This window comes from Homo sapiens, chromosome 14 (assembly GCF_000001405.40).
Source record: "Homo sapiens chromosome 14, GRCh38.p14 Primary Assembly".
Lineage (NCBI taxonomy): Eukaryota > Metazoa > Chordata > Mammalia > Primates > Hominidae > Homo > Homo sapiens.
The window spans coordinates 56,772,470-57,060,827 of record NC_000014.9 but is presented as its reverse complement, the minus strand read 5'-3'; the positions used below and the strand labels follow the sequence as shown (position 1 = coordinate 57,060,827).

Here is a 288,358-nt window from a genome sequence, read left to right as displayed (position 1 = left end):
CGTCTTCCAAGAGAAACACCCGCCAACTCAATCATTGTCTGACTAAGAGAACCTGGAGTCCTCAGATAGGGAAAAACGAAAAGTTAAATCAAGCAGTTTCATACATACCTGTGACTCATTGTGAAACCCAAGCTGCAGAAAACTGACAGCAGGAACAGAGAATGCTGACCTAGTTTGCCAGAACAAAGGTAGGATTTACTTTTTTGGTTGTGAATTTTTGTTTCTTTATCAAAACAGAGGAGTTTAATGAACATTAGTTCTTAAGGAAACAGGAGGCAGATAACTGAGGGTGGAGCCGGGTCTCCTTTATCCTCCCTCTTCCCTGCCTGGCCCAGTCACTAGGCCTCAGCTGAAACCTTCAAAACCCTTATCTGCCCACTGAAGTGGCAGACTTCTTTAACCTTTGACCTAAATTGTGTTTGAACTTTCATCTTGAGGAAGCAAAGTTTTAACATTAAGCCACTAAAGACTTCAAAAGCCCTGGATTTATGTCCTGTTCTTTAGCAAGAATCCCAATACCCTTGTCTTTGACCAACAAATAAAGTGGGGCTTGTTTGTCCCAATTCTAGTAGTGATATGCTAGGTGAAGAATAATAATCAAGAGGAGGGTATTTATAGCGCTTGATGCATTTTAATAGATAAGCTTCCCAAGAAACAAATCAAAGGAAATATTTCCCTACAGTTTTCAAGACTTTTTATTTGGAGTTCTTATTTTTATTCACAGAATAAATGTGAACATTACTTAAGAAAGACTTTCATTTCTGCCTCTCTGAGAGTATCTAAGGAATTTTAAAGTAAGTCATGTTAATATTTTGGGGTCCAAATTGAGAAAGTCCAAAAGTCACAATACAATATCTCACAATCTCTTTAGAGCCAGTTGCATTTGAAAAAACAATGACTATTTTAATGGATCGTCCTTTATATTCTCGCCTAAATTCACAGAGGATTTGCATTTAGCCATAAACATGCTCAGATGAGGACATGCCTTAAAGAGAGTATCTGAAGGGCAAAGTAAGTCTGAGAGGATTAACAGCAGAATAAAATCCAGATTAAATCAGATAACCAAGGAAAAATTAGTAGAAGAACTAGAAACATTTTAATGTCTGTAACAGGGAAACACCACCCTCAGTGCCCTGAAAAAAGAGGGATGCCCAACAGATTTAAATCAAAGGCCAAAACTTACTTTGATTTATATCTGTAACTCTTATGACTTGCTCTTTTATAAAAAAAAATTTTTACATTAATTTTATTTGTCCTGTCAATTAAAGTAACTGAGGCTGCCAAAACACTGTCATTTCTTATAACTGATTACTCTCCCCTTCCCATGGCTGTCATATGTGTCTCAAGTGTATTTGTCTTTGGAATGTTGTTCCTTTATTGCCTTTTGTGGGACCTGTCTTGCTCTGGCATTTTTACTGTGGTAGACACATTGCTATATTACAGTAAGCCAAAGGTCATCTACACAGCCATCAATTCTAAGAATAATTTTTTGGTTAATAAAAGTAATTTTCTTAGCTGAGGGCTACTTGCTGTGAGGAGGATTTATATTTGCCAAATCACATTTTCTAGAAAGTGATAGAATGTCAACCATCGAACTATAATTTTTGATGCTATAATAGTTTGTTAAAAACCAAATTTTCTTTCTTTAATGTGGCTTTTGAATACAGTAAGAAAGTTGAGTGAGGGTAAGTGACATGATGAAGCAAAAACATGTTTTGGGAAAATGTGTAACAAATGTTATTTGCTTCCTGGCTTAGAAAGCACCTAGGCAGAGAGAACAGAGGGAGTGTGTTGATTAAGAGCAGGAGTTGGAGCTACAGAGATATGGAATGGAAAACTGTCTCAGCCATCTGCAGTGATCCTAGACAACTTAATTAACTTCTCTCAGCTGGGGCTTTTTCATCTGTAAAATGGGCATGGCAATAGTACCTACCTCCTAGGTTTATTTGGAGAAAGAAATGGGATTTGCACAAAAAGCGTTTGGGTCTGTAAATGTGTATCTGCCAGGCAAGGCTGCTTATACAGCATTGACACACAGCCCCACATTCTCAAGGGCTTAAAACAACTGAGAAGCTCTTGTTGATGCTGATGTCCACTGCAGATTTGTGGGGTGCCAGTGGTTGTCTGCCCATCGAAGTCATTCCGGGATCCAGGCGATGGAGCAGCCACCCCTCAGATTTTGTTGTTTACATGCAGAGGAGAAGTGCAGTCTGCAGTTTTTCTTCCAGCAATTATGAAAAGCTCAGCCTACAAGTGACACATATCACCTATCATCAAACTTCATTGGCCAGAACCAGTCTTATGACCCCACCTACTCACACGGGGCAAGAAGGCGGATGTACCGGAGGCAGAGAGCTGGAAATAGTTGAACAGCACTAATGGAGACCACAAATATATTTTATACATACAAAGGTGGGAGGAGAGAGAGAACCCAATTCACTCTCTTTCTATAGGTGAAGCAGAGAGAGTTACTCCAGATCAGTGTCCAAGTACCATGATCGCAGTCAGGCAACCAGACAGCTGCAGGAGCAGGCGCCACCCCACTGAATACCCCAGGCAATTTAAGGAAAAATGTGGATCAAAAGGGAGGAGTTTCCCCAACAACAGGGAAGAAGCCCTTCCACCATTCCTACTAGATATTTAGTGGAACAGTATTATTGGAAACTTTTTTTTTCAGTAAGTCATTGCAGTGCACATACAATATTTGGCAAGAAAGAGTCTGTATGAGTGACCTTATCCATCAGCCAAAACGCCACCTGGGGTGGCAGCTGTTGGGTAACAGGGCACTCAGATGCAGTTGGGGGTTGGGCAAAATAAACATCTGATGTAATACTGGGCGAGTCACTTTAACCCTCTGATCCCCAGTGTCCTCACGTGTTAAATGGGAATAAGATTAGACTTGGCAGGAGGTTTGGGTCACAGGGAACAGATGAGATTATACTCAGAACTCCGGAAGCATGTTGGAGAGCCACTGGCACAAACAGCCACTCAACAATGTTCATTCATTCATTCACTCCATCAGAGTCACAGATCCTTCCTGTCTGCCCTCTTTAGAAAATGCAACATTCCTTTCAATTCTATTAATGCAGTCATTTTCAGAAATGGAGTTTCCCAAATGAACTCTGCCCTGGTTATGTGGCGATGTGCACAGTATGGCAAAAATGCCAAGGGCCTCAGTAGCAGGCACAGCAGGTCTGAGCTTTCAAGGTATCCCTGGGCCCTTGGACACAGGTCAAAGTTGCAGTCCTAACCCAGCTCGTGGGTTGGAACTGGTCAGGGGAGGCCCTAGCTAATTGGCAATGTTGTCAACTAACCAGGGGCTTTGCAGCCCTGCCACAGTCTGAGCCATGGGCACAGCCATTTCCTTGAAGAGGTGTTCGGCTCAGAGAGCCTTGGGCTGAGTGTCAGCTGGACCTGGGTTCTGGTCCTCATTCTGCTGCTGAGTTGCCTTGTTCAAGCCATGTAACCTCCCTGGTCTTCAGTTTCCTTTGGTGTAAAATGTCTGAATCGGGTTGCTGGTTTTTGACGTTCTTTTTCCCATCTTCAGAACTAAAGGAAATCTTGCAGTTCCCAAGTTAAAACAAATACAGGCAGAGCTGCTCTGAGCTCCAAGGTCTCTCCTGGAAAACTTCAGCTCCCTGTGTTTCTGAGAGGTGACAGCATGCTGGCAGTCCTCAGAGCCCTCGCTTGCTCTCGGCACCTCCCCTGCCTGGGCTCCCACTTTGGTGGCATTTGAGGAGCCCTTCAGCCCCCCACTGCACTGTGGGAGCCCCTTTCTGGGCTGGCCAAGGCTGGAGCCCACTCCCTCAGCTTGCAGGGAGGTGTGGAGGGAGAGGCACGAGCGGGAACCGGGGCTGCGTGCGGCGCTTGCGGGCCAGCTGGAGTTCCCGGTGGGCGTGGGCTTGGTGGGCCCCGCACTCGGAGCAGCCAGCCAGCCCTGCTGGCCCCGGGCAATGGGGGACTTAGCACCCGGGCCAGTGGCTGCAGAGGGTGTACTGATTCCCCCAGCAGTGCTGACCCACCGGCGCTGCGCTCGATTTCTCGCCGGGCCTTAGCTGCCTTACCACGGGGCAGGGCTCGGGACCTGCAGCCCGCCATGCCTGAGCCTCCCACCCACTCCATGGGCTCCTGTGCGCCCGAGCCTCCCCGACGAGCACCACCCCCTGCTCCACGGCACCCAGTCCCATCAACCACCCAAGGGCTGAGGAATGCGAGCGCACGGCGCAGGACTGGCAGGCAGCTCCACCTGCAGCCCCGGTGCGGGATCCACTAGGTGAAGCCAGCTGGGCTCCTGAGTCTGGTGGGGACGTGGAGAGTCTTTATATCTAGCTCAGGGATTGTAAATACACCAATCAGCACCCTGTGTTTAGCTCAAGGTTTGTGAGTGCACCAATCGACACTCTATCTAGCTGCTCTGGTGAGGACGTGGAGAACCTTTATGTCTAGCTCAAGGATTGTAAATACACCAATCGGCACTCTGTATCTAGCTCAAGGTTTGTAAACACACCAATCAGCACCCTGTGTTTAGCTCAAGGTTTGTGAATGCACCAATCAACACTCTGTATCTGGCTGCTCTGGTGGGGCCTTGGAGAATCTGTGTGTGGAAACTCTGTATCTAACTAATCTGATGGGGTCGTGGAGAACCTTTGTATCTAGCTCAGGGTTGTAAACGCACCAATCAGCGCCCTGTTAAAACAGGCCACTCAGCTCTACCAATCAGCAGGATGTGGGTGGGGCCAGATAAGAGAATAAAAGCAGGCTGCCCAAGCCAGCATTGGCAACCCGCTGGGGTCCCCTTCACCACTGTGGAAGCTTTGTTCTTTTGCTCTTTGCAATAAATCTTGCTACTGCTCACTCTTTGGGTCCACGCTGCTTTTATGAACTGTAACACTCACCGCGAAGATCTGCAGCTTCACTCCTGAGCCCAGTGAGACCACGAGCCCACCAGGAGGAACGAACGACTCCAGACGCGCCACCTTAAGAGCTGTAACACTCACCGCGAAGGTCTGCAGCTTCACTCCTGAGCCAGCGAGACCACGAACCCACCAGAAGGAAGAAACTCCGAACACATCTGAACATCAGAAGGGACAGACTCCAGGCGCGCCACCTTAAGAGCTGTTAACACTCACCGCGAGGGTCCGCGGCTTCATTCCTGAAATCAGTGAGACCAAGAACCCACCAATTCCGGACACATTCCCTTCACACCTCCCTCTGGTGTCTGAAAACCCAAGAACATTCATTTCCTTACGGAGAGACTCAACAATCCTTCATTGGGATGGGAGAGGGGGCTCGCATCCATCCACTGTCCCCTTCACTGTGAATGAATTGGTTGGTTTGCATTCGCTCACATCTGTAGAACTGGAGGGAACAGGACACAGAAAAGAGTAGGCCAGAGGAACAACTGCCCAGGAGTCAGGGGCAAGAGGAGAACTGTTTCCCCCCAGGGGTGTCTCACCTGGGTCAGAATCACTCATGATGGCCTCAGGGACCAGGAAGTTATGAGCAGAGATCCTTGGTGAGGTCTACACACCACAGTTTTGCCTGAAGACGATCCTTATTTTAGAGAGCCAATTTAAAGTAGGAGGAAAGCAAAAGTAATGTTACTGAATTGGTGGCAGAGAGGAGGAGGCATCAGTAAGTATCAATTTGTTCTCTTCTGAGCAGGAGCAGTTCCCTCCATTTTCAACTGCAACTTTCTCTCTTCTTTGCTTTCCTCCCAGAAGTAGCCCATGGAGGCGACCTGCACATGGACTACACGAGGCAACTAACATTTTTTGTACACTTATTTTATATAAACTCTGTGCTTGGCAATCTGCACACATTGTTTAAGTTAGCCATTTGCAACCCCCTGAAGAAGGTTAGAGGGTGTTACTCTATCTTCATCCTAACATCTCTAGCTGGGGAAACAGTGTTGGAAATTGAGTTAAGAAAATTCACACAAAGCCAAAAATTTAAACCTCACATATGTCTGACTCTAACTCCTGTGTTTTTAAATATTTGTACACTGTCTTCTCTCCCAGATTCCCTCTCTCCATCTTCTCAATTTCATCAGTGCTAGAGAGAAAAATTAAGGAAAAGAAGAAAGAGAAAATGTGGAATTTCTGTTTTATCATCAATTTTGCCACATGTTAATACATCTGCTCATGTGTTTTTCCTACTTAAACCCACCTTTGGCTTTGTATTGCCTACAAAGGAAAGTTCATCCTCCTTAGTCTCTGTTTTCCAAAACACGTACAGTCTGATACCACATCCTTTCCAGATTTATGCCATGTCACCATGTACAACACCAGCCACCTAACTTCTTGCTATCTCCCAAACACACACATGCACCATCATACTTCTGTGCCTTCGCTCATGCTGTTCCTTTTGCCTGAAATTCCCTTTCTTTGTTAATTTGTTTGTCAATTCCACATATATTAAGCTCCTACTTATGTACCAGGCCCTGGAGCTAGAAAGGTGAATACATCCAGGTCTCTAACATTCAGCTTACAGTCTGGTGGGGCACACAAAGAGGTAAAAGGGCAATTATAATACAGTGGGAGTGTGTAAGTTATGACAGCTCACAGGGGAGACCTACCCCAGATTTGGAGGTAGGGAAGCGAGGTTCAGGGAATGATGACTTCTCATAGGAGGTAATTCCTTAGCTGGGACTTGAAAGATGGGAAGGAGGAAGAGGTTTTCCTAGACGTGCATGAAGGAAGGAGGGAACTGGTGAATATTTGAAACTAATTTAAAACTTTCGAAAGTGGATTAATTGACAGCAAGTGAGAGGAGGAACAAATGAAGCTGGGAGGGGCTTTTGGGTCATGTTAAAAATTTTTGGATGTTTAAGTTGAGAAAATGGAAAGCTACTGAAGGGTTTTTCTACTTAAGCGGGAAAGTGACATAATCATATTTGCAGCTTTGGGTATACCAGTCTGAAAATAGCTTAGGGAAGACATCACAGACTTAAATGTTTCCCAGCTTATGAGTGAAGCTGGTCCAGGGTAAGAAAATACATAGGAAAATTCTTCATTTCTTCAAAGAAAAATGTATTCCTCCCATTTTTTAAGAAACGTGGGCCTATTGGTTTGTCTTTTACTTTTTCATTTTTAAGAGATTCAATGAATGATTAAAAGAAATATTTCACTTTCCTCTTAGCTGTAAGAGTATAACAGAAATTACTTAGATTAGTGGCAGTGCTTTACTTGTCACAGTGTTGGGTGGAATACAGTGTAGGGGACTGTGGTGAACTGTGGTGAGCAGGCCCCGTCTAAGAGGAGCAGCCCCCACTTCACTCCAGCTGTCTGTTTTCGTGCAAGAATGTAGGTCAAATCTAGACCTTCTGCTCTTTCAAAGAAATCCAGAGATCAAATCTTAATGTAAAAATCTACTGATTTTAAAAATTGACTGAAAACCAAAAACAAAAACAAGAAGCTTAGAATTGCCAGATTTAGCAAATAAAAGAACAGGATGCCATGTGAAATTCGAATATCAGATAAACAATGAATGCTTCTTGGTGTTAAGTATATTCCAACTATTGCATGAGATATATTAAAGTATGATTTGCCATTGATCTGAAATTGGAATTTAACAGGGTGTAATGTATCTTGGCTGGCAACCCTAGATCAAACAAAATATGCACATGAATCACATTAGGTATGTCAGCCACCAGTTGGCAACTTGTGGTATTGATTGGTGATTCTAGACTTTATCTGCGGAGTGTTGTCTTTTATAGCAAATAAGTCATGTCATCATTTTCATTATGCTAAAATAAAACGTATAGATAGTACAACCTATTTAATCATAATATTTTAAAAGTCAACCTAAGGCCTAATTATAAAGAAGAAATGAAAAGAAAATTATTTCAATATGTGATTGCTTGGTAGCACTACACTAGTAACTGGCAAGACATCTGAGAGTTGTGAAAGACATGTGGGTGCCCCAGGTACTACAGGGCATCTAGCTCCCTGGAACCTGGCTATCAAACACTCACACTGCTTCACAATCTTTGTGATAACAAAAATACTGCCCCCCATTTTCAAAATCTCCCTTAGGTGTGGTACCGTCTTCAGTGATAAGGAGCAGTTAGTGAAAGGATTCACAGGAAAAAGGCAGAGACTGGTACTTGAAGTTGGGAGATCAATTTTAAATAGAAATGGAGCTGGGCGTGGTGGCTCACAACTGTAATCCCAGCCCTTTGGGAGGCTGAGGAAGGAAGATTGCTTGAGGCCAGAAGTAGCTATGATTGTGCCACTGCACTCCAGCCTGGACGACATACAAAGACCCTGTCTCCTGTAGTCCTAGCTACTCAGGAAGCTGAGACAGGAAGATCCCTTGAGCCACGGGTAGCTATGATTGCACCACTGCACTCTAGCCTGGATGGCAGAGCCAGACCCTGTCTGTAAATAAGTAAGTAGCCAGGCACAGTGGCTCATACCTGTAATCCCAGCACTTTGGGAGGTGAAGGTGGGCAGATCACTTGAGGTCAGGAGTTTGAGACCAGCCTGGCCAACACGGTGAAACCCCGTCTCTACTAGAAATACAAAAATTAGCCGGACCTGGTGGTGTGTGTCTGTAATCCCAGCTACTCAGGAGGCTGAGACTGGAGAATGGCTTGAACCCGGGAAGCGGAGGTTGCAGTGAGCCAAGATCACCTCAGTGCACTCCAGCCTGGGCAACAGAGTAAGACCCTGTCTCAAAATAAATAAATAAAGTAGAAATGGCTGGAGAACCAACCAGAAGTAGGAAAAGAAAGGATGAAGGGTCAAGTGGGATCATTCAAATAGGCAAGATGGGAACAGAATTTGTTTTAGAATAAATAAATCCTATTTCTTGAGTTTTAGATTTAGATTTCTGTGTGATACCTAAGAGGAGAGGTCTGTTAGTCTGTGAAATCCGTGAGTGCTGTGGTCTGAGATCGCCATAGAACATTGGGAATTTGCAGCGCATTGTCTGTATGTGATGAAGTTATGGGAATGGATGAGCTTGCTCTCGGAAAGGCTACAGGTAGGAGGCGACGTAGTCCATGAACATAGCCCTGGGAACACCAACTTTCATGAGATGTCCAGCCTTTTTCATGGAGGAATGAAGGAATTCCCAGAATGAAAATGGCAAATCCAGGAAAAAGTGAAGTAACAGAAAGCATGGGAGGAGAAATGGGTGGGACCAACCCTGCAGAGAAGACAGATTCTACGGGGAAGATAAACAAGAGAAGAGTTGAACAATGTGCAGTCAGGAGGTCCCTGATGAGCTGAGTGACTGCAGTTTCAGTGCAGGGGTAGGTGTGGAATTCTTTTTAGAGTTGATGAGAAAATGCAGACAGGGAGCACAGGCCACTTAAAAAGCGGCATGGCTGTGAAGGAGTATGAACTCCTTTCTGCCTTTTAGGGTCCTCCTTATATGAGATCTCTGAAATTTCCTTTACCTTAAGTATCTTTTAGGATGCCTTTGCTAGTAATTAACAGAAAAAAGAACCCAGACTGGCTTAAAAAGTAAAATTCAATAGTGGATTTAGGCTACTGAAAAAGTCCAGCAATAATGTCTGCTTCAGGCATGATTTGATCAAGGCTTTAGATCCAGTTCTCATAATTTTTTCCTATGTGTCTTAGATTTGCCCTCAGATTGACTTCCAAGTTTTTTAAGTTTATTCCACAAATATTTATTGAGCACCTACTACATGCCAAGAACTTTTCTAGGCCCTTGAGATATAGCAGTAAAATAAAACAGACAAAGATTCTTGTCCTTGATGCTGGGTGTGGTGGCATGCACCTGTAGTCCCAGCTTCTTGGGAGGCTAAGGCAAGAAGATTGCTTGAGCCCAGGAATTTAAGGCCAACCTGGGCAACTTGGCAAGACCCCATGTCTAAAAATAAAGATTCATGTCCTTGTGGAGCATATGTTCAAATGGGGAAAGATATCCTGTAAAAATGTATATACATATATATATAGACACATACATAAAATCATAGTATGTGACATGGTTTGGCTGTGTCCCCACCCAAATCTCTCCCATAATTCCCACATGTTGTGAGAGAGACCTGGTGGGAGGTAACTGAATCATGGGGACAGGTCTTTCCCATGCTGTTCTCATGACAGCGAATAAGTCTCACGAGATCTGATGGTTTTATAAAGGGAGTACCCCTACACAGGCACTCTCTTGCCTGCCGCCATGCAAGATGTGACTTTGCTCCTCCTTTGCCTTCTACCGTGATGGTGAGGCATCCCCAGCCATGTGGAACTGTAAGTCCATTAAACCTCTTTTCTTTATAAATTACCCAGTCTCAGGTATGTCTTTATTAGCAGCATGAGAACAGACTAATACAGTATGTTTAATGATGATAAAGTCAATGAAAAAAGAAAAACAGTTCAGAGTACAGAAGATTGATAACATAAGAAGGGGTCAGTTGCAATTTATAGACGGTGGTCAAGAAAGGCTTCACCAAGAAAGTGGCATTTGAGCAGACATGAGGATATGACAGAGTGAGATGCATGAATAGCTGTGGGAAGGGTATTGCAGCCAGAGGAAACAACCAGCACAAAGGTCCCAGACAGGAGCATCCAGCACGTCTGAACAGCCAGGGAGGCCAGTGTAGCTGGGGTGGAATGAGTGAAGGAGTAGTAGTGGGAGATTAGATCAGGGAAGCAATAGAGGCCCAAATTTATGAGCCCAGGGCAAGGGCTTTTCATCAGCAGGGCATTGAGCCCAAGAGTAAATGATACAACTCCAAGTGTAAGAGGATCTCTCTGGCTGCTGTGTTGAAAAGGGACTGTAGGGGAGTGAGAGTGGTATCTGAGAAACCACTCAGGAGGCTCTTTCAATAATCCAGGGAAGAGGTGATAGTGGCTGGGCTGGGGTGGTTGCTGTGGAGGTGATAGACATGGTAGGATTTTGGAAAAGTTTGAACGTAGTGCTAACAGGATTTGTTGACAGACTGGATGAAAGAGAGGACAGAAGAGTCAAGAATCACTCCAAGCATTTCTGCCTAAGCCACTATCTGAGATGGGGAAGGCTGTGGGTAGGAACAGGTTTGGGAGGAAGATCCAGACTTGAGTTTTGGACACGTTAAATTTTAGAAGCCTGTTAGACATCCTGGGGTAGCTGTTAAGTGAGTAGAGGGCTCTAGGAGTCTGCATTTGGAAAAGAAATCTAGACGGGCAATATCTATTTCAGATTTGAAAGCAGACACATAATATTAAAGTCGCAAGACTGAAGGAATCACCAAGGAGCAGAAAAGAAGACCAAAGACTGAGCCATGGATCCCTCAGACACTGAAAGGTCTGGGAGAAGGGTGGACTGGAAAAAGAGACTAAGAAGTCTCATAATAGAAAGAAATTGGAGTGGGAGAGATAGGGCATCTTTCAAACATAAGTCCCAGATTTCCCTCTGGCTGGACCAAATTAGGTTCCTTGAATCAGTCCCTAGTAGACAAAGTCCATTTTTTAACTAATCATTTGAAAAGGTCTTGGTTTGTGCAGAAGGGCTTATACTTATGGGGACTTACCTGTGGAACCTACCCTGGAACTTACCCCCTCCCCGCGGGGGTGGTCAGTTCCTCACAATCCCACCCAGCGGTAAAGCTGAATATTGGGAAGCAATGGATAAAGCAAACCCACCATCTTGCCACACATTTTCCGGGGATCAATTTTTCTCGTGTACCCACAGATCCTTTCTTTCATATTGATAGCTGTATACTTATTACATTAAAAAACAGTTGGCTATCTGTTTACTGATTTCTGCCCAGATTATGAGCTTTTTGAAGAAGAACTGTGTCCTACTCATCTTTGAACCCCAGGACCTAGCCTCAGTGAATATTTGTTGAAGTGAGTTAAATATGAACATGTGAGAGTGTGTAGACATCTGGTTTCTGTGGGTCCTCCTGGGTTACGTCAGGCCTCAAAGTTAAAAGAAAAAATTTTAAACCCTTAGAATAGTTTATGATCCACCTGTAATATGTAATATAACCACATAGACCATCACCTTGTTAAATTGGATGTATGAAGCTATTTCTTAATAGTTGTGGCTGCAAGAACAGTCAGTTCTTAAATAGTTTTGAGACAGAGAAATTTAAAAGAACCCTTTGGTAATTTGGATACACACACACATACACACACAGAGAACTTATAGTTGAGAGTTCATAAAATAGCCTAACGAATCTATACTGTAAGGACCTATAAACTGATTGTATATGCTATGGGCTGGATGTTTATGTCCAGCCCCCTCCAATTCATATGTTGAAACCCTAGCCTCCAATGTGATGGTATTTGGAAGTCAGGCCTTTGGGAGGTAATCAGGGTAAGATGAGTTCCTGAGGGTAAAGTCCTCATGATGGGTTAATGTAGTTATAAAAAGAGGAAAAGAGTACAAAGTTTCAGTTAGATAGGAGGACTAAATTCTTGTGTTCTATTGAGCAGCATAAAGAGTATAGTTAATAATAATGTATTGTATATTTCAAAATAGCTAAAAGAGAAAATGTTAAATGTTCTTACCACAAAGGAATGATAAATATTTGAGGTGATAGATGTGTTAATTAGCCTGATTTGAATATACATCCTGCCACAATGTATTCATGTATCAAAACATCACATTTACTCCATAAATAGATGCAATCATTATTTGTCAATTAAAAAGATGATACTCTTTCATGTTTATTTTTTGAGATGGAGTCTTGCTCTGTTGCCCAGGCTAGAGTGTAGTGGCTCAATCGTGGCTTATTGAAGCTTCAGCCTCCCAGGCTCAAGAGATCCTTCTGCTTCAGTCTCTCTAGTAGCTGGGACCACAGGCACATGTCACCACGCCCAGCTAATTTTTAAAAATATTTTGTAAAGATGGGTCTCACTGTGTTGCCCAGGCTAGTCTTGAACTCCTGAGCTCAAGTGATCCTCCCACCTCAGACTCCCAAAGTGCTGGCATTATAAGACATGAGCCACTATACCCAGCCACAATAAAAATTTTTTAAAAAGAGAAGAAAAGCTATGACTTCCCCTATATGCATGCACCAAGGAAGGCCGTGTAGGGGCATAGGCTGGCAGTCTGATGTTGGACTTGGACTTCCAGCTTCAGAACTGTGAGAAATAAATGTTTGCTAAGCCAACTAGTCTATGGCATTACACTGACTGAACTGACTGAGACAGTATATATAGTTTGTGAGTGCTGATTAAAACTCAAGGAATAATGTCGTCGGTCAAACAAAGGATAGGAAGAAAAGCTTTAAGAGGGAAAAGGAAAAGAAAGGAAAGGAAGGAAAGGAAAATCTTTAAGAGGGAACATAATGCACTTCCTTCTAAACATTGGTTTGGATAGAAAAAGAAAAACAGGAATATGCTCTGCTACAGGTATTTTCTCTATGTCGTTATGATCTTTTGTTGGACATGATTTTTCCCATAGCTTATCTGAATCTATACAGTGAGCTATATTATTAAAGGATTCTAGTTAACTTTGTGCTTGGCCGCAAGTAAAGCAGCCTAGACTTTCTTAGAAGAGAATAGAAATACCAAAATATTTTTTCTGTCTAGTATTTGAGTGAAAAAAAAAGAATGGCAAGACATAAAATAGAACATCCAAAACACTATCAAGTATATTATATTCATTCAGTCTGTCACTGACTTTGTATTTTTTGGAAATATGTTTCCCTTGTTAACTTTTCCCATGGACACACTAGACTATATTTATCCATATGGGTATTTTTGGAAATGTAAGCACTAATGTAACTTCTTTAAATTACAAAAGATCCTGAAGGTTTGTGTGTTTGCTTGTTTGTTTTTAGAAAATGATGGGGATACCTTAGAAACAATCTTTTTGAACATTTGAAGGCATTTGCTACACAAAAATTGTCAGTATTTAAACTTTCCCTTTGAAGCCAAGCTATTTAGTTCTTATAAAAAGCATTGCTTTTTATAAGATAAAAAGAAACATCAGTCACAGCTATGAAATCTCTGAGCTCAACCTGGACAGGGTGCTTGACAGTTCTTGGGTTACTAAGCGAGTCGCCAGTTGTGCTAGGCCAGGCTCTCTTTACAGTGAAATAAAAAAGGGGACACATCTGAAAAACCAGATAATATAATGAATAAGACATTTGGTAAATAAGAGCAATTAAAAATCAAAAACAGCACACATCTGAAAAAACAGATAATAGAGCAGGTAAGACATTAGGTAAATATGACCAAATAATTATGTTGTAAACCTCTACCTGAATCAGGCATCCAGGAGGCAATTCTACATCAAGTACTTTTTTCCCCCTCCCTTTACTAGATCTAGTTAGACTTTTGAAAAATTAAGGTAAACTCCAGAGGTCACAAAGAAGTTGCCTTGTTGTGTTCTCTGGCCTAGAATGAGGCTGGAAATTGGGTGTGCACTTTCAGCTGGACTTTCCTTAGCACAGCCCCCTTCTCTATTTCTGAGGTGACCCAACGAAGAAGAAATGGGACAGAAGAGGGTTTACAGTGTACAAGGCAGATGCCGTGGGAGATCACGTGTTCTCCCTGCTGGACAGACAGGAGACATGAGCTGGCTGTTTGGTTGGTGGGGGAGCGCTGCTTGGTGGTGAGGAGGATGGGTCTGTTTTATGCTGTTATTATTTTCTATTCACTTGCAGGGCTTTTGGATCTCTCTCTCTCTCTCTCTCTTTTTTTTTTTTGTCCTTGAAAATGGCATTAAGTGATTCTGTGTGTGTGCATTTGAGAAAGCCAGTGCAATATCCTATTAATCCGCTGAGCAACTTCAACAACTTGAAAATGATCAGAGCATGGTTGGTGACCGCGTTGGTCGGTTTGTGAGAGCTTTCCTGAGGGGCCACGCAAGTCATTCCATTTAAGGGATCTTCCCTTCTATGGTCACCCATGCCTCCTTTGACCAACAGCTTGGCGGCCTCCCTGGGGTCCATTGTAGCCATCCTTCCAGGACACTGGGTCGGTTCAGGGGGCAATTGTTGCCTTCTTCTCCCTCCAGGGAGCAACTTCTCTTCATAAGGATTCTTTTTCCCAGCAAGCAAAGATGACCTGGAAATTTGATAGTGCCAGAGTTACAAACTATGCTTTCTCAAGAGAGAAATATTACCTTTTAGAAACTAGTTTTTATCCTGCTGGGAAACTGTACTGTGTTGCGGGGATTGTCTCTTATTAGAGCCGTGTGAGCTGGGGGAAGCATGTAGGGCTATCTTCCACTCACCAAAAAGGCTGCTGGAATCGTGTATGACCCTGAAAAGAAACTGCCGTGGTACTTAGTGGGGAGGTAGGGAAAGACAAAAATGTCAACGTAAGCCAGTACATTTCTTGCGCAGAATGAGCCTGCATACTCTTAAACACACCGGGAGAAAAGTTCTCAAGGTTTTGAAACTCCTAGTGATGGTGGAGTTCTTGGCTCACTTCCTAGAGCATTATGAGGCATTATAAACGTCCTTCGAATTCATGCAGTCCCATAAGAACACCACCAAAAAAATTGTTATGGGGATTTTAGTATTTAATCTTCAGGGGGTCCAAAGCCTTTATTTGCCATTTCTCAGTAAAAAAACACAAATCTTTATATTAAGAATAGGGTAGAGGGGATTGGGAAATCATTTTGTAACAAAAAGGTACTACATCAATTAGTCAAATAGTATTCATTGAGCACTTACTATGTGCCAGGCATTGTAGCAGGGGGTGGGGTCATGAGGGTGACTCTGACAAGCCTGGGCCCTATCCTCATGACACTTTTATTCTAGTGGGCAGCAAAGGTGCAGAGCAAGTGTGCTGAGCTAGTTGTGTAACAGAAAATGCGAGGTTAGCTTACAGCCTCCCAATTCAGAGATCTCAAAGAACATCTTGTTGGATTTAGACATGCAGTATCCTGGAAGAGGAATGCAGCCTTACAAATGCTCCTGATTCAACCGGGCGCAGGCTCACGCCTGTAATCCCAGCAAAATAAAGAAAACACAAAAAGAAATGAAGAACAAGAATAGAAAACTGGGAGAAGCACAGGAAGGCTGACAGACATCGTGAAGTGGATGAGGATTTTCCCTGGGGCCCCAAAACCTACTCTTCTCCTGGCAGTTTTAAAACCCAGAAGCCTTCCAAGCCCTTTCATCATTCATCGCATTACCATATATCAAGAGAAGACAAGTCTCCCAAGGAGGGTAAGAAGGGCAAGAGAAGAAAAAGGAGAGATGCTTGGAAGATGATGACAATGATAACTTATTTCTTATTAAGGAGAGGAAAAAAAAGTCTTAAACTGTCAGGCAGCCTCTAATGTGGCTTTCCGTTGTTCATTTGGCCTTTGCGTCCATAACCTTCTGGCAATGTGTTTATTATTTATGATTAAATAAAGTCAGTTTGGGTTTTGCATTTTTAATTTCAGCCATTCCTAGAGTTGCTGGACATCCATTTAGGTTCCCCCTTCCTTCCTTCCTTCCTTCCTTCCTTCCTTCCTTCCTTCCTTCCTTCCTTCCTTCCTTTCTTCCTTCCTTCCTTTCCTTCCTTTCCTTCCTTCCCTCTTTCCTTCCTTCCCTCCTTCCTTCCTTCCTTCCTGTCTTTCTTTCTTCAAGAATATTCATTGGTAGTGCCAGGTACATCCTATTGTATCACAGTGCAAGACACATAATGTCTTAATGTCTGATTGTTCTACTTTTAGTGGTGCTAAAACTAATCCAGGGGCCCAGGTGTTGCCAAACTGATATATCAATTACAACATTCCCCATCAATTTTTCACCTCATGGCTTCCATATTCTTTGATGATCTTTTCATAGATCCATTTTTTTATCATGAATGAATTTCAATTATAATATTACATTTCATCAACCATTATTTTGAATCTCAAACTATCTTAGTAAACTTTTCTAATAGAAATATCCTACATAGTACTATATTGAATTTATAACTGAAATGTTTTATAATTAGGAAATGTGTCCACTACAGAAAATTTGGCATATGTAAAGTATAAATTTGAAATAAAATCACCCCCAATTTTTCCACCAAAAGATAATCATTTCTATGGTTTCAATGTATTCATTTTGATCTTTCTTTCAGACAGCATATTGGAACAAAACAGGAACCACAGTATACTCTGTTTTGAACCCTTTTTGCTCTTAGTAATCTATTTTGGACATCTTTTCATATTAAAAAATACCAGATTGACATCATTACTTTTAATGGCATATTTTAATTTTCCTAAAAATGAAACCTTGGAATGAAAGATGCTAAAAAAATTTAAGCTTTTGATATTTATTTTCAAGACTCCTACTGGAGAGTTTTCCCATCTAAAATGTGTTGTGAGTACTAATTTCTCTACATCTTTGGTAACACTGAATATTATAATTTTTATAGTTTTTGCTAATTTGATACAAAAAATTTTTCTGCCCAGTTATATGTTTTTGATTAATTGCTAGAGACTAAAGTTATTCGTATGTTTGTTATTTATTTGTATTTTTCTTCTATGAATTTTCCATTTATTTATTCTGTCAATTCTTTTATCAGTGTGCTAATACTTTTTTTTCCTATTTGATATTTTATTTTTCTTATTCTGACATTAGGGTATGAGAAGTACAAAAGATCCACAAGTACCAAAAATTCTATATAGCTTTGTGGTAGTTAAAAACATACAAGAGAACAAAACAATTTTTTGAGTAATAGTCATCTCTACAGATCTGAGTGACAGTCCACTTCAAACATCACTGTAAAAGTGGTAAAAAATGATTTCATTGTGATTATGTTAAAATTTTTGATGTCTCTTTCACTTGTTTTAGGAAATCTGTCTTCTGATATTTATACCGGATGGATTCTTTACCTGTATTTTGCTGAAGCCCAATTCCCTGCCTCTTCAGGGCTTCAATGATGGCGCTTTTGTTTTTACAGTCAGCTTGTGATGTTTTGTCCAAAGGAAGATTCTGATAACAACTTCAGCAGCGAGAAAAGCTGGATGTAAATTTATAGTTATTGTCCTTTTCAATGTAAAAAAAAAAGTTGAAAAATACTGAAGACTTTTTCTTAGTGTTAATTTCTCTTCCTACAAGGATTTAATTTCATACTCATGCTGAGGATGAATTACCTTTGATGCGGTTTTTTTTCCAAAGGATTTTTAAAAAGCTTTCTTGAAAAGATGAGTTCTTCTTCCTAGCCCTAGGATTCTGAGTAAAGATGACATATTGGAACAGGAGAAGTCCAGGTTTATCTTTCTACTTTCTTACCTAATAACCTGTTGGACATAGATAATTGAGATCTCCATGGATGTCCAGCAACTCTAGGAATGGCTGAAATTAAAAATGCAAAACCCAAACTGACTTTATTTAATCACAGATAATAAACACATTGCCAGAAGGTTATGGACACAAAGGCCAAATGAACAACGGAAAGCCACATTAGAGGCTGCCTGACAGTTTAAGACTTTTTTTTCCTCTCCTTAATAAGAAATAAGTTATCATTGTCATCATCTTCCAAGCATCTCTCCTTTTTCTTCTCTTGCCCTTCTTACCCTCCTTGGGAGACTTGTCTTCTCTCGATATATGGCAATGCGATGAATGATGAAAGGGCTTGGAGCTTGGAAGGCTTCTGGGTTTTAAAACTGCCAGGAGAAGAGTAGGTTTTGGGGCCCCAGGGAAAATCCTCATCCACTTCACGATGTCTGTCAGCCTTCCTGTGCTTCTCCCAGTTTTCTATTCTTATTCTTCATTTCTTTTTGTGTTTCTTTATTTTCTTGAGGCCACCTGTTGCTTTTTAATGAGGCACAGCCCTTCTTTATATCATGATGGGGGTTCTCATTTGCTGCTTTTATGTAAGGTAGCTTGGATGGCTCTGGGATATCCCCACTCTTCTTGAGTACTTTTATTTTTTATTTTACTCTCTTTTTTCTCTCCTTAACTTCATATTTGTCATCATAGTAGCAGATGAATGGAGATACTGGAGACAGGTCATACACTTCTCTTTCTGGACACTTGTGTCCATAATGGCCTTTTGCATGCAGTGACAGCAATATGCTAAGGCTGATGGTTTTGAAGGGTCTTTGGCTTTTTGGGTGGTCTGGGTTTGGTCGTGAGGTGATATTGCCTCCAGATTTCTGTGCAAGCATCTGTATAGTGGCCTAGCATATGACATTGGTCACACTGTTTATCCCAAGAATGTCTGAAAAGACATGAGTGGTCCAACATCTTAGGCACAGGACAGTATTTGCAAAGGGGGGCTGGACAGGAATACAGGAGGTGTCCTCTCCAGGAGCACAGGAAGCAGCAACGAACTTTTCATGGTAAGGGACAGTTTTTTGATAAATGGCCGTGTTTGTCACAATTTCTACAGATAATGTTTTCATTGGCTGAATAATATCGCTGGGTCCATCTTCCAGGTTATTGGTTATTAGCTATCTGGGCCTCAATGTCTTTGTCACTGATGAACCAGTTTATACCATCTTCTCCTTCAGTAACAGAGTTTTCACATCCCAGAAGGTTGAGAAGGATATCATTATCTTTATCATCTATTTCACATCCCAGTAGCATCCAGCTTTCCACATTATTGCCTTCTGAAATGGTGCTCTCTTCCTCTGCACTTGAACTGACCTCTATAATCATGGCCTCTTGGATTACACCTGATCTCTCTTCAATATCACTCTTGCATTTCTTATCAAACAGCTCATTAGATTGAAGAAAAGCAGAAGGACCATGGGTATTTTCTTGTGCTTGAGCTCTAACATTCTTTCCTTTACATCTATAAATACTATCTTCATCAGACAGTGATGACCTCTGACCCATCTGACAGCTGGATGACCTCACTATCTGAAAGGACAATTAGCTTCTTCTGATTTGGTTTACTACTCGAAGATTCCAAATTCCCAGAGTTCTTTTTTTCATGTTCTTCCTCCCTGATGACATCATCAAGATCTTGGGCATAATAAATTCGGCTATAGAGTTGAAATTCCACCTCACTATCAACACTCAGTTCACTAGATAACTCGTCCCTATAAAGATCATCTTCATATGCTTCTATAGTCTCATAGCCACCAAACATCATAAAAAATCGGTAACTTTGATGTGCTGCAGCTGCAAACCTACTTTTCTTAATAAATTATAATGATGTAATATTCATCATTTATCCATTATATTTCAAATATATTTTGCCAGTTTGTCATTTTAAAAATTTTATTTATGACTTTTTAATGTTCTGAAGTTTTAAATGTTTATGTCATCTATTAAAAATAGTATCTATTATTCTTCTTTGTGATTTGTTCCATGGCGTTAACATTTAATAAGTCCTTCCCCATCTCAAGATCAGTGTAAATATTTGCCCATAATTCCTTCAACAATTTTGGGGTTTTGTTTTCATATTTTACTTTCAATTCCTTCGCCTATGTTGAATTTTTTGTCCATCATTTAACATAAAGATCTGATTGGATTCCACCACCACTGTCCATCCCCCGCATATTCTCATTTTCCCAACCTCCATTGTTTGTTTGAATAATCTACTCCAACTGATATGCTCTTTCTTTCTTTCTTTTTTTTTTTTTTTTTTTTTGGAATTTCGCTCTGTCGCCCAGGCTGGAGTGCAGTGGTGCGATCTCTGCTCACCGCAACCTCGGCCTCCTGGGCTCAAGCGATTCTCCTGCCTCAGCCTCCTGAGTAGCTGGGATGACAGGTGCCCATCATCACGCCTGGCTAATTTTTGTATTTTTAGTAGAGACTGGGTTTCACCATGTTGGCCAGGCTGGTTTCAAACTCCTGACCTCAAATGACCCACCCACTTTGGCCTCCCAAAGTGCTGGGATTACAGGTGTAAGCCACCGTGCCAGCCTGATACGCTTTTATTGCATTAGTTTCTTTACTATCTTTTCTGTAACAATGATCTTTCAGACAGTACCTATACTAGTAATACACATAAATGTTGCAGCTGTGTAAGTTTTAAGATCTGAAGAACTTTCCTTATATTATAACTTCTTTCTTAACTTAAATATCTATTTACTGATGACTCCCAACTTATGTCTGGCTCTAATTTCCAGAGTTGTATGTCTATATATCTATCTATTCAACCTCTCCTCTCAAATGTGTAATAGACATCCATTCATTCATTCAGCAGTATTTATTAAGCACCCACTCTCTTCCAGGCACTGTTCTAGGAGCTTGGAATAAATCAGTGAATCACACAATGATCCCTACCAATTAATTAACAGTTTGATTCTTACAACAGCTTTACGAAGCAGACAAATTATTATTTCTATTGTATTTCACAGAATAGGAAAATGACACACAGAGAGGTTAAATGACTTACTCAGGGTCACACAGCTAGTAGGCAGTGAATCTGGGATTCAAACTCAAGCCATTTCATCCAGAGTCCTTGCCTTTAATCACTTTCTCAAACTCAACATGTCCAAAACAGAAGTATGGATTCCTCTGTCACATTTAGTTCTTAGACTTTCTCCATTTTAATAAATGACTCTACCATTCATAACTACCTGCTTGAGTGAGAAACCTAGGAATCGTTCACGGCTCCCTTTTCCCTCACTCTCCATATTCAGTAGATTAGCAAGTTCTATCAACTTTATTATCAACAAATATATCTCTAATTCCACCACTTCTTACCATCTCTGGTGCTCCAACCTAGACCAAGCATTGTCATCTTCTTCCTGTCCTATTATACCTTCTAAAGATTCTCCCTATTTCTGTTCTTTCCCTTTTCACAGAACTGGCAGTGAAGACTTCAAAAAATATCAGTAACATCCTGTCACTCTCATGATCAAAATACAGTCAAATTATACTATAAACACTTACAGAGAAAAATAGAAATTGCCCCACCCTTCCCTATTCATGGGACCTGTTCCCCAGCAGCAACTGCTCTATATTTTTTTGGCTCTTTCTTCTGTCATTTACATCCATATCTCTAAAGTACATACTAATACAACTAGTTTTAAAATTTCAATTGTGGACACCATCAGTCAATTTCAATGACGTCCTAGTAGTTCAGAGGAATATTTAGCTCTTCTACAGCTACCCACACCCCAAACACACACTTCCTCTTTCTTCCACCAATGTAGGTATATCTCAACTTTTATTATTTTGGTTACATTATTTTGACTATGCAAATATTATTCATACTTCCTTAGTGTACTAGGACTTTACTTCCTATTTTTGTAAAACTTTTTGTCTTACTTCCTTATTATAAAACTTCCTAGGCTTAATAATTGCTTCATTTTTTCTTTGCTTGTTTTTCTTCCCCAGGTACTTAATACTAATTCTTATTCAAACTCTCTGGCAGAACTGTAAATCGCTTCTCAATGTAACCAGGTGTATAGAATAATCTATGAATTCATTTTTTTCCCCTGGAAAGCATCCTCCTAGATCCCTTCTTTCTCCATGATCTGCCATACTACTGTTGTTTTGTGAGTCTGCTTCATGATCTTCCTGGGAATTCTGTTGCTTTTTAACCTGTTTTTAGCTCCTCTTACCTGGATCTCATGTCTTACTCTCATTTGGCTTAAACTCATTTCGAAGGAGTACATTTTCCAGTAGCTTTCTGAGGAAGTAGGCATGAATGATGAAATAAAAATATGCTTCTTGGCCAGGTTCAGTGGCTCATGCCTGAAATCCCAGCACGTTGGGAGGGCAAAAATTAGCTGGGTGTGGTGGCGGGTGCCTGTAATTCCAGCTACTTGGAGGCTGAAGCATGAGAATCTCTTGAACTCGGGAGGCAGAGGTTACAGTGACCTGAGATCGCACACTGCACTCCAGCCTGGGCTACAGAGTGAGACTTTGCCTCAAAAAACAAACAAACAAAAACCAAAAACCGCTTCTTGTAACTCCTCATAATTGATAATTAAGGTAATTTGTTATAACATTCTAGGTTTGACATCATTTTGATTTGAGTCATTATGATTGAGTGTTCTGATGTTCTCCCAATTCTTGATCCTTTATAGCCCTTCTGCTTTTTTTCTATGAGTTTTTAGAAGCTTCTCTTTATTCCTGAAATTCTCGTATTTCACAACATTTTAATCACCCTCAAAGGTTTCTTCATGTCACTGGGTAATTCATTATTTTCTTCTCCCCCAAACCCTGTCCCTGTAGATTTGGGACAAATTTGCTCTCTGTCCCTATAAATTATTTGGCATTTTCTATAATTTTATAAAAATGGAATAATATGTAAAATCACTTCTGTGCCTGGCTTTTTTAGCATAATTATTTTGAGATTTATCAGGTTTTTTTAAATGTTTCAATAGTTTATTTTCATTGATGAGTAGAAGTCAATTACATGGATTTACCACATTTTGCTTATCTCTTCACCTAGTTATGGACACTTGGGCTGTTTCCAGTTTTTGCTATTCATAATAAAGCTGTCATAAGCATTAGTGTACAATTCTTTCATTAGACATATATTTCTTTTTTCATCAGTTAATATTTAGGATTAGAATTGTTTAGTCATATAGTAGGGGCTTCTTTAAATTTTTAAAAAACTGTCAAAAGTTTTCCAAAGTTGTTGTGCTATTTTACATTTTCACTGTCACCGTACAAGATTTCCAATTATTGTATATCCTTGGCATTCTCAGTATTTTCAATTTTAGTGAATTCTAGTGGATATATAGTTCCATCTCACTGTGATTTTAAATTACATTTCTTAGGTAGCTAATTACTTTGGGCATTTATTTGTGTATCTTTTTTTTTTTTTTTTTTTTTTGAGACCGAGTCTCACTCTGTCGCCCAGGCTGGAGTGCAGTGGTGCGATCTTGGCTCACTGCAAGCTCCGCCTCCCGGGTTCACACCATTCTCCTGCCTCAGCCTCCTGAGTAGGTGGGATTACAGGTGTGCACCATCACATCCAGCTAATTTTTGTGTTTTTAGTAGAGGCTGGGTTTCACCATGTTGCCCAGGCTGGTCTTGAACACCTGAACAACAATGGGGAGCACAAGTTCTAATTCCAGAACAATTATATAGCCCTCAAAGTCAACATATGATGCATGAAATGGGGTATGTCCCTGGTATGGGACTGGAAAAAAATTTGCAAGGTTTAAAAAGTTCCCGCCAAAGATTAGGATATCATTTTTGATGGTGGCCATTGTTAAGCCTCCAGAACCTATACCTTTAAAATGGTTAACAGATAAGCCAATTTGGATAGAACAATGGCCACTAAATAAAGAGAAACTGGAGGCTTTAGAGAAATTAGTTAGTGAACAGTTAGAAAACGGGCACATAGCTCCAACATTTTCCCTTTGGAATTCTCCAGTTTTCGTAATTAAGAAAAAATCAGGTAAATGGAGAATGTTAACTGGCTCAAGAGCCATCAATTCAGTTATACAACCTATGGGAGCATTACAGCCAGGATTGTCTTCTCCTGCTATAATTCCAAAAAATTGGACTTTAATAGTCATAGATTTAAAAGACTGTTTCTTTACTATCCCCTTAGCTGAGCAAGACTGAACAGTTTGCATTTACAATTCCTGTGGTAAACAATCTGCAGCCTGCTAAGCGTTTTCATTGTTTTACAGAAGGGTCTAGTAATGGTAAAGCTCCTTATTCTGGCTCAAAAAGTAAAGTTTTCCAGACACCCTATGCTTCAGGGACTACAGATGCCCACCACTATGGCCAGCTAATTTTATTTATTTATTTATTTATTTTATTTTTAGTAGAGACGAGATTTCACCATGTTGGCCAGGCTGGTCTCAAACTCCTGACCTCAAGTGATCCACCTGCCTCGGCCTCCCAAAGTGCTGGTATTACAGGCATGAGCCACTGTGACTGCCCTCTTTTACTAATTCTTAAGATGGGCATATTCATTTGCTAGAGCTGCGATGAGAGAAGGCTTAAACAACAGAAATTTATTTTCTCAGAGTTACGGATGCTAGAGTCCAAGATCAAAGGGTCAGCATGTTTGGTTTCTTCTGAGGATTCTCCTTGGCTTCCAGATGGTTGCCTCTGTGCTGTGTCCTCACATGGTGTCATCCCTTGGTCTGTGTGTTGTGTGCATCCTAATCTCCTCTTCTTATAAGAACACTAGTCATATTGGATTAGGCCCACCATGGGAGCTCATTTTACCTTAATTACCTCTTTAAAGGCCCTATTTCCAAACGCAGTTACTTTCTGAGATTCTGAGGGTTAGGATTTCAACATGTGAATTTTGGGGAAGATGTAATTCAGCCCATAACAATGGGTCTAAATTATTTTATTTTTTATTTTCTTTAAACATGAAGGAATTTGAGGCTATACATTTTTCTCTGACTATAAATTAAACTGTTTTAATATAAAATATTCAATGTGAATCTTTCCCCTTTCCATGCTTTCTAGATAGCATATAATTTCAATTTTAAATTTCTCTTTGATGCTGGGGTTAAGAGAGTGTTTCTTAGCTTCCAAAATGTTTTTTGTCAACATTTTATTACTTACTTCTAATTTTGTTTGTGGCCTGTGAGTGTTCTATGTTTTAATGTTTTTTAAGGGTTTTCTTTGTAGTCAAATGTATATATCATCAATATTTGTACTATTTATAGTCCTACAAAAATTCACACTCTATATCAGTAGGATTGAAATTACATTTGATTTTATTAATCTACTTTATTGTTATATTATTCCATTCCTCTATGTCCTTGCTTATCTTTCTGTGTAGTGAATCTTTCTACTTCTGGAAGAGATGTTTTAAAAATTACAACTATAATTTTATTAGGTTTTTGCATTTCTACAAGCTCTTTTTACATATTCGGTTGCAAAGTTATTTGCTGTGTATGTTTGTGACTATCACATCTCCTCTATAAACTGTCTTTTTAATTGTCTCTATTCGTGTCCTTCTTAAAATGCTACCTGGTACCAGCCTGTATGACGCCACAGTCTCCTAGTTTCTCTCCATGTCTTTGCCCACTCCTTAAATGTACGTGTTCCTCTGTATTCTGATTTCCTCTCCTCCTCCTGTAAGCACAAATAAATATACATCTCTCACCCAAATCTCTCTTCGGAGCTCAAGACTCATACAACTCATTTCTGCCTAGATTGTCGTCTTACATGCAGCACACACAGCTCAAAAGCAAAATTCCCCTCCTTCACCCTGAACCTGCCTTTTCTCTCATTAAAACGTTACTTTTAGATTTTTTTCTTATAAACAAAACATTGCTCAGTTTTCTTTTTCCACTAATCTGATATTACATAATCCAAGCAAACTGCCTAATGCTGTGCCTGACAGGTTGTGAGTTCTCCGAAAAGTTAGCTACTATTATCAATAGAATCCAAGTTTATATCCACTGTCAATTGCCATTTCATGCTTTAGGAGGTACTTTTTTGCCACATTACCACAGTAGGATTGGTTCTTTGGTCTTTTATGAACACAAGAAAGAAACAATTAAATCCCAACTCGCATACTGTGGGATAAAGCATGTCTTGCACTGTGCTACAGTGGGAATCAAGGAATGGGCATGGTTTAGTGCTTCTTTCCAATGGTCCAATAATTTACTTGACTCCATTAGTTGCATTCTTGGGTTCCAGTGACACGACCAATTTAAAATAGTTTTTGAATGAATCAAACAAAACTATAATGAATAGCCTAGTTTTTTTGTTTCTTCTTTGAATCCTAGTTGATGGCAGAGAGCATGTTTACTCGCCGATTGGGTGGTAGATTTGACCACTGTTTAAGAATCAGCTCCAGGAATTTGATCTTGCAGAAAACTTCTGGATATATTAAGACAAATTCTTCTGTTCACTGGTTTTTCATGTCCTTTAGGAGAAACCTCCACCTGGAAACCACTTGAACACCCACCAAGGCACTTGATGAAAACATTAGCATATAGTACATGGCCCAATTAAAATAGAGACTAATAGAAACTGGGAACATGAAGACGTATGCCTCTCATTATGTAAATCCCCACCTCTCACCCTTACCACCAATCACACACATAGCTACTACCACTGAAAACACAGCCTTTCCAACATGGAACAAACCTTGTATCTGAACAGAAACTGCTTTTTAAAATCAGCTAACGATCAACAAATCTGGTCATTGATTATCCTAGGAGAATTTTTCTCCCTTTCTCATATTTTCTGCCTTCTGTCTCATAACGGTTTTCTGTTTTGTCAACCTCACAGCCCCACGGAACTTGAATGCCAACAGCTCTTCATCGATTCACATTAAAGAAAATTAGAAGGAGGAGGAGGAGAAAAGAAAGCCCTGTCACCAAGTTTATTATTCCCAGGGTGGTCAGCTTTCTATTTAAGGGAATATGCCCAAATTTCAGAACTGGTTTAGTTTATGATCTGAAAAACATAGGCAATTATTCACTTGCCTCTTACATATTTGTGTGTCTGGCTGTGACTTTCAATGGAGGGCAATAAAAAGGAATCATTAAGAAGCCTAGTCTAGATGATGTGTTTTCTCTCTCTGAAGAAGAAGAGAGATGGCTTTTGCCTAAGTACCCCAAATTAAATACATAAGCTTTCTACATGGAAGCCTAAATAGCTTATTGAATTAAAAAAGAAATCTTAGAGCTTTACAGTAAAAACACTCTTTTTCCCATTTCTGGAAAAATTATGTTAGTAAAAATTATTTGGCCATAATCTCTCAGACTGTGCAATTTTAATGTAGTGAATAGAAAATTAAATACAATTTTCCACTGCAACTGGCTTTGACACTGAATAAGACATGTCACCATATGTACTGAAGACTCCTCCATATATGTATTAAAGTTTTTATTTATCTGTTTCTTGTGCTGTTTTGACTAGTTCTTCTATTTTGAGGGAATTTAACATTTAAAGGAATATGTGAATATACTCTAGTTTTACATTTATATTTAAAAATAGTTAAAATAGAATTTCTGAATTCAGAAGAGAGAATATCAGTAACCAGGCTGTTTTAAATTTATTTGCTTGATGATGTTATGTAGGTCTTAACATTTTAGGACAGCTTGGCCGGGCACAGTGGCTCACGCCTGTAATCCCAGCACAGTGGCTCATGCCTGTAATCCCAGTGGGAGGCCAAGGCGGGTGGATCACCTGAGGTCAGGAGTTCAAGACCAGCCTGACCAACATGGTGAAACTCCGTCTCTACTAAAAATGCATAAATTAGCCGAGCATGGTGGCAGACGCCACCTTCAAATTATTACCATTGTAAGGCTGAGTTGGGAGGATCACTTGAGCCCAGGAACTTGATGTTACAGTGAGCTTTGATCACTCCACTGCACTCCAGCATGGGTGACAGACTGGAACCCTGTCTCTAAAAACACAAAAAGTAAAAGAAAAAAAAAAAAGAAATCACTTGTTGCAACTGACTGAAGGCCAGCTCAAATGAGCTTTAGAAGAAAAGGAGGTGACTGGCATATGGAACTGGAAGAACACCAGCACAGCTGGATTTAGTAGTCCAGGTGAAGCGCCAAGCACCAAGACCTTCACTCACACTCTCTCCAACTCTCTCTTCTGCTAGTTTCTCCTCTTTTCTGTCAATCTCATGTACTTCTGCTGAAAAAAACAAAACGGACTTACTGGAAATGGCTAGAAAGATGGCTCTGGCTAACCTAAACTGATATCCTTATAGTTTATGAAAATAAGAGAAGAAAAACCTCTTTGTTAACATCCATATAGGCAATTTCATGCAAGGTTGGCACAGCTAGTTTGTTAGCCCCATGAACAATCACTGTGGCTGAAGAATTGGACATAATGAGAATCATTATGATTGACAGCTCTATTAGGACCATATGGTGTGGCCAAAGAGTGCCCTAAAACAGTGGGACTGAATCCTGAGAGCCAATGGTACTCTTTTAAACAATAAACATTTTGTAACGCTCCCTTTTCTATACTGTGTCTGTAAGAATTTTATCAGAAGGAAAGCAGAACCACTGGGATACATATATTCTCTCTTCCTCTCACTGTCTCTCAGTCTCTTTCTCTCTCTCACACACACACACACACACAAACACACACAGCACATGTGGAAAATTGGGGATTTATTGACCTTATGAACTGTGGTATCTGGTGAGAGTCTATATGAGGCTGTTGTGTCTTTAGTGCTAAAACCTCAAGTCCACAGGGCAAGTAGTTGGGAAGCAAAGATGGATATGAAATAAGGAAAGTAGTGATAAACTAGAATCTATGAGGCTGAGCTGGAAACATGAGGATGGACTAGACTCCATATTTGACTTTCACAACCTCCAGGCTTCCAGTTCAACCCTGCAGGCATCCTGCTGAAACTGGTGCTCTTTACCATGAAGCTAAACATGCACCTGGCCCAGGTATCAGGGAAGCTGAAAGAGGAAGTTGCAGGAGCTGGAGTTGCTGTGGGCTCACCAACCTGGCAAGTCAGCAGGTAAGGACCACATATGTGAGATGTGAAAGCACTCCTTTCCCTGTTTCAATCTTCAGAGGATGAGAAAAATAAAGCCGGTTTTTTTTTTCACTTCCATCCTTCAAATTGCTCACAAAAGTCTTTTTTTGTTTTTTTGTTTTGTTTTGTTTTTTGTTTGTTTGTTTGTTTGTTTTTTTAGCTGATACTAATCTGGAACATTGCAGAGAAGAGAATTTGGGGAAATTAGTTCTAGCTTAGCTAAATAGACACAGTTCAAATCTGCCACATACACGGTGCCAGTTACAACTTTTTTCTCAACTCCAAATCCACCTTTCTGTACTTTGCTTTGTGGTACTGGATCTGGGACTCTGAAAACCACATTTGTGCCTTATTTGCTGGCTTCATGTTAGAGTCTGCCAATAAAGGGCACTAAAGAGAAATAATGGGGTTAGGACAGGAAGAAGGATGTTTTCCTTCCTATTTCCTGTGGACTTCCTGTCTGCTTGTGCACATCACCCAGGCTTGCTTCTTCACCTTGGGAATGATAATTCCTTCCCAAATCAGTGGTTGGATCCTACTTGCTGTTTTTCCCAACCCTTCATCCCACTCCTGCTCAAAGATGCATGCACCAGCCAACCAGCATCATTCTTCAGAAGTTCAGGCCTCAACCCCACAAGGCTCCTCCTCCCAATGCTAACACAGCACTAGACAGGTAGTGCTTCTTTCTCAGAGGCTGAGTTTCATCTCCATAGGGCCCCACCTCTATGTTCCTAAGTTTTATTAATTCCAAACTCTTCTCTTTGTTTTCCCAGCCCTAGTAGTGGTAGCTGCTGCCTACAGTTGCTGTGTCTGTGAGAGGGTATATGTCTCCCTTTTTAGCTGTTTAGTTACTGAGTTGATAATTTTGTATAGCTTACCATTCTTTGTATCAAATTCTTTCTGTTCAAATAACTGGTATGGTTTTGTCTCCTGAGTGGACCCTGACTGATACATATCCTGAAATAAAACTCATAGATAATAAAATGTACTTATAAATATAATTTTAAAAGTAGAAGATCAATATAATCCCTAATAGAAAAAATGCAATACAGTCATATGTATTTTAAGACTTTCACATGTGACCAAGATGGAATAATAGGGATAGGACTTAATCTTCCACATGAAATAACTAAAAACAAAAGAAAACAGAAAAACCACCCAGACAAAGTATATAAACTAATTGGATATAAAAACACTGGTCCCTTTCTCCAGATAAGGGATGATAATAGAAAGGAAAACAAAACAATATATCAGGCAGCAGGTAACAAAAGACAGTGACCTCTGAGAGACAGGAAACAAAATAAATAATCTGGGCCAGGTGCAGTGGCCACACCTGTAATCCCAAGACTTTAGGAGGCCAAAGTGAGAGGATCACTGGAGCCCAGGAATTCAAGACCAGCCTGAGCAACATGGCAAGATCCCATCCTTACAAAAAATAATTAAAAATTAGCCAGGTGTGCATCTATGGTCCCTGCTACTTGAGAGGCTGAAGTGGGAAGACTGCCTGAGCCTAGAAGGTTGAGGATGCAATGAGCCATGATTGCATCACTGAACTCCAGTGTGGGCAACAGAGTGATACCCTGTCTCACACATACACACACACACAAAGTGATCCACATGATGATGTCAGCTTACTGTTTGGAGAGATATTTGGACTGTAGTTTTGGATGAGGGACCCAAGCAGAGCCCCAGTTTCCCTAAGTTGGGGAGAAGGAACTAAAAGTCTGGAAAGCCTAACGTGGCTAGAGTTCACAGGGCTGAGCAATGGAGAGGAGAAAGCTTCACAGAGAAGGAGCTCAGAAAATCTGCAGATGGTCTCCCTTAAGGCTCCAGCTGAGAAAGGATCAGCACATGAATGTGAGGAAACTGCTTGAGGCTGAGGGAAGAACCACTTAAAGGAATTATAGGGAACAATCCTCCGAGCTCACACAGGGCCTGGAATATATCCTATTCCCACCAGCCAGAGTGAAAAAAACCTCATAATTCATGGAACATTGGTAGGGTATTCTGAAAGGTAGTAGGGAAAAATTAGCCCTACACTAAATACTGCTCTGGTCCCACCTAACAAAGCTTAAAAGCAAGGCCTAAAAGGATCGAACTATTTCCAAATAACTTCATTCCATCCCAGATCAAAGCTCAAAAACATTTATAAAAGTCAAAGATATCCAGCATCCAACAGATTAAAATTCAGAATGTCAGGCATCTGATAAAAAATTACCAGTCATGTAAAGAAGCAGGAAAATATATTAATAACTTATGGATGAGAAGAAAAATTAATTAATAGAAACTGACCCAGAAAATAATACTCATGATGGAATTAACAGACAAGGACATTAAAACAGTTATAACTCTATTCCATGTGTTCATCAGACTACAACAAAGATTGACATGTTAAGGAATGACACAGAGGATATTAAAAAGATTCAAATCAAACTTCTGGAGATGAAAACTGCAATGTCTGAGGTGAAAAATACATTGGAGGTAGGGAGATTAACAAAAGATTGGACATTGCAGAAGGAAAGATTACTGAATGTGAAGTCATAGCAATATAAACAATCCAAAATGAAACAGAGGGAAAAAGACTGGTTAGAAAAAGAAAAAAAAGATAGGATTGGCATATCAATGAGCTATGGGGCAACTTGAATACATTTGAAAGGAGGGGCTGAGTGCAGTGGCTCATGCCTATAATCCCAACACTTTGGGAGGCCAAGGTGGGAGGATCCTTTGAGCCCAGGAGTTCGAGACCATCCTGGACTACATAGTCCAAAGAACTTGGAAGAAAAATAAAGTTAGAGGACTTACAAAAAAAACCATAATAAATTAGCCCAGCATGGTGGCACATGCCTGTGGTCCCAGCTCCTGGGGAGGCTGAGGTAAAAGGATCACTGAGCTCAAGAGGTTTAAATATGTTCTCTGATTATGATCTAATTAAACTAGATATCAATAGCAGAAAGATAACTGGAAACTTGGTGAATGTTGAAAAATAATATAACATATATCTAAATTAACCATGGGTCTGGAAATCAAATGAAGAGCCGAGTACATTGGCACGTGCCTATGGTCCCAGCTCCTTGGGAGGCTGTTGCAGGGGGGATCCCTCGAGCCCAGGAGTTTGAGGCTGGAGCATACTGTGTTCTACTCTCCACTGCACTCCAGCCTGAGCAACATAGCAAGACTCTGTCTCTAAATTAAAAAAAAAAAAATCAGATGTGAATTTACAAAATGTTTTGAAGTGAATGCAAATGAGAATATTGTATATCAACTTTGGTAATATGCAGCTGAGAGAGTACTTAGAAATTTATAGCACTGAAAGTATCAACTCAGTGACTTTTCTTCCACTTTTAGAAGTTTTAAAAAAAAGGAAAGTTAAACCCAATGTAAACATAAAAGAGGGAATCATAAAGATGAGAAGGGAAATCAGTGAAATAGAAAACAGAAAAACAATAGAGAAAATCAATGAAAGTAAAAGTTAGTTATCTGAGAAAATCGATAAAATCAATAAGCCCCTAGCCAAACTGATTTTGGGGAGGTGAGGGGAGAAGACACAAATTACTGATATCAGGAATGAGAAAAGTGACATCTCTAGAGATCTTGCTGGTATTAGAAAGACAGTAGAGGATTACTATAAAGACTTTATGTCAAAAAATTCTAAAATGAACAAATCCCTTGAAAGATACAAACTACTCTATTTCTATGAAAAAAATTGAATTTACAGTTAAATTTTTTTTCACAAAAAAACCTCCAGGCCCAGATGGTTTCACTGATGAATTTGATCAACAATTAAGAGAGAGAGAAAAAAAAAAGACTGACTCTATATAAACTCTTTCTGAAAAATTGAAGGAAAGTATTTCCCAATTCATTTTATGAGGCCAGCGTTACCCTGATACCAAAACCAAAGATATTATAAGAAAAGAAACTGCAGATCAGTATTCTTATGAACACAGATGCAAAAAATTTCACAAAAGTCTAGCAAATCAAACAGTATATGAAAAGGGCAACATATCATGACCAAATGGAGTTCATTCTACAAAGGCAAGGTTGCTTTCATATTCAAAGATCAATCAATATTTTATCACACTAACAAGCTAAAAAAGAAAAACCATATGATCATCTCAGATGATACAGAAAAAGCATTTGACCAAAAGCTAACATCCATTGCTGATTTCAAAAAAAAAAAAACAAAAAGCACACATACAACACAAAACTCTTAGCAAACTAGAAATAGAAAGAAGCTTCCTCAATCTAATAAAAAGCGTCTATGAAAAATCTATAGCTAACATCACATTTAGTGAAAGGGTGAATGCTTTTCACATAAGATCAGGAGTTAACAGAGATGCCTGCTCTTACCACCTGTATTCAATATTGTATTAGAGGTTCTAACCAGTGCAATAGAGCAAGAGAAAAAAAAGGAAAAGGCAGCAAGATTAGAAAGGAAACTGTAAACCTCTGTTTATTCGTAAATCATCTATGTTGAGCATGTGATGAAATCCACAAAAAGTTACTGAATTAATAAGTGAGTTTAGCAAGTTTGGAAGATATAAGAATAGAATATTTTAAAACACCAAAAAGTAAATACTTAATGATAAACCTGAGAAAAGACAGACAAGACCCACACACTGAAATCTTTAAAATACTACAGAGAGATATTAAAGAAGACCTAAATAAATAGAGACACCATGTTCACAGCTCAGAGACACAAAATTGTTAAGATGTACATTTCTCTCAAGCTGATCTGTAGACTCAACTCACTTTCAATCAAAATCCCCCACGTATTTTTTGTTTCAGAAATTCATATGCTAATTCTAAAATTCCTAGGACCTAAAATAGTCCAAAGAACTTTGAAAAGGAACAAAGTTGGAAGATTTACATTATTTCAAGACTTTAATTTTAAGGCTATGGTAATCAAGATAGTGTAATATCAACATAAAAATGAAACAGAATAGAGTTTAGAAATGGAACCAATTGATTTGAAAGGTGCAAACCCAATTGTGAAGAAAGGATAGTCTTTCAAACATGGTGTAACAATTGGATATCCACATACACAAAAAAGATCCATACCTTGCACCATGTATTATATAAAACATAACTCAAGATGGATCATAGATCTAAATGTAAAACTACAAAACCTTTAGAAGGAAACAAAGGAGAAAATTTTTGTGACTTTAGCTAGGCAAAGATTTCTTAGATGTGACATCGAAAGCACAATCCAGAAAAGAATACTACGATAAATTTGACTTCAAACTTGAAAACGTCTGCTCTTTGAAAGATATTCTTAAAAGAATATCTTAAGTACTGGGCCAGGTGCAGTAGCTCACACCTGTAATCCCAACACTTTGGGAAGCCGAGGTGGGCAGATCACTTGAGGTCAGGAGTTCGAGACCGGCCTGGCCAACATGGTGAAACCCCGTCTCTACTAAAAATACAAAAATTAGCCAGGCGTGGTGGCACAACCCTGTAATCCCAGCTACTGGGGAGGCTGAGGCAGGAGAATAGCTTGAACCCGGGTGGTGTAGGTTGCAGTGAGCAAAGATCGCACCACTGCACTCCAGCCTGGGCGACAGAGGAAGACTTCACTTCAAAAAAAAAAAAAGAAAAAGAAAAAAAGAAAGAAAGAAGAAAGAAAGGAGAAGAAAGAGAGAAAGAAAGAAGAAAGAAAGAGAGAGAGGAAGAAAGAAAGAGAGAGAGAAAGAAAAAAAAAAGAGAGAAAGAAAAATAAGCTGAGGACTTTGAGAAAGCATTTGCAAATTATACATTTGATAAAGGACTTACAGCTGGAATATAAGAATTCTCCAGATTGAATCATAGGAAAACAAACAGTGTTTAAATATGGGCAAAGGAGTTTAATAGACACTTCACTAAAAAAGACATACAGATAGTGAATTATCACATGGAAAAGGAAATGAAAATTAAAACCATAATGAGATACCACCACACACCTATTAAAATGTGGTCAGAGGGAGATATGACAATGGAAGTCTGGTCAGAGAGATGCAGTACTGGTGGTCAAGAAGATAGGGGACAGGGGCCATGATCCAAGTGATGTAGGCAGCCTCTAAAAAAAGGAAATGAATTCTCTTCCAGAACCTCCAGAAGGAACACAGCCCTGCCAACCCTTGATTTTAGCCCAATGAGACCTGTATCAGACTTTTGACCTCCAGAATTGCAAAATAATAAATCTGTGCAGTTTTAAGCTATGAAGGTTGTGGTAATTTATTGCAGCAGCAATAGAAAACTAATACAGCAAGAATCCTTAAACATATAAATAAATTGTTCATGTGTGGTTCATTTAAAGTTGGAATAATTTTTCAAAATCCCATTAGAAAGTGAAGTGACTCTAGTTTTTTGCTATTCAATATGGTAGCCACTAGACACATGTGGTACCCAAATGTGGCTATCGTGACTGAGGAACTGAATTTTTAAGTGTTTTGTTGTTGTTGTTGTTTTGTTTTGTTTTTTAAAACAGGGTCTCCCTCTGTCGACCAGAGTGCAGTGGCATAATCATGGCTCTCTGCAGGCTTGTCCTCCTGGTCTCAAGTGATCCTCCCATCTCAGCCTCCCCAGTAGCTGGGACCACAGGCACATACCACCATCCCCAGCTAGGTTTTCTTTTTATTTCTTTTTTATTTTGTAGATACGGAGTCTCCCTTGTTGCCCAAGCTGGTCTCAAACACCTAGGCTCAAGTGATCCTCCTGCCTTGGCCTCCCAAAGTGCTGGGATTACAGATGTGAGTTTCTGCGCCTGGCCTGGGTTTTTAGTTTCATTTAATTTTAATTTACATTTAAAATTTAAAACTAATACTCAATTCAGTTCCTGGAAAATTATAAAACAGTTTTAGAGCAACTTGGGTTTGTGAATCTAGTTTTTCCCCCTGTAAATTTTATGAAATCTAAATGTAGATTAACTATTTCCAGTCAAGGGTGAGTGTTCAAATTGAGATGTGTCATAAGTATAAAAAATGTAAAATATTAAAAATTTTTATATTGATTACATGTTAAAATAAAAATGTTTTGGATATGTTAGGTTAAATAAAAGGTACTGTTAAAATTGCTATCACCTGTTTCTTTTCTTTTTCTTTTCTTTTCTTTCTTTTTTGTTTTTTTTTTCCTCTGTCATCCATCCAGGCGCAATCACAGCTCATTGTGACCTCAACCTTCTGGGCTCAAGCGATCCTCCCATCTCAACTTCCCAAGTTGATATGGTTTTGCTCTGTGTCCCCACCCAAATCTCATCTTGAATCGTAATCCCCATAATTCCCATGTATTGAGGGAGGGACCTGGTGGGAGGTGATTGGATCATGGGGGTGGTTTCCCCCATGCTGTTCTCATGACAGTGAGTTCTCACGAGATCTGGAGGTTTTATAAGGGGCACCTCCCCTTTCACTCATCACTCTGTCCCGCCTGCCACCTTGTGAAGGAGGTGGCTTTGCTTCTCTCTTGCCTTCCACCATGATTGTAAGTTTCCTGAGGCCTCCACAACCATGTGGAACTGTGAGTCAATTAAACCTCTTTCCTTTATACATTGCCCAGTCTCAGGTATGTCTTTATAGCAATGTAAGAATGAACTAATTCATGAGTAGATGGGATCACAGGTGCTCGCCACCATGCCTGGTTAATTTCTGTGTTTTTTGTAGAGACGGGATTTCACCATTTTGTCCAGGCTGGTCTCAAACTCCTGGGCTCAAGTGATCTGCCTGCCTTGGCCTCCCAAACTGTTGGGATTACAGGCATGAGCCACTGTGACTGGCCTTGTTTCTTTTTACTTTTTAAAATGTGGCTATTATAAAATTTAAATTATGTATTTGGCTTACATTATATTTCTATTGGACTGTGCAGTTCTAGATTTTTTTCTACATTTTTATCATGCTTTACATGAGGATGAGAATTCAAGGGAGGGCAGAACAACCGCCAGAAGACAGAGAGGAAGAAAAGGACATTTTTTATCTTCGTTTTTAAATATACCTAAAAGTCACAGTACTTGAGCCTGATTTTCAAGAATAAATTACATTTCAACATGTTTCAGAGGACCATCCAAGTTTTTCTTTTGCGCAATAATTTAAGTCTTATCCCATATTGTTTGCAATATCTGAGCCATTGGCTAAAGTTCCCTTAAATATTTTTTAATTAAATAGATTAATTTCTGCAATAGGATTTGACAGTATGGGCCTTTGGCAAAATAAATTTTTTTTGCCTCGACATTTTTAAAAGTATATCCTGGTTTGTTAACAAAGAAAAGAAAATGACAACAAATCTTTTAGTTCTATTTAAAAACAAAATGTTACAGTGAACTTTAAACATCATAAATACCAAGGCATTAATGGCATAAGCACTGTCATCTGGTAGGATTCATTAACACTCATTTGATTACAAAAAATGAATTTAAAGTTTTAAGTTGAATTTCAGCAGCTTTTGGACGTAGAAATCAGTGATGGCAAAAATCATCCACTTAGAGCATCAAATGGTAATGCTGTGCATAAGGGGATCATTTGACCCTGAAAAGGGGGTTATAGCTAGAACTTAGCCAGAAAGGACTGCATTTTGCCCTGGAATCTGGAACGAAGATCAAGCCTTTTGGGCCCGAATAAGAAACCAATAGGACCAAGCTGTATTCCCTCTTTCGGAAATATTGTTTCTGTTACTCCACAACTTCTTGTTCTATCAGCAACTGCTCTGCCTCCGTCTCATGTGATAAAATACAGAACGCCCGGCTAAATTTGAATTTCAGATAAACAACGAAATACTGTAGAAATAACTAAAGCAACTGTATCTGCTGGCCTTGTCAATCAAAGTGTCCTACCTACTTCTTGCTTCATAGGTGATAGGTGTGCATGTGACCCAGGCTTGGCACGTGACCCTAGTCCCTTGTTCACATTGATTGGCCTAACACATAAATACTTGTCTCAGTTAAAGCCAACTCAAGCCTTTCCATATAATTTGATCTAGGAGAGAGATGGTTACTTTTTCAAGTGGATTACAAGCAACAAGGATGCAAGCCTTCGGTAGGCTGCAGCCATCTTCCTGCCATTGGTAGAGAGCCTTCCTGTGGCAGGAGAGAAGAAGGCTAAGTGCAAAGAACCAGGAGATGAAGGCAAGTGAAAATGCTCTGACAATGTCTTCTATTTGGAGGTGTTCTTGGTGTCTCGTACCAAAGTTTGATAGTGATTAAATGCTCTATTTCTACTAGTATTAAATGAACCAGACACCAAGTTCTTACTCTATAATACACATTAAGCCAGCATCTTAGCCATAGTGCCACTATAAATCTTGATTTTCTTATCTGTTTGGCATTTTTTCTCCAGGTTCTACTGGCCAGAATGGTAGTGTGCAGGTGGGCATTTATTCTTTGATAGTATAATTTATGTTAGTGATGCCATTAACATTTAAAAGAGAGAGAAAGTTTCCTATCCTGTAGAGAGTACTTACAAGAATGCAGTATAAAAGCATGTTTTTTATTTCCTGCTCTAACTCTATTACCATTCCATTCATTTTCTAAGACTGTCCTGTCATTAGACAGTAATTGCAAACTTTAATTTGTGAGCTTCTGTTTCTAGGATCCCAAAGAGATATGATGCTATTAATGCTGCCCTCAGAGAATGGAGTGGCCCCCTTGCTCCAGGTTAAATTCCAGAATCTTTGGGAGTACAGTGCAGAAGGAAAAGATTTGAGGGCAGGACTGGATGCTTAACCTGCAGAGCCCCGTGCAAACATTAAAACAATTTATATATATATGTCCCCTTCTCCAAAGATGCTTGAGAATTTCAAGATGGCAATAGCAGAGCGTTAAATGAGCATTAGGCCCTTCAAAGCACAAGGTCCATGAGGCCAGCCCTGCTTGAGGGTCATATTTGATCTCTTAATGCCTTAATTTCCTCATCTGCAGAATGGGAAGTGAAATTGAATATTTAATGTAAGTATTAAATGAATTACTTGTGAAATTTGCAAAGCTCCAGCCACATTGTGAGTTTTCCATAAATAAAGTAACCACCATCTTACTCTATTGCATTAATATATGGGAGCCAGGAGTGAGTTCTCTGTGGTGAGCTGAATGTGGACTCAAAGCATTTTCTTAGGCCAATTACCCAATGTCTCTAATCCTCAGATTCCTCGCCTATAAATAAGAGATAATCAATGCATCTACTCCTGAAAGATTATCTTGAGGATTAAGTGAAATAATTCATTTAAAGCATTTAGCACAATTCTGGGAACACAGTGCTCATTAAATGTTCACTATTATGGCTATGTACCTGGCCCAGTCCTAAACATTCCGCATATACTATCTAATTTCATCCTTATAACGACCTAGAAACTTAGATATCATGACCTTCAGTAAACCGAAGCTGGAGAGGTATCTGTCCAGGTTGTTACTATGTAGTGGGACCAAAATTGAGATTCCAGGTATTTCTGATTCTAAAATCCATACTCTCCTGGAAACCACCATTCTCAGCAAACTAACACAAGAACAGAAAACCAAACAACGCATGTTCTCACTCATAGGTGGGAGTTGAACAATGAGAACACATGGACACAGGGAGGGGAACATCACACACTGGGAGGTTGGGGGGCTAGGGGAGGGATAGCCTTAGGACAAATACTTAATGTAGATGATAGGTTGATGGGTGCAGCAAACCACTATGGCACATGTATACCTATGTAACAAACCTGCACGTTCTGCACATGTATCCCAGAACTTAAAGTAGAAAAATAAAATAAATAAATAAATAAATAAAATAACATGACTATGAATTATGTAGACACCAAAAAAAAAAGAAAAAGAAAAGAAAAGAAAAAAAAACAAAGAAAGAAGAAAATCTCTATCAACAGATATGGAGTGATTTCCAGAGATATTATTAAGTAAAAAAGGTGAAGTACAAAGAGCATGTAATATGCTACCTTTGTGCAAGAAAAAGGAAAAAATAAAAAATTATATATTTGAAGTAAAAAATAAATAAATAAATAAAATCCATGCTCTCCACTCCAATGCATACTGTCTTTAACTGTTTAGTCTTCCTTCTTCCCATGCATTCTCAAGCCCTTAGTGTGTATTCGCTTTCCTGTACCTGCCCATGATGAGAGATGTAACACACATAAGGGGCTTTTGAAGAGTTAATATATTTGAATGGCCATCGTAAATTTCCTCTGTATGCATCATTGTGTCTGAGAGTCTGCCTGTCTATCTCACGAAAAGCAAAGGAGAGGTGCTGGCCACAAAAGCAATGACACATTTAATGAGAAGTGAACACTTGCAGACTGGTTTGAGAGTTGGAGATATTTATCAAACTTCAGCCAGAGCTGGGTTTCTCTACCCTTAATTATATGTTCTTCATTTGGGTGTATCTGAAACAATACAATGAAAGGCCTTTTACATTTTTTCCCCACCGAGTTATTATCATTTTTCTTTTGAAAAGGTGCTGCTAATTTGTTATATAAGACTGAGGTAACACTAGTTACACCCCTGTGTATAGCCTCAACACAAAAGCAGTTAAAACTGCAGCAAAGCTAGGATCAGTCTAGTCTCTACTTGTTTACCCTTTGTTTTCTAACTAGCAGGGCTGCTGCTGTTTTACTTTGCTTTAGTGCTGGTGCTGGAGTTTGGCCTTATGTTCAGAGCCTGAAGAAAGTAAGAAATGGTGAGGAAGATGCTTTTACCTTCACTTTGCCATCTCTGGAGCACTGAAAGTATTTCTGTGGCTCTGGACTAACTCTAAGGCCACTTTATAACGTCTGGATTGCCAGTACTTTCTAGGATTTTTTCTAGATCAGGAAGTTTTTCTTGCTCTGAAGAAGGAAGATAACAGCACACAGCAGAGTTAAAATAAATCTGCCTTTATTTTATTTTTATTTTATTTTACTTTATTTTTGCAACAGAGTCCCGCTCTGTTGCCCAGGCTGGAGTGCAGTGGCACAATCTTGGCTCACTGCAAACTCCGCCTCCTGGGTTCAAGCCATTCTCCTGCCTCAGCCTCCCGAGTAGCTGGGATTACAGACGCCCACGACCACGCCTGGCTAATTTTTTTATTTTCGTAGAGATTGGATTTTGCCAAGTTGGCCAGGCTAGTCTTGAACTCCTGACCTCAGGTGGTCTTCCTGCCTTGGCCTGCCAAAGTGGTGGGATTACAGGTGTGAGCCACCATGCCCAGCCCTGCTTTTATATTTTAACTTAATTAAATGGCAGATCTTTTTATTAAATGCCTGCTGTAAGCCTAGCACTGTACTAGGATTAGAAAGAAGGCTATATCTAAATTTACAATTGCTAAATTAAACAGAATTATAAATTAGCAAAGTCACCTTTGTTCATTTCACTCCCTTCCATTTCAGTGGTTCTTGGTCCCTTTCTTTCTTAAATAGCTTTTCTTCCTCCTAATATCCCCCAAAGAATGCAGTCTGAGAGGTGTCAATAGGTGATTTGCGTTTAACAGGCACAGTCTAAGTTTAGAAAATGCGACATTAATAATAAAAACAGCTAACTTTTTTTTTTTTTTTTTGAGACGGAGTCTCGCTCTGTCACCCGGGCTGGAGTGCAGTGGCGCAATCTCGGCTCACTAAAAACAGCTAACATTTTAAGTACTTCTTTGAGCTGGTCAGGGGCTAAGTGTTTTATACTCATCACCTTATTGAATTGTCCCAATACCCCCTGTGAGGGAGGGGCTACTATAATCTTCACTTTGTCTAAGTCACACAACTGTTGGGTGGCAGAGTCACAGTTCTAAGCCAGACAGTGTCCTTAATGACTGTGCCATATTCACCTGCCCCGAAACTAGCAGAAGTACCATTTTTTTACCGTGAGACTTCTCAGAGCCTTTAGTATGCTACAGGGCCTTGGGACTCTCAAGATAAGAATATAGAATACTGTGGCTCCCTACTCATTTGTCTCTGTCCCTTATTTTTCCATGGAAGATCTTGAGAGATTGGAATTCTGCAGAACACATTTTGGGAAATACTGGCCTAGATATTTGTATTTCAGTAAGAGACTTGGAAGATCGAAGTGACTTCAGGAATAATTCTAATCATATTTCAGAAACGACAAGATAAGGAAGAGAGAAGTGTGGCTATGAGGCCTTCCTGTTGCCCCCAAATGACTCTATGCATAATCCTTCTTCTTACTTATAAAACTGGTGGGTTTTTGGAACTTTATTTTTCTGTTGTTAAAGAAAATAAACATAACAGGGTTACTCTAAGGGTGAGTGAAATTGTATGGTAGAAAACACTTAGAAAGATTGAAAATAAAAAAAATAGTCACAGTCATGAATTTCAACCCATTTGCCAAGTCCTCACTGTGTATCTGTCACTGTGCTCTTCTGGTCGGTCTGTGGAGCTGAATAAGACACCAAGCCTGCTCTCAAGCACTGAAAGCTATGCTGTTTTCAAAGCTCTATTGTTTGCAGGTAACATAAACCCACTCAAGCTGGTACAAATAAAAGGCAGTTTATTACAGATCTAGTTCTTACAGACTCTGAGGATAGAAAATCAAGCTGAATGTGGTATTGTAGTGACTGGAAAGCCTCAGAAATGAAGTCTGTTCTGTCTTAGGCTGCAGATCTCTTGTCTTTACTTTTCTCCAGCATCTTCTCTGTTTGCCTGCTTCTCTATATTGACTGACTCGCAGTGTATTAGTCTGTTCTCATGCTGCTAATAAAGATATATCTGAGACTGGGTAATTTATAAAGGAAAGAGGTTCAATGGACTCACAGTTCCACATGGCTAGGGAAGCCTCACAATCATGGTGGAAGACGAAGGAAGAGCAAAGAGATGTCTTACATGGTGGTAGGCAAGAGAGCTTGTGCAGGGGAATTCCCCTTTATAAAACCGTCAGATCTCGGGAGACTTATTTAGTGTCATGAGAACAGCATGGGAAAGACCCACCACAAGATTCAATTACCTCCCACTGGGTCCTTCCCATGACGTGTGGGAATTATGGGAGCTACAATTCAAGATGAGATTTGGGTGGGGACACAGCCCAACCATATCACGCAGTGTCTACTCATCTCACATGTGGCAAAACATGGCACCACTCCTGTGTCCAATGGCCTTCCAGTTCTAGCAATTGCTCTGTTTGTCTCTTAGTTCAAATTCACAAGATAAAGAAATGGGTGGGTCCCATTGGTCAGATGTCTGACTCTGATCATCAGCTGTGCCCGTGGGATGGGTTAATATAACTTATGGCCTCTGAGCAGGGACCATGCCAGGAAAGGCAATGATAGATATGCCTAGTATAAGTATTTACAGAAACAAGGCAATAAGACTGAAGATTATTGGACAATAAGTCTAATCTTTTTTCTTATTTGATTACATTTTTGTGGATCTTTATAGAAAATAGCATTTCAGTGCATCTAGCAGTATATTAGGAATAAGGTTTTTCTTCAATGAAAGATAAGACTTCATAGAATTAGCAATAACTTATCATTCTGGGACCTTAAGGCCCATCCCACACCTTAGATTCAGAGCTTATGTAGGGTTTTCTGGTTTTGTTTTTAAATATCTACACCGTGGAGTTGAGGCCAATCCCTAGCTAGACCATGGATCAGTCTCTTTGGATTCTTCCACTACAGGCTTAGAAATCTAAAGATTATTGGAAGAGGCCAGGTGCGGTGGCTCACGCTTGTAATTTCAGCACTTTGGGAGGCCAAGGTGGGTAGATAACCTGAGGTCAGGAGTTTCAGACCAGCCTGGCCAACATGGCAATATCCTGTCTCTACTAAAAATATAAACGTTAGCCAGACATGGTGGTGGGTGTCTGTAATCCCAGCTACTCAGGAGACTGAGGCAGGAGAATCACTTGAACCCAGGAGGCAGAGGTTGCAGTGAGCCAAGATGCACCTGGATGACAGAATGAGACTTGGTCTCTGGGAGAAAAAAAAGATTATTGAAATTATTATTATTAAGAAATTTAAGATGGACTAAACTTAAAAGAGTTGATCTTCTAAGAACCATGTCCTTAAGGATGAGTTTAGTACAGGGACGACCTAAGATGTCCAGAATGGAAGGAAGCAACATTTTAATCCTACTTGCAACTAACTAGTCTGCCCCATAGATATGATGGAAATAAAAGCTGAGTTACTTAATTTTTCATAAATTCTGGCTAGACTTTTTTAAACAAATGTAACACATATCATCATTAACAAAAAGTTAATAGAGAAGTAGGTGGTATTTTATTGCTGAATAGCATCTTTTCTCCTAGTTCTTTTCTTTCATCCAAGAGGATACTCTGAAGTGGAAAACGGAAAAACTACAGTAAGGTTTGTTTTCACTTTCTGGAGGAGGGAGTATCCTTCATATTAGCTCGATTTTAAATGGACTTAGTAAATAGTTTCCTCCACTGAGAAAGATTTGCCTCTTGCTCAGCAGCCATGAAGTTGATAAGCTAAGAGAGAGAAGCCTAGCATTGTATGGAATGTGTATGGCAAATAAATGGTGGAAGTATTGACAAAGCAGAAGCAACAGAGGGCATTTCTTGCTGTTAGGGCAGCAACCTTTTGTACTATAAAAGTACACGGAGCAATTCTCAGAGGGACCCAGTAAAACCTCTAGACAACTACAGGCAGTACCCTGGCAGAAGATGTCCACCATCAACTCTCTAGGGAAGGAGAGTTCATATTGACATGAGACCATGGTACATCTAAGTTAATTGTCAGTCATTCTATATATAAATTCCCTCATGGTGTTATTCAGATATTTTCCAATAGTTTATTCATAAAAGAACCTCATTTAGATTTCATTGCTGTGGACTATCTAAACTGGGATACACCTTAATTGTACCCATTCAGGTACAGCTTAAATGGATAGCACACACTTGGGCCTTTTGGAGGGTGAAAGGGTGGGAGGAGGAAGAGGATCAGGAAAAATAATTAATGGGTACTAGGCTTAATACCTGGGTGATGAAAGGATCTGTACAACAAACCCCCATGACACAGGTTTACCTATGTAACAAACCTGCACTTGCACCCCTGAGCTTAACATAAAAGTTAAAAAAAGAAAAGATATTTTTTAAAAATATAAATTACACCTTTATAAAATAAAAAATCTTAGAAAGAAGGAACATCCTATCAGACATGAAATGATAATGCAAACTTTGATCTTCATTAGAGGAAGGACTGCAACTCTAGAGCTGAGGCATGGATCGGGAGACGCATCAAGCAGCTAAGATTGGCAGTGCATGCACCAGAAGAATACGTGATGTGAAGGCAGCCCAACTTCTGATTCCAAGGGTCCAGGAGAGATGCATGGCCACCTGAAAGGTATGCATATCACTTACTTTGTAAACATTTAGAGACCATTTATTATGATCTCTAACGGAGATGTCAGGCTCTTAATGTTTCACATGTATCAATTTACTTAATTCTCATAACAACCTTTTGAGGTGGGTGCTATAGCCTATTTTACAGATTGAAAAACTGAAGCAAAAACTAATTTAGTAATTTGCCTAAGGTCATGTAGTTAGTACATGGTGCAGCCAGGATTCAAATCTAGGCAGTCTGGCTCCAGAGCACACAGTCTTTTGGCATCTCATTTCAATTGGAAGGTCAGTTCTTTATTTTTCTTGCAGTCTTTCTCAACATCCTAGATATTTGAGGAAATCCACCAGAATCCATCCTAGACAATAGCCAAGAGTTGAGATAAGTAAAAAAAAAAAAAAAGTGGGGGGTTGGGGGGGTGCAGGCAGGATGTTTTTCTCATGGAGTTTACATGTTAATGGGGAAGACAGACCATAGCAAATAAACAAGTGAATATATAGCACATTGGGTCATGATGAGGGTTATGAAGAAAAATAAAATATGGCAAGAAACTAAGATTGATGAACAGATAGTATTATATTAGATAGGGTGGTCAGGAAGGCCTCTGCATTAACATTTCAGCAGAGGCCTTAATAACACATCCTCTTCACAGTTTATTCCTAATAAACAGTTCCTTTAAAAGACTGTACCTTTTATATTTCAGACTTGAGCCTTTGTGGGTTTTATTATAAATATATAGAGCTAATAAATAAGCACACTGCTATACAGCTATCATGTCCCTACTGACATGGACAAGGACATTGTAAAAAATAAAACAACAGGAAAATACAACATCAATATCCCTTCTAAACTCGCAGCAAAAATTCTTACAAAAATATTAATAAATCATATTCAACAATGTATTTTTAAAATGAACACATTATGACCAAGGAAGGTTTATCCCAGGAATACAAGGGATGTATTTAATCACAATTAAAGGAGAAAAGACATATAATAATTTCCATAGTCATAAAAAGCTTTTGACAGAATTCAACATCAATTTATGATTTTAAATAACTGTCAGCAAATTAGGAAAAGGGAAATTCTTTAATTCAACAAAGGGCATTCATAGGAAACCTACAGCTAATATGCTTAATGATAAGAAATTGAATGCTTTCCCTCTGGGATTGGGAACATTGTACAGATGTTTGTTCTCACTACTTCTACTTAACATTTTACTGGGGGCTCTCGCCATTGCAATAAGACAAGATAAATAAATAAAAGTCATAAATATTAGATAGGAAAGAATTAAAATTCCTTATTTGCTAAAGACATGATTATTTATATAGAAAATTCTAAGGAATCTAGAACACAACAATTAGAATTAATAAGTAAATTTAGTAAGATCATAAGATGCAACGTTAATATAACAAAATCAATTATATATTTATATACTAGTCTCAAGCAACTGGAAATTAAAGGAGATCAGTATATTGAAGAGATATCTGCACTCCATGTTTGTTGCAGCACTGTTCAGAATAGCTAAGAGTTGGAAGCAAACTAAGTGCTCATCAACAGATGAATGGATAAAGAAAATGTGGTACATATACATAATGGAATACTATTCAGCCATAAAAAAGAATGAGATGTAGTCATTTGCAACAACATGGATGGAACTGGAGATCATTATGTTAAGTGAAATAAGCCAGGCACAGAAAGGCAAACATCACATGTTCTCACTTATCTGCAGGATCTAAAAATCAAAACAATTGAACTCATGGACACAGAGAGTAGAAGGATGGTTACCAGAGGTCAGGAAGGGTAGTTGGGGGCTAGTATGGGGGTGGCGGGTGATGGTTAATGGTACACAAAAAGTTGGAAAGAATGAATAAGTTAGAAAGAATAAATAAGACCTACTATTTGATAGCACAACAAGGTGACTATAGTCAATAATAACTTAATTGTACATTTAAAAATAACTAAAAGAGTAGAATTGAATTGTTGGTAACACAAAGGATAAATGCTTGAGAGGTTGAATACCCCATTATCCCTGATGTGATTATTTTGCATTGTATGCCTGTATCAAAACATACCCCATAAATATATACACCTACTATGTACTCACAAAAACTGAAAATAAAAAAAATTAAAAATAGGAAAATAACATTACTTGATTTCCACTTACTATAAAATCACAAAATTTAATTGATGAGAGGATAAATATATAGATCAATAAAACAGAATAGGGAGTCAGAAATAGACCCATATATATGATTAATTGATGTTTCAATAAAGGTGCCAGGAAATCCAATAGGGAATGGAAAAATCTCTTCAACAAATGGTGCTGGAATAATTGATTATCTGAATGGGAAAAAAATTAAACACAGACTTTTATCTTACCTCATACACTAAAGTTAACCTAAAATAGATCACCTACCTAAATGTAAAAGGTGAAATTATAAAATTTTTTAAACAAAATGTAGAGGAAAAAAATCTTTGCAAACTTGGGATAGGCAAATATTTCTTACATAAGCTATAAAAAGGCACACGGTATAAAACATAGAATTGATAAATTGGACTTTATCAAAATTTAAAATGTTTGTTCTTCAAAATACACCATTAAATAAACAAAAAGTGAATCACAGAATGGAAGAAAATGTTCTTTCTCCCATTTTATATATGCAAAAATAACTCTTGCAAATCAATAAAACAAAAAAATTTTAAGTGGGAAAGAGATTTGAACAAACAGTTCACAAAATAAGATATGGATGGTGAATAAACATATCATTCATCATAGAGAAATGCAAATTAAAACTATAATGAGATTCTATAACACACTTATTAGAATGGCTAAAATTAAGACTGACAACATCAAGTGTTGAAGAGGACATGGGGCAACTGGAACTCTCATACACTACTAGTAAGAATGTAAAACAGTACAATCACCTTGGAAAACATTTTGGCAATTTTTCAAAAGTTAAGCATATACCTACTGTAAGACCCAGCCATTCTACTACTAGGTGTTTACCCAAGAGTAATGAAAACGTATGTTCATACAAAGACTTTTACAAGGATGTTCTTTACACTTTTATTTATAATAGGCAAAAACTGGAAACAACTCAAACATCCACTAATTGGGCAATGGATAAACAAAACATGGTATATCCAAATAATGGAATATTACTTAGTAACAAAAAGGAATGAACTACTGATATACACAACAAAATGAGTGAAACTCAAAAATCAATATGCTGAGTCAAAGACACCAGATCCAAAGATGTACAAATTGTATGATTCCATTTATATAATATTCTAGAAAATGCAAGGTGTGTTATAGTGACATAAGCCAAATCAGGGGTTGCCTGGGACCAGGAGTGGAGGGAGGAATCACTGCAAAGAAGCATGAGTTACCATTTTCAGTTGATGGGGATAGTCTGCATTCTGCTGGTGGTGATGGTTTCACAGATATATACATTTGTCAAAACTCTTTGAACTGTACCCTTAAAATGGGTGCACTGTATTGTATTAAATTATTTCTCAATCAGTTTGAAAAAATAAAAGTACTATTTGGTTCATTTTCAAACCTACTGTCATTTTGATAGTTTCTTATTGTTAATGCATTTTAGTGATTCCTATTTTAATTTTTAAAAACATTTTATACCTGTTTATTTTGCATTCTGTATCTGACAAATTCTGATAATTTCATCCTAGAAGATCCAAGTCTGTTATTTATTGTTTTTTGCTGACTCTCGCTTACAGAGGATTATTTTCCTGTGGGATTGGTGATCTTTGGTTGTAAGATTAGATTTCATTAATCTTAATCCCCTGAAAACCTGGGAGTCTAACCTGATGATGGTTTACTTCTGACAGAATTTGGATTTGCTTTGAAAGAGATCCAGGAGAACTACTGAGCTGAGGGCACACCATTTCCTACCAGGTTTTCTGGTTTAATGGCAGGACCCAGCCCAAAGTTGAGTCCACCTCGGTCCTGCCCTCAGAGAAACCCGGCATGCTCTTTCTACTCACAAGTTCCAGTTCCAACTCATGAACTTCCCCTTTACCCCAACATCCAAAAGTTTCCCTCCATCTTGCAAGCTCAACTACATGGTATAAAATATAGTACATGCAGAATCAATTTTTACAGCAAGAGCCTCAATGAGTCTGTCATACTGCATGTTTACACTTACCTTTTTTAGTCTCAGAGAAAAGAAAAATAAGCCCTAAAAGGTAAAATGATGGCCCTGCCTTTAAAGGGTTTTGAACTGAAAATAGATATGGTAATATGCATCATATTCCTAACCCAGGCTCTTTCTCCAAATCTGATAATGGGCAGCAAAGCTAAGTGCTACTTATATATAGCTATCCGTTTTGTACCAACATTGAGGAGAGAAATGTTATAGGCCAGGGATAATGTAACAAAACAACTCCACAGAGAACAAGGGAGTCATATGAAAATTTAGAGCATAATATTTATCCCAACTAAAATAACTTACAAAGAGGGTGGCTATGGCTTTTCACAATTGTCAATATTTTTCCCTTTGAATTTTTACCCAACCTATATTTTATTTATCCTTAGGAAATAATTTATAGTGATTTTAATTATTTGGATATTGAATATTTGCTCTATTTCAAATGTAATAGGCTACTTAGAATGACTAGCTTACCCACAGGATTTTTGAGGTTGACAGTGGTGGAGAGCTGTGTCTAATTCCAGATTTCAGTTCCTGTCTCTCTTTACATAAAAAAAAAAATGGTGTAAAAAGTTCATTGAATGTTTTAATTAGCATGCAAGCTGAGTCTCAAATCCAAAGGAAAATCTAACACTATTTTTAGTTGCATCTAATGCAAGGTGAAAAGAGAGTAACACGTTGGAATAGTACAGGGTAAAGGATTATTCATATTTACAATAATAATATAATCATTTAATAAGTACCCACCATGTACTAAGAGCTGAAGGAACATTTTGTTTTTTTTCTGATTAATACATGACCATAGTGGGGAATTACAGTGGTTTATTGTTCTGGTTTATGATCTTGGTCTGAATTCAGGATAAAGTAGCAATGTGCCAGCTTCAGAGCCTCATATACTTTCCTTATTACCTGGCTGAGTGACAGGGATGTGGGTTCCTATTTTTTTCTTAGTCTCAAGTGCGTAACCAACCTGCTGAAAAACATTGCTTTGGTTAGCCAATCAGGAAACAGAAATTAAGGGACTGCCTCGTCCTGCTCTATTTTACTGAATGAACTTGCCTGAATCACTTGGAGACCAAATTCTTCCTGGTTACAGTCTGCATCACATTCAACTATTATCTGTGGGTTTCCTTGGCTGGGCAGCTAGGGGTGGCTAATGATGAGAGGCATATCCAAATCCCAGGAAGCCTCCTCAGGCTTTGAACTAAACTTTGGGACGTGACAGGACCTGGCAAAAATGGAAATACCTTCCCTGACATTTTCGCTCATGTTTTTCTAAATTCACTTTCAGATAAGGGCAGTGAGTTTGCTAGAGTGGGAAGTGCTGACAGACAAAGTGTAGTCTACTACAAAATTCTTCCTGGCACTCTAATTATCCTTTCCTTCTCTACTTCAGTATCACATGTAGCCATGTGTAGAATCATAAAATAATTATGCAGTGTACAAGCTTTCTGGGAGCATGTACCACTGTTTTCCTAATTCTTTATCTCTCCCATTGATCGTGGTGTGTGTGCATTGATCCAAGTCGGCCATCTGGTTAGGCAAGATAAGCATGCTAGTGTCTTTGCATTGCACTGTCACGCGGGGAGGGGGCACATTTTGGCTGTAGGGAATTACGGGGGCAGGATTAGCCCTCTTCCTATGAGGAAACTGAATTTTAAATGCAATGTTGCAGCTGCATGGACCATGTTGCTAACTTCTGTTTTTGCCATGAACTGGGTAGAATTTTCTTCTTGTTCATATTGTCTCCAAAGGTATAGAGATGCCTTGTATTAAATAGAGGGGGTTGGAATGGAGAGAAGATTCATTTTTAACACATGTTAGACTTGCGAGTGACTGATACATTAGAGGATTTCTATATGGTAAAATTGCTTTCAAATGACTACAAAAGGTTGCTGAATAAAAAGCATTTTAAACTGAGACTTGTTGGGCACCCCCCCAAACAAAATTATTTTCGAGAGGAAAGATATTTGTATTAGTCTATGAAAAAAGAAAAGGAAAGAAAATAGAAAAAATATATACGCATGTATCACAGCAGAAGGAATTACTGCATGAAGCTCAGAATGGGACCGTTGGATATACTCTTCATTTGTTTATCTCTTTCTTTCACGTATTGAAATGAATGTTTGCCCCAAGTTTATGACCACTGGGACTGACTGAATGTGCTATTTAATTCAAAGAGACTTTTTTCCAGCCCTGTTGGCCACTGTTGTTTTTAAAATTTGATTGCAGCCATTGTTGTCTCATATTCTGCAAATGTGTGGAAGACTCAAAAGCTTTTCCTCTAAAATTGAACAATTCTGTCAAAAAAGATTAGTTCTATTTTGTCTGCTGGGTGCTGACTATTCATGAATGTAAAGAGAGAGGGCTTGGGTGTCATACTAAGTTGCTAAGGTGGCTGGATTTCGGCTATTGACTTGAGGATACCAAACTGGAGGCTACAAAAGAGCAGCCAGAAGGAGAGGGAGAGACGGCCTGCCATGTGTTTAGCTATACCTTCTTTAGCTGCCCATTTATTTCTTTTGTTGCCAGAACTTTTATTGTCATACAGTTGAAAAAAATGTTAGACACAAGCTTCAGGCAGCACCAAGCAGAAAAAGGGATTAGCATATCACTAGGATCATCTTACACTGAACCAAATTCTTTTCAGGATGTATAATTAGCGAATACAGTCCTTTTTTTTTTTTTTTTTTTTTGAGCCTATGGACAGGAAAAAATGAGCTCAGATCTCTGGCTAGAATATTAGAGGAAATAAAAGACATTTGCCAATTTCAGAGAGATATATACATATTAACTGTTTCTTCGCAGAGCTTTTGCAATTCCCTCAAGAAATGTCTGGTTGAATGGGAAAACTTGCTATGAATTCTGGTTATTGTCTCAGGTTTTCTAAAAGGAAAACACTCTGTAGTTGAACACACTCAAAATTTTAGACCGATGAAATCAGATTCAGGATTAAATGAATGTAGAACTTTTCTGAGCAGGGGGAACTAAAAGGAAATGTGTGGTTTTCACACGATGATATTGTAGTCTGCAGAAGGTACTTTGACAGTAATTAAAAATATAATCGGGAAGTTAAAGGCAGTAAAATGTACATTTTGGGTCTGTTAGTAAATAATTCTGTGGGGCTCACTTAAAGCTGTCTGAAACTTCCTGTATAATTTGTGGGTGTTAAATATGTTTATCTGAAGTAAGAAAATGGAAGTCTTGGATTGCTTCCCTTTTAAATCCTCTTTTCTTCTTCACTTCTGTTCTCTTCTCTTCTCTTCGTTGTACGTTTAAGCTGTTTTACACACAGCATGTAGGTAAAAGCAGATTTGTCTAATTAATTCATATTTAACTGGATGGATATCTATTTACATTTCCAGATATGCAGGCTTTTGGAGAAGCACATTGAGAGTGAAGGGAGAAAAAGAACCTTTTATGCAAAAGTGTATTTTTAAGAATTAACAGAATATTCACTAAAAGTAAAAGTGCTTATCTGCATACATCTCAGTTTAAATTTCTCAAGGTAGATGATGTTTTTGTTTAACAGAGGAGGCATTGCTATGTTGGTTTGTGTGCTTAGAGATTCTTTATTACAGTAGTTATTACTTATCTTCATTTTTTTTTCACTCTTCTGTGGATGGCATCACCCTGTGCCACTGTCCCCCCAGCCCCCAAATAAATCACAGAATCCTAGCCTTAATTCTGGTTCAGTTTCATATCATATTTCTTAAGGACACTCTTAGCTTGTCTTTGAGACACTAATTTTTTTAAAAAAACATGTTTTAACTATTAACAAGAGTAATGCAAACTCGGTTCCATAGGAAGCAGCTATTTCAAGTTTTACAAGCCTTAAGATACTAGGGAAAAGATTCATTGAGCTTTTCCTTGGAATTAGAGAACCCAATCCTGGCTCTTTATTTACTTATTGATTCTCTTTTGGAATTTTTGGTCAAATGTCTTTCTGTTGGCTAGAAATAGACTGTGAACCTAGGTAGCACAGAAGACTCAATTGTGTTGTCTTCATTTAGAGAAAATCACTTTAGTTTGCAATGGTTATGTCTCCACGGGAGTTGATGTGCAGAATTAGAAACATGACAAAAAAGAAAGAATAAAAATAAAATTACTGTAAAAATGTGAATTTGGATATCATTCTTTAATTACTTTAATTATCATAGCAGATAAAAGAGTCACTCTTTGTTATTTTAATATTTATAGTTTGTAACATCTATATTTTTCCTCTGACATTTACTTGTGGACAGAAATATCGGTGGCTACAAGGAGCTAGCTACATACATAGTTGCTCATGATATAACATGGTCTTCAGTCGCTAACACTTTTGCTAATTTTCTAAGGACACACTTTAATCAAACTTGCGATTTGCTGTTCCCAAATCATTGGCTCTTTATTATTCACATAAGTTTTTTGGTTTTGCACCTGCTCAGTTCACACTACTTAGATTCTTCTCATGCATAAGCACACTTACACCCTCACAGATCAGAGATGTGGGCTTCCTTTCAGGGGGACCGGCCCTCAGAAACATGGCTCTTAATAGTCTAGAAAATAAGAGAATGATTCTTAAGTCTAGAGTCCAAATTGTTGAATTCAGAGAAATGTAATGTCAGCCAGACATAGAATATCCTCTGTTGGGTAAACTAAAAGTGAGGTCTGAAGAGTTTTTTTTTTTTTTCCAGGACTTGAAAGCAATGGCATTGCAGAATAGAGGGCTTCCTAAAAAGCAATTTTTACGTTATTCTGGACCTGGAATAGCACAATGTCAGGAGTAGACAGGGAAAAAAGGAGTGTGGCCAGGAATAAGAACTCAGCATGGGACAGAGAATTCAGAAAGGTAATGAAGTGGAGGGAAAGGCTCAGAGAAGAGGTGATGACAAACTTCCTATTTTAGAGTTTTATGAAGACCAAAAACAGAGAGACAGTCAAAATATCTTTCTGAATATCAGGTTTGAGCTTTAAAATAAAAGTCATTTGTGATTAACCAAAATATAGTTTGCTAATCAACAGAATCCATGTTTTTTTAGCTCATCAATGTATCACTAGCAGTGCGATTTTTTATACAGAATATTGCATATACACACTTTTTACATTGCATACATAGTATTATGCTATTCAGATTAACCTACTTGACCTTTCTTTGATATATTCATAATGTCCCTTGTAAAGTTAAACCTCCATGATGGCAGTAGCTATTTAATATAATGCGTCAGGCTAGGTGCGGTGGCTCATGCCAGTAATCCCAGCACTTTGAGAGGCCAAGATGGACAGATCACCTGAGGTCAGGAGATCGAGACCAGCCGACCAACATGGTAAAACCCCATTTCTACTAAAAATACAAAATTACCCGGGTGTGGTGGCACATGTCTGTAATCCCAGCTACTGGGGAGGCTGAGACAGGAGAATCGCTTGAACCTGGGAGGTGGAGGTTGCAGTGAGCTGAGATCACACCATTGCACTCCAACCTGGGCAACAAGAGCGAAACTCAGTCTCAAAAAAATAATAATAATAAAAAATAAAAAATATAACTTGTCATCAAGTTCAGTGCCACACAGTCGTTAACACCCTTAGCTAAATTATTTTGAATTCTATGATTAGATATGCTTTGAAGATACAAATAAGATTCTCCGAAAACATGGGCATGGTAAATATGACTCTAGCCTAGTAAACCTCATGACTCCTGTTAGGGATGAACAAAGACACTTGCCTTTTTAAACATATAATAATGCCATAGTTCACATTTTAAAGATATTAGCTTCTTTTAATGTATACAAGTAGGATTTTAAAACCGTTTTTTGCAGATAGGCGCTGTATAAATTATTATTTATTTTTCCAAATGTCATTTGCTCTATATTACAAAATCCACTGGCTTTTTTGACTCTGACTATGTACACAGCTATTAAGAAAGAGGAGACGTTCCAGTCTTAGGAGTAAAAATTGTCATGATGACAATAAGAATGTGTCCATTTTTAACAATGTGATAAAAGCATGGGTCCCTCTCAGACATAACTACAAAGACAGATGTTACAAATAATGTTTAGAAGAGAATAACATTATGAGTCGTGTGTGACATATTCTGATTAATCTATTTTACTGATTAATCTATAATGTGAAAACAAGAGGCTATTTTATTTTAGTGGCTAGTTTTGATTGAGCTCTAACCAAGGTTGGGGTTCCACTCTAAGGGTTTTACAATGATCATCTCATTTGGTCCTAGTAACCCTATGAAATATGGATTGTTATTATTGTTATACCCTTCCTATTGAGGAGGAAACTGAGATTCATGGAGGTTAAGTAACTGGCCCAAGGTCATGCATCTGGTGGGTGGTGAAGCTGGGTTCAAAACCAGGTAATCTGACTTGAGTTTGTTTTAACCACAACACTACACTAGCCTTTTACATGTGCAATAGAATTGAGAATACAAAGTTACATCTAGGCTTGCAGGATTATTATAGTGGGACGTATACCTCTAGGCAGGCAGAGAGGATATATGTAGAGTCAATAGGACTAGCCAGATAGCAATTGTCATAAGATCCTGCACTCCCGGTTTGGAGATTTAATCCAGGCCTCTAGATGCATAGGATGTGAGAGGTGGAAAGGAGTTAATAATTCATAACTTTAACCCTGTTATTTTACAAATGAAGGAACTGAGATGCAGAGAGGTAAAATGACTTACACTGTCAATGGCACACTGAGACTAGAACTCCCAGTTCTCTTAAACACACACAGACGCACACACACAACTTCACCTTTTTTTCTTTTGTACTTCTTGCTGCCAAGACATCTTTTAGACATAGGAAAATAGCACTTTTGTTCTAAGTTAGGCTCACACTCACACTCATAGAAATGAATTTGCTCTGGAAAAACCTGTATTGCCTTTTGACTTGAATAGATGAGGAAATGGTCTACAATGTGACAAAGCAGAGAGCAGAGCTTTGAAGAGGAGTGATACGTTTTCTTTTTCCATTTTATAAATTCTCATCACCATTTTTCAAAGCCATATTTTTTTGGTTAATAAGTGTTGTAAGATATTTATTTAAGCAATGTTTTGGACTTGAATTCACAAAACTTTGAACTCTTAACCTGCTGCCACTAACTTAAATCTTGTTCAAATATAGAAGGTTAATTCAATATACATTTTTTCCTCATGTTGTCTATTTCAATTATTACAAGACCTGTCAAGGTAAACAATGATATGGCATTTTTGGCAAAAGATATACCTGAATTATAAAATGGTCGGCTCAGGCCTGTATCTGTGGCTTCATATCCCAACCACTCCCATGTTAGTTTAGTGTCAAAAGTTAGCATTTACCAAGGAGGAAAGTGAGTTGGTCCCCAAAGAAAAGGAGTTTTGTTTTTACTACTGGGAGAATGTAGTCTTCATTAGGTAAACAAAGAGGGTTTTCATTACATTGTAAACACATTTCACAAAAAAAAAGACCCCATTTAAGTTTCTTTTTAAAGAAACTGGAAAATATTAAGAGAGTTAATTGGAGGTCACTCAAATGACAATTAATGAGCAGGCCCAATTATCTTCTGACTACTGTGGGGCTTAGAGATGTTTTTATCTTTTATTTATGGCACGAGTTTAAAATGTGGGCATGCCAACCCAAGGAGAGGCAGGCACAATATTAAATGACAGATTTCTCTATTTATATTTAAATAACCATCTGCATGAAATTATGCACAAATCATGGAATAATTCCTAGCAGAAATTACTGTTTAGAAAATAAAAAAAAATCTGAGACATGGTGTGCTTTTCATATTAAATTGCCCATTTCCAGAACATCACATACATTTGCACAATGTAAAGATGCTGCATTGCAGGACCAATACAAATTGCTTACAATGTTAATGAAGATGGATGGGGAAGGCTGAAAAACATTCATTTATGAGCACAAGAGAAAACGAGAGCAGCGATGTTCACAATCTCTAATTTTTTTGCCTTCATAATATCCAACTGAATGATGGTAACTTGAATAATACAGCTCTTGGGGAGGTTTTGTGATACATTTTTATTGTCGGTTGTGAATATGGTCTACTTTTTCCCATTTGGGGTGAAAATTGTGCATGCGCAGTTTGGAGGCTTGCAGCTAAGCTAGGAAAAAGACTCTTACTCTGAAGAACCATGAACAGGGTAGACTGACTACAAAATTTAAATAACCTTTAAAATCAAAAAGAAAAAATAATACTTCCTCATACTAAAAAGACTCCCCTTCCAACTAAAGATATGTTACTTTTCTCCCTCCGTTCTACCCCAGGCAAACCATCCACCCTTCCCAAAGCTCCTCAGCCAAGGGGCAGCTGTGGTTGAATCTATGGAGAGTAGGACATGCTCTGAGGACAGGGAGATCTATGCCAGGACGACAGCATCAGAGCCTCCCTCGGCCCATTGCAGCACACCACCCTTTGCCTAAATTGTAAGAGGTTGAGGAATGAGCATATGTATCGGGAAAGGAGGGGTCACCCTTTACCAATCAGTGAAGGGACCTGATGCTGCCCCACCAAGGCTTCATCTCCACTGTTCCCACCAACTCCTTCCAAAACCTTACATCCAGCTTCATCTCTCAGTTAGCCAGGACTCCTTGATATCCCCGGACAATTACTGGACTTTCCTTTGCTTTGAAGGTAGTATCTCCATTTTCCAACGTCCCTCAGAAGAGTGAAATCAAGGCACAGAGTCACTCAATCAGATATTTCAAAAAGCTGCTGCTCTGCGGGCCCCATGATAATTGAGTTCTACTCATTCAATCATCCCTGTTCGCTAATTTGTTTACTCGTTTGTTCAACAAGTATTTGTTGAGGTCAGTTCTATGTGAGATACTGGGAATACCACTGTGGACAAGAAAGATACAATCCCTGTCACCACAAAGCTGACAGACCCATGAGCAATACAAGATACTAAAGGTAAACAAAGGATACATAACCCAGACTAAGGAAGTCAAGGAAGACTTCCCAGAAGTAAGAATCTAAGCTAAGACCTGAATTGATTGAGCATCTATTTTGTGCAAGATGCTGCACTGGATTCTGAGGTCTAAAAATAACTATGAGTTAGTTTGACCAGCTGGTAGGAAGGGCACAAATAACAACAAGCAGATATAATTAGTGCCATTAAGTAGGAACAACAAATGTTTAGGAAGAGGGACCCATTCCAATTTGGAGGGCAGAGAAAACTTCATGAACAAAATGATTTAAAATTAGTCTTGAAGAATGACTGGACATGAGTTCAGAAGTAGAGTCAAAAGCCAGGCAGTCCCGGTGAAGAGCTATGAGCAAGGCTGCAGAGATGAGAAATTCTGAGAGACAAGAGTGGTCGTGTTTCCCTAGAGAGTAGGAAGAGCAGGAGGACATATGCTAAAGAACTCTGGAGAAATGGACCATGTCTTTTGGAAGACTGACTGCCCCAGGGAGGACTCAATGGCAGGCACTGCCCTCTGGGTGGTGCTCTACTAGCCCACCCTCGTTGATGTCCTTGGAAGGGGCATGAGGTATGTGTGCCCAGGGACCCCATGGGGCTTAGGACCCACTATTCCTACAAATAAAGAACAGCCAGGGGGCTGGATCACTTGGACCGTTCACAAGTCCTAGGAACCAAGGTGCCTTCTTCAGCCCTGAGGCACACAATAGGATCTTATTGCAGAAGAGCTTGAACAATGCATTGGGCAGCCACTCTGGTCCAGTCTCTGTACAGAGACGAAGAGACCCACATGGATATGGTGCTAACATTCAGCGAGGGAATAGCCGTGACCTGTAAGAAATCATTTACAACATAATATAGAAATTGTTCAAAGGAGGTTTTTCACAAGGTGTAAAAGGATCTTGGAAGAAGGTGCCTGTGGGTAGGGTCCGGGGATTGTGGGGGTGGAGGGCAGTAAAGAACAGAGGGTAACATAAATGCTAAGACTTGAAGGTGGGAGAAAAGTTTTCTGAGTCTACTAGGATGTTCCTGACATAGGCAATAACATACCATGGAGGTATACCAGAACATAATATGCTCACTAAATATGCACATATATACATACATACACACATACATACATGCATGCACACATACGTAGCACTCCTTCCAGAATGGCTATGGTATAGAGGGTGTGGAGAGATGATATTGAACAGAAAGTCAGAAGCCAACCTTCAAGTTGCTTCTATGTTATGACATCTAGATCTTAGACAACGACAGCCATTGAAACTTTTTGGGAAGCAGCGATGTGATAAAAAGGGGACAAGATGGAGGCAAGGAGTTGAGTGATGATGGTAATTCATCACCTAGCCTGGTTCCTCAATGGGCCATGTCTTAGCTACTTAATAAACAGCAAATTGGAACCCTTCAGTAAATAGTTGAACTGAATGTCTTTAGCGGTTTGGCAAATAAAGATGGAGAGGAAGAAAGAAAGATAAAAGAGCTATTCAGACACAGAATTGACAGGACTTTGGATTTAAATGTATAAGTCAGGGAAAGGGGAGTACAAAGTCTAGGATTAGCCCAGGTGTCTCCAGCTTTAGAGGAGCAGTGGAGTCACCACATGACAGGGACTAGAGGAAGAGAAGCAGATATGCACAGGGAAGAGTCCAGTCTTGAACATGTTGTATTTTAGGTGGACAAGTGGAAATAATGACTGGAAACTCTGAAGAAGATCTAGACTAGAAGTATCATTTGGAAGTCACTGGTTTACAGTGTTTGTTGAAGCCACAGATGTGGTTAAAGTTGCCCAGAGAGAACAGACAAAGTAAGAACACTTGAGACAAAACCCTAGACAGCACCAGTGTTTTAGGGGTGGCTTCTGTGAAGAAGCAGCCTAATCTTAGAGTTGAACGCTGCAGGGAATAAAAAGAACTCTATGAAGATAACTTGTGACTACTGCCATAAGGCTCATGTTGACATCCACAAGATTTTCAGATACTGCAATAGTGTTATCTGGGTAAAACTACAAATCTTAGAATGCTACATCTTTTCCAGAATTTGAAATGGATGAAATATGAAAATAAGTTATAGTCACAGTTCATTTATAGGCTCCGGTAAGTTGAGAGCTTGGACTCTGTTTACTCTTGCCTCCCCTTAACCACTAGCTATTCCAAGATGCTTTCAGTTTCCACATATGCCATACCTCTGGGCTTTTGCAGCTGTTTTTTGTTGTTGTTGTTGTTACCCTGGGATGCCCCTCTTCTCATTACACCCTGGCATCCCTGCAACTCCCTACCCCCATTTGCTTAGTGGTGGCCATTTGTTCTCAACACCCATCTAAAGCACTCCCTCCTTTGGGCATCCTTTATCCCTAAGCCCCAGCACTCCCCGCCCCCAGAAGACTTAGTTGCCTCTCCTCTGGTTTCCTCCTCTGGGCTCCCAAAGCCCCTTGACACACTGGATAGTAATGATCAATTTTCTGGTCTGTTTCCCCCCCCACATTATAGATAGGTAAATGCTTCTTGCCATGCCCATACTCCCAGCACACAGTATGCACAATATACAATATCTGACATACAGCAAGCATCTGTTAAACATTGTTGAAAGGTTACAGAAATATGGAACTTTGGCCGGGCTTGGTGGCTCACATCTGTAATCCCAGAACTTTAAGAGGCTGAGGCAGGTGGATCACCTGAGGTTGGGAGTTCAAGACCATTAGGGGAATCTCCCTGGTCTTGGAATCCTATGAAGATCCTGAGGCAAATATTCTCTTTTGTTGTTGTTTGTAGGTCATGAGTAGGCAGTGGGGTGATGGAAGACAGCAAGGGGCTGGGGAGTAGTAAAAAGACATAGAAGCAGCAGCAAAGTTGTTGGCTAGCTCTTGTAGCATAAGTGATAAATATGGTAATACTGGCTGGAGAGATCACAGGAGAGGACACGTGTTGATTAAAACATCCTGGAGAGTCTCCAAAATGAAGTTAGATATTTAAAAAGAATTGTCCTCTTCTCAATATTATGCTTTGGCACCCCTTGTGGGTCCTTTTCTGTTGGTGGGGAGATCCACGCCCACACATTTTATTGTGTTTTCTGCTCTCCAGGCACAACAGACTATAATAGAGGTCAGGAAATCCCTGCTTTTGCCCAAAGGAGCCTGTCCCAGGGCAGGCTGAGAGATGTTATCCCAAGAGAAATCCAGCATGTGCAAACTTACCTATTTTCCAGTTTTTGCCAAAGCTTGTTCTAGAAAATAATAATGAGTGGCTTATCTTAACAGCCATGTGGGTCCTCAGTGGCCAATCAGAGGAGAGTGATTTTAGCAAGACAAATCTAATCAGCTAATATCAAGACAGCGGGAGGGAGGTGCATTCTAAGTAGAAGTAGGACTGTAGAAAGGAGGCAACTCTTCCTACAGCCATGGACAAGTTTCAGGGCATCTGAAGACAAAATGGCTTGAGGCTTAGTCATTGTTTAAAAGCCATTCCTCAAATTCCTTGTTTACTGTCAGCACCTTGAGTTGTGGGCTCTGTCACTTTAGCTGTTAATGGGACTAAACACTTATGCCAACAGATTAAGCCTTGCTGAAACATTAAGAAAATTGGCCCAAACAGAGTTTAGATGGATTGTTGTTTAGTGGCTGTTTCTTTTGGGTGGGGAGGGGGGTATGATTGTCCCAAGACAATGGCTTTTTGATACCAGTGAAATAGTGACAATTGTGTAAGAGTTACTGGTAGATTTTCTGCTAAAGGAAAGAGATTGTTAAAAAAGCAAACATTTAATTTCAGTCATTTGGACTGACTACACAGAATACAGATGAGACTTTCTGAAATTAAAACTGACAAATGCATTGATGTCCATCACAAGTCTTGGGAAGGTTTTTTTTTTTTTATAAAAAAGTTACAATAAATTTCCAGAAGAAATGAAAAATCACTATGCCTGTCATTGCAAAAGGATCCTCCAGGCATGTAGGTGATATTGAAGGTGGAAAACTTTTCTTTGTTACACTGGTACCTTTTAAGATTTGTCAAACCTATTTCTTGTCATTGAGAAGAGGAGCAGTGCCTGCACAGTAGATGTATTTAACTTCAAAAACAGTTTTTCAAGTCTTTCAGACGCCGTAACCCTCTTCATGTAAATTCATATATCTTTACTTGTCATGTCTTCTTAAGCAAGGATTTTTTAAAGTGGCTTTTAAAAATCTTTTTCCAAGAAAGAATCAAGAACAACTAAATGCTTCATTTTGATTCCAAGTCTTAAACTTAGTTTGGAAGGGGCTTTACATTAAAAGAATTAGAACACTGTTTGATTATTTTTATAATCAGAAAAAATATTAAAATCTTTCAGATTAAGACCTCTTTGTTGGGTCAAAATGGAATGGAAAGTTGAGTTTGAATTTGGAAATAAAAAGTTTGTACTCTGTGATGGTCTTTGGTATATGTGTCATGAAAAACACACGATTTGCATTTGTTTGCTAGGAAGAAGTAGATGGAATGATGAATGGCTGTGTTATCTATCTCACTAGCTCTCCTTACATTTGCATCCATGGCCAAGTTGCTTGTTCCATATTTATTATCATGAATCACACATTTCCTTTTGCTGGATACTTATTGGTAATTTTTACAACAGTTCTTATAAAAGATGGAAGAAAGGAAGGGAGGAAAAAAAGGAAGGAAGCAAAGAGGAAAGGAAGGAAGGAAAAGGAAAGGAAAGGAAAGAAAAGGGAAAAGAAGAGAAGAAAAATAGAAATCTGCAGTGCTTTCTCTAAATGCTAATATTCAGAGAGGTGCTGAAATTTCTGTGATTCTAATGTCTTTGGAAACTTCAAACTTGACTTTGATTAACCATGCTAATAACCAGCGTGCTTCTTTTTAGCTCTACTCCTAATGTCACTTCACCAGAACTGTAAAGACATGCTCATAATATTTGCTTTTCATCTAAATGAAGAAGGCAATGCTAAGCAAAAAAAGTATTTAGCAGTGCATATAGGATTGAAGCGATGATAATCAGGGACCCTGGTAATTGAAGCTTTTGGGGAGGGGGAGAGAACCTTTCTTCTGGATCCTTCAGTCTGTTTAATAGGATAAAATTAGCTTGAGTGGTTTGGTGTTTGAAGAGGATGTGATGTAATTGGAAGTGCCTCCTGGGTTTGCTGCTGGACAAAGCAATCAGGTGGAGACACGGGAGGGCATGAGAAGCTCTGAAGTACGCATCTCGGCTTCTGCCATCCTAATTAGCCTAAATTAGCTATGCCAGTTTTCTGCTTGCTTTTGAATTTCCCTGCTAATGCTACTTTCGGGGCTGAAAGGAAAGAAATATGAAATGCCCACCAAGCTCCTATCTAATAGACGATGACGGAGTCTAAAACTGGACAGTCAGGTTTTATTGTTAAGCCCTTAAAAAGGGAGTGACTCACAGGGAACACAAACGGGTATGCGGGGCACAAACCATAGGGATCTATGGACGTGGCCACTGGTCCTGTGTGATGAGGAAGTTTACAAAGCATCTGTCTGAAATGGATAATTTTGAGAATTTTCCACACATCACTCCAAGGCCTCACCTGAGTATTATAATATTGACTATTTAACTGGAAGTGAACTAGGTAGAACTTCTCACAGCAAACATGTTTCTTCTTAGATCAAATTTCAAAGTCTGGGAGGGCCAAAGGAGGCATTTGTGGGTGGGGGAGGTGCTGCCATTTTTAAATGTTTCAGTTCTGACCCCAGTTAACTGTAACTGTGCAACGAGATTTGCAGTACATTCAGAATAGTTTGCACAAAGCTATTTTAATTGGAGGAGTATTTGGGTAGAAATAAATAATATCTCAACCTAAAAGTCACAGATTCTTTTTTTTTTTTTTGATTGCCAATGAGTAAAACAAAATTCAATGGTGTATATACCAAATAATAAAAGCAAATAGGGGCTGAGTATGGTGGCTCATGCCTGTAATTCCAGCACTTCGGGAGGCCGAAGTGGGCAGATCACTTGAGGCCAGGAGTTCGAGACCAGCCTGGGCAACATGGCAAAACATCGTCTCTACTAAAAATGCAAAATTTTTCCAAGTGTGGTGGTGCACACCTGTAGTCCCAGCTACTCAGGAGGCTGAGGCACGAGAATCACTTGAACCCAGAAGGTGGCGGTTGCAGTGAGCTGAGATCCCACCACTGTACTCCAGCCTGGGTGACAGAGACTCTGTCTCAAAAAAAAAAAAAAAAAAAAAAGCAAATGGGAAATTACTTAGTCATTTTCTATAGTCATCCAACAAAAGCACAATTTTCTCCAAGTCTCTTGTCATTGGTCCTCAGAGATAAACTTTCAGTTACTCCTAGACAGGTGTTCTGAGTACAAATGTCATTGGGTTTTTCATTTAAAATAAGTAAACCCTGAACATCTAAAGGCAAATGTTCAAGATGAGTATCAAAAACACACACACACACACGCGCACACACACACACTACAAGGAACTGTGTACTTTATTTTATGCATTTAATGTTATGTATCAAATGGTTATTGAGCCCTACCATGTGGATGGCTCTGTGCTAGGCCCTGTAGGGGATGCCAGAAATCTCACCGGTATTTGTCAATGTTTCCCTGTAGAAAATGGCCAATAAACGCATTTTCAAAATTTTCTGAGAATGGCTAGAGAAAGAAGAGGTGGGTGGATCCAGGTTTTAGTGGATGTGAAAAAATTTGAGAGCCTCTTTAGGAAAAATTGCTGTCCCCACCAACCTTGGAAGGCACCTGTGTAAGTTACAGGCCCCAAAGCTTCACCTTTATTAGCTTCAGGGCGAATCTGCTTCTGGCCAGGACAGCTGTCCTCAGGGGCATCTGCTGTCCTCCTTACATGCTCAGGAGCCCTGGTTCCTTGCTCTTCAGAGACACAAACTTCATGATTTCAAAATATTATCATTTTGCAACTTGGCTTGGTAACTCAGAGAGTGGCCAGGGGCAATTGCAGACTACACAATAGGCATGGTTTGATTTGTGTCTGAAACATTAGCAAACGGATCATGTGAGACTGGGTGGTGCTCAGGTGGACATGTATGATACCCTGTAGTGTACTTTGCAATATATTGTGGTGCAACACTGCACATAGGCCCTGTTTGTTTGCTACAGCTCCTTAGGCCATTTCCAGGATCCCTTCACCCAGTGACTCTGGCTCTTGGCAATCGGGAATGGCATTGTTGAAAACTTTCCATTGTGAAATTCTGTGTTTGTAAAGTGCACAGAAGCCATGTGTTAAAATTACATACTGTTGTGAATGACTCACTAATTTTCAGACTTCAGTTTGTTTAGGAGTTAGGTTTCTGTGACACAGCTCCTTCCAGACCCCAATGCAATATTTTTCTTTTCTTTTTGAGACAGTATTTTGCTTTGTCACCCAGGCTGGAGTGCACTGGCACAATTATAGCTCACTGCAGCCTTGATCTCCTGGGCTTAAGTGATCATCCTGTCTCTGCCTCCTGAGTAGGTGGGACTACAGGCATGCACCACAATTTCCGGCTAATTTTTAAATTTTTTGTGGAGGACGGGATCTTTCTATGTTGCCCACGCTGGTCTCAAACTCCCGATCTCAGGTGATCCTCCCACCTCTGCCTCCCGAAGTGCTGGGACTACAGGCGTGAGACATCACACCCAGCTCCCCCAGTGCAATATTTTCATTCCTATTTACACATAGTACAATGCAACCTTAGTACTGGGCATCTAGAAAGGGGTGTACAATTCTCCATGCAAGCTTTATGAAAATTTTTAATTCACTTTGAATTCCAATTCTAATACCTAAATTTAATCTGCGGTTTATGCATAACTTTTATGACATCATTTCATTTAAATTGTGTTTAGTCTTCACTTTCAGAAGTCCTAAGATAATGGTGTTTATTGGTTCAAGGCTACACACAAATGCACATTGTGAATTATTTAATGTCACCAAATTCTACCCCCATGAATGGTTAAAATGATCAATATTATGTCATGTCTATTTTACTGCAACTTTTTTTAAAAAGTTAAGGACCTTGGTGGAGAATGACTGGGAGTGGGAGGGGCACAGCTCTGATGCCTAAGACAAACTGTGGACTTGTTATCTAATTGATGTGCTGTTGTTTAAGCACTGATTTTTGGACAAATAAATTAGCAATGATAGTCATATAGTTCTGCAAGAAGAACATCCATGCATTCATTTATTTAACATAATTCCTAGGTGTGACAGGAACAGTTCTGAATGCTGGAAATGTAGAAACGAACGTAAAAGAAATGGTTCTGCCTTCATGAACTTCCAGACTAATAAACCCAGTAAAGGAAAATAACAAGACCATTTCATATAATGTTAAAGACTATGAAAAAATAGGTAAAACCACAAAGAGATACTGCTTCCAATCTATTGGGATGGCTACAATTTTTTTAAACAGGAAAACAACAAGTGTTGGCAAGGATTCGGAGAAATTAGAACCCATAGGCATTGCTGGTGGGAATGCAAAACCATGCAGTTGAGGTTCCTCATAAAGTTAAACATAAACCTAGCATATTACCTAGCAATTCAACACCTAGATACATACCCAAGAGAATGGAAAGTAGAAACTTGAAGAGATACTCGTATAACCATGTTCACAGCAGTCTTAACAATATCCAAAAAGTGGAAACAGCCCAAGTATTCATCAACAGATAAATGGGTAAACAAAATGTTGCAAACATAAACAATGGAATATTATTTAGCCATCAAGAAAAATAGAATTCTTACACGGTGCTGCACCACAATGAGCCTTGAAAACATTATATTTAGTACAGAAACAGAAGGACAAATATTGTATGGTTCCACTATATGAGGTATATGTAATAGTCAAACTCATAGAAGCAAAAATACAATAATGGTTGCCACGGTTTGTGGGGAAGAGAGAAAAAAGGGCAGTTTTTGTTTAATGGGTAGAGAGTTTAAACTGGAAATGATTTTTTAAATGGGGGGTATTGATATTAATAGCAGTGATGGTTACACAACATTGTGAATTAGTTAATGCCACCAAAATCTACACTCATGGATGGTTAAAATGATCAATATTATGTTATGCATATTTTAACCACAATTTTTAAAAAAAGTCAAGGATCTTGGTAGAGAAAGACTAGGAGGGGGAGGAGCACTTGCTAAGACCCTAAGGTAGGAGCAAGCTTTTGAGGAAGCAAGAAGGCAGGTGTCCCTGGAGCGGAGTGTAGAAGGGCCCTGCTGGCCGAGCTGACTGTGAAGCCAAAAGCACAGACTTCGGTGCCCCTCACTCGCACAGACCCCTGCAAAGGAGCTGTACTGAATTTTCCATTTGCAATCTTTAATCCTCCTTAAAGAAGGGCCCTTATATTCTATAAACTTTAGTCTCCACAGAAACCTGGATCTGCTGCTGGGAATAAATGATAGAAAATGAGACCTGAACTTTAGCATTAGAGGAAGGGACGGTCATGGTAGATAAGAGTGACAGCTCACTTTTGTATATATTGTTGCTTTGGGAAATTAAATTTATGTGTTTATTCATATACTCACTCATTATGTTACTTATTCATTTGTTCAACAAACATTTATAAGGCCCCTAATGTTGTAGGAATTTTCCTTAGTTCAGCTAAAAACAGTGTCCTTGTCACATGACGATGAGAGATTAGGTTCGCACACTTTGAAGGGTGAGAAAAATGGAACTTATTGGGCAAAAAGGAAAAAAAAGGAAACGGGAACTCTCCGCAGACCGACAGTCCTGCTAGTACACGTTTCCCGCCTCGCAAATCGAATCTCAAATACCACGCAGGAAGAGGAGGGACCAAGCTCCTCCGCCCTGCAAACAGCGCGAGCTTCCGGAGGCTCCACCCAATTGCAGACTCCTCCCAGTGCGCAGGCTGGTCAGAGGTTTTCCCGGGACGCGTTTTTACTTGGCTGTCTCACAAACATGCCTACCGTACACTGAGCCTTGGAGGAGATAAAGAAGACACCCACAGCCCTAAGAAAAAAGAAACACCAAAGCAATTCTAATATAAAGTTTAGAAACATTTCTGAATATTGAAATATTGAACTTCTCATCACCCCACTGGATTGTACATTCTTGGAAGACAGTGTGTCCAGAATTAGTGGGTTCTTGGTCTCACTGACTTCAAGAATGAAGCCGCGGACCCTCACGGTGAGTGTTACAGCTCTTAAGGTGGCGCATCTGGAGTTTGTTCCTTCTGATGTTCGGATGTGTTCGGAGTTTTTTCCTTCTGGTGGGTTCGTGGTCTCGCTGGCTCAGGAGTGAAGCTGCAGACCTTTGCGGTGAGTGTTACAGCTCTTAAGGCGGGGCGTCTGGAGTTGTTCATTTTTCCCGGTGGGGTCGTGGTCTTGCTGGTTTCAGGAGTGAAGCTGCAAGACCTTTGCGGTGAGTGTTATGGCTCATAAAAGCAGTGTCGACCCAAAAAGTGAGCAGAGCAAGATTTATTGCAAAGAGCAAAAGAACAAAGCTACCACAGTGTGGAAGGGGACCCGAGCAGGTTGCCGCTGCTGGCGCCGGCAGCCTGCTTTTATTCTCTTATCTGGCCCCACCCACATCCTGCTGATTGGTAGAGCCGAGTTGTCTGTTTTGACAGGGCGCTGATTGGTGTGTTTACAATCCCTGAGCTAGACACAAAGGTTCTCCAGGTCCCCACCAGATTAGCTAGATACAGAGTGTCCACACAAAGGTTCTCCAAGGCCCCACCAGAGTAGCTAGATACAGAGTGTCGATTGGTGCATTCACAAACCCTGAGCTAGACACAGGGTGCTGATTGGTGTGTTTACAAACCTTGAGCTAGATACAGAGTGCCGATTGGTGTATTTACAATCCCTGAGCTAGACATAAAGGTTCTCCACGTCCCCACCAGACTCAGGAGCCCAGCTGGCTTCACTTAGTGGATCCTGCACCAGGGCTGCGGGTGGAGCTGCGTGCCAGTCCCGCGTCGTGCGCCTACACTCCCCAGCCCTTGGGTGGTCGATAGGACTGGGCGCCGTGGAGCAGGGGGCAGCGCTCATCAGGGAGGCTCGGGCGGCACAGGAGCCCACGGTGGGGGGAGGCTCAGGCATGGCGCGCTGCAGGTCCCGAGCCCTGCCCCGCGGGGAGGCAGCTAAGGCCTGGCGAGAAATCGAGCGCAGCGCCCGTGGGCCGGCACTGCTGGGGGACCCAGCACACCCTCTGCAGCCGCTGGCCCGGGTGCTAAGCCCCTCATTGCTCCGAGTGCCGGGCCCGCCAAGCCCACACCCACCCGGAACTCGTGCTGGCCCCGGTTCCCGCCCGCGCCTCTCCCTCCACACCTCCCCGCAAGCTGAGGGAGCCGGCTCCGGCCTTGGCCAGCCCAGAAAGGGGTTCCCACAGTGCAGCGGTGGGCTGAAGGGCTCCTCAAGCGTCGCCAAAGTGGGAGCCCAGGCAGAGGAGGCGCTGAGGGCGAACGAGGGCCGTGAGGACTGCCAGCATGCTGTCACCTCTCAACAGGACCTCTGGAATCATCACATTTTATAGCTACAAGGGACTTAAAATGTTGTTAAGTTGAACCTCTCATTTTACATCTAATAAACCCAGGCTCAGGGAAACTAGGTAACTTGTCTAGGACTAAGGAAATAATTTCTAAGACTCCAAAGTAGAAGGCAGTCCTGCCGGGCACCCAGGACTGATCTTGTTCCGCTATTCCATGCAGCCATATTGCCTTGGGCTCCTTCCAGGTCTCCTGCTTCCCTTTTATCCCGTACATTGTCTAATCTAGTGTTCCAGACATCATGAGCATTCTGTAAATAGGAATTTGGCAGTGACGGTCATGTGTAGATAGAGTGACAGCTCTGGAATTTCTACCTGGGATGGTCTTCTGGATTGCCATATGTATTTACTTAGCAACTGTCCTCACTTGGATAAAACGTCTATTTGGGTGGCTTGGAGGAGGCAGTTCTGATAGAGGTCATGGTAAATTCAAGTCTTCCAAGCCGCCCACCTCATTGCCACCATTGGGCAGATGACAGGGAGTTGCTGGCTCATGCTTTTGCTGCCTGCTGTACTTCTGTAACCCTTAATTTCCTCGTTACTAACATGGAGGTTGTTATGAGAATTATGCGAGATAATATATGCCAAGATCTTAGCACAGCACTAGGCACATAGTAAGTACACAATCAATATTAGCTTGTGTTATTAGTGTTACTGTTATTCATGCTGAAAACTATCCCTATGGATTTCAGTGAAGGAGACTTGTATTATGCTTCTTTTTTTCTTTTTTAACTGGGTCTCACTTTGTCACCAAGGCTGGAGTGCAGTGGCGCCATCACAGATCACTGCAGGCTCAACCTCCCAGGTTCAAGTGATCCTCCCACCTCAGCCCCCTGAGCAGCTGGGACTACAGGTGTAAACCACCATACCTGGCTAATTTTTATATTTTGTTTTTTGCGGAGGTGGCGGCTTCGCCATGTTACTCGAGCTGGTCTCAAGCTCCTGTGCTCAGGCACTCATCCCAAGGCCTCGGCCTCCCAAAGTGCCAGGATTACAGGTGTGAGCCACGGCACCCAGTTCATTGTGGTCAATATTCTAAACCTAAGATATTGAGTTTGGGAATTTATTTCTCCAAAATCTAAGGGATATATACAAATGAAATATGATAACTGATTAAGAAACCTTACAAATAAATATTGGCCATGATTCTGTCACCATTACCATTTAAAATCCACTCAAATTCGCATCACCCCAGCTCAAGAGTTACCCAAATAGTAGAGTAATTGAAAACCACATTCTGTGCCTGTCCTTATATAAATTGCGGTTTGCCCCAGGCTATTTCCAAGGCTGTAAATAGTTCTTAAAGATGAAACACTGACAGAAGTGCGCATTCAAGAGGCAGGATAATCAAGAAGGCTTGAAAATGCGTCTATTTGATTCCTCTCTCTTTTTTTCTTTATTACTCTTGTTAGCGGTCTATCAATTTTGTTGATCCTTTCAAAAAACCAGCTCCTGGATTCATTAATTTTTTGAAGGGTTTTTTGTGTCTCTATTTCCTTCAGTTCTGCTCTGATTTTAGTTATTTCTTGCCTTCTGCTAGCTTTTGAATGTGTTTGCTCTTGCTTTTCTAGTTCTTTTAATTGTGATGTTAGGGTGTCAATTTTGGATCTTTCCTGCTTTCTCTTGTGGGCATTTAGTGCTATAAATTTCCCTCTACACACTGCTTTGAATGCGTCCCAGAGATTCTGGTATGTTGTGTCTTTGTTCTCGTTGGTTTCAAAGAACATCTTTATTTCTGCCTTCATTTCGTTATGTACCCAGTAGTCATTCAGGAGCAGGTTGTTCAGTTTCCATGTAGTTGAGCGGTTTTGAGTGAGATTCTTAATCCTGAGTTCTAGTTTGATTGCCCTGTGGTCTGAGAGATAGTTTGTTATAATTTCTGTTCTTTTACATTTGCTGAGGAGAGCTTTACTTCCAAGTATGTCAAAACCACAATGAGATACCATCTCACACCAGTTAGAATGGCAATCATTAAAAAGTCAGGAAACAACAGGTGCTGGAGAGGATGTGGAGAAATAGGAACATTTTTACACTGTTGGTGGGACTGTAAACTAGTTCAGCCATTGTGGAAGTCAGTGTGGCGATTCCTCAGGGATCTAGAACTGGAAATACCATTTGACCCAGCCATCCCATTATTGGGTATGTACCCAAAGGACTATAAATCATGCTGCTATAAAGACACATGCACACGTATGTTTATTGCGGCATTATTCACAATAGCAAGGACTTGGAACCAACCCAAATGTCCAACAATGATAGACTGGATTAAGAAAATGTGGCACATATACACCATGGAATACTATGCAGCCATAAAAAATGGTGAGTTCATGTCCTTTGTAGGGACATGGATGAAATTGGAAATCATCATTCTCAGTAAACTATCGCAAGGACAAAAAACCAAACACCGCATATTCTCACTCATAGGTGGGAATTGAACAATGAGATCACATGAACACAGGAAGGGGAATATCACACTCTGGGGACTGTTGTGGGGTGGGGGGAGGGGAGAGGGATAGCATTGGGAGATATACCTAATGCTAGATGACGAGTTAGTGGGTGCAGCGCACCAGCATGGCACATGTATACATATGTAACTAACCTGCACAATGTGCACATGTACCCTAAAACTTAAAGTATAATAATAAAAAAATAAAAAAATAAAAATATATTAAAAAAAAAAAGAAAATGATTAAGGTGTTACCGTCAAAACAAGACCTGAAGCAAAGTTTGCACTTCTCTCTTGAACACTGACCAACTTGTTTATTTCCCATTATGTGGACAATTATATCATTGCTTGCTCTACTAATTTCAACTTTTACCCAATAAAAACTAAATACTCTTGTCATGCATTTATTTTCTCCTGAACTGAAACAGACTTAGGTATATAGAATGCGTAAGATAGTAAACTCCATGGGAATATGGGAAATGCTTTGCGTATTTCTTGAGAGGAGGAAAGTTGTGCTGACTCATATTACCTTCTTCCTAGGTTCACACAGCTCCTCACTCTGCAAGTGTTTGTCCCTAGAATAGAGGTGAAACTTGAGAAGCACCCACTGTCTGTTTGCAGTGGAGAAAATGTCTATGGAAATATTAGCCTGCATTGCTTCAAATCTTGACGGGGCTTGAGGAGACAATTACAGACATTATGCAAAAACTGTCTGACATATCTGTGGCTTTTCTTTCCTATTTCCAGACTTTTTCCTTTATACATTTAAAACCTGGGGTTCAATTTGCAACACAGCACCAATCAGGATAAATTTCTTTTGCAAAAGCTACAGGTGGCTTCTCTTAAACATCAAGATAAGGTGTGAGTTACTTGAACACTTACCAAATTTGTAGGACGCAAGCTTATTGAGTAAGTAATTCAGTAGAACCAGTTAGTAAGTCACAGCCAGGAGGCAGGAATATCAAAAGGTAGTGGCAAGTTTCGTTTTTTATTGTTTTTAGGTGATTTACAACTAATTTAGAACTTGCTTCTGAAGATGGCTTACAACTTAGAAGCAGCGAAAGTTTCTAATACATTAAGATATAAATTCAGCCGGGTGTGGTGGCTCACACCTGTAATCCCAGCATTCTGGGAGGCCAAGGTGGGCGGATCATCTGAGGTCAGGAGTTTGAGACCAGCCTGGCCAACATGGTGAAACCCTGTCTCTACTAAAAATACAAAACCGGGTGTGGTGGTGTGCGCCTGTAATCCCAGCTACTTGGGAGGCTGAGGCAGGAGAATTGCTTGAATCCGGGAGGTGGAGTTGTCAGTGAGCCGAGATCGCGCCACTGCACTCCAGCCTGGGCTACAGAATGAGACTCCGTCTAAATAAATAAATAAATACATGTATATAAATTCATGGTGATCTCTATTATATCACCTCATCTTACATTCTTTGCAGCATTTATCGCCATTGTCCATAAACCTTTTGGTTTACTTGTGAGTGGGTTGGTTTATTGTCTGTCTCCCCAAGCTAGAAAGGAAGCTCCATAAAAATAGGAGTCTTGCCTGTCTTGTTCACCATTATGGTCCCACCACAGACACAGCACCTGTGGGCCCTCCACGAATGTTTGCTGACTCAATCAGCCTGTACTTCAGTAGAGACGTTTAACTCAAATTATGTTCAAGAGCCTTGGGGGTCCACAAGTGCAATGAGGTTAATTTCATTGCTGCAGTTCAAGAATGGAGTTCCTCCCGCTTCCCCATTGCCAGGAAAAAAAAATAGTTAATTTATAAAGCTTCACAATTTATAATTTTTCTCCTTTACATTTCCCATGCCTTGGTTTTCTGTGACTTCCTAATCAGTTTGCAATCAACATAATGACAAGCAAGTAGTAACCTGATACTGTTAGGAAATTTGGAAACAGACAACGGCACTAAATTTAGCAGGTTCTAAATATGCTTGTAATCTATTTACCGCAATTAAAAAATAGTTAAAATTAGAATATGGATTAAAAGTTTATATTTAAAATAGTTTATGGAATATATATATATATTTATAGTTCTGGAGCTGGATGGTGGTGATGGTTGTACAACAATGTGAACATATTTAATGCCACTAAGCTGTACACTTAAAAATTGTTAAAATGATGAATTTTATGTTACACATAGTTTACCACAATTTTTTTAAGTCATTAAAAAATATATATAGCCAGTAACTACTGAGTAATTGAAATGTGGCTCATGCAACTGAGGGACTGAGTTTTTAATTTTATTTAATTTTGATTCATTTTTATTTAAATCTAAATAGCCACATGTGCCTAGCAGCTACTGTATTGAATAGTACAGGGCTAAATGCCTGAAGAATTTCATTGAAATAATGCATTTTAGCATGCTAATTTTAAAAGTTATCATTTGAATGGATTTTCCCTTGCTTTTTGTTTTCTAACTTTTTGTTATGAAATTGTCAATCTTACATAAAAGTAGGGAGAATACTATAATGAATATCCACTTGCTCGTCATCGAGATTTAGCAATTGTTAATATTTTGTTATATTTCCCATAGTAATTTTTGAGATCCAACTACTCTAATGAGTTGAGGCCAAAGCTCTGAAACTGAAAAGGGCTTAGTCTGACATCCATCTCTGGACTCAAAACCAATTCCATCAGCACTGCCCTTCCCTATTGTTAACTAGTTACATTTTCATTTTCATATTTTCTAGGTAATGGTGCCAGAAATGCTAATAATATAATCACAGTTATTTGTGAACACATTCATAACTTCTAAATTCATTTCAGATTTGAGCTGGGATTGTTTTGCTATTAGATTGTGACTTCTTTGGGTGGGTGGGTGCTAACAGTAAAATGTCACCAGTCACTGAGTGTGTGACACCTCAAATGACACACAGGTGTGACCCAGCAAGTATGGCCCAGAGGCCAGATTAACTGGTTCTTTAAAATTTATATTCACATTTAATTTGGCCTGGAGGTATGGCTATAAAATAGTGATAGCTATAAGACACTGTGACAAGATGCTTTAATATAACGATGTAGTTGTGGTTCTCAGCGTTACTGTGATTATTGAGAACAGCTGAATTCTAGCTTCACTCTCTTCCTTTGGGGTTGTCCATTGGCATGGTTAGAAAGCTGGTTAATAGCGAGTCAAACTTGTGCAACTAAAATGGGGCAGGAGAAAAAGCACCATGTCCCAACAAAGCATCTAAAAAATGCGATTCCAGAACCACAGGGAAACAGGCAACTCTACCCAGATTTCTATAATGAGTCTTCATATTTTTATATAGTAACTATGGTCTCATGGAAAGAAGGTAGAAATAGTACTGTGGACAAACATGCGGCCCTGGCAAGAGACTTCTTAGTTTCAAATCCTGGCTTTGCCACTCATTGATTGTGGGCTTTAGCCAAGATACTTAAACTTCCTATAACTCAGTTTTCTCATCCATAAAATGGAATTAATAATCACATTAAATGAGATACTTAGCAAGGTATGTTGCACATAATGTGTGTTCAATAATAAATTATGCCACATAACATAAGAGTATTCACATTTTAAAATATAATAATAGCTCTTTGAGGAAAATACCAAATAGGAATAGTTTTATATTGTCTTTATAAATACAGTCCTCATGATCTGAGGAAAATCACATTCCAGGAGACTGGATATAGGAAGCAACATGGAAGGGGCAAAAGATATTTGTCAGTGGTCTCTATAGTTTTCTAGAAGCAGCCAAATGATAGATAATTCTAAAATCCAAAAAAAACTCTGAAAACAAAAATTTTCACAAGTTTTCAACAAAAATTCATTTGAAGGCAAAACCTAATCTGAATTAATATGACACTATGTAACACTATGTATGTCTTCTTTTTTTGTTTGTTTGTTTTAGAGATAGGATCTTGCTCTGTCTCCTAGGCTGGAGTGGAGTGGCACACTCATAGCTCACTGTAACTTCGAATTCCTGGGCTCAAATGATCCTCCTTCTTCAGCCTCTTGAGCAGCTAGGACTACAGACACATACACCATATCTGGTTAATTATAAATTTTTTTTGTAGAGATGGAATCTCGCTATGTTGCTGAGGCTGGTCTTGTTGCCTGGTCTCAAGTGATTCTTCAGCCTCAGCCTCCCAAAGCACTGGGATTACATGTGTGAGCCACTACAAGTGGCCTTATGGTCTTCATTTATCCCACTTAGGGTGAATACTGTTATAATTTGTTGCAGTTAATTATGAGGTGCTGCTCCAGACTTCAATGGAGTTATTCCATAAGAAGCCGTATATGCATCATATCACCTTCAAAATCAAAAGAAACCTGAATTCCAAACCATATCTGGCCCCAAGAATTTGGGGTATGGAATTCTGGACCTCTGCTCTGCTTAAATTCCATTGGCCAAAAGTTAGTCATGGGTCCACTGTTAGCTACAGGGCACCTGGGAAATGAGGCCTTTATTCTGAGCAGCCAAGTGCACAGCAAAAATCTATCGCAATGGGATGAGGAAGACTGGACATTGAGGCCCAACCAGTAGTCTCTGACACAATCTCACTTGTTTTCTCCAAAGCTTTATCCTAAAACATCCTCAGAACCTCCTGAATGGGACCAGAATAAATAGGAATTGTCCATTTGGTCTTCTGTAAGCAGCCTAGACTGACTTCAAACGACCCAGTTCTAGTTTCAAAAGACCCAACATGGTTGGTTACCTTTACTCCTATGGAATGCTATCTTGGCTTCTCAGGTGAATCTATAGCAGTTCACAATTCTTCCCCCTGCAGAACCACTTCAATCTCACAGATATTTCCTAGTCTTCCAGTAAATTCAGGACTAGACCTTTGGTTCCAACTGGCCAGGGTACTTACTAGTTGGGACCCTTCAAATGGACTAATTGTGAATGTCCCTTCAACTTTTCATGGTAGAAGAGTCAGGACATCCCATGAGCATGTCGAAGAAACTCCTGAAAAGGAATATTCAGATTCAAACGTTGTCTGTTTGAATTCATCAAACTCCATCAAATGCAAATTTTACTTCTCTCAAAAAAAAATAATTCAAATTCAACAAATTCAGCTCTGGCATAGAGATATGTTCTAGGAATATGGCATAAAGATGTGTTCTAGGAACCATGGAGAATAAAAGATGAGTGTTTTTTTCTGCTTATTGCAATTGGACACAAAAGGAGGAATTTTCGGTGAATGCTGAAAGAAGAAAAACAACTTAAAATTGGATTTTATTTTCAACTTGGAGGCTACAGAACTTCAGTCTATGGTACATATTTTTAATAAATGGGTGAGGTTGATATTATGAGAACCCAAAACCTGCCAGTTCTGAAGCCTAATTCCTAGTCATTGGCAAAATCTAATTTTTCCTCAAATAAAGATGAAATGCAAGATGAGCAAAAAAGAGGTAGTCACAGACAATAACAAAACAAGATTCAGCCTCTGGCTTGGGTGCAGTAAACTGTAAATAGATCAGTGTTTTATAGTTGTATGAGAGTTGCTTAGTTGGCCTCTGGAATCTTGCTTCATTTTATGCATTCCTTGTTGATTCTATAAGAGTGTGCTTTTTGAATGTCCTGTAGTTAATTTATCAAACAAGGATGCCAAACTTTAAGTATTCCATGGGTTCTTTTTAACTTTAAATGGAGTTTGTGCAACTGTTCCAAGTAGGTTTAAATAGATAAGTATTCTGGGGAGTGTCAATTTTATTCAGCCTAAAAGCTAAGTTAACATAAATGGAAAAATAGATGGTACCTTCTGCATTTTCATACATTTTAATGGCTAGTTCCTATTGATTGCTGTGCCTCTTTTTGCAGGTAAAGGAAAAATCAGACATCACAATGTATATTTCCTTGCAATGGAAAGTTATTCTGATCATACCTTACAAATGATCCATACTGATATAAAGTTTACAGTGTTGGGAGGAGGAGGAAAGAATGAACTTAATTTGAATTTAGAAAGTCTCTAAATGATAATTGAATCACAAGTCTGGATTATAATTCTAGGAGCAACACTTGACTTGGTCAAAATCACTGTTTTGAAGAGATGCAATTTTTACACAGTACTTCACATTGATTAAGTAATGTGTGAAAATGAAAAAAAAGTATTTGAATCTTAATCACAGTCATTTGCATGAAATAAAAGTCTGTGTCAAGGGAATGCACATTATAATAACTCCTGGGTGTTTTGGTTGCATCAGTGAGCAAAGAAGTTGTATGCATTTTTTTCACGCTGATATACAAGAATTCCTTTTATATTTATTGTATCTTTGATTGTACAGAAATTTAGCAATATAGGATTTTGGTTGGCAAGAGACGACAACTGATTAACTACCTTAACAATAGCTGTAATTAAAACAGATGTTTGATAATGCATACACTCGAATTAAACTGGGAACGTTCACAGACAGAAAAGAGAAATAGGAATTTGATATGAACCTCATTCTCAGTAAGGCTGTCCATTAGATGGAAAGGTAATAAATGAGAGAATGAACTTCAGAAAAATTCTGCCCATCTCTTTACTACATATTTTTCTCCCTATGGCTGTATGCTTGGAATACTTGAAATATAGACAGACACCTAAGCTTCTTGCCCATGTGCACCACCCCCAAATCATATCTGAGACTGGTCTTCAAATCTACAGATCCTATTTTTCTGCACCGGCACCTGTTAATACCTCCAACTTAGCCTCTCTGTTGAGAATCATTGGAGTCCAAAGTGCCTTCCAACTCTGGAGCTAGACTCCCTTCTGCCTTCTTCAGACCCCCCAATAATTGAAATCATCTGGTAATAACCTGAAATCTCCTATTTGGGTTGATGTGCATTTCCTATGATGTTGAGTTAATTTTTTTTCTTATTTTGACAATCCCCCTCTAGTTTTAGGCTGACATTATCTGGGAATAAAGGAGATTTTGGTCTCTGAAGCTTTTCATCTTCCCTGTTTTGTGGAAGAGAAAAAGAGACTAAGTAAGAGTTTTGATTCCTGAAGAGGCTGAAAATGCCAAAATACAATAATAGCTATTTTCAAAATATATAAGTCTAATTGTTCAACCTAAGTCAGAAGAAGAAAGTTGCTGGAAAGATCTCTGCCAGATATTGGCCATATTAAGGGATAAATGTGAAGCAGAGATAGGATGGTAATGGATGCAATAATGCATTTATTTAGAATTGAATAACAGTAAAAATAATAATTATAATAACAAATGTTTCACTAAATAAAACGGAGTAAAACAATACAAAAAAAAAGACTACCAATTCAGTAACAGCAGAAAACAATTTTGTGCTCAATCTCACCTTTAAGGAAGAAACAGACACTGAGAAAATGAAGGCATCAATAAAGTTTCAAAATAAATGTACTGACAGTAATGTACCGAAGTTGTTACACACTCAAAAATTAGAAACACTCCAAAATACAAGCTTGCTTTCTTGACAGTGGCATTCATTCAACTTCATAATCTAGGAGTTTGCCTTGATTCTTTACCCTTTGTCTTCTGGTGAATAGCAGAAACTTCACAATACCTATTGAAAGAAACAGTCCCTCTTTCCAATCTTGCAAAATCCACTTCCTTTTTTCAGAAAACATGCCATGTGGCTGCACACCTTCGTACGTATGCCTCTTCCACCAGCCTTGTCAGGCCCTTGCACTTCCAAAGATAGTATCCGTCCTCCTCTTCACCTCTCCAGAATCCCCCACTTCTCCAACCCTAATTCAGGTTCTATCCCTTGCAAGGTTTCTATGACCACTCCAGGCAGCGGTAGTTTCTTCCTTCTTCGAGCTCCTGTTGCATCAACAGAGAATACTCCCTAGTTCAGCACATACTTACCTTTGTAATAGTTTGTAGTTTTTCTCCCTCCCCAGTTATAAGCTCCTTGAAGATGAGAAAGATATCCCAACTTCCTTCCTTCTTTCCTTCAACAAATTTGTATCTAGTACCTACTTGGTACCAATGAGAGCCTTCCTAGATTTCTCCTACAGCACTTAGCAGCATTGCAGCCTGGAGTAGGCATGAAGTACATGCGTGTATTGTTTGAAGACATTTATTAAGCAGCTTTCTATCAGCCTGGATGATTCAACTTAACTCATCTGCTCTTTCCTCCCAACATATATTTAACCCATTCTTTTTAACCGAAGATCAAATCTTCAGTACCATCACCAAGCCTACTGCGTTCTTTCTGATAGAGGGAAGCAGATAGATTTATGCCAGGCCAGCAAAAGCCTGTTTGTGAAACTTGTTTCTGTTCTTAGTTCCACTTGACTTCCTTTGTACTATTGCTCAAGACACTTAACTTCTTATGCCATCATAATGTCCCCTTCTGTAAAATAGAGACAATAATATATGCTGTGCCACCCCCAACACTCCCCACGGTGAGGGTTAATGAGATAATGGCTGTAAAACACCTTAAGCTCTTCCAAGGAAGGTGCCATAGTGTGGAAAAAAGTAAAGGGTTATTATGTAACTAATCACATTCAAAATACAGGTTGCAAATGGACCTGTGGAGTTTTGAAACAAAGCTTCAGAGAGACAGGCTAATGCTTCACTTGCCCTGCAGGACCAGGCAGCATTTCTGGAACTTTCTCTTACATAAGTTAACTTTAGAAAATACATTTTAATTTGTTTTTTAAAGGGGTTGGTGATTTATGCCTGCAAAACAAAGATGAACTCACACAGCAACAATGCAGGTCCCTGCTGTTTGAGGAGATACTGCCTTTTTTTGTTGTTTTTGTTTTTATTTTTGTTTTCCAGTGGATAATAACTTTTATTGAGACCCTACCAGCTGCAAAATCTGTTCCTGGCATTAAGCTCTTTCTTCCTTTGCAATTTGGTCTTTCTTGAGTCGTCCCATGGATGCTTTCTTCTCCTCCATGGTCTGCAAGCGGCCATGGCCAAACTTGGAGGTGGTGTCAGTGAACTTAAGGTCAGTCTTCTGCAGAGCCCGCTGTTTGGTCTGCACCAGCAAGGACTTGCGGGGAGGGTGAGCACTCGCTTCTTGGTTCCTACCACACAGCCCTTCAGCATGACAAAGTCATTGGTCACTTCACCATAGTGGCCAAAGACACCCAGAGGGTTGATGCTCTTGTCAGACAGGTCATAGTCAGTGGAGGCATTGTTCTTGATCAGTTTGTCATCCTTGATAAGGTAGCCCTGGCCAATCTTATGGATCTTCTTATTGATCTCAGTGTGGTGACAGTAGCCTTTCTGCCAAGTGCGTGCCACAGAGAAGGCCACATGGACAAGATGCCATGCCCCAATACAGGACACCTTGCGTGGGCCTTGGTGGGTCTTGCGGGGCAGCTTCTTGGCGTGCCAATGACTGGTGACCCCTTTGTAGCCTTTGCCCTTTGTCATTCTGATGATGTCAATCATCTCATCCTGCCCAAACACATGGTTCACAGGTAACTGCTGCTCAAACCTCTCGCGGGCCCAGTCCAGCTTCTTGGCCATGGTGTCTCCATTCACCTGGATCTCCATCAGGTGGGCCTTCTTCTGGTGCAGAGGAAGCGGTGCATCTGAGTGTGGGCAATGACATGGATGACTTGGCAGTACTTCTTCATGCTGCTGAAGTCCTTCTCCAGCTGCTTCTTGCCATTCTCATCCTGCCATTTCTTGCGGTACTTGGTAAAGGCCTTCTTCTTAGATTTATGCCAGTTCTTATAGAAGCGCCTCTTGCACTCATCACTGATGTGCTCAGCGAAGACAGTCTTGAAGGTCCGGAGGCCTTGAGGGGTTTCCACATAGCCCACAATGCCCACAACCATCATGGGCAGTGTCTCTACAATGGTCACAGCCTCTACCACCTCCTTCTTATTCACCTTGGATCCTGGCCTGTCAACTTCCTGCACGATGTGAGTCATGCCAGCCTTGTATCCCAGGAAGCCTGTGAGGCAGACTGGCTTGGAAGGGTCATCCTTAGGGAGGCTCTTCACCTTCCCACAATGCCCACTGCTGCACTTCTGGGGCAGGAAGCTGAGGGACCCGTGTCTGGGAGCGAAGAACTTTCTGTGAGACATCATGCAGTCAAATTCCACTGGTAGAGCGAGATACTGCCTTTGAATTTACATACAAGCCAAAAGAAAGTAAAGTCTAGCTTGGCAGAGCCCATCTCTCCAGCTGAGAATACCTTCTGACCTGGAAGCTCTGTGAGGGCAGGAACTGATTTCTTGTTCACAATTATATTGCCATCACTGCAAATAATGCCTGGAATGTAGTAGAGTAGAGCTCAACAAATATTTTATGTTCTCTGTATTACATGAATGAGTCTGGCTTTATTGCATGAATGAACCCATGGAAGGAGAGAAGGAGGTAAAATGTGGGCACTGGTAGGTCCAACACTCTCTTATTTGAAGAAGGTGCTCAGGGGTTATATCACTCACTGGGCTGGCTGTGTAACAGTCACATTTTGTGGGCACTACCACTGGCTGCTCAAGCCCACAGGGCTAGGAGGGTACAGGACCAAAGGTCATTTTAATCCCACATTCTAATGGAATGTGCAACTTCGGATGTGCCAGGTATAAGTAGGAAACATGCAAGGAACTTGAGCATAGAGGATATTACTCATCCTCCAATATTTTTGTACACATTTTGGTCCTGGATGCTACCAAAGAAATCTGATTACTCTAAATACATGTGGAGTTAGAGTAGCCCATGGGAGGAAAAGAATAGGATTCGGTCTTACCTTTTTCTCCCCATCAGAGGTTCAAAGGTAGTATGATAGATCTGATAAACCAAGTGGCTACGACTGAGGCCACGTTGCAAGAACAGAGGTGCACCTGAGGAAGCTCACCAGGTGAGAGGAGTTAGCGGGGGCCGAGGACCACTCTCAACCCCAGGGCTTGGGTCATGAGAGTCAAGCTGATTCCAGACACAGTGCACAGTGGGTACTAGTGTGCCCAAATCACACTACAGTAGCACTGGTCATACAGTTTTAAAAATAAAGCTGGATGCTTATAATGCGAAACAACAAACGTGCTAAACGGTGATTTGCCATCTAAGAAGTCTTAATGCAGAGAAATGTTCTAGTCCTTTCAGGCTGCTCTAACAAAATACCAGAAACTGGATGCCTTATAAACAACAGAAATGTATTTCTCACAGTTCTGGAGGTGGGAAGTCCAAGATCCAGGAGCCTGCTGATTTGATGTCTGATGAGGGTCTGCTGTTTGGTTCACAGACAGCTGTCTTTTTGCTGTGTCCCCACTTGGCCAAAGGCACAGGGAGCTCTCTGTGTCTCTTTCATAAGGGCATTAATCCCATTCATGAGTGCTCCCCCCTCATGACCTAATCACTTCCTTAAGGCTCCGTCTCCAAATGCCGTCACCCTGGAGATTAGGTTTCAACATATGAATTTGGGGAGGGCACAAACATTCAGTCTACAGTAGGAAACAAGGAGAAAAGGAACATCTTCCCCTTCAAGGGATGAAACTGCTTGGCCTCAATGATTCAGTGGAGGCCTCTGTGGGAGCCAGCAGGTGTGGAGAGAGTGAGACTGGAGGCCACCAGGCCAGGCACAGTGGCTCATGTCTGTAATCCCAGCACTTTGGGAGGCCAAGGTGGGTGGATCACCTGAGGTTGGGAGTTGGAGACCAGCCTGACCAACATGGAGAAACCCCGTCTCTACTAAAAATACAAACTTAGCTGGGCATGGTGGTGAGCAGCTATAATCCCAGCTACTCGGGAGGCTGAGGCAGGAGAATCGCTTGAACCCAGCAGGCAGAGGTTGCGGTGGGCCAAGATCACGCCATTGTACTCCAGCCTGGGCAACAAGAGCAAAGCTCTGTCTCAAAAAAAAAAAAAAAGAAAAAAAAAAAAAAGAGTGGAGGCCACGAAGGATCTGCAGGATAATGTCACCATAATTATATATGTGGCAAGAAAACCCAAAGGAAGGGACGGAGGGAAGGAGGAAGGAAAGAAGAGAGGAAGGAAAGAAGAAAGGAAGGAAGATAGATAGATCTGGCTTCAAAAAACTATAAAAATGCCAAAGACAAGGCTTTCATTCAAAAGTGACAGCCTGGTTCACCCTGTAGTGGGGAGCAAAGTGCAAGTGCAGATTAAAAGCAGAAATGGATGTTCCCCTAATGTGGCAAAAAGGCCTTGACCTGTAATACCAGATTGTCAACAAAAATCCTCAGAATGTATGTGTGTAAGAGAGGGTGAGAGAGAAGGTTTTCCCACTTCAGCTATTTAGGTCCTGTGCCTTCTCATCACTCCCTAGAGGCAGTTGGAAAAGAAGGAACAAAAAGCACCAAAGTACATACATCCCAATGCCCAAGTTAATTTCACAAGAGAAAAGCCTAATAAAGCCCAAGTAAATAAGAAAAATGAAAAGAATCTACCCAGGAAATTTAGGGGAAGATCACAGGCCAGAATATAAAACATTCCTGGGTTAAAAAGAGAAAAAAGTTATGTGACCTATGCAATGATTATTATTTAGGAAGGAAGGAAGGAAGGAAGGAAGGCTAAATACATGTAAAGAAGAGGCACATTCAAAAGAGAATGAGAATCAGTAGAAAATTTGATAAAACAAATGGCTGACACTTTAATATAATTAAAGAGAACACAGGCTCTATGAAAGATGATATCAAACATAAAAAGACAAGAAAATAATGAAATCTAAAGGAAGCGGGCAGAGGTAAAGGAGAAAATAATTTCATTGCAGAAATAATAAATGATTTAGGCTGGGCATGATGACTCACACCTGTAATCCAACACTTCAGGAGACCTAAGTGGGGGAGGATTGCTTGAGCCCAGGAGTTTGAGGCCAGCCTGGGCAAATAGTGGGACCTGGTCTCTACGAAAAATCTTAAAACAAAAATTAACCTGGTGTGGTGGTGGATGCCTGTAGTCCCAGCTACGCGGGAGGCTTAGGTGGGAGGATCACTTGAGCCCAGGAGGTTGAGGCTGCAGTGAGCCATAATCCTGTCGCTGCACCCCAACCTAGGTGACACAGTGAGACCCTGTCTCAAAAAATATATAATAATAATAATAAATGATTTAGAAACATCAAGTAAAATTGCAGAAAACTGAGTTTGTGATTTTGTTGATAGATGAGAAAATCACACAGAATGAAGAGGAAAGGGGAAAAATTGAAAAGAAGTTACAAAGAAGTTAGTAGATATGGAAGGTAGCCAACCTAGTTACAAAATACAGATAATTGCTCTTCCTAAAGTCAAGGAAAAAAATATTCAGATGTAGCAGAGAGAAAGTTTCTGATATCACAGAAGAGTGGAATTTTCAGATTAAATTAATTAATATATCATAATTAGTCCAAGGCATATTTCCTGCTGAAATTACTAAACTTCAAGGATAGAAAAAGAATTCTCCTAACACCTAGACAGATGAAACAAATCAAAGAAGGGAAATACCAGGCTGGCTTCAGACCACTCCATAGCAACATTTGAGGCCACAGGACTGGGGAGCAATAACTGACGAATTTTAAGTGGAAAATCATGGGGCCCAGAGAAGTTGTTGTCCAACATGTAAAGATAACAACAAAATTCTCAAATACGTAAAGATTCAAGAGACATACTACCTATAACTTCTTCCTTAAAAAAATTATTTGATGATATAATCTACCCAATTAAAAAATAATTCAAAATTAACTTGGAGATGGAAAAGCTTTGTCCTAAGGACTCCTTATGTGTCCTAAATAAATGTGAACACACTGAATGAAGTCTAAATAGTGATGCTTATTACACCTAGGTAATTATCAAATATAAAGTCAATCTTTAAAACCTTCAAATCAAAGCTAAATAATATTTTAGAAATAATAATAGATTCAGTGTCCTATAGCTATTAACAAAAACAGAAGGCTAAAGAGAAAGAAAATCTAAAAATATATAAAGCGGCTGGGCGCAATGGCTCACACCTGTAATCCAAGCACTTTGGGAAGCCAAAGCAGGAGGATCGCCAGGAGTTCGAGACCAGTGTGGGGAACAAAGCAAGGCCCTGTCTTAACAAAAAATTTAAAAATTAGCTGGGCATGGTGGCGTCTGCCTGTAGTCCCAGCTACTCCGGAGTCTGAGGTGAGAGGATCGCCTGAGCTCAGGAGTTCCAGGCTGCAGTGAGCTGTGAATGCACCACTGCACCCCTGCCTAGGAGACAGAGTGAGACCCTGCCTCTAAAAAGAAAAAGAAAAAAAAAAAAGATGTAAACTGAGCAAATTTCCTCATCTTCAACAAAGGACTAATAGAAATTTTAATTTTTTAAATTGATAATTGAGAAATATAGGCATACGTACATTATTACAAGTTGTAAAATTCACTGCTAATAGAATAAAAAACAGTGTCTGCATTCAATAATATAATGCTGGTAGGGCTGGTTGGAGGAGGGCTAAAGGGGTGGAAACACTGATTACTTACAGTAGGAGATCTTTTATCCGGAATTCCAAGGACTTAACCTGTTCAGATTAATGACAGTATACATATGTACCTTCCAAAAGAGCTGGGTAATCAAAGAACAAATTTGAGTATATAAATGTAGTATATAATAAAGGAAATAAGTCAAGTTAAGAAATAAATAGTCTTTAAAAATGTATATACTTTGAATATCTTTTTATTATAAATAATATATCATGCCAAAGAATTGAATATTAAATCGCTTGTCATAATTTTGCATCAGTTTAAAACATCGGGCTTACCTATAAAAGCTAGCATTGTGCACTATAAACATAATAAATGTGTTTTACTTAATTCCTTTGTGAAATGCACTCACATTTCCTTAAAAATGTAGGGAAGGAGATAGGAATATAATGCAAGCATATAAATATATAAAAGTTACATTCACCAAGAAATTCTCGTTGATCTTCATATAGTGGCAAAAATCACTCATTATCAGGATATGTTGTAACAACTTTTGCAAACCAGAAGAGAACAGATGAAGTAACAAGCTATTTTGGAAAGAGGTATCTGCTTGTCCTTGCTAGTCATTTTTTTTTCTCAAATTTCTTTCTCAGAATGTACCTACAGAGCATTTTCTGCTTAGTAACAAATCACCATTTTTAAATAAAATGTATGAAATGTTTTACAACATGGAACAACTAGAAACTATTTCTCATTCATCATAACCTTTCCATCTTGCCTACATTGTTTGAGTTGCACCACCATAAGAGTTGGACTGGTAGAAAAGTTTTGATTTTTAAATGTTTAGACTTCTAAATAAACAATCTCTACTCTTACAAAGACAGTAGTAACAAAGAAGGTGGAAAGAAAGTATTAAACTCATAAAATATGTAATACAAAGACTGACATAAGGTCAAACATATGCTATAACAATAAATGTAAATGATATGAACATCCAAATAAACTTAAAAGAAAGCAAACCCCAACTTTATGTAAAATATTAAATATTTCTTATCATCTATGCTAATATCAAAATCTGAGTAAAATGGACCATTTCCTAAGACAATATAAGTCTACAAAACTAGATTTCTTTTTTCATTTTGAAATGGAGTCTTGCACTGCTACCCAGTCTGGAGTGCAATGGCGTGATCTTGGCTCACTGCAACCTCTGTCTCCTGGTTCAAGCGATTCTCCTTGCCTCAGCCTCCCATGTAGCTGGGATTACAGGTGTCCACCACCACACCTGGGTAATTTTGTTGTATTTTTAGTAAAGACGGGGTTTCACCATGTTGGCCAGGCTGGTCTCGAACTCCTGACCTTGTGATCCACCCACCTCGGCCCCCAAAGTGCTGGGATTACAGGCATGAGCCACTGCGCCCGGCCCTCTTTTTTTTTTTAACTGATAGAAAACCTATCTAGCCACCACAAACTGGTCAAGGAAGTACAACTCAAAGGCCAGGACCAGGCTTTCCATGGACTGAAATAATTAAATCATTTAATTATATCAGAGTTAAAGGAAATAATTCTTCTTACAAAGGCAGTAAAACAGTGATGCTAGAGGTTTGCCACAATGGCACAGAAACAAACAAAAACTACAGGCTAATCTGACTAATGAATAAGATTTCAAAATACCAAATGGGGGTAATTCCAGACTTCTGAGGAGTTTCACAATATAAATAATAATATAAAATTTGTTAAGAGATTTTACTATATAAATAGATCAGAGAATTTGAACCACAGGATGATTTCAATATTTGCAAACAAAAATAAAAAATCTTAACTTTTTAAAAGATATAACTATAGTGGTAATAGAATAAAACTTAAAAAAAAAACTTTTTAAGCCATATTTTAAAAACATATATTTATCTGTGTATCACAAACTAACAGCCAGTACAGCACTTAATGGTGAAAAACTAGAAGTAGTCTCATTAAAGTCAGGAACAAGACGAGAGTACTTGTTATCACCACAGTTATTTAATGATTGTTCTGGAAGTGCTCACCAATGTAATTAGATGAGAGAATGAGATAAGAAGCATAAATATTGGGTAGGAAGAGGCAGAAGTGTCATTATTTGCAGATTATAAAGATTATAGTTTTTAAAAACCCAAGTGAATCAACTGAAAAACTACTAGAAATTTAAGAGAATTTAGTAGATTATCTGGTTAAAATATGAACACAAGTAATAACTTTCTCATTTGCCTATAAAAACTAGTTAAAAAATTTAAACTTATGAAGTAGTTTCCTATTCACACACACAAAAATAAAAACCAGAAATGTGTCTGCTTTATATTAAGGAAGTTATAAAACCCTACAGCGAGCACATCAACCCCTTTAGAGGACATGGTGGTTCATACCTGTAATCCCAGCTACTTGAGAGGCTGCGGTAGGAGGACCACTTGAGCCCAGCCCAGGAGTTTGAGACCAGCCTGGGCAACATAGAAAGGTCCTATCCCAAAAACAAACAAACAAATAAAACATACAGAGGACACTGATAAGTGTGAAAAGAAAAACTTAAAATGTCATTACAGACTAAATTATAGGCCAGGCACACTGGCTCATGCCTATAACCCTAGCACTTTGGGAGGCTGAGGCAGGCAGATCACTTGAGGTCAGGAGTTCAAGATCAGCCTGGCCAACATGGCAAAACACCGTCTTTACTAAAAATACAAAAATTAGCCAGGCATGGTGATAGGCACCTGTAATCCCAGCTACTTGGAAGGCTGAGGTGGGACAATTGCTTGAATCTGGGAGGCAGAGGTTGCACTGAGCAGAGATCATGCCACTGCACTCCAGCCTGGGCTACAAGAGAACCTGTCTCAAAAAAAAAAAAAAAAAAAAAAAAAAAAAAGAAAAGAAAGAAAAACAGCAAAACTCACTAAACGATAAATATAATACAAAAATAAATTCCTGGCTGGGCACGGTGGCTCACACTTGTAATCCCAGCACTTTGGGAGGCGCAAGGCAGGCCCAGGAGTTCAAGACCAGCTTGGGTAACATAGTGAGGCCCCTGTCTTGAAAAATAAATAAATAAATAAAACAAAAACAAATTCCTAATAGGCCTTTTTTGAGAAACGTGACAAAAATGATTCTAAAGTTTATCTGTAGAATTAGCATGTGAGAATAACCAAAGCAGAGTTGTGAAATAAGAATATTAGAAAATTAATTTTATTAAAATATGTATCTATATTATAAATTTATAATATATAAATTGAATCTAAATTGGTAATTTTAATGAATTTTTAATTAGGAATTAAAAGTGTGATCATGGTCCAGCAATAGATCAAAGTAACAGAGCCCAAAATCCAGAAATAAATCCAAATTTACAAGGAAACTCACTATATGAGAAGGATAGATCATCCTTCTCCCTGAATGGCAAAAAGATGAATCATTTTATAATTATATTGAGGCATTTGGCTCAGGCTAAATACATAGGGGTCATTGTGATAGTTCCCTTTTCCTCCCTAAAAGCCCCTCCATCTATCTGCAAATCCTACTGACTGCCTTCAAAACACACTCTGAATCTGATCGCTTCTTGCCACCTGTGCAGCAATCAGCTTCTTCACCACCTGCCCGGATTTCTGCAGCTTCCTAATCAATGTCCTGGTTTTTCTCTTCCAGTGATCTTCTCCACACTGCAGTCAGGCTGGTCTTTCAAAAATGTAAATCAACTCATGCCATTCCCCTTCTCAAGGCCTCCCAATAGCATCCCATCTCACTAAAGAAAAACATCCCACCTCCTTACACGTGCATAGACCCTCCCAGAATTCATGGCCCCTGCCTAGCTCTCTGACCTCATCACTTCCCTCTCTCTCCGCTCTAGACACACCAGCCTTCTAGAAGCTCTTTCTTGCCTCAGATCCTTGGAATTTCTTTTCTCTCTGCCAGAGTGCTTCTCCTAGATCTTCAGATGGCTCACCCTTCACATACTTCATGTTTTCCTGTGAAAATGTCCACTCTGCAGAGGCCACGCCTTGCCATCCTATCTAACGTACTACCTTCCTGTCACCCTCTGCTTCATCTTCATTGCTCTATCACTCCCTAGATTGTTCCTTCAGATAGCCTTGTTTATCATCTCTCTCTCCCACTAGATTGTAAGCTCTATGAGGACAGGGACTCCATCTGTTTTGTTCACCAGTATAACCCAACCCCAGTGCATAGCACAGTGCTTTAGGACATGGTAGGTGCTTAATTAATATTTGTTGAACAATGAATTGCAGTGGGTATAGAGAAAAATGTAGTTATTTAGGAAGTAGAATTAATAGGACTTTGTGACTTATTCAATGGAGGAGTGAAGGTAGCCTGAGGGAAGGACCTAAGGATAATTCTAAGTTTCTGGACCAGGTAACTAAAGAAATATTGCATCATTCTTATGTTGGGAAATTCAGAGCGAGGTTATTCAGACTATTTTGCCCATTTATTAATTAGAGAAATGGCTAATTTTTACCAGTTTGAGGAAGAATATGATGGGCAAAGCATAGTTTCAGAAAAACTTTTGGCCGGGTGCGGTGGCTCACACCTGTAATCCCAGTACTTTGGGAGGCCAAGGTGGGAGGATCACGAGGTCAGGAGCTCGAGACTAGCCTGGCCAATATGGTGAAACCCCATCTCTACTAAATATACAAAAATTAGGCCAGGCGTGGTGGCTCACACCAGTAATCCCAACATTTTGGGAGGCAGAGGTGGGTGGTTCACGAGGTCAGGAGTTCAAGACCATCCTGGCCAACATGGTGAAACCCCATCTCTACTAAAAATAAAAAAATTAGCCGGGCATGGTGGCGTTTGCCTGTAATCCCAGCTACTTGGGAGGCTGAGGCAGGAGAATCACTTGAACCCAGGAGGCAGAGGTTGCAGTGAGCTAAGACCGCACCACTGCACTCCAGCCTGGCAACAGAGTGAGACTCCATCTCAAAAAAAAAAAAAAAAAATTAGCCAGGCATGGTGACATGCACCTGTAGTCCCAGATACTTGGGAGGCTGAGACAGGAGAATTGCTTGAACCCAGGAGGCGGGGGTTGCAGTGAGCTAAGATCAAGCCATTGCACTCCAGCCTGGGCGACAGAGTGAAACTCCATTTCACAAAAAAAAAAAAAGAAAAACTTTTTATACTTTCTGTGCGATTTTTCTGTAAACCTAAAACTCCTGTAAAAGACAAAGTGTAATAAAATTTTTAAGAATGGGGCTGTAACATTTACCTCCCAGTGTTGCTAAGGAAATTAAATAAAATGACACTCAAGAACATGCCTGGAACCTAGGCACTGTTCTCTAGTTTTCCATCAGTCAAATGCCAGTGGCTTAGGCCGTCACTTCCTTTTCCTCCCAAATCTCTTAATGGGGTTCATTTTCCCACTAGTGCTCACACCTAAAACTGTTCACATTCAATATCTGATCATCGTGATCAGTTTCCCAATAAATCCAACTGGTTTTCAAATGCACATGTCTTAGTTGTTGTTTCTTCCCATTACATCACTCTTTTTTAAATTTTAATTTTAATTTTTTTAGAGACAAGGTCTCTTTCTGTCACCAAGTGCAGTGGCACAATCATAGCTCACTTACCCTTGAATTCTGGGGCTCAGGCAATCCTCCTACTTCAGCCTCCCAAGTAGTTAGGACTACAAGTATGCACCATCATGCCTGCCTAATTTTAAAAAAATTTTAGAAGAGATGGGGGTCTTGCTATGTTGCCCAGGCTGGTCTTGAACTTCTGGCCTCAGTTGATCCTCGTGCCTTAGCCTCCCAAAGTGCTGGGATGACACACGTGAGCCACCATGCTGGGCCTCCTTTTCTTTTTCTAACCATGATCATCTCAAGTTATGTGTCCTTGAGGCAGTTGGGGTGCGGGGGGTAGGAAGTGTGGGTCAGATTGTCTGCATTGATATCCCAGTGCTGCCGTCTTGCACGGTGAGACTGTGAACCAAGTGATAAATCTTTCTCTGCCTCAGTTTCTTTATCCGTTCATTGGGAGTGATAAAAAATAATGTCTCCACGTGTTTTTTGACAATTAAATGAGGTGACACATGTAAAGCACTTAGAACGGGAGCAAGCACATAGTTAATTTTAAAAATTAACATTATTTTCCTAAATAAGTATTTAAATGTTGAAGCTTTCTTCTTTATTTCTGCAGTTTCCTAATTGATGTCCTGGTTTTTCTCTTCCACCAGTCTTCATACTTCTCCAGGTTGGTCTTTCAAAAACGTAAATCAACCAATGCCATTTCCCTTCTCAAGGCCTCTCGATAGCATCCCATCACACTGAAGAAGAACGTCACACCTCCTTATAAGTGCATAGACCCTCCTCACATGCCTGGCCCTTGCCTGGCTTTGCCCACAGCTACATCTATGCTGTTGGGAAAGAGATGTGTTCTTCCATCCACATCCTGGGTAAACACTGTAATTTTTTCAAGCAGACAGCAAAGATGTTGAGTGTGAGTTTTTCTGCTGGCATCAGTCAGGTGTATGTTAGATTTGCCCAATGACTAGATCCGCTCTTCGGATAAGATCATTGCCATCACTTAACCAGGTCTGCATTTTTGGCGTTTTATTAAGTAATGCAACAGCCTTCTACATATTGAAAATGTCTTCTATCTGTTGTCTCTTTTTCGGGAAAGAAATAAGGATCTTTCTGATGGAGAGTGGGATTGCTTTTCTCTGTTCCTCTCTCACCTCCATACCTTGTCCACAGCCCCCTGAGCTCCCTGGAGTCCAATAGAACTGCCATCCTCAAAAAGTGAGCTACATGAGAAAATGCGTGCTCATTATATTTACATTCAGCACGTCTAGATCAGCAGCTTCATCTGGGACTTAGACCTACAACGTTGGTGATGCAGACAGCCAGATATTTAGTCACATCAAAGCAATTTGCTAATTGCAGATGCCTCCTCTCTGTTTAATGTTTCATGTGTAAGATTAGGTGGTTGATTTAACTGGTTCATAGTGCCTGTTTTATCTCATTAGCTATCTCTAAAGGAAATCACATCATATTAAATATAGACAGAGGACATTAATTATCTGGAAAACATAATAGTATAACCTGTATATGAGTATGACAGGAAGGATTCAAGTCACTGTTAATTTCCTAGCATTTTAAGTATATGAGAAGTTGTATATACATACATGTTAATCTGCAAGAGTATTCCATATATGAGTTATGCATCTGTGCATGTTAATTACAATATTTACACTCAACATATAATTATCAATTAAACTATATACATATATTATTTTAGCATAGATGAATAGATAATCATTTATAAGTTAAACTAGGAGTTCCGAAGCTCCAGGTTATTCTCATGATGTTTTCCATCTCTTTTATCTTTTGTACGTTTTCAACCATAATTCTAGCAAAACATGCAGATAGCTTTAGCACTGCTCCAACTATCTTTTGCTCTATATTCCTGGCTCAAGCTTTATTTCCATGGACTCTATCTGACCTTTTATTAATACCTGGCATAGGTATGCAATTGAAACATTTTTACCTGAGATCAAAGCAGCGTGATCATATTTAAGAGAAAAAATAGTCATAAAATTTCCAGAGAAAAAAGAATGCAACGAAATATGTAATATAAAAATCCCCTGTGATATTAGTATACCCCCCAAAAGTGTTCAGCATAGTGAACCAGGTTCTTGCCTAGGTTTAGCCTCTAATAAGACCTAGTGCTTGTATTATTTATACTGCCACCCCACCAGCGTATAGATACCACGATAGCCAATAAGGACTCCTTAGGGGACGTTTATCATGTCACTGAGCTCTGAATTCACAGAGCTTTACCAAGCACATCAGCCACTGAGGATTATCAAGGAAGGAATTCTTCGTTTAAATGCTCCCCACTATTTTACATGATAGATTATAGCAATCTTTATATCATATTAATTTTGGAGTTTTTAAATCTCTGAAAATACATGAAGACAAATACAAACAAGAGCGCTATGAGACACTGTTCTCCCTCTATCTGTGTCTCCACTCCTACTACTAAAGCAGTGAGTTATTTCTACAAACTCTCAGAATCTTATATTCTAGCCCGAGGGCTTGCATGCAGATTCAAGAGAGTCACTTGTGTTTCTCAGTCTTTATCTTAGCAATGGGCTCAGAACTACATGAGCATTAGCAATGCCCTGGTCCAGTTGGACAGATCTTTTCTACTCTGATTCATGTTTTTGCCACAAGGATTAAGAAGCATTGCACAGATATTGATATTTTAAATCATTTTCTTAATAAGAGAAACTAGTATAAGAGAAATGAGTATAAGTATGTTCTCAGTGCTTATATCTTACAATACATTTTTGTCATGCAACTAACATAGTTCACTTGTAGAGATCAACGTACCTCAGAAGACACTCTTTGATGAGGCCAGGTGCAGATCCCTCCGAATATAAAGCAGTATAATGTAATGATGCTCCAATCCACTTAATTACAGAACTTATCAAAGTATAAAATTATAATAGCCACTGAACACTTCTTTCAATCAGAAAAGATCTACTCCCCAGAGTACAAAGGTAATGGCTATACTATAAAGTTGTCATTTCAATGGAGTTTTACTTTCCACCCAAGGGACAGGGCATTCATCATGAACATCCTCCATGCCAAGCAATCACAGCATCACTGATCACCTTTTGCTCGGGCCCCATATATTGCAACTATTCCAGTTGTGCCATACCTGGCAGAGCAGATTCTGCAGATCCTAACCTCTTGTTGAGACTAAAATAATTTCTTAAACGCACGATAGCTACATAACTCTCCCAGCCATTTTCTGAACCACGATTTTTCTCATTTTGCTTCCTTTGTGTTCCATTCAAGGTTTTCCTGCGCTGAGACAATCTTTTACATTTTTTTCTTCTTCTGCCTGCATCAAAGTTAAGACTTTGTTAGGGATGCTTTGCTATCGGCATCTGTTACCTCTTTTTCTTAGGGGCTAAGGAGAAGGCTGCTGTGTGGCTGAAAAAGACTCTCATTCAGTTTGGAATTGCCTCCCTTTGCTTTCCTGTCACACTGTCAAGCTCAATCAGAACGCAATGAAAGTGATACAGAGGCGAGGCTTTGCTGGCGAGACTTAGAACAAAGACAGCTCCATAGCCTAGTACAGATTTCACATCCAATTTAACTCTTTGGAAAAGGATTTCAGGAAATACATAGTCAAGAGTTGAAAAAATGGAGTTGGGTCTACTATAAAGGCTAAAAGTATTATCCTGGCTTAGATAAGCTACAAAGATAGGTTGATACTATTTTCTAGCATAAACCACATTAGCCGGCATTACACATTGAGCTTTCTTTACTCGTTAAGTTGCAAGGAGATTTGAGAGGAATTTAGCAGCTACATAAAATGACTCTTTCATGATTCTAGCTTTACCAGTCATTTTAGTTGTACAAGGTGCATGAATAGCAAGGACCTAAATCATGTTGTTTAACAAATCTGGTATTAGAGGGTTAGTCTCAGTTTACTTATTAAGAATTTAGTTGAGTAAAGGATTTTAGGACTCAGTTCTTTGTGTAGATGACAATGAACGGCCCAATACTTGTATTTTTGGGGGAAAACATACATCAGCTACACATGTTTTGAACTGTGCTGTTGGACCCATAACTAATATATTGCACTGAATATATTTTTCTGCAGGAACTAACTGTAAAGAAGAAACTTCATTGAGAGGGACATAGGTCAATGGTGACTTACTTCAGTGGCCTCTACTATTACTTCCTTTCTGAAGCCTAGTTTCTACTTGTTCTCTGTCTCACAAGAGACTCAGTTTAATTCTCTGAATTTTTCAAACTGAGGTCATGACAAACTTGGTTTAATTCTCTGAGCTTTCAAACTTAGTTAATGATTCCATTTGGAAGAATCATGGCCCTCATTTTCCCTTGATGGATTTGAAGCATACTGAAAACTGATTCACAAAGCACGTAGAATCTTGAACATTCTATACAGCAGCAGTAATGTTAATGAAATAGTGAGGAGAACTCATGCAGTTTAAAATAACTATTTTTATAATAAATTCTTTAAAATTGGTATGGTCATAGATATTGTCAAATATTTTAATGTTTGGTATGTAGGCCAGAGGAGGTATTTTTTCATGTTTGTGTACTTTATCTTATTGAAAATAGAACACATTTAAGTAACTTTATATACACTTACATATGTAATTTTATATATACTCAGTGAGAGAAAGAAAGAGATTGAGAGAGTCTGAAGTTAGTTTACATACACAATTGCATTTAAGGGAAGTGCATTTCAAATGACTAGTACCATATCATCATATTAAAGAAGATATCTCTTTGGAAAATTTGTCATGAACAAGAGATGATTAGAAGCAGCATATGATAGACAACAACATTTCATCTCTGCATGCAATTATGGTACAAATTAGAAATGCTATTATGTTGGTGCTCCATAATTAAGTAAGCAATTAAAAACAAAAACAGTTCATTAACAAATGTCATAGCTATGCCGACAAATGCCCAGTGAGGTCACGGTCACAGCAATTGCACGAGATGATGACTAAGTCTTCCCAAGAGCAAGAGTCTCCACCAACAGCGTTGGTTCTATTTCTAGTGCGTGTGTTATATAAATAGCAATTTGGGCTGGAAAAACTGAAATAAACATTGCAAGCAAATATAGAGAGGAGGCGAGCTGTTTGTGGTAAGTTGCTTATGCCATTTGTTGAGTATGACTGGAAACCAAAATGAAATTTTAGTTTTATTCAAAAAATAAAAATAAAATCTCTGTTGATACTTAATATAGCTGTGGTAATTTCCTTGCAAGTCTTCAGCCTGTTGGCTCACAGTCTCTTTGCCATTGAGAAACTTATGCTCTATCTTAATGAAGACAGCAACTAGAAATTAGCAGTTACTGGTGGTGGCTGTTAGATCTACCTATTTGCATGGATTTTTTTTAATGACCATCGGTTCATAAGTATTTTCATTTTTTGAAAATGTTTTCCATTATTTCAGGAGAAACCATACAGTGTCACATGAAAAAGTTATATCAACAATGAACAGGTTTGATAAATAAAATGCAGGGGGAAAAAAGTGAAATGGTTAATCCCTGTACTAATTATTTGTCCCATTTTTGTTAATACAAATTAAATGTTTCACTTGGTTAATGACAAGTTTGATCAAACAGTTCATAAACTGATGGATTGACTTTGAAATGAATTCAGGGAAAAAAAATGACATGATGTGGAGCTGGCAAGGGGCCGCCTCTAGTGGGAACAGATGCCCAACAAATTTGGCGAGTAGTTTTGTTCTCTTCTATCTGTTGCAGTTCACAATCCTAATGAATGTTATGTTTAAATAACATGAATAAAGATAAAGTGAAAATGAATTCAACTCCAGTTTGAGCAGCAGAATAAAAATGAGCAAACTGTATTATCTTCTGCCACCTAATCTGGGTTGAATTTCCTCTGTATCTTTTTTGTTTGTTGAAGAATCCTTTTCTTGAGTCTCCTTGGCCATTGACAAGGTCTTTTGAGATGAATATGAAAAGATAGATTTAAAGGTTAAGGCCAGGGTCAGATGGTTGCAGATGTTTTGTGAGAGATTGTTCGGTTCAGTTTGTGGTACTTCTCCTGACTAAGGTATTTCAAACAGGCAGACTCATGGCCAGCAACTGTCGATGAATGTTGTTTGTCTCACAATTGATCCATGCAAACACAAACACAGAGTAGAAAGAGTGTTTGTTTTTTCTTAGGCAGATAATTTTCCCCCAGCCCAAAGACTTTGTCTGAAACCAGAGAAGACACTATTTTTATTTCTAGAAAGTAGGACTTTTTAGGTTTGGCTCTTCAGATGATCAGCTGAGACCATTTTTCAGGGGATAAATAATGGCACCATGTAACAGAAGTTGATTAGACTGTAAAAGGTTGCAACGTTTTTGGAGAGGAAGTGAAAGGAAGTAGAGCTTGGACATTGAAAGAAAAAAGATAAATGAACTAGTCTCTTATCTCCTGACTTCAAATTCTAATTAACAAAAAATGTGGAAATAAAGGGACAGAGTTCATGAAAGTCACGCTGATTGCCATTGGGATATTTCATTATTTGATAGATTTAGATTGAATCATCTCTCTCCATAAGGGAGGTTAGAATACATAGATGTGTATATATGTATAAAATGTGTATGTGTATACACACAATATATGTATGTGTGTGTGAATCTGTTAAATTATGTGTATATATATTATATATACACACATATATTTGTGTATGCAGTATACACACATATATACACATATACATATGTGTGTATGTATATAATATGTGTGTATATGCACACACACACACTCACACACACAGATCCTCTTAACAGTCAGATGGCATTAGATGTAAAGTATTTCCTCCAGGAATGTCTTAAGGGTTTTCACTTTAAGAATTTTTATTTACTATCTCCATAGGTTTATAAACATGATTAAAACATTTCCATGGGCCATTTCCCATTCCCTTCCCTTGAGTGTTTTAACATTTAAGTTATGAGCATTGAGAGCCTATAGTTAATTGACTAAGGCCAATGGGATGGTTCCTTTCCACAATATACAATTCAGAACAATTTAGATAGGGATGTTTTCTTTCTTAGATCTTGTAAAGATGGCTTTTAATTAACATATATTTTGGAACATTCTATGTAAAAATATCTAGGATGTTGAAAAATACAAAGGACTATGAATTTTTTAGTCAACACGCTGAGAGAAAGCTTTTATAGCTTTTACTTTCCTAGCATCTATTCACTATCAGTCCTTCACATTTACATTCTTCTGAATTTTATGCTGCATAATGCTACCGGGAAGACTGTGTTTATTATTCTGACATGATTCTTTGTGAAATAGGTGCTTGATAAGGATTATTTTTAAAAGACCAAAAGCCCCTCAAGTGATTACTCTCTCAAACTTCTTGTAAAGGAGGACAGATAGTGATCCTCACCACCACCGGAGGCAAGTCTAGAATTTTCCAATGTTTTAAATGTTTGCATGCCACACAATATCATCAAAAATTTTTTTTTTGCTAAGGTGAAAAATTAGATTTTTTTTTGTACCTGAGGCCTGTTGCCTGTTGTTCTTTAGAACATTTAGTTACATTTCAAATAACACAGTAAATTTCCTGATCATTCCTATACATTTGGATCACTGAAGAATGTGGAAGCTTACAAGAATTACAAATAAAATAATTTTTTATGCTTCTTCTTATTAAAACTGAAGGTGTTTGAAAATACAAATGGAAATTTAATTTGCAAACCGTCTTAATGCTATGGATACACACATAAAATATATGAAACGTTTCCTATTAAAGGGATTCAAGGATGTGTATTTCACTATTTCAGATGATACGATGAAATTATTATCTTTTTACACAATAGTCTTCATTTCACTACCTTATTGAACTAAATTGTTTCACTATAGGACACCAAGTTTTAAAGATTGGGATTTTAGTAGAGAGCGTGTTAGCTCTACAACTTTTGCACACAAGTCAAATGTTATTTGAAATACATATTTCACTTTTTTTGGCTATTCTGAAACCAAAAGAAAAAATTTACAGAATCCAAAAGAAAATCTCACAATAAAAACAAAGAAAACCATATAAGTTATAGTTCCTGCAAATGTTGTTTTAAAAAGCTTTATTTAAAGCTGCTTCAGGATAGTTTTGTGATAAATAGGAATCAATATAATTTATTAATATCATAGTTTTCTAAAGCATGTTTACTAGTTCTTTTCTAATTCACACCCTGCCATCACTCTGTTTTTATATATGTTCCTTTCAAAAGATTTGTCAAACATAAATAAGAACAATTACAGAATAACAGAGCAGGATTATTTCTGAAGAAAAAAAATTATCATCAGCTGTATTTTCATCAGCTATCCTATTAGACTCCATCATTAAGAAAAGTATTCAGGATGTCTAGTGGGTGAAGAGAGCAGAAGTGTGTTTTCATTTTGATATGATAGCTGCATTCAAGTTATTCTCCTCTTTACAATAGATTTTACCTAGCTTTATCTTCATAGGAAGCTGCTTTCAGTTGAAAAGCAGAAGTGAATAGAAGTGTCATGACATGGGATTAACAGTACAACCAGCAACCAGTTAGTAAATCAAATGTTTGAGGTGAAGAAAGTGGAATGTGACATGCATCAGCAGGATGGACTAGCAGGATTTTATGGAGACAAGTGAAAAGAAAAATTTTAATCATTGGTCAATGCTCCTGATATCTGTACCATTTTGAAAACAAGTGGTCCATTTAACCAGTCACTGTAATGAATCTGAGTGCATTAAGATGTTCCCAGCAATGTTAGTTCATATAGAAGTAATAATTATAGAAAAAACTAGTCTGAGTGCTGTGTCTGTGTCTAGCTAATAAAAAAAAAAAAAAAGAAAAAGAAAATTACATCCTAAGACTGAGAAACTGGCCAGTATGGTTCACTTTTGAGATGGCAATATGACTGCAAGAAACCTCATGAGGGGTTTACCCCATGACACCCTCATTATAGTCACTGATGAACTATTAAAAATAACCTTCTCAAATACTTCCCATTACATAGATTTGATATAGTCCTCATAATTAAGATTTTAGAGTTTCAAGAGTGTTTGCCAGCAAGTTATTTGGAGCACTTAAAAATGCATGTTTCAGCACAACCATGGATTTCTTCTCTCCTGGTAAGTATCCACACAAATATGTAAAAACTTAAAATTGGTAATGCTTAAAGATTTATCTGGGTAGCTTGGGTGAGTAGCTAAAAGGTTAATTTAAAGGCTTAGTAAAGGATATTTCCCATCACCATCTGTGTCTTCACATGAAAATATGTTTAAATTCCACACAGTCTGGCATTCACTTCATAACTCCATATTTTTTGGTCTCCATTTTTTCACAGCACAAGTTTCTCTAAGAATAGAGTTAAAATTCTAATGTGCCTAATATTTACTCAAAACTTTGTCTAAAAAAAAAAGAATTCACACAAAAAAGCCCATTAAATATTCACACTTTAATATATGTTCCTTAGAAACAAATGTACAGTTAGATAACACATAAAGAATTATGAATGACTAATTATATTTTGCATATTTACAGCAAAGACAATTAGCAAATCGCTTTTATATGCAAAATAAATGAAAAAGTAATTAAGATGCACTAACCAGAGCAGCAATATCAAGTCTGTTGTGATTCATTCCTAACAAACATAATAATTATGCATTCATTGTCATATAATTAAAACAGCTCTGTCCTTTAGAAAAATGGTTATTTACTGTATAATAACCTGAAGAGTGGCAGAAGTTCCTCATAATGGTGAGCAGGATAATTAAATATTTCTTCTCGGGAAATGCTCACCCAGTTTAGTTTATTATCATAAACTTCTACCAGCAAGCAGCTGTTCCTCAGGAATGCCAAGTGTTTTCTCTCTTGTCTGGGAAAGTTATTTTCCATTTTATTCATCAGCTCTCATTTTTTTTCTTGTTGTTGAATTGGGCAGGGGTGCTCCTGAGGCACCCTTCACCTTCCTAAGGCTGGTCCTCCTGGAGGCCATCCCTAGCTGCAGAGGGCTGTGGGAAGCAGCTTCAAGACCCAGTTCTGTGGCTAGATCTGCTTTTGGTGATTAAAAATGTGTAATGTTTGCCTCTCTGCTGAAATATATTGTCTTTTTGAAGATCTTCTAGGACTTTTTCATCACTAAGATAGACATAAATATGCAAATAAACAAACAAATACAGTAACATCCAGTGTTTATCATGTTAGGTAAGCCACCTGCATTTTAGAAATATAGCAACAAATTTCAAAATGATCAATACATTTGATATTTCAGCTAATTAAAGTGATATAAACTGTCCTCTGCATTCCACATAAATAGATCACGGGAGCCATTTTGTTTCCCCAAAGCTGAGAACACGTTGATATCTGTGCCCAGCAGTTACACCATCGCCTATTGTTCACTCCTGATATAAGCACAGTGCCTACACAAGTACATGCTGTAATGCAATCAGAAATTACTCAAGCAGGAGATATACATTATTTTGTGTGTATTTGGTGTGTTATCTTAATATTGATACTATTATGTCATCATGTATATACACTCAACGAAATTAACTTATTTTTATAATAAAATCTTGTGTCCAGTGGAATGAAGAGAACAAGAGTAAATGGGAAGAGAAGTATTTGTTTATGAGTTACTGCTTGATTTAAAAATATAATAGGAACTTTAAAAATTATTATATATAATACCTTAGATATTAGGAAAGGATAAATCTTAAGTAGAAAAAAGTAATTATTAATTAAAATTTTTCTTATTAAACATACGTTGTATGAAATGATGTAACATTTAAGTTTTAAGACATTTTATTTTACATATTACATAATTTTTAGTAACATTAAATGTAATACTCAACCTCAGAGAATAAGAAAATAAATGATTTGTGTTAGGTTTTATCATAAATGATTTGTGTTAGGTTTTATCATTTGACTTTATTATATATTGACAACTAATTATTTTAGCAATTACTGAGCTACCATTCCTTTCTTTATTAAGTTCAATAAACAAGTAGTAGACACTAAGCCCAACATCGTCTTTTGTATATTTTTTTTTCAAGAAGAATCTTTATTTTTCTTTTCTTTTTTTTTTTTTTTTTTTTTTAGTGTGTAACTTAAAGAGCCATGGCCTTACTTGAAACAGTTTACTCAGAATCATTTAGATATTTTCTAAGTATTCTTCACTATAAGCTCCTTTTGGCATGCGATAAAATGAAAATGGGCCAAGGAGAACCTAGAGAGAAAATACTTATTCCTTATCCCTGTGTTACATTTGGGAGAACTTAAACAGACCTCAGAATACTGAAAAGAAATAATTGCCCTGAAGTAAAACTGGTTAGTATGTTATTAGAGATCCTCTATGCTAGCAACAGAATTTGGGAAAATAGAAAGAAAATAGAACTGGAATTCATAGCACGACATTCAGATAGTTAATTTATTAGTAAAAGGTAGAAGAGACAAACAGCCCCATCTTATATTCTGATGCAAAAATGGTGTAGGATTACCCATTATTAGCACACCGGACACACCAGGAAACGTAAGAGAAAATATTCTAGATTCTATCATTAATATTTTGAGAAATCCTAGTAATCCCAAATTAATTCTAAGTAGTCATGACAGAAAAAAATTATATCTTTACTCCTCCTTACATATCCGTAGTTTAGTACTGTTTTCATTTTTTTGTTACTTGGGCAGCGGAGGAGACAAGGAACACCACAGCTTTTTTCAGCTCTTAGTTCGTATTAAAGGTTTTCATGTAACCCTATATACATATGTATTTCATCTAATTTAAATTCCTACTAAGTATGTCAGTAATCTTCCATCTTGCAACTTTAAAGAATAGGGTTATTCACCATTATAGCAGGAATATCAGTTTATGTATCTGCTATGACAGATAGTAAAGATGATCAAACATTACACTAACTCTTAATAATGAGCTTGTTTCTCCCTTCAAGGAACAAAGTTCATAAGGGTGGGAGATGAGAAGGGCCAAAAGGTGAATGTATGCACCTGTTTGTGTGCCTCTTGTCATCCTTCCTTCCCAGAGTACATACTTCTCAGCAAAATGGGAGGTAAGAAGACTAAGCCTCAACTTTCAGACGATCCTCTTTAACCACATCAAGAAACCCATAATTATTCAAAATTTACAATTCATTTTGTAGTTGCTATCTATACCCTTCAATCTGGAGCCTAGTCATCCACCTTGCATTAATTATTTTGTGTATGCATATCATGTGCACCCAGCCAGACTGTTGAATGGAAGATCCAGAGAGGCAGAGACAGCACTCTTTTTTGGTATAAGTATTCCACACAGTACATGAGATGTGGCAGTTGCTTGATAGATGCTGTTGAATAAATACTTCCATCACACATTCAACAGACACACACCAAACGGTCTTTGCCCCTTATTAAAATAGTGTCAAAGAAGAAATATGCCCCCGTCTTTATGTTATTTATCTCCTACCCTGCTCTGTTTCCTATCCTACATACATTTGCAGTTTCCATGTATCTTACTGAAATACATATAACCCCAGCTATATATTTTGTTATGTTATGATGCATATGGAATAGAGCCTCAATCGTCACGAAGTGACTAATGGACAGCTGATTGAATGAATGAATGAATGACATAAATATGAGTGGAATGTGCATATGGAGAGTGGAAATACATCTGTCAGCAGATGTAAATGTCTGTTACTCTGTCTCAGCTCTGGCTTATGTGAAACCTAGTTCGGTCATCAATGTCATGGCAGTTTGAATGCTTACATACCAAGCCCATGAACCCTTCCTATGTGTGTATTTTTTAAAATAAATGCTCTGTATTTAGGGATGGAAGATAAGGGGAAGGTTGAAAAAATAACTGTTTCTGCTGCTTCAGGTGCATACTTGCCATTTCAAACTCCCTTTGGCTCTTAGGCCAGGCAGTGCTATGATTGTCGATTTAGAGGGTTCTCTGTTCTCCTGAAGGGCTCAGGTAAAGCTGTATGTACTAAATACTTTGAATCACCATCACTCCCCTGTATGCACTGCAAACAATTATACTGCAGAAAACTTTACTACAAAGAGGCCAAGCTAAATGGAAGCTTTTCAAAATGTTAGTCTTATTACAAAAAATTATTTATAAAGACTCTCTTCCCTCTTTCCCAGGAACTTGACTAAAATGTAATATAAACATACTCATAACTCCAGTATTTACCCGTAAGTCTAATAAGCTAGGGCAAAAAAAAAGACTTTTATAAGACTGGTATTCAAAAGCAGACCAGAAAGAAAGATCCTAGGTAAAGGTAATGAAAATCAACTCAAAGTACATTCTCCATTTCACAGTAAGGCTTAATAAGATAGGTGATGTTCTAGAACTCAGAAACATGAGCATTTTTCTTGCTTACAGCCTTCATTTCTGACTACTAGTTTTCATTGGATTAATGAATCTCCTAAGGAATGAATATGAGCACATGCACACTAAAAGTCCATTTATAAACTCCAGATGATGCCATGTGATAGAAAATTGGCCCTAGAGTCAAGCTGGCCTAGAATGCTTGAAGTGTATAAGACATATGAGTCCTAGAGATTACATATAAAATCTTCACTCCCTTCTTTGCCCAGTAAATCAACAAGCATCTTCCGAATCCCCCCACCTCAGTGTCTTAAGACTCTCCTGAAAGTTTGGTTAATTTGGAAAATAACATAGTCAAGTAAACCCCAGAAAAGCCACTGTACAAGTACGAACAAAAAATGTCAAACTAGAATTCTGATATGAAATCGAGTTAATATACTGAAATTAAACCCAGACCTTTCAATTTTTTTAAAAAAAATTTACATATGTGTTTGTTTTTGGTGGATGGACTCACTCTCAAATACAATTGGTGAATAACCCAGAGGGAGTGTAGGTGTTGCCCATTACCATTGTGGATGCTATGGGCCTGTCAAGACTTAATAAGGGGCTCCATGTTGCATTGTCTCAAACTCCTTAAACTTCTGGGTTCTGGGATTGACTCCTTCCTGTTCCTCATTTATGTCCCAGATCCAGGGGACATGGCAAAAAGAACCTGAATTCATCATGAGGAAGGAACCCATCACAAGGAAGCAACCTATGAAGGCAGCCATTAGGCAAGGGACATCTGAGATGGGCACTGCAAGCATGTTCAAGAAAACACCTCTTCTGCCAGCTAGAGGCTCCCCCGCCCAGTGGAGGAGGAATCAAATTCCACCATCTTTAATCTGGCTACACCATATTTGAATAATAATCCTGAAATTCACATTGATGCTCAAGAAGTCGCTTCTTCAAAACTTTAAGGTAACAATTAAGTATTCCATTGTCATGGCTCAATTAAATGGTTTGGCCTGAGAAAATTGGGGATTGTAAAGTGAGGATGGAATGTGCTTTGATCCTTTTTCCAGGGTTATTGTTTCATTAATAAATGAACATGTCATTTGTCTCACCAGAGGGAGCTCATGCCCTCCAGGCTTTTTTCCCTTTTTTGTTCAGGTTTTATAAAGATGAATTTCCAGTGCTCTGAAATACCATGGATTAGTAGTTAAGCCTGACAGCACTTCGGGGAGTAGCGAGCTTAAAGTGCCTCACACAGGTCTCCAAAGCACTTGTTTACTAATAGAGGAAATCAGCAACCGTCTGCAGCTGCTGATATCGCATTACCATTTGGAAAGACAGTAGCTGAGATAACAAATCACACAGTTTTAATAATTACTCCTGCATTCCCGTTTTTTGTTTCCTGCATAACTGTAAAGGCTGGATTTCTTCCAAATAAACAGATAAAAACAGTATGGAACTTTTATCTTTTAATGATAATGACAACACATCATGTTTCACTAAAAGTTTCCTGCTGAATTTTTTCTGATTTCTAGAGTTTCAATAAAATGTAATTATACTTTATAATTCCACTCTTTTAATCTTCACTTCAAAAACTATTCACAGTGAGCAAGTTTGCCAGGCACCAAGAGTAGGGGACGAACTGCTTGGACTTACCCATGTTGACTATCTCCTGCTTTCTATCTTGGAGTAAACCTGTCATTGAAATTGCATCCTGTACATTGAGCTGCTTTGCATTCAAATTAATAGCTAGTTTAATTTGAATGTAAAATAGCTCCATTTATGCCATCATTTAAAAAAAAAAAGAAGTAAGGCATTTGGCAATGAATGGATGTTTAAGATATGATACATTTGCAACATATTTTTAATCCCAAATTGAACTTATATTAGGATGGAGACATTTTAATATCAATAGTTAAGTCATAAAAGAAGCCCTTTTAAAAATCTGCATAGTAAATACATGCTTTAGGGGTCAAAACTACTCATTGTACAGATACAGTGCAGGGTTTAGTTCGTATGGTTTGCGCTGGGTATTTTCTGGCAAATCTGTGCATTGTTACATTTCTATAGTCCAAGGATGGCAATTGATTTTTAAAACACATGCTGCAACTTTATTTGGTCTGTAATTACATGGACTTTATTTGGAGGTCAGTGAAGGAACAACTAAATAGGAAAATGTAGTCTTCCTCCCTTGTGCAATGAAACCATAAAAGTTGGCAGACAGAAAGGAATGCTAAACTTTTTCCCAGAGCTCTGAGTTTGGTTTCCACTGGTCCATGTTCCATTGGGTGATTAGAGAAAGCTTTTTTAAACCCTTACTTCAGAATGATCTTAATTGGTGCAAGGTTGAGCCCTTTCTAGGAGGGGAGGGAAAAGGTTGAATAGCCTTTTCAAGTCACATGAAAGTTTCTAGGATGAATGTACGATAATTAGATTAATAAGTAGCTTAATTTATCACAGCTGAGGATTTCAACAGCCACACATTAGAGCAAGAAAAAAAGATTAGTGTGATTCTAGTTTGTAAAAAAAAAAAAAAAAAAAAAAAATTTACTGAAACTTGATTAACCTTAAACACAAAGTGCCTTTCTTTTTCAGTGTAAATGTCTAACCGGGGGAGGGGCGTGGAGCAGGGAAATCCGGGAGGGGACCTAAAATAATCAGAGAAGTCCTGTTTTATTCCTTTCTGTCTCCCAGTTAATGAGCAGTATCAGGATGCCTTGAACCAACTTTTCCTTTTACGTTTCTTATCCTTAAAATAATGGGCTGACCATAAGCCTGCAGAATCTTAAATTATGTTGCCCGCCCACATCATAGAGATCTGTCTTTTCTGATGTACAGTTTGTCATAAGCAGAGTCACTTGTGTCTGTTGAGAAAAATAAAGATAGTGCCATTGGGAGGACACCATCATTTTGGTTAGTATGTGGCAGGAACATTGAGGCTTAGCTTGTTGGGTGACATCTCTAGTTATCTCAAGGCTGAAAAGCCTGAATTTAGACCCATGCATTCAAAAATCGTAAGTTGCCTAAATAAGGGCAGCAGTGAGTTGAAATGAACAGTATTCATTGATAAAACATGCAAAATCAAGACGATTATTATAATAGCAAGAATAATTGATTTCAACAGGGTTTAAAAAGTCAGATGAGAACTGACACTCAAAAAAAAAAAAAAAAACCATCAATTCAAATTATCCTCCATTGGGATTCTTTTTTTCCATCTTCTCCACAAGTGCACAATAAAGTATTTTGAGAAAAAGGAGAATCTGCTGGACCATCTGATGATCAGATCATCAGGGTGGACTAACGTCAGATTTGATTAACTAACCTTAAACTTCCTGACTTCTGTCTGGCTAAAAACAAAACTGCAATGCCATGTGAAACAAAGCTGCTGGTATCAGCGTTGTTTTGCTATGGAAGAGCCTGGAACGTGAATGTCTGGTACCTGTCAACACTTAACAGTCATCGTGGTTGGGAGGCCGGCTAATGCGAGCCCAGCGGTGGAGCAGGGTTTTGGGCATTGCCCATGTGCCTGCATGGAAAAAATGTGTGGCTGGATGTGGGTAGGCGGCTAAGACACCCTCCAAGTGGAAGGGAAAAATCCAAAGCTAAAATACCAGACAACTTTGGGGACACCAGTACTTCCACAATGAAAATTGTTGTGTGTTCTCTTCAGTCTCCAGAACTTACATTAGAAGCGTCCTGAAATACGTTTGGGTGTGGCCCGTGCACACAGCCCCAGCTACAACATTGAGAAGTTACCTGTGGCCCAGCCAGAGCTACGAGGGCAATGCCAAGGGCACTTGTGCACCAGCTTGTTAGATAAGTTCAGTGACTTGAAACAGCGCCAGAGGTGAATCCGTTTCCACTGCTAGGGAATCTTCTCTCAGAGCACTAGTCTTCTCTTCTGCTGGGATGAAAGGAAAGCTTTGATTTTTTTAAAAAAATCATATAATGAAAAATGACATATTGTAGATAAAATATACTGTAGTTTAAAATGTTGCAATTTCCAAACATTAGTGTAATTATAGGCCCTGAATAAACTTGGAAAGCTAAGGCACACTGCAGCCAGCAGCCCAAACCTGTAAGTATGCTTATAATCTAAAATGGATATCTCATTACTGGTTAACATTATTTATTTAGGAGGAGATACGACCTCTAATTTGCCTTTAAATGATTAATTTGGTGTTTAAATAAGTGCCTTTTACTTAATAATGTTTTCTTCAACCAATTCACTTATGTCAATAAACTCTTTGTTTAACCTTCTTAAAGGAAACATTTTCTCTGCTCTGAGGCAATTAATGAGCTATCAAATAAATAGGTACAGGAAAATGAACTAAAATTAAGGACTGCCCAAGACAGCAAAAATGCTTTAATCTGTGGAGTGGGTACTGTGGTTTACTGTCAACCACGATGCAGGAAGAGTGTCAGTCCATTCCTCACCCTCCCATGAGTCTCCTTTCTGTCTTTAGTTCACAGAGAAGGCAACTCTCACTATAGGACCTACCAAAACGGGAATAGCCCATACCTAGTTAGAGGCACTTTTCTCTCAATTGCTCGTTCTTTAAGTTTGGGAAAAACAATGATAAATCTTCAAGTTGGGAATGGGTTGCCACTTTTTCATGGGAAATCAAAGGGAAATGAAAATATGTGCAATACTAATACAAAATATTAATATCACTAATATCAACGTTAATATCAAAGTGTCAAAAAGCATCTCCTTCAGTCTTGGGGCATAAAACTGGATCATGTATAACTCAGTTGCTTATTTTGCAGGTAATTTATTTTTAAATATAGTTTTTCCTGATAATTAAAAATGAAATTAGAATGAATTTAGCTTTTTTTCTTAATTAATAGAACTAAAGCTGCCAAATTTTGTTTAGCTTTCTGTAGTATGTAAAAAACTTTTTTTTTTTTTTTTTTTTACAGAAATGGGGTCTCACTATGTTACCCAGGCCAGACTCAAACTCCTGGGCTCAAATGATCCTTTTGCTTTAACCTTCAGGGTAGCTGGGACTACAGGTATAAGCCACTGCACCTGGCTAAAAAGCATTTTTTTAAAAAAATTGACCAATAGTAACCATCAACACTATTTTAAAATTTGGAATTTTTTTCTAATAAGAGTAAATGAACCACCAAATTTGGTCATTCTCAGAGGAGGAGAGCACTGAGTGTGGCAGAGACGGCCAGCCATCCCCTAATAATCACACCCCCTTTTTTTATAGTCATAGACTTTCGACCTAGGGCACACAGCCAACAAAAACATAGACAACACTTCCAAGCCTCCTTAACTGCTGACTGTAGTCATAAGACTAAGTTCTGGCCAAGGTGAAGTGAGTGAGTGTGTGTGTGCAAAACCAACTGGCTGTACCCTTAAAAGGCAAGTCATCTTTTCCTCTTCTTCCTTTCACATCAAAATAAAAAGAGCCTTTAATGGTGTCCTGGAACAGAGCTGCCATCCCAGCTCAAACTTTCAGGAGAAATAAACTTCCATCTTAAGTCCTTACGTTTTCAGCTAAACCTTTATCCTAACTAATACGCTGATGTAATAACCATAAAATAAATTCAAACTTTGTGCTACAAGTGCCACACTCAACTAGTTAATATGCCTCTCTTTATCTATGAATATTAGCAGTTTCTGCCATTTAGACTACTCTTCCTAAAATGCACCTCTGATTGGGAATAATTCAAAACCTTTTGGATGGCTCCCCTTTGTCTCCTGAATCAGGGACAATCCATAACATGACATTCACTGTTCCAGTCTTTCCAGCCTTTGCTATTCATGGTACTCTTCTCCACACATCTCCCGACCTCTCCAGTCATGTCAGACAGTCGCAATTTGGAGGCCATGTTTGTCCTTCCTCTTTGCCTGTGCAAACCTTATCCATCCTGGGTTTTTAAAATATGTTGGGTTTTTTGTTTTGTTTTGTTTGTTTGTTTGTTTATTTGTTTTAACAAGGGCTTTGAGCTGGGTGTGGTGGCGTGCACCTGTAGTCCCAACTACTCGGGAGGCTGAGGTGGGAGGATCATTTGAGCCCAGGAGTTTGAGGCTGCATTCCAGCCTGAGTGACAGAGCAAGCTCCAATCTCTAAAATTTTTTTTTACTTAAAAAAAAATTGAGGGCTTTGGAGTCGAATAGGCCTGGTTGAAAGCCATGCTTGGTCTCTGCTGGTTCCCCTTGTTATTACACCCCACATAATACCCTCTAATTTTCCCTCACAGCACTTCTCACAGATTGTTGATGCACATTTGATTACCATCTACTCCCCCATTAGATCACAAACTCCACATGGGCAGGGATGATGTCTATTTTGTCTCAGCTTTTTATCTCTGAGGGTAGCATAGTGCCTAGCATTTGACAGATTATCTAAATATTTATTGAGTGAATGAATAAACATCTCTGAATCCATTTTCTTATCTATTGAATGAGTTATTAATACCTCATTTACAGGGTTGTGAATGAAATGAGATAATGTATGTCAAATGATGAGTACATGGTAAGTACCAAATTAATGGGAGGCAATATTGTGCAGTGACTCACTACACAAACTTTGGAGTTAGACCTACCTGGTATAGCTTCAGCCATGTATTCATTATATGACACTGAACAAGTTATTTATCTTTTCTAGGGCTCCACTTCTTCCTCTGTAAAACTGATAATAAATGTGCCTGGTATCGTTGTTGAATATATTAAATTTGATGACCTATGTGCTTACTGCAGTCTTGTTACCTAGCAGACATTTAGTAATGGGATCTATTGCAATCCGTCACTCATCTGACCATTCATTTGTTCATTCAGCAGATTTTTATTGACTACATACGATGTATCAGATACTGAGCTTTGTGCTGGGAATATAATGGGGAACAAATCGGAGTGGACCACAGGGTACACCTCATGGAATCTAAAGCCAAGACTATCAAATAAATAAACATGCCAATAAATATGTAATAACTAATTGTGAATAACTGCTAAGAAAGAAAAGAACAGGGTGCCATGAGAGGAGGGATTTATTGAATCAGCTGTTCTCCATGACCCAGCTCAGATGTCAGCAGCTCCATGAATCCTGTCTTTGTCCTTTCCCATTCTCTCCTAATCATGTGGTCTTTCCCATTTTTTCAAACTCTATACCATACTATACTTTTATTATGATATTTGCTTTATGCCATCATAACGGCAGCTAATATTAGCTACTCTTGCTAATCTAAGTTCTTGTCTAAGCATTTGGACTACAAACTTCTTGAAGTTTGGACTATGTCTTACCTGCCTCTGTTGTACCTACGGGATCCAGCAAGGCTCCTGGCACAAACTAAAGCTCCAGGAGTATTTGTAAAATAGAAAGAAATTTACACTCTTCTTTGACTTTTGACCATGAAAAACTTACTCTGGCTGGAATAAACCTTTCTCACATTCACATTAGGCTATTTCTTTAGTTAGTAAATTTTTATACATTAATTTCTTCCACATAGTATAGATGATGAATAAATCAGAAGCAAGTTAAAATAGTCAGAATTTTAATCATGAAAAGGGTCTAACATCCTATGACAAGAGAGATTCTTGGAAGAACCCTGGACTGAAAGCCCTAGATCAACATCTGGAGATATTATTTTCTGCTACATTTGAAAGTACCTTTCCAATATAAGATCCTGCTGCTGCTTGTCCCATGATCTTGTCAAAAAGAATGGTCAGCTGGGTGCAGTGGCTCACACCTGTGGTCCCAGCTACTCACAAGGCTGAGGCAGGAAGACCACGTGAGTCCAGAAGTTTGAGACCAGCCTGGGCAACATAGCAAGACCCTGTCTCTAGGAAAAAGTTAAAATATTAGACGGGTATGGTGGTGTGTGCCTGTAGTCTTGGTTACTCTGGAGGCTGACGTTGATGGAGGAAGATAGCTTGAGTCCAGCAGTTCAAGATCAGCCTGGGCAACATAGTAAGACCCCCATCTCAGGAAAAAAAAAGATCATCATTACAACACAAAGCATTTTTTTAAAAAATACAGAGTCTCACTTTGTAGCCCAGGCTGGAGTGCACTGGCATGATCTCGGCTCACTGCAACCTCCATCTCCCAGGTTCAAGCTATTCTCATGCCTCAACCTCCCAAGAAGCTGAGAGTACAGTTGCCCACCACCATACCCAGCTAATTGTTATATTTTTAGTTGAGATGAGGTTTCACCATGTTGGTCAGGCTGGTCTCGAACTCCTGACCTCAAGTGATCCACCCACTTCAGTCTCTCAAAGTGCTGGGATTACAGGTGTGAGCCACCGTGCCTGGCCACCACAAAGCATCTTAATGGCAACACAAGCCATTTACTGGAAGGAAAATATTTAAGTTACACCCAGATTGAAAGTAAACAATACAATAAAGAAAATTTATCTGCTCACATAACTGAAAAACCCAGAGATAAAGGTACTTTAGATGAGGCTTCATCCAATGTCTCAAGGATATCCCAAAAACCTGGGTTCTTCCATCTGTCTGCGTCAGCTTCATCCTAAAGCTGGCTCCACTCCTACTCCCACGATGGCTGCTCACAGCTCCTGGATTCATATACTTTCTTTTTTTTTTTTGTGGCAGAGAGAGCTACTTTGTTTCAGCATTCCCAGAAAAACCCTTATAATTACTGGTCTGCTCACTTCACACTTCTACCCTTGATTCTATTGCTGTAGTCAGGAGGATGGGATGAGATAATTGGCTTGGCCTAGGTCATCTATTGCACCCGTAAATGGGAGGCAGTAAGGTTAGCTTCCACAAAATTATGTTGATCCCCAAAAGGAAACTAGGGACTGCTGGGAAGAGGGAAGCAGGAAATAGATGCTGGCAAGACATCTACTAAATGTTGAATCTACAGTCTTGGTCAGCCTCAGTCTGTGAAGCCTGCCTATTCAGGTGGGTAGTGTCGCTCACTCATGTTAGTAGGAGAAAAGAACGCAGTATGGACTTCTTCCATCTCTTATGGAAATGGCATCATACTCTGACAATAAAAACGAGCTTTGCTTTGGTGTTTGTTCTGCTCAGAGGAAAAGTTTTATGGTCTAATAGAGGCAGCACTTTTAAATAAAATTATTTTTATTCTAAAATGCTGAAATCTTTATGAATAAGTGGAGCCCAAGTAACAGTATATACAGTCTTAAGTACTAAATTTCCAAGTAGAATGTTGACATTTTATCTTGTGTTCAAGGGAAAATAACTTGAGAGAACTCTAGGGAGAAGACCATCATTTGTTTCCACTAATTTTAAGCAAGTGAGAGCTGCTAGAGAATCTAGTTGATGATTCCTATTATCTTTCTCTTTTTCCTCTTCCTCTGTCCCTCTTTCAGACCCACTCTGCACATGCGTGCGTGCAGCACACACACAAACACACACACACTTTTTCTTTCTTTCTCTGCCCTTTTGCTCTTTCCATTTCTTCTTCCTCTACCCCCTCTCATTCTTCTTTCCCTCCATCAAATACCTTTTACTCTTTTTTTCTTCTCTCTCTTCTCTCTCATGTTTTTCACTCTTTCTCTTCAAATGGGTCTCAATAGGCGGATTCATTTAGTACGAGAAAAAAAGTTATTTTTTCCTTCACCAATATCATGAAAACAAGTGTAAAAGTCATGACCATGATTTAGGTCTGCTTTAGGGAGAACTACTCCTACTTCTCTGTGGCCTCCAAGATGCATCAGAGGACAAAGTTTGAGCCGTCTGGTAACAAATTTGCTGGTTTCACCAAAACATTCTGCATTAGCTATTAAAGGAGAGAAACTCCAATCTGTTTACTGGTGAGCTCTACAGTCTAACTCTTATCTCCCTAATCCTCACACCACCCGTGAGAGCTAAGAAGGCAGCTTAGTTTTTTCACTCCCTTTTTAGAGTCTTGAAGAACCAGTAAATGCAGGCACTAACAGTGTGATAGAATGACCAGATTTTTAGACTTAGGGTATTATTGTCTTTACTTCTAGCTGATTTTTCAACTCTGACATTTTCTCAGAGTAGCATGAAATCTCTTTCCCAAATAACTTTATCCATTAACCGTTAGCGTTGTCAAGAAGGACAGCTCACAAACAAGACACAATGACATTAAAGTCAAGTAAGATGTAGTAACTCATGCTTATAATGTAAAGGCATTATGCTTTGGGGTCAGCCTAAGCCAAATGTAGCCCTCAAATAAATAAAGAAAATTCATTGCATATTTCCTTAGGGAACCTGCTACCATGAAAATGTTTTGATTTGAAGTTTTAAGATAGCTATTTGTAGTTATCAAAATGCCCCGGCGTGGGGGATAGCTCTGAGAAGATTAATGCCTAAAGTTCTTGTAAGATAAATAGTATAAAAGTTTTGACCAATGTTTTCAAAATATATACATGATCACTTATGGTAAAGAAAAAAATATGTCCCTAGAAAGGTAATTTAATACTTAGCGCTTGCTTACAAAAGATGGGAGACTAATGACTTGTGTTGTTTTTCTATGTAGTTTTAGGTGTTGTTCTCATGATGACAGATAGGCATGCTATTTTCTGGTAGTGAAGAATTTGCGTATAACCATCAGCTAATGTTCTTCAAGTTTTTTTGTTTTTTTTGTTTTGCGATTCTGCATAGCTATAGTGCCATTTGCACTAATGGGAGGATCAATATCAGAGTACAGTCAACATTTAATACACATATATTGAGTGCTTGCTTATTTGTCAACATGCTGTATATCTGGCACTAGGCCAATATAGTTCTTGTCCTGAAGGATCTCACAGTTTCATGAAAATAGCTATTTGTAGTTATCAAAATGCCCTGGCATGGGGGATAGCTCTGAGAAGATTATATGCTCATTCATTTAAATAATTTAATAACAGTTAGCTAATCTCTATATTGTAGGCATGTGCAATATATGAGGGGGATATAAGAGGGGAATTAAGGTTCTATGATGAAGTGTGGGAAGACTTCATAGAGAAGGTAGCTTTTGAGATGGAACTTGAAGAATGAATAAGAACAAAGAGAAGTGAAGAGGACTGCTGCTCCAAGCAGAGAGAAAATCACATGCCAAGACATGGAGGTATGGTACAATTTGCCTACATAAACAACCACTAGTAGTTTATTATTGCTGGAAAATAAAATATGACAGTAGTGATAGAAGATGAGGTATCATCAGGAATCTGTAGACAAATCACAGAAATTCATTTTATGCCATGCTTAAGAACGTAGTTTTTATTCCATAGGCCATAGAGAGTCATTGATAAATTTCATGTAACATGATCGGCTTTGATTAGAAAATGTCAAAATAAACTGGGAGACAACATCTTAGAAGCAGAAAAAATAGTCATTAAGCTACTGCAATATTCCAGCCAAGGGATGCTGAAAATCTGAAGCATTCTAATGTACAGAGATAGTAGGGCTAGAAGAGAGGAGAAAGATGTAAGGCATATTTAGGAAATAGAATCAACAGTAGCTATTGATTGATTAGATGTGAGTAGAAAGGAAAAAGAAAAAAATCTTTAAATAACTCTCAGGATTTTGCTTGGGCAATGGGGTAGATGGAAGGTAGTATCGCTCACTATAATAAGAAAAATGGAAAAAGCAGTGAGTTTTGAGAGGTAGGGAGTACTTTTGGGACATTTTCAGCTTGAGATCCTTTTGAGATATCCAAGTGTAGTTGCCTGATAAGTGAGATTCTTCTTTCTAGACTCAAAAATAAGTCTGAGCTAGAGATATTATTGAAGCTTTGAATGTGGATGCCAGAGGGAATGTTTACAATAAGACATGAAGAGGATTGAACATAGAATCTTAGAGAACTCCACCATTTAAAGGTCAGGAAGACAGCCAGAGCAATCAGGCAAGAGAGAGAAATAAAAGGTATCCAAACAGGAAGAGAGGAAGTCAAACTATCTCTCCTTGCAGATGATAGGATTCTATACCCAGAAAACCCCATAGTCTCTGGCCAAAGGCTCCCAGATCTGATAAACAACTCCAGCAAAGTTTCAGGATACAAAATCAATGTACAAGAATCAGTGGCATATCTATACACCAAAAAGGTCCACGCTGAGAGCCAAATCAAGAATGCAATCTCACTCATAATGGCCACAGAAAGAATAAAACACCTAGGAATACAGCCAATGAGGAAGGTGAGAGATCTCTACAAAGAGAATTACAAAACACTTCTGAAAGAAATCAGAGCCAACACAAACAAGTGGAAAAGCGTTCCATGCTTGTGGATAGGAGGAATTAATATTGTTAAAATGGCCATACTGCCCAAACCAATTTACAGATTCAATGCTATTCCTATCAAACTACCAACAACATTTTTCACAGAATTAGAAAAAGCTATACTGAAATTCATATGGAACCAAAAAAGAATCTGACTAGCCAAAGCAATCCTAAGCACAAAGAACAAAGCCAGAGGCATCACACTACCTGACTTCAAACAATACAACAAGGCTACGGTAACTAAAACATCATAGTACTGATGCAAATACAAATACATAGACCAGTGAAACACAGCAGAGAACCAAGAAATAAAGCCACACATCCACAACCATCTGATCTTTAACAAAGTCAACAATAACAAGCAATGGAGAAAGGACTCCCCATTCATAAATGGTGCTGAGATAACTGGCTTGCCATATGCAGAAGATTGAAACTTGACCCCTTTCTTTCACCATATACAAAAATAAACTCAAATACCATTTGGCCCAGCAATCCCATTACTGGGTATACACCCAAAAGAATATAAGTCATTCTATTATAAAGATACATGCACACATATGTTCACTGCAGCACTATTCACAATAGCAAAGACATGGAATCAGCCTAAATGCCCATCAATGGTAGACTGGATAAAGAAAATGTGGTTAGGCGCAGCGTGGTGGCTCATGCCTGTAATCCCAGCACTTTAGGAGGCTGAGGCGGGCAGATCACGAGGTCAAGAGATCGAGACCATCTTGGCCAACGTGGTGAAACCCCATCTTTACTAAAAATACAAAAAATTAGCCAGGCATGGTGGCAGGCGCCTGTAATCCCTGCTACTTTGGAGGCTGAGGCGGGAGAATCACTTGAACCCGGGAGGCAGAGGTTGCAGTGAGCTGAGATCATGCCATTGCACTCCAGCCTGGGCAAAAAGAGTGAAACTCCGTCTCAAAAAAAAAAAAAAAAGAAAAAGAAAATGTGGTACATATACACTATGGAATACAGAATTCTATGTAGCCATAAAAAGGAATGAGATTATGTCCTTTTCAGGGACATGGATGGAGCTGGAAGCCATTATCCTCAGCAAACTAACCCAGTAACAGAAAACCAAACACTGCATATTCTCACTTATTAGTGGGAGCCGAATGATGAAAACACACGGACACATAGGGGGTAACAATACACACTGGGGTCTTTCAGGGTGAGGGGGAAGGGAGCATCAGGAAGAACAGCTAATGTATCCTGGGCTTAATACCTAGCTGATGGGATGAAGTGTGCAGGAAACCAAGATGGTACCTGTTTACCTGTATACCAAGTCTGCACATGTTGCACATGTACCCTTGAACTTATAATGAAAGTTGGAATAATTTTTTTAAATAAGAAAAATAAGAACAAACTCAAGATGGATTAAAGACTTAAATGTAAAACCTAAAACTATAAAAATCCTAGAAGAAAACTTAGGGAATACCTTTCTGGACATAGGCCCTGACACAGGTTTTACAACAAAGACTCTGAACGCAATTGAAACAAAAACAAAAACTGACGAATGGGACCTAATTAAACTAGAGAGCTATTACACAGCAAAAGAAACTATCAACAGAGTAAACAGACAATCTGCAGAATGGGAGAAAATATTTGCAAACTATGTGTCAGACAAAGGTCTAATGTCCAGAATCTGTAAGGAATTTAAACAAATAAGCAAAAAAAACCCAGAAAACCCCATTAAAAAATGGGCAATGGACATGAACAGACACTTCTCAAAAGAAGACATACACATGGCCAACAAGCATATGAAAAAATGCTCAACATCACTAATCACTAGAAAAATGCAAATCAAAACCACAATGAGATACCATCTAACACCAGACAGGATAGCAGTTGTTAAAATGTCAAAAAACAACAGATACTCGCAATGCTGTGGAGAAAAGAGAACAGGTAAACACTGCTGGTGGGAATGTAAGTTAGTTCAGCCACTGTGGAAAGCAGTTTGGAGATTTCTCAAAGAACTTAAAATAGAAATACTATTCCACCCAGCAATTCTATTACTGGGTATATACCTGAAAGAATATAAATTGCTCTACGATAAGAACACATACACACATATGTTCATTGTAGTAGTATTCACAATTGCAGACATGGAATGAACCTAGATGCCCATCAACAGTGGATTTTTTTTAAATGGGATTTTTTAAACTGGATTTTTTTAAACATGGTACATAGACACCATGGAATACTACACAGTCATAAAAAAAATCATGTCCTTTGCAGCAATCTGGATGAAACTGGAGGCCATTGTCCTATGAGAATTAACACAGGACCAGAAAACCAAATACCATATTTTCTCACCATAAGTGAGAGCTAAACATTGTGTACACATGAACACAAATAAGGGAACAATAGACACTGGGGCCTACTAGTGGAGTGGAGGGTGAGAAGATGGGGGGAATCAAAAAACTACCTATCAGGTACTATGCTCACTATCTGCGTGATGAAATAATTTGTATACCAAACCACTGCAACATGCAATTTACTCATGTAACAAACCTGCACATGTACCCCGGTTTCTTAAAATGAAAGCTGAAAGGAAAAACAAGTGAAGATCAGGAAGAGGACAAAGAGTATACAAAGAAAAGTCAGATGAAGTCTGCTCAGAGAAGTAGGAAGAAAGGCAAGAAATAGTGCCGTAATGAAAAACTAGGGAGGATGAAGATTTTATTTATACCCTTGATTGTTTCACATTTTTTACCAAGCATATATTTCTTTTGTAATATAAAAAATATTAAAAACAGATTTTAAAAAAGAATGAGAAACTCAACAACAAAAAGACAAAAAAACCAATTAAATAATAGGCAAATGACTTGAATAGACATTTCCCCAAAGAAGAGACATGAGTGGCCAACAGCCATGTGAAAAGATGCTCAACATCATTAGACATTATGAAAATACAGATCAAAATAAATAAGATACCACTTTAAACCCACTAAGGATGCTCAAAAGTAAAAAAGAAAAAAATAATAAGTGTTGAGAAAGAAACAAAGATGTAGAGAAACTGGAGCCTTCATTCGTGGCTGGTGCGAATGTAAAATGATGCAGCTGCTGTGGAAACTGATTTGGCAGCTCCCCCGATAAGTTCAACATAAAATTACCCTATGAACCAGCAGTTCCATTCCTGGGTATATACCCATAAGAATGGAAAACAGGTGTTCAGACAAAACCTTGTACATGAATGTTCACAGCGGCTCTATTCACAATAGCCAAAAGATGGAAACAGCCCAAATATCCATCAACAGATGAATGGATAAACAAAATGTAGTATATCTATACAATGGAATATTATTCAGCCATAAAAAGGATGAAATACTAATACATGCTACAACATGGGTAAACCTTGAAACCATTATGCTAAGTAAAAGAAGTCAGATACAAAAGGCCACATATTGTCTTACAGACAATAGACAGGATAGGCAAACCCCTAGAGCTTAGTGGTTGTCAGAGGCTGGTGGAGAATGAGGAGTAAGGACTGACTGCTGAATGGGTACAGGGTTTCCGTTTGTGGTAATGAAAAAGTCCTGGAAGTAGATAGGGTGATTGTTGTACAATATTGTGAATGTGTTTAACACTGCCGGATTACACATTTTAAAATGTTTACATGGCAAATTTTATGTCATGAATGTTACACTATTTTTTAAATGAGAGAATGTGAGGTTAGCAGTGTCTCGTTAGGTGAGGACGATAAAGAGGAGGCTCTTAATGACAACACTGAGGGCAGCGTCAGGGAGACAGGAGCAGTGCCAAGCTGCAGTAAGCTGAAGATTAAATCAGACCTGGGATGTGAAGACAGCAGATGAAGACAGCTTTTTCTTGAAGCTGAACAATGAACTGTAGCATGTATCAATACTTCATCTGTCAGTAGTCAGGGAGACACAGGTTCAAGAAACGTGGTGTGTGTGCGTGTGTGTGTGTGTGTGTGTGTGTGTGTGTGTGTGTTTTAAGATGGCAATAGCTTGAATACATTTATTTTGCTGGGAGAAGGAAGCCCTAGAAAAGAAGAATGAAGACTTAGGGACAGAGATAATTGATAGAACTGGATCTTCAGTAAGGCAGGACACAAGCGTGGGTAGAAGCCTTCAGTTTTGTAAGGAAAATGAGTCCTCATCTTCGGAAAAAGAGCTAGTTGCCCATAAAGAAACATTTGTAGGTAGGAAACCAGAAGTTGAAGGATTTTGTGCCCAAGGGCTTCTATCAGAGATTCTGAGAGTTGGAAGTAACCTTAAACACCATCAGCATAAGTTACTGTCAGTACTAAATGCACACTAAAATCATTTGGGGATCTTTTTTAAAAAAAAAGTATTGATCTTGAGCCTTCTCTCCAGATATTCTGATTTAATTGTTCTGGAGATTATTTTTCAAAAACTCTTTGGGTGTACAATGTGGTAAGTATCACTTTTATTCTCACTTTATAGATAACGCATTTGTCTGGTAAAGAATTTGTTCGGGATCACAAAATTTGTGTATGGCAAAGGGAGCCCTATCTAACACCAGAATACAAGTCATTAATCGCTATGCTATATAGTCTAATGTTAATAGATAACATTGCAAACGAGGGATGGCTCAGGCCAGCTGCATTTTCATCACAAGTTTAGAGCCTTTTAAAAAATGAAATTGGAGCCAGGTGCGGTGGCTAACGCCTGTAATCCCAGCACTTTGGGACACCGAGGCGGGCGGATCACAAGGTCAAGAGATCAAGACCTTCTTGGCTAACACGGTGAAACCCCATCTCTACTAAAAATACAAAAATTAGCCGGGAGTGGCAGCGTGCGCCTGTAGTCCCAGCTGCTGGGGAGGCTGAGGCAGGAGAAGGGCGTGAACCCGGGAGGCGGAACTTGCAGTGAGCCGAGATCGCGCCACTGCACTCCAGCCTGGGCGACAGAGCGAGACTCCGTCTCAAAAAAAAAAAACAAAAACAAAAACAAAAAAACAACAACAACAAAAAAAACGAAATTGGGTAGGGTGTGATGGCTCACATCTGTAATTGCAGCACTTCAGGAGGCCGAGGTGGGAGAATCACTTGAGCTCGAGACCAGCCTAGACAACAGAGCAAAACTTCATCTCTAGAAAAAAAACACAAAAATTAGCCAGATTTGGTGGTATGTGCCTCTAGTCCCAGCTACTCCGGAGGCTGAGGCAGGAGAATTACTTGAGCCCAGGAGTTTGAGGCTGCAGTGAGCTATGATTACGCCACTGCACTCCAGCCTGGGTGACAGAGCAAGACTTTATCTCTAAAAAAATAAATAAATAAAAATAAAAAATGAAACTGCGTTCTTCTTTTATGTCAGTATTACTTTTAAGATATTCCCTTAAACTCAAAAAGCAAGGTTTGAGTTGCCTCATATCAGGCTGTTTTAGCTGAAAACAGTCACAGATGGGAGAGGTTCTATTTTGCATCCATAACTTCATCTTCCATAATTTATGTCATCTCTGATGTTTAATAAGAGAGGGTGTATGGTAGAGTGGTTTAAAGCATGAGCTTTGGAGTGAGTCAGACTTCTGTTGAACCCAGCTCTGGTATATACTAACTATGTGACCTTGAACACTGCGAATGTTCAATTTCCTCAATTGTAGAATGAGAATAAGTAATACATATGGCACGGTGTTGATGAGAGAAGAAATGAGATGTTTATGAAAGGAGATTTATACAATACCTGTTGTATTGTAAAAGACAAATGGCACTAGTTTATTATTATTATTATAACTTTCATCATCATTACCATCATCAAGGTTCATCAGGAGCATCATGAAAGTCAGAGTTGTGTTGCCTCTTTCAGAGATATTTATGGCTTCTAGATGATTTCTGCCCAATAGAACTTTCTGCAATGACGGAAATGTTCGATAATATACACTGTTCAATATAGTAGCCACTTCTCATCTGTGACTGTTGAGTACTTGATACTTGGTTAATGTGACTGAGAAACTAAATTTTTTATTTTATTTTAATTAAAATTAAATTTAAATAGCCATGTGTACTTAGCAGCTACTTTACTGGGTATGCCTCTTACTCCTGCTTGAGTAATGAGTAATTTCTCAACTCAGGTGATCTGTCCGCCTTTGCCTCCAAAGTGCTGAGATTACAGGCGTGAGCCACCGCACCTGGCTAGTAACTTCTTAGGAGATATCATGGTTGGGTGCCATGGCTCACGCCTGTAATTTCAACACTTTGGGAGACCAAGGCAGGTAGATCACCTGAGGTCAGGAGTTTGAGGCCAGCCTGGCCAACATGGTGAAACCCCGTCTCCACTAAAAATACAAAAATTAGCTGGGCCTGGTGGTGCACACCTGTAGTCACAGCTACTCGGGAGGCTGAGGCAGGAGAATCGGTTGAACCCAGGAGGCGGAGGTTGCAGTGAGCGGAGATCGCACCACTGCACTCCAGCCTGAGTGACAAAGCGAGACTCTGTCTCAAAAAAAAAAAAAAAAAAGAGATATCACTAACCAACCTGGGCAACCAGCACGAAACCCCCTCTCTATCTAATGAAGTGCTGTGGAAACGAATAAGGAATATCTGTCTTTGTATACTCCCATTCTCATTGATTCATCTCCAGGATATTTTTTAAGGTAAGTGAAGAAAATTATACATTTACATTTATATTTATTTGAATTTATTTATTTGAATGTATAGTGAATATAAATATAAATTTAAATATATATTATCCAAGTAGAGAAATTATAGTATGTTTGTATTTTTTTAAAAGCGTTTGTGTGTGATTGTGCATGCGTGCATGTGTAATCTACTTTTATTAATTAAAAAATGGAATGATAAGCCATAAAATTATTTAAATGGTTATCTACTAGGGGAGGGAAGGAATAGAATAGAATCAAGGAAATAAAAACTAGGCTTCTTTGAATATACACTGTTTTCTAGATAAGTCTTGGGAGGCATACAAAATTAAAATATAAAAACAATCCCTACAAATAAAAAGTAACATAAAATAAACGAATTTACATGTATATCCAGTCATCAGTAGAATGAAAAGAGCAGCAAAAGAGAACTGTAAACACTTTGCAGTAATCATATTGTGAGTGGTAACTTTAATAGTGTTATTCTGTGTAATGTAGAATAAAGAAAACAAGAAAATTCTGACAATCTGTGGTGCCACCTGTGGTGTCCTTGAGAGCTAGAATTCTTAGTGAAAGAAAAAGAAAATATAGATGTAAGATAGAAGAGTTTGAATAACAAAACCTATAGTTGTGAATTTGAACTAGAAATATTAGTATGAACTCATTGTATATTTTATCTTAAAAAATTATTGATTCCATCCACTGAAAAGGATTAGAATAGCCTTATGATAACTTACAATAATAACTAGCATCCTTAGTGTCCAGACAGTGGACTTGAAATTCCGTTTTTCCCTAAGAGAAAGGACAACTTCACAGTGAAATGGCTGGTTTTAACTCTGAAGCAGAAAATGTACAGATTGGCCAGCTGCAGTGGCTCATATCTGTAATCCCAGCACTTCGGGAGGCCGAGGCTGGCGGATCACGAGGCCAGGAGATCGAGACTATCCTGGCCAACATGGTGAAACTCCGTCTCTACTAAAAATACAAAAACTAACTGAGTGTGGTGGCACGCGCCTGTTGTAATCCCAGCTACTTGGGAGGCTGAGGCAGAAGAATCGCTTAAACCGGGGAGGCAGAGGTTGCAGTGAGCTGAGATTGTGCCATTGCACTCCATCCTGGGAGACAGAGCGAGACTCCATCTAAAAAAAAAAGAAAAGAAAAAGAAAGAAAGGAAAGAAGGAAGGAAGGAGAGAGAGAGAGAGAAAAGAAAGAAGGAAAGAAGGAAAGAACAGAAAGAAAGAAAAAAGAAAGAAAGAAAAAGAAAGAAAGAAAAAGAGAAAGAAAGAAAGAAAGAAAGAAAGAAAGAAAGAAAGAGAAAGAAAAGAAAGAAAGAAAAAAAGAAAGAAATAAAAAAATGTACAGATTAGCTTGGAATATCTTGTCATCTTATCAAATAGGAAGGAAAATATCCAGGATTATTAAGGGCATGTGAAAAAGATCGAGGAGCCAACTGAGAGATACTCCTTCTTGCCAAGGATGGAACAATCTGAGCATCAATAAAGATACGGCTTGAAACCCATCAAATGTTTTTAAATTCTCATTTGTATAGTGGTGTTTAAACTCATGAATTCATAATGCTATTAAAACAAACCAACTGGTCGCTGTTAGAGGATGCTGGTCAACAAACTCATTAGTTGAAAGCTGGTAAATAAAGTGAAATAAACAAGCATTAAACCTGACTTTCCTACACATGCTGTAACACTGGTTGAACCAAAGACTGCATTAGGAGAATGTGTTCTTTTGAAAGTATTCCAGGCTGGGCATGGTGACTTATATCTGTAATCCCAACACTTTGGGAGGCTGAGGTGGGGGGATCGCTTGAGCTCAGAGCTCCAGGCCAGCCTACGCAACATAACAAGGCCCCCGTCTCTACAAAAAATACAAAAATTAGCTGGGCATGATGGCGCACAACTGTAGTCCCAGCTACTTAGGAGGCTGAGGCAGGAGGATTGCTTGAGCCCAGGAGTTCCAGGTTACAGTGAACTATGATTATGCCTCTGCACTCCAGCCTGGGCATGAATGAGACCCTATCTCAAAAAACAAAAACAAAACTATACCATGAAGATACAATTAGAAAAACAAAAACAAAAAATACAGCTAAAGACTCAGCTTCTTCAACAGATAAATTACAAGAAGAAAAGAGAGACAGGAAGATGGCTGGGGAAATCCATAATTAAAAGAGATTTAAGGCCAGCATGGTGTCTCACACCTGTAATCCCAGCACTTTGGGAGGCCGAGGTGGGCAGATCATCTGAGGTCAGGAGTTCAAGACCAGCCTGGCCAACATGGCGAAACCCCCATCTCTAAAAAAATACAAAAATTAGCTGGGCGTGGTGGCAGGCACCTGTAGTCCCAGCTACTTGGGAGGCTGAGGCAGAACAATTGCTGGAACCCAGGAGGTGGAGGTTGCAGTGAGCTGAGATCCCACCACTGTATTCCAGCCTGGTGACGGAGCAAGACTTGCTCTCAAAAAAAAAAGACATCACCTAGTGTGATGGTTAATTTTATGTGTCAATTTGGCTAGACCATGATATCCAGATAGTTGGTCAAACACTAGTCTACATATTGCTGTGAAGGTATTTTTATTCTTTATTTTTTCCCCAAATTTATTGAGGTATAATTGACATATTAAAGTGAAATTAACATTTAAATCAGCAGATTTTGAGTAAAGTAAAAGTATGTTTGGGTGGGCCTCCTCCAATCAGTTGAAGACCTTAAGAGAAAAGACTGAGGTCCTCCAAAGAAGGGGGAATTCTGTTTCCAGATTGCCTTTGCACTTGAGTTGCAACATCAAGTCTTCCCTAGGTTTCCATCCTGCCAGCCTACCTTGCCAGCTCCCATAATTACATGAGTCAATTCTCTCTCTGTACACAAACACACACACATTCCTTATTGATTCTGTTTCTCTGGAGAACCCTGACTAATACACCTGGTCCCTATGTGTGGACCTTACTTGTATCTTCATTCACATAAACAAACTGTTGAAATTTAATACTGACTAAATATGTTTTATATTTAAAAAGTATTGTTAATGTGTAATTGTGATAATGGTATTATTGGATTTGCTTCCAAATAATAAGTGGCTAAAATTAGCCAGGCATGGTGGCGGGTGCCTATAGTCCCAGCTACTTGGAGGCTGAGGCAGGAGGATCGTTTGAGTCCAGGAGTTCGGCTGCAGTGAGCTATGAGCGCCCTACTGCACTCCAGTCTTGGCAACAGAGTGAGACCCTGACTCAAAACTAATAATAATAATAAGTGAAGGTGGGTGTCCCCTCTCCCATGACTGGCCATTAGCTGATCATTGTTGAGGGTGAGTGATTGGTATGTGGAGGTTCATTAGATTATTCTATTTGGATATGTTTGCTATTTTCTGTAATAAAATGTTCTTGAAAGTGTTTTCTGTAGTAATACATTCACCTGGTTCAAAAATAAAAATGATACAAAAAGGTACGCCTTGACAGATGTTACTCCCATCTCTGTGTCTCTCTCCTTTGCCATGGTGACCAATGGTCCTGATGCCAGGGATGCAGGACTTTTAGTGTTAAAACTGGGACAAAAGCCAGGTGTGGTACCTGTAGTCCCAACTACTTGGGAGGCTGAGGTCAGAGGATTGTTGGAGCCTAGGAGTTCAAGGCTGCAATGAGCTATAATTGCTTCACTGCACTCCAGCCTGGAAAATATAGTGAGATCCTGTCTCAAAACAAACAAAACAAAACAAAACAAAACAAACAAACAAACAAACAAACTGGGATGGTCCCAGCCAAAACAGAATGGTTGGTCACCCTACACTTACCTCTTTAAGGAACCATTATTATTAGATTTTTTTTTTTTTGCTATCCTTCCAGGATTTCTTTATAAAAATAAAACAATTATATCTTTATAAAATAAATATTTACTATTATCTTTATAAAAATAAGTATTGTTTTTCACATTTTCTCATAAAAAGGTCATCTTATATACATTGTTCTATACCTTATTTTTTTTTATCTTAACAATATACCCAAAAGATTTTTCCACATCAACACATAGAGAATTTCTTCCTTCTTTTTTTTTTTTTTTTTTTTTTTTTGAGGCTGAGTCTCACTCTGTTGGAGTACAGTGGTGCGATCTCAGCTCACTGCAACCTCCGCCTCCCAGGTTCAAGTGATTCTCCTGCTTCAGCCTCCGGAGTAGCTGGGACTACAGGTGCCCACCACCATGCCTGGCTAATTTTTGTATTTTTAGTAGAGATGGAGTTTCACCATGTTGGCCAGGATGGTCTCGATCTCTTGACCTCGTGATCCACCTGCCTCAGCCTCCCAAAGTGCTGGGATTATAGGCATGAGCCACCACACCCAGCACTTCTTCCTTCTTTTTAACAGTTCCATCATATTCTACTGTGTGGATGTACCAGAGTTTAAGTAGCTGCTGATGAATATATGGTTGTTCCCAGTGTTCTGCCATTATAAATAATGCTGCAATGGATCACCGTAAATATACATTGGTTCCACATGCAGGCATATCTTTAGGACACATTTCCGCAGTTGGGATTCTTGGGTCAAGGGGTAAATGGTAAACAAATTTGTAATTTTGATCAGTTTGCCAAATCCCCTCTATAAAGGCTGCACCATTTTTAATTCCTACCAGTCATGTATAAGAGTATCAGTTTCCCCCGTGGCTTATAAAACAAAGATATCTAATACTTAAAGTTTTCTATTTCTGATTTCTAGCAAACCATTTTAAACTCATTATCAAAGTTTAATATGCACATCCATATAACAAATAAACAGCTTGATGAATTTTGTACAGTTGAATACATCTTGGCCAGGAAATAGACACTACCAGCGCCTCAGAAGCCCTTCCCATCACTACCACTTCTTACAAAGGTATCATCATCCTGATTTGTAACAGCATACATTAGTTTTACGTAGTTTTGTACTTTCTATGAATGGAATCGTACCGCTAGAAAAAGAAAAAAGAAAATCAGTAAATGTGTGAAAGGGTAAACATGGAAGTTGAGGATCAACTGCAAACTGGCTCCCTGAAAACTTTGTATGACTGGGTACTCCTTGAAACATCTTCCATACCTCTGAGGGTTACATGTGTGGCAGACTGAAGACCACCAGCTAAAGTACAGAACATCCACTTAAGATGATCTTCTGAAATTTACTTCTTAAAAAAAATTAAATACTTTTTATTATGAAGTGAAAAGAAATTGTAAATATAAATTGTTATAATTTTTCCATATACATGTGCCATTTATTACGTTCTAGGTGCTATGGACATAAGAAGTTGAGTAAGACACAAACTATGCCCTTGAAGATCTTAAAATTTATTTATAAAGATATATAGTTAAGTAGTTATAGAACAAAATGGTTTGCAATTAGTTACATAAAAGCAACATTATAGTAGTCAAATTTTGTTTAAATAATTTTATGATCAAAGTGATAGTTTTCTCAGATACACATATGTATTTATACATTAATTATCTTTATAAGGGGAGGTTGGCTAATATCACTTAAAAGTCAAAGGTTAGTTCTTTCAAGCATCAGGCATGAAGATCCTAAGGCCATAGATTATCATCTTGAAAAGTTAAAACACTGATAGAAAGAATAAAACTATTGTTTCAGGGTATAGAACACTCAAAGGGAAAAAAATATGGAGAGAAATTCTTGAACATGTTTTAAAACCAGAAAACTTTGAAAAGCAATTTGGCTAAATCTAGTTTAAAGTTTATTTGTGACAAGCAGCAATTCCAACTCTGATACAACTCAAACATAGGCACAGGAGACTTGTACAAGGCTGTTCCACAACAATATTTGTAATAAGAAGCATGGAAATTAGGAAAGCACACATTGTCTACTGGTGGGAGAATGAATAAATAAAATGTGATATGTGGAATATTCATACAGTTGATTACTACACAGCAGTTAAAAATGAATGATATTAACTCACTTAAGAAATATATACATATATTGGCTGGCATAGTGGCTCACATCTATAGTCCCAGCACTTTGGGAGGCCAAGGCAGGAGGAACACTTGAGCAAAGGAGTTTGAGACCAGTCTGGGCAACATGCTGAAACCCTGTCTCTCCAAAAAAAAAATACAAAAAATTATCCAGGCAAGGTGGTGCACTCCTGTAGTCCCAGCCACTTGGGAGGCTGAAATGGGAGGATTGCTTGAGCCTGGAAGGAGGAGGTTGCAGTGAGCAGTGATGGTGCCAATGCACTCCAGCCTGGGAGACAGAGTGAGATCCTGTCAACAAAAAAAAAGGAAGAATAAAGAAAGAAAGAAAGAGAAAGGAAAGGAGAGAGGGAGAGAGGGAGAGAGAAAGAGAGAGAAAGAAAGAAAAGAAAGAAAGAAAGAAAGAAAAAGAGAGAGAGAAAGAAAGGAAGGAAGGAAAGAAGGAAGGAAGGAAGGAAGGAAGGAAGGAAGGAAGAAAGATTGAATGTTTGCTATATGCCAAATGCTATTCTAGGTGCTGGAGATTCAGCAATGAGCAAGACAAAGTCCCTGCCCTCAGGGAACTTACAAATAGCTCTACATATACTAGCATGGATAGAAGACAGAAACATCACAAAATAGACTGTGAATATTAAATATGTAAATTCTTAAATTACCCACTAAACAATCACACACATTATTATGTATATGGGCACATAAATGTATTCTTTAATGACCTCAAAGAATACATGCCGATATTATATAGGGTTGCTTTGAGGGAGGGAATGCAGGCAACAGGACTGAAAAGGTAGGTCAAGGGGAACTTCAACTTTATCTGAAACTTTTTTATTAGAAAAAGGATAAGCCAGTGTATGATAATATTAACAGTCAATTCTGGGTTTTGCAAACAAGCATATTTGTCTTATTAATCTCTGTGCTTTATTTATTACTTTCTCAAAATTAAAGAACCTACAACAAGGGATTTTAGGATTTTTAAGGAACAGAAGGTACAATTTAGCTGGGCACGGTGGCTCACATCTGTAATGCCAGCACTTTGGGAGGCCGAGGCGGGCGGAGGTGGGTGCATCACCTGAAGTCAGGAATTTGAGACCAGCCTGGCCAACATAGCCAAACCCCGTCTCTACTAAAAATACAAAAATTTAGCCGGGAGTGGCGCCTGTAATCCCAGCTACTCAGGAAGCTGAGGCAGGAGAATTGCTTTAACCTGGGAGGTAGAGGTTGCAGTGACCTGAGATCATGCCACTGCACTCCAGCCTGGGTGACAGAGCGAGACTCTGTCTCAAAAAAAAAGAAGTACAATTTACAGACAAAAGTCCTGCAGAAGTTGAGTTCAACCTAGAAATAAAGGGACTGTTTCTTTCCCTAAAACAAAAGAGCAGAGGAAGCAAGAGATGAAGGAAAATAGAAAATAGGATAGGAGTGAAAAGTTGAAGGAGATTGCAGATAACCTTGAACTTCTCAGTAAAGCAGAAAGCAAGATCATCTTCCGAGTACAAGGGGAAGGGGAGATCAAACAGTGAGTTTCAAAAATATGAAAAAAGCTTTTAGATGATCAATGGAGGAAACTAATCAGTGAGTCTCCAAGAGATTAATAAAAGGACTACCAAGCAGCAACAAGAGCCAGGTAAGGTTTGGTAGAATGAATTTGCAATGAACTGAATCAGTGGTTTCACGTTTTTCTCCATCATGACTTGGTAGCCTAGAAAAAAAAGAGAGAGAAAAATTAATTGGTAATGGTGAACATGATTTAGGGATTGATTGGGTAGGCACTTGGTGGAAATATAAGGTGAAGTGTTCTAGAGTGATAGTTAAAGCATCCTTTAAAGTTCTCAACTTTAGAGACCGGATAGAAAAAAAAATGGAGTTGGAAAAAGCTGTGGCTGTCTTGGACTAAGGGTTGGCAAAGACACGACACGTGTGTCAACTATTCTGTCTACAGGCCAGGCCGTAGGTAGAAATCACTAATAGATCTTGGTACCCTTTCTTACCAACTCAGTACTCCATGAACTTAGTTGCAGTAGATTAGAGAGGACACACAATTAAAAACCTACCAGACACACCTGTACCTACAGGGGGCTCCTCCAAGGCAGTAAACATGTCATATTAATCTCTGAATCTCCAAATGTCCCACCTGCCACATACTAAGCTCTCATTTAATAAATGATTGTGGAAAGCAAGAAGGAAATTGTGGGGAGGAAGCGGGGAAGAGAATACAGTCTGTGACGAAAAAGAAAGACTAGGGTCAGAAAGGGTAGGAGCACAAAGCTGATTTTTTTTTTTTTTTTTGAGACGGAGTCTCGCTCTGTCGCCCACTCTGGAGTGCAGTGGCGCGATCTCAGCTCACTGCAAACTCCGCCTCCCGGGTTCACGCCATTCTCCTGCCTCAGCCTCGCGAGTAGCTGGGACTACAGGCGCCCACCACCACGCCCAGCTAATTTTTTTGTATTTTTAGTACAGACGGGGTTTCACCATGTTAGCCAGGATGGTCTCGATCTCCTGACTTCGTGATCCGCCCGCCTCAGCCTCCCAAAGTGCTGGGATTACAGGCGTGAGCCACCGCGCCCGGCTTGATATCTTTGAGATAGAACTATTTTTAAAAGAAGAGTTACAGGTTTGCCCCTTCTAATGAATAAAAAAAAATATTAAACAGATTGTTAAACCATAATTCTAAATTTTCTTCTATAAAATTTTCTCATTCCTTTCTTGGAAAGAGTTTTTTTTAGTAACTTAGCCTATGAAAGGCTAACTTTAACTTCAGGCAGAGTAGTCTAATATAAAAGTTTTAGCATCTAAACATTTAAAAACCAAGCGTTCACTAATGTTTTGTTTACATAATATGGATGTTCTGAGGAATAAATACCTTGTCACACTGTTATGGAACCGTAATATCTTCAATTGACAAAAGTGCGGGATTTTTGTGTTGATGATTTTTCCATTAGAAGCACGAAAAATTTTGGCTAAAGTCTGATATAATATAGAATGCAGGGAAAATATTTCTGGTTTTCTGATCCTTAAAGAGAAAATTTAAGATGCTTAGTTGTTTGAATTTTTCAACCATTGATAACTGTAATGAATTATGAATGCAAATGTTTTTAGTAATGTTGTCTTAACATTTACCTGAAAATACAATTAACTACTTTTCTCTGCATGTCATGACTCAAAAATTAGTTTTACATGGTTGCTCTCTAACTGGTATTTTTAATGGAAATATTGGATATTTTCCTTTGTTCATTGTCTGAACTGCCTCTGACAAACTCGTCATGGGGCAAAACATGCCAAGTCTTCTTATTAGCAACATCAACCGTGGTGAGGCCAGCGAGGCTTTGTTAAACAGATAATAGCTACAGATAGCAGAGTACAAACAAGACTTGAGTATGGAGCTACAGCCTTAGGAAATATGTGTAAAGTACTTAAAATAAAGGTACCTTTCAGCCAGGCACAGTGGCTCATGCCTGTAATCCCAGCACTTTGGGAGGCAGAGGCAGGTGGATCACCTGAGGTCAGGAGTTCGAGACCAGCCTGGCCAACATTGTGAAAGCCCCATCTCTACTAAAAATACAAAATGAGCCAGGCATAGTGGCGTATGCTTGTAATCCCAGCTACTCCGGAGGCTGAGACAAGAGAATCGCTTGAACCCAGGAGGCAGAGGTTGTAGTGAGCCGAGATTGCGCCATTGCACTCCAGCCTGGACAACAAGAGCGAAACTGTGTCTCAAAAATAAATAAATAAATAAAGGTACTTTCCCTTTATGATACATATATAAAGGAATATTATTCAGCCTTAAAAGGGAAGGCAATACTGAAAACATAGATAAACCCTGATGACACTATGCAAGTGAAATAAACCAGGCACAAAAGGCCACATATTGTATGAGTCCTGTTTTACCTGGTACTTCCCTAAGGAGACGGGGAGAATGGGGAGTTATTGTTTAATGGATACAACATTTCAGTTGGGGAAGATGAAAAAGTTCTGAAGATGGATGGTGATGCTGTTTGCACAGCAATGTGACTGTACTAACACCACTGAATTGTATACCTAAAAACAGTTAAAATGGTAAATTTTACGTTCTCTGTATTTTATCTCAATAAAAAAATAAAATATAATAAAGGAACTTCCAACTATATTTTCATAATCAAAGGAAACTGTGACTGATTCTGACTCATGATAATATAAAGTAAGTAGATTTATTTCCCCCATGAAAATGTTGCAACCCTGAAGTAAATACACTTACATTACAATGTTGGCACCAAATTCATTTTATTAAAAAAAAAATTGGATAGGACATGTAACAAAGAAATGGCATTTGATTGTGAGATAAAAAGAAAAAATTATAAAGTGTATCCCGCATCGTCAAAAATATATCACCTCGTGGCCTTCAAAGCTTTACTGGAATTAGATTAGAATTAGATTACAGCTATATTACTTTGGTGTGAGACGCTGTGTGTAGTTTCTTTTCTTAACAGCAACTTAAAATGCTCATTTTGGTTACTAGGAAAAACCAAAATTAGAAACACTGAAGAGGGGAGCTTTAAAATGTGAAGATTGCTAAAATATGCTAGTATAACCAACACATGTAGGGCAAGGTAGAAAAGTAAATTATATTGATGTACTTGTGTTACCAAACTGCTTTCTTGGCCTAAAATTATTCAGCATGTAAAAAGATTCCCAGTAATGTCAGTGACTATGTAGGAAATTGATAACTACTCAACCTCCTACCCCACTCTCCACCTCCACAAAAAATAAAATAAAATCTGAGCCACTGGGCTGCACAGCACTGTCAGCTGCTTTGTTACCCTGAGAAGTGCAGAGGGTCGGTGGAAATTACCCTGTAATGAGCAATCCATCTGGCTGCACCTAAAAATGGAATAGAAATGCCACCCTTGACTTTTCCGTGGTAGTAAATTAAAGCCTAACGTATAGTTCTAATTGCTAACATTTTCTCTCTAATTATGGTTCAGTTTGGCTAGGATTTCCGACAATCCCCTTGTTCCCCTAAAGCAAACACCAGAGAATGTTCTAACCCCACTGGTGGCATTTATTAATAACCCCCTTGACAGATGAAAAAAAAATTATTCTATATAAGACAGGAAAAGATTTTCCAAGTAAAAGCTAATTGATTTTTTTAAAAACCTATTCAGACGCTATACAGGAATTAATTTTATAGAGAGGAAAAGAATACAATAGTGTCAAATCAAAACAGACTCATGCATAGTATCATGCTGCCTGGGCACTGTTTGGGGTGCCAGCTAGAAAAAAACCTGATAAATGTATAAAAAAAAATCTATGCATACTTATTTACTGGGATGAAGAAACAAGAAAAAGAGAGCTCTCTTGTGAAGGATTCTTACTTTGTGCCTCCATGAGAGAGATAGGATATGATAAGTTAGTTTCCATGATTGGCAAATGCAAACACATATGAAAAAAAATTGTTGGGAATGCTTCCACAGTCTTCTGTTTAATCTCTTTCATTCTTACTTTTTAAAAGGCATTATTCTTTTAAACAAATGTACAAATACATGCTAAATACAAATCAGTATTTATCTATAGGTCTAGTTCTCATCAAACAGTATACAGCTTCCTGAATGACAATTAATAAGTTGGAAATACTAAACAAAAGATTTCTGATATACTAAGAAGAGGCGTGAGAGAAAAAAAAATACACTGTAAAAAAAAAGGTTTTGGAAAACTACACTCCAAAATACCTAGTATAATATTGAAATACAACTTTATAAAGCAAAGCAGTGGTGGACTCAAGGTGGAGGGAGCGGACACACTGGGTGACAGTCAGAACCTTCCATACAAGTAATGAGGCACTGTCTTCAGAGAGTGGAAAATCAATATTACAACAACTTTAAAAACAATCTGCTTTTGCCAAGTATGGTGGCTCACACCTGTAATCCCAGCACTTTGGGAGGCCGAGGCTGGCGGATCACATGAGGCCAGGAGTTCAAGGGCAGCCTGGCCAACATGGCGAAACCCCATCTCTACTAAAAATACAAAAATTAGTTGGGTGTGGTGGCTCATGCTTGTAGTCCCAGCTACTTGGGGTGCTGAGGCACGAGAATCACTTAACCCAGGAGGCAGAGGTTGGAGTGAGCCCAGATTGCACCACTGCACTCCAGCCTGGGCAACACAGTGAGACTCTGTCTCAAAAAAAAAAAAAAAAAAAAGGATCTGCTTTTTTGTATCATCCCCAGGTGCTCATCATTCTAAACAATGTAAGGAATAAAATAATACTCTCCACAAAAATAGTTTGTCTAAGTTCTAAACAATATTTGTGGTTACTGTTAAGTTTTAGTAATATAGTTGTACACTTCAATTACATTATTAAGTTTTAATAATGTAGTTGGCAAATTCCCCCCAGGTGTGAGCCTGTGAAATCAAAAGTTTGCACATTTTTATTTCTTAGGCTTTCTAAACGCTGCATTCTACATGAAAGTTCAGAAAACTGTCAGGCACATTGTCCCCAATAAATATGGACTCAGCTACACATGTTCATTTTGAGAGTCAGTTTATAAGAATTGAGAGCCATTGAGTTTGCTTTGGGAACAGTTTGTCTTTCATCTCAGTAATACTATATATTCTTGCATATAAACAATAGATTTTAAATGAACAGTAGGAGCGCAATGATTGTGGTATTTGTCCGTTTTTTGTTAGCTATAACAATACTATAGACTGGGTAATTTATAAAGAAAAGGAATTTATTTATTACAGTTTTATAGGCTGGGAAGTCCAATAACGAAGTGCTGGCATCTGGTGAGGGCCCTTTTTGCTGTATCATAATATAGCGGAAGGCATCACATGGCAAGAGGTAAGAGCTTGCCAGCTCAGCTCTCTCTTTCTCTTCTTATAAAGCCGCCAGTCCCATCATGGGGGCCCTACGCTGACGATCTTATCTGACCCTAATTACCTTCCAAAGGCCCTACCTCCAAATACCACCAACATGTGAATTTGAGGATTAAGTTTCCAACACATGAATTTTGAGAAACACATTCAAACCACAGCATTCAGCCCTTGGCCCCTGAAATTTATGCCTTTCTTGCATGCAGAATACATTTATTCCATTCCAATATCCCCAAAATCTTTAATCATTCCAGCACCACTTCAAAAGTCCAAAGTCCAGAGTCTGATTTTAATCAGATCTGGGTGAGACTCAAGGCACAATTTATCCCATGCAAATTTCCTCCAGCTATAAGCCTGTGGAATCAAAACAAGTTATCTACTTCCAAAATATAATGGTGGGACAGGCATAGGATAGACATTCCCATTCCAAAAGAGAGAAAGAGGAAAGAAAATAAGCAGTAACTGGTCTCAAGTAATTCTGAAACTCAAAAGGGAAAACAACTTTAAACCTTAAAGCTTTGACTCCATATGCCACCTCCTAGAAACACTGCAGGTTTAGACTTTCAAATCTTCGGCAGCACCATCCCTATGGCTTTGCTGGACTCCGCTCAAGCAGCTCTTTTCACATGTTGAAGTCTCATGGAATCCTCCCAGCCTGGCATTGCACACTGGTAGTTGTAGTCTGGGGTTTTAGGGGTGATCCTGCCCCAGCAGCTCCACTAGGCATTGCTGTAGTGGGGGCATTCTGTGGTGTCTCCGCTCCTGTGGCAAGTCTCTGCCTGTTTCCCCAGGCTATTTATGACATCCTTTAAAATCCAAGTGGAGGAAGCCATGCCTCCACAGCTCTTGCATTCTGTGCACCTACAGAATTAGCACCAGGTGGATACCATCAAGATTTACGACTATACCTTCAGGAGTGGCTGGTGCAGTCACACTTGGAACCATTTGAGCCACAGCTGAGGTGGCTGAGAAACACTGCATGGGAATGCAGGTAGCAGAGACTGGAGGTGACGCTGGGCAATGACTTGTCCCCTGAAACCATTTTGTCCTCCCACAGCTCTAGGACTGTGATGGGAGGGGCAGCCTGAAAGATCTCTGAGATACTTTCAGGTTCTTCTCCCATTATCCTAATGAATAGCCTCTGGTTCCATTCTACCCATACTCATCTTCTCAAGCAGTCACTTGGTCACTCTGTAGTATTTCTCTGCTGAAAATACTCTCATTCTCTACTACTTGGCTAGGCTGCAGATTTTCCAAATCTTTCCACTCTGCTTTCCTTTTAATTGTAAGTTCTGTCTTTAAATAATCTCTTTTCTCAGTGGGGCATGGTGGCTCACTCCTGTAATCTCAGCACTTTGGGAGGCCAAGGCAGGTAGATTACTTGAGGTCAGGAGTTTGAGACCAGGCTGATCAACATGGCAAAACCCCGTCTCTACTAAAAATACAAATATTAGCCAGACGTGGTGGTGCACGCCTGTAATCCCAGCTACTCAGGAGGCTGACAGAATTGCTTGAACCCGGGAGGCAGAGGTTGCAGTGAGCCAAGATAGCACCACTGCACTCCAGCCTGGGCAACAGAGCGAGACTCCATCTCAAAAAAAAAAAAAATATATATATATATATATATATGTGTGTGTGTGTGTGTGTGTGTGTGTGTGTGTATGTGTGTATATATATATGTGTGTGTATATATATGTATATATATGTGTGTATATATATGTGTATATATATATGTGTGTATATATATATGTATGTATTCTCTCCTATTTTACTATAAGCAGTTAAAAGTAGCTATGCAGCAACTGGAATGCTTTGCTGTTTAGATAGTTTTTCTGCTAAATATTCTAATTTGTCACTCTTAAATTCTGCCTTCCATAAAGCATAGACATACTTCAGCCAAGTTCTTTGCTACTTTATAATAGTCTTTGCTTCAGTTTCCAATACCTTGTTCTTTAGTTCCATCTGAGACCTTTACTATCTATCAACATTCTGGCCATGACCACTCAAGTAATCTCTAAGAAGTGCCAGACTTTCCCTAGTCTTCTATTCTTCCAAGCCATCAGCAGAATCACCCTTAATGCTCCGTTCATGGCAATACAGGCTTATTTTTAGGCTGCTCCTCCAGATTCTTCCAGCCTCTGGTCATTACCCAATTCCAAAGCTGCTTCCACAATTCAGATATTTGTTATAGTAACAACCCCACTTCTGGTACCAATATTCTGTCTTAGTTCATTTTCTGTTGCTATAACAGCATACCACAGACTGGGTGACTTATAAAAATAAATAAATTTATTTCTTAGAGTTCTGGAGACTGGGAAGTCCAAAGTCAAGTTGCTGGCATCTGTGAGGTCCTGTTTGCTGCATGTACAGAGGATATCATATGTCAAGAGGGCAACAGCAGGCCAGCTCAGCTCTCTTTCTCTTCTTATAAAGTCACCGTACTATCAGGGGGTCCCAACCTCCATAACTTTATCTAACCCTAACTAACTCTCAAAGATCCCACCTTCAAATACCATCAACATGTTACTTTGGGGATTAATTTCTCAACACATGAAATTTGGGGAAAACATTCAAACCATAACAATTATAAAGACAAAGAAATAGAGTTCAAGGTACTTCAGTCCTGTCATCCTGAGTGTTGGAATTTTTATTTATAGTTAATTTTTTTCTACTGCAGAAATATTTAAGAGCCATTAGAATTGATTCTGAAGGAACAAAGACATGGGATTTATTGTAAAATGGGATTTTTATGAATTTCTGCCAAAATTGTTTAAAACTTTTCCTATGGTTATATTTTGCTTCATATAAAAGAAACATTTCAAAACTAAAGTTAATTAAAAATATTCTTAAGATTTTAATTTTTTTTTTAATTTTTTTGAGACAGGGACTTTCTGTGTTGCCCAGGCTGGTCTTAAACTTCTAGGCTCAAGTGATCCTCCTGACTCAGCCTCCCAAAGTGCTAGGATTACAGGCGTGAGCCACTGTACCCGGCCAAAAGTGTTCTTTAATCAACAAAGGGAAAGGATAAGTCTGACTATATTATCTATTGAATATAAATGTGTAAAGATCAATTTTGACAAAGTCACTGACAAATTTGCAGAAATTATAGCTCAAGGTGAAAAGCAGAAATTATAATATTATTTATTACTGCAACAGACTGATATGTAGACACAATATTTTTCCCTTTTCTCAAAAAAATGCATTAATATACTCAGACTATTAATTCATTATTTCCATTTTTTGTACTATAATCTCTATTTATTTAGAATTCTTTATTTTTCCTTTACCTGAACAATTATAAATTTAAACTTCAGTAAAATAAAATTTTCATAGTTTACATTTCTTTTTTAGACATTATTATTATTGGTTTCATTTTATAAATTTTACAGAAGATAATTTTGTTGTATAAGACGAGGGAAGTGTGAAAAAATGATCTGCTCAAGGTTTCAAATACCCCAGGTGTCTACTGGAGCAAAGAAAATAAATTATATTATCTTACATGATTGGAGGATATGGATATTATTCAAATAATCTAGCTAATGGTTTTCTAATAGATTGCCAATTCTTATAAAATAATAATTAAAAACAAATATCAAGTAAAACTAGGTTTGTGTACAACTAAATCTTTGATAATTAAAAAGGTCACTCAATAACTCAAAATCATTGTGACTGATCAATTATAACATCAATTATCATTGTAGTATACATATGTAGAAACACTAATTAGTGAAATCCCAGATAACAAAATGTTACGTAACAGAACATTAAGAAGTTAAAACAAGTGCTTATGGTGAATACTATTTAATTCACACTTCTATTTCTTAAATAATATAAAAGTCATCTGAAGTTTACTGTGTTCAATCTCAAGTAAAATTTTCATAGCCCTAAAATATAATTTCAAGCAGTACTTTTCTGGTAAAAAAAAGAATTATCACATATTTCATTGTTCTCATTGAGATTTATTTGTTTTGATGAACTAAATAATAGTTGTAAGACTTAGTTTCTCCAAATTAGCTGATTAAATTAGTTCTTCGTTACTCAACTCTTTGTTGATTCCTGGCACCGGGAAGACTTCTAATATACGCACAGGTAAGCCTATGAGGAAAAATAATTGCAACATGAAATTACAGGCTGTATGATGAAAAGAAACCAGTGCTCCATCATTCAGATCTCTTTGAATTTACTTTTCAGTTGTTGCTGAAAACCAATTGCTGCTGGTCAAGGCTGGGTTGTGGACCTTGGTTAGGTTTTCACAAGAAGGGCTTCTATTTTCCACCCCAATAGCCTCAGGCACAAATAGGCACCTACAGGTTCATTTGGGCATCAATGGAGTGGCATACAGCTCAATATTCATGCTGAAGCTCCCTTAGCTACACAAATCTGACATCCTGTCAACACATTGACCCAAATTTGTATATGCAAAGGTTTGCCTTAGCAACCTTGGCAGCTAGGAGATCTCAGAAAGGAAGCCTACCCTTTGGGGGAGGTGATGCTTCCTTAAAAATCCAGTTTTTGTCAAATTTCTCACTTAAAGGGATACTCATTGCCTTTCATCTAGAAGTAAAATTGTGAATGAATTACAACTCATGAATTCCCATAAATTGTACCATGTGGTTTTCACTGCAACTTTTGCTGGCTGTGAAGAAGAAAACAGCCCAAATAAAGCCTAAATAATCACTCAGCAATTAGTAGCTGAGTAAGCAAATATGTCAGCCCCAAACTAGGCATTGCAGCTCTAGGAAAAAGCCTGTGGCAGGTACTCTCGAACACAGGTTACTTCGAATAAACATACACACCTAGCTGGCGAGATTACAGGTGTGTGTGTGTAAAAACTGAAACTATCATGGAGAAGCTCATTATGACAAATTCCAAGTGAGTAGTATGGAAAGTAAATGCCACACATGTTCATAAAAGAGAGAAATCTGTGCATGTTGAAGAAGCAGGTGGGCAGATCAGCATGTGCTAAGGTGAGTCTTGGATTAATCTGAACATCAAATTGGCCAGTAACATGCTTATAAACTTTAAAAGCTTCATGAAAAGTAAGACTTTTGAATAGACAATAGGAATACTTCCTTATTATGTCAAAGTATAATACCTTTCTATTTAATGATAATATTTCTATATTAAATTATATTCAGTTTCTGATTCCTAAAGATTTCCAAGTCATTTTTTGCTGCCTTTTGGATCTCCTATTATAAGGCTAATTATTCTTCATATCATGAACAGTTACTCTACCATCTTACCCTGACATACAGTGACAATCTTCCCTTCTCGCCTTCCACAAGTGGAGAATACCTCTTCATCCATTACCCTGAAGAGAAGGTTGACATATTCTTTAATCTACTTACTCCTTATCAAACCCTCCTCACCTTTATCCCACAACTCATACTAGTAAAGTCTGTGCCCTCCTTGATTGACACCCCTTTTCCTGTTGTCACTACCATCAGCCATTCTCCAGCACATTGATTCAGATTTCTCTCCATCCTATCTCCTGCCATTCCTCAGTGCAACCTCTAGATCAGGGGTCCCCAAACCCCCGGCCACGGACCATGGCCTGTTAGGAACTGGGCTGCACAGGAGGTGAGTGGAAGGTGAGTGGCAGGTGAGTGAGCCTTACGGCCTTAGCTCCGCCTCCTGTCAGATCAGTGGCATTAGATTCTCACAGGAGCGTAACCCTATTGTGAACTGCGCATGCCCGGAATCTAGGTAGTGTACTCCTTATAAGAATCTAAAGCCTGATGATCTGAGGTGGAACAGTTTCATCCCAAAACCATTGCCCCCAACCCACCCCCATATATGGAAAAATTGTCTTCTACCAAACCAGTCCCTGGTGCCAAAAAGGTTGGGAACCACTGCTCTGGATTGTGTCTCCTGCCATTCCTGTGCAGCCTCGAGATCTTTTCAGCCTCCGTAACTTTTACTGCTACTCCTCTGTTTTCTTTTTTCTTTTCTTTCCCCCCCTTTTTTTTTCAGAGACAGTGTCTCGCTCTGTTGCCCAGGCTGGAATGCAGTGGTGCGATCTCGGCTCACTGCAGCCTAGATCTCCCTGGTCTCAGGTGATCCTCCCACCTCAGCCTCCCGAGTAGCCAGGACTACAGGAAAACACTGCTACATCTGGCTAATTTTTATATTCTTTTTAGAGATGGGGTCTTGACATGTTGCCCAGGCTGGTGTTGAACTCCTGGGCTCAAGCAATCAGTGCACCTCAGCCTCCCAAAGTTCTGAGATTACAGGTGTGAGCCACTTCACCCAGACTGTTTTTTTTACATTCATGCCGTGAATCTTACTTGTCAGAATCATGTTTACAATATATCTTAATTTGTCAAAAGAAAAAACACTTTGGAGACATCTGCCATCACCTGTTGTAGGACTAAGTATCTAAGAGGAGAGGAGGAGATAAGTTATTGTACCAATCATAAGTAAATGTCTTTCAACATATAAAACAAATGCATATCGTAGAGCCTCCTGAACCAATGATTGTGCAGTCTTTGTGAAAGTTACCAGTGAAAATGTTGTTAATGTCATATCCTTCCAAAGTCAAAGATGCTTGGGGACTGTCCCCCCAAATTTTGAACTCATGGGCCAGGCATGGTGGCTCACACATGTAATCCCAGCACCTTGGGAGGCTGAAGTGGGCAGATCCTTTGAGGCCAGGAGTTCAAGATCAGCCTGGGCAAAACAGTGAGACCCTATTTCTACAAAAAGAAATTTTAAAAATTAGCCTGGTGTGGTGGTGTGGGGTGCCTGTGGTCCCAGAAACTGGGGAGACTGAGGTGGTAGGATGACTTGAGACTGGCAGGTCAAGGTTGCAGTGATCCGTGATCATGTCACTGCACTCCAACCTGGGTGACAGAGTGAGAACCTGTCTCAAAAACAAATTAATTAATTAATTAATTAAAAAATAGAGCTCGTGTAATTTTTTATTAGTAATGACTTAGTAACTACTAAAATACAATTAGTGAATATTAAAACAGAATTCTTTATTAGTAACTACTAAATGCAGTTGTTTTATTAGAGACTTCTGAAATAGAATTTCTTTTCATATGTCTAAAACCATAAATGTGGGTCTCTGGCCATTTTAAACTGTTGCATGGTAAATGCCAGGAGGACTGAGAAGATTTGAGTTTAATTTCCAAGTCTGCCACTTAATGGCACTGTGACTTTTGACAAATAACTTCATCTCTCAGTTTTCCCATCTGTAAAGTAGGGATAATTATAACATTAGCTCAGGTCACTGAATGTTATTAAAAGAGAAAACAGATGTGAAAATAGCTTATACATTTTAGAAGCACATAGCAAATGCTAATTGCTGTTATTTCTTTTCTTTCCTTTTTCTCTTTTTCTTTTCTTTTCTCTCTCTCTTTTTTTTTTTTTTTTTTTTTTGGAGACAGAGTTTCGCTCTTGTCACCCAGGTTAGAGTGCAATGGCACAACCTCAGCTCACTGCAACCTCCACCTCCCGGGTTCAAGCAATTCTCCTGCCTCAGCCTCCGGAGTAGCTGGAATTACAGGCACCCACCACCACGCCCAGCTAATTTTCGTATTTTTAGTAGAGACGTGGTTTTGCCATGTTGGCCAGGCTGGTCTCGAACTCCTGACCTCAGGTGACCTGCCCACTTTGGCTTCCCAAAGTGCTGGGATTACAGGCGTGAGCCACCGTGCCTGGCCAAATTGCTGTTATTTCACAATATTGCACCGACAAATTTAATACTGTGGCTAAGGCTGTGGGCTCAAAGTCAGACTGCTTGGATTTAATTCTTACTTTCCTTCCCCAGTTACTAGATATGTGACCTTGGAGGTCCTTTAATTTCTCTAAGACTCGGTCTCCTTACTAAAAAGGTATAGTACCTATTGAGTAGGATGTACTGAAGCTCAAATGAGGTAAGGAAAACAAAGCACTTATAGCACTATCTGGAAAATTGCAAAATACAGAGTCATACATCATGTAACGACATTTCAGTCCATGACGGACCACAGTATAGTTTCGTAAGATTATGATGGAGCTGAAAAATTCAAGACTCAGTGATGTCTTAGTCGTCATAATGTCATAGTGCAACACACTAACATGTTTGTGGTGATGCTGATGTAAACAAACCTACTGCATTACTAGTTGTGTAAAAGTACAGCATGTGCAATTATGTATGTACATAATATTTGATAATGATAATAAATGACTATGATACCAGATTATGCATTTACTACATAAATACTATACTTTTTATTGTTTATTGTTTATTGTGTACTATACTTTTTATTGTTATTTTAGAGTAATCCTTCTACTTAAAAAAAGAAAATTCAACTATAAGACAGCCTCAGGCAGGTCCTTCAGGAGGGATTCCAGAAGAAGGCATTGTTGTCATAGGAGATGACAGCTCCATGCGTGTTATTGCCCCTGAAGGCTTTCCAGTGGGACAGGATATGGAAGTGGAAGACAGTGATATTGATGATCCTGACCTTATGTTGGCCTAGGCTTAAGTGTGTGTTTGTGTCTTAGTTTTTAACAAAAATGTTAATAGAATAAAAAAAAAAACTTCTAAAAATCTAAAAATAGAAAAACACTTACAGAATAAGGATACAAAGAAATATTTTTGTACGGTGAGTGCTAGGATGTTTGTGTTTTAAGTGTTATTATAAGAGTCAAAAAGTTAAAAACATTTAAGTTTATAACGTAAAAAAGTTACAGTAAGCTGAGGTCAATTTATTATCAAAGAAAGAAATTTTTTAAATAAATTTTAGTGTAGCCTATGTGTACAGTGTTTATAAAATCTAGAGTAGGTACAGTCATGTTCTCAGGCTTCACATTCACTCCCACTCACTCACTGTCTCAGCCAGGGAACCTTCCAGCCCTGCAAGCTCCATTCATGGTAAGTGGCCTATGCAGGTGTGTACCATTTAAAATCTTTTATACTGTATTTTCACTGTGTTTTTTCTATGTTTAGATACATAAATACTTACCATTGTGTTACAGTTGCCTACAGTATTCAGCACAGTATGATACTGTACAGGTTTATAGCCTAGGAGCAATGGGCTATACCACAGAGCCTAGATGTAGGCCTCACTCTCATGTAGCATATGTCTTAGTTGCAGTAAGGAAGGTGTGTAGTAGGCTACACCATCAAGGTTTGTGTATGTATACTTTATGATGTTTGCACAATAACAAAATTGTCTAATGATGCATTTTGCAAAACATATCCCTGGTGCTGAGCAATGCACGACTGTGTGAATAGATGTTCATTTACTCATTAATTTACTCAACAAATATTTATCGAGTGCCTACTCCATGCCTATTCTAGAACTGAGAATACAATACAGAATACAAGACAGAAAAAGCCCTTACTCTGATGTAGCATATATCTTAGTTGTAGTAAGGAAGGTTTTATCATTATTGCAAATAACAAAATAAATGTTAAACATATCTGGAGGTGATAGCACGCTATAATGAAAATAAAACAGGGCAAATGTTATAGAATAACTTAGAATCTCTATTATTAGCCATCAGAAGCTGATTTTTCCCACCACTGCTCTTCCTTTTAAATCTACATTGTGGAGTTGTTTCTTTCTCATGCACGGGCTCCACTTTGACTTAGAGAGATGTAAACACACTTTTAAGACATTTCCCCTCCTAATGTCACATAAGAGCAATAACACTCTCACACAACATTGGAAATCTAAGCATCATATAATGAAGCCATGGCTTGTAGTCACAGAAATGAACAGAGAACTCAGTGTAAACGCTCTTAAACCTATATAGGCTTTGGAAAGCCAATCTTTTATTTATGGTACTCCAACATTTTCCAAATTAACACATGTTTATGAAACAATTACTACATGAAAGTCTCTATAAGAGACATAAAGTGATATAAGAAAATAGTTCCTATTGTCAAGAAATTAATAGTCTAGTTGGAAGAGAAAATATAATAATATGTTTAAAGTTAAATAACCTAAAAGACTTAATTTACATTTCAAAATAACAATAAAAATCACTTATTACCAAATAAACTATTTGAATAGGTCAGTTCAAAAGAAAACTCAAAAGACAGAATAACATTTCTAATTTGGATAGCCAGGGAGGTTTGCATTTGAAAAACTGGGAGAAGACAGTATTTCAAGTGGAGAGTATAGTTTAAACAAATGTCTGTTGACAAGTGAGTGTAAATACATTTCAAGTAGAATGAGTTTAACTATTTGCCTATAGAAAAATTCAGAAGAAAAGGTAGAAATGTGGCTAAAACACAAAAGACTTCAGGATATTTAACAAAAAAAAAAAAAAAGAGAAGATACATGCAGTAAAAATCTGCACCTTGAGAATGTTTATTTTGTCATCTGTAATGGTAAACAAAGAAAGAAAGTGAAAAGAAAAAGTAAGTAAAGGGGAAGGAAAGGGAAGGAAAAATATATTAGGAAACTATTGTACATAATAAGGTGGAATATTGTGTTGCCATGAAATGGTCATTGTGCAGACTTCGTGGAAATCTTGAGAAATGTTTGTGATGTCATGTTAAGTGAGCAAATCAAAACTATGATTTGATTCTATCACTGTGATTCTCCACTACCAATTAAAAATAGATCTGTATGCATGTTAATGAAGAAGAAGTTTACAAAGGTTGTTAACAAAGAATTAAGGGAAACTAACAAGGAACATTATGGCACCACTGGGCTGGCATCAGTGAAGGGACAAAACCACCTGAGACCAGAGGGGCACAGGGAGTGGTTATGGGAAACTGGAAAGAGCTGTGGTGGAGGAAAGTTCATCAACAGAGGCTGTGGCCTTAGGATGTGGCCTCATGCAGCCGCTGCCTACCAACAGACCAGCAGAGAGAGAGCCAGGAGAATAAATACCCTCATCCTTCCCCTGACTCTGATCTCTTGCTGATGCCGCCTATAGATAGACTGTCATCAGGCCAGGCGCGGTGGCTCACGCCTGTAATCCCAGCACTTTGGAAAGCCAAGGCGGGCAGATCACCTGAGGTCAGGAGTTCAAGACCAGCCTGACCAACATGGAGAACCCCGTCTCTACTAAAAATACAAAAAATTAGCTGCGCATGGTGGCACATGCCTGTAATCCCAGCTACTGGGGAGGCTGAGGAGGAGAATCGCTTGAACCTAGGAGGTGGAGATTGCGGTGAGCCAGGATCGCACCATTGCACTCCAGCCTGGACAACAAGAGCGAAACTCCGTCTCAGGAAAAAAAAAAAAAAAAAAAATAGATGTCCTCAAAAAGAAACCCCCAGCAAAGAAAGCCAGCAAGGAAGCCTGAATACCACAGTCAAAGAGGTCTGCTTCAGCCTCTCTCATATGTCACCTATGCCTATTTACTATGTTAACACGATGCTTCAAATGTTTCATTCAGCGCGAACAGCACAGTGAGTGACTGCATCATCAATGTTTCCATAGTATATTATATATAATCATTCATCCCTCAAATACCAAGTTACAGAGCTAAGGACCGTTTGCAATGCTAGTCCCTGGGGAAACAAAGATGAATGACTTCTGCCCTAAAAGCTCACAGTCTAATGCAGGAAAACAAACATGCAGAAAAAAATGTGGTGAATATTATCTTAGAAGCACACGGTGGTAAACACAGGAGTACAATGGTAGGCTAGAGAGCTCAGTTTGGGCTTAGAAGTACAATGGTAGGTTAGGAACAGGAAGGAGGAAGGAGGCAATTCTGCCTAGAAGTTTCAGGGAAAGCGTCAGAGAAATTACTTTGGAGGTGAGTAGTAAGGGATAAATAGAGGTTTTCCAGAATTGGGAAGTGGGAGAAGAGCATCCAGATTGAAAGTGTAGCTTGTGCAAACATAAAGTGTTTGAAAATTAGGGAAAGTGGAGTTTGAATCATTGCAGAGGAAATCGAGGAGGGTTAGGTGGAGACAGACAAGGGATAAGGCTAGAGAGATAGGTCATACAGAGAGTCAGGTGATAAGTAGTCCCTGAGTGACAGACTCACTCCTGGGTCTTTTCTAGGAAGCCTTCCATCACCCTGAAGGCAGGACGAGCCACCACTGTCCTTTGCACACTCTTCATGCATTTCTCACAGCAGTCACTTTATTATGTTGAAATTGTCTGTTCATGTTTTCATCTTTCCCGCTAGATCGTAAGTTCATGAAGGGCAGAAACTTTTATTCACCTTTGTGGTAACACATGGTCTGGCATATGGTAAGCAACAAAGAAATGTTTGTTGAACTAAGGGAGCCTGAAAAGGTCTTTCTGTTATAGAATGTGTAGTGAGGGGGTCTGCAAGCTTTTCTTTTCGGCCCCACCTAAGTACAGGTGCTGGCTTTTCCTTTCTCTGCTTCCCTCTCCCATGCCCCATCATTCCACCAAGTATCCAAAGTTCCGCCTGCCATCTTGAGGGCTATGAGTATTCCAATGTTTTGAAAGGGAGGTTTGTACTCAGCAGATAAATCGAAGAGAATAGCTGTTGTGCTTCCATTTCTTTGGGATTTTGATGTATCGAAAATGGTGAAGCAGAAAATCTAACTGCCTCCATGGGTGGGGGGCGGGGGTGGGAGTTGAGTATTAGGAGAAGATTGAAGTCCTGAGTGATGTAGAACCTGAACCAGGTTTGAGTGGTAGGTAAAAATGTGAGTAGCTAATGAAAAAAGGGAAAGGCATTCTCAGTCCTGAATAAGCACAATCATCCATTTTCTCTGCTCTTTACCCTGCGTTATTCAGTGATGCTAAAAATGTATGCAAACTCGTGCTGATTCCTTATTGTTGCTCCCCATGTAGTATAATGCCTGGAACATTTTAAACACCAGTTTCAACATGGATTGAATTGACTAGTTATAACCCAGCTCAACTCATCTCTCTTCTACCAGCCTACTAAGGAAAAGACCCATTTAAGCTGTTTCCTAAAAAAAGATAAGCTGTCATATAAACAGAGACTGTAAACAATAAGTGTAAAATTTATCTCTTGCTTAGAACTGGATATAACCACATCAACATGCGCTGTTAGAAGTGCTTTACAAAACTGAGCTTTCTGAATTTCCTCCTTCATAAGTTGCATAATACTTCTACTATGCTCAAGACTATGTTTGTATAGGATGTTCATTGCATAAGGACATGCAGCTGAGGGGATACCTGAGAGCTCAAATCCAGTACAAATTCTATGCAATAAGCCGTGCCTGTGAGTTGCATAGATCCAGAGAAGTCAGCTTTTTAAATTTGTACAATAGTTTATGTGGGCTAGCAGTGCCCTCTCTATACTTCTTTGCTTCTCTTCCTATTCCCTATTCTCACTGGAAAAGGTGGACTGAAATCTTGATGACGATACTACCATTACCATCTTCATTACATTTCTGGTACACTGGTGTCCTCAAAAGATGGTACCAAGGCAAAAGTTATGACCTAAGTCTTTATTAGAAGGTGTAATGCCAGAGTTTTAAGAGTGAGGGAGACTGGACATGGTGGCTCACGCCTGTAATCCCAGCACTTTGGGAGGCTGGGGGGGTGCTGATCACGAGGTCAGGAGTTCAAGACCAGCCTGACCAACATGGTGAAACCGCGTCTCTACTAAAAGCACAAAAATTAGCCAGGCATGGTGGCACACGCCTGTAATCCCAGCTACTCAGGAGGCTGAGGCAGGAGAATTGCTTGAACCTGGAAGGCAGAAGTTGCAGTGAGCGGAGATCGCACCACCGCACTCTAGCCTGGGCAACAGAGCGAGACTCCATATCAAAAAAAAAAAAAACAGACTGAGGGAAAAGGGGAATTGAAGCATAGAAGAAAGAAAAGCGGGTAAAACATGGTAAGTTGACCACAACTTCATAAGAAAACACAGTTGGCCATGCACAGTGGCTTGTCCCTGTAATCACAGCACTTTGGGAGGCCAAGGCAGGAGCATTGCTTGAGCCCAGGAGTTGGAGACCTGGACAACATAGCAAGACCTCATCTCACAAAATAAAAAAAATAAAAAAAATAAAGGAAAAGAAAACACAGTCAGTTGTTTAGTCCTAGGGGACATCTTCCAGGCAGGCTACTATGGAGCTCCCAGCTGTTCCCTGTCTCTCATTGTCTGAATCTGGCCCTATGCAGCCAATACACTCCTCAAATGCACTACCCGGCTTCATTGCCATCTGCTGGAGAAGACAAATTCCATACCCCAATATGTGTGATCCATCTGGATCCACAAGTGATGGAGAAGCTACAGCCTACGTGGGTGCAGTAGGGTCAGGTCTGGGTGCTGGAGCTGCCGTGCCTCCTGTTGGACCAGATGTAGGGCAGGCCGAGTGAGAATTGAGTAAGCTTTAGAAGCCTTGGTAGTTTTAAAAGACAATGGTAGTGACAATGGTGGTGACCAAGTTCCATACCAAGCAAGCAGAGGAGGCCCAGGAGGCACTCAAGCCAAGCAAATCTGGGGAGGCCCAGAAATCTGGTCTGAAATACCTACAGTCAGTGAATATTGCTTTAAAAAAAAAAGGATTAAAAATCTCATTCCTTGAGCCCCGGATGTCAAGGCTGAAGTAAGCCATGATGGTGCCACTGTACTCCAGTGGGTGACAAAGCAAGACATTTTGTCTCAAAAACAATTAAAAAATAAAAACAAAAAATCTTATCCTTTCTTGATGCTTGTTAATATGAAAATAAAGCAAAATTCATGCTTTTGATGGACTCATTCCCACAAGAAAGGTTAATCATCGTATGAATTTTCGTATGTTTACATGGACAAGATATCAATGATAAGGAAAATGGGCCCAGATGTGCCATAGCCATATGAATGCATACAAAAGTGACTTATTATGGTCATCCATCCATTGGCACATGCAAATAGCTTTGTTTTAAACAATGACAGTCATTGTGTTGGGATTTACATGTAGTTGAGATTCACTTGATCATTCAGAACCAATTTATTCCTAAAATATTATGACAAATATTATATCACATAATCGATGGGCTCATAAAACAATGTCTGCTGCATGGTTGCTAGCTTTGTATTTAAACCTAGGGTAGAATACATAGCATAGCACAGGATAGGATAGGATAGTTAGAAGAATAATTTGCCAGCCAAGTGTGGTGGCTCATGGCTATAATCCCAGCACTTTGGGAGGCCAAGGTGGAAGCATCCATGAGCCCAGGAGTTCAAAACCAGCCCATCCCTATAAAACTAAAAAATTTAAAAAACTAGCTGAGTGTGGTGGTGCACGCCTGTATTCCCAGCTATTCAGGAGGCTGAGGAAGGAGGATCACTTGAGCCCAGGAGGTTGAGGCTCTAGTGAGCTGTGTTCCAGCCACTGCACTCCAGCCTGGGCAACAGAGTGAGATTCTGTCTCAAAAATTAAATAAATAAATAAATAGCCTGTTTTATAAACATGGCTTTAACAAAATATAAGTTTATTTCTTTTTTATGTAAAAGTCAAGGTGCAAGCAATTCAAGGTTGCTATGACAGTTCCTTGGTCATCTGCAACCCAGGCTGTTCTCACTTTCCACTTTGCTCACAAGGGTGGCTTTTGTCTGCATAGTCCAAGATGGCAATTCAACCAACACATCCACCCCTAAGGAACTGGTCCAAGTAAACAAACGGAGGAGGAAGAAGAAAAGGAGTGTCCTTTTTCTTCAATATCACTTCTTAGAAGTTGCATACACCATTCTCTTCATATTCCATTGTTCAAAACCTAGTCATCTAGCCACATGTAGCTATAAAAAAGACTGGGAAATTTTGTTTTTTTCCTAGATAATCTTGTGTACAGATAAAAATCTGTGACTATTGCCCTACAAGAAAGGGATCTTACATGACAACTGGCCTTTGTGCCATAAGCATGGTTTCTTAGTTGAAGACCACACAGAGCTCCCAAGAGCAAGCTAAAAAAATTACAACTACTACATTTGTATCTCATAAAACTCATGTTGCACACTGATCAAGGATGAAAAACAGTATTTTAAGTGTCTGCTCTATAACCAGCATTGCTTGGAAGTGTTATATACAACATAGATACAGGATACTACCCCTGCTCTTAAGTATACCTTCCCCACTCATTGGGGAGACAAACTTGAATTACTAGGATAAACTCAAGATAGCACATAATTTATTTTACGTGTATGTTACAATAGTAAGACCTTATGAAGTAGGAAACAATGTTTTATATGGACCTATGTTCTTCAACTTCAAGAAATCCTCTATTCCCCTAACTCTTAGAATGCCCTTCCACCAGATCCTTACTGGCTGGGTCTTTCACAACCTTCAGAAAAAGGCTCAAATATCACTTCCTAAGGGTGAAACTATTGTAACTAAAATAGGATTCTTTTCAAGCCCTTGAGGGCAGGGACATTGTCTGTCTTATTCATCACTGCGTCCTAGAGACCAGGGGTCCCCAGCCCCTGGGCCACAGACCAGTACCAGTCCACGGCCTGTTAGGAACAGGCCGCAGAGCAGAAGGTGAGGAGCTGGCAAAGAGCAAACCTTCATCTGTATTTACGGCTGCTCCCCCTCACTTGCATTACTGCCTGAACTCCACCTCCTGTCAGATCAGCGGTGGCATTAGATTCTCATAGGAGCACGAACCCTATTGTGAACTGCGTGTGTGCGAGGGATCTAGGTTGCATGTTCCTTATGAGAATCTAACTCCAGATAATCTGTCAGTGTCTCCCATCACCCCCAGATGGGACCATCTAGTTGCAGGAAACCAAGCTCAGGGCTCCCCCTGATTCTACATTATGGTGAGTTGTATAATTATTTAATTATATATTACAACGTAATAGTAACAGAAATAAAGTACATAATAAATGTAATGTGCTGGAATCATCCCCAAACCATCCCCCCATCTAGTCCATGGAAAAATTATCTTCTGTGAAACTGGCCCCTGATGTCGAAAAGGTTGGGGACCACTGCTGGTGGAGACCTATAATGGTGCCTGGCACATGGCAAGCATTCATAAATATTTGTTGAATGATAAATACATACGTGAATGAAGAATTCCCCTAAAGGAAAAGCCCATTGCTTTTATCAAGGGTGGCTTTTGTCTGCATGGTCCAAGATGCAATGCAGATGAGTATGACCATGAGGATATTGTTTCCAATTCCACATAGCCTTTCTTTTTATTTATTTATTTATTTATTTATTTATTTATTTTTGAGACAGAGTCTCGCTCTGTCGCCCCAGCTGGAGTACAGTGGCGCAATCTCGGTTCACTGCAAGCTCCGCCTCCTGGGTTCACATCATTCTCTGGCCTCAGCATTCCAAGTAGCTGGGACTACAGGTGCCCACCATCACAACCGGCTATTTTTTTTTTTTTTGTATCTTTAGTAGAGATGGGATTTCACTGTGTTAGCCAGGATGTTCTTGATCTCCTGACCTCATGATTTGCCCACCTCGGCCTCCCAAAATGCTGGGATTACAGGCGTGAGCCACCACGCCCAGCCTCACATAGCCTTTCAATTATAATCCTTTTTCTCCATCTCAGTCACATACCTCTTCTGAGTCTCTCAACAACAATTCTGAATCATTTATCCTTGAAGCCCCCAGACTTCATCTTCTACTTTAGAACACACACACACACAAACGCCAGCAGTCAGCAGTCAGAACCTCCATCTTCCATTCTGGGTCATCTGAATATAGCCCTATCTTCAATTATTTCCAAACTCAGACCTAAACAAAACTGTCCTCACATCCTGCAGTCCTTAAGCCACTGCTCTGTCCCTCTCCTTCATAATCAAGCTTCTCAAAGTAGTCCAACATCTCTCCTTCCTCATCATCCATTAACTTTTCTCCCGTGGGGATGATGTTCTGACTCCAGCCTTCATCATGCCAACCAAACAACCATCACCAAGACACCAGTGTTTCCAAATTGCCATATTCTAAGTTGCCAGCTTCTTACTAGACCCCTTTGATGCAGCCCAACTTCAAAATTGGCTTTGCACAGGAGAGACTTCACAAACGAGCAAACAAAGCAAAGCAAAGACAAGTTTATTAGAGAAACAGAGTACAGGAAAATGGCTGCTCTATAGACAGAGTAGTAGCAGTAGCAGTAGCAGTAGTAGCAGCAGCAGAAGCAGTAGTAGCAGCAGCAGAAGCAGCAGCCCTCGTAGATTGCTGGCTAGCTATATAATGGCTATTCCTTGATTATATGTTAAATAAAGAGTGGGCTATTTGTGAACCTTCTGGGAGTTCCTGGAACCGAGGCTACCTCCTTCTTTAAGCCATATAAGGTAACTTCCAGGAGTTGCCATGGCATTTGTAAACTGTCATGGCACCGGTGGGAATTTTTTTTAGCATGTAAATGCATTATAATTAGCATACAACTAGCAACGAGGGCAACCAGAGGTCTCTTTCATTGCCATCTTGGGTTTAGCTGGTTTTGACCAGTTCCTTTGTTGCAAATCGTTTTGATCAGCTCCTGTTTTGAGCAGGATCTCGTGACCAGTGCTTGGAAAACATGTCCTGCTGATCTCCTACCTAACCATGGGTAGTAGTCATTCTCTTGTCCCTTGACTTCCATGACAACTCTCTTTTCATTCTCCTTTTTTTCCTCTTTCTTCCCAGTTTCCTTTGCTGGCTTTTCCTCTGTCTACCCTGTTCATAACGGTATTCCCTAAGATCTTGTTCTCAGCCTTCTTCTCTTATTCTTCATATTGTACGTGTTCTCCATAGACAGTCTCATCTACTTCCATATCATTAGCAGCCACCTGCTCATTTATTTTGATGAATGACCTCACTACTAAACCAGGTGTCCAGACTTTTAGCGGGTGGCTGCTAATAGTCTGACAACTCCCAAAAATCTCTAGTCCACAAGTTTCAGGTATATATATACACATATATATAGTATGTGTGTGTATAACATAAATACATATATACGTGTAAATATACTATGTAAATACTTGTGTGTATATGTATATATGTTTAATTGCCTAGTTGACATCTGCACCTATGACACTTCTAATTCAGGATGTCCTAAATTAAATTTACTATCTGTTATCCCCACCCCACCCCTAACCTGCATTCCTTCTTTATTTTGATTAATAATCTCCCTACCAAACCAGGGGTCCAAACTAGAAAACTTTCAGTCTTCTTAGTGTTCCTCTCTTGCACCAGCTCACTAAGTCCTTTAGCCTCTTCTCCTCCAGTGCTACTCTCCCCACTGCCAGACCATCAGTCCCTAAAAGTAGGATTTATCCTATTCATCTTTGAGCATCCAGAGATAGTAAAGTTATCCAAAAAGGTAGTAAGGAGGATGAGGGGGGAGAGATTACATAAAATAATTTTGATAATCAGTTCTTAAAGATACTCTTTCATTCAAAAATATGTATTTGGCTTTTAACATACATCAAAAGATTTATGATTTACTTAAATTATCACCTCTTTTGTAAATGAATATTCTTTGTCTTACCAACTGGCTATAGCAGGCATGTGTATTAGTCTATAAAATCCAAACTCTTGGCCTTCTAATTTAAAATTGTGACTAGCAAACACTATTGTTACCATTTTACAGTAAGGTTCAGGATACAGCCAACAACCAGAAACCATTCATGAAAATGTTCAGTGAAAATTCTGTCTTTACAATGTGTGCATTGCATTGTTTAATTAGAAAGGAAATCTTGAAATATACCTGTTCCTGCAAAGTAATTCTGTCCACAAAATGGGCAAAGGGAGCGATTTCTCTTTTTGTTCACCAACCTGTAATTTGGTGGGAGGGGTTTGGGCTATTTTAATTAATTATTGCAAATTAAATATTTCAACAACTTGAAGTGAGTCCTTAAAAGAAGGAAAAAGCATACATAGCTCCCCTCTGCTAAAACGGCAGTTGATGATAGAATTCCTACTGTCTAATCTATAAAAGTAAAACCCGACTTTTCAGCTAATTCCATTTTCTTAAACACACACACAAAAACAGTGCCACCCCAGTTAGATCCTTTAACATGCACGTTAATTTCTACTCACAGCTGTGGCAATTAGAAAGTGTACTTAATGGCGTGTCATGTTAATTGTTTTCAGAGTTAACCAATTTCTCTATTTAATTGTCAATTGATTAACCTATTGAAATGTTAAGTGACTCAGTTTCCTTCCAGAGTAAACAGCAGCAGCATATGGTAGCTTCATCAGCCGAAGGCAGCACTCATTTGCTTGGATTCAATGTGCTGGTATTTTTCTACACCTCCCTGAGCTTTTAATTAGATGAGGCGATGTTACATGTATTTGTCTGCTGGAAAGGTTATCAGTGCCATAGCTGACCTGCAGAGGCAAGGTTGAGTCTAGCAGCTTTAATAGAAATGGTTTTCAGCTATGACTGTTGTACTTGATTGCATTGTGATGTTAATTAACTCAAGACTGCTTTCTTCAGAGTGTGTGTGTGTGTGTGTGTGTCTTCCCGTCTTTCCTGTAGCACTAACTATGCAATGAGATGTTTTCTGTCATATATATCCACTTATTAAGTACTCATTGGATCCTAATAAGCATGCAAATAGTCAAGAGTTTCTTTAGGCTAATACCACACTACTCAGATTGTGATGCCATTAAATACATACAATGATCTTTGCCTGTAGCACATATTTCAGAGAAAAAAGCTAGCTCCCTTTGGTAGAATTTTGCTCCTTTATTTTCATGGTGTGTCATGCCGGGGGATCATTACAACTATAAAGTAAAAAAAAACTTTTTTTTTTTCTATTTAAGCACAGATGATGCCACATAGGGTTGAGAGAATCACACAGACTTGGATTTGGAGGCGTTTTCCAATGTTCTCGTTAAAGATCACTGTGTTTTAGTAGTCAAATCCTGGTGGTTTTAGTAGTAGATCCTGGTGGTGAGCTATTAACTCAGCCTTGCACACTGTTTTGTGATTCGGAATGTGTGTCGCTTGCATGTGTGTTTTTACTGTACCGCACTATTGTTTAATTATGAGACAATTGCCTCAACTGAGCCAGCATTATCATCCTTGATAATGTTGGTAGCAGGCAACTGAGACAAAATGATTACAAACCTATGTTGTGTTCAATAGTTCTTTAGAGGATTTCTCTCTTCATAGTTCTGGCTCATTCATGTTTGATTCAGCACATTTGTTCTTTAAAAAAGGCATAGCTTAGAAGAGTTTCAGGGTGGGTTAATAACTCAACTGAAAATGGCTGCTCGCATTGTAAAAGCTTGTTCCTGCAGTTGCTTGGGGCTTTCTTCAGTTTTGCCGCTCTGCAGCTTCGGCCCAGTTGGTAAACAGCTTAAGTCCAGACATCTTTTCATTCTCTGAGCAGCGGATTGAAGTAAAAATGCATATAAGTGGCGACTGACTGGCGCTGGCCTAACAATAGCCTGTAACATTATGCAAGGGTATTTACATAGGAATAAGGCCTTACTAAAGGAGATGGGGCAATTAATGGTGTGGGCCACACATATAAGGAAAGTTTGTCCAATCCTTTCCTCAATAAAGATCTTTTGTAAAGTGCTATGGAAACTCATAGAGGCCTCAAAGAGATTAAGGGTGGGACTCTCCTAGGACTTTCAAATATATATGTGTGTGTGTATGTGTGTGTGTGTGTATGTGTGTGTGTGTAATCTTTAAAAAGCTAAATGGTATTAAATAAATGCTCAGGAAAGAATATGAATTCCTTGTTTTGTTTTGATCATTTTAGATGGTTTCTCCAACCTGTAAAAGAAGGCAGTTCAGGCTGGGCGCAGTGGCTCACGCCTGTAATCCCAGCACTCTGGGAGGCCGAGCCTGGTGGATCACAAGGTCAGGAGTTCAAGACTACCCTCACCAAGATGGTGAAACCCCATCTCTACTAAAAATACAAAAATTAGCCAGGCGTGGTGGCGGGCGCCTGTAATCCCAGCTACTCGGGAGGCTGAGGCAGAGAACTGTTTGAACCCAGGAGGCGGAGGTTGCAGTGAGCCGAGATCGCACCACTGCACTCCAGCCTGGGAGACAGAGCAAGATTCTGTCTCAAAAAAAAAAAAAAGGCAGTTTATATTTTCAGTTCTCCTATCTTCCTTTTCCTTTTCTTGGTGATGTTTATTGAATAGAAAATCGTTCTGAGATAGTCAAGCTCTTGAGTTATCTTCCTTCCCTGTTTGAAATTGAAGCATCATCTTTAAAATATTTGAAAAGTTTTGCTGTCCTTCTTATTTCAAGTCATGTTTAAGAATGGGAGAAAAAACTGTCCGGTGGCCTGGCCTAAGGGGAAGGTCCCGGGATTTTCAGGAGTGTCAAAAGGAGGCCTTGCACAATGAGAATGAACAGCCGCAAAAACAAGCAGGGGCCCAAAAGAAAATGCAGGGTTGTGTCCTAGGAAAATGTGAAAACATTGATGCAAACCTAGCCCTTTTTTGGAATATATATCTTAATAGAATAAATATCTTGTCAGTCCAAGTAAAAATTAAAAAGTCAAATGCTTAAATTATTTTGAACATATACTGTCCCAGTATTATCCCCATTGATTTTTTTTTTTTTTGGTGTGTGTGGGGGTGGGGAGAGTGGGAAGTCCTCCTCATTGCACCCCCACCCCTAGCTCACCAATCGCAGCAGTGAAAGACAAATCTGGGGTAGATCTTTCACATGTTTTCATTCTTATCAAAGGCTCCCCATCTGCTTCTGCCCTTGGCCAGAGAGCATTACTGCTTTTATTTCTTTAGGTCAGAATATTTTTAATAAAGTATCATCAGCATTTAAAAAACAAGAGACAGAAGAATATTACTCTTTGGATAACCCAATCCATTTTTACATGTTTCGTGACCAATTAGAGCATCTACTATGTATTTTAAGCAAAACCCTTCAGCTTCTCTTTTTTCTTTTTAAATGTTTTATCTCACTCAGAGGACATTTTCAAATAAAGCAGAACTTTGGCAGGGAGTGTTCAAGCTCTGTTTGCACTTTCTGGTGAATCTGTTCTTACTTCCAAAGTTGCTTTACATCCCATTTCCTCATTTATAGTTGGTTCATGAAATTCATGTCCATATGGGATGAGGGAAATAAAATCTTAATGTGATAACGCATAAGCTTCGGGTGCCCGTGTGTGTGTGCGTGTGTGTGTGTGCGTGTGTGTGTGTGTGTGTGTGTGTTTGTGTGTGTGTGTGTGGCATACAGAGAAAGTGATTTCAGCTGCAGCCCTGTCAAGCAGGCAGAAATCAATGCCTCATTCAGGACTATTGATCAGTACTAAATTAATTAGACTCCAAGGCTTATGGCAGTTGATAAGACAACTTGTTAATTTAGTCAATGATAGTGTTTTCCCTAAAGCAGCAAATACCCTCTTCTTTAGAAAAGGCATTTCTAATAGTTGCTGCCAGTTCTTTTTCATTGTGTTCATCTTTCTGGTTTTCTTTTTCTGGGGAAAGGGTAGTTAGGGATAGGTGGGTTTGTGTGGGAAGGAGGGTGTTGGGGGAGCTCTATGGGCAAAGGAGTGCTGTAAAAATGTATATGCTGAGGCACCAGTCTGGAATATGCGTTAGCCCACTCCCATTTTGGTTCCCTTGCCTAACACTGTAGTTTTCGGATGAAAAGAATGCAGCAGCCAGATTATAAGCCGAGACCTTGATTTCCTATGGGGCTTTGGCCACGTAAGGCCACTCTAGCCCTACAAGGATGTTCATTTGGAAGGGGGCTACTTCCTAAACCTTCATTTAGAATTGACTGATACAGATTGCTTTTGCTTTTCATTGAAACCTGCAACAGTGATGGTCATAGTCAATAACAAAGACTTCGGCCCCTGTCGGTAATGCAAACTGTGAATGGAATGAAGGTATCCCAGAATGCCCTGAACATGGGGCAGTACTTCCTGCTGGCTTAGAAGGACAAAAGGACAAAGCCCGGGAGTGTAGGGGTCCCACCAACAGCTCTTGGAGGCAACAGCCTGCTATCAGCAGCACTCCAACCCTCTGAGAATGCTAATAAGCTAGTGAAGAGCTCAGCTTTCTTGCCATAATTCTATAGTGTGGTTGAGGACCCCATAGTGCTCACTAAATAAAGACAACTAATTGAGAATTTTTTGCACATTTTGCCCAGGGGACTTGTTGTTCATTCGATTCTTTGGGGAGAATGTACCCCTACTGACAAGAGTAGCTGATTGTTTTGGCAGCGTCATGTTACTCTTCCCTGGGTCTAAGACTGACTTTCGAAGTATGACAAAAATGTTTAATTTTGATTTTTTTAATTACGTTGCTGGGAATTATTTTAGATCTCAAAGAATAGGCGTTCCAGTGTTCATCTTAAAAAAAAAATCTTGGCAGAGTTTTTGAATTAAAGCCCCATTTTTTTCTTTCTTTCTTTTTTTTTTTTCCTTAAATTGTATTTTCTGTGGTGAGGCCTACATTTTTGTGTCTGCAGGTGACACGTTGATTGAAACTAAAATTAATAAATCAGCTGAAAAGCTCACACCTACAGCTCACAGCAGGACCTAGAAAACACATTTATAAAGGGAGCTTTATGCCCTCATATAAAGAAGGAATAAATTACAGAAGCACTTGTTGCCCTGGGACTTGATTTTGCTTTGCAATCTGGTATCTTATTTTTTGGAGGCTTATTGTTAATCAACAGGTTCCTGGTTGCTTTAGCAGGTGACTTTGCTATTAATCTCTTATTTGACCATTATAGCACATTAATGAGGAGGCTTCAAGATGTGGCTCTATCTTCTGACCAAGGAATTAGTTTAAAAGGTACACTTTTTACTCAATGGCTTGCAGTTAGCCACGTTGAGGACCAAATGCAAAGTAGCATTTTCTGTAGCTTGTGTAGTATTAAGGAGTGTTTTACTAACATATGTGTCTTACTGTGCTTTTCTTCTCTCCTACACTTATTTCTTCACCATGGAGGGCAATTATGGAACTTACCAGTCTCTGTTCATTTTTTTTTAACAAAATAGAATTACATATAAATGACAAAATGATATCCTTTCTTATTAATGTGCACTCTTATTTTAATTAAACAATGTCAGTGTTCTTTGGAGGTGTGTTCAGAATTAAAATGTATGATTTGGGAAGGCAAGAGGTTCAACATTTCTCACCAGAACTAGATTAATAAGTGTCATTACTAGTGCAGGAATTTAACCATCACGCTTCCCTTTAGAGGCTGAGGTAATTGGAAATGTTTAAGCTTGACAAAAGAAAGAAGTAAATATACCTATGGGGGTAGTTTAGAAATATAAAGAAGGACTGAAGATTTAAGTCTTAAATTTGTAATTACAAGGATCTCCGAAGCACATAATGGTGCAAAACGGCTCAGACAACCCCATATAGGAGAAGAACTGCTTTGTCTCCAGTCTGCAGATATTTCAAAGAACATTCTCTGGCACAAAATTATGATTATTACTCATTTCTTTTCAAATCTTCAAGACAATTAGGTTCACACCTCAAGTACCTATGCTGACTATCTTCTAAACCTAAGAAATGTCAGGTTTGTGTCTTTCTTACTTTTAACTTCACAAAATTAAGGGTTTCTGCCAACTGGGGTACATTTGATGTCATCGTCTATCTTACCTTCTCAGACTAAGTCCTGAAGTATCTTCATTCTGGAGGTTAAGGTCGACATCATCATCGCTTTCATTAAGAAATTTTCTGGTTAGGTTTCATGAGAGGAGGAGGCAAGTTAGAGGTATTAGCAAAAACGTTTAACGTTAATCGCAAGAATGCATGAGTGTGAACATTAACAGGGCCTTCAGACTTGACATTATTTTTGAAACGTTTGTCCTTAAAAATACATACCGACAAAAAATCATCAGGGTTATCCTGATGATATCCTAGGGCTGTAATATTAAGCCACCCTCATAGATGGGGACAACTGGAAATACTACTATCCTCTTAAAAGGGTTATCCAAGTAGCTAGCGTAAGCATTGGAATTACACTACCAAGCTGACCATCATAAGAAGCAGAGGGACCCTTATCTCCTCCAAAATCAACATTGCTACCTGGAATCTGGATCTTCATTCTAGATTTATTTGTTTGGGCCAATAAGCTAGAAGACTTTGGTGAGGGTTGCCCCCACCCACCTCCAACAACCATACACACACACATACACACAACACACACACACACACACACACACACACACAAATAGTTGACTGAAGCCTTGTTTTTCTTTTAAAAGTGGGGAAGAAAAAATTCTGTTCTGTACTGCACAATAACAAAACTTATGCCCCAGTGACACAAAATCAACTGGTTTAAGTCTCCATGTACCTTTGACAAGCCTGTAATCCCAGCTACTTGGGAAGCTGAGGCATGAGAATCGCTTGAATCTGGGAGGTGGAGGCTTCGGTGAGCCGAGATTGTGCCACTGCCCTTCAGCCTGGGCAACAGAGCGAGACTCCGTCTCAAAACACACACACACACACACACACACACACACACACACATCTTACATTAAAAGAAATTGAGGAAGTGGCTAGTGTATTCTAAGAACAGTCAGGTTAAATTTTTTTTTTTTAATAATCGTACTACAAATTATTAGAAAACAAAGTTTGTACCAGAGTGTTGGAGTCTGTGGCTGCTCTAGCTTGTGTTTACAATGAAAGAAAGTTACTGTTAGAGAACTTTCCCCTCCCCCAGTTCTCCCTCAAGTACTTCCAGCGAGGGAGGTTTTCAGCCCTTTTTGTCTTTTACAACTTAAGCAAGATCAGACACATTTCTGCAATGCATATGCAGATTTTGCCTCTTGTTACTTTCTCTAATGAGCGTTCACTTAATCAATTTGACAGTAGCCTTTATCCCCCAGGCCCCTCCGCCCTCCCTTTTTTTTCCACATCCACTAAGAAAGTTTTTAGGAAAAAAAAAAAGTGTTAACAGATTCGAGGGGGTGTTAGCGATGTGAAATGGTAGCTGGCCTAAGTGGAGTGACTCACAGGGCTTTACTTCTACCACTGGTTCTGTCCAGCTTCTGAAAAGAGGGAGCTGGTCTGCCGAGCTTATGAGGTAGCATGTATTTTCATCACCAGTAGAAAATGATTTTCCTTTTCAATAATTGAAAACGATTGTTTTTTGTTTGTTTGTTTAAGACAGGGTCTCACTCTGTCACTCAGGCTGGAGTGCAGTAGTGTGATCTTGGCTCACTGCAACCTCTGCCTCCTGGGCTTGGGTGATTCTCCCACCTCAGCCTCCTGAGTAGCTAGGACCACAGGTGCGTGCCACCAAGTTCAGCTAATTCTTGTAATTTTTTTTTTTTTTTTTTTTTTTTGCAGAGACTGGATTTTGCCATGTTGCCCAGACTGGTCTCGAACTCCTGAGTAATCTGCCCTCCTCAGCCTCCCAAAGTGCTAGGATTAAGGTGTGAGCCACCATGCCTGGCTGATTAATTGTTACAATTTTTCCAAACACTTGAGTATATGTCTCATAGCTTCATACCTTTATCTTGCCAAGAGCACTTTTAAAAAATTTATGCAAGAGACAATCTTGCTATGAGACACCAGGAACCGACCCACATTGTCATTCTCTCACCAAATTGCCCAACAGGGCATTCTAGATCATCTGAGCATTCTTGACCTTGTTCATTGCCTTTTCTGCCTGGGAGTACCAAGCACAGGGGCAGAGGGCAGGTAGGTTTAAATCTAATATTGTTCAATCTTCCCAGGGAATGGGTGATGATACCCAAATCCTGGGAATTCTCTCTCTCTCTCTCTCTCTCTCTCTCTCTCTCTGTCTGTCTCTTTTGAGATAGGGTCTTGCTCTGTTGCCCAGGCTGGAGTGCAATGGCACAATCATAGCTCACTGCAGCCTTGATCTCCTGGTCTCAAGTGATCCTCCCATCTTAGCCTCCCAAGTAGCTGGGTCAACAGAAATGTACCAGCACTCATGTTTTGTTGCTGTTGTTATTTGTTTGTTTTTTAGTAGAGATGAAGTCTCACTATCTTGCCCAGGCTGGTCTCCAAATCCTGAGCTCAAGCAATCCTCCCACCTTGGCCTCCCTAAGGGCTGGGATTACAGGTATGAGCCACGGTGCCCAGTCTTTTTTTTTTTTTTTTTAAAGAGCTGGGGGTCTCACCATGTTGCCCAGGCTGGTCTCCAACTCCTGGGCTCAACTAATCCTCCTGCCTCAGCCTCCCAAGTAGCTGGGATTACAAGAATGAGCCATCGTGCCCGGCCCCAAATCCTGGGGTTGTTGATCATATTCTCAACCTCAGCCTCAACCTGAATCTGCTACTGGGTGATATAAGACAATATAAGGTGCAGCTGCTGGGATTTAGCAGGTTTTCAAGAAACAAAGCCAAAGAAAAAGTGAGCTGTGCCCTTCTCTTGTCTGCAGCCAAAGTTTTCAGCCCTGGTGGGTAGAAGCAGCATTCATGAAGCTGGCTCAACCCCTCCTCTGGCCCCCTCCAGCAGAATTCATGTCCTTAAGCCTTAACCAGTTGTACAAATCACCCACTTGACTCTCTTTCACTTTATCAGGGCCAGAAAAGTTACCCTAACCGACGAAAAGAAGGAGAAGGTCCCCACTGACCCCTGCTCCAGCCCAGTTCTGTGCTGGATCAGTATAGTTTTGCCTTTCCTGATGACTCACCGTCCCGTCTCCCTGACTTCTATCCAATAGGCCCTACTGCCAGCCAATTGTTCACCTTTTAAGTTCAACTGGAAAGAAATTTGATTTTAAGACAATCAGGGTCTGGTCTGTATTCACAGGTTATCATTTGGGTTAGTTAGGTCTCTTACAGCCCTTTCTTTTCCTGTCTTTTTTTGATTCGAGGTGAGAGTCTATACAATCAGTTGCCTGCCTGCTCTAACTTGAGTGCCTGTTCTACTTAGGCAGATTCTGTTCTAACCATCGAGAACCTCCAGCTGAGAGTCCTCTGAGGTCTGGGAGGGAGTAACACTTCAGAGTTCACGGCCCCACTTCCACGAGGATACCTTGAATTCTAAGGGCTGCACTGACATTTCAAGAAAAGCTGAAGAATCTGAGTGATGTTATCTGAAATCTGCGCTCCCAGTTAGAAAAGCAGAATGGAGGCCTCACCCCAAGACCTATTTAACCAGAATCTGCATTATAACAGGATCACTAGGTGATTCATATGCACATTTCTTTAATCACCTGAGGGTCGGTGCGAAGGCAAGGATATAGAGTACCCTTGTGGATTCTTTAAATTCATTTTCTGTCTTTCATTCACAATCCCTAGTGAGCCAGAGAGGATGTGGGGTTTGGGTTGGAGGGGAAAGTGAGGTACAAAGAACAGTGGGAATCAGCAGGAGAGAAACATCTCCATTATTACTAACCTGGTTTTCTAAACCTTTTAGCATGTACACAATTAAAAGTTTGTACTGTTAGGTCCCTATTCCTCCTGGAAATGATTTGGAATTTGATCTGACTCTCCTCTCCTTTGTTTTGCACCTTGAAATGCCTTCCACTGTATTGCCCTTTTCAGTTTATTGATCTAGTTATTTGACCCTGATTTCTGCTTTTTACTTAAGATTCATTTCTATTTAGGCTTCATTCTAGAAAACGTGATGGTTTTGTTGGGCTAACAGAAGAACCTGCCACAGAGCATGCCCCTTGAAAAGGTTTAGCCATTCTTCCTCCAACATCTAACCATGGTTCCATGCCCTGAGCAGATGGGTGGTGAGTGAGAGCCATGAGCCGGGGTGGGAAAAACATTGTCTTCAAGGACATAGAGATCTAGATTTACAAATCTGGTTCCAACATAAGTAATACCTATGACCTTTGACAAATGATTTGACATTTCTCAAAGTTCTGGATCCTGCTCTGGGAAAAGGAGATGGTAACTAGAAGTGTCGTCGAGTTGACTAAAGAGGTAACATTTCAGTAATGCCTACAATGAAGTCAGGGTTTGGAAAATGAGAAGAACCTTTCCCTTTGGGCTTTCCTGGAAAGGCCTCCGAGGAGCTATTTAAAAAGGAAGCTTGGCTGTTTCACCCACTAGAGCAAAGGCCCTCCAACTTGCTAACGATTTATTTTGAGATAGGTGAGAATCCATGCTTCTTGGGTTGATGAATATAATAGACCCCGTTTACTAAACACCTACAATGTGACTGTCACATTTGGCATGTGCTTTAACCTTCCTGAATCATTCCCCATTCCCCCGTTCTGTGAAATGGAGATTATAATGCCTAATAGGATTGTTGTGGTTGGTTAAAGAGGTTGCTTTACATTCATTATCTCATTTGATCCTCCCAACAACGGGGTGAAATAGGCCTTACTTGCCCCCATTTTATAGCTGAGGAAACTGAGTTTCAGAGAGGTCAAGTAATTCACTCAGGATCGTAGAGCTGATAAATGAGAGCCAGGTTTTAAGCCTGCCTGTGTCTCTCTAATCCAAAATATATGTGCTCTCCATTGTACTTCCTATGCCTTAGAGAGACTGATTAGTGAAAGGGAAACTAGGAAATGCTTGAGTATTTCCAGTCCTAATAATATTCAGTTCAAATTCCAGGAAGGGCAGTGATTTTCAACCTTCTTAACTTTTCTGTTTTAAATCTGCAAAAGAAAACCTGCCACAGACCAGAAAGGAGAAAGTTCCCCCTAAATTGTGTCAATCTTTGCAGATAATAAAGCAACTCTTTCACTTCTGCAGGATTGTCAAGTGGGATGTCCAAACCTGAGAAACAGCTATTTGGTTCTTTACTCTGCCCCTGAATAGAGTCGGAGCTTCAGGCTTCAGGGAGGGACAATTGCCATCAAAAGTCGTCATGCCCGGGAGCAGGTGTTGCTCAGAATTGTGAAGACGTTATGAACCCAGGTGACTTGACTCAAGAGTTACAACCCCACTAATGAGAAGGTGAGTCACTCCAATTCAGAAAGTCGGGTGTGGGGAGAGGGTAGTGATGAGGATTGTTGAGAAACTAAAGTGCATCCCTTGGGGACCAGCTGAGGAAGGGAGAGAGGGAAAATGGGTAGGGAAAAGAAGGAAAAGAAGTTGGACAAAGAGAAACAAGTACATGATGCTGTGAAAAACAGCAGAGACTGTCAACACTCAGGCTGCTACGTTGAACCAGCTTCTTGTATTGTCTTGGGCTTCCGGCATCCTGTTTTATCTGGACAGGTGGAAAATTCATTTCTTATGCTGTCTGTTAAACACTGGATGAGTTGCTGTGCTGTGTGAAAATGTTTGTGTCTAAAAATAATGGGCTTACACACAGAAGTCTTCAAAATCTAAAATGGTATTAGACTTAATAATGAGTGTATTTCAGGTGAAAATATGTCTCCTCTCCTTTAGTAGCTACCTGGGGAAAATGACCCTATGATAGTTAGGCTGGCCCTTCAGAATTTTGACCTTGATTGGCTTCCTGTTTCTCACTATTTCTTGGAAAACTGAGGCGGGAGTGTGCCTGTAAAATAATGTCAAATTAAAGGCAGTCTTCAAAATAGGTAAGGTTCATTATTTATTTTGAATTAGTGCTATCTGAGTGCCAGGTTTCACACATAAAGCCCAAGAGAGGTATATTTTAATGTGATTAACCTATGATATAAAACTGTCACAACTGGTAGTAACGTGAGCTGTATTTTAGTTACTTTCTGATTGTTTTAAAAACTGAAAAAAATCTGCTAAGATATGCAACTTCCTTTTTCCTTATATAGGACTTTCTTCTTTTAACCATTGATTTCTTGCTCAGCAAAAGTGAAAGAAACTCCAGATGTCTGCTTTATTGATAAAAGTACCTGTAATTTGAGTGATCGAAGCCAATATAGCTTCACAATTCAAATAGTTTGGAATTATAAAATGTCTGATATTTTTAGTGAACTATGAGTATCCCCTTATTTTTATAGGTAAAGGGAATTTGAACATCTCATCCTAAGAAAATCCTAAGCATTACAGTCTGTCTGCTCCACATTAATCAGCAAAGAATTGCTGTGTTGAGGTTGCTCAACTCAAGGAACAATTTTTGGAAAAGCTCAATCTTATGCAAGCTGATCTCTGAAAATAAGAACACCTGCAATATTTCTGTTTGAGTTTGTGTGTGTTGTTAGATTTTTTTGTGCCTTCAGATATTTTCTTTCTGTGAGCCTGTGCCCTTGTCCCAAGAAGTCCCCTGGACTGGTAATTCCCTGATCTGTCTACTGATATGAACTGCATCCTTGTTTTATAAGGTGGAGGGCGTTGAGTGATAATGTACTACTATAAAAAAAAAAAAAACAAACCCGGACAGGTTTGTTTTTGTAACTGTCAGCAATGTTTGGCCTATTTTGAGAATGTAGGACAGGGTTAAGGATTAGTACCAGCATTCTCCTTTCTGTGTATCAGAGCTGCTTAGCAGTAATTAATCAGGACATTAGGTTTTGTACTCTTGGTTCAGGTCATTTGCCTATGAGCTGCTCCAGCCTTTTACAAAGGAATACTGCATATGTTTCTGGATACCTTTTTGAGAGAAGATTTAAATTGGCCAGATGAATAATACTTTGTTACAAGTGTTTTGCCCTAGGCAAAAAGGTTTTCTTCATATTATCATAGCCTGAAGCTGCAATCCCCAAGCTTGATGTGACTGGTGTTATACTGTCACATGGCAATGATGTAAGAACAGGCCTCTCTGTGTCAGGCAAATCTGGATTTAGGGGAATTATAGCAGATGTTGCAAAATGGCAACAGTTTAGCAAGTTCCTTTTATCCCACTGTTGGGAGGCAGGACTACTAAGTGTACCAGACAGAAAAGAATGTTTTCTTTGATCCCTTACACTCTAGGGTAGGGACTTCCCCAGTTAGAGAACATCGTTAATGATATAGTTATACAGTCACTGATGGATCAGAATACAGAATTAAGAGCTGGCTTTTTTTTTTTTCTTTTCTTTTCTTTTCCTTTTTTTTTTTTTTTAGCATTTGTTTTGATTGAGCTTAGTATTTATGGTCATTAAATTATAAGCTTCAGAAACTCTCTAAGGCTTTATTCTTAGTAAAGAAAGCTTTATTCAGTAGAAGAAACAGTAACAATAACAACAACTAACCTCCACAAAAAATATTTTAATTTTGGCAACCCAATCGACTCAAACCTATTATGTACACCTAAGTTGCATGGATCCTAAGAAAGAGAAAACGGGAAATATAGCAGTTATTTTAATGTTCACATTCTAGTAAGTTTTAATGAGTATATTCAACCCTGTTTGATAACTAGGTGTGCTGCATTGTCATGGTTCACGCAAGTCTTAGTTTCTTAAAAGAAAAAGCTGTCTTCAAAAGCTTTAGATTCCTCTGATCAAGAATCTCTTCTATTCAATTCTAATAAAATTATTTCATATACATGATTAAGGTGAGTAGGTAGATGATAGTGATGGGGGACAAAAACAAACACAAAAGCCATTCCCTAATAGTAGAAGTGATGCCAGGTTTGATTTATGGGAACTGTGTTTAGCTGTGGGTTATGTGCATTTGCAGGACTACCTCTGAATCTTTAGAACTTTCAGAACTACCCCAAGTATCACTACAGAACGTTGCCTGCTGGATTTAATTGCCTACTTGCAAAAGATGGCACGTGCATGCAGAACAACAAGAAATAATTTTCCACTAGGTAAAGATTTCCAATTATTATTAAAACACACATGCAATGAATTTGGTCTTTTTTATGCAAATGTTTATTGATCATTTCCATTGGAGCATTAGACAGTGAAATACGTGCAAACATTCAGACAATTTCTTTAAGTGGCTTCTGTCTTTACAAAAAGTATTTTTTTTTAATTTAAGTGTTTTTATTTGCAAATTAGGATCACTGCTTAGAGCCCTGAAATAACTAGTGTATTAATTTTTCAGACAGTTTTTATTTAAATAAAAAAGAAAAAATGATGAACATAAGATGTACTTAAAGAGTATGGATGTAAGTAGCTATATTTTGTATATTTTTTGATAAGATCAAAGGTAAAAACAAACCTAAAAGCAGGCTGAGAGACGACTGCCAATAATGCTGCATCATTTTTTATATTACCCATAGTTGTATTTCATTATCTCTGTGGATTTCACCTATTTTACCACTTTTGACCTGGAGAAAAGATTTGCTTATTCAGCACAAAGACGGAGAATGTGGAGGAAGATATTGGGTTTTGTCATTTGAATAATAGAAATTGTACAGAAATGGACTGTAGTTACAGTAATTGCTGTCCCTTTAATAAGATAAGCATATGTTCTCAAAATAAATGCTAGAAATCCATGTAAAACTTACACTTTAATAATTTTGAAATCATATTTTATTTAAATATAAAACTTGGGATATCTGTCTTTACTGAGAGCTTTTAAAATGGAAGCTTCCTTAAAAGTGTTAGCTCTAACTTTGAATTTAAGATAACTTGATAAAATGTACACATTTATTGGACAATACTCATCTAAACCCCTGAATGAATCCTTTCCTATGATTTAAATTAACCTCTTAATGACCCAAAACCAGATCAGTAACACATTTTATATTTGGTTACAAAGACAACCCTAATGATTGGGTTAAGTATTTCACTACATATGTTGGGTTTTCTGCAGACATTAGAAGGAAAACTGAAAGTGGCTTTATAAAACCTGCTGTGTTTAAGAATTGAGAGACTGTTAAAAATATTTCCAATAAAGGGTTTTTTTCTTCTCTTTTTTTCTTGACATATCTATTCCACATATCTAAAAACAAAAACAAAAACAAAAAAAACAGAAGATGCCTATCTTTTTCAGAAATCCCATTACAACTCTTAAACATCCTGGCATCAGACAGTAATTCCCACACATACGTAGCTCAATCTAAGAACAATTTGGAAGAGTTTGCAACATGGTAGTAGCATCTGTTGTTTCATTGTTCAATAATTCACAGTTAGCCAAAGTAGGAAATGCAAACAATCCTTTTTCATATTTGCATACTTGGAATTTGGCTTTTTGATTCATGATTGTTCCGATTAGCTTTGAAAATTCACGTTTCTGTCTAGTTCCATGTTTTGCTTGAGTGAGCTCAAATTATGCTCTTGACTCAAATATTATTACAAGCGTAAATACTTTGGAGATGTAAGTGTCTGCCACTGATTTGGGGGGTATTTGTTTTATTCATTTTCATCTGGCGAGTTTAAAATATGAGCAAACTTTTCATGGAGGGTTTGGGGCATTTGTTTGAACACTCCTGGAGTAATTGGAAATGCAACAATTGTTTAAAAAGTGGCATTGTCCATGAAAAGATTTAGTGAGGGATGAAGAAATTTCTTGAACCTAAAGACCTAATCTGGTGATCCAATTCTCCCCACTGTGTCCATTCCCGTGAAACTCCATTTACTTGCCCCTATCCGTCACTAGCTCCCTGCATCCTACCTAGCCAATCCTCTAGGTTTCCCACATTGTCTCCTCTTTTGTCTTTTCAGTCTAAACAGAAGAACAACAGATAGGGTTCTGAAGGGCAGGGAGCATCAGGAGCTGCAGGAGAATGGCTGAGATGAGGGTCAGAGTCCTGCCCCTACTGCCAACAGTTACTAGGGTTTGTGCTGCCCGGCTGAACAGTGTTCAAAGGCTTTGCTGGGCTTTGTTCCACTGTGTAGGGATTAGGCCTGGCGGTCTGAGAATTTGCCTTCTAATTAAAAAGGATAAAAGATAGAAGTAGCATTAGACTAAAACAGAGCAGTGATACTTCACAGGCTGATTTTTTTTTAAAGTCACAAGACAACACTAAAAGTTGTCAGGATATTTTATTTCTTTAGGATTCCGCTCAAATTAAGAGAAAACTTTGCAAACTCTTCCCAGCTGTTGTGCATGGCACATGGAAGTCTAATTGCATCTAAAATATCTGCTGTTTACAGTGAGACTGTTTTGGTGGGGGATTTGCAGTCAGCATTGGAGAATGAAGGCTGCTTCCAGAGCCACTTTCCTCTTTTTCAAATGCTGGCAAGAAATTAATTCTACCAAAAGTGATTTCTGCTTTTCACTCCACCCCAGTGTGCCTTGCTCTCAAGCTTTCCAATGCCTACTCTACCTATTCTCTTCAAGGATCAATCATTCTTTTCATCTCCTTGCAGCTGTATACACTATCTTAACCAGGTGTGAAATGCAATTAAGAAATAATTCTGACCTCACAGTCTTTTTTTTCTTAATAGCAATCTGATGGAGGGCAATTTTTTAATCTTTCACATCATCACTGTGGACAGTAAATGCAATTCTGTGCCTACATTTTGTTAAGAAAGGAGCCATCTACAGATCCAGGGGAAGACTGGCAGCATCCAAACAGATGATGCATCATCTTAAAACACGATTGCTTGCCATCCACTGTGGCTCTTTTTGTCGTGTATAAAGAGCTATATGCTTTCAGGAGAAGCACAACTCACACTTGTTGAATTAAACAAGAGGCTCGGGTGTTTTGCCAAGTACTCCAGAGACTGGTTCTACTCTCACACAGGAAGAAATTTGAGGTGAGAATTTCTGTTAGAAATGCTGATGAGATTATATACATTAGTTGAGGTGTTTTTTTTTTTAAGAGGGAAAAAAGGGAGGAAAGAGTTTTGTGGAGGACTTCAGAGCTTTCAAAGCCACTGAGCTCAGATTGCATACAAGTATAAAGGAATGCTCTCTTGTTCCCACAAAGCTCATGTTACGTCATGAAGCTAAAGGACTGCATTTCTTATTTTCCACTTTTCTTATTTTTGTTTTCAATTTGCCCAGTGTAAACAAGTAATGTTCCCTTAGTAAATGAATTTTTTTCTTAAGTATGAGATTATAATGGGACTAATCTGTGTATTTCAGGACACACAGAAGCACGTTCCTGTTCACTTTTTAGAAAAATCCATAATGTTTTTAGCTTTATTTTATTCACTTGATCTAGTTACCAGTTGACTATATTGGGCAGACACGGAAACGTGGAAATCTGCGGAAGAGCACAGAGCCATCTCACTATTTAGTGCATAAATTTTGGGGCAAAGTCTGTGACTATCGTTTTCATCAGAAGATGTTCAGTAGTTCTAATTTTTTTAATTTTGGCTTTTTAAAAACTGTAATGCCTGACTGGAATTAGTACATCAGCGGCTGTATTTTTTAAGTGTCTGAATTACGTTAGGCAACTATACTAAATATTTACGAAACAATGCTTGCGAAATAATCCGTATTGATTTCCATCATAAGCTGTGTGTAAAAGAATAAAAAGGTTCTCTCCAGTTCTGAGTTCAGGGACAGCCATGGTAATTTATGTTAAGTTTCAGTCCCTTCTTTTATTTTTGTCTTTTTGAGATGACCATTCCCCCTGCTGATTTTCCAAATGTAGCAAAGCTGGATCTACTAGTTCCACTCTAAAGAAAACAAAGATAATAATCTGATTTAGACATTGAAGAACATCAGTATGAATGGCAACAGTAGTAGAGAACAGTGAGTCAACATTTCTCTCTTTCCAGTTCAGCTTCTCTTTAGCATTTAAAATATGTCAGCCAGTAGTACAAAGCCAAACCATTAAAAGAATGTAATTCACAATATTTTGGCTTCTATTTTTCACCAGCTTCTGAGTAATATATTGTACAAGAAAGGGGCCTTTGTTGTGTTTATAATACATGTATAACCTGGTGGGAAGCCGAATAAAAAATGTATATTATTTGCATAACTTGAACTAAAGAACCTAGTGCATTATTGGGTCTTGAATGTCTTAAATTTAAGTGAGCTGGCTTAAGAGTAATATTACTCTATTACTGTTCTGTAATTCATATAATGAAATCATACAGCTAAAAAAAATTTAAGGTTTTAACAATGATAAGTGGAACCTGATTTTTGAACTCCTTTTTAATGAAAACAGTAATTTATAAACTGGCACATATGTGCCCTTTTTTGTTTGCTGACAATAAAAGTCTGTTGCATTTGTATCCTTTCATCTGCTCTCCCCTCTGTGCATGTAAGAGAAGCCAATTTAGCCTAATGGATGTTACAGGAATGCTAGGCACCAAGGACAAACAGCCTCATGGAAAATCAACGGATCCGCTTCCCAGACAAGACCATTGGAATGCCTGGAGCTCCATGTAATTTTCTGTGTCCTGACAACCTCCCCAACCTGAGTTTCCTTCAAGCCCACCACCTGAGCCATCTGAGCAAGTTGAGCTAGGCTGAAGCTCCAATGCTGTCACACTTTGTATTGTATATAGAACAAGAATAGATGGACTTCCCCTTATGTGGGTGGTACTAGTCATCTTTAATTCTTATGGGTGAGGGAAGTTTTCCTTTAGTAGAAACATAAACACATAGCAATGCCCCTTTCCCCACTCAGGAGATGTGCATTCACTTTTAAAATAGCTGCTGTTATTTAGTATTCATATATGTAGAATAGGCTCTTAAATGCTTCTAATAACAGTATCATAGAAGTTCACATTGCCTGCCTGGCTGAGTATCCTAACTTACAGCTAAAGAGAGATTGTTCTCTAGCTCTATTTGGAAATAAAGGATGTGGTGTATGACCAGATGTTGGAAGCCTCCCTTCTTGTAATATCAAATAAGTATAATTATAATATATGTTAACTATTTACAATCACTAAAATGTTTCTTGGAAAGACTAGGAATGACTAAATTAGTAAACTAATAGAATGAAAAATAAAAATGGTCAAATGTATAGAAGCAAAGAGAAATTGTCTGAAATAAGATATTACACATTGAAATATTTATAGTATCTATTATCAAATAAATGCAAATGTCAAATACAAACTACATTATCTTTTATTAATGACTTTAAGTATATATTTTTAAAATGTTAAACCACTCATATGGAGCCAGTGAAAAGTTTTCTACCTAGTGTAGTTTTTTCTACAGTTGATGGAGTATATCTCCTTCCTGAGAATGTGATGCTACAGGCATAATTGTAATAAATTGTTAACTCTGTAATCTAAAAAACTATACTGAGAATGTAATATCTAACTATTTTTAATCTTCCTTTTTAAAAGCAAAGTCTGAAACATATCAGCTCAGTTGCAATCATCCTTTAAAAAGATTAAAGCCATCAACCTAGTTCTACAAATGGCAACCTAAAGATCCTTCTGCTTTTTGTTTCTGGAAGGAGAGGGATGGGGGAGGGGAGAATTTGGAGAGGAGGTGTTGGCTTGAAAAATAGGCTTGGACGAGTTGCAAGCTCTGAAAACAGATTTCTTTATCTGCAAGCCAGGTTGGAGCGCATCCCCAGCTTGCTATTCTGAGCCACCTCGTCCAGTTGAGAAGACTGCCATCTCTAGGATGGCGTATGAGCGGGATGCTTTTTCACTTCCACGGCTCTGGACTTTTTTCTGTCTTAGGTCTCTCCTAAGCAGGAAAATGCCAGTTTTGCCAATCTGTGTTCTTGGTGATATGGACTACCATCTATCTGTGTGGGGCTGGGATCACAAACGTCCTTTCATTGGCAATATGATCTGGATTGGGACCAAGGTCATAAGGTAAATAGCCAGTGCTTTATCCTATCAGCCAAGTCCTTGATAAGGGGTGCTCTTTGATGTTGAGAATGATAGTTGGCTTTTTCAGAACTAATATCCAAAACAGTAATACATAATGCATTTGTTTCTATCTTACAGCTGCTGATACATGGTTGAAGGTTAATTTAAAGATTATTTAATGACAAGAGCTACTTTAATTCAATCAAATGCTTCAGAAAACAAAAATTATCCTCTACTAATGAAAAAAAAATTGTAAGCAAATACATCTACAATTTTCAACATCTTCCCAATTCATTATATTTCTTCTTTTAATACAAGCCAGTAGCTGGCTGGGTTGAATCCTTCTTACTGATGATGGCTCTCTCTCCATGGCTGCATTATGGTTGAATTATTTACAGTACACAATGCCCCTTGTACAGGGCATAAAGACTTCTACTGATGCAGAGAATGATTCTATCTACTATATTGGTAATAACTGGCTTCCACCCTGATGGCTAATTGTGATGAAAAAAAGCTCCATTTCTTCACATCCTTTGGTTCTGAAGATCCTGTCTCTTCTTTGCTTAACTGAACCACATGAACATGGAGCACATAACGTGTTTGCTTTTCCACAGGCTTGTGTCAGACGCTTTATCAGGGCAAATACTATGCACATTACCCATGATTTTTGCAGTTTTTTTCTTGATAAATTTATTGCTTCATCTGGGCAGCCTGCTAACCTGATCCTTTACCATTTCTCCTGCGACACATGGTTTTGCTGAACTTAACCCTGACTGGATTTCCAAAGATGTTAGGAAGAGAACTAACAAAAATGTGGGTGAAGGAACAAAAAAATAGAGATCTGAAGGCTGAAGTTCATAGCAAGTGATAGGTTACATCAACTTGGATGCCAGATATATACAAAAATCAGGGGCTGAAAAACATCTACTCTCCTTTTATAAAAAGAGGATAAGCCACATTATTTAACTATCTTCCAATTTTTTTATTACTGAAAAAAAAAAATGCTGTGGCACTTTGGGAGGCCGAGGCAGGTGGATCAGCTGAAGCTGGGAGTTTGAGACCAGCCTGGCCAACACGGTGAAACCCCCGTCTCTACTAAAAATACAAAAATTAGCCAGACGTGGTGGCACGCACCTGTAATCCCAGCTATTCTGGAGGCTGAGGCATGAGAATCGCTTGAACCTAGGAAGCAAAGGTTGCAGTGAGCTGAGATTGCGCCACTGCACTCCAGCCTGGGTGACAGAGCAAGACTCTGTTTCAAAAAAAAAAAAAAAAAAAAAAAAGCTGTGAAAATATCTTGGGTTAAAAAAAACTATTTTCCTGGATTTAGAGGGTACAAGTGCAGTTTTGTTCCATGGATATGTTGCATAGGTGAAGTCTTAGCTTCTAGTGTAATTGTCACCTGAATAGTGTACATTGTACCCATTAGGTAATTTCCCATCCTTCACTCCCCTCCCACTCTCCGACCTTTCTGAGTCTCCATTGTCTATTATCCCACTCTCTATGTCCATGCGTACACATTATTTAGCTCCCACTTGTAAGTGAGAACATGTGGTATTTGTTTCTGAGTTATTTCACTTCATATAATGGCCTCCAGTTCCATTGAAGTTTCTGCAAAAGACATAATTTCATTCTTTTATATGGCTAAATAGTATTCTGTGGTGTATATACCAAAAAAAATACCTTAGGCTTTACTGGCCTCTGTAAGTACAATGTGCTCTTAATCTACTCTCTTACTAGGTTGATAGTAGCAGAACTAGTCACAACAATAACTAGCCTCTATAAATGCTTGCTGTGTACCAACTCATTTAATCCTCACGTCACCCCCATTTTACCAAGCAGAAAACTGAGGCACAGAGAAGTTACGTATCTTGTTCAAGGTCACACAGTTGAACCTAGCAGTGGGCTTGAAAGCCTGCCCTTTTAACCACTATGCTATGAGCAACCAAACACCATCTCATGGAAAGGAATGTTGTAGAATGACACATCCTATGTTTTTATTAAACATGAGTATTTAAAAGCAGATTGCCTGGATTCAAATCTTTGACTAGTTATATGATGTGAGGCAACTTACTCAACCTTTCTGTGATAGTTTTCTCATCTGGAAAATGGGAACCATCATAATACCTCTCTCAAAGTAATATGGGTAGGATTAGGTGTAAAACTCTTAGAAGACCACCTGGTTCAACATGGTCAACATTTAGTAAGTGTCTTCTTTTCATTTGTGAATGTCAAGTATCCCAGGTTGATTCTCTTAAACTTGATCCATGTACTTTTCTGTGGTATTGATGCACCACTCAGTTCACTCTGCCAGAATATATGTATGTTGTCACCAGATAGCCCAGGGAACAAATAGCCCTTCTCACCATCCAAAAGATTACAGTTGCCAGGGTCTCCCTTCCTTTATCAGAGCTCTTAATCAAAATGCTATGTGTGCATGTGTGTATGTGTCTGTGTATGTGTGTGTGTGTTTGTAACTCTAGGGAGGGAATAATGCTTGGGTTTAATAAAGTATTGATTATAACTTAGTATACTTTTAAAATCAAAGAGCAAAAGTCAAAAGCATTTTAAAATGAGCTCAGAAATAAAATGGAAGTATACTATCAACATCACTAAATACAAAATCAAACTCTCACAACTTATAAATTGGAACATTTGATAATTTGTAAAAGTGCTTAGCACTGGCATACACAGCCAATTACGATACCTGCATACATTCTCTGGACTTGACTATGTGTTTCTGACTGTGATGTTAATGGCTCCTCCGAAGAGGTTAAAAGCATATTGAGAGCAGCAATCGATGCAACTGTATTTATATGTAATAATTTGCTCAAATTTTAGAATATACCTTAATCAGAAACACACTCCTCAGACTACAAGATAAAAGACACATCACATTGATAAATATTGCTGGTTGTCTTTGATTTTAACCTAATGACAATGATTTTTTTTTAGCATAGCACATGTACAGATTGTATTATTAATAATATTCCAATGCTAAATTCTGGTAAATCAAAATGTATTCATAAAAATCCTTACAGAAATTTGAGCAAAATTTTCAGAAATTCTTAGCCTAAATTACCACTTATTTAAGCTGGCCACATTTTTGTTTCAGTGATTTTTGGCCATGTTGAAGTCATGACCGGTTTCCCTGGGAAGTCAACAGAAGTTTGGCAGGTGCGTGAGCTCTGCAGGGCAGAGAGCAAGAGGAGAGGTGAGCTCAGAAGGTAATCGTAAAATTTGGACACCTCTCTGCAGCTTTAATGACTCAAACCTAAAATAGTACTCAGGGAAAGACAGAGTTTGGAAGAATTTTGAATTGGGAGTTGGCTATTTTGGTTGTTTTCTTCTGATCTGGAAACACTGGGGGAGGGGTGGTTCTTCTACTGAAGTAAACAGGAATTGTACACAAAGCAGGACTCACATAAGAGTGAAGGGATGTCCTACCAATGCCCACGATGACCCACTAACATCCAGATTTCTACAGTGGAGTTCCCTGGCCTTTACATATCAGTGGGCAAGTCCATGAGAAACAATGTGGCAGGTGGACTAAGGAAAAATGGAAGCATGATGTGGATTTTCTTTTCTTTGCATCTCTTTGTTTTGAACATACTGCTCTTTATCAAAATGCCTTTCTTCAATTTCCTCAGCCCAGCAGTTTGAATATTTGCATGAAGTAGGCACATATCACTACATATGAACCATGAAATGTATTTGAAAATAAATGTTTTAATTAAAATTGACATTTCTGAGCCTACTGCTGAGGGCAGCTGCTTTTTCTCTTAAATTGCTTTGTCCGTCTCCATAGGAGCCCAATAGAAGAGCAGTTTCCATCCCATTTTAATACTAATTTAATATCAAGAGAACAGCAATACTGTGTATACACAAATTTTCTTCTTTGGGTTGTTAAACCAGTTCTGAAAGACTACAAATGGGTTTTGTACTCTCCTGAAGCATTTGTCTATTTTGCCTATTTTTCCAAATCCCTGCATTTAACAAAAATGGCTGTACAAGACTGGTGAAGTGGAGACCCTCTCGGGGCTTATGGATGGAGGGAGTCAGGGAACAGACATTGATGCCTGCTCTTACCACTCTCCCCTCTGTGTTGCTGGGGCTGGGATGGTGGGGGAGGTACAGAGTGAGAGGTAGCTGTGTGTCATCAACTGTACTTAGAACAACGTAGTACAAGACATTTTTGGGAACCACCACAGCTAACATGGATTGAGTACTTACTATATAGTAGGCATCACTCATAAAAATTCAGTGGTATTTCAGTTCCCATGAAGCTTACATTCCAGTGGGAGAAGGCAGATAATAAATGAAATAAGTTATGTAGTAATTAGCATGTGAGAACTCTTCTGGTAAAATAGCATAGAAGGAATTCAGGAGAGAGAGTGTGTGCTGTTCAGAAAAGGGTGGTGACATTTGAATGGAGGCTCAAAGGAGATGGAAGAAAGACATGCTGATATCTTGGAGAAGAGTGCTCCAGGCAGAAGGAAAGTGAGTGCAAAGGCCCTGAGGCAGGAGTGTCTGTAGTGAGTTTGAGAAGGTAGCAAGGAGGCTGGAGTGGCTGGAGCAAGGTGAACAGAGGGAGATGAGCTCAGGAAGGTAAGGTGCGGTGGGCCATGGGACTTTGGCTTTACCTGAGCCATTGGAGAGTTTTTATCAGTGGCCTGACATGATATGACTTATTTTTTAGTTTAGTTTTGTTGTCGATGTTATTGTTGTTTTTGAGACAGAGTCTCCCTCTGTCACCCAGGCCGGAGTACAGTGGCGTGATTTCGGCTCACTGCAACCTCTGCCTCCTGGGTTCAAGCATTTCTTGTGCCTCAGCCTCCCAAGTAGCTGGGATTACAGGCACCTGCTACCACGCCCAGCTAATTTTTATATTTTTATTAGAGACAGGGTTTCACCATGTTGGCCAGGCTGGTCTCAAACTCCTGGCATCAAGTGATCCGCCCACCTCAGCCTCCCAAAATGCTGGGATTACAGGCGTGAGCTACCACGCCCAACCCTAGTTTAGTTTAGTTTTTAGTTTTTTTTGTTTTGTTTTTGTTTGAGACAGGGTCTGGCTCTGTTGCCCCGGCTGGAGTGCAGTGGTGCAATCTCAGCTCACTGTAGCCTCTGCTTCCTGGGCTCAAGTGATTCTCCTCCCTTAGCCTCCCAGGTAGCTGTGACTACAGGCTGACGCCACCATGCCTGGCTAATTTTTTGTATTTTTTTGTAGACATGGGGGTCTTTCCATGTTGCCCGGGCTAGTCTTGAACTCCTGGCCTCGAGTGATCCATCTTTCTCAGCTTCCCAAAGTGCTGGGATTACAGGCATGAGCCACTGCACCCTGCTGACTTATTTTTTAAAAGGATAACTCTGGCTGCTGTTTGAAGAACAGATAGTAGGTCTTTCCAAACATATACATGTATTATTAAGCTTCACAACTCTCTAACAGGTATTATTATTATCTCCATTTTATAGATGACTTACTAAGCCACAAAGAAGTTGAATGATTTGTTCACACCTAGGAAGCAGAGGAGGTGGGTTTTCAAACTCAAGCTGCCTGGCCACAAGCCCTGGCTCCTAACCGCTGTGCTCTCCTGCCTCTCTGCAAATAGAATCAAAAGTGATACATGCTGACTCAGGAGGGACTTGCTTTTAATTGGACAGCCAAACAAATCATGTCAAGACGCAACTTCACATTGCACTAAGTGTATATTAAATATGCCATAAACCTCCACACTTTAGTTACCACCTACAAGCCAATGACATAAGACTCTTTCTCCAACCTAGATCTCACTGAGTCTCCTAAATTCAACTGTCTAGAGTTCAGTAAGCTCAACACACTTGATCCAGAGCCTATTATGTACCAGGGTCTATATGAAAGAGTTGTATAATCTTTGCCCTTAAGGAATTTATATTTTAGATCACAGGGGAGCAGACACAGAAGATTGCTCAGTGTAGCGTATCTCCCAACCATCTTGACCTGGATGTCTTGTGGACACTTCATAGCGTCAGGTCCCAAATCAGTGAATCTCTCTACTTTCCTGCCCCTGTCCAGATCTTCCCTGCTGTATTTTGTATGTTGGTGATGATACTTCTGAAAACGCAGTTGTCCAAACCAGAATTCCTTGATTCAGCCTTAACATCCACTCTCATTCCCCAGCTCTTTCTGGCCAGGATTCCTAAGGGCTTTAAGGAGGACCGGCCTCCTCTTCCTCCCCTTCCTCCCCTTCCCACTTGCAGGGCACCACCAGCTTTAACTTAGCACATTTTCTGTAAAGGGACAGATGATAAATACAGTAAGTTCTCACTTCACTTCATTGATAAGTTCCAGGAAACTGCAACCACTTTACCATGGGCTAATTGATATAAACAAGAGTTAAGTTTCTACAGCATATTTCCAGTCACAAAAACGTCCCCAAACTTCTAACTAAAGACCAAACTCTTCTTTTTTTTTGAGTTGGAGTCTCGCTCTGTCACCCAGGCTGGAGTGCAGTGATGCGATCTCAGCCTCTGAGGTTCAAGTGATTCTCCTGCCTCAGCCTCCTGAGTAGCTGGGATTACAAGCAGGAACCACCATGCCCAGCTAATTTTTTGTATGTTTCATAGAGACGGGGTTTCACCATGTTGGCCAGGCTGGTCTCGAACTCCTGACCTCAAGTGATCCACTAGCCTTGGCCTCCCAAAGGGCTGGGATTACAGGCGTGAGCCACCATGCCCAGCCTAAAACACTTTTAATATTAAATACTGAAATAAATGTGAGTTATACATACATTTAAGAAAGATTAATAAAAACAAATGAAATAATTATTTACCCATTTATTCCAGTTTACGGTGGCAGGTGGTGGGAGCCTCTCCCAGCAACTCAGGGTGCAAGGCAGGAACCAGCCCTGAACAGGGCACCATCCCACTGCAGGACACACTCACACACACTCACTCAGACTGGGACCATCTAGACACGCCACTTCAAATTCACCCACCAGGCACATCCTTGGGACATGAGAGGAAATGAGAGTACCCAGGGAAAATCCATGCAGACTGGGGAGAACGTGCAAACTCCACACAGTGGCCCTGGCTAGAACTGATTTTTTTCTCATTAACATTATAACAAAACAACATTGAACAAACAATGTTTGTTCTTCTGTATTTTAGGTTTTGCAGGCCACATATTCTGTCTTATTCTGCTGCATATTTTTCTATGCTTTTTTTCTTTGTTTAATAACCTTTTAAAAATCTAAAAATCATTCTTGAGTCCTAGGCTGGATGGTCATCAGATAACAGCAACAGCCCCCAAATAGGTCTACTTACTTCCAAAGTGTTCACCTACACTGTCCCTCCACTCTGACCTCCCCCACTCATCTGTCAATATTAGACATCTTAAAGTCCCAAGGCTCCTGTTCCTTACTTTTCATTTAAATCACTGTAAAAGAAGCTCTTGTCTCTCTCTGCCCTTAACATTTTCAGTGTGCCCCCTATTGTTTACAAAATAAAATGTAGACTCCTCATATATACAAAAGGGCCTTCCACCCCCTGCATCTCCCATCATTCCATCCTTCACACACCACGTGGAAGCCCCCCAAAACTTACCATTCCGTGAGTATTCCATGGCTCCCTGAAGCCTTCCTACCTTTGCACATGCTGCTTTTTTCCTATCTGGAATGCCCTTTCTTCCATTATCTTTTTTTCTTTTAATTCTCAATTGGTTTCCCTTTCATGGTACCTGCATTACATTTACTCTTCCAGGTTTAGTTTAAAAATCACTTCATCTATGAAGCATGCCAGAGCCCTTTTGTGCAACCGCCCTGTCCAGCTGGAAGCAGTTGCTCCTCAGCTCCCACCAGGATATATACACCCAGCACAGTGGTTTCCAGCACCAGCAAGGTTGCTTAGGTTCAACCTCCGCCACTGACCGGCTGTGGGATGTTGGACTGAACTCTTCCTTAGTAACCTTATCAGGAAAATAGGGAATGTGTGATCATTCAATAGTTACTACATGTTACATCCTCAAAACTCACTAACACATCCTCCATACTCAAAGGCTAGCTACTACTTTAGCCAGCTAAAGCATTGAGGGTGCTCTCTCTTTCAATGTTTAATTAACGATCTTTCCCACCCCCACTAGATTAAGTTGCTTGAGGATAGAAACTAGGTTTTCTTCATCTTTAAATACTCAAGGCTGGCTGGGTGTGGTGTCAGACGCCTGTAATCCCAACAGGCAGGTGGATTGCTTGAGCTAGCTCAGGAGTTCAAGACCAGCCTGAGGAACATGGTGAAAGCCCATCTTTACAAAAAAAAAAAAAAAAATCAAAAGTTTCAAGCCAGGCATGGTGGTTCATGCCTGTAATCTCTGTAATCTTAGCATATTGGGAGGCCGAGGCAGGAGGATCACTTGAGCCCAGGAGTTCAAGACCACCCTGGGCAACACAGGAGAATATTAGCCAGGTGTGGTTGTGGTATGCCTGTGATCCTAGCTACTTGGGAGGCTGAAGTGGGAGGATCACTTATGCCCAGGAGGTCATGGCTGCAGTGAGCCATGATCATGCCACTGCACTCCAGCCTGGGTGACAGAGCAAGACCTTGTCTCAAAAATATACAAACAAATACTCAAGGCCTACAGCATAGTTTGTGTTGAATACATGCTTGATGAATGAATGAATGACCCCAAATAACAATGCATATGTGAAACCAGCTGAGGTTATTCACAAAGCTCCCTTGAAAATAGGAAAAACTAGGGTGGGCACAGTGGCTTATACCTGTAATCCTAGGACTTTGGGAGGCCAAGGCAAGCAGATCACCAAGTTCAAGACCAACCTGGCCAACATGGCGAAACTCAGTCTTTACTAAAAGTACAAAAATTAGCTGGGCCTGGTGATGGGCACTTGTAATCCCAGCTACTTGGGAGGCTGAGGCATGAGAATTGCTTGAATCCAGTTGGTGGAGTTTGCAGTGAGCTTAGATTGCACTTCTGCACTCCAGCCTGGGCAACAGAGTGAGACTCCGCCAAAAAAAAGAAAGAAAAGAAAAGACAAGACAAGAAAAGAAAAGAAAAGAAAAGAAAAAAGAAAGAAAAAGAAAAAGAAAGAAAGAAAAGGAAGGAAGGAAGAAAGAAAGAAAAAGAAGGAAAGACAAAGAAAGAAGAAAGAAAGAAAAAGAAAGAAAGAAGAAGGAAAGACAAAGAAAGAAGAAAGAAAGAAGGAAAGACAAAGAAAGAAGAAAGAAAGAAGAAAGAAAGAAAGACGAAGGAAGGAAGGAGGGAAGGAAGGAAGGGGAGAGAGACAGAAAGCAAGCGAGAAACAGAAAGAAAGAAGAAAGAAAGAAAAAGGAAGGAAGGAAGGAATAAAGAAAGAGAGAGAGAAACCAGAAAATAGGAAAAACTGGCTGCTTCCCCCTGGACTGCTGATAGTAAAGGGGTGTCCCTTTGGCCTTCAGGAGTGGAAAGGCCAAAGAGCGCAATGACTGAGATAGTAGGTTCTTGAACACTTATAAAAGATGCAGCCTTGGGCATATTCCTTCACCTCTCTGTGCCTCATTTTCCTCATGTGTAAGGGAGAATAATGGCAGCACCAATCTCATAGAGTTCTTTGTGGATGAAATGACTTACACATATAAAGTACTTAAAACAGTATCCGTGTATAGAGAGAACACTCAGAAAGTGTCGGCTATAATTTTATCATCAATATCACTCTCCCCTCAGGGATTAGGGCTATGTCAGGATACAGCCATGCTTCAACAACCCTGGATACAATCCCGTCGAGTTGTATCACTACCTATTTTTATTTTTTCAGATCTCAGGAAACAGCAGCATCAGCCCCAAGCACAGGTGAAGTGGGGATGTTAGGTATGCCAATATTTCCTTGCCATGCATGAGAAAGGGATACATTAAGATATTTTAAGCTTCAGGTAGTAGAGGTCTCGGATTAGGCTGGCCTAAACAATGGGGACAATTCCTGTGGCACAGGATGAGAAGTTCAGAGGTAGGTGGCGCTGCAGCTGGTCAAATTCTCCACTCAATAACATCGTCAAGGACCCAGATTCATTTCACCTTTCTGCTCTGTCATGTTCCGTGTGTTGGCTTGGACTGCAGGACAGGACTTTCGTGGTTACAAGATGACTGTAGTAACCACAGTCTGGGAATTATATTCTGACACAACATTCACTGGACAAAAAATAAATGTCTTTTCTTGTGTGCCATTTTGAGAAAGAAATTACGTTTTGCAGAACCCTCAAGCAGATCTCCCTTTATATCTTATTGGTCAGATTTGGGTCACATACTCACCCCTAAACTAATGACTGCCAACGGGATCATGATTTACACTATCAGTATTTGCCCTAAATTTGGAATGGTGTAAATTCTGGAGCAAGATCAGCGTTCCATAAGCAAGGAAGAAAGGAAGAGAAGCTGTTGGATAGGCAACCAGCAGGATCTGCTCAGAGAATTTTCAATATTTTTATATTTCAATATCACTTGTCACAGTGGTTTATTTTGGAAGAAGTAGGGCAGAAAATGGGCTCGTCTGGACGGAAGTTTTTCAGCAGACTTGTAAACTTCTTGTTTTGTGTTCTATATGTATTTTGTTTTTTTAATATTTACACCCCTGAGATTCTGGCTTTCAAAATCTGGGCAGTGTGAGCCATGAAATTCAACTCTAAGGTGTAATTGGTATACAATTGGCCAAGGGCTTTACCTAGAAACCTGAGGAGGGCCTCTATTTAGAAGAGCAATTTTAGCGTCAATGAAAAGTGAAGCATCAGTCTTATTGCTGGAATTCATATGCTGAGAGACCTTTACCCTACCCTGAAACAAACATAACAAACAAAATGGAGGGTCCCAAAGACAAGTATGCTCTATCTAACAAGTTCAAACAGTTTCCTTAATTATATTTCTCACTGTCCCTGCTTCACCTAAAACTAGATAACAGCTTTTGATGAGCACTGAATTTCCGAAAAGGCACCAACATGAGCCACCATTGTTTAGAGAACTAGTGTTTCCAACTGGAATCTACAACGCAATTAGGGCATTGCGCCTTGCATTTCAGAAATCTGTCTTCTGTTCAACATTGCCATTTTGTAAACCATTTGGCTAGCGCCAAGAAGTATGGAAAATTCATAATGAAATCTTGTGTTGGTATCTTTTGGCTGACTCAAGTTTTCTATTTATATAGAATAAAAAGATGGTAGACACTAAAACTATAAGATATCTACTCCAAAGAAATTTCAAGAAAAGCTTCTATTGCAAATGTTCTGTGTCCTTTGAAGGCAGAGAACTCATAATTTTGAAGTGAAAGAGTCTTTAAGATCATCCATGGAATGTTTGCAATTGTACAGATGAGGAAACTATTAATAATTTAATAAACTAATAATTCTCAGAAAGAGCAGGTAATGGACAAGCCTAAGTTCCCAGAGTTTGGGAGCTGCAAAATTGAGATTAAGACCCATGTTCCAGGCTGGGCATGGTGGCTCATGCCTGTAATCCCAGTACTTTGGGAGGCCAAGGCAGGCAGATCACTTGAGATCAGGTGTGCAAGACCAACCAGCCTGGGCAACATGGCAAAACCCTGTCTCAACTGAAAAACAAAAATTAGCCAGGTGTGGTGGTGCATGCCTGTAATCCCAGCTACTCAGGAGGCTGAGGCATGAGAATCGCTTGAACCTAGTAGGTGGAGGTTGCAGTAAGCCAAGATCACACCACTGCTCTCCAGCCTGGGTGACAGAATGAGACTCTGTCAAAAAACAAACAAACAAAAAACATGTTCCTTGGGATAGATTAAAGGTGAACACAAATTTTTTGCTACTTCTCCCCTTGAATCTGGCCTGACCTTAGTGACATGCTTCAGCAATACGATGTGACTAAAGTGATGTTCTGGGCCTTCTGAGGCTAGGTCATAGGAAGTCTTGCAGTTTCTGCCTAGGACCCCTTGTACCCCTTGCTCTAGGGGAAGCCAGCAGTAAGGAGTCTGACACCCCTGAGGCTGCCATGCCATGAAGCAGCTCAATCTAGCCAGTGGAAAGGTGGCATGACGAGATGGATACCTCATCTGCTCTCAGCTGTTCTAACCATCTCCCAGCCCAGATGGCAGATATAGGAGTGAAGCCTTCAGATGACTTCAGCCCTGGCCACCATTTGACTGCAGCCTCATAAGAGTTCCCAAGCTAGAACAATACAGCTAAGCCCAGCCAGCACAGTCACTGAAGGATAATAACAAATTGGTTTTAAGCCGTGAAATTGGCCAGGTGCAGTGGCTCATGCCTGTAATTCCAGCACTTTGGGAGGCCAAGGTGGGAGTACAGCTTGAAGCCAGAAGTTTGAGACCAGCCTGAGCAATAAAGTGAGACCCTGTCTCTACAAAAACTTAAAAATTCGCCAGGCATGGTGACACACACCTGTAGCCTCAGCTACTCAGGATCAGCTACTCAGGAGGTTGAGGCATGAAGATGGCTTGAGCCCTGGGGTTGGAGGCTGCAGTTAGCTATGGTCATGCCACTGCATTCCAACCTGAGTGAGGCAGCAGGACCCTGACCCTAAAATAAATAAATAAACAAGCCACTCAATTTTGGGACAGTTAGTTTTGCAAAAATCAATAACCAGAACATCCTCTGACTCAACACCTTTGCCCACAGCATTAGTAAAATACATATAACGGGAAACTCAAACTCAAGACAGAACAAATATTCTTCAGGACATTGGGAGTTATGTCCTTGTTCTGCTCAGTAATTCCATAAAGCATATGGTCAGTCTAAGTTCATTAGAATACAATCCTCAAAATGCTTTCAGTCTCCATCACATGACAAAAGTGATATTTATTATTCCCATGACCATCTAGCTCAGGAATCGAGTCATGTTCAGAGGATCCTGGGCAAGACACTTCTGGACTCTTCAGTCTTTACACCAATATTCATAAATGGCTGTGAATGCAAGAAAGAGATCTTTCACAATATTTTTAAAGGCCCTCTCAAGGACTATCAAGATTAGAGTACGCTCTTCAATATTACAACAATTGCACAGCTGATATCATTTGAAGGTATTATTGGTCAATATTTGGCTTTGCTCCATAAAATTCCCTCAGGAAGAAACTAGATTATTACTTCTAAGGAAGTAATGATTTCTTACCACTAAAGAATCAAGACATTGGCTGGGTGCGGTGGCCCATGCCTGTAATCCCAGCACTTTGGGAGGCCGAGGCAGGCGGATCACAAGGTCAGGAGATTGAGACCATCCTGGTCAACATAGTGAAACCCCGTCTCTACTAAAATACAAAAAATTAGCTGGGCGTGGTAGCACATGCCTGAAGTTCCAGCTACTCGGGAGGCTAAGGCTAAGGCAGGAGAATGGCGTGAACCCGGAAGGCGGAGTTTGCAGTCAGCGGAGATCGCGCCACTGCACTCCAGCCTGGGCGATAGAGCAAGACTCCGTCTCAAAAAAAAAAAAAAAAAAAGTTACTAATGGTTATACCATCACCACCATCCATCTCCATTAAGTTTTGTGAATGTACTTAATGCCACTAAACTGTACATCTGAAAATGGTCAAAATGGTAAATTTTATGTTATGTATATTTTATCACAATTTTTTAAAAAACCTTTTACTTGGCCAGGCGTGGTGGTTCAAGCCTGTAATCCTGGCACTTTGGGAAGCCAGGCCGGTGGATCACCTGAGTTCAGGAGTTTGAGACCAGCCTGGCTAACATGGTGAAACCCTGTCTCTACTAAAACCCCAAAAATTAGCCAGGTGTGGTGGCATACACCAGTAATCTCAACTACTCAGGAGGCTAAGGTAGGAAAATTGCTTGAACCCGGGAGGTGTGGGTTGCAGTGAGTGGACATCGCACCACTGCACTCCAGCCTGGGCAACAGCAGTGAAACTCCATCTCAAAAAAAAAAACAAAAACAAAAACAGAAAAACAAAACAAAACAAAAAAACACCTTTTACTTTAAGAAAAAAAATAAAAATAAAAAGAAGAATTCAGGAGTTTTATCAGTCAGCTTCCCAGTGGGAAACAGATGGCACACTCAAATTAGGACAATTTGAGGAGTTTCATAAAGGAACTCTTTACAAAGGTTTGGGCAGAGCATAAGGAAACCACAAAGAGAGAAAGGTGTTCAGGGCTAGGAAGGAAAGAGCAGAGAGCAGAAGCCAAAGAAAGGAAGGCTGTGTGGAGAGGGGCTTCTAGAGGAGGTAAGGGAGGAAAAGCCAGCCTGTAACAAACCTGTAAGAAGGGAACCCGGAATATCAACGCACCACTCTCATCCTGCTCTCCAGCCTCCTACCAGTATGCCCCATCGGCCAAACCCAACCAGAGGTCAAATGGCAAGAGAACCTATTGATACGATTCATATAGGTCAGCCTCCAGAGGAGAGAGAAGGCAGGGGAACATAGAGAGTGGATAGAGAAGGTGCAAAAGGAAGATGCCAGCCACAGTATTCTATCTAATAAGGCTGTGGTCCCCAACCTTTTTGGCACCAGAGAGAGGTTTCATGGAAGAAAATTTTTCCACGGACCTGAGGGTGGGGAAAGTGGTTTTGGGATGAAACTGTTCCACATCACATCATCAGGCATTAGTTAGAGTCTCATAAGGAGCATGCAACCTAGATCCCTCACATGGGCAGCTCACAATAGGGTTTGCGCTTCTGTAAGAATGTAATGCCACCACTGATCTGACAGGAAGGGGAGCTCAGGCGGTAATGCTCGCTTGCCCAGCACCGCTCACCTCCTGCTGTGCGGCCCAGGTCCTAACAGGCCACAGACTGGCACCATCCGTGGCCCTGGCATTGGGGATCCCCGTAATAAGATGTCTTCAAGGCAGTTACATTTATCAATTAGCTGTAACAAATACACAGTTATCAAAGTCTACCCTCTCATTAGACCACATAGCATAGTTAGTAACAACTAGACCAAAACATTTGTTTTGTGAAAATAGGGAAACAATAAAATAAATATGCATATACCTGTATACTCTTTCTTACAAGATGTGGCTTTCTCTCTGAGGCTCAAAGGCACAATCAGTCCCACTGAAGCTCCGCATGAGCCTGTCTCACCTCTATACCACCTTCTAAGAGCTGACACCCTAACTCTTCTGAGATTGGGATGCAATAGAATGAGACCCAGAAAGAAGGTGAGACAAACAGTTACCACTCCTTCTCTATTTTGTCTAAAACGAACATGTTCTAGCCTCCAATTTAAGGACCCATCTCTTTCTTGCCCATCCCCTAAAAGGGGTGTAGACTTATCCCATGGAATCAGCAAAATGAAAATATCAGAATGTGTAGTCATGTACCCAATCTATTATCGGTTCTGCTTAGTTCTGGTTCTTGCTTTGTAGGGGGATTTCCGATAAGAATAATTTTGATGCAGCAAAGAGACGTTCCAAGAAATACTCTCTATTCTTTACATTTTAGAAATGAAAGGGTTAATGCAACCTCTACTTCGTAGGCACTCACAAATGATCTGAGGGTCATTTTTGCCTGATTCTAACCCTCTTCTGCCTGCCTCAACTTGGCTGTTCCTCCTACTTGACTTAAAAATCTCATTCCATTAACGTCAATCCTCCAGGTTAGACCACTAAAGCCGGGTCGCGGTCTCTAGAAGCTCACTGCTGCTATGCACATATGTTACCTGGCAGGAGAAGAAGAGCCCCTGATTAGGAGGTAGGGGAAGGACAGCCATCTTCTGTAGTCCTCTTTCATTAGCACATTAGCATGAATGAGCTTATCAGATTAGCTAATTGTCACCTGGACACTTTGGACAGTGCAGAGATACTGGTGAGGCATATTTCCACAAAAAGCAGAGGGAAAAGCACAGCAAATGACAAGTCCTGGAAGGGCTATGGAGCATCCTGGAAGGGCAGGGTTCAATGAGGAAGGACAAACAAGATGCTCCAGAGGACTGGAGAGGTAGGAGAGAAAGCTCTGGATGAGAAGGCGCTAAAGATGAATTTTACCATTTTCAAGCTTTGCTTTGCCCAGGCATTTGCCTGTTTCCTGCTGGAGGGATAGCAGATACACAAAGCAGCTCAGGCACAAGGGATAACTTGACTCCTGTTTCTTGAAAGCGTAACAGGAGCAAAGACAAGTGCTGTTAAGATGGAAAACTAGATAACCTGCAATTCCTCCTCCTATAAACACCTAGAAAAACTAGATAAACATACAAATATTTTTAATAGATAAGCATCTAAGAAAGAAAAAGAGAGTATAGGCCTTTGTAACACAGAAACTTGAGTTCTGATGCTCAGTTAGAAACAGAAGACAAGACTTTGAGCTAGCATAAAGTGTGGAATTGAAGCTAAGATCCTGGCATAAAACCAGGACTGTGACCTTCAGTGAAGGGAAGGACTGGGGGAAAAAAAAGTCTACCCAATGCTACTGAGAGATGATAAAGAAATGTATCTAGATTTTTCTGGGAGCGGGGAACCACAAAGATTAAGACAGAGTCTCACTGTCACCCAGGCTGGAGTGCAGTGGCACAATCATAGCTCAACCGCAGCCTGGATCTCCTAGGCTCAAGCAATCCTCCCACCTCAGCTTCCTGAGAGCTGGCACTATAGGTGCCCCACCACACCTGGCTAATTTGTTAAATTTTTGTACAGACGAGGCCTCACTAACTCCTGGGCTGAAACAATTCTCCTGCCTCGGCCTCCCAAAGTGCTGGGATCACAGGCATGAGCCACCATGCCTGGCCCCCAAGAAATTTATCTGAATCTTCCACAGCTTTAGGTGAGAAAATAACCCCCTCTGGAATTTATACTACAAGGTCAGGGGAGCCCATAAATGTAGCAACCAACATAAAAAGTGGTTCCAGCTGAGCATAGCGGCATGTGCTTGTAGTCCCAACTACTCAGGAGGCTGAGGTGAAGGGTCACTTGAGCCCAAGAGTTCGAGGCTGCAGTAATCTATGATTGTGCTTGTGAATTTCCACTGCACTCTAACCTGGGTGAAAGAGTGAGACCCCATCTCTAAAGGAAAAGAAAAAGTGGTTCCATGCCAGTGGTAGCTAACCTTTGAGATGGCCTTCAATGATCTGGTGATACCACTCAGGTGCCTGGCACCTGCATCAGAGGGACATACCTCAACCCAGGCCCCAGAGGTTTCCCACAGATAAATTCCCATTGGAGATGCAGTCATTGTCAAAGCATATCATAAATAATCCTACATAAACAAGTCAGGCAGACATAATTTTTTTAAAATCCACAATAATTGAGCCCCAAGAAATTCAGATAATGCAAGTGACCATGATATAAGTATATCTTATTTTATTTATTGTTTTGAGACAGTGTCTCACTGTCACCCAGGCTAGAGTGCAGTAGCATGACCATGGCTCACTGCACTCTCGACTTCCTGGACTCAGGTGATCCTCCTACTTCAGTCTTGTGAGTAGCTGGGATCACAGGCACGTGCCACCACGACTGGCTATTTTTTAAATATTCTGTAGAGATGAGTTCTCACCATGTTGCCCAGGCTGGTCTCAAACTCCTGGCCTCAAGTGATCCTCCTGTTTCAGCCTCCAAGGTGCTGGGATTACAGGCATGAGCTACTATGCCCAGCCCCTAAGTATGTTATAAATCATATAAAGAAGGAATTAAAATCACAAAAACAAGATACGGTATTAAAAAAAAAAAAGTATAGACCGAGTTGAGAAAAAAATAAATAAAACTTCCAGAAACAAAATTTTCATTTGTTTAAAAAAATCAGGCCAGGCGCGGTGGCTCACGCCTGTAATCCCAACACTTTGGGAGGCTGAGGTGGGTGGATTACCTGAGGTCAGGAGTTCAAGACCAGCCTGGCCAACATGGTGAAACCCCCGTTTCTACTAAAAATACAAAAATTAGCCAGGCGGGGTGGCAGTCGGCTGTAATCCTAGCTACTCGGGAGGCTGAGGCACAAGAATCTCTTGAACCAAGGAGGCGGAGGTTGCAGTGAGCCAAGATCGCGCCACTGTACTCCAGCCTGGCAACAGAGTGAGACTTTGTCTCAAAAATAAATAAATAAATAAGTTAAAATATTAGATCTAGATAAAGTGAGGATCATTCGGCTATAAAATAAATCTGAGAGAATGCTTAGAATGAAGTGCAGGTAGATGAATGTTAGACCTTCTCATTTTCTTCTCAACATTTCTTAACTTTTGATATTTCCCATTTTTTTTTTTTTTTGAGACAGAGTCTTGCTCAGTCACCCAGGCTGGAGTGCAGTGGCATGATCTTGTCTCATTGCAACCTCTGCCTCCCAGGTTCAAGTGATTCTCCTGCCTCAGCCTCCTAAGTAGCTGGGATTATGATAGATAGATATTGTGAAAAGTTATTCATAACTTTTGCTTTAAAATTTGTAAAAGATAGATATGAGTAGATATTTATTATCTATTATGAATAACGAATTGATAGAACAAGAAATTTGAATGGTAAATAAACATACGAAAAATATCCTCAACTTCAGTAACAATTAGGGAAATACAAGATAAATCAATGAGATACTATTTCACCATCATCAGATTGGCAAACATTAATGTCTGACAATACAAAGTGTTTTTAAAAATGTGGGTCAATTAACTATTTTACATTTCTAGTGGAAGTGTAAATTGGTGCTCTCACTCTGAAAAGCAATTTCAAAACTTAGAAAAACTGAAGGTTTTCATATTTTACAAGAAAGTATACATTTAGATGTCCTCCCTAAAAAATTCTTGAGGCCTGGCATTGTGGCTCACTCCTGTAATCTCAGCACTTTGGAGGCTGAAGCAGGAGGATCACTTGAGGCCAGGAGTTGGAGACCAGTCTGGCCAACACAGCAAGACCTTGTCTCTATTTAAAATATATATATATATATATTGAATATGTGTACTTGGAAGCACCCATTGCTACACTGTATCAAAGAAAACCATGCAAACATTCTAACTGTCCCTCATTGTAGGAATAGACATATTCATTCAGTGGGATACTTTACAGCAGTTTAAGTAAATGCATTACGTCTACATGTATTAACATAAATTAATCTACAAAATATGAAGCAAGTGAAAAAAATGAATTCCAATGAATATGTGCAGTGTTCTTCTTTTTCTAAATACACAAAACAATAATTTATGTACCCATACATAGATTGTAAAAGGACAAAAGCATTCATGGGAATGACACACAATAATTTCAAGGCAGTGGTTGCTCCTGGCAAGGGAAGGAAAGAAAAAAGATGGGTTTTTAGCAGTATCTGTTATATTTTATTCCTTCAAAATATAGAAAATTCTTTTAAAATTAGAAATATAAACCAAGTAATAATAATAATAATAATAATGATAAATGTATTGGTGATGGATAGAAATGTGACAGATTCCTATTCTTTTGGGGTTATTTGAAATGTGTCACTATTAGTCATTTTAAAGAGGAATTCAGAGACCTGAGATTATGGTTGCTTTTTTTTTTTTTTCTGTGTGTGTGTGTGTATGCGTGTGTGTGTGTTTGTTTTTGAGACCAAGTCTCACTGTGTCGCCCAGGCTGGAGTGCAGTGGCGCGATCTCAGCTCACTGAAACCTCTGTCTCCTGGGTTCAAGCGATTCTCCTGCCTCAGCCTCCCGGGTCGCTGAGATTACAGGCATGAGCCACCATGACTGGCTAATTTTTTTGTATTTTTAATAGAGACAGGGTTTCACCATGTTGGTCAGGCTGGTCTCGAACTCCTGACCTCAAGTGATATGCCTGCCTTGGCCTCCCAAAGTGCTGGGATTACAGGCATGAGCCACCATGCCTGGCATAAGCTTTTTTTTTCTTATTATCTTATTTTTCTTAAACTCTCTATAATGGTTATGTATAACTTTTGTAATAAGAAAAAAATATGAAAATATGCACAGATAACCTGACAATCTCTCAGGCTACGCCAATCCTACCTATGGGCATTCTGGACCAATCATTTAAAATGAAATTCTAAAGTTTGATAAGCTGGTTGCCAAGTGAGTACTCACCATAAGACTAGGTTGTGGCACAATAAACTGGGTCATTTCCATCATCTTAGTGATCAAAGCGGCCACTGCACCATTGATCTGAATACATTTACAATCCAATTCATTACTGATGGCAAATTGATCCGAGAGATTATGCATAAATATGTGAGAATTTTCTGATTGTATCAATGGCTACATTTTCCCTTAATGATATATATGTGTGTAAATTACATATGTGCATATGCCTTTTTATATATACATATAATTTTATCATCCCATGAAATGTCTTGCAGAGATGAGATGTTGAGGTGATTCTGGAATTGGTGCGATTCTGGAATTGGTGCAATTCTGGGAGTTAAAGGAAGTAGAGATTCTTTTGCTCCTGAGATATTGTTTTGTCTCCAAACAGAAGATATGAACAGTTGCCCAGTGACTTCTGTGAAATGTTTATGGTCTCGTGTCAGTTCCCAACAATGAGTTGTCCACATAATAGATGCACTTTATTTGTTGTACATACTCCTTTGATGTATGTCAAATTTTTCATGTTTCCTTTTCTTTTTATCTGGTCTCTCACTGTTGATATTGTCCTGTTCTTGTTGTCTTTCTAGATTGAAAGGACCAAGTCCACTTTAACTCGGCATGGCAGCCAGCACAACTCTGATGAGCATGTAGACACTTGACAGACAATGTTTGTGGTGCTGCTATGGAAGGCTCCAAAACTGTGCTGTCAACAGTGCCATAAAATCATAATCTGGGCCAGGTTTTGTGCCTCACGCCTGTAACCCCAGCACTTTAGGAGGCCGAGGCAGGAGGATCACTTGAGCCCAGGAGTTTGAGACCAGCCTGGGCAATATGGTGAAACTCCATCTCTACCCAAAAAGAAAAACAAAAACAAAAATCAAACTAAACTGAAAAAAAACCCACAAAACTTAGCCCAGTGTTGTGGCACACACCTATGGTCCCAGCTACTCGGGAGGCTGAGGTGGGAGGACTGCTAAAGGTTGGGAGGCAGAGGTTAGCAGCGAGCCAAGATTGCACCCTTGCACTTTAGCGTGGGAGACAGAATAAGACCTTGTCTCAAAATAAATAAATAAATAAAAATCATAATCTGATCTATCTATGCATACCACAATATGAATACTCTATCTATAGATACCACAATATGAATACTCTGGTGCCTATTGCTCAGGCATAACATTGCCAGATATGGCAAATAAAAATGTAAGATGGCACAAATAATTTTTTTAGTATGAGCATATCCCAAGCATTGCATGAGACATATTTATACTAAAAAATTATTTGTTGTTTATCTGAAATTCAAATTTAACTGAACATCCAGTATTTTATCCAGCAACCCTACCCAGGCACCCTGCTTTAAGGTCTCCAAAACATTTGGCAGAGGACACACCCAAAATGGAAGAGTTGCAAATTTTCTTAAAAGAAACTCTGTCATACTCATTTGGATAGGAGACAAAGAAAACAAATGCAACTTTAAATCTGCTTCACAGTGGTAGAGGTGTTTCTCTCAGTGCACGAACTCCATGATCAGATTATTGTGAGCTCTCTTTGGGCAACATAAAGAAGCTTGAATGCCATATGGTTATTTTCTGAGTCACCAAAACTCTCTGTTCTCCCGCGGTGGCAGCCAGCATCTTCTGTGATGCTTACACTAAATGGCAGAAATAGAACAGATTCAAGGGAATGTAGACTAGTGGATGCAAATGCATTCATGGAGAGAAGTTACATTCCAAAAAGATTTCAAGCCCTCCCGTCCTATTTCCCCTCTCACCATCGCCCACATCTGCCCCAAAGCATTCAAGCTTAGGGTGTTCTCATAGGAAGCTGTACTCTGAGGAATACACAAACGTGCCAAAACGTTGGGACAGAAAAAAAAAAAACTACAATATTCTCCGAATTAAAATCAGTTCATGGAAAATAAAAGAGGAGCCTACTGCTAGTTGTGAGTTCAGTGATGAAGTATGTGAAGGCTGTGAATGTCATCTATTGTGGGACATGTAATAAGACAACTTGGGGGAAATCTCTTTAGTATCAGAGGGTCACAACTACCAATAAGAAGAATGTTCATGCTTAGTTACTGGATGCATAAGGTCACTGGCAGGAATACCTGTCAAAACTGGCTGCTCTAAAGCCCTTTTTCCTTTCTCGTTTGTCTCCTATCCCACGTCCACACCTTTAAACCCCATCCAAAAATAAAGTGGGTTGCTCTCCTTGCTGTATCCCTAGATCCTGGCCCTGTGCCTGGCACACAGTGGGCACTGAAAGCTATTTATTAATGAATGTAGAGAGAAAACTTCAGTCACCCATTAAATTTTTTTTTTTCGAGACAGGGTGGTGCTCTGTTGCCTAGGCTGAAGTGCACTGGCACAATCAGCTTGCTGCAGTCTCAAAATCCTGGGCTCAAGTGATGCTTCCACCTCAGCCTCCCAGTAGCTGGGACTACAGGTGCACACAAGTATGCTAGCTAATTTTTTCTTTTTAAGAGATGAGGTCTTGCTATGTTGCCTAGGCTGGTCTCGAACTCCTGAGCTCAGGTAATCCTCCCACTTCGGCCTTCCAGAGTGCTGGGATTATAGGCATGAGCCACCGCATCTGGCCCAGTCACCTATTTAACAAATATTTTTAACTGTTTTTTTTTTTAATTTTAAAAACTGGTAATTTAACGGTACAGACCAACAGCTGGAGAATATAGCTATGCCTCTTTTAAAAAAATTTATACTTTTTCTTATATTAACTGCACTATAGAACTTAATTTTTAAGTTAAATAAATTAAAAAGCAATAAAATATAGTATGAAGTAGCTTATGTATGTTTTAGCTTTTAAGCATTTGCCCCATGTTATGTAATCTGAAAGACTCAAATCCAAAGAGCAAAATGGGAAAACCAATGCTTTTAAAAGAAAATCTATTTTTGCTCTGTGTGTTTTAACAAATGAGTAATTAGATATTTAGCCTATCATTGCTGCATGAATAAATCTTAGGGCCTACCTGACATTACAGGTTTAGAATTCTAAGGCTTACTTTGTAACATGGAATCTTTGCATTGTTGTGAGACTATTAAAATAGATTTAAGGTGATTATTCTGGAAATAGCATAAAAATAAGCTACATTTACTCAAATGAACTAGTTCTCTGACTTTTTCCATTAGGAAACCCTCTTGAATAGGGATTCTTGACCTGCTGTGGTATGTTTGGGTTAGCTGTATGTCTGCTCTTAAAAATATACCTTTCCAGACAGATACTTGAGGAGACTGAGAGGGAGAATGGCTTACGTCCTCCCAGTGAGTTTGACTCCAGGAGTTTGACACTAATCTAGGCAAATAGTGAGACCCCGTCTCTAAAAACATACATAAATATGTATGTGTGTGTGTATATATATATATGTATATATGTATGTGTGTATGTATATGAAGATATATATATATACCTTCAAGACTGAAAGAAGCTATGATTTTGAGCTGGAATTTGCTTTTAATCTTTTTCTCTCCAACAGTGTAGCAAATTAAATATAAATCATCCAACAATCGCTCCTTTTCTAAAACTGTTTTGATGCTTTATTCCTAACAAATAAAGCATATAGAATGAGAACCATAACATTTGATTAAAAATACACACACACACACACACGTATATACATACACACATGTATATATAGAGAGAGACTCCTGGCTTTATTATGCAACAATGCATTAAGCCAGCTTCCTTTGAGGGTCACATGTTCATCTGTGCCCATCCTTAGCAAACACTCACTTTAATGCCAACACATCCAACTAAAAACTGAAATCCATGAGACATGTATTATGCATTATGTCTGACCATTGCAAAGCATCTGATAATTAACCAAAAGTTTTCACCTTTCTTTGCAATAGTTATTATGCAGACATAACCATGGACCACAATAGAAAGAAGCACACACCACTCATATTCTGCCCTGACGAGAGTTACAGCCAAATTTAAATCCCAGCCTGGTGAGTGGATTCCATGGTAAACTGTTATGCAGAAAAGCTTCTGTCACCTACCACTGCCGCCTCCCGTTCATTTTCTGGCAAAACGTTAAGACTGAAGACACCAACATCAATTAGAATGTAAACCCATCTCTGCTTAATAACAAATCCTCTCCATCCCTGTCTAGCCAGAAACAATCTGCCTGCTTATTTCTATTTTCATGTCCTCTCCTCCCAAATTAGCTTTGGTTACATTCCCATGACTGGATAGTATTGATCTTGAGTTAAGAAGCCTAGATCATGTAGAACCTGGCATATCAGAGGTGCTAATGAATGAGTGGCTCACCTACATTTTGAAATCTATCATAAACATTCTGCTCTTAACATTTTTAGAGGGTAAAGAGCTTTATAATGTTGCACAAATAGCTCCTGGGAATTCAATATTCTACCGATAGCATTGCTTCTGTAGTCTCTGGCCTTTGGGATAAGAATCGGGTTCAGGAGCAATATTGCAGGTTTTTCCTAAAAGAATCTTATCTAAAAGTCTCTCTCTTCAATGGCTTCTGTGACTTTGTATTGTTCTTAGAATTTAGTCCCAACTAGTATTTTTCTTTCTGTGTCTGGCCTATTTCCTTAGCATAATGTCTTCTAGTTTAAAAAAAAAAACAAATACATAAAAACAGTGAAAACAGGATTTGTGGGGAGCACAGGAGGAAATAAGAAGATGTAGATCAAAAGGTACAAAGTTGCAGTAATGTAGCATTAATAAGTCTAGAGATCTGTTTGCACAACGTGAAGACTCTAGTTCGTAATTGCACAACATGAGGACTCTAGTTTGTAATATCATATTGTATCCTGGTAATTTGCCAAAAGAGTAAATTTTAGGTACTCTTACCACACGCGCACACACACACACACACACACACACACACACAGACACACACACACACAGGTAAGTATATAAGACAATAGGTATGTTAATTTGCTTGACTGTAGTAACCACTTCACTCACTACATATATGTATATCAAGCTAAGTATCAAAAAATCATATTGTGCACCTTAAATATATACAAAAAAGATATTTCTGAGCCCCAGATGTTATTGAGGAATTTCAAATGATATTTCATACAAAACAATTTAATTCCTAATCAACAAAAACAGTATGAAATAGTCCTTTTAGGTTCACTGAAAAAAACTAAACAGAACAAAAATACACACTAGCCCTAATGTCAGACTAGGCCTGGGTTGGAATTCTGGCCCCCTACTTCCTAGCTATGTGACCTTCACTAGCTACTCATCCTCTCAAAGCCTCGGCTTCTCCACCTTTAAAATGGGGATAATAATAATAATCTTACTGTGGCTGGGCACAGTGGCTCACACCTATAATCCCAACACTTTGGGAGGCTGAGGCGGGTAGATCACTTGAGGTCAGGAGTTCAAGACCAGCCTGGCCAACATGGCGAAACCCTATCTCTACCAAAAAAAAAAAAAAAAAAATTCAGCCAGACATGGTGGTGCATGCCTGTAATCTCAGCTACTCAGGAGGCTGAGGCACAAGGATCGCTTGAGCCCGGGAGGTGGAGGTTGCAGTGAGCTGAGATCGTACCACTGCACTCCAACTCCAACCTGGGCAACAGAGCAAGACTGTCTCAAAAATAATAATAATTATTATTACTATTATTATTTATTGTGCAGATTGAATGTGATAATGCATCTGCAATAGCTGGCACTTAGTACACAAAGGAATAAACATTAGCTACGCCTGCTGCTCTCATGATTACTAACTCTGACTATACTGAATAACAAATTGGAACAATGGTGTCTTTTGCGGGGAAGAAAAAAGAATATAACCTCAACCCCTTACCATGATCTTCAAGGCCAGTAAAACTCTGTAGCCTCACCTCATACCTTTCTCCCACGCCCCGACAGCTTGGTCACTATGCAATAGGCACATAGAGTAACAAGCACAGGGCTTCGTGCTTCTTGCTTCCTGTTTCTGAAATGCTCTTTCCCCAGCTCTGTGCACGTCTCTGGCTCCTTATCATCCTTCCAGTGTCAGTTTAAACAACACCTTCGCAGAGAAGCTTTCCCTGGCCACTCTATCTGAAGTCGCTCTCCCTAGCACCTCCCTAGCTTCCTGCAGTTCTCTTTATCACATACTCCTGTTTATCTTCTTTGTAGCCCTTATTACAATCAATAATTATCACCGGGCTATAAGCTCTGAGACGTCACCACTGTATCTGTAGTGTCTAGTATAGCACCTGGCACAAAGTTGGTGCTTGATATCTGTCAAATTAATTATTGAATACATAAATGAATAACTAGGCTAGTAATACGCATTTTCTCCTCTTTTTTATTCTCACGTATAGCATCTAGCACCATACAACATGGAAGAATTTAACACAATGATACTATTTTTGAGAACTAATAACATTAAGAAGCAGATATTTACAAACATTGCAGACATGTGCTAAATAAGCCTGACTTTCGGAAATATCACTGGTGTAACTGTTGAGCAGATTCTCTAAAACTCTTTTCTTTTTTATTTTCTTTTTCCTTTTCCTTCTCCCCTTCTCCCCCTCCTCCTCCTTCTTTCTCTCTCTTTCTTTTAAATTATGTATGATGTTGATTATTAGCATCTCAGTCCCCCAGTTCTTCTACCTTCAAGCCTTTCCCCTCAACTGTTGTTCAACATCATGAGCTGATGTGAAGCATATATCAAGAAAGAGTTGGTCTCCTACAGTCAAATGGTCCCCTGAAAGACAGCCTTTCAGGGATGTAAGTGGCAAACAAACCTAGAGTATAAAGCATCACATTTATATTTGGAAGCCGTATGTTGGAGAAAAAAGACATTAGAGTCAGAAGGCTGGAATTTCAATCATTTTGCCACTCTGGGAATGATAGAAAGTCAATTAACCACTCTGTGCCCCAATTTTCTCATCTGTAAAATGGAAATGTCTCCTACGTTGCCTACCCCACAGGTAGGAAAGGATCCATTGAATTGATCATGTGAAAGTACTCTGCAAAATATTATGTATTTCCAAGTTAAAGATATTATTATATTAAAAGGGAAACTCTATGTCTGCTTTAGTAAACTAGACAAGGGAAGGGCAAACAACGGTCATATCTTGGGAGCAATGGGTATAGTGACCATATTTTCAAAACCCAAATCAGAACATATCTTTTGGCATATGATCTGACACATGGTTTGACCACATGACAGAATATTTGAAATAAAAAATGTCCTGAAAAATCCAGGACATGTGGTTGCCATGGCAATGAAGAGCCATGGGGAGGCTGTGGGCAACGAAAAGACAGGGTCGAATTGGCAAGCATAGAAAACTATTTTGCCAGCGATGTGCAGGACAGTTTGCAGTCAATCGATGTGGAAGACAGAAAAGGCAAGAAGAAGGAAATTTTACTAATCTGAGTGTGAGGTATAGTCATCCTGAATCACGTTCACTTTGGAAAATTCTTCCCACCCTCTCCAGAAAATCCAAGCTAGTCTCTGGTTCGCATGAACATGGAACTAGAAGAGCGGTTTTGGATAGAAATTTTGTTGGAGTGAACCTAGTCCCGTGGTAGACCTGTATCTACCCTCAATATCCCAAAGGCAACTGTAAATTAAGAATAATCTCATGGCAGCCCAGTTCTCCAGGCCAAGGGAGACTCCCTTGAAATACCCTAGTGTAAACCCAAATCTGCCTCCCTCTGGATGGAAAGACCATGGAACTCTTCACTTCTCAAAATTCTGCTCTTCATGGACTGCCTTCTGCCTCCACCTTTCCCCACACAAAATTAAAGCAACTCTCTTCTCTGTGCAACTGTTCAGAAAATATTTTTGCTGTTTACAACTCCATCAGAGCTCCTGAAAACACAAACTTGGTGTCATATGAATTCTACTGCTGACTCTTTAAGTCAGAAAGTCAGATTTATTTTTTTTCTTATGGCCAGTCAAAATTAAGATGCAGATAATATTAACAAGAAGGTATAATGATTGGACTCAGAAGAAGTGGGTTTATAACAAGTTTAACTCTTTTAACAATTTACACAGATTCTTATTAAAATTAATAAATCACATATAAGGGGCAAGTGTTGTTTCATGGGGGCACATTTCCCCCCATTCAGCTCTCTTATTCCATTCCAGCCCTTTAAGACCCCAAGACCTCTAAATTCCATCCAGTGCCTATCACATGCTATTGAGTTGGCATGTTTGCAAATTGCATGCAGTGAGATCCTTCCATACCAATAGCCCTGTCTCAGATTCCCCAGCATCGCAGCCAAACTAGTATTGCCTGCACATTTTCCTCATCTTTTCATTGAGTTCAGTGTGGCAGCAGCACATTCCTTAGCACAGGCTCCAGTCGGCATGGTAACTAGTTAGGGACTGCAAGTTGCCTTCTGGCCGACTCCTATTGCTTTCTGAGGGTGCTTTCTCGGGGGCTGGGGGGAGGTGCAGGGAGGGGACGGCAGTGGAGGAAGTAGTGAAAAGAGGGAGGAGAAAGAATTGATTGGGTTGGGCTGGAGGGGGAAGGGCAGAAGAATGACTTAAACGGGCTTTTTTAAAAGAGTTATCTGGTCCACCCATGGTGTTGGTGCTAAATTGCCTGGGCTGAAAAAAGTCCTAATTGGGGTAGGGAGGCAGTGACAAAGCAAAGCTTGTTCAAGCCTCGGAATCTGCACTGTTGATAGTGCAGGTACCTCAAGGGCGGTTGGGAGTGATTGCTGTGTTGACTTTGTCTAATTGCAGGGGAGGAGTTATGTGAGCTGTGGCGGGCAGTGTTACACCCAGTGGGGTGGTGGACAAAAACTGGCATAACCATGCAGAGCTAAATAAACTGACTGACAAAGCTCTTGGCATATTATTAAAAATCTGGCAAAATGTTCATCTCTTGACAAAAATGTAGAGAGACTAGTAATGCATAACTTCATCCCACGTTGGATTTTAAAATGGCTAATGCCAAGTTGTCTGTCAAAATTAATAGGGTATTGCTGCTTCTTATAGAACAAAAAAGAATTCTCATCCATTTTATTCATTGCTAAAAAAACATGTGTCTGCTAAAAATTTCATTTAGAAAAAAAGGTTCAAAGGTAGTTTCCTTGATTTTAAAGTGTTGCGAATTAAAAGCTACTTTTTCTCAGGTTTGTTATTATCAAAACCACACCTTCATTAAAATGTAAAGCATTTTATTCTTTGAGAATAGATTAAAACTCTGTATTCAACCTTATATTAAGAGAGGCATTAAAACTCCAATTATGGATTATAGCTTTATATGAGTTTGGAGATTTTTTTAACTTCCTTTATATCAAGAATATGTTAAACGGTTAATTGACTGCTGAATAGATACTCTACATCATCATAGGAATTAATCAATGTATTGGCCTTTTGATTCTCTGACTTGCTATTTCATGTGTTAATTTAACGAGTTCTCCTTCCTTCTTTGCTGTCCATGAAGCCTTCATGCATGCTATTCTATACAAACTACTTTTTATTCTAAGTTCTACACACATAGGGTAACTTACTATTCTAGGATCTGAGTGTATTTTGTGTGCATTCAGGCCTTAAAAAGAAAGTGTAAATAATACTCTACCTTGTCATATGCATAAAGTTTATGTGGATAGCTATTTCCTTTCTTATTTTCCACACCTCAAAGCTTGTAATTAAATGGAAATGAAAAACAATTCTCTGAAAAATTTAAAAATCTTTTAAAATATATTTTAATCCCTACTTTGCCTAATGAAACAATATATTTTCTTATTCATAAGTTTAGAATTTTCATTAATTTTTTTTCAGAAATAATTCTGAAAGAGCATTTTCCTCAAAACCCCATGTTTTCTCTAATTCTGTTCTTTTAAGAACTTCAATAAAATAGGAAAGTCAGTGAGGCTGGTGGCAAGGTTTTGCTCTTAAACTCTAACAAATACTTTGGTTTGGTGATTTGCCTCTTCCTAAAGCACCTACCTACAATGGAGTCTATAAGTTCTTTTTGGAAACTGAGACACTAGAAGCATCAACACTGGTATACGTCCAGGTAAAAGGAAAATACTGATACACTCCCAGGTAAAAGGGAAATATACACATATTCCTTAAGTGCTGAAAGAACAAATATGTAAATAAGAGATGGGCTGCTTCCCTACTGTTCATGTTTGCTCACTGCGGAACATTTGGTTCACTTGGCTTGACTCATTATTTCAGCTGGGAAAGTCACTATATGAATTAATAGCAGATTTCCCAGCTGAAAATAAATGTTTACCAGTTTAAGGGGCTGGGATTTTTTGGCAAAGGTCTGGCTTTTTGTCTGACTGGCTCTTTTTTGGCATGCACATCCCTGAGGTGTGTAATTAAAGTAAGGGAATTTGCACATAGTGCTTTGGGGCTTTAATGAATAGAAAACACAGGATATTTCAGCAATTTTGGTGCCTAATGTCAGAGTGTGCATTTTCTGTGTGAGGTATCACAATAATAGGGCTCTGTGATAATAAAGGTGCCTGCAATACCATGCAAAGAAAAAGAAAAATGACAGCATTTGTTCCTAAATTCCGATACAAAATACATGAAAAAGAGCGATTTGCATTTAAAACAGACGGACTTTGAACTTGAACATACCCTCAGAAATAATGGCTATTAAATCAGCCCCACTTTGCTGAATATTGAAATTCCCTTCAGGACAAAGATCTTGGCTGTTGATATCAGGTCACATTACAAAATTGAATACACACTATCAAACGGTTCTAATCATAACCATTCCACCCTTGCTGTTGACATTTTTGAACAGCTCAAAACCTGAAAAGGTATTTTTAAACCTCAGGAATCTTGAGGGGAAAGGTAGAAAGAACAATGAACATTTATTGAGCACCTGTTATATGCCAGATAGTTTCACATGCCTATCAAATTTCATATTGTACAATAAAAACCAGGTAAAAAAGTATTTGCACTTATATTTTTGTTTAAAAAAAAATAAAGTTCAGGCCGGGCGTGGTGGCTCATGCCTGTAATCCCAGCACTTTGGGAGGCTGAGGTGGGGGGATCACCTGAGGTCGGGAGTTCAAGACCAACCTGACCAACATGGAAAAACCTCATCTCTACTACAAATACAAAATTAGTCAGGTGTGGTGGCATATGCCTCTAATCCCAGCTACTCGGGAGGCTGAGACACGAGAATCGCTTGAACCCGGGAGGCAGAGGTTGCAGTGAGCCAAGATCACGCCATTGCACTCCAGCCTGGGCAACGAGAGCCAAACTCCATCTCAAAAATAAATAAATAAATAAATAAATAAAGTTCAGAGAAATTAGGTAACCTGCCAAAGACCACATTGCTAGTAATCAGTGACATCAAGATGTGAAAGAGGACAATGCCAGCAAAAAGTAAACACTCAGTGTATACTGACTAGTGTTATTGTTGAACTCCAAAACCTATACTCTTTCCAACAAAGTTCACTTATCATCTTTATTTCTCTTCTATATAATTTATTCTAAAGAGGGATGAAAACCTTGTTCCCTCCTCATCCCTCAGTCTTTGATGGTTCTCATTAATAAAGTTTGTATCCAATTTGAAAAACAGAAACAAAAACTTCTTGCTCCATCCCATGCATAACAGTACAGGAAGCCAGAAGTTTGTGCTTCCTGGGTCATGGGAAGGGCATCTCAATCCTGAGAGCAAGCCACACTTTTAATACAGGACAAGGGAGGCCATGACAGGAAACGAGTCGCACACAGAAGCTTGGAAGAAGGGGATACTTTGATCCCAGCCAGAGGCCAGAATGTATCTCCTGTATTACCACAGAATATAGAAAACAGATTTCACCTTGCTAGGGCCCAATTTTATCAACTATAAACTGATAAAATTTACAGTTGGAAAGGATTGGTCCAAATGATGTAAAAGTCCCATTTCTGATTTAAAAGTCTAAACTACCAAATAACCCTTGGCTGATGACCAGAGGGTCATAAACATGAGAATTCCCACAGGATAAGCTTCAGGTAACTACCTATCTTGTGGTCACTGCACAAAGACATCTGCCAGCATTTCAGAGCCATATTCCTCAGTGAAGTGATTATCAAGTTTCTAGCACATATTTCCCACAGTGATATTTCTTGATATCATCCATAAACTAAGTTCTCAGGTAAAACATTGTCTTTTTGTTTTTAAGAGATGGGGTCTCACTCCGTCACCCAGGCTGGAGAGCACTGGGATGACCATAGCTCACTACAGCCTTGAACTCCTAAACTCAAGCAATCCTCCTGCCTCAGCCTCCTGAGTAGCTGGGAGTACACATGCACGGCACCATACCTGGCTATGTTTAAAAAATTTTTGTAGAGCCAGGCTCTCACTTTTTGTCCAGGCTGGTCTTGAACTCCAGGCTTCAAGTCATCCTCCTGCCTCAGCCTCCCAAAGTGTTGGGATTATGGGCGTGAGCCCCTGTGCCTGGCCAAACATTGTATTTAAAAGGCTTTTTCTCCAGACCTTTCCTTTTCTGACATTTCGTCTTATCTTGGCCTTTCTGTGGTCTTCCTCTTATTCTCTAAAAACCTTTGAAGAATCACTGACAGACTATAAACCTGAGGTTGGGGCACTATCCTAATTTTCTGGTAAAGAAGAAAAATATGAACAATTTGTGTATATGTTTGTTATTATTATCTCCATCAATATTTAAATAAATTTGAACACTAGGATTTGGACAGATTTGTTAGCACAAGGGCCAGAAATGCCATTTGGAGCACATATTTTTTTGACTCCACTGGAATTTAGAGCCCTACGAGGTGGATCCTACCGCCTGTCTCTGTCAGCACCCCTCACACATCCTCACTTTCCTCCTTCTTACCCTGCTTAAATTCCAAAAGTCATCATTATTTTTATTATTTATTTATTTATTTATTTATTTTTTTGAGACAGAATCTCGTTCTGTTGCCCAGGCTGGAGTGCAGGGGCGTGATCTTGGCTCACTGCAACCTCCGCCTCCTGGGTTCAAGTGATTCTCCTGCCTCAGCCTCCCAAGTAACTGCGACTACAGGCGTGCGCCAAAACTTTCAGCTAATTTTTGTATTTTTAGTAGAGAGAGGGTTTTACCATGTTGGCCAGGCTGGTCTTGAACTCCTGACCTCATAATCCACCCACCTCAGCCTCCCAAAACACTGGAATTACAGGTGTGAGCCGTCGTGCCCAGCCTTTCTTTTCCAAGCTCCCTCAACTCCCTTGCTCCTCTCTCACTGTACTGTACTGGCAAATTCTCACCCCAATTCAATCCGACTTCCTGCCCATTCTGTGTCTGCATCCCTGCCACTAAATGTGCTGGAGAAAAACACACAACCATGCTTGTTGGTCTCAGGCTAAATCATGGTCATTATAACCTCCTGTGAGCCATGAATGCTGCCCAGCTGTCATCCATTGTCCTCGTCCATTCCCTCTTCCACCCTTCTCAACAACTCTTTCATCACTTCTCTCCTCAGTCCTTCACAACCTGCCCACCCATCATCATTCACTGGCTTCCTGTTTCACCAAGAAAATAGAAGCGCCCAGGACAATCTTCTTCATGTCCCACCATTACATCTCCCTAGCTACTAGCATCAGAGCCTGTATACCCCACCATTCCTTCTGTGACTTTGGATGGATTATTGAGGCCAATCAAGACCAGTCTCCGACTCACATACTAGATCCCTCCCCTCTCTCCTGCATCATGAATTTCCCTCATTTTGCTGGACTGTTGCAATAACATATAAACAGGCTCTTGTTTCTTTCATTAAAAATAAAATAAGCCGGATGCGGTGGCTCACACCTGTAATCCCAACACTTTGGGAACCCAAGGCAGGTGGATCACCTGAGGTCAGGAGTTTCAGACCACCCTGGCCAACATGGTGAAACCCCATCTCTAACAAAAATACAAAAAATTAGCCGGGCATGTTGGCACCCACCTGTAGTTCCAGCTACTTGGGAGGCTGAGGCAGGAGAATCACTTGAACCTGGGAGGCGGAGGTTGCAGTGAGCCAAGATTGCACCACTGCACTCCAGTCTGAGCTACAAGAGTGAAACTCTGTCTCAAAAAATAAAAATAAAAATAAAACAGCCTGGGCACAGTGGCTCATGCTTATCATCCCAGCATTTTGGGAGGCTGAGGTGGGAGGATCCCTTGAGGCCAGGAGTTCAACACCAGCCTAGGCAAAAAAGCAAGACTCAGTCTCCAGAAAAAAAAAAAATTTTTTTAAAGACTAGCCGGGCGTAGTGGTGTGCATCTCTAGTTCCAGCTACTCCAGAGGCAGAGGCAGGAGGATCGCTTGAGCCTTTGAGTTCAAGGCTGCAGCAGTGAGGCAGAATCATGCTACTGCACTCCAGTTGGGGGTGACAGAGAAAGACCTGTCTCAAAAAAAAAAAAACTTTTTAAATTAAAATAAAATAAAAACAAAAATCTTTTGATGCCATATCTCCCTCCAACTACTGCTCCATTTCTCTGAACCTCTTGACAGCAAAACTTCTCCATGAAATTGTTTATATTCACTGGTAATTTTTCTCCTCTTACTCTCTCTTGAACCCAATTCAATCAGTTCCCCACTACTTCTTCCCTCTCCACAGCAAATATTCCATCAAAATGTCCTGTGTTCAGTTTACTAAGGACATTGACAAATCCATTGGCCAGTTCTCAGTCCTCATCTTATTTGTACTTAAGCATCTCATGTATCTAAGCGCTCTCCTCCTCTCTCTGCCCCCCAAACACTTTTTCACTTGCCTTCCAGGATGCTGTGCTCTCCTGAGTTTTCTCTGGTGTCTTAGGCTATATTTCTTCATCTCCCTGACTCTGAGTTGGAGTGATCCAGAACTTAGGGCTCAGACCTCTTCTCCCTAACAACATTTGATTCCTAGACGATGTTGTCAGTCCCACAGCTTTAAATACCATCTCTACAGTGTTATCCAGATTTCCTTCTCCAGTCTGTATGGCTCTTACCCTAAGCTTCTATTGTGAAACCAAAATCTAGGTTCTCTCTGGCTCCCCAGTTATGTTACATGAATTTCTCTCTTCTTTCCCTGTCTAATACCACAATTCTTTGAGGTCTGAGATCCTATATTGTTCTTATTGGTTTCCATTTAAGTGCTCTGTATCTGAAAACTGCTGACAGACTTTCCTAGTACTGCCTACCTGCCTAGGTTTCTGAAAACCTTGTAGGGAGGAGGAGGAGGAAGAAAAAAGAAGAGGAGAAAGAGGAGGAGAATGAAGAGAAAGAGGAAGAACAAGAAGACAAGGATGACTTGTGGTTATTGTGCACAGCCCAGAGAAATTGAGTGGTGTGGGTTGTCAGTTGCCACTCTTGGGGAAAAGGCAGCAGAGCAGGCTCCCTCCTGAGCAGCCACAGGCAAAGTTATTGCTGTGTTGAATTTACTGTGGTCTAGAAAAGGCCCAATTCTTAATATAGCAAACCAGAAACTTCATATTTTTAGAAAGTAAATCAATCGTCCTAGGGCAGACTGCCTAATCTTTCTCCTAAGTCTAATGTACCAAATCAGAGTACCATTTTGTTAATTTACATTGAGAAATAAATGTTACAAGACCTGGAAGCTCAAAAGCCACATGATTGGCTGGGCGCAGTGGCTAACACCTGTAATCCCAGTAATTTGGGAGGCCAAGGCAGACAGATCACCTGAGGTCAGGAGTTTGACACCAGCCTGGCCAACCTGGCAAAACCCCGTCTCTACTAAAAACACAAACATTAGCTGGGCATGGTGGTGTGTGCCTGTAGTCCCAGCTACTTTGGAGGCTGAGGCATGAGAATAGCTTGAACCCGGGAGGTGGAGGTTGCAGTGAGCCAAGATTGCACCACTGCACTCCAGCCTGGGTGACAGAGTAAGACTCTGTCTCAAACAAACAAACAAACAAACAAACAACAAAACACACACACACACACACACACACACACACACACACACACACACGAGCTACATCTTCTCTCCCTGCAGTCAAGAATTGACTTGCTGAGCAAAATTCTTGAAGTGTATATGATCTGTGCATCCTGTCTTTCTCAGCAGACTTACACAGGAAGAAAAATCACAGTCGGGCTTTAGAGACATGGTAGCTAAGTGACTCTTTCTCCACATTGCAGCCAGAGTGATAATTTTTGGAGCACACATCCTAGCAGGCCACTCCTTTAAAACTGTATATTCTTCCTTTTTGTTTTTTTCCTCTTCTTCTTTCTTTTGAGACAGAGTCTTGCTCTGTCACCCAGGCTGGAGTGCAGTGGCGCGATCTCTGCTCACTGCAACCTCTGCCTCCCGGGTTCAGGCGATTCTCCTGCCTCAGCTTCCCAAGTAGCTGGGATTACAGGCGCCTGCCACCACGCCCAGCTAATTCTTGTATTTTTAGTAGAGACAGAGTTTCACCCTGTTGGCCAGGCTGATTTCAAACTCCTGACGTCAAGTGATCCACCCGCCTTGGCCTCCCAAAGTGCTGGGATTACAGGCGTGAGCCACTGTGCCTGGCCTAAAACTGTATATTGTTCTTAAAAGAAGACAAAATCCTCAACCTACTAGTCCTACAATGGTCTGGCCACTTCAGCCCCTGTCTTCAGTATAAGAACTGGATAGCAGTGTGGGCTCTGGGACCACACCTCAATGGTTCAAATCCTTGTTCCTCTCATTCCCAGCTCAGGTGATTTCTTTACTTATATTGTGCAATAGTTTCTTCCTTAATAAAATAGGAATAAAGATAGTGCTTATCTCATAGGATTATAATGAAAATTAAAAGAGTAAACTTCTTTCAACCATGTCTGGCAACTACCAAAAACTCAATAAATATTATCTGTTATTCTTGAAAACCACTGTGGGTCCAGTCACGCCTGCCTTCTTTCCATCCCCCAGATAGGCTGCAAACCAAGATCTTTCCAGCCTGGTTGCCTGAGCAGATGCTGCTCTGTTCAAGTTACTGTCCTTATACCCACCTCTTTGCACCGTTTCACTCCCACACGCCCTTGTCTCTCAGATCTAGTATTACTTCCTCAGGCAAATCTCCTCCTGAGACCCGCAAGTTCTCAGTCTCAAGTTTCCTTCATTATGTTGGTGTGTTCTCCTTCCAGTTTGTGCCTGGCTCAGGTCAGTCTTCAACCTCTAGAGGTCATCTCCAGGCTTGGCACTTTTTCCCAGAGTCTGATATATGCCTGACTCATTGTAGGCACTCCATACCGATTTGTTGGGTAAATGTTTAGTGGATGCTTAACCCAGTCTGAAACACTTTGGCCAGATCTGGCCTTCCAGGGACAAGCCTGGACCAGCTCCACTGCCTTTGATTTACGGGCTCTTTTTTTTCCCCCTACCTCCCAGGGTTCACCAACCCCCTTCTGATTAACACATTCTTTCTTTGCATGTGTTAACGAATTTGATGAGGTTTCTTAGGGCCCTAAGAAAACTTTGCATATCTATGCTCTGTTTTAGTTCACGTTGTTTTTAAAGTTTTGCTCTCGGTAGGTGTCTTATTTCCCTTATTTCCAAGTTCTGGCAGGGGCGGGTGGATGAGGGTTGTCTCATTGTGTCTCTCTATTATTGACAACACACCTGGACCAGGATTCTATCTGGCAGTGGAGACTCCCTGGTGTTTTGTATTTAAGTGAGTGTCTGCTCACCTTGCCAAGGGAACACTCCACCTTCTACACTGAACTTCTAAAGGCTGATCTAGGTCTGTCCCTAGCCCCCTCAACTCCATCCCCAGTCTCTACCAATCTGTTCCCTCTCGTCTCCTAAGATAGGGCCCAGCAGATACTCTCTCCAGAGAATACACTAGGTTGCTATATAACTCCATTTAATGGAGGTAGGTGGTCAGGTGTGTTTTTCAATAACCCAAAATACAGCACTGCTCTGGGGATGAGTTATTGTCTTAAATGGAAACATTAAAACTAGCCTAAGGGCAAGAGTAATCAATAGAGAAAGTCATCGTTACCCCTCCATATTTGTACTGTACGATGAGACATATGCAAATCCTCCCGTCAGTACCAGGCAAAAGTGACTATAGTTACAAAGATTCCATCCTGCTGTCATAAACTCTCTGTCAAAAAGACCCAATGCTATGTTAACAAAAATATTTGATCTACAACATACATCCTGAGACCCTGGATGTCTGAAAAGCATTGCTCTGGGTTTTCATGCTGTTTCCACAATGCTAAGATCTAGTGTAGGCCAGAGATGTGTGTGGAAACGGCACAAGAAAAGGGCTTGTCCAATCCAATGCAGAATTTAGCAGAAGGTAAGAAAGAACACAAAACTCAGGTTAAAGAAAGCCTCTCCCTGGGGTATTTCTCGTCCTTTATTTTTACCCCAGATCCAAGACTTGTGGTTAATTCAGATAAGCACTTGACCTTTGTGGGTGCTTATCCAAAGTCAACCTTCCCGTGTCTGAGGGTCACCTGTAACTCATTAATCTCAGTCCATTATTGTTTTGCAGGGATGTCTGTTCCATTTAAGATATAAAACTCCTATACAGATAACATGGTAGGTTAATGCACTCACCTTTCATTCCTTGATTGCTGGGTTCAAACCAAACTCAATTCTGTTATGAGTGAGGATTATGTTTTGATATGTTCCCTGTCCCCAGGAGCCATTTGTCTACAGGTCTTCAAACCCTAAAAGGATGTTGCAGGCATCAGCATACTCTTCAGGGCCCTATACAGGAGATTCCCGGGAATAGAATGGCCCAGAGGTTACTTGGTCAGGACTGGAGAGGAAAGAACTATTTAGGGAATCTTGCTGAGTGCATGCTTCTGAGGGTGCTATCAGTCTTTTGCCACTCTCAACTCTTAAGATGAAAACAAGGCCATTATCACTTTTCAAAAAATAATAAATTGCTTTATATAGAATCTAGTACTGTTGTACTGTATGTACTTCTCTACAGCAAGAAATGTGTTAGCAGCCAGTTGGGGGAAAAAAAGGCACAAACTCTTTGCAGTTTTTCGAACATCATACTTTTCTAGCATTTTCTTCTTTATGATTTAACTTTATTTCCTCTTCAACTAAGACATACAAATCTATACCCTCATCTGGCACAAAAATCAAGGATGTAAATCTAGAGGGAAATAACAATCAGGCATTCGACTATCTCTGAGGCATCACTGCCCTGCACAGTGGATGGCTTCCTTCTCTGGAGTCAGACTGCCAACGATAGAATTCTGGGCCTGCTGCTGAAAACCTTAACCTCTTCCAGCCTCAGTTTCATTAGCTGAAAGATGGAAACAATAAGAGCACCTACCACAGAGAGTTATTGGAATCAAATAAGATAATGATATATAAAGCTCTTAGAACAGTGTCTGGGCCGGGAGCAGTGGATCAAGCCTGTAATCCTAGCACATTGAGAGGCCAAGGCAGGCAGATCACTTGAGTCCAGGAGTTTGAGACCAGCCTGGGCAACATAGAGAAACCCTGTCTCTACAAAAAATACAAAAAAATTTAGTTGAGCATGGTGGCATGCACCTATAATCCCAGCTACTTGGGAGGCTGAGGCAGAGGATCACCTGAGCCCAGGAGGTCGAGGCTACAGTAAGCCGAGATCGCACCACTGCACTCCAGCATGGGTGAGTGACAAAGTGAGACTCTATCTAAAAACAAACAAACAAACAAACAAACAACAACAACAACAACAAAAACCAGTGTCTGGCATATAAAAGGGGTTCAATAAGTGTTAGCTGTTATTGGTACTTAATTGCTTTGACTCATGCTATAGAAACCAAAGGGGCTTTTTCTTTAAATCCGTGGCTTTTCCAACCACCTGAAACAAATGACCGAACTCCAAACAAATACTTCTGGTTCTTTCTACGTTGCATGGCCCCGTCACTCTTCCCTCCTGCTCCATGCCCCTTGAATCCCAACCAGTTAAAGTACAAGGGAGTGGCCGGGGAGTGAGGACGGTGCAGTCCAAACCGCCTCACTTAATTAATTTCAGCCAACTCCTCCTGCTGGCCACGCTGCTGCCGCCTCAATTACCCTTGGAGTTAACAACGGAAAGCGGCACACAAAGACTTTCACTTTATAGCAGGAAAAGGAAAAAGGTACTGTCGATACATATTACTTGTCAATGTAAATGCTTTCAGGAGCCCTTCACTGCTTCTTTTCATGTTCTTCGAGTCTAAGAACCATTTAGAGAAGTCCTGCTGTTCTAGCACCCTAAGGACATGTAAGAGGATGCGCGCAGGCAGCTGAGAAACGGAGCTTCTATTTATGTGGAGCAAGGCAGGCCTAGATCTTTGACTAACAATAAGCAGAATATCTTAATCACAAGCATTCTGAAGTCATGCCAGTGGAGTGCTTAGTGTTTGCCAGCTTGCTTTTCTTTCTTTTTAGAGAATACAACTTGGGAAAGATGCAAGCACATGCAGGTAGGCTCTTATTTGAGGATCCGCTGTTATTTTCCCATTGGGAACATTGGGAGCGAGCTACCTAAATATCAGTCCCAATCCCCCCACCAGGAGGGGTCTAGAATTTCTAAAACGAATAGGTGCAATCTGGGAGAAAAGGGAGACAGAGAACTTCTCTTGAAATTATGTTTGCACGACTGGGCGCTGTCACTCACGCCTATAATCCCAGCGCTTTGGGAGGCAGAGGCGGGCGGATAACTTGAAGTTAGGCGTTCGAGATCAGCCTGGCCAGCATGGCGAAATCCTGTCTTTACTAAAAATGCAAAAATTGCCCTGGTGTGGTGGCGCACACCTGCGGTCCCAGCTACTTGGGTGGCTGAGGCAGGAGAATCGCTTGAACCCAGGAGGCGGAGGTTGCAGTGAGCCGAGATGGTGCCACCGCACTCCAGCCTGGGCAACAGAGGAAGACTCTGTCTCAAAAAAAAAACAACATATATATATGTTTACACAGAAAACAGTCTGTTGTTTGGAGTCCATGTTTACTGGGGGTGAAATTGTAGGGCTAATGGAGAGTTTGAAGGGCTGGAGACCACTCCCAACCCCTGCCCCTCACCACCTCAAAGCACCCCTCACTTTGTAGTCTAACACCAGGACTCCCATCTTTCATTCCCCATGCTTTTAGGAGCCTTTACTACACAATCAAGGTAATGTCTTCAACAAAGATGATGTGTTAGAGTAAACGTTGTTTGTGGTGTGGGAAACGGGGACATTTATTTGCCTTGAAAAATGCCTGGCACAATAGGTGCTCAAAGATATTTGCTGAATAAATTTCTGATTTTATGGAAGCTTTTACCTTTTCCAAGGTAAAAGCCTTGGAAAAGAGGCTGCCACCAGAATAACTCCTTCTGATTTTTAGGATTTAAGGTAATCATTAAACATATTTTGAATAACTTCTTTCCCCCGATTGAAGCAATTAAAATGATCTCTGTATAGAGTATAGAAATTGTTTAGTAATATGCGACGCTTGGCAGAGATCACCTACTGTCTTCCGATTTTTAACAATATCTATTCTATCCATCTCTTTAAGGATAGACGCCCCCATGGCCGGGCGCAGTGGCTCACGCCTGTAATCCCAGCACTTTGGGAGGCCGAGGCGGGCGGATCACGAGGTCAGGAGATCGAGACAATCCTGGCTAACACGGTGAAACCCCGTCTCTACTAAAAATACAAAAAATTAGCCGGGTGTGGTGGCGGGCGCCTGTAGTCCCAGCTGAGGGAGGCTGAGGCAGGAGAATGGCGTGAACCCGGGAGGCGGAGCTTGCAGTGAGCCGAGATTGTGCCACTGCACTCCAGCCTGGGCGACAGAGCGAGACTCCGTCTAAAAAAAAAAAAAAGAAAGAAAAGGATAGACGCCCCCATTTTAGTTGGGTACATGGCTTCCCAGATGAAGATTATATTTCCAAACCCCTACCTCCTCTGCAGCTAGATGTAGGTACATCGCTAACTTCTGACCAACGAAATATGAACAGAAGTAATATATACAACTTCCAAGCTGGCACTTGAAGGAAAGGAGTGTGGCCTTTGCTGCTTCTTTCTCCTCTTACCGCTGGTTGGGATGCAAATGTGATGGTAGGTGCCGGAGCAGCCATCATGACTTTGAGTTCAGAGTTGTGGGTTGAGGATGATGGAGCAAAAGACAGAAGCAGCTTGCACCTCTGACACCCCCAAGCCTACCTGCAAGCCTCAGACTACTTATACTCAAACTGTTACTTGAGAGATAAATAAATTTCTATCCTGTTCAAACCATTGTATTTTAGAATGCCTCTGTTACTGTAGCCTAACCTGTATTTTAACAATACAGACATCATTAGAAAGGAAAGTTTAAAAAAAAAAAAAGAAACTTGCTACATTAGAAAGGAAAGTAAAAAAAAAAAAAAAAAAAAACTTGCTACATTAGGAAAGAAAGTTTAAAAAGAACTCCATTCATTTGAAACAAAAACAAGTAGAACAGAATAAATTATTGAGATATTAATCTGTTCTCATATTTTCCTTCTCTTAGTTCAACTACTACTTTCAGAATAGGTTCATATTATTATTGACTCATGAAAGATAGGTTGGTCCTGATTTCCAGTGCTGTCGTAGTGGACAATGACACTAACAGTAAGTGACAAGTCCAGCCCACTTTCTCTTTTTTCATGGCCTATGAGCCAAGAATAGTTTTTATATTTTGTAATGGTAGGAAAAAAACAAAAGAATATTTCACAGCATATGAAAATTATATAAAATTCAAATTGCAGTGTCCACAGATGAAGTTTTATTGGAACACAACCACATTCATTCATTTAAATATTATTCACAGCTGCTTTCATGCAGTTGAGTAACTACAGCAGAGACTGTATGGCCCAGAAAGCCTAAAATGTTTACCATATGACCTTTTACAGAAGAAGTTTGCCAATCCAGTCCTGGAGTGTCTTTCCTGTTGTTTTTAATGAAAGGTAGATATATATTGTCAGAATTGGTTCCCTTCACTTTGAAGTTTCAAGCTATAGGATCGTATTCATGCATTTAAGAATTTTTTTCAAATAGCTTGATTGTAATCATGAAGAATATTTGATTAACTGATAAAGAACTTGGAATGCAACAGTGGCTGAATTGCATTGCTAGTTGTTTTGTTTGTTTGTTTGTTGTTGTTGTCTCACTCTGTTGCCCAGGCTGGAGTGCAGTGATGTGATCTCGGCTCACTGCAATCTCCCACTCCCAGGTTCAAGCGATTGTCATGCCTCAGCCTCCCAAGTAGCTAGGATGACAGGCAGGTGCCACCACACTCGGCTAATTTTTTGTATTTTTTAGTAGAGTTGGGGTTTCGCTATGTTGGCCAGGCTGGTCTGGAACTCCTGTCCTCAAGTGATCGGCACACTTTGGCCTCCCAAAGTGTTGGGATTACAGGTATAAGCCACCATGCCCGGCCACATTGTTAGTGTTTCTCAGTCACGATATTTCCTGGAATTTTAATGATAGAGTCTTCGGTCCCACATTCAGCTTCACTTCATATGGTATTGGTTGACAGCAAGCCCTGTTGCTATATGTTGCCTTTATAATGTTTCTTGTGCCTCTCTTTTCAACTGTATTCCTACAGTCATGATACTCATTCAGCTCCTTAGTAATTCAAGGCCAAACTTTTGCAATATGTCTGAAATGGTTTTCTTGCATCTAATCTCTTCTCCTCCCTTCCATCCCTTGTCACCAAAGATATCTTCCCTTTAAAAAACTACATAACTACTTCCAATATCTAATTACATAGCTACATCTCCCATCTCAAAAATATCAGCCCATCAGTTGCTTACAGAATAAAATCCAAACTCTTTAGGCTAGTATTCATGATTCTTCATGGCTTGTTCTTACTCTATACTCTATCCTAACTGAACCATTTTCTCTTCCCTGTATACCTCTGTAGGACAGACTTTGTTCTCTGGTCCATCATCTGTACCTCTGTTTATACCATGATCTCTTGTCTTCAAACCTAACCCTTCCTCTTCATCCCTACATATTCAAATGCTGTGTATTTTTAAGACCTAATTCCAATATTAACTCTTTCATGATGGTTTCTCTGACTCCTCTATCCCAAGCCCAATAAGTATTGTGGACACCAATGGCTTTTTTCTTGCCTGACATTATTCATTCACCATTCTTTCAGAATGATTTGGATTCTTCTAGGATGCATTGGTTTTGCTTTGAGAATACAATCAATCTTGGGGATGCATGCAGTCTTGATAGAATTATAACTCAAAATGTCCCAGGCTTTCTGGTGAGGGGATGGAGATATGAGATTCGCTAGGCCAATCAGAATTGTACTTGTGCACTTGCTAGGACTCTCTCTCTCTCTCTGTCTCTCACTGCAATTTGACTCTTGACTCGTTTTGTGAGCATAGAAAGTGGCTGGAGCTCACTGATGCCCCGAAGAGGCCAGCAATGACTCCTACCTGTGGATCCCTGTAGCTGCCCTACTCTAGTTCTTGCAAGTGTTGGGTTCTTTGACCTACAGTTTAATTTCACGAAGAACTCCTTACCCGTCCATTGAAGTTCTTTGTAAAATTAGCCACTACGAGTTTCTATTGTTTGCAACCAAAGATGCTGACTGATAGAAGGGATGATCATTCCTTTTCCCAAACCCTCATAATACTTTACCTAAACATTTCTTAGGGCCCTTAACATTTCCAACCTTGTATAATAGTTATTCATGTCATTATTTTCTTTGTCTTACACAATGGCAGTTCCAGAATTCTATCCAGAAAGAGCAATCAGAGTGGAAGGAGAAAAGTATAAGGGAATTATCATTACTCCTTATTAAAATAAGGGTTTTCTTTTTATTTAGACTGTGTGTTTAAAATCATGAGAGAATAAAGTCTTGTAAAGATGCCTTTATTCTTGTTTTTTTTTTCTTGTTTTTTTTTTGGCAGAGTCTTGCTCTGTCACCCAGGCTGGAGTGCAGTGGTATGAATTCGACTCACTGCAACCTCCGTCTCCCAGGTTCAAGCGATTCTCCTGCCTCAACCTCCCGAGTAGGTGGGACTACAGGCGCACACCTCCATGCCTGGCTAATTTTTGTATTTTTAGTAGAGATGGGGTTTCACCATCTTGGCCAGGCTGATCTTGATCTCCTGACCTCCTGATCCACCCTCCTCAGCTTCCCAAAGAGCTGGGATTATAGGCGTGAACCACCGCGCCCGGCCTTATTCATATTTTAAGACTAATAAAAGCATCAGTTCTCCTTATTAGAGCACACTTATTTGAAGAAGAGATGGCATTGAGATTATAGTGGGGTGAAATTCTCCCTCCCCTTCCAAGGCTTCTTTTGGTATGGCCACTCAACTTAAAAGGCTGTGAGCCGTTTGTAACCAGGTGGTTACAGTACTTGCATGGACCTAATACAGTGTTTGAATCAAACAATCACTGGTCACTGTACCATCTTGTATTATTTTTTTGCCACCTTTCCAATGAGATTTCAAGGTGTATATTTTTCCCATTTGGAAATTATTTGGCTTACAAATCTATTTTAATAAATTATCATTAAACGCCCACCACTATAATGGGCACCCTTCTAAGTGCTGGGAATACAGTCAAGAACAGGCAAGATTACTGTCACCACAGAGCTTGCATTCTAGTGGAATGTATGTCTACTTAAGAGATGAAAATCACTATATAATAATTCACATCCTCATTTATTATAAGTATAGGACCAAAACTATTCATCTTTCTCCCATGTTACTTCGTGTTTCTGCCTCTTCTTTACTTCTGTTTCCCGCTGTAATTCAGTTTAATTCTCAACTTTACCATGAACCCAGGGCTTTCTCTTGTTATTTTTATTGGTTTTTTCACTTTTCCCACTATTTTTTTCTGTATCTTCTGATATTTGAAATATTCTTAAAAAATAACAACACATTATTGTTTAATCTTTTGTACAAAGTTCCTAAAACTAAGAAATATTAGTCACATACAGCTAGTATCTATGAATCATAGAGCCATAGATTCTTAATAACATAAAATTAAGAGGAAGAGCTTCTTGCCAGGTGCAGTGGCTCACATCTGTAATCCTAACACTTTGGGAGGCTGAGGCGGGCGGATCACCTGAGGTCGGGAGTTTGAGATCAGCCTGACCAACATGGAGAAACCCCGTCTCTACTAAAAATACAAAATTAGCCGGGCGTGGTGGCGCGCCTATAATCCCAGCTACTCGGGAGGCTGAGGCAGGAGAATTGCTTGAACCCAGGAGGCAGAGGTTGCAGTGAGCTGAGATCGTACCATTGTACTCCAGCCTGGGCAACAAGAGTGTCTCAAAAAAAAAAAAAAAAAAGAAAAAAAAAGAAAAAGAAAAAGAAAAAAGGGCTCCCAATTAACTAGTGTTTTTTTGTTTCCCAACCAAGCAAAACGTACAGACATTATTTATATCCCATTTAAAACAAATTATTTTCCAGCTTTATTGAGGTATAACTGACAAATAAAAATTGTATATATTCAAGCTGTACAACCTGATGGTTTGATATTCATATTCATTGTAAAATGATTGCCACAATCAAATTAGTTGACACGTCCATCACCACACATAGTTACCATTGTGTGGTGGGGTGTGGGGTGAGAACACTTAAGATCTACTCTCTTAGAACATTTCAGGTATACAATACAGCATTAATTATAGTCATTACACTGTAAATTAGATACTTATTAATCTTATTACTCAAAGTTCATACCTTTTGACCAACATCTCCCCATTTTTTCCACTTCCCGTGCCCTGGCAAAATTTTAAAAATAAATTTTATTTCCAAGTAGCATGTTTAATGATAGCACTCAATAAGTCATCAAATCTAAAGAGATAAGAATTACTTCCCCAAAGAGGGGAAAAGTAGTAAGGAAATTTCACTAACAATCAAAGAAATAGAAATTAAAACAATTGGTATCATTTTTGCACATTTTAGGCATTGAAATGCGTTTCAAATGCCATTCAGACTAATGAGGTTGCGGCCTCACTGAACTTTGCACTCATTTCTGCCAATACTGTAAATACCTCACAAAAATCATGAAAATGTTTATTTCTTTTGATCTGATATTTTCACTTCTAGTATTTATTGTAAGCAACTACTTCAACCAACATAAATATATATGTGCACAAAAATAATCCCTTTACAGTTATGTTAAATCATATGTGTAGCCGGGCACAGTGGCTCACGCCTGTAATCCCAGCACTTTGGGAGGCCGAGTTGGGCAGATCACAAGGTCAGGAGATAGAGACCATCCTGCGAATGGTGAAACCCTGTCTCTACTAAAAATATAAAAAATTAGCCGGGTGTGGTAGCGGGCGCTTGTAGTCTCAGCTATTCGGGAGGTTGAGGTGGGAGAATGGCGTGAACCCAGGAGGCGGAGCTTGCAGTGAGCAGAGATAGTGCCACTGCACTCCAGCCTGGGCGACAGAGCGAGACTCCATCTCAAAAAAAAAGAAAAGAAAAGAAAAAATCATATGTATAAAAGCAAAAATATGTCAACATTTGGAATAAGCCTTAATAAATTTAATTGTAGCATTGCAATTATTAAGCCTATTCAGAAGCATAGAAAAATATTTATTAGTTAATAACAAGTTATTTTATGTTGCCACATTATTGTATCTTTAATTCTTTTTATAACAAATTGGGACATAAGTAACTACCTAAACAAGTAATAAACTATGAAGTCACAGTAGCAAAACAGGAAATAGCATGACTATCCTATTGTGTCGTCATAGAAACATACATGTTTTTGGAAAGCAGTATATACATACTCAATTCAACAAATGATAATGGAATACTATATATCACACACTCTGCTAGGCCGGGAGGGTGCTAGACTGTGGCAGAGGCTATTGGCTACTGACCAAAATCTATATACCCTTTTTCTTAGGCACAGAGCTAGAATACATTTGCAGTTAGGTGGACATGTGACTAAGTTCCAGCCACATGGAATGGGAACAGAAGTCTTGTGTGCCACTCCCAGGCCTGGCCCATAATGCCCTCCCATTCTCACTCCTCTGTACTCTTTCTCCCTTCCACCTGGCTGTGATGGAAATAACCATAGTGACTATAGAAGCCATAATTTGAAGACGGCAAAGTCTCTGTCAGCCTGGTACCCTAAATGAGTGTGTAAAGGAGAGCTGCTGGCGATTCTGTTTATATTCCCAGGACTCTAACACGAGCAAGAACTAAACTTCCATTGTCCTGAGCCATGACTTGTTTGGGTGTCTTTGTTCCTGCAGCCTTGCCTACCCTATCAGACATGGAATTACAGATGATTTATTTTAAATGTTTTTATTTAACATTATTGGCTGGGCACGGTGGCTCACGTCTGTAATTCCGGCACTTTGGGAGGCCGGTGGGGGCAGTGGTGGATCACGAGGTCAGGAGTTCAAGACCAGCCTGGCCAACCTGGCGAAACCCCGTCTCTACTAAAAACACAAAAATTAGCTGGGCATGGTGGTGTGTGCCTGTAGTCCCAGCTACTTTGGAGGCTGAGGCATGAGAATAGCTTGAACCTGGGAGGTGGAGGTTGCAGTGAGCCGAGATTGCGCCACTGCACTCCACCCTGGGCAACAGAGAAAGACTCTGTCTCAAAAATAAATAAATTAATTAATTAAATTAAATAATTATAGCCCATCAATTAAATTTAAAAATCCTAAATCACCATGTCTTTTTTTTTTCTTATTTGCTAAAATGCCTACAGCTTGCCCAATACAGTGAAAAAGTAGACCATCTTTGTTTCTTACTTACTGAAAGAGGTGATGGGAAATAACAAAATCCTAGTTAATTTTATTGTTTGTCAATTTGAAATTTGTTAGGGTTCAGAAGACATTTGAAAAATGTTTAAATAATTCCAAATTATACTCCTCAACTGAGATTTCATGTCTCATATTTCAGACCAAAGCAGATTTTTTTTTCGTTTCTTCATGAACTTCTAAAAAGAAAAAGAAAATCCACCAATTGGAATGCTACAGTGGTCTCAACTCTGTTCAAAATATGTACTATTGTGTTATTTCTATGTAGCATCCACAATAATTATTATTGGGGAAAAAAACTAAATGTATCAGTTTAATTTCATAATCTCTACTAAAAACTTGCTTAGAATATTACGTATACATTAGAAACTGAATGCTGGCAAAGACATCTGCACATTGAGATCTAAGTATATTTAGCAGAGGGAAAATCTTTGAAACAAGAAAAAAATTCACAAATTAGAACAAATACTCAGTACTGAAGGTATCATGCATAATTGTATTCCTAGCACACATGTTTAAAACATTTTTTTATCCATGTGTTTCAGAGTCCTTTCACCTTTTTTACATTTCAGTCTGTCTTACAGTGTATAGGTTAAGGTTTTCATCATAAATAATCTTTTGTTCAAGTGAAAAGAATTCATCCTATCTCAGGCACAAGATTCTGAAAACCCCCTCCATCACAAACTCCCTCTTCAGGTCAGCAGGGTGCTATCGGCACTAATAGTCATTTTCTATTTCTTTCTAAATATAAACACAAGGATTTGTTGCACAGAGCAACAAATTGTTGTGAGGTCACCCACAATTGGATTGCAGTAGGTTTTCCCAGATTTTAGAGACACCTGAAAGCCTTGGATGTCCTCACAGAGGCAGGAATTGTTAAAGTGAAATTCAACTCAATGAGAAATTCAGTTGTGCAAATGTAATTCACCGTCAAAGTAGGGCTGTCCACTTTAAAGTTAAAATTACCACATATTTATCATCATCTGACAATATTAACCTTGTCTGACTTTCAGCTTCTATAAGCCATAAAATAAGTTTGAACTTAGCTCTCTCTTTGTGTCCGATGGCAGATAAAAATTGTAATGTTTAAAAGCCAGTAAACAGGAATTTACCCTCAGGTATCATAATTAACAAGGCAGTGAGGTTAAAGCTACCTATTAAGGAAGACGAAAAAAGTGGCTCACTCTTTGTTCAGTAAATGGGGCATGTGGGGAGGGTGCACACCCCAATACTCTCTTCTCTAAAATGAATGTCACTCAGATTACAAATTAAAATAATAACCTATTCCACACAGGTAGGTAATTGTTCTCACGGTTGTACTTCTCATTTGGTGTTTATGGGAAGCACTTCAGAATTACTTAATATGATTTTAATGGCAGTGGGAAAAGAAGTTGAATGCTTAAAGAAAGGAACAAAGGTAAAAGGAGCCCCGGAGCCACCTCCGCTGCAGCGAGTGTCACTGAGGCCAGCTGCAGGTGCGCACACCCTGGGCTGGAGGCTGGAGACAGAAGCCCTGCATCTGAAATGGGTTGTTCTCGTGGGTTGCCTCTCAAAGGTGATTCAGGGCCTGAGTTTTTTTACCCACTCTTATATTTAAGCTATTTAAACAACTGTACATCTGAGACTCACAAGAAATTAAAGTGAGGAAAAATTAAGAAGCACTTACAAGTAGTCGGCTGGGTGCAGTGGCTCACACCTGTAATCCCAGCACGTTGGGAGGCCGAGGCAGGCAGATCACCTGAGGTCAGGAGTTCGAGACCAGCCTGGCCAACATGGTGAAACCCCATCTCTACTAAAAATATCAAATTAGCCAGGCATGGTGGCGGACACCTGTAATCCCAGCTACTTGAGAGGCTGAGGCAGGAGAATCACTTGAACCCGGGAGGCGGAGGTTGCAGGGAGCCAAGATCCTGCCATTGCACTCCAACCTGGGCAAAAAGAGTGAAACTCCATCTCCGAAAAAAAAGAAAAAAGAAAAGAAAAAGAATAACAAAACAAAAAACAAGTAGTCATTAAAAGGCTGACAGACTACTTAATGTACCTTAACAGTAACTATACCTGAAAAGGGTAGGGAGGGATCACCACCCCAAGAAACCCGACTGTAAAAGGATAAATGCATTCAAGTATGCATTCATTTATTAATGTATCCCAGCATTTATTCAACAGATATAGGATGGTGCTGTAGCTCTGAGCTGGGCTCTGTGCTGGGAGATGGGATTATCTTAAGAACAAGGTAGACCAGGTTCCTGCTTTCACAGTGGGTCTGCATGATGATTAGCTGGAGTGCAATGGCATGACCTCTGCTCACTGCAACCCCTGCCTCCCGGGTTCAAGTGATTCTCCTGCCTCAGCCTCCAGAGTAGCTGGGATTACAGGTGCCTGCCACCACACCCGGCTAATTTTTTTTTATTTTATTTTTAGTAGAGATGGGGTTTCACTACCTTGGTCAGGCTGGTCTCGAACTCCTGACCTCATGATCCACCCACCTCAGCTTCCCAAAGTGCATGAACCACCATGCATGAACGGTGCATGAACCACCGTGCCTGGCTTGATGATTAGATTTTGGAAATCAATATAAACGGTCATCTTATGCACTGTTTCAAAACATAGAAATTTCTAGTACTTAATTTTAATTACTTATTCATTTGGTCAACAAATATTTAGTGACCACCTGTTGTGGATTCATCAGAACTGCTTTGGAAGAGCACAGTTCACTTTCTTCCTGTCTAAACTAGATGAGGTTCAGGCTGAGTCAAACTCTCAATTATTGCCTTCTGGAACTGGATCACTCCCAAGAAACTGAATCTTTTTTTTTTTTTTTTTTTTTGAGATGGAGTTTCACTCTTGTCACCCAGACTGGAGTGCAATGGCGCGATCTCAGCTCACTGCAACCTTCACCTCCCAGGTTCAAGCAATTCTCCTGCCTCAGCCTCCCAAGTAGCTGGGACTACAGGCGCACACCATGGCCAGCTAATTTTTGTATTTTTAGTGGAGATGGGGTTTTGCCATGTTGGCCAGGCTGGTCTCGAACTCATGCCTGCATCTGCCTATTCTGTGCTTCAGCCAATTGGATACAGCCTCTCAGCCATACTATATATTTATTTCTATTTCCATGTCTTTGTTCCACTGTTCTCCCTGTCCTCCATATTCCTCTCTGCTAATCTAATTCTTACTCATTCTTAAAGGCCCAACCCAAAAAAGTATTCCTTTCTTCTAGGGATCTTCCCTAAGTTATATTACATCCTTAACCTGGACCTATTGTCTATACCACTCACTGTCATCTTGTGACATCTTTTGTATCACAGCTTTATTTTGTGGCTATGGTTTTTCCCATGTATGTCTCAAGGCAGCATGCTGCAAATGCCACTTGCCCCTCTAGAACCATCTTCTACCTTTCTCTACCCTGCTCTGTATAGCAGGACACCGACCTTCTGAATTATGTCAATGAGTTCCCTTGTTTTCTGGCTCTTGGTTGAGTTTAAACAGTGCAAGCCACCAGCAGGAATCAGTGGGTGGGAGGAGAGGGTGTGTAGCATTTGCTGCCCAGTGCCCACCAGGCTGGGATGCACCGGGTCAGCATTTATTTCCTGAAGGCCACCGCATTCATCAGGTGGCCCTTTCCTCCAGCTACAGCCACAACCACAGCTCCGGCTAGCCTTGGGTTCCAGTTCCCAGCCCTTTCCTTGACCTCTTCAGGCTTATGGGTGGTAATGGCTCCCCAGTGTTGTTAGTCTCATGTGCTTCACCACCCCTTGTGGTTTCCCTTAACCCTGCCAACAATACTCCCTTCATTACTATCTCCTCAACTGCCATGCTTGAGTACACCATCAATTACCATCCTTGAGTGCCAGGATCCTGACTGCTAGGGTAGCAACTTGGATTTTGCTTCTATGTATTCCCATGGGTTATGCTTCCATATAGCCCCCACAACATCTAGCTCACTGTGGAGCTTAATAAGCATTTGCTGAAGGAAGGAATAGAACCATGGGTGGACTACCATACTTGAATTAACAATGGATAATTCACAGAAGAAAAAGAATCTCTATGCACTATGGTTCCTCAACTAACGAGAAGATTCACCTTCACCTAGTACCTATACATAACCAAACATAGTGCTATTTCTTTTTTTCTCATAGTGTTTCTTCTTGAATCTGTATTTATGATATTAATTAACCTATATTAAAATAGTTTACATATTTAGTCCCACTTATTCTGGGGAAAAAATTAGTTGGACTCCAATAAATTGGGTTAGTTGAAATGAAACTTCTATTTTTCTCCTTCTTTGCTTTTCACTTTTTTAAATGGAGTTTCTTTACTGATGACCCAGTCATACCAGACTTTGCCCTGCTATTTTCAGTCCTTTTTCTGGACATGTTTTTGCATATCTCAATCTAATGGGTAAAAATTAAATAGATCTGATGCATACATAAGCTGTCAATCATTTGAGAAAGTCTCAATTTTTTCACCTGCTTATCTACACCCTGTTCTACTGAATATCCTAGGTGCCACCTGACACATGCCTATCACATATGGGTGAGAAAAGAAGTACGTTAGTTCTGTGCAGTGGAGATGAAAAGATAGGTGTACATAGATAACCTGGAGAACAGGTAAAATGACTCCTTGAGCAGTGATCTTTCGAGAGGCTGTCACCTCTCGAAGGTAAACTCAGATACCTGCAGCCTGGTCTTCCTTCCTCAGTGGTCTTTCTTAAGCAACCCTCAAGCTCTTCTGCCTTGTCTTTCAGAGTCAGAGGATGGCCTGTGACCACAAAATACATGCTCCTTGAACCATACTGGTTTGAGCAGTACCACTATCTGATTAGTACCCTTTTAGCATCACTATGATTGTTCACCAAGAATAATATTGCAACTAATGCATTTATAGCCAATATTCCATGAAGAAATAACCGTTTGGTAGTTTGCTAGGTCAATGAACAGCAATAGCAGGTTGATTGTGGTGGGAATACCAAGGTCCTACTATTCAAAATCCTAACAGTGGTATAGGTGGATTGAGAGTTATAACCATTAACATTGAGGGATTAAGAAAAAAAGGCAAAATTATTTCAGCCAAATGTTTAATCATTTCAGTCACCACGGTATTAAACCTATGAGAGATTTTGCATCTATGGTTTCCATAACTAAAAATTCAGAGAGAAAGAAAAAAAAAACTATCACAAACTAACTTCAAATTTTTATTTTATAAGAGAAATGATTCGTGATTAGTTAGTGGCAAAGAACTACATACTGACTCTTCTGAAAAGGTATTCAACATTATTTCTACTTTCTCCCAGGATGAAATTGTGGGGTAAAGCCAATGGGTTTTCAAAAGATAAATTTAGCAATCACTGCAAAATGTAGAGGGGTTTAATCCTCTCTACAGCAATTCCCTCTTACCTGTGGTGATTTCAGTTATCTGAGATCAACCAGGGTTCAAAAACATTAAATGGAAAATTCCAGAGAAAAAGAGAAATCACATTCACAAAACTTCGATTACAGTATGTTGGTTTTTGTTTTGTTGTTGTTGTTGTTTTGTTTTGTTTTGTTTTGTTTTGTTTTCAGACAGAGTCTCACTGTGTTGCCCAGGCTGGAGTGCAGTGGCACCATCTCGGCTCAATGCAATCTCTGCCTCCTAGGTTCAAGCAATTCTTCTGTCTCAGCCTCCCAAGTAGCTGGGACTATAGGCGCCCACCACCATGCCTGGCTAATTTTTGTATTTTTAGTAGATACAGGGTTTCACCATATTGGTCAGGCTGGTCTCGAACTCCCGACCTCAGGTGATCCACCCGCCTCGGCCTCCCAAAGTGCTGGGATTATAGGCATAAGCCACCGCGCCCGGCCAATTACAGTATATTGTTAATAATTGCTCTATAATATTAGATGTTATAGTCAATGTCTTAGCATGACTAATAATTAAATTTTGTCATAGGTATGTATGTATAGGAAAAAACATAGTATATATAGAGTTCAGTATTATCCAAAGTTCAGTATTATCCATAGTATACATAGAGTTCAGTATTATCCAAAGTTTCAGACATCCAGTGGAGATCATGGAACATAACCACTGTGAATTAAGGGAGATACTGTCGTTTCTGATCTTTATTGCATTTCAAGTGTATTTGGAGGTCTGCTCCTTGAATCACACTCATTTGAGCAGCACCACCCACTGCCCACCCTCTAGACATAATAAGTAAGTAATCAAATATCCAAAATAAGCTTTCCTCTTAGAAATAAGGAGATGAAGAGTGGTGAGCAGCAATGAGCAGTGGCATGGGTGGTACAGTTTGAACTTTAACACTGTGGCTTTCTTCATGGGTAGAGATACTGATATTTTTCCTCCAAGATGCTCTTCTTCACACTTAAACTACTATACTATGTAACTACTATAACTACTATAACTTCTAGATCATCCTTTAGGAATCAAAAAAATCTGAAACCATTTATTTCTTCATGACAAGTGAAATGGTATATAAAAAAAGGGAAAATAGATAAAGAAACATTTTACAATCCAAGCAACTGCAAACAGCTCCTGTGAACATCAGAAATGTGGAAGTGTCCGGACAAATTTGCAGCATTGAAGGAAGTCTTTGAGGTAAGTAATTGAATTAGAGACAGCTAGCATAGCTTTATGAAAGCGATACTTGTGTACCTTACTAGTTGGAATGCTTTACAGGGCATTACTGACATAGAAAGAAAATGGAACACAATGGATGTCATATAATTGTTAAAAAGCCATTGAATGTTATTAACAATGAAGATTATTGGCTAAGACCGCATCTATTGTGTAAGGTAAAATAGTTTGTTGGATTAAAAAACTGCTCAAAACCTGCAAAAAGTGAGTGAATGTTAATGGTAATTTTTTTTTAAACTGAAGAGAGGTTATCAGTAAGGGTGAAATAATAGCTTTGAAAGCAAATGACTAAAATTGGAAGAATACACGCGATCCAACCTCATTACATTGGACTATTGTGGTACCTTCTCTGACACTAGGTACTAAATTTCCAGGTACTTTTAATCGTATTCTGTTTACGATTATTATAATAAACCCCCTTTCTGAAGAAGAGGTGGAAAGAAACGGCCATGTTTAACAGAATACGATTCAGTGTGTTGACTGTAATTATTGGAGCACAAATTCTTGACTTTTTCAACTTAGCTACTTAAAAATTACAAACCTATCTTTTCTTCTATCTATAGAGACAACATAACCAAAAATCAATGCTATCTTACCTATATTATTTACCTGCATATATACAAACTTGGCTTACAGTAAATTATTAACATGCTATATATCTACAAACAGGTAGGCAAATTTGACACTGCTGAAAGATCTGACTCATAATGGTGTATCAAAAAGACTCTTGTCTATAGTATTAATTCCTCTTAGGAAGTTTAGACAAGTCAGAATGACCCAAGCTTTTTATTGTGTCCAATTCAGTCATAAAAGTTGCGTAGAATCTCCAAATCTTGGGCTGGGTACAGTGGCTCATGCCTGTAATCCCAGCACTTTGGGAAGCCAAGGCAGTCGGATCACTTGAGGTCAGGAGTTCGAAACCAGCCTGGACAACATGGTGAAATCCTGTCCCTACTAAAAATACAAAAACTCGCCAGGCGTGGTGGTGCACACCTGTAATCCCACCTACTTGGGAGGCTGAGACAGGAGAATCGCTGGAACCCGGGAGGCAGAGGTCGCAGTGATCCAAGATTGCACCACTGCACTCCAGCCTGGATGACAGAGTGAGATGCCATCTCAAAAAAATAAAAAAACCTCCAAACCTATTTCTTTAATCTTGAGTGTAATATTTTTAGGATACAAAAATCTGGTGTTGCAAAGAGTTTGCTTTGTTTTGATGGCTTATGATGGAAGTCATATTTTCTGCAATCTGTTCTAAGCAACTTTTTTTTTTTTTTTTTTTGAGATGAGTGTTGTTCTGTCTCCTGGGCTGGAGTGCAGTGGCGTGGCATGGCGAGATCTCGGCTCACTGCAAGCTCTGCCTCCCGGGTTTATGCCATTCTCCTGCCTCAGCTTCCCGAGTAGCTGGGAATACCAGCGCCCGCCACAATGCCCATCTAATTTTTTATACTTTTAGTAGAGACGGGTTTCACCATGTTAGCCAGGATAGTCCCGATATCCTGATCTCGTGATCTGCCCGCCTTGGCCTCCCAAAGTGCTAGGAATATATGCATGAGCCACCGCGCCCGGCCTCTAAGCAACTTTTAAAGAAAAAATAAAACAAAACATAATCAGGGTAGATTCTACAAGAAGTAATTGAGTGAAAGTACTATAAGTTTTAATCTGATTGTAAATCAGAAAGTTCTATAAGTTATAGTCTGATTGTAAATCCATGTCATAGTTTAAATTAGATTTTAAAAACTAAAAAACCTTATGAGACACTATTAAATCTTCAAAATTATGGAGAATTGATATTCATATTGATACATTTATGTGCATATGCTATTGTCTGTTAATAATGACAGCTGTTACAATAACAAGGAATTGCATAAAATTCATTTGAACACAATGGGTCTGATTCAGCAACTTGGATCTGTTAAGAATATCTTCAGTAAAGCACTTTATTGTACATAACACTACTTTACATTTTGTAGTAAGTATTATATATTCTACTATGTATTTTGCTCATTGAGCAGTTATATTAGACAATGGATTTCAGTGACAAAGCTATTAAAATATGGAGAGTATCTTATGTTAAAAGAGTTCGGTGTATCCAGATTGTAGTGGTGGTTACATGAATCTATATGTACATTAAAATATTCACAGAATAGTACACCAAAAGAAGTCCATTTTACTGTATGATAATTCAAATAATAAAATTAACTGTCTCTTTTTTTTTTTTTGCATTGGGTGTCTTCATCACATTGCCCAGCTACATTGCACTACCACGCCCAGTCAAAACTAATATTCAAGATGTAATAAATAGTTTAGTTTTTTAAATGTTTGTGCTGGGCTCTGAAGGATAAAATATAACCTATGGCATAAAATAAACATTTTTTTAAAGTATAAATAATGCTAAGACTATAAAGAACAAGAAAAAAGATTTTAAAGTATATCCCCCCAAATATCACAAAACAATCTATCACAGATGCAATCTGGGACTCTGAGCTTTTATAAGGGAGAATTTCAAGGCTAGCAAATCTTCACAACATAAACTTCTTACAACCTCAAAAGATGAGACAGCTTTCCTAGGATTTACTAGTTGGCAATAAATATTTTGCTCAGCAATTAATAAAAATAATTGTAAAATTGTGTTTGCTTCATAGAATAAGAACTGGAAGGAAACTTAAAGAGTCATTTGATTACCTTCAGGCAGGTGTACACAAAGGTATTTAACCAAAACTTACAAATCTCTTCTCAGAGATCTCCAAACACAGAGATTCCACAATGGCCACCAATGAACATATTCTCATGTTTTAGCACTAGGATAGCTAAGCTGGGGATGTGAGTCTGTGTGTTTCTGCTGAAACAGCTCCTATGTTAAGTTCTTTCATCATCTTGGATCTCTCAAGGCATGGAGAACTACTATAAAAATTCCTCTTCTAGAAAATATCCACGCTTTTCAAGACATTAATTAGATGATCTCTTTAGCCATTCTTCTTCAAGGTTAACAAACCTGCCCTTGATGTGCTATGCTCATAGAGATGCCCATAAAACATTTCTATCATAATAGCTCCTTCTCTTCACTTTCGGTTGTTTCCATCCTTTGTGTTTTAAAGAACAGTGACCAAAGTAGGCCCTGTATTCAGCCCAAGTCTCAAGAGTAGAGTGCTAGAGTGCTTCTTCGGCCATGCCTGTTACGTTTCTCTTTCTTTCTTTTCCTTCCTTCCTTCCTTCCTTCCTTCCTTCCTTCCTTCCTTTCCTTTTCTTTGTTTTTGGCATTCTTGGGAGAAGAATGTGTTGTATATACGAACCACATACAAATGTCCTCATATAAAACACAAAAACCAGTAAAGAAGCACATGGTTCTTTAGTTAATTTTTTAGTTAATAATGGAAGTGCATGTAAGAATATGAAAAAAGAGTATCCTTCAGCCAAGGATGTACAAGTAAGTGACTGAAATAAAAAGAAAACTCCAGGCCTGGCGCAGTGGCTCGTGCCTGTAATCCCAGCACTTTGGGAGGCTGAGGCGGGTGGATCATGAGATCAGCAGATCGAGACCACCCTGGCTAACACGGTGAAACCCCGTCTCTACTAAAAATACAAAAACTAACCAGGCGTGGTGGCGGGCGCCTGTAGTCCCAGCTACTCGGGAGGCTGAGGCAGGAGAATGGTGTGAACCCGGAAGGCGGAGCTTGCAGTGAGCCGAGATCGCGCCACCGCACTCCAGCCTGGGCGACAGAGCGAGACGCCGTCTCTAAAAAAAAAAGAAAAGAAAACTCCAGGCAGTAGCCAGAGTAGTTACCATTCCCTTCCTATCAACACTGGGGTGGATATATAGACCCCTTCCTCTACAGCAGCAGAACAAAATAAAATGAGTTTTATAATTGGCAGTCATAAGAATTTACAGACAACTACAGAATTAAAGGAGGAGCTACCTCTGATATTTGTATAATAATAGGAACAGAAATGTCTAGACCTGTAGACATAAAGTTGATGAAGACACTTGACATTAAATTTCAAACTTCAAGTAACACCTATAGACCAAGATTTTTCTGTAATTCCTAAGTCAGCCCTGATTCAAAGAAGTGACCGGGTTGGCATAGGCCAACTTTAGATATGAACAGGACCTAAAGGAGGCCCAGCAGAGACCCATAATCAGCTAGTTGATGAGGAGAAAGACCACAGAATCAGAACAAAGGATTGTGTAGTCTTAAGGACAAAAGGGTTTGTCTGTCCATTATTGTGGAAAGGATCCATACTTCAGTTGAACACTCATATATTTTTTACTAACTAGCATATTATTCATTCTGTGGTATATTTCATTTCTCTTCACCGAACCTTTTGCAATCCTTTAAAAAATCCCTACTTATGTTCTCTTTCTTTTTTTTTATTTTTGTAATTTAAAAAATGTGGAACGATCCACAAATTTGCATGTCATCCTCATGCAGGGGCTATACTAATCTTCTCTCTGTTGTTCCAATTTTAGTGTACACGCTGCCAAAGCAAGCACTATGTTCCCTTTCATGTGCCTGAACTTGGTGGACACAAGAGAGCTGGCTTCTAAATTCTGTTGCTCAGAGTACATAAAAACAAACAAATAAACAGCTTCCCCAGACAACTGTTTGCATGTGCCACCTATTATTTACCCAAGGGTGAGACCTATTTTGTGAAGAAGAAAAGAAGTTCTGCTCTGGAAACTGTTCAGTGAAGCTTTTGTTTTATACTGCAGGTTAGGGAGGAATACAGTGGGGAGGTTTCCATAAAACTGGCATTGTCAACTGCCCAAGGCAGAACTTGTGGTAGCTTGAGAGCTAGTCACTGTTTTAAATTCCTGAAAAAGCCAGATGTGGTGGCATGCACCTGTAGTCCCAGCTACTTGGGAAGCTGAGGTGGGAGGATGGCTTGAGCCCAGGAGTTGTGCTACAGCAATCGGATGTTCGCACTAAGTTCAGCATCAATATGGTGACCTCCTGAGAGCAAGAGACCCAACAGGTTGCCCAAGGAGGGGTGAACCAGCTCAGAGCAAAAATGGAGCAGGCCAAAACTCCAGTGCTGATCGGTAGTGGGATCACACCTGTGAACAGCCATTGCATTCCAACCTGGAAAACATGGTATCTTATTAAAAAAAAAATCCTGGAAAACATAAACCCTGAAAATTGTGGGACCATTTCCAATTTTTTCTCTGCTTCCCTGACAAGAGTTATTGGTGCAAAAGAAATTGCAGTTTTTGCCATTAAAAGTAATGACAAAAACTGCAACTACTTTTGCATCAACCTAATAATATGGGTCCGAGGAGGAAACCAAAGATTAATGCCTCAAATAAAGTAAAAGTCTTGTCATATAACTGCCCTTCTTAGACTACTTGGGCTGCTATAACAAAATACCAGAAACTGGGTATCTTTAAAACAACAGAAATTTATTGCTCACCATTCTGAAGACTGGGAAGTGCAAAATCAAGGCAGATTTGCTGATTGCCTTACTGGTGATGGCCTGCTTTCTGGTTTATAGAGGGCACCTTCTTGCTGTGTCCTCACAGCAAGATGGAAGGGGTAAGGGTCTCTCTGGGGTCTCTTTTATAAGGACACTAATCCCATTCACGAGGGCTCCTTCCTCATTACCTAATCACTTCCCAAAGTCCCCATCTCGTAACAGCATCACCTTAGGGGTTAGGATTTTAACATGAATTTTGGAGGGACACAAACATTCGGATGATAGCACTGCGCAAATGCTAAATGCAAAGTCATTGTTGTTCAATGTGTTATTTAAAGGCTGTGCATTATTGCATTATCTTCCACTTGTCCTTTTTCCTTCTGTAATTTGTCCATATTAGCCTGCTGTATCTTCTGGCAGTTCTCCCCTCCCTTCTTTCTGGGTTTCATTCCCTAACAAGGGCTCTGTGCCTGTCTCCCTGCCCAAATTGTAACTACCACCTTAGTCTTGCCCAGTGGCAGTATCTTCACCCATAGATTTAACTGAGGCAAAACTATTACCTGTTAAACAACTTTAGCTCTGCAGCATAAACACCCAAGTTAAGAAAAAATTACTAGTACACAAGTCATACATAGTGTTGGAGAATACTAGTTCTAAACATCTGACTTAAAAAATGACTAGGAGACAAGTCACACATAGTGTTGGAGAATACTAGTCCTACAAGATATAAACAGATAAGGCAGATGAGGTCCAAGCCCGTTTCTCTATGGGGAGATGTCTTCCACTTAATATAACTGAATACATTACAAAAGAAAGAAAGAAAAGAAAGAAAAAATTCCAATAAATCTGCACTCAGAAAAAAGGAGGCAAATTGGTATGGACAGAACAATTAGGAAAACAACGATAAATTTCACTTTACATGTGCTAGACAAAGGAGTTAATATCATGAAAACTTAACCATAACAAAATATTTTGCTGAACAGTATTTGGTCCTATATTAAGAAATCAATGTCCATAGACACAAGTTTAAGTTTCAAGAAACTAAAAACTTAAGATGTCTGGATTAAAGATGTCTTTCATTTTCCTCTTTATAAGTTTATGCATTTTTCAAATTATTTGGAAAGAAATTTTGGAATTGAAAAAAAGTTTAAAAACTGAAAATTCTTTTATATATTTTTCCTCTTGAATTATTATTCTGTTTATGAAATAGGAACATGATATCCCCAAGCTGCTGTTGATGTCATCCAGTCGTAGCTAACTATGTGCTTAGTGAAGTGAGGATGAGAAATATATTTTACAGAAAGTGACAACAATATTATGCCTTTATACTTTGTCAATATGATCCCAAATGTGAAGATATTTGAAAATATTCGTTACTGATTTTTTTTTCTTTTCATCTAGATTAACGACACTACAGAGCTATCTATATTTTGGTAGTCACCAAACTTTTTAAAATGTCAATATCATTATACGTGTTATCCATTCTCTACACCAGGATTTTTCAACCTTGGAACTATTAACACTTTGGGCCAATTTTCTGTTGTAGGGTGCTGTCCTCTGTAGTGCAGGATGTTTAGCAGCATTCCTGGTCTCTACCCAGTAGATAAGAGTTGTGATGACTAAAAACGTCTCCAGACATTGCCAAATGTCCCCTGGGGGGACAAAATTGTCGCTGGTTGAGAAACACTGCTGTATAGTGAGTTATCACTATCCAAATATTTTGATTATCTGTTTAACCATTACCTATTACCCCGGCCACATTAATCATGCCATGATTCACATTGATCACAATGATTAAAGAAATTATAGATTTACTATGGTGCTCAGGCACTTACCATTAGGCTATTAGACAAAGTCTGGGAATATAAGGGGAAAAAAAATCCCATAATTAAAAAAAATAAAAGATTACACGGAAAGAGCAAAGGTGTTGGCTGTATGCTAGGATCAAATGACATTCATTTGTTGAAGTAGTCTGAGTGACTCAAAGACATACAGCAGCTATTATTCACTTAGCTACAACACAGCAAATATTAACACATATTTTGAAAAAGAGAGATGTTGCTTCATGTGACAATACTGATAATATTTAAGAAGAGATGTCAGTGACTCATCAGACACTCAGGCAGTCATGATTTTTCCCCTTAAATGTCACTAATAATTTTTCTTACTGCCTTTTTTATTTAGGCACATGTTCAGTGGCACTCACAATCAAAATTCTATTACAAAACACAGTATCGAATATCTTACTTTTATTTTATTTAAATAAATATTGTAAATGATCATAGTGAATAACATAATAAGTATTATTCGTATCACCATTCTTCTGTATTGTAGTGATTTTTATGTCATCACTGTGAATGGTGGATGGTCTTTTGTCTCTTCTAAATGTCCCATTCCTCATGGGATAATTTAAAATGACCCATAAGCAAAGTTAAGTTTCAAGAGGATTTTTTTTCAAATAGACAGCCTTGCCTTGTACTATTATCCTCCAATTTCCTTTTTACATTTTCGAAAATAATATGTGAGTTTTAAAACTTGTTTAATTTAAAATGACTCTTTTTAAAAAAGAAAACACTGTAGTGGGATGCCGGGATTGCATTCATCCCAGCATGCCCCACCACTGTTCTTTGGATGGCAATCACAGGACCCAGACATCAAGCTGTGGAAGAGATTCTTCCAAGCAACAGCATCTGGCTCTTTGGCAAACTGAACAGGCAGTTGCCCTCGTGGCTTTGGAGTTGCCTCTGGGTCTGTCACAGAGTAAGGCTGCTGATGGAGTGTCTGGATTCTCATCTCCTTTTCACTTCGCTGTCTTTCTCATATATATTTTGGGCATCAAGAGACCCACTCTCTTCCATAAGGCAAATGCTACCCTCCTGAAGCCTAATGAACTTTTACGTAAACCCTGTTGTACTTCCATAAGTATCCCTTTCCATTGCCCACATCTCTTACGGAAGTGTAAAAATAGGCAAGCATTCTGGCATCAGCAACACTAGCATTCTATTTCACACCCCACCTACAGAGAGAATCAGAAATTAAATGCTCTATTCTCAGTCCTGAATATTTTAAGCTTGTATTTTCACCTTCTTTACTCATAATAGATCTTTTTGCCAGTTAAATTTAATAAATTCATATTTATAATACGAATAGCTACCTAGTCTCATAAAAACTTTTTTTTCATTCTTCAGATCACATAATCTAAACTGGTAAGGTGGTATAAAGACCATAGGAGCTTAGTACGAAGAATTTATGGCACTTTAAAATCGTAAGTGCAGTCCTTGGAACAAACAAACACCTTGAATACCAGAATCAGCAGCTCCAGAACAAAGGGGCTCTCATATCCTCTTAGCTGTGAAGGAAATTAAAAAGACCAAATTTGAAAAATAAAGAATGAGTTTTTAGAGGTTTGGGGATTAAAAAAAAAACCCTCAACCTTCTGAATAATTTGCATGAAAAGTATTAATCAATATGGCTTCTCTACAGACCACAGGCTATGCACAGGCACCATGACCCACAATTCATACCCAGAAGGTAAAGTACTATTGGTGAGGATGTGTCTCAAAGACTCTGGTGTGTCCAGACACACACTAGATCAGTAGGACTGATTTGTAAGAGGTAGCATTTAATTCTTCCTGTGAGATTTCTTCAGAAAAAAAGAAACCTTCATGCACTGGTCACCTCATGGAGACTCAGTTTTAATCTGTTGTTTGATTACCACATTCAATAACTCCATCGATAACCAATGAAAACTTTCATGGTAATGTCTGTGTTATGAATGGAAAGCAAATAAAATAGAGAGGGGGAGAATCTTTATAAGAAAGACTACATTTGAGTGTAAGTTGTTACTAGAAAAGTCCTAAATTCGAGGGGAAATTAAACCCATTAATTTCTAGGACTGGCAAGTAGTTGAAGCTAAAATGGACAAAAATAAATAACAGTAACTACTACTAGCCCAGAAAGGGGGTTTTAAAAAAATAAATTGTATTTATAATTATTTGAATACTTTTTTTGCATTCTCTTTGAAATAAGATAAGAATGTAATGATGGCATACATGCACATATAGTCTCTATCTTTTAGAGATGAACTAAAAGAATACAGAGTTAAATCTAAAGTTTGTTTTTATTCCTAATCCAAAAAAAAGTATTTTTTACTGAGGAGCACATAATCTAAACACATAATAAACCATACACTCAGCTGCCTTGTGATTTTATTTTTTAGAAACGAATTAGATTTGAACATTAAGAGTCATATACTTTTGTCAATTCATGCAAACAACTCCTACAGTTTTCCCTAGGAGCACTGCTGTGGATGAGCAATACAAGTCCTTACACCCTAGAGCAATGGACAAATCTCTCCAGGCTTAATTTTCGGCAAAAAGAGAGCAATGAAAACTTTTAGATCAAATGTTTATTATAACTATTGGATTATTTGAAATGAGAAAAATTCGAACCTCTAGACATAATCAATTCCTGACAATTGCCTACTACATAGTAGGTGCCCAGATATGCTTGTTGAATGCATACATGAATTAATGAATGAATGTGAGTTCATGTTACAAAAAACTTTCAAAAAAGTACTTATGCTCTAGAGACGTCCTGGCTTGATAATCACAAATCTTTAGACAAATCAGAGGCTTCAGTAAATATTTTTGCATATGAAAAATAAACAAATTTATCCATCCCACCATGTGTGCACAAATTGGGTAATAAACCAAATTGATTCAAATGTGCGATTGGATTAAGAATATATGGTCTAATGTAAAATGTTTGCTTTTACTGAAATGTTTTCATTAAGACTCTAGAGTTGACTGAAGTTATATCTACCCAATGCCAACTACCAGGATAATAAAAATATTTCTTGATGATAATGAAATTGTTTGGTGTCCCTCCAATTCCTTGGTGAATATCTCATGTAGAGAATGTCTTTTTGTTAGAGAAAGACTTCAACCACTTCAACCACTACTTCTGCTTTTTGGTTGAAACAGTAGGAAAAGGTCAGGGTAGACTTAAGCCCATGATTCTGTTGATACTCAAGGTCTCTATCCCATGCCTATTTCTTCTGTGCTTATCTGACATATTTTGTCCATCAAATACAAGAGAGCATAATCAAAAGGGTTACTGCTCTTCCAGTAACCCAGAATACACTATCTACACTTGGGGTGATCTGTGTGTCCCTTAAGTGATGGCTTTCATTGTCATATTTGGGAGCTAAGTATTGGAAGCAATGATATCTTTCACTTTTTGCATGTTCAGTAGTTGAATAAGCTGCCAGAAAACTGCCATTTAGACTAAGAGTTACTGTCTGTGGTTGAACTAGCTTAAATGGTATTCAATAAATGATTAGGAATGTCATTATTGAGTGGCTATCCAAAGTCAGACACTTGCTAATAAAGATGCCTCCAAGCATCCATAGGTTAAATGCTAAGAAACAGATCCACAAATGGAAGCAAGTCTGTTTTTGCTCTTATGTTGTTGGGCAAGTAAGACATCTAGACTTCAAGCTATCCCTAGGAGACCTGGTGCCCTCCTTATTCCAGCCGACACACATGGCCTCACCAAAAGCAGAAACCAGGGCTTGGTTGATAAATAGTAACTGAGTACTTCAACGTTTGCGATCTGAAAAAGGTATTTAAAAGGAACAAGTGAAACTCTGGATACATCATGCAAGGAGGCTTATCTAACATTGAAGCTGGAAAGGAGGCTAGAAGATTCCTAGACCACACCAAGTAGCTGATAGTTGGCTCTCACCAAAGGGAGGTTACAGTGTTCTAGAGACTCACCTGCCCTAAGGGAGGGAGAGGAGCCACCTGGGGCTTCGTGGAAATCTCCAGGCCTGCTTGTCTTCAGAGCCTTGAAGAGGCTACCTAGCCCGTGGGCAAAATCACAGAAGTGGCAAGTCTACAGGAAATTTGTAGATAAATCGATGGAAGCAGGGAAGAAAGTGGGGTATGCTTGATTGAGGGACAGCAGAGCTGGCCCCAGCATACTGAGGGCTGCAAAGGGAAGCGTGCATTTGTGGAAGGAGCTTTCCTGTGAGGCTATGCCTCAAGGGAGGAGAGTGTATTCAGTTGGCCCTTGGAGAACAGGGTCCTTCCTCCTCCACGAGGCTGGATGTGTGAAAGTGTCTCCAGGGCAGCCGCCAAAGTCTGATTACCTGCTCCTCTCTCTTCTTTTCTAGACACTTCCGACGGACTCAGACCCCAGCAATATCTCTCCCTGGCACTGCGCGCGGCTGATCAAAGCGAGAAGCTTTGCGAACTCCCCAGAGGGTGCACGCCTCCCATCTAACCTTTGGTGAAGGGAAGTGACGGCGTGGTCACGGTGCGCCTGTCAGCCTGCAGCCGCGCCCTGGCTCACACTGGGGCGGGTTGTGGGGAATAGTGATGGGGGCGCCCCTTTCCCCGGCTGTCTGAGCCTTAGCTGGGAGACTGTGCTGGGGAAGAGGCAGGGGCAGAGCCAGTTCCGAGGGGTGTAGGACCCCAAGCAAGAGGGGCCTACCCTTTTGCGAACATCGAAGCACTTCGTGGAGACCAAACAGAGTTTGCCCCTTCCCCAAGCTGTCACGGCCCCGGGGATCTTAGGACTGCGGGGGCAAACCGCGTCCTCGAGTCCTGGCGCCCCGGAGGGCCGGCAGCCTCAAGGACCAGGCCCGGCACCAAGGGCTGCCACTCCTTCCGCTACGAGGGCGGGATCCCAGGGGTCCCCCAGTCCCGCGCCGTCTCCCCTAGCTCGGCGCACTGGGTCCGAGGTGGCCGGTGTGAGGTCTCAGCTGGCCGCACCTCGTCCAAGAAGGGAAAAGACCAGAGGCCGCAGACGTCTCCTCCCAGTCTGGAGTTGGGACGCACTAGGGTGTAGAAAGGTCAGGATGTCCCCCCACCCCAAACCCACACGCGCTTGCGAGCACACACGCAGACACAGAGACACGCGCGCGCGCACACGCACACGCACACACCTACGCTTTGCTCCCCTGGCCTGAGAGCTGGAGAGGGGGCGCTTTGGAAAACTTGGCTGATTCGCCGGATGACCATGTGCGCTCAAGACTGTACCCGCCAAACATAACCTTAATTTTACAAGATGTTTTTCCCCATAACTTTTCTGCAAATGAGTCAGAACAGAACCCAGTTTCCGAGGCAGCCCAGTCTGGTTTGCTAAATTTCTCAAAATGTACCAGCTGGCTCTGAGCTTCCAAATCCTCCATCGCGCGGTGGCCGCGGCCGCCCTCACCCGGCTCCATGCGCGCAAACGGAAGGGCGCGAGGTTTGCGCGGAGAGCCAGGCAGCCCCGGCGCCTCCAGCGGGGCGGCGCAGCTCGAGACCCGGCGACCCGCCGGCAGGGGCGTCCAGCCCCGCGCCACACTTGCCAGAAAATAGCCCGCCTGACCACAGCCGGCCCTGGCGCTTGCACATTAAGAAACTCAAATTAAGAAGTGGGTGAATTGGGAAAGGAGGGAGCCGGGGGCGTTTGCACCGTGTATCTCAGGTATGAGCACTTTTCACTGACGTTGATGCAACTGCATTAGAGTTAATGGCAGCAGCCTGCTTCTCATTATTAATTGTCTTTGTGTTTGGATAAAGTATGTAATCTTCTTCTCAACCACACCATTAAAATAGGTTGCCTTTTCAATTAAGAACTGTCGTGAGCACAGCAGTCAATTTTCCTAATGAAGATGCATTATATTTTCACTTTTTTAAAAAATAATGGAAAATCCCAGGTTTTCATTAGACACGATTACAGAGAAATACAAGAGGGCTCCTCTAAAATTCATGCGGTCATGTAGTGCATTAAACGCCAGGCTTTTAAATAAATTGAAATTTCTGTAGATAAAAGAAAAGCATGGCTATCAAATATGTTGAAACACGCTTCATTCAGATTTTTAAAAGCAAACATCATGAGTTCGTTTTTCCAAATGAGCTTAACAGATACAACAGTTTTTAAAAGTACAGTGACTGCCTGAAAATACATTATAAACTTTTTTGTGGGGGGGTCCCTTCTAGTTTACGGATGATTTGCAGATCTTAAACTAAGCGGTGAATGTTGGAAATGCACTATGCACATTTATATAATGTTCGGCCTTTGAACAAATATCTCAGATTAATCGTTCAGCAGCACAAACGGTCTGGACTGTGCACCTACAATTAGTTTTCATTTTTTTGTTTGTTTATTTCCTTTCTTCCTTGCTTTCATTTTCTTTTCTTTTCTCTTTTAAGACAAACTGAAAGCCAGTGACCCTGGTAGAACTGTTTAAAATTCTATGCCTTTGAGATAAGCAACTTTTCCATTGTTGCAAAAAAATTAAAAATTGCAAAATTCTAATTTTGAAGTTTTAAAATTGGACAGAAATATTCATTCCTGAATCCGAAAATGGAAAGTTTGCATTCATGCACAAAAAAGAAAAAGTATGTGTTATTTATTCTCTAATCTTGAGAATTTGGGAGCATGTAGTGAAGGGGATCTGTCAAGATTTATGTTTTCTTTGTTAATAAAAAATTAAGGTTGCTATCTTTTGCATATGAAATACTGTTTCAGACAAACAATGTCTGTCTTTTTCTTTCTCCATTCAATGTGAATACTCTCATAGGAGCCACATTAGGGAATATTGTTTGAGAGAAAAATAAGTCAAATTCTTCCAAGTAGAAAAAAAAAAAAGTTCCCAACAACAGCCAGACTTTTTCTTTGTAAGGCAACATCAGTTGGTTTCTTGTAGACATGATCTTTTCCAGGTTTTAGGTGTTATGTCTTTTAAAAATTGAACTCTTTTTTTTTTTTTTATCAACCAGCCTCTTAAAATGATCTGCAAAGAGTGGGAAATTAGATTTTCGATTAAAACCTTATCCCATCTCGAAGGATTACTTTATATTGATTCTTAAATATGGCTACAATTGATGGACTCTAATTAAAAATCCAAAGGAAAAGTCTGTCGTGCCCATATAAAAGAAGCTTTTCATATACGGGAAATAAAGCTTGTAAAAGGTTACAAATAAAAGATTAGAGATTTATCCAAACTAGTTTAAAGCTTCACTGTGGTTTTCTTTTCTTCTTTTTTCCTTTCTTACAAAACCATTCCTGGGTCTTTTTTTTCCCCAGTTTTAAATGAAGTTTGCAAACAGGCAAGATATTGGACTGTAATGGTTGTTTTATATCAGCTCTGTAAGCTCAAGGCTGCTGCCTGCAGTAGAATTGATTTCAAGGAAACTTCAGGACCAGGAGATGAAAATTATGTAAACTGACAGCTACCACCCTTCATCAATCCATCCACATTCCCGTCCACACCCTTCTAACACACACACACACACACACACACACACACACTCTGCCTCACACTTCTCTCTGTCTCACATCCACACATGCCCTTCCTATCCCTCACCCTAACCTTGCTCTGCACACACCCTTGGTCCCCACACTCTCAGGGACAGAGGCACAGCTCCCGGCTCACACTCCGCTCATAAATGTCTCACAGCACCACATCTCGCACTTGTCACACAATCTTAATCCGTTTCATTCCGGAACAACATGGTCCTCTTTTCCTCTTTTTCGCATTTGGAGTTTGCCTCCCTACTCTTTTATCGAGACAGCCCAATCCTATCTTTGAAGTTGTTTCTTTCTCCCTTACCCTCTTTTTTGAGGCAACCGCAATGCAGGGAGTGAGAGACCCAAGCTTAATTTATAAGTGATCTGTTGCCTTATTTTTTCCCCTAAATTTTGTCTGCATTTCCAGTCTTAAATCCTTGTTAAAAAAATTAAGGTTAATCTCCTCAAAGTTTATAATAAAGATATATCTAAAAACCTAATGAAAAAATGACTTCTTTCTAGGTATTATGGTGCTTCTAAGGCAAAATGTAGTCCCTCACTGTCCAGTGAATTGCTGAAAAGATTGGAAATTAATGTTCATATTTCTGAATTCAGTGTTAAGGAAGTCTAACTGGCTCCTTTCCCCCAAAAGGCTATGTTCTCACGGAATATGGGTTTTGTTCTTCTTTTTTAATTAGCCTGGAAGAATCCCGGGATGTCTTCTCTCCCCTCCCCCTCCCCCACTCCCCCCACCAAAGTTAATAAACTTGGAGGAAAGTTTGGAATATTTTAAACTGGCCTGGCTTGTGCGGTGGAGAAATTGAGCCTAGTTAGTGCCACACATGAATCTTGATTTCAAAATATGCATATTAGACATATTCTAGAAACTGCACACAAGCTCTGACAAATAATTTGATTCCCTTCGTATTGGCTTTCTTAATTTAGCTTCTGAATGCTTATATCTCATATGCGTAGCAAAATAATTGTACAAGTGGCAATTAAAAACCATCCACTTTTTAATGAAAATTATTTAAAAACACAAAGCATGCTACCATAAGTCAGATTCATAGAAAAAAAATGTTAACGACACAGGACACAGAAAAAAAGTTAAACACAGAAATACAATGAACAGATACTAGGTAAATTGGAAGTTCAAGAACTTACTGAAAATCAAGAGTTAGACTTTTCATCCAAAGAGTCTTTTTCTCCCACCAAGCATCTAAGGTTTTCAGTAAAAGAGCCCAGCCCCCTTCCCCCAAAGCCAGTGGCTTTTGTCCTGACCTAGAATAGGGTTTGTGGGGACTGTACCTGAGCCGGGCAGTCTGCAATTTCCAAATTGACAAGAAGAGACTGGAAGATAAAGAGCATGTTCTTACAGGTGAAGAGCAATTTTGCAACTTTTCAAGGCGACACCCAGGAGAAAGCTTGCCTGCTACCAACTGCTGCAGAGTCTGGGCAGAATTCCTCTAGAAAGAAAAAGAAAGTCTTTCACCCCCCCCCCCCTTCCTTGTCTGCCTCTCTCTGTCTCTAGTTCTCTTTCTCCTCTCTGTCTCTCTCTCTCAGATCCAATCTTTTAAGAGCTTCAGCACATTGCTAAGCTAAAGGGAAATTCTCTTTGATAAAGCGGTGTTTCCAGCTTCTGGGTTTTAAAACCTAAATCTATATTCAAATCTGGCTGAAGGTGTGTTCTGGGATTTATGAAAGCCTCTTAAAGGGGTAAATTTACCAAACCGTGACAAAATCATCACAATCTTACTTTAGACATCTGAAGTGGATGAGAATTTTAAAGAGACCCTTGTTTATTTAACACTGTCCATTTCCAACTCGTAGTTTATTGGCCCTGTATTTCTGCGAAGTTATTAGACTAGAGGGCAAAGGAGAAGCGGGAGCTGTCTGCTGCCGGCCGCTGGAAGGGCAAAACCCTCTCACGCCCCACCATGCATAAATCTGCCCCTGTCGAATAGAACAGGGGGATTTTTAGGGAGATTCAGCTGCCCCCGCCATCTGGGAGGACATCGCAAACCTCTACATCGGGCTTGAAAGGTTACCCTGGACACTGGACCCTACGGCAGATGGATCTCCCAGTCCAAAATGGTTTACTTGGTTTAGCTCACAAGCGCATGTTCTGATCATTCTCCATCCCACCCCATGCCCACTGTCCCCAAGGCCTTCCTCCGGCCTTCCCCTCTGCCAGATTCACAACGTCCATTTTTCTTTTTCGGCTCTTTTATGCTTTAAACATCATTGTGATCAAACTGGGGGAAACGTTGTCTTTTCTAGGGGTAGGAAGGAGACTCTGCTTCAGGTGATCGAGGTGGATTTGCCTTTCCTTCATCGAAAGCATCATGACTCTGACCAAGCGCACCCAACCAGTGCCTCCGACAGCCAGCGCCACGAGGGTCATAACGCCCGGGGCATTTGTTACCCCCTCCTCACCACCATCCCCATTAAAGGCTTCGGGGGCGGCCGCCAGGTGTTTCAGTACAGTGGGGGTGGGGTGAGAAAAAAGGTCGGTACTCACCCTCCCCCCCGCCCGGGCCCCTAGAAACTCTTGACTCCTGGGAACGCGACAGCCAGCGGGTCTCCGGACTGGAGCTGCTGCAGAGGGCCGGGAAGGAGCTGGGCGGGCTCCGGGCCCCTCGGGGGCTCGAGGGGCCGCCAGGGCCCAAAGCTCTAGGGACACCTGTGACAGGGGCCGCTGCCGCGGAGTCCCCAGCCCCAGGCCGAGCCCGAGCCGGAGCCCGGCTGCCGAGAGCTTGCTGCCTCGTGCGCACTCCCGTAATTCGTTAATTGCTGTAAATCCCAAGGACGGCCACATTTGAGTACACATACAGTATAAGAACCGACAACAAAGCGACGAATTAATTACCAACTTCATTAACATAGGTCCCCAAATTAAAGGCAGCGAGCTGTTTCTTTGGGCCCACTGGCCGTGGTGGTGATGGTAGTTGGTGGTGGGTGGGTGGCGGGGGGTGGGGTATTTAGGAAGAGATTTTATTTTTCTTTTCCTGCACTGGGTGTTGTGAAGCAAGAGCTGTCTTCTGCTCCCACCCCCACCCAGCTTATTCACACACACTCACCAGTTCCACTAGCCACCCCCCACCCCACACTCCGCCCAGTCTGTTTTTGCTTTTCTAGGGACTCGGATCCGTTTGAAACCTGTCCGGTCCCTGCTTTCTATGCCAGGCAAAAAAGTTGGGCTGGGGGTCGCACTCTCCGGCTCGGGCCCCCAGGTCCCATCACTTCCCAGCCTCTGGGCTCGCAGCCCGGGGCTCGGGCGGCGCCAGCCCAGGTAGCTCCAGGCCTCGCAGTGTCGGTCGTTTGGTGGCGTTTGTTCTAACACAGAAACTGTTTCCAACGGGGGCCTCCCTCGTTCGCTCTCTTCCACGATATCTTGTCGACCTCACACTCGCATCCTCGAGGCCCGATGTGGTCCCAGCTACTTCTCCTAAATGGGCCCTGAGATTAGATTCCGGGGTTCGTGTTCCCTGCAGTCTGTCGTGGGCTTCTCAATTCCAAAAAACCCCAGGAACCTACCAGAAGCCGGGGTCTCTCACTCGGGGATCATTTATTTATATGTGTAAGGATATTTATAAGGGCGTAGGGAATAGAGAAGACACTGAGTTTTAGAAAATAGTTTGTTCTTGGACTTGTGTATCTTTCTCTCTCTGTTTTCCCTACATGCCCACATCGCACTCCCAGGCCTCCCTCCTTTACCCTTTCTGGCCGTCAGCGTGCTCTGGCCCTGTCTGAGACGGCATAGTGGTGTTTTTGAGTTTCAGTCTGACTTGCTTTCTGCCTGTCATCCACACACTTATTGCTGGGGTTGAATGTGATAACCCAGTCACTCCCTAACCCGCCATTCTCCAGCATTTACTTAAATATTTTTATCTTCCATCTTACATTGCATGGGTTTCCTTTCTTCCCTTCCCTAAAAACAACAACAACAAAAAAAAAAAAAAAAAAAAGAGAGGAAAGGAAATTTCGGAGTAAAGGAAGCAGGGGAAAAGAGGGTAAGAGAAGAACTCCCTGTCCATCATTTTAATTATACAATTAGTTCACATGCTCCGGCCCATAATGTATATTTTAAGCAAAGCCCAGTGTCTTTAAAGAACATTCTGGTAATGTCGGAGGCCTGGATTTGTTGCCTGCTCGTCCCCCCGTGCAGCAGCGGCCTGTTTTCCTCCCCCTGTTGTGTGTTTTTATTATTTTCCCTCTGGCTTAGATGTGTCAATCATTCTCTCCCTGCCATTGGTTGGAGAGTTTGCGTCAAAAAGTTGCCAGAGAGGCGCTTTCTCAGCAAATCTCCCTGAGAGCGGGACCGGCCTCAGCTCCAACACAGCCTCCACTGTGATTAAAAATAAAAATTGCTAGAGCAGCCCTCACTCGCCACATCTACTTTGTATGTATTGCAGAGGGGCCCACGCGTGTTTAGAACTCTAGCCGCCTTCCTCATTTTCGTTCTTTAAAAAAAATTTTTTTTGGTTGTGTTTGACTTTTCATGGAAGGGTGAAGACTGCAAGGTTTCTAACTCAATACTCTTGATTTCTTTTAGGATAGCTGGCTATTTGGAATTTAAAGGATATTTGACTTTTTCTAACCTCCCATGAGGCTGTAAGGTAAGTGTCCGTCTGTCTTGTCTATATCCATATCTACGTGTCCCCGTGTCTGTCGGCCATCACCCCAGTACCTCCAATAGACCGACCGATGCCCCTCTGCGAACGTGGAGTTCTGTAGGCGGATGTATTTTTTCTCTTACAAATTTTGAGGTGTAATAACGATCGTTGCAAAAAGAAAAATGTGATCTAGAGATGAGAGCGGTAGTGGGAGAGAGGCAGAGAGCGTGCTCCTGGGGGTCGTCGCTTCTGCAAAACGTCGTCGAAACGCTGCGAATGTAATCTGGGGTGTTTTGGAAGGTTTTGTTTGTGGTTTTGTTTTTATGTCAACGCCGTTCTGGGCTTCTCCCGCGATCTTTGCGTTTTGGCCCCCAGATTTGGTTGGGGTCGTTTGGATGGATCCCAGGGACCTTTTTAGAGTCCGAGACAAAAAGATGCAGATGTAACTAGATGGATGGATTGAAACAACAATAATAAAAAGCCAGGCGCCTCCTTGGGCCCGCGCGCCGGAAGCTCGGTTCGCTTGCGGGTCGGCCTGGGCCGGGGGCCGCCGCTCGAGCCCCTGTCGGCCCCTGTTGAACGTGAGCGGAAACCGGAGCGGATAACCGAGGAGGCTGGGAGCGCTGGCTTCTCGTCCGCCCCGGCGCTCACTGCTCGCTCTCTTTGGCCTCCTCTCCCTCAGCCTAGCACAGCTCGGTTGTCTGTTTCTCCCAAAAGCTTCCAGATCTCCTTTTTGTTTTTAAATATCCACCACCCCCCAAAATCCAAACCACCCTGGGTTGTAATTACGCAGCCTCCCAACCCCCGGTTGTCGTGGTCCCCGACCCTGGTCACCAGGCCGAGCGAACGTGAAGAGTGTTTTTTCAACATGACTTTGCCGGGTCGCGGCCCGCCCCACGTAGCCCTCCGCGCGCACCTGGGGCGGGCAGAAGTGGCAGCTAGTGGCCCCTGCTCCGCCCAAGGCCGCGGCCGGGCCAGGGACCGGAATCCTCCCGCTGGGACCGCGGCCCCTCAGCTGTTCTCTGGCGGGGAGAGGCAGGGCTCGCCCGCGCGCTCGCGCACCCCCTTCCCAGGCTCCAGGACAATGAGGTGTCGTGGCTCGGGGCCGGGCGGGGGCCGAGGGGTTCGCCGAGGCCCAGCCTGTGCCATGGATCGGCCCAGTAAGAACCATCCGAAGGTCCCTGCCAGCGCCGGGCGCGGGCGACGGGTCGCTCTGCAAACTCCCAAGAAGTCTTCGCGTTGTTGCGTTCAAGTGACTCTTGAAATCGATGCCCGATTTCGGGACATATTTTTGGAAACCCAAGTCCCCTGTCAGGATTCCACCGAGTTGGCTTTTGCTTCCTTCACAGATAGAACTGGTGCGCGGGGAGCGAAGGCCGAGCGGCGCCGACCCTGCGGTGGTGGATTGCTTGGGGAGGGGACGGGGAAGTCGCTCCTAGAAATTCTCCCCTCCATCCTAGAGCTTCGGGGTCAGGATTTCTCCTGCTCAGCTCGGGACTTTTTACAGGCACCAAAAGTTATTAGCAACAGAGGGGAGTAGGAGAGGGAACTCCTCCCCCCAGAGTAAGGTAGACACCCAGACCTCAGCGCTAACACCGGGGCTTTCTCCCAACGATAATTAATAGTCAAGGCCAACCCTTTTGGCACGTTTCTTCCTCCCTCCCTCGCGGGTGGCAGAGTTATTTGATTCCCCGAGGCCAGAAACTTTCACTCGAGTTCGCCGGAGAGAGGCCAGCGCCGGCCGTTTTCCGCGGTGCCCACACGTCTCCTTTTTCTTTCTTTCCTCCTCTTCGTCGTCTTCCCAGCCGCAGGCCAGTCGCCAGTCCGCGTAGTTTTGTTTCCTTTCCATCATGCAGAAAATTAATCAGCCCGGACGAGAAGCAGAGAGGAGCATGGCGGCCTGTAATTAAGGGACGTGTGCCCCTCGGATTATCTCGTTAGTTTATCAAGAAAACATTTATTATAATTAATTCTCGGACGAGGTAATTATTGTTGAGCGAGGACACAGCAACTGGTAGATGGGCTTCTTGGAAGAAAAAAAAAACAAGGCGTGGGGGAGGGAGAAGCGACAGATTGCACGAATTGACCGTTAGATATAAGGCTGCGCGGGGGGCGCGGGCAGTGGAGCGGGACCTCGGGCGCCAGGCCTGCGGGGCTGCGGGGCTGCGGGGCTGCGGGGCTGCGGGGCTGCCGGGCAGGAACGCGGGACCCAGGCACTCGCGCCCGGAGGTGCGGTCGCCGACCGGCTGCCGGAACTCGCCGCGCGACCGCGGTCAGCTTCTAGGTATGAGTTCTCCAGAGGCCACCTCGTGAGCAGTCATAGTGAGGCGTGGATTTTTCAAAAGTTATTTCTTTTCCCCGTTCTGGACCCTGCTTCGAGAGGAAAAGAGCTTTGAAAGTTAGATTGAAGGGCCCATGCCTTCTATGCAGAGTGCATACCTAGGCCGGTTGTGGAGAGAATCTCTTAGTTTTGGGTTTTGGTTTTCCTCTTTTCCTTTTAAAGGTGGATCCAGGAGCAAAAGTGAAAATAGTCTATTTTGAGAATTTTAGCCATTTTGCAATGGTAAGGGCAAAGGAGCCCCTGGAAGGATCTCGGCCCTGGTGCTTTCTGTGTGTTACTGGCTTTTTATGTTGGAATGTGCTACTTTATTGTATGATGTGTCAGGCATTTCTAATTGGGTGAGAGCTCTACATGTAAGAACATTTCCATATTTCTCAAGGGTACATCTGATATGATTTTACGATTCTCTATAGCACTGTAGTTCAGAATTTTGCAAGGTAGTACGATTAAACAAAAAATCTCCAATCTCCAGTTTAGAGGCTGTTTAAACACATATACAACTGTATTTTAAAGCTGTCGCATATGTGTTTAAACAGCCTCTAAGCTGGAGATTTTTGTTTATTTTCGCAGCCTCCAAAGAACAGCATTTTGAAAAGAAAAGACAATACAAAAACATAAAGTCTGTATTGTAGGGGCAACTAAATTAGTTGTACTGAGGATAATACAAACTCCTCCAAGAAAGACATTTATAAAATTATATTAAGTTAGATCTTAGGGTAGAAAAGCATGACTTTTGTGCTCTGAATTTAAATCAGAAAGAAGTTGCAGTTACTAAGTTTCATTTATGGACTTTTGTGCCTTGCTGTCTTAAGCAACGTAAATATGAAAACCCGGAGTCCTTTAAAGTCAGTGAGACCTTTATCTTGTATCCGCCATTTTGAAGCAATCTCTCATGGTGTCAAAGTTTCAAAGTAGAGATCCTTGCATATAAGTGCCACATTTTAGGAAAATAAAGGCCAGACTTGCAAACTGCCAGTCTATATTAACATCTACTTTGAATCTCTTTGCTGGGGTGGAGGCGGGGAGCTCAGCTGAAGAAAGTAAATAACTTTTCTTTTTCTTCCTTTCTTTTCCCCCTTGAGCTCTTTTTCTTATAGGATTGTAGGAAACTTGAAAGGTAGGGAGAAATTCTACTAGTTTCACAACTTTGGGTGTTTGTGTATCTACTTTCTTCAAAACTAAAATGTGCAAAAGGCAGTTAGAGTTAACAGGAAACTCTGCTGCAGCTGCCGAGGACCCAAATGTCTGAAAATTTGCCTCCCGCAGGATCTGCAGCCTCCACACATCAAAATCAACATGGAAGCAGCTTGCACTACAAATGTGGGGTCCCGTCATTATCTGATTGGTGGGATTCTAACTTTACTTCACAATTTCTGGCAAGCCCTGTGCCAATCTTGAAGACTTTTTTGGAATATGCTTAAATATTTGATGGGTGTCTATTAAAAGTTAAATACTTGTTTGTTTAGCTTTCGTTCCTTAGACACATATAATCAAGATTCTCCAAAACCCTAATAAATCTGTTACTTACCTCGAAATCTAATTACCCAGACTACTAATTAGGTGAAAATGATTACCGGAAATGACTTCAAATGTGGAATAATAGTGGTTGAGCGGTTTTTCCAAGTTTGTGGTTTAGTGAGTTGGTATTTTAGATGTTAAACGCACTGACATTTTAGGTTCGCAGCAGTTGAAAGTGGTAAAAAGCTAAGATAATTAAAATCTCTGCCATGGAAAGGCAACAGTCTGGGGAGAGGTAGATTTCTTGAATTGTTTCTTTGTTTCTCACCAATGGGCTTTGTTATCAGCATTATTTATTTAGCCAAAGAGTTCTTTGTCTCTGCAAATGGCCCCAATCAAGTTTTGTTTGAGACAATTAGCTAGTGCCAGCCAATGAGTCCTATGCAAATGTAGGGATAGGAATGCAATGTGTGCATTTGAAGGCACGGGTTTTTGTTCTTGGGGAAGGCAGATTGTAATTGCTTTCTTCGGGTACTTTTTTTTTTTTTTTAAGTTTAGGGTGGGGGTGGGGAAGACAGGTTTATCTGGTCTCCTTCCATCCCCTCTAGTTCCAGAGCAGCTGGGGGTGGGGGTGGGGATGGGGGTGGGGGGAGTGTCTGCAAGTCCTTTAAAAGCCTCTGCCTCGCCTAGTCCGTGCTCTTTTTAAGTTAGTGCTGGAACGTGGAAGAGCTGCTGCCTCCGAAGCAGTAAACCAGCCCCTCTGTTTGTTTGTTTGCTTTGCCCTTAGTTCCACTGCTCCAAACCCACCCACCAAGGACTCTGAACCTGTCCACCCCGGGCGCATCAAGATCTTCCAGCTGGGTACCCCCGATTTGGGCCGACTTTGCACCTCCAAACAACCTTAGCATGATGTCTTATCTTAAGCAACCGCCTTACGCAGTCAATGGGCTGAGTCTGACCACTTCGGGTATGGACTTGCTGCACCCCTCCGTGGGCTACCCGGGTAAGTGAGCCCTGCTGCACTCCCGCACCCCTCTTCCCCATGCCCACCCTCCGGGGATGCAACACCCTGTTCCCATGGAACACGGGGGTTGGCAGTCACACTGTCCCCACCCAGCTTCAGGCTTGGTCTCCTCTAGGTTTGCCTTCTGAGGAAGCAGTCCCAGGGCATTTACTGACCAAGCAGAGAACAGGGGTTGGGAAAAGTGAGTAGGTGGGTCTGCAACCGTTACAATCACATCACTTTATTCTTAATTCGAGTAAATAAGGATTGGCATCAGAGTGGGATGAGGAAGGTTACTGTCCTTGTCATTTGGGCAAAAGACCCCTACCCATATCTCAATGACCAATTCCTCAGAAGTGTCCTCTTGGAGAAGCTGAGTTTTCCCTCCGTAAGTCCTTAGCACTCTCGGGCTTCGCAGTTGTTCCCTCCATGCCCAGGCCTTCCCCTATGACCTCCAGAGCCTGCTTTAATCCCAAGAGGCGTGACTTCCTCCAAATGCGGGTGCTTTCCTTTCCAATCAGATATGTTTAAAAATCCTCCCAGGAGTATGAACTATGTCCCCATTTTAAAGATGGAGGAACAAAGGCCCATGGTGTGCTAAAAACCATGGGAACAGGATCCAGATTTCCCCCATCAATTCGAGCTGCCAGTCTGTCCTCGGAGATCCTTTGACTTCTTGGAATAGCCTTTTTGTGTTGTGGTTTGGGGGTTGATCTTGGAGAACTTTTTTGTGTGTCTTTTAAAAAATGTTTCATTTGTTAACTTTCCAAGTGATGCTCTGATTGGAGCAATCTCAACACCAAGAAGAGTAGGGAAAGAAGCAGCGTGTGTCCTGGGTCCCCGGGGAGCAAGGCTGGGGAGACGGTGGGGAGAGCATTGGTAGGCTCCCGGCTGAAGGGCTGTGAGGAACGGGGGACTGCTGCGGGGTGGAGGGCAGGGGCGTCGGAGAACCCGCGGAAACGCCTATGACTGAGAAACTGCTCCCCCACCCTAAAGGGCCCTGGGCTTCTTGTCCCGCAGCCACCCCCCGGAAACAGCGCCGGGAGAGGACGACGTTCACTCGGGCGCAGCTAGATGTGCTGGAAGCACTGTTTGCCAAGACCCGGTACCCAGACATCTTCATGCGAGAGGAGGTGGCACTGAAAATCAACTTGCCCGAGTCGAGGGTGCAGGTAGGGCAGATGCAGGCAGAACCATCCTTCCTGATCATGCCACCCTTCCCGAGTATGGGACTGTGGAGAGCCCCAGGTCTTTCAGAGGACTGAAGGAAGGCTTGAAATTCTCCTTCACTCACTAAGGGGCCAGGAAACTATTCTCCTTCTGCCCTTTTTTGCCTGCCCGTCACCACTTAATCCCGTAAGCAAGGGTCTTCAAGGCCCGGGTTGCTGGTGGAGAGAGACCCATCCTTGAGCAGGTTTCAAGAGTAGTCACGTGGTGTTGTAACCCTTCCCTTCCTCTGTATAGAAATCCTCTCCTATTCTCATGGACTTGTACGTGTGAAAGCAGCTTAGCTCTTGGACAGTCCAAGTATTTTTACAGATGAAAAAATAGAGTAAATGACTTGCTCAAGGTCATAACTAAGTTTGGTGGCAGAGTCAGGGTATAGACGCAGCTGGTGCTTTTACCAAATAAATCAACACAAAAAGAATGTATTTTCCTTGACTTCTTAGGGATTGAAGAGAATTTTCTAGTTCTGAGCCATTTAACAGATAAAATATCTACATAATGTCTCTAGTGACACCCCTCTTGTTTTAGTTCCCCTAAACTTGACCTTAAACTGGAGAGGGAAGGTCAACTCCAGCTTGCCTTGTGAGTGAGCCCTGTACAGAATTCTCTGCAAAGTGTTTAGCACATAAACCACATACACACCTGGGCCTCTCCTTCGGCTAGAATATGTTTATGAAAGCGACAGACATCAGTGTCAGCTGCAAATTGGGAAAGGGGCTTTTTCAAAGTAGGTTAGAGGAAGTTTTAGCACTTGCAAGGCTTGAACCAAAGTCCTCACTAGGAGAAAACAAATGGCTCCAAATGGTTGGTGGTCTTGAGCTTGGCCTTGGTGGCCTCACTTTTACCACAGTTACGGCACCCATACAGAGAGCTCATTCAAAAGTTCAGCTAAGGATTTGTCCTCCAGAAAATGCCAGTAGTTCCTCTTCTAAGCCCCCTCGTACACCAATCATAGCTCCTTCATTGCAGAACATGAACAGGGCTGGTAAAGAGAATTGTCAAGATTGCAGCAGGGGGTTGAAGTGGTAAGTCAGTAAACACAGCACAGGAGACTGAGTCTATGTGCTGAGTGGCACTACTCTAACAACACAGACTCGAGTCCCAGAGACTAGCAGGTCTGTGCTCCAGCTCAAAGCAGAGTGCATGTAAGTCACTCCTTTTACCACAAAGAAGCTTTTAGCAAATAGTGGCTTTCAGACCTCTTTCTTCAACAAGATCATGTCTTCCCCTTGGAGCTTTGTTCTGTGAGTCTTTCTAAGAGAGACAGAAGGGTGATGGAACCAACCAACCTCTATATTAGCAGTTGCTTCCTGGAAGATGAACTGTAAATGAATTTAGGCTGTTCCTGTTAGCCTGTAACAACAGAATTGCTTTCTCTCACTTCTCATGTATTTCCCTCCAAAAGACAGAGATACATTCTATTCCTCTGTGAGAGTGTTCCAAAATATAGCTGGGTCTATGTGTATGTGTGTGTTAGAGGCGAAATAAGATAGGAAAGTGATGTGGAGAGTTTTTAGCTATATGATTTGGGGGATTATCTTAAATGTTATTCTGGGCAAGAAATAAGACAGTGTCAAGTGTTTTTAGACAGAGCCTCCCCAACTTTCTTACAAGTCCAGGAGTTTATATGAGAGTACCACATAATAGGTCTTCAGTGGCAGGGGAAATTGTGTGTTTAGCTGATCTGCCCATGTAGGATAGATTTATAATACGGGAGCCATTCTTGTCCTTAAGGAACTATCAAAACCGAGTTAAAGAATTTTCTTTCCCTTCCAAGGTATGGTTTAAGAATCGAAGAGCTAAGTGCCGCCAACAACAGCAACAACAGCAGAATGGAGGTCAAAACAAAGTGAGACCTGCCAAAAAGAAGACATCTCCAGCTCGGGAAGTGAGTTCAGAGAGTGGAACAAGTGGCCAATTCACTCCCCCCTCTAGCACCTCAGTCCCGACCATTGCCAGCAGCAGTGCTCCTGTGTCTATCTGGAGCCCAGCTTCCATCTCCCCACTGTCAGATCCCTTGTCCACCTCCTCTTCCTGCATGCAGAGGTCCTATCCCATGACCTATACTCAGGCTTCAGGTTATAGTCAAGGATATGCTGGCTCAACTTCCTACTTTGGGGGCATGGACTGTGGATCATATTTGACCCCTATGCATCACCAGCTTCCCGGACCAGGGGCCACACTCAGTCCCATGGGTACCAATGCAGTCACCAGCCATCTCAATCAGTCCCCAGCTTCTCTTTCCACCCAGGGATATGGAGCTTCAAGCTTGGGTTTTAACTCAACCACTGATTGCTTGGATTATAAGGACCAAACTGCCTCCTGGAAGCTTAACTTCAATGCTGACTGCTTGGATTATAAAGATCAGACATCCTCGTGGAAATTCCAGGTTTTGTGAAGACCTGTAGAACCTCTTTTTGTGGGTGATTTTTAAATATACTGGGCTGGACATTCCAGTTTTAGCCAGGCATTGGTTAAAAGAGTTAGATGGGATGATGCTCAGACTCATCTGATCAAAGTTCCGAGAGGCATAGAAGGAAAAACGAAGGGCCTTAGAGGGGCCTACAAACCAGCAACATGAAATGGACAAACCAATCTGCTTAAGATCCTGTCATAGTTTTAGATCATTGGTTATCCTGATTTGCAAAGTGATCAAAAGCATTCTAGCCATGTGCAACCAAACACCACCAAAAATAAAATCAAACAAAACTAAGTTGTGAAGGAAGGGAGGGAAGGTCATAGCCTTCTTAAGCAGAGGTGTTCCATTGTTTTAGCCAATCCTTGGTTGAATCTTAGGAATGAACAGTGTCTCAAGCTCATTCACGTTTCATGACCAACTGGTAGTTGGCACTGAAAAAACTTTTCAGGGCTGTGTGAATTGTGTGACTGATTGTCCTAGATGCACTACTTTATTTAAAAAATAATGTTCATAAGGAGTCAATATGTAGTTTAAGAGACAATCAGTGTGTGTCTTATAAATGGTACATCTGTGGTTTTTAATCTGTGCTAGACTTCAAAACTGTGATCTCCTGTTATTGTATGCAACCTTGAACTCCACCTCTGCAGGGGTTCTTCTGTGATTAAATAGGTTATAATTATAAGCAAAATTCAGAGCAACTGAGTACTGATCTAAAAAGATTACCTTTGGCTGGAGGTGAGCTGCACTGAAACTTTACGACAAAATGTCTCTGGACAAAGAGAGTCAGAGAAGAGAAGCAAAAGGACACTAATTCATCTGTAATTTACTGTTGGTAAGCCTAGCAGTAAAGAGACATTGGTCAATTGCTCTGACCCTGATGAATTATTAAACTGAGATCATTGTCGTTTATGCTTGCAGATGTTAAATGGAAAAGTTATATATGCATAAACCTTTTCTTCCTGGATTTGGCAGATATGTATAATTATATTAAAATGGTTCTAGCACAACATTGGGTCCAGTTTAATTTTACACCGCTATTTATGAATAAGAAGCCTACATTCAGCCTTTCCTCCCCAAAACACGTTTTTCTTAGGACAGAGAGTAAATTAGCAAACTTATTTTTACTTTTTTTTTTTGCTAATCTATGCATAAAATAGATATGAATGACAGTGGTAGGTAGACTTTTTGTGACTTTCATCAGGATTGCTCTGAAATTGAGTTTGGAGAGCCTAACAACAAGATCTTGTTTTCCTTGCTTTTCCCTCCCTACTTCAAACCTGAACGATTTCTTAGGCACTTTATTAGAATGTTTTAAAATATATCAAGTTTTTAAGAGGGAGGAGGAGAATTGGAGTATCTCTGAAAACATGAGAATGACAAGAATTTCTTGTTACTATTCTCTTATTTGATTAAGGGGATTTTTTTTTTTTAACTTCCAAAAACTGAGGTAAACATGAGAGGGAGTGTAATCAGAATCTGAAAGTAATTCAGGCAGAAATGATTCCTGAACAAAAGAGTTTCAGAAAAGTTTTAAAACCTATAATTTCAGTAGTTGAACATAAGGCACCCTGGTCAGTTTGTGTGTATGTGTTTAAGAAAGTGCCGAGGGGGAAAAAATGGGTCCCTTTTCAGTTGTACCTGCATTTTGTAAACCAGTCACCAGAAAAGACAAATGGGCCAATGATCATGGTGCTCCTCAGGTAAAAGCAATATTTAATTTCATTTTAAGCTGCTTAAGCTCTTACAGCTGACCAAAATTAAGTGACTCTTGATTGTAACGTTTTAAATGAAGGTTAGCAGTTGCAACCATTTTGTTTTCTGGCTATTTCATTTTTCCGGTCCCTGGCTGCGCATGCTCTCTTGAACTCTGTAATTTTTCCTAATAAGTAAATTGGTTCGCTGGTAAAGGAAATGCAATAGTTTGCAACCAAAATTTGAGGCCAAATTTGATGGCAAGAGTTTTCAGCACCTATTGATAACCTTCAACATACTGTAGTTTACACGAAGTTAAATTGGGGCCTGAGGTTTACCCAGATTCAGTGTCTTAATCTCCCAGCTTTTCTTCTGCAACAGTAATGCAGAATCAAAATAACCATTTTCTACCATTGCCTTCAGTTTTCAGGATGTCCCGCAAGGGGCAGGGAAAGATTACCCCTTCTTTAAAAACAATAATGACGATAAACATTGGGCTACTCAGCAAATAACGCAGTTGGCAGTTTCTCTCCTGAAACTTTAAAAAAAAGGTCAGAAAGAAGAGGCACTGAGCACCCTCTGAAACTAATTTTTCCATCACCTCTGCACAACTTCTCTTAACTAAGACCACGCAGTTAAATCCCTTTGAATCAAAGGCGAAGTAGAAATGAATTCCTCTGACCGAAGGCAACGGAGGGAGGGAAGGAGGCGGGGAGCGAACACTGGCTTAAAGACATCCAGAGAGTTCCGATCTCCACTCCTAGTCAAGACCGGTTTTAATGAAGTTAATAAGCCCAATAATGGTGATACTTGGTACTGAAATGACGCCGTCCTCCAAAGAGGTCAGGGAGCTACTTCAGCTGCGTATCGGCAATTAACAAGAAGTGAGCCGGCAGTATAAGCTTCGGTTTGGAGGTCAGGTCCTGATGAGGGTGGGGGTAGTTTGCTTTACAAAGATCTGTTGCCCCAAATCTTTATCTTTCCCACAGGGATTCTTGGCCCTTTGTATTTCACCTTGGGAGTGTTTCTTTCCTTCCTAGATAAGAAGAGAAATTCAATCAACTCAATTAAGTTCCGGCTTTGGAAACCTCCAAGTTTTAGATAATGGTGGGTTTCCTCAACCCCTCTCCCACATGGTGCTGCTAATCTCACCTTTCCTGTGGGTGACCCCCCAGGCCCGTACTGCCGCCGCCACAGGCGCAAGACGCTGGGAGGCTGGGGCGGAACTGCCAGAAGGAACGTGGTGCCGGGCGGCCCGCTCTCCGCCGCGCCCTAGGCGCTCTGGCTAAAGAGCTGGCTTTTCTAACTCCCCAGTGCCCAGTCGGAGTTACCTGGGAACAGCACTCACATCTCTGCCCCGAGGGCCCCCAGCTGGGGCAGACGCCGGACTCCCCAGGTTGGCGCTGCCCAATGGGCCCCACTCACAGCCTGGCGGGCCAGGCAGGGGCGAGACTGAGGCTCTTGCCTTGCCGGGTTTTCCCCTTTCTCTCTGGGCTGGCTCCATCCCTGGCCCGCACCTAGGACCTCTCTTGAGCCTCAGCCCGCGCCCCCCGGGCGTAGTTCTCAGGCCTCGGGGGCGCCGGTCCCAGGGCGCTGTGGGCCGCGGCAAGGCCGAGGCCCGGTGGCGAGGCCTGTACGCCCGCGGGAGTGGGCCGCCAGCCAGAGCCGAGAGAGGGCCCCGCCCGAGCCCTGCAGTCAGGCCTCCAGGTCGGCCGCGGGCCGGGGCGCCGGTCGCTGGGAAACCTCGCGGCCTGGCGGAGTGCAGGGGTCGGGTCGGCCTCGGGGATTGGAGGGTGGGGTGGCCCGGCCGGGAGGCGAGCGCCCTGCGCCCGAAGGAGCTAAAACCGAGACTGACAGACGGGACGGCGAGCGGGGTCCACTGGCCGGGGAGAAGGGGCCGGGGCGGCGAAAGCAAGCCCAGCAGGGCCCGCGGCTGCTGGTTTTCCAGGTCTCCCGGTAGGATGAGCCGCTGACGGCTTAGGAGGGGGCCGCTTCTCCTGGCCTCGAAGGGCGAGGCCGCCACAGCGGGGGCTCCCGCCACGGCTGAGGCCTCCCGCGTCCCGAGCAGACGGGGCCCAGCTGGGCCTGCCTCGGGCCCCCGGGGATCCTCCCAGGAAATCCAGGTCTTCGGCCACTGGATTTGGGGGAGTCTGGCCCTCCGTTGGGGTCTCCCCCGGCACTGAGCTGAGGCTTTCGGGGGAAGCCCGAGCAATTCCCAGTTTGCCTTGGCTCATCCCCTTTTCCCCAGTCCTCTAGATCTCTTTTTTTTAAAACTGAGTGCCTTCTCTTTCTTTTCGGACCTGTCAGCGGCCCTGAAGGCCAGAGGCAGGCTCTGGAATGGGGAAGCGGTCCCTTCGGCGTCCCGGGCAGGGCCAACTTGCCAGGCAACCCATTCCAGTTACCTGCAAGGCAGGGGACGCAGTCAAGTCCCCGCGTCCACTTAACCGGAAGCGGCCAGCCCTGGCGCGCACACCACATGTTCGAACCCGCATCTCACACCCAGGGAGAACTTCGCTGTTATTATACGGACAAAGCTGTAACCCAAAACCAGGCGTGCCAGTGCTAGGTGATGGTTTAGTGCATATAGAAACGTGTTTTTAATCATGCAAAAGAGGAACACAAAAGAGTCGGGCAGGAGACCAGCGCATCCCACGCAAATGGGAGCAGACGCGGTGGAAAACAACCAGAATGAGAAGATGCAGGATCAGAGTCAGCCATGACTTCCGCCTGGGTTTTTGCCTCCTTCGAGACTTTTAAGATGAACAGCAGTCTCTCTCCTTTTCGTGCCACGAAAGGGTCCAAGCCCCCATCAGGCATCTGCATGCCCAGGTTTGTGACCAGGTGCCCTGAGCACCTCTGATTTTCTCTTCTAAACCGCCCGAGCCTGTCAGCGCAGGGTGCTCTGATAAAACCTGATTCCCCTAGTCGCCCCGTTTCCGCCCTTGGGTTGGTGTGACAGAAAAGACTGGGAGCCCCTGGGACTTTCCCCTGGAATGGGGAGAGCAAAACCCCAAACAAAACCCATCCCCATGTTTTTTGGTATTAGGCTCTGAAACTGCACAGATTATAGGATTTGTCTTGGACAGAATTAACATTACATGTGAAACTGTAGTGCTCTGGTGTATTGAGACACGTTGTATAGGATTGCTTGGACCATCTCTTTCAAACTGCCTGTTAATAGTATCATGAGACCTTCAATGATAATGTGTTGGGGGGGGGGTTGTTTTTTACCTGATGGAAACAAAATCTAGGCACTATTTGGAAAAGGTAGTTTTTCTGATGGCAGCAGATGGAAGGAAACGGAACCAAATGAGAAACTAGAGGAAGTTTCTGTATACTGAAGTGGCTGTAAAGGAGGGAGCAGACGTGCGTTTGAAAGGCCTTCTACTAAGCAGCAGTCCTTACAACCAAGGGAGGCCCCCCAATGCTAAAGAGAAACAGCCAGACTTCCTCTCTTGCAAGCAGTGTGTTTTATGTTTAAAAACCAACCTGCTGTCAACTGCAAACAAACAGTAAGCAAATTCAAATAAAGGATCCCTACCAAGTCCAACCCATTTGGTCAAAGATAACTGCAGGTGCCAGGGAAGCCAGGCTATCACTAGGGGGAGGGTCGCTTCAAATTTTGTTTTTCTCCTAGAGGGAAAGTCAAACAGCATGAGGTCTATGACTCACTTTTATTCCTTAATCTCCCCACCCCTTTTCTTTTAATTCTTAGTGGAAACACGGTATTTTGAAAGAAAAAACAACAGCAACAACAAAGAAAACAAAAAAGAATCCCACTGAAAATATAATGGTAAGTGGGCAAAGTTTGGATTGACTTCTGTTTCAGCACCACAAGGAAAAAAAGGTATTCAAGAATCAGAATCCTCTGCTACCTGCTACCTCTACTGCTCCTGCCTCAGTTTGCCTACTGCAGGTGTGCAAAGGGGGCCTTTTGATTAAGAATTTCTTAGTCTACTTGACATCACTAGGTGACATTTCCAGCTGAGGGCTTCTTTAAAAATAAGATGCCAGTTTCTAGTAGCCATACAATTGTTGATTGCTTTTTTTGTCCCCCTGGTCTCCCCATTAAAGGACCTTCAAATGCTGCCTTTAGGAGCCACAGGCCTGCTCCCCCTCTATCTCAGTTTCCCCAGGTAAAAGCTGGAAAGTACCCTTTAGAGACAGGTCCTTGGTGGGGTGAGGGCTTAGGTCTTGCCCCCAATCTCCCAGATGAAATCTCCTGAGGCCTTAGGCTGCACAGAAATCAGAAAATCACTCATCACAGCCTTGAGTTGTTAAAATCTGTTCCTAGAACCAATAGTCACATTTTAGGATCATGGACCATTAATAAAAATCTCCTTAACATTCAAATGGCTCTAAAATGCGTTGATAGCGGATTACTGGGGCCTAATGGACGTCGCGTGTGATAACATGGTCTCTGAGTAGCAGAGGTTCTGGAGTGGGTGTCTGACCACAGCTACCTGATTATCAGCTTACAGCCAACCCACTTTTTAGCTGCGATACTCTTAAGAGGCGTTCTGCCCGGCAGAGCCAGAGACTTCTGTGTTCTTCATTTAATCGTTGTAACAAACGCATAGTGTTCTGCAAAGGAGACAGAAAAACCTGCCTGTAGGCGTGGGGTGACCTCCGGACGTAAGGAGGGCGGGTCGCTGGCCAATGACCCTCTCCTCCCTGGCTTTAATGGAGCGATGCCTGAAAGGCAGTGGCTCCGGCAGATCGAGACCTTCGCCCGGGACGCCCGGGTTGTCCTAAGGTTGAGGCCTCCTTCGCGGGGCCAGCGCTCCTCCCTGCCTCGGCCACCTCGGAGTGCAATCCCTGAAGTGGCTGCTCAGCTCTCCCCTTTAGGACCCGACACGTCCGGGAGAGCTCGCGGGGCTCTCCTGCCAGCGGTGGGGAAGACTTCGGGCTCCGGTGCGCGCAATCGACAGCGCTAAGGACCCGCTGGCAGTAGCCGGGGCACCAGGGACAGAGCTAGTCCCGGGGTTTCTCTGGAAAATTTGGCAAAGAGACAGTGCTCCCATTCTCCACCCCCACGTCTCACCCAACAAACTAAGCCAATGTCCCTGAAAGCTAGGCCTTCTCTGGCTGTAAAGTACACACCTGCGTCACCCCGGGGGCCTGCCCTCCCCGCGCCCGGTGCCCCCAGCAAGTCACTTGGAGAGTCCAGAGAGACTACCGGAGGAGGCAGGGAGTTGCTCAAGAGGCTCAGAGGCAGCTTTCTGGCCAGCTGCGGGGAACATCCGGCTCACGACCCCCCAACCCAGGCCTCCGACGGCCGCCGCCCCCCGGAAGCGGGTCTGAAACTCGCAGCCGCACGTGGCGGGGCCGCCGGGTCCCCTCCAGGGCGGCGGCCGGTGGTTAGCGCTGGCCCGGTGGATGCGAAGGCTCGAGCCCCAGAACATCGTGCCTCCGCGCTCAGAGGCGGGGGTGGCTTGGGGAGTACGAGGGCAGCCCTCTTCCTACTCCTCTGTGGTCTTTGCGGGGGTCAGAGTGTGGTGATTGTGGGTGTAACAACACCGGGAGGTGACGTGGGCGTTCTTCCCGCCGCGCTCCGGGACCGCGGCCCCAGGCAGGGTGGGCTCCGAAGCCCAGGCTTCCTCTTGACGTGGGAACTGAGACAGGCTTGGCCTCAGGGCTCCCGACCTGGAGTACCTGCCTCCCGGAACCGAGTGTGCAGTTGCCCGCAAGACTTGGCCGGCGCTGTCCCCGGGCCCTCGCGGAAGTGTGCCCACCCGGGCACCTAGGGCCTAGGAGGCCGGCTGGAGACGGCTTCCGGTTCCAACTCCAGGCCTCACCAGCTGGCGCGTGGAGCGGTCGGATACCCAGTGCCAGGGCCCGTTTAGACGGCTGGTTTAACGAATTGGCCTAAAATGAATTTTGAGTTAGAGCTTTTGAACACTACGGTTGCACACATAAAGCTCACTTCACACCCCACCCCACCCCCGCAAGTCCTTCATGGCCACTAATCCGAGTTAGTTTCATGACCTTTGAGTTACATTTGGTTCGAGATTTCCAACCAACCTTATTGCTATTGCTTAATGCTAGGGAATTTTTTTGAGAGGCAGATATATGGGCAGAAATAAAAAAGAAACATATATAGATATAAAATATATGTAACAAATAGGTATTTAAATTGAAGTCTAAGATGAAATTGGGCAATTTTGGATAGAGGAATCACATTATTTTTACATTTAAATTGATGCAAGTCTAATTGAAATGCATCTTTCAACTGCTCTTCTTGCTGATTAAATTGGTTCTATTTTTAATTCTAGTCTAATTTGACCACTTGAAGCTTTAGAAAGCTAACAAGCTCTCAGTCTATTTGTTAATTACCTTTAACCAAAAACATAGCTTTCATTTAGTCTTAAAACAGTCCGTTCACTCCTGCCCTCTGATTTTAAGGTGGGGAGAAGTGGAAAACTTGGGAGAAACATGCATTCACCATCTTCATTTTCACCGATGATTTTAGCTGATTAAACCACTACGCTTGATTCCTGCCCATTTTGGGCAGGCACCTTGTTTTGTCTCCTTTTTTCCTTCATATGTATTGATAAGAATGTGGATTATGTACACATTTTTAACACAAGATCCTTGAGTTGATATTTTTTCAGAGATTCTTAACCTGTGGTTCAGGCGTCCTTTGAAGATAGTTGTCCATGAATAGGTTCTATAGGATGGGTGAATTCTTTCAATTGTATGGAAAAAAATTGTTTTCTCTATTTCTGCAGTGTAGTCTTCCCAGGCAGAAGATCCACAGTTTTCATCAAATTCACAAAGAGACTGGTAACAACCCAGAATTAAGAGCCATTGTCTTTATGATACTTATGTTGGGTGAACTTGGAGATAGCAACTTTGTAGTTCTTGGTGACAACTGGAAAAGAGCCAGGCGTGGGGGCTCACGCCTGTGATCCCAGCACTTTGAGAGGCTGAGGCGGGAGGATGGCTTGAGCCCAGGAGTTGGAGACCAGCCTGAGCAACATGGCAAAACTGGTCTCTATAAAAAACTGGCTTCGTGTGGTGACGCAGCACCTGTAGTCCCACCTACTCAAGAGGCTGAGGCTGGAGGATGGCTTGAGCCCAGGAGTTGGAGGCTGCAGTGAGCCAAGATGGTGCCACTGCACTCCAGCTTGAGCAACAGAGACCTTGTCTCAAAAACAAAACAAGACAAAAAAACAAAAACTGTGAAAGATGGCAGCCCCATAAAATGTAAATCTACCCTATACTTTTTGAGACTTTGATTTCATTTAAATAAATTAATCCCCAGAGACTTTTATTTCTAAATTTTACCCAATGAGACCTAATTTGAATTATTTTTAAAGAAGCTGTTTATGTATGACAAATTTAAAATTAGTAAAAGAACTAAACAAGAATGATTTTGAACAGTATCTACACATGAAATGCAATGTAGAAAATTTAAACAAGTATTTTAATGATTCAGACTAAAAACCCTCTTTAGCCAAAATAACAACAAAAGCAATTACCTGGCTCTAATTAAAAGCTTAAGAAAATTTATTGGCTGGGCGCGGTGGCTTACACCTGTAATCCCAGCACTTCGGGAGGTCGAGGCAGGCAGCATTTGAGTCCAGGAGTTTGAGACCAGCCTGGTCAACATGGGGAAATCCCATCTTTACTAAAAATACAAAAATTAGCTGGGTGTGGTGGTGCGTGCCTGTAATCCCACCTACTCAGGAAGCTGAGGCAGGAGAATCTCTTGAACGCAGGAAGTGGAGGTTGCAGTGAGCCAAGATCACATGACTGCACTCCAGCCTGGGCAACAGAACAAGACCGCATTTAAAAAAAAAAAAAAAAAAAAAAAAAACGTGGATGAAACAATAGGTAAAAGAGGTGAGAGCTCTGAGTCAGAAGGAGAGCATGGCTGTACCATCAGGTGAGGAAATCAAGATCAGATGGTAAAATCACCTTTAAGAGAGACAGGGTAGAATTTTAACTAAATATTCAGAAGCCTGTTGTTCAGAATACACACATTTTGCCCATTGCTCCCACCCATCACTCCCTGGCTTCCACCCTTGTCTGGGAGGATATCTTCCATTAGTGCAAGAGGTAGCATAATCTATGCGTTTATTTAGCATTTGATCCTTGTGCAGAGGCTTCCATTTAGAGTAACCATTGTAGCTAAGATTTGGATCTGGTCCCCAAAATAGTCTGAACTGGGTGACCTCCGGTAAGTAGATGCAAGATACTAGTAATTTATTTCATATCAGCTCCCAAGGCATCACCAGATGATAACAACCCTTGGACACTGTTAATCTCTGCTTGATTCAAACTGGTGACTGCAAGGTGAAAGGCGAGAGTATTATCTCTAAGCAATTCATGTGGCCTTCCATAGATTGCCAGTTGGGCCAATACAATTGAAGCCTCTTCTTCAGTGGTTACTTTAAAAATTTCATATCCAAAGTCTTTGGTCTTCCTTGGACTGTAAGGTAGGAGGGCTTTATCAAGGAAAATGCCCGAGGGCCAAGATGTGGGAGCTTAGAATCCAACACAAATTAGAAGGGTTAGAAAGGTAACTGTGTGTGTTCCCTGCCCAATAAACTGTGAAGGAGATCACTGTGACTATGACTAGAAAAAGCCTGTGGAAGTAGATGTTTTTGCCAAACAGTACAGGGAAAATACATCTTAAAAAATAAAATGCAAAGTCCTATCTAGAATTGGTTTTATTGTTTTGAAAACAGCTTTATTTTTGCAACCGGCAGGGTCAGTACAGATCATATGCTCATTTAGCATCAGTTCAGGGCAAGAAGGGGCAGGGGAAAGTGGGGAGAACAGTGGAGAATTAAGGAAAGGGGAGTACTAGTGAACAAAAACTGTCCTGTGTTTTGGTGCCTGCAGGGAAAGGAGGCTAAGTGGCCTGCAGGGGAACTGATACTATTTGCACTTTTCAAATACGTAGAGTGAACAATTTTAGCCTCATATCCCAGGGCATTTAGCTCTAGCCTGAAGTTATAGAAATGTGCTTTTACTGCCTGGTGGAATTATTCTGCCCTTGCTACCCCAATATCATAGTTTAAATGATTAGATTTGATTTTGCTAGATTGCTCTAGAGAGGATTGACAGATAAAAATTGAAGAGGTGTCAATTTAACAATACATTTTTTAAGATTCATGTGTTGGAAGTTGGTTATTGATGTTAAAAGTAAAAAAAAAAAATGGGCAAAACATTCTTTTGGATAGGATCAAAGACCAAGTTGTCATATATAGAATTTTAGCCTTCAGCAAACGATGTCACAAAGACATCCCACTATGTTGTTCAATAACTTCATTCCTAGATTCTTTGTTTGCTGCCCTACCTTTTTAATTAACTGGTATTTGCAAACCCTACCCCATTGTTTGGTATCTTCTCCCAAAAATAATACACTCAATAAACACAAGCTATAATTACTAATGGGAAAACAGAGTAGCCACAGTATGGGTGCACTGTATACAATTGGTAAAGGAACACTCCTTATGATAAAAAGTCACTGATTGACTGATAACGTGGTGCATTTTGTAACGCTGTATGATTGTCTAAGTGATTGTGAGGAAATAGGGCATGGAATAAACATTGAAGTATTGTCACTGCTTAAGACTGGCTTTGGCTCCAGTGTCTTGCTGATATAAGCTTCAAACAGCATAAAGAGAGTCACAGCATTTGCCTGGTTAGATAAGAGGTAAACTACCATGGTTAGAGTATTTGGAAGGGATTACAATTTCAGAACTGTCTTTCCTTAGTATCTGCTCCATGAGAGGTGGTCTGGCTAGAGCCCGGAGCCTAGAAGGAGAGGAGACTAGGCCTCTGTTCTTTTGGCCTAGTGCTGCCATGTCTTCATGAGGATGATGATGATGATGATGATGATGGTGATATGATGATGATGATGGTGATGATGGTGATATGATGATGATGATGATGATAGTGATGATGGTGATATGATTGATCCCCCATACTGAAATGATTTGCATATATCTTAACTAATAAGCAGGGCACTGGACAAGGTGATTTACTTAGCCTTTCCAAGATATGTCCAAATTGGCAAATTTACCACTTTCCAGAGGCCAGTTTTCATTTTAGTTCTGGAACCTTTACACCTGTGTGTTTCATTGATAACTTAGTAGGTATGGTGCCAATAGAAGTCTGTACCTTCCCTTATAGAAGTGCAATCTGGGCTCATCCTGCTTATCTTTCCTGAATATCTTGAGCTTTTCCTGAGCCTTGGTTTATTTTATCCCAACCTCATATACAAATTGAATGTTGTTTTGGTCTATATCTCTAGGCTCTCAACATTATAGAAACCCTCATACAACAGTATTTAATAAGAAGATAAGATTTCCAGGTGCTTTAAAACATGTAAATTAGGGCTGGGCCCAGTGGCTTACATCTGTAATCCTGGCACTTTTAGAAGCCAAGGTAGGTGGATTGCTTGAGCCCAGGAGTTCAAGACTGGTCTGAGCAACATAACAAGACCTTGTCTCTACAGATCATTTTAAAAATTAGCTGGGCATGGTGATGCACGCCTGTGGTCCCACCTACTCAGGAGGCTGAGGTGGGAAGATCACTTAAGCCCAGGCAGTCAAGGCTGCAGTGAGCCCAGATCGTGCCACTGCACTCTAGCCTAGGTGACACAGCAAGACCCTGTCTCAAAAAAAAAAAAAGATGTAAATTGGTACTTTAAAAAAATTATTTAAAATATTGGCCTCTAGTTTCACCAGGGGAGCAGTTAAGGACAGTGTTTAAGCATTCAGCCTCTAGTGTTGGATTGTCTGGTTTTAAATCCAAGGTTCTTTACAACATGGTAGATGTGTCCACATGAAGATTATTTAAGCACTCTGAGCCTGAGGATCTTTGTCTACAACATAGGAAAAATAACACTTTCTAGTTTCCAGATTGTTGTGAGGATTAAGTGTCTGGCAGGTTGTAAGTGCTCAATTCATGTTGCCTGCTAGAGATACCTTTGTTATTGTCATTCTCACTGTAGTCAGTTTCTAGCCAGCTACACTGAGTCAGAGCAGAAATCTTGATGAACTAATGCTGACTCTTTCATTTTACTAAAAGGACAGGAACACTGATATGGTAGGAAGAATTCAAGAAGAGAGATGATATAATATTATATACCACATATCAAGCTACATATGTAGCATAACTGCATGGCTAAATTCATTTTGTATTGTATTTGTCTTTGTCACATCTATTCTGTATCTTTTTTTGAACAGTCAAAGAAACCATAAGAATTTAGAAATCTGCAAATATATTAGGAAAAAAGGAAGTAAGAACAAAGTAAGAACAAAGACAAATTTTACAAGGGGGTCAAGTTGTAACAAACAAACCACCCCACTGTCTTTAGATCACACTTTAGTCCTCTCCATCTAAGATTTAAAGTATTTCTCCATCACTGCAAGTAGCTCTAGTTCAAGCACTCTGAACAACAACCTGTTCTTTAATTGAGAATGATACTGGCATGTTTATTACCAAAGAACGTAGGTTAATTCAGCCTGTGGGCAATGTTTATTACCCTTCTCATCTATAAAAACACTGTGAAACATGGTCTTAATTTCCTTTTAAATGTGGCTCAAACAGAGCTGCCAACACATTTCATACTTTCCTCCCTAAATATTGGCATTTAATAAGAAAAGTGGTGTAAAGCAGTTTAGTAATAAAGTAATGAAGACTTGTAAATGGGCTCTTGGTTTATAAATGAAGTAAGAAAATAATTGGGAATAAAAAAGACTTTATGCAAATCAACTAGTATGGATAATGGCAGAAGGAGAAGAGAACAGGGTAGTGAATTTGTTCAAATGAATTTACTGAAGATGGCAATTCAGCTCTCTAAGGAATTACAGAGAAAATGAGTAAGTGGCTAGAGGGGCTAATATCTCAAGAAATTCTGAATAGGCAAAATGGACCACATTTGCCAAAAGCAAAGCTTTCTTTAGTTGCCAGCTTCAGCAGTTCTTCAGCACACAGGTCCGTGCAAACAAGCAATTTGTTTGAGATTGCAAAATCAAAACGTGTCCCAGGGCACAAGCAGGAGGCAAGATCTTTTTTGTGATGTTTGCAATGGAGCAAGGACCTGATAACCACCTACAAGTGTCTAAAAAGGCACCACCCACCAGGCAGGCAGAAGAATTGTCCAGGGTCATCCAAGGGGCTAATTTGGAGTAAAGAGATGAAAACAAGAAATCTCTCAGTGATGACCTCTCACAAGCTACAGAAGAGTCCCTCAAGGCCAAGTGACAGAAACTTCAGTTTAGAACATTCAAAACTAGGGAAGGAAGAACTCTTGGAAGTAAGCCATGGGGAACTGTCCAGCATTAACAGAGGTTTGGGCTTACTATTAAATGACCTGTTAGGTGTGAGTTTCTATCTACATTTTATCTAACAGTATGCTTCTTAAAAACTTATTTTTAAAATTCTCTTGACAGCTGTGTCATTAATGATGTTATTGCCAAAGGGATTTCTGTAGGTTCATGTGGATTTGCACTTGTTACATGGGAAATGTAGTTACTTAAGAGTCAGCATTTACCTTGAAGATATACTTCAGCTTTGACCTCCTCAGGAGATTGAAAAGAATAACCAAACACATGCTAACTTCTCGTGTCTTCTGTAAATTTCTGCAAACAGCAGACACTAACTGCATTACTCACAATTACATGAGTTAAAAAATCATGTTTTTCTGGCCTTAGAGACATTAAAGTGTATGTTAGAATGGCTACAGGAAAGGGTTCTCAGGTGTCAGACATACTCAAAATTAAGTTTCCACTTAAACTTTCTTTGGAATTTAGGAAAATTAGGCCATGATAAAGATGTATCTATTCATTCAGCAAATATTTGAGGGTCTTCTCTGTACCACACACCATTCAATGTCTAGAACACGCAAGGTTTCAGCTTCCCTGGAATTCACATCTGTTGTTAAGGGAGAACATAATGATGGGTGGTGATTACAGGAGCCAGAAACTTCTGAGTCCAAAGGAAACAGCAGTGGGTTTAAAGGTGTATGGAAATGGAAATAATACCAGAAGCTTCATGTTGGTCAGCACTCTAATGAATAATAACACTTATTTTTCAAGATACATTTGAATAGAATTCAGCTTCTAATGGAGAGAAGGAAGCACAGTGTGTGCTACTCCTTACCCAAGTCTCTGTTTCTCTCTGGGTGTCCCAGATGTGTGGAAGGAGGTTGGTGCACACAAGGTGCTCCGCACTGAGAACACATGTGGGTCTTGGTGTCTGTGGCTGCTGAAGCTCCATATGGTGTCATGTGTCCTGGCCCTGTTGTGTGACAGTTGCTGCTAACAAGCTTGGCTTTGGCTAAATGTCTTTGAAACTACCCACTCCTTCACCCTCTCCAATTGCCTCAAATGACTCCTGATTAAAAAAGAAAGAAAGAAAGAAAGAAAGAAAAACAGGGCTGTTAAAGGAATGGCCAAAATGTCACTGGAATGGGCAAAAGCAATTACTTAGTGTTTTCTACGGACATGGTGATTGTAAATTAAACAAAGGCCCTTTTGGAAAAGACAGTCCATTAAGAGACCACTTAATGTTTAATTATATGCATTTGGAAACGCCATAGAGAAGCAGCCCAGCCAAACAGGTCATCAAAATCTAAGATAGACATAGTGGCTGATGCAGTTTGCTTTTGAGTTCCAGGTACAAAAACTCAAACCCAGAGTAGTGAATTGTCCCACTCTGGGGCTACTATAATACTTAATTATTACTGTCCCTGTGGTGTAATGTGATCTTGGAAAATATCATAGAAGAATTCCTTCAAATTGTTTGTCTCTTTACTCTTCCTCCTCCCTCCTAGTTTCTATTTCTTGGCTCTGTTCTTTTCTGTAGTTGCCTGTCTCTCTCTTTCATCTCTCCAAATGGTATTGTAAGGTTTAATTCACCAGGTGTGCAAACTTCCTCCCTCATTTGACACGTCTTTGGCAGAAAGTGCAGGTAACCCAGCAGGTATTGTCAGGGTCAAGTTAAAAAAATAACAAAATCTGCCAATGCAGGTTTCCTTCTTGTGGTGCCTAGCATCAATGGGTTCTCAAAAAGACTGCTGTGGCTTTAAAATTTCCCTTTTTACAGCTGGCATGGACTTGCCAGTCCATCCGTAGCTCATCACCTTTCTCCCACTCTGTCTTTGTCAGGACCAGAGGATGTTTGGCATTTCCCCTGGTCACCAAGACAAGGGAGATAAGGACAGGAGCAGAGTGGCTAATGGCTTTGTTCTACTTAGAAAGTTAATTGGAAAAAGTACTATTCTTATGTCCCAATTTAAACCTCAGTAGTCATTGTTAGACCCTTGATTCACTGGAAGTGAGCTGACTTAGTAAAATATTGAATATGTTTAAACTAATCTGTATGGTGAGTTTTACTAAAAGTTCAAACTAGAAGCTGGGCACCAAATGCCAGCACTTTGGGAGACTGAGGTCAGGAGTTCGAGACCAGCCTGGCCAATGTGGTAAAACTCTGTCTCTAATAAAAGTTCAAAAAGTAGCCAGGCATGGTGGTGCATGCCTGTAATCTCAGCTACTTGGGAGGCAGAGGCAGGAGAATCGCTTGAACCTGGGAGGCGGAGGTTGCAGTGAGCTGAGATCACGCCGCTGCACTCTAGCCGGGCAACAGAGCAAGACTCCATCTCAAAAAAAAAAAAAAAAAAATCAAACTAGGAGAAAACATGGTATTATAAGTAGTAAGGGATATGCCAGGTAAATGCCAAAGTTCTAACCTGCTAGTTAAACTTAGAAACTATTTGATTTTGAGAAAAATAGTACAGGGTTTGATTTTGTTTTTGTTTTTCTATGATGTAGTAGTAATCCTAGTAGATCCTACTAGTAATAATCCCACTAGGAAAACAAAAAAAGTGAAAATACATCTCTTAGAAAACCTGGCATGCTACTAGCATTAGAGAGCTTTGTCTAGCTTCCATAGCTCTTTCGGAGAGGGAGTGCCTAGACTGTTCCCAAATCTTTCTCAAGTGATACAATCTGTAGTGACATTCCTGAACCCTGTCAACAGGCCATGCTCCCTACATGCTTCCAATACATTGTTATGTAACAAGGGACTTAATGTTCAAATCAAGTTACAAGGTGGTTTTCTATACACATTTGTATTTGCTTTAATAATAAAGTGAAATTATATTTTTGTCTTTTTTCCTAATTTAGTATGTATGTCCTCATTTCTTCTGCATCTGCTATGGGGCTAGCCTTGTTCACAGATGACACCAATGGAGAAATTTCTGAAGAAAGATGTGTGTGTGTGTGTGTGTGTGAGAGAGAGAGAGAGAGAGAACGAGAGAGAGAGTGGTGGTGATGGTATATTTAGAACTTGGTTTAGTAACTAAGCTCTAATTCTCCCACTTGTCCATAGTCAGGTAGGAAGAGTGGATAGGTGTGTCCATTGGCTGAACTGCTGTGGGGCTCCTTCCGATATATTTCTGCTATAAAATATGGGGTTATGGATACTTCTAAGACATCACTCTGCTGGCTACACCAACAATAAAGAAAGAATCACAGGTATACATTAGGATGCAATGTTGGTCAAGAAGGGAGATTTTCTTGAAGATAATAAATACTCTTTAATTTTAGAAGAACAGGTATTCTGCTAAGAAATGAAAGTTAATATATTTTGAATTGTCACTATTAGTAAAACTTACTAGTTTTAAGTGCTACTAGTTCATTAGGCCATTGAAATTTACATCAAACATCTAATAAATTAATTCTTTTTTTTTTTTTTTGAGACAAGATCTCTCTGTATCACCCAGGCTAGAGTGCGGTGTTGTGAACATGACTCACTGCAGCCTCAACCTCCTGAGCTCAAATGATCCTCCTGCCTCAGCCTCTCGAGTAGCTGGGACTACAGGCATGCACCACCACACCTGGCTAATTTTTAAATTTTTTTGTAGAGACAGGGTTTCACCATGTTGCCCAGGCTGGTCTCAAACTCCTGGGCTCAAGTAATCCTCCCGCCTCGGCCTCCCAAAGTGCTGGGATTACAGGTATGAACCATCGTGCCTAGCCTAACAAACTAGTTCTTATATTAATGGAGATGGAAGTTTGCAGAATTTCTTCTTCTTCTTGTTCTTTTTTTTTTCTAAAATAGCAGTGATAAAATACAAGATAATATCTAGTTTAAACATTCCAGGCATGGGGCAAGTAATTGCAGTATCAAGGAAAAACTGCCTCCCCTCCAGTTAATGGCTGATATGATGATGCTCTAAGCCCCCATTAACTATCCACCCCATCTCTTCAGATTAGCAGAGCTCAGCCATGAAACCAGGACTGGTTGCCAGTTTCACCTGGGGAAGATGGCCAGTAAAAACTTTATCATAGAGTATTGTGGAAAGCATCTATTATCTAGCCCCCTGCTTTCTGCTTTCCACTTTCCAATCTGTTGGTTGGTGCTGCTATTAGATTTACTTTCTAGAAACCAGATCTATAACACACATGGACCACAGAATAAAGGCTTAACATCTTAGCCTGGCATTTAAGGTTTTACAGCAGTGTTTTTCAAACCTCAATATGTATATAAAATCACCTGGAGATTTCACTAATACAGATTCTGATACAGTAGACACAGGGGTGGAGCCCAAGAATTTGTAATTTTTTTTGAGATGGAGTCTCGCTCTGTCACCGAGGCTGGAGTACAGTGGCATGATCTCAGCTCACTACAACCTTTGCCTCCTCAATTCAAGTGATTTTCATGCCTCAGCCTCCTGAGTGGCTTGTATTACAGACATGTGCCACCATACCTGGCTAATTTTTGTATTTTTAATAGAGACAGGGGTTTCACCATGTTAGCCAGGCTGGTCTCTAACTCCTGACCTCAAGTGATCCACCCACCTTGGCCTCCCAAAGTGCTGGGATTACAGGCATGAGCCACCTCACGGGGCCAAGAATTTGCATTTTTAACAATCTCCCAGGTGATACAGATGCTGCTGGTCCTGGAACCACATTGAGTAGCAAGTTTTACAACACCTGACCTGGCCCAGGGGTTAAATGCCCTTTCAGGTTCATCTCTATATATTCCCACACCCTACATTCTGGAAACACTGTTGTTCTTGGCATTCTGTGGCAATTCTCTGTACTCTTTCTGCCTAATAAACCATTACTCATCCCTCCAGACAGCTCAAATAGCATCATCTCTGTGAGGCCTTCCAGCTCCAGCGATTCATTCCTTGGCCTGGCCAAAGAATCCTTCTGTCTACCAAGTTGCCACAGCACTTTGCAAATACTAATATTTAGCACTTATTACAAGTTATCATAACTGTTTGTTTACATGATTATCTTTCCAGCTAGACCATGAGCTACACAGGGCAGAAAGCCAGGTCTTACCATTTTATAATCTCAGCACTGGCCAGGCATGGTAGCTCATGCCTGTAATCCCAACACTTTGGGAGGCCAAGGTGGGAGGACTGCTTGAGCCCAGAAGTTCAAGACAAGCCTGGGCAACTTAGGGAGACCCCCGACTCTACAAAAATAAAAAAAATTACCATGCATGGTGGTGATGTGCCTGTGATCCTAGCTACTTCGGAGGCCAGGGTAGGAAGATCGCCTGAGCCTGAGAGGTTGAGGCTGCTGTGAGCCATGATTATACCACTGTACTCTAGCCGGGACAACAGTGAGACCCTGTCTCAAAATAATAATAATCATCATCATCATCTTGCACACAGTATATAGCCCAGCACACAATAATTCTTTAATAAATATTTGTTGAATTGAAATGAACTGAATTTCTCATTAGCATTATTTTGCAGAATACTTTTAATGATGAATGTTTTTAGACAAAAAAAACATATCTCGAGGTAAATCTCTATCTGCTCTATTTTGCTATGAATTGAAAACTGCTCTAAAGAAAAAAGTCTATTAGAAAACATTTCTTAGGCCAGGTGCAGGGGCTCATAACTGTAATCCTTAGCACTTTGGGAGGCCAAACTGGGAGGATCTCTTGAGGCCAGGAGTTTCCAACCAGCCTGGGCAATATAGTGAGACCTTGTCTCTACTACAACAAAATTAGCTGGTGTGGTGATGCACACCTGCAGTCCCAGCTACTTAGGAGTCTGAGGTGGGAGGATCACTTAAGCCCAGGAGTTTGAGGCTGCAGTGAGCTTATAATGGAGCCACTGCTCTCCTGTCTGGGCGACAGAGTGAGAGCCTGTCTCTTAAAAAAAAAAAAAAAAAATTTTGACAGAGTTGAGGAGGAAGTCACATAGACTCATAGTTGTTATTTAATATAAAAGTAATTGTGGTTTTTGCCATTAAAAGTAACAACAAAAACCGCAATTACTTTTGCACGAACCTAATAGTATTATCAACTATAATAATGAACTATAATTATCATTAATAATAGCTATTATTTATCTATTGAATGCTTACTATTTAACAGACACTGTGCTAATTACATAGATATAAAACTTCATTTAATTTTTACAACAGCTGGCTGGGTGTGGTGGCTCACACCTGTAATCCTAGCACTTTGGGAGGCTGAGGCAGGTGGATTGCCTGAGGTCAGGAGTTCAAGACCAGCCTGGTCAACATGATAAAACCCTGTCTCTACTAAAAATACAAAAAATTAGCTGGGTATGGTGGCGCGTGCCCACAATCCCAGCTACTTGGGAAGCTGAGGCACGAGAATCGCTTGAACCTGGTAGGCAGAGGTTGCAGTGAGCTGAGATCATGCCAGTGCACTCCAGCCTGGGTGACTGAGTGAGACGCCATCTCAAAAAAAAAAAAAAAAAAAAAAAAGGCCAGGTGTGGTGGCTCATGCCTGTAATCCCAGCACTTTGGGAGGCCGAGGTGGGCAGATCACCTGAGGTCAGGAATTCAAGACCAGCCTGGCCAACATGGTAAAACCCTGTCTCTACTAAAAGTACAAAAATTAGCCAGGCGTGGTGGCGGGCGCCTGTAATCCCAGCTACTCAGGAGGCTGAGGCAGGAGAATTGCTTGAACCCGGGAGGTGGAGATTGCAGTGAGCCGAGATTGCGCCATTGCACTCCAGCCTGGGCTACAGACAGAGACCCTGTCTCAAAACAAAAAAAGTGCAATAGTTTGTTACCTATATTCAAAATGGAAGAAAATGCTCAATTTCCATAAGAAGTTAATGAAATTATAGACTTTTTTCCATCCAATTTCATGGACCCCCAGAATTCTATGCACAAACACCTTGGATATGTATGTGTTGGGGGCTGCCCCTGTGAACTTTAGGTTAAAAATCCATGTTCTAGGGCAAAGAAACTCAACTACCTTTTTGGAGAGGTTAGAGTGCTCAGGTTGACTAGATAGAAGTCAGATGGAAAAAAATATCACATACACTGAAATGGCAAAAAGTCAGTGGCAGGAGTTATGTAGTGAAGAAATATAATATAGGGGACAAGGAACAGGAGGAGGAGGAGAAACTTGGCAGCATTAGAGCCATGCAACAGGTAAGAGATTCTTTCTTTGAAGGGTGAACCCAGAGATTCTCAGAAGAGGATGCAGAGAGCATACTCAGAGGAATCTTAAAGGCTATGTACAAGTCTTAGCAATTGGGAGAAATTCTGTAGCTGTCCCCAGGAGGAAGAGACACATTATGATGATCAGTGACACCGCACTGAATAGTACAAAGGCATCTGTGCCTAAAGTCATCATGTGATGGCAAATTGGGAAGTGTCTCCATCTTCCTGTATTATACAGTGATATGTGGCAAGGGTCATCAAACCTACTAACCTCTACATATTTCAACTGATTCAAATGGGAACACATGACACAATTTAAACCCACACCTAGTATTTATATATATTTTTAAATTTAAAAACTCTTTTTTGTTTTTAGAGACAGGGTCTTGCTCTGTCACCAGGCTGGAGTGCAGTGGTGCAATCATAGCTCACTGTAGCCTTGAATTCCTGGGCTCAAGCCATCCTCCTGTCTCAGCCTCCCAAGTAGCTAGGACCACAGGCATGCACCATCACATCCAGCATTTTTCTTTTTTTTTTTTTTTTGGTATAGATGAGGTCTTGCTATGTTGCCCAGGCTGGTCTGGAACTCCTGGCCTCAAGGGATCCTCCTGCCTTGGCTTCCAAAGGGCTAGGATTACAGGTGTGAGCCACTGTGCCTGGCCCGTCGTATATATCTTTAGTGGCCTTGAAAAGATAGGCAATCCAAAGCTTGCATTGGAGGCACAAATGGAATTTTGATCACTCTAAATTGGAAATTTGTGGCCGGGTGCAGTGGGTTATGCCTGTAATCCCAGCATTTTGGGAGGCCAAGGAAAGCAGATCACCTGAGGTCAGGAGTTTGGGACCAGCCTGGCCAACATGGCAAAACCCTGTCTCTAATAAAAATACAAAAATTAGCCAGGTGTGGTAGTGCATGCCTGCAATCCCAGCTACTAGGGAGGCTGAGGCAGGAGAGTTGCTTGAACCCAGGAGGCGGAGGTTGCAGTGAGCCAAGATTGTGCCACTGCACTCCAGCCTGGGTGACAGAGCGAGACTTCGTCTCAAAAAAAAAGAAAATTTGTTATTTTAATGGCATCAAATGCCTCCATCTGATATTCAACTACATTGTGATCTGATGCCTCTTTTCCTCTTAGGGCCTTATCTCTCTTTTCTCATTGTACTTTATGTTCTTGGCAATGAGACCTATCAAAATTCTTTGCCCACTCCCCATTTATTTTCTTTTGCAAATTCCAAAACCAATAATGCGCTTTCTGTAACCCAGTCCCAAAACCCTATCCATCCTTCATGGCTCAACTCAAATTCTGACTCTTTCATGACGATTTTCCTGGGTCTCCTCCTGTCTGTCTTGGCCCCAAGCTGGAGGCAATCTCTTTCACTCTGAATCTTCCATAGCGCTTTATTTGTATTTCTCTTACAATATACATATTTTTCCTTGTTACTATGGAGAACAACAGTTGTGGCCTTTGAAGAAAAATCATACTAGAAAAAATGTCCAGTAATGGGAGGAAAAAAGATTGAGAGTAAAAACCAATACTTATGACCCTGGATAATTATATATCAATACACAGAATATAAGTAATAAACAAAGTGAACTTGAAGTGTTAAACAAGGTTGTAAATATAATCACACAGGTATTACCCACATGGTATATAATAGGATTACGAATAGAATGTGGTAAGTAAAAATATATATTTGGTTAAAAAAATTTCCATGAGAAGTGCAGGGGAAGTCTAAGAAGATAGAGCATATATATCAGCTTGGAGTGACATGATCAGAGCCTTCCTTATGAAGATTACTTTGGTGGCAGCTGAAGAATGGATTATAGCAGAGAGAGATTTAAGGCAGAAAGACCAGTTGGCAGCCATTTAATTAGTCCAACTGAGATATAATAAATACCCACATGAGGACTTTTAAGTTTTCAAGTCTAGGTGCCTGAAAGTATGTTGATGCCTTTAAGAGAGAGTGTGTAGTAAGAAGAGAAGATTTAGGGGGCAGTTGCAAGAAAAAAAAGTGGTTTGGCTCTAAAGCTGCTGGAATACGGAAAGAGTGAGAGCCTCTCAATCAAGTAACAAACATTAAATGCAATGGTAGGCTGACTTAGTAGAAATACAGTCTCCCAATTATAACTGCAGAAGTGCAAAGTGAAGGACTTTGACAATTACGGTGACTTGTAAATTCTCTCATTTGAAGAACATTACAAGAAACTGGGAATATTTAAATCCAAAGAAAAAAATAGGGAGGATATGATTACTGTCTTTAAATATAGGACACATTGAAAAAGGAAAGAGGGATTTAATTATTTTCTGTGGTGAAAGGTAGCAGGGTGGTGATAGATAGAAGTTACAAGGAGAAACAATTTTGACTTATCCCAAGAAATAAATTATTAACAATGAGGCCTCCAAACAGTGCGACGAATGGACTTGCAGAGCAGTGAGCGATTCATCTATGAACAAGCCAAGCAGAAACAGGATGAAATTTTGGTCCTATGTTTTGTAGAAGGAATTTCCATAGTCTATAGAAGGAAGGTTGAATTACAAGATGTTTAAGATATCTTTGTACTCTAAAATCCTTAGCTTCATTTCTCCAAGGAAACCATCCTTATTTCCTTCCTGCCCTAGTCTGAGTGCTCATAAAGCACCCTGGGGCTACCCCTGTCATACTAGTACCCCACATTGTGGTAATCACTTACCTGTCTTCATCATTAGACTGCCATGTCTTTGAAGGTAGGGATTGTCTTTTGTCTACATAAGTTTATTGTCCAGTGCAGTGTTCAGCACAGAGTATTAGCATTCAGTAAATGTTTGTCAAGTGTTGAACAAATAAATGAATAGAGATGATTTGAGTGCAACTGCTATAAAATTTTAGTAAAAGGAGCTAAAGCTGGGCAGTTTCCATATGCAAAATTACCTTAGTGGGAAAGTCTCATTCTCAGAAATCATATGCTTTCTTTCCTTCTTCTTTCCTAGTACAGACTCACTTATCAGAAATATGAGGGCGTTTGATCATAATTGAAAGTAATCACCTGATCTGAAAAGTCAGAATATGTTTTCAGGGTAGCAGAAAATCAGGAGACTTCAAAGTTGCATTTGCTTTTTATTTAATTAATAAAAATTTAAAAGCATAAAAATACCAGTGGCTATTAAAAGTTCAATAGCTAGAAACATACATACAAGGTACATATGAAAAAGAACAGTATAGAGTCAACTTACGTAGTTTCTGAGCCGTTCAGCGTCAAATGATCACAATCACATTGTTAGGAATCATCTGACATTGCAGGTGGTTCTCCCAAAACATCCAGTTTCTCACTTATCCTTTGATATTACTTGCACACTGTTTATAATGCCTATAGTTGTCAGTCTATGTTACCAGAGACTGTTGCTGAAGTTGCCATGGGGCTGAAAATATGGTTCCCTGTGTGGGGAATGGTCCAAACATGACTAGTGCCTGCAGGTTCAGAAAACTTAATTTGATTGGAGATGCTAGTTTGTCTTCACAAACATGGAAAAGAGCTGTAAGTCAGATCGGAGAACATGTCCTATGTGGAGCCATTATCCAGGTATGGATTTAAGGCTACTTTCTCTCCTTAGATTTATGATGGTGGCAATGAGAAATTGCATTTGTTTACAAAGGAAAGAAAGGCAAAAATTTTCCTTATGGAAAGAGGAAGCAATATATTAATATTTTTTTCCTAGCACATTTAGGGTGGCAAAACTGGCTACTGCCCCCTGACTGCCAAGCAGCCCCGGATGCTTCTTGGTGGCTCACACACAATGAGGTCAGCGTGGTGCATGTTAATGAGTGTTGTCCTAGAGATTACACAGTTAAAAAGATAATTATTACATCAGAAGTGGATAGTTGTGTCTGTAATGGGAGTGATTATAAAAGAAGAACGAGGAACGTACTGTAAATGTAAAGGTTTCTTATCTTAACAACATAATAATTGTAACCAGGATTGACAGTGAAGATAAACAGATCCCAACATTAATAACACTGTTTCACAAGGCTGAATGGAAACAGATTCAGCTGTCATTTGATTAATTTTCCGTTAACAATAAAAGAAAAAGCTTACAGGTCTAAAATCCCTACTATATTTGCATTATCAGTGTTGACATTACAGATGGACCAATCTGTCAGTCACATAATTTGCCTTAAATTACCCTATTATAAGACTGAAGAATGGATTTCTGTGAAGCACAGAATTGTATATGTGTGTCTGTGCATGTGTGTGTCATCCATGTGTTTGTGTATGTTCTGTGCATGTGTGTGTATGTTTGTTTGAGGGCTACTGTTAACCAAATGAGACATCATCTTAAAAACTCAAATTTCAATGTGTTAAGGGTTATATAAACTGAAGAGCATAAACACTACAGTAGAAACTGAAGGCTTTAGCATGCTTATACTTAGTGGTTTCCACCTGAGTAGCTAAAACAAGCACACATGTTGAATGTATTCACAGATCTCTTTCTATTCCTGTCTTTACACCTCCACCTACCCCCTCTATCTGATTCCCTTTAAATCAAAGTGTATACAGATGGTCAGAGGGCGAACTTGATCTAGTAAAGGATTTTTCCCTCCCTGTATGTTCTCTTGCACTTTAAGGAGTTTCCGAAAGGAGGAGGAGGAGCATTTCTCACTGGACATGAGGGAACTGATACGACAAATTCTGAAAAGAGATTTCATTCAGAAAGCCAAGTGATTTAAGCACAATGAATGGGCTTCTTTCTCTGATAGAATTCCCAAGACAGTCGCTAACATCCAAAGTTGACTTTTAATTAATTTTAAGTTCATTGAAAATTTGGCCTGAGGAAACGCCAATGAGGGATCCCAAGAGTTTGTTCCCATCGCTTTTGTCCCATTCAGCCTATACGTGGACCTGATGAAGCTGTGAAGCTGCCGGCTGTACCTATCAGGAAAGACTGCAGTGGAGAGTAGACCAGAAGCCTATTTAAGTCTCCCAGTAAATGTCTACATTGCACACCTGTAGTTCTTTATTTTTTCTTCTTTTTTGAGACGGAGTCTCACTCTGTCACCCAGGCTGGAGTGCAGCCACGCAATCTCGGCTCACTGCATTGTGTGCCTCCCAGGCTCAAGCGATTCCCCTGCCTCAGCCTCCTGAGTATCTGGACTATAGGCACGTGCCACCACGCTTGGCTAATTTTTGTATTTTTAGTAGAGACAGGGTTTCTTCATGTTGGCCAGGCTGGTCTCGAACTCCTGACCTCAAGTGATCCACCTGCCTCAGCCTCCTAAAGTGCTGGGACTGCAGGCATGAGCCACCATGCCCGGCCTCGCTTTATTTTTTTTTAATAGGTGTAAGATAAGCATGCCCCAGGTCAGCGTGCAGATTTCCCAGAGGGCTTGGAAGAACCACCAGAACATTCCTTTATGCGTAAGGATATTTTAGAAATGACCAGCTTAAACATAGCTAACTGGGTTGTATCACAATTTTAAAAATGTCTGTAGAAGTTTTAAGTCAACCTTCACGAACTGAAATGCAATGAAAAAGAAAAGGTACCTTGATAATCTCAGAAACTGAGATGACCAGAAGAAATAATGATGAAGGCTCTACCTTCCTAACATTTGCACTGATATTCAAAAGGCCTAGAAGGAAGTTAGGACTCTATACAAAATGGTCACAAACCTAATCTCAAAAGCTGACTCAAGCCCCATTTGTGGCAAATTAACTAAAAGAGCAAGGGACAGAAGGGAAAAAGCAAAAACACCTGTTGGTAATTTTCCCCAAGCAACATTTTTGTCTTTCAAAAGACCAAAGCGAGGCTGAACTTTAGAGACAAGGTTTCCCTTGTTGGAAACAGAGCAGGCGAGTAGCACCTTTAAACAGTTCCCTGTTTTTCAAGCAGCTGAGGGAGGTAAAATCTGCAGAGAGCTCAGTGAGGGCGGCCCCAGGAAGGCCCTGCAGAGGTGCTTCATTAACCCGATTAAGCAGGTGGATGGAGAGGGCCTCGCTGATAATTTACACCTTGCTAATGAAGCGTGTGACTCTTAATCTCCTCCAAACAAGATACACTCATGAAACTCTGGTACAAGGAAAGGGGAAATTAATTAGGTGAAAAAACTATGAGATTATAGCAGAGGGATTCCTGCAAGGCAACTGTAACCTGGGTAGTTATTCATTTTAGCCTTTCTGAAATTAATGGCTGAGCTGTCAAGTAAACAAGTTGTGGTATCTTTTGGGCTTATAAGAAGTTCAAAAGCAGTACATCATTATGTGTCTGATTTCATATTTCATGCAATATCTTTAAAAATCAATCTGATGGACTGACTTCTAATGTGTAATTTTAACATATTTGTAGTACAGCTGTTTATAGTAAGAGTATACACAGAAGATTCAGTTATATATTTCCTATAATTTCTTTTAAAATGTTACATTGCAAAATAATTCTTATATCTAATGCAAGCTGTAAAGAAATTTTGTGTTCAAAGAGAACATTTTAAATGGTTGGTTAGAATTCTTATTAGATGAATGATATCAGTTTAATAAAAGAAATATAACAATAGTAGCTAATATTTATCAAGTGTTGATATATATCAAGTACTAGCTAAGTATTTTATTTTTAAATTTATTTTTATTTTTATTTATTTTGTTGATGTTGAGACAGGATCTCACTTGTCACCCAGGCAGGAGTGCAGAGGTATGATCACAGCTCACTGAAGCCTCGACCTCCTGGGTTCAGGCAATCCTCCCACTTCAGACTCCTTTTTAGCTGGGACTACAGGTGCACACCACTACGCCCAGCCAGTTTTTTGTATTTTTAGTAGAGACGGCATTTCACCACGTTGGCCAGGCTGGTCTCGAACTCCTGTGCTCAAGTGATCCATCTGCTTCCACCTCTCAAATTGCTGGGATTACAGGCATGAGCCACCATGCCCGGCAAAGTACTTTTTTTTTTTTTTTTTGAGACAGAGTCTCGCTCTGTCACCCAGGCTGGAGTATAGTGGCACGATCTTGGCTCACTGCAACCTCCACCTCCCGGGTTCAAGCAATTCTCGTGCCTTTCCGAGTAGCTGGGACTACAGGAGTACGCCACCATGCCCAGCTAATTTTTGTAATTTTAGTAGAGACAGGGTTTCACCATGTTGGCCAGGCTGGTCTTAAACTCCTGACCTTAACTGATCCACCCGCCTCAGCCTCCCACAGTGCTAGGATTACAGGTGTGAGCCATCATGCCCAGCCAAGACGAAGTACATTAAGTTTATTAACTCATTAATCTATATAACAACTCTATGGGGTAATTATTTCTTTATAGATGAGTAAACTATGGCCAATAAAGTTAAGTAGACATGTGCAGACACGTGTTTTCTTTTCTTTTTTTCTTTTAATTTTTTTTTGGCAGTATTCCTGTGATGGCAGCATGTGTTTTCTTGCTTAGTTATAGGTGAAAATAACCCGATCTTAAAGCCAGAAATTCATTTAAATGGTGTTTATTTCAGAGCACTTCACATATTTTGGGTCAAGTATGGAAATAACCTAGATTTTTATGCCAGTCAAAGTTCTGAAAAGAATGTGATCTTCATGGTGTGTTACCTTGGCAAACTAGACCTGGATTTAAATTTATCATCATTTACTTGATCTTGGGAAAGTTACTTAACATCTCTGTTTCAGTTCCTTCATCTTTAAAAGGGGGGTAATGATTCCTACTTCATCAGATTGGAATGAGTCTTGCCTGAGGTATCGTGTAAAGCATGACACACACAGATGGGGTTCGTACATGTTGCTTTCTCCACACTTCCCCCTTCAATTTTTTGGATCCACGCTGGACTTCATGACAGACTCATCATTCTAACTCATAGCTTTAATTACTTGAAGACCTACAAACCATCATTTTTAAAATGGCTTCCTATTCTGTGGCATATCTAAACCAAACTCCTCGTTCTAGAGACTCCATGGACTCTCTTCTGCCTAGGACCTGGCCTGTGTTCTAAGGAGGGTAGCATTTTCAATGTGCCCATTCCTACTTTCATCTCTGGATTCATCCACTCACCTATCCATTCATTCAAAGAACATTTCTCCACCAGGCATTGAGCCCTGGACTATTGAGGACCCAAAGGACAAATGAGACAAGGTCCTGGGCCTCTAGGAGTACATTGTTTAGATGGGGCAACAGACCAGGAA

General features: G+C 40.3%; 1 protein-coding gene, 4 long non-coding RNA genes and 4 pseudogenes across 12 annotated transcripts, besides 15 other annotated features; 4 read left to right on the top strand and 5 right to left on the bottom strand.

Moving 5' to 3' along the window:
* Positions 1–830: part of an enhancer, noted in NCBI's record as "CDK7 strongly-dependent group 2 enhancer chr14:57526716-57527915 (GRCh37/hg19 assembly coordinates)", that runs on past the window's edge. NCBI's record gives its function as "activates an origin of replication core promoter dependent on BRD2, BRD4, P300/CBP, MED14 and CDK7 cofactors, with strong dependence on CDK7, by STARR-seq in HCT116 cells {active_cell/tissue: HCT116}" and the evidence as "EXISTENCE:reporter gene assay evidence [ECO:0000049][PMID:35650434]".
* LOC124903324 (uncharacterized) lies at positions 4,777–27,590 on the top strand. The gene is made up of 2 exons (XR_007064192.1): positions 4,777–5,634; positions 26,978–27,590. It is a non-coding gene; the product is annotated as an uncharacterized LOC124903324 (long non-coding RNA).
* LOC440180 (zinc finger CCHC-type containing 7 pseudogene) lies at positions 18,127–19,980 on the bottom strand (annotated as a pseudogene).
* Positions 30,656–31,307: an enhancer, noted in NCBI's record as "OCT4-NANOG hESC enhancer chr14:57496239-57496890 (GRCh37/hg19 assembly coordinates)". NCBI's record gives its function as "activates a minimal SCP1, AML or CMV promoter by ChIP-STARR-seq in naive H9 embryonic stem cells {active_cell/tissue: H9 hESC(naive)}" and the evidence as "EXISTENCE:reporter gene assay evidence [ECO:0000049][PMID:30033119]".
* On the top strand, positions 43,144–107,004 carry LOC124903323 (uncharacterized). The gene is made up of 2 exons (XR_007064191.1): positions 43,144–45,433; positions 106,244–107,004. It is a non-coding gene; the product is annotated as an uncharacterized LOC124903323 (long non-coding RNA).
* Positions 49,456–53,402: an enhancer, noted in NCBI's record as "VISTA enhancer hs1791". NCBI's record gives its function as "enhancer in: midbrain (mesencephalon)[15/15]" and the evidence as "EXISTENCE:transgenic organism evidence [ECO:0001131][PMID:17130149]".
* Positions 69,792–69,979: a silencer, noted in NCBI's record as "fragment chr14:57457567-57457754 (GRCh37/hg19 assembly coordinates)". NCBI's record gives its function as "represses an EF-1alpha promoter that drives an FKBP-Casp9 reporter gene in an ReSE screen in HepG2 liver carcinoma cells {active_cell/tissue: HepG2}" and the evidence as "EXISTENCE:reporter gene assay evidence [ECO:0000049][PMID:32094911]".
* Positions 81,152–82,445, bottom strand: RPL3P3 (ribosomal protein L3 pseudogene 3; annotated as a pseudogene).
* Positions 95,200–96,659: an enhancer, noted in NCBI's record as "VISTA enhancer hs1218". NCBI's record gives its function as "enhancer in: midbrain (mesencephalon)[7/7]" and the evidence as "EXISTENCE:transgenic organism evidence [ECO:0001131][PMID:17130149]".
* Positions 106,101–108,538: an enhancer, noted in NCBI's record as "VISTA enhancer hs1150". NCBI's record gives its function as "enhancer in: eye[8/9]" and the evidence as "EXISTENCE:transgenic organism evidence [ECO:0001131][PMID:17130149]".
* OTX2-AS1 (OTX2 antisense RNA 1) lies at positions 129,520–248,822 on the bottom strand. 2 transcript variants are annotated; one of them, NR_029385.2, is made up of 4 exons: positions 247,359–247,670; positions 163,180–163,288; positions 162,483–162,560; positions 129,520–131,948 (listed from the first exon to the last, which is right to left on the bottom strand). It is a non-coding gene; the product is annotated as an OTX2 antisense RNA 1 (long non-coding RNA). The 2 variants fall into 2 exon arrangements; NR_146411.1 differs by lacking the exons at positions 129,520–131,948; positions 162,483–162,560; positions 163,180–163,288 and adding exons at positions 140,211–141,187; positions 248,572–248,822 and having other exon boundaries at positions 247,359–247,516.
* Positions 156,730–157,656: an enhancer, noted in NCBI's record as "OCT4-NANOG hESC enhancer chr14:57369890-57370816 (GRCh37/hg19 assembly coordinates)". NCBI's record gives its function as "activates a minimal SCP1, AML or CMV promoter by ChIP-STARR-seq in primed H9 embryonic stem cells {active_cell/tissue: H9 hESC(primed)}" and the evidence as "EXISTENCE:reporter gene assay evidence [ECO:0000049][PMID:30033119]".
* Positions 165,308–165,873: an enhancer, noted in NCBI's record as "OCT4-NANOG-H3K27ac hESC enhancer chr14:57361673-57362238 (GRCh37/hg19 assembly coordinates)". NCBI's record gives its function as "activates a minimal SCP1, AML or CMV promoter by ChIP-STARR-seq in naive H9 embryonic stem cells {active_cell/tissue: H9 hESC(naive)}" and the evidence as "EXISTENCE:reporter gene assay evidence [ECO:0000049][PMID:30033119]".
* Positions 203,227–206,882: an enhancer, noted in NCBI's record as "VISTA enhancer hs1579". NCBI's record gives its function as "enhancer in: forebrain[4/6]" and the evidence as "EXISTENCE:transgenic organism evidence [ECO:0001131][PMID:17130149]".
* Positions 212,872–213,837: an enhancer, noted in NCBI's record as "OCT4-NANOG-H3K27ac-H3K4me1 hESC enhancer chr14:57313709-57314674 (GRCh37/hg19 assembly coordinates)". NCBI's record gives its function as "activates a minimal SCP1, AML or CMV promoter by ChIP-STARR-seq in naive and primed H9 embryonic stem cells {active_cell/tissue: H9 hESC(naive and primed)}" and the evidence as "EXISTENCE:reporter gene assay evidence [ECO:0000049][PMID:30033119]".
* RNU6-1204P (RNA, U6 small nuclear 1204, pseudogene) lies at positions 235,736–235,842 on the bottom strand (annotated as a pseudogene).
* On the top strand, positions 236,172–236,453 carry RN7SL461P (RNA, 7SL, cytoplasmic 461, pseudogene; annotated as a pseudogene).
* Positions 248,077–248,969: an enhancer, noted in NCBI's record as "H3K4me1 hESC enhancer chr14:57278577-57279469 (GRCh37/hg19 assembly coordinates)". NCBI's record gives its function as "activates a minimal SCP1, AML or CMV promoter by ChIP-STARR-seq in naive H9 embryonic stem cells {active_cell/tissue: H9 hESC(naive)}" and the evidence as "EXISTENCE:reporter gene assay evidence [ECO:0000049][PMID:30033119]".
* Positions 250,349–260,923, top strand: OTX2 (orthodenticle homeobox 2). 7 transcript variants are annotated; one of them, NM_001270523.2, is made up of 5 exons: positions 250,349–250,452; positions 250,606–250,669; positions 255,253–255,468; positions 256,489–256,640; positions 258,473–260,923. In NM_001270523.2, exons 3-5 carry the CDS (start codon positions 255,372–255,374, stop codon positions 259,091–259,093), a joined length of 870 nt encoding a protein of 289 aa, NP_001257452.1. In that variant the 5' UTR covers positions 250,349–250,452; positions 250,606–250,669; positions 255,253–255,371; the 3' UTR covers positions 259,094–260,923. The 7 variants fall into 7 exon arrangements, 5 of the variants coding, with proteins under 5 accessions (NP_001257452.1, NP_068374.1, NP_001257453.1 ...); NM_021728.4 differs by having other exon boundaries at positions 256,465–256,640; NR_073034.2 differs by lacking the exon at positions 256,489–256,640.
* Positions 254,508–255,346: an enhancer, noted in NCBI's record as "OCT4-NANOG-H3K27ac-H3K4me1 hESC enhancer chr14:57272200-57273038 (GRCh37/hg19 assembly coordinates)". NCBI's record gives its function as "activates a minimal SCP1, AML or CMV promoter by ChIP-STARR-seq in naive and primed H9 embryonic stem cells {active_cell/tissue: H9 hESC(naive and primed)}" and the evidence as "EXISTENCE:reporter gene assay evidence [ECO:0000049][PMID:30033119]".
* Positions 256,186–257,024: an enhancer, noted in NCBI's record as "H3K4me1 hESC enhancer chr14:57270522-57271360 (GRCh37/hg19 assembly coordinates)". NCBI's record gives its function as "activates a minimal SCP1, AML or CMV promoter by ChIP-STARR-seq in primed H9 embryonic stem cells {active_cell/tissue: H9 hESC(primed)}" and the evidence as "EXISTENCE:reporter gene assay evidence [ECO:0000049][PMID:30033119]".
* Positions 263,190–263,784: an enhancer, noted in NCBI's record as "H3K4me1 hESC enhancer chr14:57263762-57264356 (GRCh37/hg19 assembly coordinates)". NCBI's record gives its function as "activates a minimal SCP1, AML or CMV promoter by ChIP-STARR-seq in naive H9 embryonic stem cells {active_cell/tissue: H9 hESC(naive)}" and the evidence as "EXISTENCE:reporter gene assay evidence [ECO:0000049][PMID:30033119]".
* Positions 265,348–266,111, bottom strand: LOC124903322 (uncharacterized). The gene is made up of 2 exons (XR_007064190.1): positions 265,910–266,111; positions 265,348–265,797 (listed from the first exon to the last, which is right to left on the bottom strand). It is a non-coding gene; the product is annotated as an uncharacterized LOC124903322 (long non-coding RNA).
* Positions 266,014–266,938: an enhancer, noted in NCBI's record as "H3K27ac-H3K4me1 hESC enhancer chr14:57260608-57261532 (GRCh37/hg19 assembly coordinates)". NCBI's record gives its function as "activates a minimal SCP1, AML or CMV promoter by ChIP-STARR-seq in naive H9 embryonic stem cells {active_cell/tissue: H9 hESC(naive)}" and the evidence as "EXISTENCE:reporter gene assay evidence [ECO:0000049][PMID:30033119]".

Excerpts from the sequence above, each read along its gene's own strand:
- OTX2 (NM_021728.4), top strand. The coding sequence starts at position 255,372 with ATGATGTCTTATCTTAAGCAACCGCCTTACGCAGTCAATGGGCTGAGT. Across the intron at positions 255,469-256,464 it reads CCCCTCCGTGGGCTACCCGG|GGCCCTGGGCTTCTTGTCCC; the intron begins GTAAGTGAGCCC and ends CCCACCCTAAAG. Across the intron at positions 256,641-258,472 it reads TGCCCGAGTCGAGGGTGCAG|GTATGGTTTAAGAATCGAAG; the intron begins GTAGGGCAGATG and ends TTCCCTTCCAAG.